Source organism: Anolis sagrei, chromosome 6 (assembly GCF_037176765.1).
Source record: "Anolis sagrei isolate rAnoSag1 chromosome 6, rAnoSag1.mat, whole genome shotgun sequence".
NCBI lineage: Eukaryota > Metazoa > Chordata > Lepidosauria > Squamata > Dactyloidae > Anolis > Anolis sagrei.
Window position 1 is genome coordinate 106,793,856 of NC_090026.1, and position 262,946 is coordinate 107,056,801.

The 262,946-nt window shown below is 39.0% G+C and overlaps 1 protein-coding gene across 1 annotated transcript; it reads left to right on the forward strand.

Annotated features, from left to right (window-relative positions):
• Positions 1–8,947: 8,947 nt before the first annotated feature.
• On the forward strand, positions 8,948–239,548 carry MALRD1 (MAM and LDL receptor class A domain containing 1). Its single transcript, XM_067470328.1, is given in 34 exon segments — positions 8,948–8,990; positions 15,893–16,039; positions 19,487–19,596; positions 21,728–21,892; positions 22,580–22,691; positions 24,972–25,118; positions 25,960–26,112; positions 26,477–26,582; positions 27,406–27,773; positions 29,421–29,842; positions 42,387–42,474; positions 43,718–43,894; positions 45,572–45,749; positions 58,339–58,495; positions 62,967–63,077; positions 65,058–65,271; positions 74,227–74,474; positions 76,981–77,275; positions 94,083–94,328; positions 98,093–98,250; positions 137,923–138,103; positions 148,520–148,648; positions 156,031–156,192; positions 159,668–159,825; positions 165,078–165,279; positions 176,692–176,967; positions 188,183–188,308; positions 190,475–190,538; positions 217,085–217,152; positions 217,242–217,338; positions 226,766–226,829; positions 233,443–233,508; positions 239,143–239,205; positions 239,208–239,548. Coding segments are annotated over 34 exon segments (5,328 nt in total). The 3' UTR covers positions 239,235–239,548.
• Positions 239,549–262,946: the final 23,398 nt, after the last annotated feature.

A 262,946-nucleotide genomic window follows, 5' to 3' on the forward strand; every position in this document is an offset into this window, starting at 1 on the left:
GTGAAAGCCGTTATCATTAATGTTGACAAATAGCTGAATTTAGGATGAAAGCCTAAACATGCCTACCTAAGAGTAAGTCCCACTGGGATCTAGGACCTATTTCTAAGTAGACAGTCATGGGATTGCAGTTTAATATTTATCTATTTATTTTATCTTGTCAGGAGTGAACCAAACAGTTGTACTGCATTTTTAAAAAAACCACAAGGTTTGCAAACTTGGCATTCTGTTAAATGTCCTTTGACCAGTAGCTGGCCACTTGGAGTGCCTCTGGTGTTGCTATAAGAAGGTCCTACACTGTGCATGTGGCAGGGCTCAGATTGCATTGCAGCAGGTGATCTGTGGTTTGCTCTTCTCCATACTCGCATGTCGTGGATTCCACTTTGTAGCCCCATTTCTTAAGGTTGGCTCTGCATCTCGTGGTGCCAGAGTGCAGTCTGTTCAGTGCCTTCTAAGTTGCTCAGTTTTCTGTGTGCCCAGGAGGGAGTCTCTCATTTGGTATCAGCCATTGATTGAGGTTCTGGGTTTTAACCTGCTACTTTTAGACTCTCACTTGCTGAACTGTTCCAGTGAGTGTCTTTGTAAATCTTAGAAAACTATTTCTTGATTTAAGTCATTGGCATGCTGGCTGATATCCAAACAGGGGATGGGCTGGAGATGCCACTGCCTTAGTCCTTTCACTATTGCTACTTCCTGGCAGATGTCAGGTGGTGCAATACCGGCTTAACAATGTAATTGCTCCAGTGGTGTAGGGTGCAGACACCCCGTGATAATGCAGCATGTCTCATTAAGAGCCACATCCACTGTTTTAGCGTGGTGAGATGTGTTCCACACTGGGCATGCATACTCAGCAGCAGAGTAGCAAAGCGCAAGGGAAGAAGTAGCAACCAATAGTGAAAGGACCAAGGCAGTGACATCTCCGGCCCATCCCCTGTTTGGATATCAGCCAGCATGCCAACGACTTAAATCAAGAAATAGTTTCCTAAGATTTACAGAGACACTCACTGGAACACCTCAGCAAGCAAGAGTCCAAAAGTGGCAGGCTAAAACCCAGAACCTCAATCAATGGCTGATACCAAATGAGAGACTCCCTCCTGGGCACACAGAAAACTGGACGACTTGGAAGGTGGTGAACAGACCCGAAGCGTACTTTAATATATTTAAAGCATACTTTAATATAGTTCCTCCCCAATAAAATATTTGTTTATGTTTTGTTAAAGTCAGCAAGAATTAAAGCTTCATCTAACTAAATTGTACTACTTAAGGTGAACCTTGCCTTGTATAAGAGGCAAACAGCATGGTGCTTAAAAACATGCCCAATTTATTCTGGTGAAGAAACACCAGCCTCCTACTTGGAGTGTATTCCTGTTTACTACATGTAGGAGTATTAGATTGTTGCAGGAGGCAAGAAACTAATATTGACTTCCCAATTCATCTAGACAATATGGCAGAGAATCAAGGTCAAGTAACAATAGTATGCCTGCTATAGTCAAGAAAATTGCTCATACTCAAGCTCTACTAATAAAAAAACTCCAACAAAAATAATATGCTGTAACCTTCATGTTAAGAAACTTTCAGTCTCTAGTAGAAAGCTGTGAAACTTTTCCCTTCCTGGACTGTTTATCCTGTGGATAAGAAAGGTCTTGAACCTTTGTCTGAGTCCCAGAGTGAAGTGAAGAAGAGGTCAAAGAGTCACAGTTCTGCCTGATCAAAAAATGCCAGGATCCTATGGATGTCATTGCCTTAAATTTCTGCTGCCTTGCCAATCAGCTCAAATTAGCATTGACTACTGTCATATGTTATTGCTAAGGTCAAATGAAATGGCATGGAGAGAGATGGAACGAGGTATGCCATAATATTGGAAATTAAGTAACTTGCACATCATATAAGGAGCAAAACCAGAAATGCTCTGACTTCATTTCAGAACCGACCATTGCCCCTTTGGCTGCAGTGTCATTGTATTTTCTGTTTGATAGAAACTATTCTAATGAGCTCTGTATTTAGTATCCAAAATGATATTTATGGAGATGAAGGGTGACACAGTAGACTTAATAATAATGAAGGATGATTCCTAGAATATTTTAACTATAAGATCCTGAAAATAGCAGTGACTCTGGAATAAAATGTAATGAAATATTTGATAAAAAGCAGGTGTCTACTCTTTTTATTTCTGAAATATAAAAGAGAATATGGAAGATATAAGTCATTCTCTAAGGTCGCCATTGAAATGCTGTTATCAGGAGCAAAGGTCAGAAAGATCTAAAATTGGTTTCCAACTTTAGTCATAAACCAATGTGTTTCGAACTTGGTTGCACAACATTATAGTTAATGCTTTGCTCAGAAACTGCTATACACATCCCCTGGTATGTTCTTCAGAAATGAACAACTTTTGAAAAATCTTCCTTTAAATGCTTTAAAAGTCTCCTCTGTATATTTACCCGAGAATAATTTTCATTGAATCCAAGAGAGCTTATTTCTGAGCAGACTGGTATAAGAGTGCATTATTTTCCATATTTCGGTGCAATCATTAATCAGAATGGAGACTGCAGTCAAGAAATGAGAAGATGAGGACTTGGAAGGGTGTATGTGAAGTATTTATTTATTTATTTATTTATTTAGTACATTTCTATATTGCCCCTCTCAGCCTTCTGGTGACTCAAGGCAGTTTACAAGGCAAGAATTCAATGCCACCAAGGACACAGTTACAATATACAATATAAAAAACATCAGCAACAATAAAATCAAATATTATAATGAAACATACTTCAATCGATAATCATTAAAACAATGACCAATTCTGCCATATAGTTATTCCATTATTATATCCATTACTCCGTATTTTCAAATGCCCGATCAAATAGCCATGTCTTAAGATTCTTTCAGAATGATAGGAGCGAGGAAGCCAATCTAATCTCCCTAGGAAGGGGGTTCCATGGCTGAGGGGCCACCACTGAGAAGGCCCTGTCTCTCATTCCCGCCAACCGTACTTGTGATGATGGCGGGACCGAAAGCAGGGCCTCTCCAGATTATCTTAAATTCCTTGCAGGTTCATAAGGGGAGATTCGTTCGGACAGGAAAGTTGGGCCAGAACTGTTTAGGGCTTTATAGGCTAAAGCCAGCACTTTGAATTGTGCCTGGTAGCGAACTGGCAGCCAGTGGAGCTGGCGCAACAAGGGAGTTGTATTCTCCCTGAGAGCTGCTCCAGTTAACAATCTGGCTGCTGTCTGCTGGACCAGTTGAAGCTTCCGGACAGTCTTCAAAGGCAACCCTATGTAGAGAGCGTTGCAGTAGTCTATATGGGATGTAACAAGAGCGTGGACTACCATCGCCAAGTCAGACTTCCCAAGGTATGGGCGCAGCTGGCTCACAAGCTTTAACTGTGTGAATGCTCCCCTGGTCACCACTGAGACCTGGGGTTCCAGGCTCAGCGATGAGTCCCAGATCACACCCAGACTGCAAAGCTGTGTCTTCAGGGGGAGTGTGACCCCATCCAGCACAGGCTGTAACCCTATGCCCTGTTCAGCCTTTCGACTGACCAGGAGTACCTCTGTCTTGTCTGGATTTAATTTCAATTTGTTAGCCCTCATCCAGATTGTCACAGCAGCCAAGCTGTGTTCAGGACCTGAACAGCCTCCTTAGTAGCAGGTGGAAAGGAGTGACAGAGTTGGACATAATCTGCATACAGATGACACCGCACCCCGAAACTCCAGATGATCTCTCCCAGTGGCTTCATGTATATGTTGAACAACATAGGAGACAGTATTGAACCCTGAGGAACCCCACAAGACAATGGTTGTGGGGCTGAACAGGTGTCTCCCAATGACACCATCTGGGTACGACCCTCCAGAAAGGACTGGAGCCACTGTAGAACAATGCCTCCAAGGCCCATTCCAGCAAGGCGTCCCAGAAGTATACTGTGGTTGATGGTATCGAAGGCCGCTGAGAGGTCCAGCAGAACTAACAGGGACACACTCCTCCTGTCTAGCTCCCGGCATAGACAGGATCATGAGCACAGTTTGATCAACCACTTGTCCCTCTTGGCTGGTTAAATCTTGCTTAGAGGGACTATGTGGTCCCTTGTTGAACATAATATGAAGGGATGCTTCAAAGATATGCTTTCAGAATTCTGGATTCCCATAGCTATGGTCCAATCATGATTTCTTATCTGCAAAATGGCAGGTGTTGTATTACTTTGAGTCAACTGGTTGACAGATCCCTGTCTAACATGAGTACAGTGGACATGTGAGATGGCAGCCTTTTGTTAGCTGAAGACAAGTAGCACAATCAGTACTAATTCCCAGATCCGATTCCTCTGTAGACCTCATGAAGATAATATCAGATATGCAATTTATGGGTTGTATACTTATAAGAGTTCAATGTGCTGTTGGCCATCAAGACACCACATGGAGCTTTTCTTACAGAAACTTCATTGCAGTTCAGCCCATTGAACATACATATCTCCCCTTTTAATTGCAGAGAAGCAATAGTATCTTTTAAATAGAAGTAATCATGATATTGTTTTCTAGGCCACTATAAATGGGTGCAATCTGAAGACAGTGCTCCAAATGAAAGCACACACCTGAATGGCTCTATGTGCCATTGCCTCAGAGAAAACTGCCATTTTTGGTTTTATTATTCCCAGGAGGGAAGCTGTGTCCTTAAAGCAGTGCTTTATACGAAGAAGGTATGAAAAATATTGCATCTGTAATTCAACTTGGAAAAACTGAATTGCCATGCCTGGTATAACCTAACTCTCTTTTCTTTCCCTACCTCTCTCTTGCCATTTTACACCATTTGCCAAGAATAAAAAGAATGCTTTGGAGAAATTGTTTAGTTTCACAATGTTCTGTGGAATCCATTTGGTGTCCATTAATGGTGGGAAAAGCTATGCCTTACTAATGACCAGTAGCAAAGCTGAACATAGCTTCTGGTCTGCTGGCATTTCTTGTTTGTTTGTTTATTTATTTAAAAACTAATGATTCCTTTTTGCAGGTTTCTGGATAGTGCTAATATTCTGCATTCTCTTATTCCTTCTTTTTGAAATGGGAATTATGACACTGAGATAGGGAGAGAAGTACAAAAATAATACAGAGTATGCAGTTCTTTGTCATCTTAATTCACTCCCTTAGTACCAGCTTCACAAAGGTGCCTAACATTTTGTGTCACTCACAATACATATCCTTCATGTTGCATAGAGGACCAGCACATCAGTGCCAGCTACTGCTAAGAATGACATACTCGAACAAGGTATTGATACCGAAAATGGTAGAATGAAATTTATAGTCTCACTCATGGAATTGTAGATGTAAGAGTCTGTTTCTTTAGCATTTAACCACTGATGCAGTACATTTTACTACTGCTTCTTTAAAAACACAAGTATGTCTGGCTGCTTAGTGACAGATATTCAAGGTTGCTTCTGTTGTTATAAAATCAAAAGCTGGGAAAATTAATATAACCCTATAATCCATGGCACTGAGCATTTTATGATAAATTAGCAAACCCTTTTTAAAAAGCCAAAATGGAGTCAGAATGATACCAGAACCCCCCCCCCTTTTTTTTTTGAGAATGCAAGCCATTGGCCAGTGTACAGAACATAATGACACTCAGATGATCTATTACCAAATTACTTACTTCCCAGAAGGAGTTGGAAATCTTATCCAAGGTTTTGTGATTGGAAAGGAGACAAAACCAGGCTTTTTGACTCTCACCTCTTGAATCCATTTCAGTTTGGCCCCATCTCTAGCTACCAAAATAGATTTAACTGTTTGTGTCTGTAAAATGTGAAATTCAGACTATAAGGAATTTGCCTGTACATTTAGTCAAAGAAAACCATTATTGACCAGCCTTAAAAACAGCAAGGCTATGAACTACATGAATACAGAAGAGGAGCACATTTTTACAGATGAAAAATTAACCTGAGACAACACTGACAAACTTAAGCCACAAAGCATTTTTAAAAGGACATTATAGAAATACATAATTGAAGTAACACTGTGAAATAAGAGACCAGATGACAAAAATATGGAACAAAGGGCCATTTATTGACCTATTTAAACTGCAATCCTCTGCAGTAAAAATTGGCCTGGAGGGAGCAACAAAGACATAGGTCATGATGGAGGAAAAGGTATCACTCAATGACTCCCCCCCCCCCTTGTCTACCACTGGGTGAATACCTGACCCCAGGGACAGTCCACTTAATGGCTTGCTGGCCCAGATGGTCATTATTGGAAGGCCATACCAGGGGCACTCCCTCCCAAGCCCCAAAACTCTGTAAGAAAAATCAGGAATCCCCTGGTCCAATCCCAAAGGGGGAAAATCGCAAGATGCCCCCAAGCCCCAGAACTTGTCAGGGCCATCCCAGATATCCCCGTTCACCCCCAAATTGAGGGTGCCAACGTGAACACTAACAATGTTCTCATCCCAAATCCTGCCACTGGAAACTTAGTTAACAGTGCCACCTGAATAAACTCCTTCCTCCAACAAACACACTATGGGGTAGGTGACCCCCACCCCCCACTTAGGAGAGCATTCACTCATATTGTGCTGAGGGCAGGTGGGCGGATCACCGGGTGAACATCTGAAGCAGGAGGGAGGGGCCAGCTGCTTAACCTCCTGCCCAGGCCCTTCCCACCTTCTGGGACTGGTGTAAAACACTAGACACCAGTATAAACTGGTCTCTCACAGGGGCTTCAGTTGTTTGCCTTCAGCAAAATACTTTTGCCGTTAGCAAGGCTATGTAGAAAAAGTGAGCAGAATGATTAAAGGCCTTCTGCAACTCACCTGTGAGGATGGATAATGATCTTTGTGGCACGTTAGCTTATGCAATGACTTCTAATTTAGATGGAGCTGGAGAAATTTATGGAGGATCGGGCTACCTATGGCTACCAACTATTCTGACTATATGATACCATTATTATCAGAAGCAGTACACTTCTTGAATATTTGTTGCTATGGCACATGAGCTTTCATTAATGTATTACTGGCAGACTTCCCATAGTCATCAATCAGTCTAGCCACTGTGAGAAACAGGGTGTTAAATAGATAGGCTTTTGGTCTAATCCACTTCTTATGTTTTTTCTTCAGAATAAGAGTGGATCATTTGACAGTTGGTTCTTGGTCCTAGACCCCTAATAACCGACCAGCTTGCTTTTTTTATCACATGCTCAATTGTTGGGCCATCTTCACTGAAAGTTGCAGGTGTTCAATAAGCTTGTTTATGTAAGAAAGAAGGTGCTAGGTCTTGTGTTTGGGAGTGCCTACAGGAGTCACTTCTAAGGTCACAATCACCTGGAGAGTTACCCCCACCCCCACCCGATCACTCATACTTACACATTTTCTTTTCAAAATTACTTTGGGAGAATATGCACAGAGATTCCCATTAATATTCTGTCTCAAGGGGACAAAATGCCGCACACATTTATCTTCCTCCCCTCTGCCTTGTAACTTTGCATTGCAGTTTATTTCGCGTTTGCATAGATATCTCAAGATAACTGCTTAATTATTATGCCTAATTGCTATAATGCCTTGTCTTCCCTGGAGCCCATGAAATCAGAGCAGTACGTACAGCAAAGTAATATAGATAACCATGTTTCTCTAGTGCTGGCGATGCCCTTTTCTGATTATGGGTTGGAAAGACAAACTAAACAGAAGCAATAGACACTCACAAATTTATAAATTGTTGTGTATATGCATGAATGTCTATGTTCTGTTACTGCCAGGAGGAAAAAATAATGCTGTGGAGTGCCAATGGATCAACCAACCATGCATGGGTGAAAGTCAAAATACAAATACCAGCAGGGCTCAATAAAAACAGGGTAAGAGAAAAAAAAATAACCTTTTGATAAAAGGGTATTTATTTATTATTTACAGTATTGATACCCCACCCTTCTCACCCATAAGGGAACTCAGAGCAGCTTTACAGAATACACACATATGGCAAACATTCAATGCCAAATATACATTTAATAAAGACAGACAAACTCAAATGACATGGCTTGAAGGATGGTAACAGAGGTAAAAGCAGTTGTTCCCTGTCCGCATTGAATCTAACTTAAAACTCCATATTTTGCACTTCCTCATGCAATTTACGTTCCACTTTTTTCACCAAAGAGATCAGGTGTAAATAATCTATGTAAGTGCTGTATCCTCTCTGCCATGTCTATTTGAATGAAAAAGAATGATTAGCATTGAGATCAAACTCTGGGTTCCTTGGACCAGTGGAGGTTTGGACCTGGGATCTTTTGGTCCCATTTAACACTCTAAACACTGTACTATTCTAGGTCCTAGTTATTCCCACAGGATACTAAGTATAGCAATCCTCTGGAGTGTGAGAACATGTAGATCTGCCAACTGCCATTCAAATGATTTTTCCTTTCCAGTTTATCCAGCCAGCTGCTGCTAAATGAGTGTGCCAGCATGATAGCAGGATTTAACTTACCATTAGAAAGAGAAACAGCATGGAATATGTGAAAGTATAGGCCCACCTGCTATTTTGGATTGTGCTGCAGGAAACATTACCTCCTGGGAATTTCCTCAAATTGATCTCCAGTATATCAAAGATTGACTATGTTGGTTGATAACATAGTCAATTTGCTTTCTCCCTGCTTCTAATGCTGTTCATACCTTATTGCTTGTGTAAATTTTCTTTTTAAATATATATAAAGAGAGGTTGATTTGCAATTTAAGTAAGGGAACTAAGGAAACAGTTGTGCTTTTTTTTTTAACATGTTAGTGTATTTATTCAACCATCTTGATGTATTCCCCTTATTACTATCTGTTTTCCCAGCTGTTTTTAGAAGGAACAATTGAAGACAAGGCAAGCAATATTTGTCTGGATCATTCCCATCCTGTGTATAACACAATGTCAGAACTGCCCAGGTCCTGTTCTTCTGAAGAGTTTTCCTGTGCCAATGGCCAATGTCTTGACATTGGCTTGGCTTGTGATTTCCAGATGGATTGCGTGGATGGAAGTGATGAAGATCCAGAAGCTTGTGGTAAGTTAAACCAGCTGATAAATGTACAATATGATGCCAAAAAGGATTGAGGTGTACAGATATTATACTTCATATCTGCCCTTCAAAGTCTTAGTCTTTCTGATTTCTTGACTGCAGTCTCTGTTCTGATTAATAATTGTGCTATGTGCATTTCTGTAGTAATTTCTGCTTTATTTATGTTCAACTGGTCTCTTCCTTGACTTTCATCAATAATCATTCTATGTTTTTACTGTTTTCTGCTATTTTGATATTCATTTTTCCCATTTTCCACACCTTTTTCCTCCAAATCTAATCCTGATTTATATCTTATATATTTAGTTTACAAATTCAGCAGATAGAATTATTAAATGTTGCCTTGCCTTATCTCCTTGCCAACTGGAAATATTCTATTTCCTTGTATTCTGCCCTAATAGTAACCTCTAATGCTTGGTACACATTGAGCACCAGGACAATTAATTGTTATTCCACTGCCATTTCTTTAAGAATAATCCAGTTTCTAATTACCCATAAAATTAGAAGTATTTGCTATTATCTGTAAAGTGCTTGCTGATTTCCTTCTGATTTCCTTCTTTGGTGTATTCCATTTTCCAACATAATCTTGCATTATGATCTCGAGTGCCTCTTCCTTTCCTAAACCCAGTGTGAACATATGGCATTTCTTACTCTACATATAGTAAAAGCCTATGTTGTAAAAAAAATGAATATCACTTTGTTTGCAAGGGAGATTAATGTAATGCTCTTGTGATTACTGAAATCATTAGAGCATTACAGGAAACTCTACCACCAGTATTACTACCATTAGAACAGCCTATATTCCCTCCATCATGGAACAGTAGTGCTGTAGTGGTTAGTTACATACCAACAGAAATTAGATCTGTTTCAGTCTCAATATATTTTTATTTATGGGCAGACTTATGGACTTTAATCTTGCTCTCCCTTCTAAAAACCATTTAAACTGTGAATTTTTGTGCATCCTTCAAGCCATGTCATTTCTAACGGTTTCTGCTCCTACTAGAAGTAGTAACATGTGATCTCAGGCAATCCGGGATCATGCAGTGAACAAGATGATACAACAGTGTTATTTAGCAATAATCACTAATTAGCTAGAATAATAATTTAGCTGCAAGTAGATAGCAATGAGTATAATATAAATAAAGGAAAGTTTATTTGGGAACTTTGACTAAGCCAGCTTTGACTAAGCCAGCGGAAAGCAGCAAGCAGTTCTGGAAGCGGAGCGCCAAGCTACCGGGCAGCATTCAACCTGTCTATGGAGCTCAACACCCTCCATTGGATCCCCGACTCACTAAAAATTTCATTAAGGAGCGTTCCAAGGTCAACGCACTTCCCATGAAGAATTTCCTTCTTTGGTGTATTCCAAAAATGTAATTCCTGAAATGTAGATATGTTAATTTAGCACTGTCAGTGTTGAAACTGTTTGTGAATTTTGGCAAAGCATTTAAAAACATTATTCAGAAGCTCCCAGAGAAATGTCAGAGTTTACTGAAACAGATTTCCTTGACAGCTTTTTTTCACTTAAACTAAGAAATTTTAGATTTACCGCTGAATTCATGTTAGTGAAATACCAATGAAACCTATTATCCAAATAATTTAGAAATTCATGGAAAACAAAAAAAATTAAGACAGTAATGTATGGCTAGCAGCTATATAATAGATTCATAAAATGAATTAATTTTTAATTGTTTAATCAACACATATTAATAAAGAACCATAATGTTAGTGGGATTATATGCTTAATCTCAAATCATTGAAAAACCTTTTGGCTAACGTGCTGTGATTTTACAATTTAATTGTGTCATGTGTGTATTTTAACTGTTTTGTGTGTTTTTTATTCAGAACTATCTCGTTAATTGTTTTTTAAACTTTTGTGAATCCTATTTTAGTTGGATTTTGTTTTTTAAAAATTGTGTTCAGTCTACCTCCACCTTCTTCACGTCTTTGGTAAATGAGCTTGGATAGCACTCTTTGTTACAGAGAATGACAATGAATGAATGTATAAGAAATGAGCTGTTTAATATAGGCCGGTTATTTCCTATTTTTCACTTGATTTTCTTGTAAGATAATTGCTTTCTTTAAATAATGACTAATTCTGTTTGTATCTAAATTTTCTTGACAAAATGGCTATGGAGTATAATAACTGACTACTACTAATAAATATGTAAACACATCTGTATAACATATGCTTCAGGGAAGCAGTGTGGTACTTTATATACACTCCAAGGAATATTATCAGCTCAAAACAATTTTACCCTTCTATGTAAATTGAAATTCAGATCCTTATCCAAAAATATGAGATGCATCAGCATTTTTGGCTGATATAGATTTATTAATATTTGTGCAAAAATTAAAATAAAGTTAATTTTAAAGCCTGTGGCTGGAAAAAACAAAATGCAGTTTCTTAAAAGTATGAATGATATGTTCTGGTTTGCCATGAATATTAATCTCTAAATGTACTAATGGGTTTTAATATTTCTTCTGTTTTCAATATCCCACCACGCATTTTTCAGGATGTGATTCTACTGTCTACCTGGAGGAAAGGACATTTCGCCAACTCCACCTGTTTTTCAGTTCCAGACCTATACTCATCTCACTCCTCAGGGAGATTTCCTTTTCTGCCTTTCAACTCCCTCTTTCCTTTTGAAAGTTTATCCCAACTGTACTTATATCCCTCTCTTTTTCTTTTAGATCTCAAGGTGTAACTTGTGCTTTGAAGTGTGTTCCTTTATGTTCAGCAACTGGGACAACGTCTCCTGGCCTGCTGAACCAAAACAGCAGCAAGTCCCAGTTGCTTTGGCTTCTCTCTCCCTTCCACATAGAATATCAGTGATGATGCTAACAGAGCCTTGGAAGCTGCTTTTCAAAAGCAATTCACTGTTTTTTTCCCTTTCTATATTGCCTTCTGGGATCTTGTCAGCCACATTGCAGTTTTTAAAATATTTTTTGCTCCATTTCACAGAAGTCAGCCCTCCATGTTTGTTGGGGTTTGGGACCCCTGCAAAAGTGGGAAAAAAACTATGACTAAAAAAATGCTATTCCTTTCCATTGAGAAATCATTTCTCTACTAATCTCCAGGTCCTCTAGTGGAACTCTGGCAAGTAGTTGACAGAAGTTGACCATTGACTTGTACTGGAGAATGCAGTGATTGCTACAGATACCATATTAATCAATTCTACAAATAATCTAAAGTGAATCCCACAAATGTGGAGGAACAATTGAAATTGCGTTTAAAAGAGAAAACTTTTCCAATGTTTTCCTTTAAGCAATATGAGCTGCATAGCCAATGATTGAAATATGTTATATTTCTCCTTGGCTATTTAGTTAAGTTACATCCATATAATTATAAAAGTAGCTTTAAAGCACAATTACACTAGAAAAGGAGCGCAGCTTTCATTTTGACCATCCACCAGGAATGCTTTGATTATATTTCCTGCATGGCAGAGGGTTAGACTGCATGTCCCTTGTGGACTCTTCCAGCTCTTTGATTCTACGATTTTGATGACATGAAATCCTACCATGGAGAGTAAGCATAGTCTAATGGCTTCAGCATTGGACTAAGACCCTGGAGAGGAGAGTTCAAATTCCTCCTCAGCCATGGAGCCTTCCCTGGGGTGCTCTTGGGTGAATCACATTCTCTCAGCCTTAGAAAGAAACAAAAGCAACCCACTTTTGAACAAATTGCTCCAAGAAAACCCAGTAATGGCTTCACCTTAGAGCCCCCATAAGTCAGAAACAACTTGAAGAACAAAACAAATCGCTTTTGAACTATAGTTGGAGTACATCTGGATACGGTGTCAAATCTGGCTCTCCTGCGGTCCCAATCCAGCCTGTTGAGATTTCTACTCCTTATTAAATACTTTTAGGACTTCATTTCTAGCAATTAGTCTTAAGGTGATTTTTTTCTGGTCATGCCCTTTCCCCTATAGGCTTGCCCATCTCTAGACTACAGTGGATATTTCTCTGAAATTGAGCCCTGCACTTGGATTGGGCTATATGCAGTAGTAGGAAAGGTCTCTGCTACTATACTCTTTTGATAAGTAGAATTCATGGAGGTATTTCTTTTTGCCTTGGATAAATGGAAGATTGAATGTATTCATTTATTTTTCTTTCTCTGACTGCTTCCCCATAAATTTCCCAAATGATAATACAAAATTGCTTTCAATTTCAAATGTGTGTTAAGCTCTTTCTATTTGTATTTTATACAGCTATCCCCCTGGTAGCCAAACAGCTTTCAGTTCTTCTGTGCTGAGCTATAGCAGGGAGAAAGCTTCCAAAAACCTAGCATATGTTCTCCCATCTGTGTGGCTTATGTATTTCCAAGATAAGGAATGCAACAAAGAATGGTCTATGTCTTTGATTATTGCCCATCCCTTTTTAGATGAATCTATACTGTAAATCCATAATGTCCTTATGCAAATCTATAGTATCATGTAAAACTAACAGATATATCCTTTCAACCCCTGCTCTCAGTGTTTTCTTGCAAAAGGACACTTATACTCATCATAGAGCTAAGGACTGCATTCCACTGGGAGGGGGGTCAATAGAGGCAAAGTATCTTTTTAGCGTGGTGTTTCATGTTTTCATCTCCAAAGGGCCCAGAGAATTTACTTCCATCACACATGTTTTCCTTCTCCCGTTTCTACATAAATCAGCCATTTGCTTTGCCATCATATAGGAGAGTGCAAATTTATCCCAGTTTCCCTCCTCTAGCATTTTTAAAAGATAATTTCTCAATTCTTATACAGCAAAGTTCCTCTACTTCGGCATTGTGAATGCTTGTTAATAAATTTTTTTTAATATAATTAATTACTGCTCTGTCTGCTGTCCTTAGAGTAATAGTGATAACTGTATCTTTGGGCAAATTTAAGGACTGGCTATAGGAAAACATCACAAAAAAGAACATGGAAAAATAAAATCATTCCCATCACACCTAAATTTTGCTGTTATGCATGGAATCATCTGGAGTCAATTTCTAAGCATCTTTTAAATCCTTGTGTTTAGACACACTTAAAAACAGGCTGAACCATGGAATCACGGAAAAAAATCTTGCATCATCTGATTGGCTCTCTGTGGCTCCATGCTTTAAGTGTATGTAGATACTTGGAGAGGCACTGTGGGATGAAGTCCTTTGTAATATGTGATAGATTCTCTGTAAGACTACAATACGTTTTTTAAATTGCTATTATTATTATTATTATTATTATTATTATTATTATTATATATGTACATACACACACACACACACACACACACATGGAAATGAGACCCTTTCATTTTGCCTCCCAGGTCCTTCTGATTTGGCCCATCCTATAATATAACTGTTCCTTTCACTAATATAATCTTGGAGTACAAAAAAGGACTTGAAGGCAAAAACAACAACAAATGGTTCATAGACCAGTCATATAGAGACCAGTCCTAATAGGATACTCAGAATGTGTTGTTGTGTGCCTTTGAACTGTTTCTGATGTCTGTTGACCCAAAAGTGACTATCATATTTTTTTCCATGGAAAGATTTAGCCTGAGGGGTTTGCTGTTGTCTTCCTTTGTGGCTTAGAGAGTATAACTTTTCTGAGCTCACCCAGACAGTTTCCATGACCAAATGGGGATTCAAAGCCATCTTATCCAACAAGCAAACTATCATACTATTATACCTCTATCTACCTTGTATACTCATGTAAAGTCAAATTTATGTGTAAGTCAAGTGCAGGTTTGGGAGCCAAAATTATAGATTTCTATATGACTCATGGATAAGTTGAGGGTCATTCCATGACGTGGAGAAAGCACCAATGCTGCCTTATGGGGACATCTGCTCTTAGCCACTGCTACAATTTCTTTGACCAAGTATTCAAAAAAGCCAGAAGGGTCACCACAGTGGAGAGAGTAGAAGGGGTCAGTATTTCTTTTAGACTTTTGTTGGCTGGACTAAACTCTTGCTATTTGCTGCTCTACTCAGAACAGAGGATGCTTCTTTTTTTATAAGAGTTAAGTTATCGTGCTTACATTCTCCCATGGATAAGTTGATGCAGGCTTTTGGGGTCTGCATTTATACATAAGTGTAGATTGGAACTTCCCAATCATAAGCACAGCAGCAAAGCAGATTGAGGAGCTTATAAAGGAAAATAAGCTGTTTTCCCTTTAAGCACAGAACTATGAGATTCTGTGTTTACAGTATCAAGCTTTTTGTGCGAGATTGATGTTGGTATATTAGATAGGAATGAAAGAATGTTCTGAAATGTTACAGAACATGAACATATGTTTCCCTGTAAAACCAAGCATAAGTTCATGCCAACACTACTGATTGGTACAGAGACTTGTATAGAAATGAAAAAGCCATGCTCAATTCAACACTCCCTTATATCTGGAGGCCTGAATTTTCTCATTGCTCTTTTCATAGCCCTGTTGTAAAGGAGCTATATGTTTTTAAGCTTGAGTGAACTAGAAAGTGAAAACACTGCAATCTTGTTTTGCTGGGCATTGGCCTAATCTCTTTTTGTTCAGCTAACCTGATTTCAGTAAAATTGCTTCTTCTGTGTCATTCCTTGTGAAATTTGCTTTGAAAATAAGTTATAGCTGTCAGGTACATATTTGTATATACGTGCTAAAATGCATATTAGTTAGAAAATCTGTCCCCAGAATTGATTCTAAAAGTTGACAACTCCATGATGAATAAAGACATCTCCATAAGAATTGTGCACTGTAGTTGAAAACAGATAGATTTTAAAGTCATTGAATGCATTGATTCAAAAGAAATATTTTGGATTTGAATGTAAAAACTTATAGTTTTTTTCTGGTGTGAGATTAATTTAAATAATAACACAATAGCATTTTCAGAATATATTATTTTGTAAGGTTCGTCTCCGTTACGCTTTTTCTTCTGTTTTCAATAGCCAATTATACTCTGTGCAACTTTGAGTCTGACCTTTGTAAATGGAAGACATTAAACCCAAAGGAAGTACAATGGAATATAATGAAAAGACAAGCTTCTCATAATTCTGGTCTTCCTTTAAAAGATCACACAACCAACAGTGATAAGGGTAAGACATGCTATGATATTTTACTTACTTTTAAGGGGTTTTTTTGCTTCTGGATAATTTTCTAAAGTTCTTTGATACAGAACCCTGGAGGCAAACTAATTGTTCTTTTATCCTTTCTCTTCTTTTTTTGAGGAGGGAAGGTTGTGGTGGTGTCATCCAAATACCATAAATGCTAGCCGTTGTATCGTCTTTAAAACACACCTAGCCCATCTTACAGTAGCCTTTTGTCTCACCCTGGTCTTTCCACAGATATATAAACCCCCTTTTTCCCAGCTCCAGACCTCACCCTCTGAGGATGCCTGCCATAGATGCAGGCGAAACGTCAGGAGAAATGCCTCTAGAACATGGCCATATAGCCCGAAAAAACCCACAAGAACTGAGTGATTCCGGCCATGAAAGCCTTCGACAAAATAAACTATTGCTTAAGGATGATGGAAGAACATAAATTTTGCAAATGTCTCCCGATCAGCATTTTCAAGTTTGATGTACAGATTAAACCTAAGTATCCATCAGATTTTATACTTTTAAATGTTTCAACACAGTTCTCAGCAGTTTAAGCATATGTACAATATGTATTTAAATGCATATCTATTTCTGTTTTATTGACGATTCTAACGCCTTTGACTGTGTGGATCATAATAAAATGTGGCAAGTTCTTGGTGGTATGGCAACATCAAGCCACCTTCTCTGTCTCCTGAGGAATCTGTAGAATGACTAAGCAGCAACAGTAAGAACAGACCACGGAACAACAGACAGGTTCAAAATTGGGAAAGGAATACGGCAGGGCTGTATACTCTCACCCTACATATTCATATGTATGCAGAACACATCATGCGATGTTCAAGGCTTGATGAAGGTTGGAGCTAAAATTGCTGGAAGAAACATTAACAACCTTAGATATGCAGATTATACCACTTTGATGGCTGAAAGCGGGGATGAGCTGAGGTGCCTTATAAACAAGGTGAAAGAATAAAGTGCAAAAGCTGGGTTGCAGTTAAACATTAAAAAAACCAAGATTATGGCAACCAGACTGATTGGTAACTGGCAAATAGAGGGACAAAACATGGAGACAGTGACAGACTTTGTATTTTTGGTAGCAAAGATTACTGCAAATGCAGACTGCAGCCAGGAAATCAGGAGACATTTACTTCTTGGGAGGAGATCAATGACTAATCTTGACAAAATAGGTAAGAGCAGAGACTGACAATGAAGATCTACATAGTTAAAGCAATGGTATTCCGCGCAGTAACCTATAGATGTGAGAGCTGGACCATAAGGAAGGCTGAGTGAAGGAAGATAGAGCTTTTGAATTGTGGTGCTGGAGGAAAATTCTGAGTGCCTTGGATCGCAAAAAGATCCAACCAGTCCATGAAATAATACCAGACTGCTCACTGGAGGGAAGGATATTAGAGGGCAAGATGAAGTACTTTGGCCACATAATGAGAAGACAGGAAAACTTGGAGAAGATAATGATGCTGGGGGAAAATGGAAGGAAAGGGGAAGAGGTGCTGACCAAGGGCAAGATGGATGGTTGTTATCTTTAAAGTGACTGGCTTGACCTTGAAGGAGCTGAGGGTGGCAATGGCTGACAGGGAGCTCTGCTGTGGGCTGTCCATGAGGTCACAAAGAGTGTGAAAAGACTGATCAAATAAACAACAAAAAATGATATCTTGAGAAAAAAGTGAACACATATATATTTATACAATTAACTAAAATGATAAAATGATCCACAAATTAATTCAGTAATGAAAAAAACAAAATGGAATTTTCAGTGATGTCATACAAAACTGACATGGTTCAGAAATAAGTGTCATTCACCCCTTTCCTACTATTGTTGCCAGTGGAGGCTTTGCTATGAGACACTGCCAAATATGTTTATCCAAATTTGTTGTATCTACCCCTTGCTCAGTGTATCTGGATCACATTGAATGTAATTAGCACAGCCAGTTCTTAGTGCCCCTGAGATAATTTCTGTTGGGCAATGTGAGAGATATTTGAAAATTTCTCAAGCAGAGGAATCAAATGGGCAAGCCACAAGCTGAAAAATAATCGGCCATAATATCCTTTGGCCGGTTTGAGAGGTAAGAGACCGGCTGGTTGAATCTTCAGTTAATCAGGCTGGAGGTTTAGCACAGCTGGTAAAATCACCAGCAACTATAAGATCTATGAACCGAAAGGTTGCAAGTTCTAAGCCCCAGGTTGGCAGGAGTGGCTGACTGTCAGCCCTGCTCACTGTTTACCTAAGCATTTCAAAAACAGCTTCAGTTGTAATGAGATAAATTAGATTCCGTTAAAAGTGGGGGAAGTGTTTTACAATGCCATAAAGATAAAGATCAGAAAGTGCTGGGCGACCAAAAGGAAGGAGGAAGTCCTGACGGCTCTTCATCATAGAGGATGGAGCAACAGCACCCCTGGTGGCTGGACTCGAGCCCAACCTTCCATACAACCGAAACAACACACCTCCTTTCTGTTCTGACTATCTATACAAAGCGACATTGAATGTTTGTCTTGTATGTGTACTGTGATCCGCCCTGAGTCCTCTTCAGTATGAGAAGGGCAGAATATAAATAAAGTGTTATTGTTATTTATTATTATTATCTATCACAGGGACTAGTAGAGAAAAATAATGTATAAACATATAAAAGTAGCTTTACTTACCATTTACTTGTTTATAATGAAATATTTGTCTAATGGAGAGAGGCAAGAGAAGGAAAATGATTGTAAGAAAAAAAGTGTGGGTTGTAAAGAAAAAGCCACAGGACACTTGAAAACTAGCAAATATAGGTATGTGAAATTTTCTAACGGTTTCACCTTATGAACTCATAATGCTTTTGAGTTTTCTGGTGCATTTATTTGTTTTTACAGCATTTTGGTTCTATTTTATTTCATAACATCTCTATACAGCTTAAAAGAAGATATCTAATATTAATAAGTGAGACTTGGACTTCTATAAAAGCCTGCCATTGTCTCTTTTAAAAACTAGTGCTACATCACTGACATCTATAATGCTCTGCTCTCAAGATTCTCAAAGATATTATCATCTCTCCTAGCTAGAGCTTGTCTGTGGTGGTTCAAATCCACAGGCTGATGGGTTGGCAGTTATCAGATTAGATCTTTAATTAAGCTTTCCTCCGTACTAGAATAAACAATGTCAAGTCTGCAAACCACTTGAAGAAAAATAAATGCAATTTATGGCAACATCTTTCATGCTTTGGGGATTTCAAGGCATAAAATGGCTAGTCTATTGCATAGCTGAGAAGAGACAAATGGCGGCATTCAGACAATTATGTCTTGGTTTAGGTTTAGGAGGTCAAGAAATGAATGAGCCATTTATCTAAACCAGGTTTTCTCCTGCTAGGCTTCAAAGATAAGACAGAATCTAGCAGGACATCTAGGAAAAGAATTAATGGAATGCTTGCCTTAATCCTCTTAATTGTGAAATTTCAGGAAATTTTATTTATGTGACTGGTTTACCATGGACAAAAACAAAGCTTGTTGTTACTCACTTCAGCAGTCCAATATTTACGAAACTTTCTAATAATGCTACAGATTGCCAGGTAAGTTCCTGACATTCCATTGGCTTACTTTACAATAAATTAATTTTATGTCCTTTTAGTCATCTGAATGGGTGGGCAACATCAGTCACCTGTAAGTGTTGTTGGATTGCAAATCCCATTAATCCTTGACAGCGTGATCAAGGAACATGAGAGTTTAACAACATCTGGAGGGCCACAGTTTTCCAACTCATCTTGTACTACAGTCCAATAATACCCTGAAGAACTTGGAGATATTGATAACAGTGACAACCAACAGAAATGGAAGGAAATTCACAGAAGGAGCACTGTGCCCTTTAGGAACAATCTATGTTGATCTACATGTTAGACTTTCTAAAGAAGACCAAAAAACCTGGAGTGAAGAGACCATGTTATCCACATGACAATTGTAGAGTTTTATATATAGTCCAGGATCATTGATGAGTTATAATGTTTAATAATGTTGCGTTGTCCATTGTTCTTGTGTGCCTTCAACTCATTTGGGCATCTGGCAGTCTTATCTTCAGGTTTTCTTGGGGAGATTTCTTCAGAATCTTTGCCTTCTTATGACTTACTTATGGTCACCCAGTGCATTTCTATGACTGAATAAAGTTTCAGACCCTATTTCCAGAGTAATTGTCCAATAATCCAACCATAGCATTTTGGCAACATTTTAATATTCACTGTATATTATATCAGTTCATCCTTCATGTGTGTTCATTATTGATGTTTCTAGTATTATTAATATTTCTAAAATATGGTAATATTCATTGTTTTATGTTACTCTCCCCATATAAATAAGATTATCTGTCTTTGTAGACTATAATCATTCAGAAAACTCCCTGCACTTAAGCCTGTAAATAACAGTAGGCTTAAGTGTGCCTTGTGTCTAATGGAACTTAAATTGCTTTTCCTTTTTAAAAATCTAAATATTATTTTAATTTTGCCTGGTAAAAGTAGATAAAATCTAAAATAGAATTATGCTGAAATCTCTGAGATTTAATTTCTTTACCATCCAGTAAAAACTATTTGAATCCATCCTATGATGAATTTAAATTGGGGCCAATGATTATACTGGATGCCCCCAAATTGCCTCAAATATTGTACTCAGCTTCCTTGAAGCTGAACCCAGATCAAAATAAGGCTCACAACTTACTCTCTCACTTTGATTGATCCATACTGTATTGCTGCTTTCTTTGCAAAATGGGATTTTTATTCCTGCCTGTTATCTCAGCGACAAGGAAGGAGAACACTACCTTGTTGGAAAGGGAAACTGGTGACAGATAGTGTTCACTTCCCTGGAGAGCCTCTGAGGAAGTTCATTTAATCTTGCCTAAGTAAAACATTTAATCTTGTCCAAGTAACAGCTATTCCTATCTTAATATTTGTCAAATCTATCAGGAGCCTTAGAAGTTATAGATAGGAAATATTGAATGAAATATAAAAGTTATTAGACTGACCAACCTTAATTCCATCTGCCCAAGACTTCATTTTTATATCTTGAGTTTCTGAATTAAGATTATTTTAACTCAGTAATATCTTCAAGCTAAAGGAAAAGAAGTAGAAAATCTCAAAGTCATGATAACCAACTGCAGTTTTGTTTTCTTGAATTTGGTCCCACGTTTTCTAATACTATCAAGATGAATTGCCTTTCAAAGCAAGAAGGAGGGTGTTTGTCGGATAGTAACCAAAGCATTATATTAAAACCAAATTGTACCTCCTAAGATGTCTTGTGTGACAACTGTTCTGTAATATGTAAGTCTTACAACCTCATCATACGAACCAAATTGCTTGTCATATGCCAGTTCCTCCTCCTTTTTGCAATTGAGTCCACCAGCTCCCATCCCACAATGCAAATCTACAATACTTCAGTCAGGGCTCCATTGCAAAAAGGAAGAGAAACCAGTGTATGCTGCCACAAGAGACTTCCCGTGTTACATAGAGATCAATAGAGGAAAGCAGGTGGTGGATGCTTCCCACGTGGGATGAAGTAAGCGGGGTGATGAAAGACAACGGATTCTCCGCAGCCCCCCCCCCCCCCAGGCCTCCACTGATTCTCCACAATGTGTGGCAAATCCCATTGCCAATGTGATAAGGCCCTCTGCTGAAGATTGGTAGAATGAACCTAATTTCATTTTCAAACTCTTTGTAACAGATAAGATTTTGGTATCAGTTGTCTCAGGATTCCCAGCTGAACATCTTCATTAGAACTTCTGATGGATATTTGCAAAGCTTAAATAGTCAACCTTTCAAGAGCAAAATGCAATGGACAAAAGCCGATGTCTGTATAAGAAATACTACTAGAGAGGGACCTTTTCAGGTAGGTACATTAGAAGACTGGTGTATATGCATGTATTTATTTCACACTGCCATTTTCTTTGAAAAATAAGTTGCATTAACAATGTCAACAAGGCATAAAAAGAAAGGAAGAAATAGAGTTTTGTGACACCTTTAAGGCAAATCAATATATTTCAGCAAAAGCTTCCATCTCCCATAGTCACGTCCTCAGATGCACTTCCTCATGGCATATAACTCAAGTGAGCCAATCCTACAGCACAAGTCTTAAGTCTGTTCATTTCAACCTCAAGCAACTTTTCACTGATGTACACGATCCGAAACATGTCAATTTAGAGGTAAGCCCCTATGATTTAAGTGTAATTTATTAAAGGTTCTGTTTTGAATCACAACTGTTCTTCAAAACATTATGGATGTTTTGAATTTCAGTTCTAAAGATTTCTCAAAAGATTATATCATATAATAATCAGTGTAGCGATTATTCCTGTGAGGTGCATCTAAGAAAAACAACAATAAAAAGATTTGAAACTTGCAAAATCAATATCTCTTTTGTTCGTTTTGCTATACAGCAGTTATGTTCCTTTAAAACAAAAAGAAAAAAGAAGAGGCCAGCAGCAAGTGATATTTATCCAACAGGATATAAATTATTTAAAAGATGTGTGTATACTTGTATAATGTAACATTTAATAGGGTTATTTCATTGCCTTCACAGATAATACTACAAGCAATTGTTCAAACTGAAAAAGCTTTTGTTGCTGTGGATGACATCAGTATAACAAAGACATGTAAGATTAATGTATCATTTTCAAGTATCTACAAAGAAGGTAAGAGCAAAAACAGTATGCTGTGTTCCTTATGCTGAAATAATTTTCTTGGATTTGATTAACAAAGAGATATTGATTTAAAAATATCCTACTCAGGGTATATAAAAAGATCCAAGGTATACTAAAATGTTCATATACATATTTTAATAAATAATATATTTACTATTAATAATAATAATAATCTTTATTTATATCTCACCACCATCTCCCCAAAGGGACTTGGGGCAGCACTACAATTGTAGTATATAACATAAATAGTACATGAGTATAAAAACAATATCACATAAAAGTTATAAAACGACAACTATTAACAATCAAATCAAATAAAAAAGTTTAAAACACAGAGCATCTGTAGTTAAAACTAGCTGCCTTCAAATTACAACTAAAGTGCCAAAGTGTCACCCTCATATGGGCATATTTGAGCCTACTCGAGATCAAACGTCTGCTTAAAAATACATGTTTTTAGGCTGGATCAGAAGGAGTCAAGGGTGGGGGCTAACCTAATATCTTTTGGGAGGATATTCCAGAGCTGGGGAACCACTACAGAGAAGGCCCTCTCTCTCATCCTCATCAACCATGCTTGAGATGGTGGTGGAACCATGCTTGAGATGGTGGTGGAACCAAGAGAAGTGACTCCCCTGCTGATCTCAAAGCCTGTGCTGGTTCATAGAAAGAGATGTGCTCTCAAAAATAGGTTGGACCTGAAATTTATAAGGCTTTGCAGGTAATAAACTGCATCTTAAATTGAGCCCGGAAGATTTTCGGAAGTCAGTGGGGCTGCTTGAGTAGGGGCATAGTATGTTCCTTATAGCTAGCTCCAGTTCGTAATCTGTGGCAGCCAACCTTTGTACTAACTGCAGTTTCTGAACCGTCTTCAAAGGCAGCCCCATGTAGAGTGCATTACAGTAGTCCATTCTGGATGTAATTAAGGCATGGAGCACTGTGGCCAAGTCAGCCTTTTCAAGGTACAGTCGCATCTGGAACACATGTTCCCTCCTGGCCACTGCCTATACCTGAGCTTCAAGTGTCAACAATGAGTCCAAAAGGACACCCAGATTGTGGACCTGCATCCTCAGGGAGAATGTAACGCCATCGAGCACAGGTTGCCACCCTATACCTCGATTGGCTTTGTGACTGACCAGGAGGACCTCTGTCTTGTCTGGATTAAGTCTACGTTTGTGGCCCTCATCCAGTCCATCACAGCTGCCAGATACTGATCCAGGATCCAGGGAGCTTTCTTGGATTGGGGTGGAAAAGAGTAGTAGAGTTGCCTGTCATCTGTATTGTGATGGCACCCAACTCCAAAACTCCAGATGACCTCATCCAGCAGTTTCATGTAGATATTGAAAAGCATGGGGGAAAGAATGGAACCTTGTGGGATCCCACGGGTCAAAGGCCAGGGATCCGAGCAGTTGCCCCCCAGCATCACCATCTGAGTACGCTCCTCCAGGAAGAAGTGGCGCCACTGCAGCATAGTGCCCCCAAGACCCATTCTGGAGAGCCGATCCAGAAGGATACCTTGGTCAATGGTATCAAAAGCTGCTGAGATTTCCAAGAGAACCATCAGGGACTTATACCCCCTGTCTAGTTCTCTATGGAGATCATCCACCAAGGCGACCATAGCTGTCTCCGTTCCATGACCAGGCCTAAAGCCAGACTGCGATCAATCAAGATAATCAGTTTCATCCAAGAATCCCTGGAGTTGAGAGGCCACCACTAGCTCCAGAACCTTGCCCATAAAAGGGAGGCTAGAAATAGGCAGATAATACGATATATTACTGGTAGTAGTAGTAGTAGTAGTAGTAGTACTTCCACACATTGTCCGGCAGTGACTCTCAAAGGACTCAAGGCAAAAGTATTTCTCATCTCAAATTGCAATCCTCAGTACTGGCGGACCCATCCAGACCCATAGTCTGTTTTAAACTATGAATTTTAAATTGACACTTTAACGGTATGAATGGTTATATTGTAAGTTTTAATCTTCTTTAATTTTTGTCATTGATGGGTGGAAATGATTTTATGTTTTCAGTTATCTATTAAATTATAACTTGAGGCATAAACTTAGGGAGAGGTGGGTAAGAAATAAAATACATTGTTTTGATGGTTGTTGCCACACTTGGAACCATTGTGTAGCAAAGAAAGTGCCCTTCCACAGCCAAGAATACCCCATATAGCCTTTTTTGATTTCTCAAAACATGAAAGTTGATGTTCATATATGATACGCTTTTCTACTTGCTGAATCTTGAAAAACAATATATTTTCAACCTTATTTTTTTGAAGGTGAAACAAAGTTGGAAACTCCTCATTCCTTGTCTCTTGATTGTCCGCTGGGACTCTTGCCATGCAAGGATGGGGAATGTGTTTCATCTGACAAGTTCTGTGATTTCACGCTTGATTGTTCAGATGGCAGTGATGAAACCATGTGCTGTGAGTAAAAAAACACATTGATTTGTAATGCATGCTTAAGGGTCTTTAAACCTACATGTCAATAGTCTCATGACTCAGGCTCTGTTATTTCATTACAGCATCTGTTAATTAAGACAAACCTCTCAGAAGGTGAAAGACTTTGCCTCAGAGTCTCTATTAATGATTTTGTAGTACTGTTTCAAGAAAATGATTTGCCAGAGTAGGAGGACTATAATTAGAAAGAAATTGATATCTAGAGCCTAATTTTTAAAAACGAGGTATTCAACTTTATTTTCTCGAATATGCTCGTGGAACATAAATAGTTGCAATTCATGTTGCAGTTCTGGAGAGCAGTCTTACATTTGAAGGCAGTGTGAACTGTTGGGCTGATTTGGCTGCTGTTCATTTCAGTCATGCCTTCCTGCTTTCCCCATTTTCCATAGTGCAGGTAAAATGAGATGGTACTTTCTTGTGTCGTCATTTTGTACCTGTACTGACTGCCAGGGAGTTTCAAAAAATTCCTGGCCATCTCTAGGTGCCATTCCCATTGTTATCAAAGGCATTCACGCAACTCACAGCACAGAAGGGGGTTGCCTCTTTTCTTCCTCCCCTTCCTTCTCTGAGTCCCATGGTGCCTTCAATGACATCGGCAAATGGTACCCAGTGATGGCCAGGAGCTCTTTGGTAGGAGGACAGAGGCCAATACAGAGTCTTGCCATTCTTGACTGGCCCTAGGTTAAGTGGCCAGATATACCATTAGATTTACAGAATCACCTAATGGATCTAAGCAAATTCTATAAGCATCAAAGGCTGTTAGGGTAGATAATGTGATGTCAAGTAAATGAAAATTTCTATTTTGCAGCTGCTAAATGTGACTTTGAAAGTGACAGCTGTGGCTGGCTGGAAATGTCAAGTGGAGATGGGTTTGACTGGGTAAGAAGCTCCAGGACAAGTCTACCTCCTGCTTTCCACAAACAAGCTCCACCAAACGATCACACTTACAACAAATCTGAAGGTAAGATGGCATCAGTGAAAGGAATAGGCCTTTCTCCCACATCAATGGGTCTCCTTGGTGTTCTTATCTTATTGCAGTGCTCTAGTAGTGGGCAGAATAATTGGATTTTCAAATGAACAATTGGTTTCCAAGTATTTGGGACATAGGAGTCTTTGGTGGGCACTGCTGAGGGTCTAGGCCAGGGATGATAACTGTGGGAAAGGAGAGGCCGTTTGTCACCCCTGCAGTCCCTTGGAGGCTGCATTAGAGTATCTGGCACAGTTTTGCAGTGGCTTTGATGTTGACTGGGGGGTGGCAGGCTGGGGCAGAAATTGACCTCTTACATCCACAAGCACTTCTCTTTTTCTTTTTTCCTTCTTAACAGGCCATTTTATGTTCATTCTAAAAAACAGCAGCAGTATCTCTCAGATTGCACAGCTGCGAAGTCCAAAATTCAGTCAGTCTGGATCAGATTGCTCAGTGACCTTCTGGTATGAATGAAGTTTGATTTTTGTGGAACACATGAGTGCTTCTGAAGTGAAAGCAGAAGTGGTGTTTGTCATTGTTTTTTCTGATTGTACAGTATATTTCTCTTTACTTTACTCTTTAGCTTTCTCTTTAGAAGTTCACTTGGAATAGATGTGTTGTTTTTTTAAAAAATAAACAAACATAGCAAACACTTTGGATATATATATTATAAAACTGTGATATCTGGTTCTTTTGTGACAAACAATATTGTTCCCAATGTTACATAATGCCACACTGATGTAATATCACATTAGATCTTGTAACACTGCTCTAGCATAATCATTTATTTATTTTACATTAATTAATTGATTGTTTGATCCTATCCTACACATTTCACATGCTGGTGTAGTAAACCTTAGACTCAATGGAGTGAATGCATTCCATTGATACTTTCCATTAGAATGCACTTGGACAGTAAAGTTATCATTTCGTAGGTTAGAATTTCAGTATGGGCTTTCTTTTGGAATGACTCCACAGCCCAACTATGTAGTTATTATTAATTAAAAGTTTAAGGTTTATTTATTGCATGTATATTCTGATTTATCTTAACAAAGCCTCTGTGAGACAGTTCAGACTAAGAGAATAATTGGCTCAAGGTCAACTAGTGAGATTCATGGTTCAGTGGAAACTTGAACCTGTATCCACCTACTTATAGCTAGAAAATACAGTAGCAGTCTTGATGAAGCAGTAATTTGACTCACGTATGGCACCATATGGCTTGCATAAGGGTCACATAAGCTTTTTTGGTGATGATATTAATGCCTAATGTTGATATTCCCTTTCCAGGTATTACAACTATGGGCTGTCAGTTGGAGCAGCAGAAATGCAATTGCTTGTTGATGGACTAAAAGACCCTACGGTACTTTGGAGGATATATTACAATCAAGGCGATCAGTGGCTAAAGGCTTCCATTCAGCTTGGCCGCCTTCCACAGCCCTTTCAATTATCTCTAAATAAAGTCAGCCTTGGATTTTATGATGGTGTCTCAGCAATTGATGATATAACATTTGAAAGCTGTGCATTGCCGCCTCCAGCGTTAAACTGTGAAGGCCCCGATCATTTCTGGTGCCAAGATTCAAAGGCTTGCATCAGTCGTTTGTTATTGTGTGATCTTGTTGATGACTGTGGAGACGGATCTGATGAGAAGCAATGTGGTAAGAGCCTGAAATGTTTCCCTTTAAACTGTAATCGTATGTTTCAAATATTGTGTCTATCTTTGTCCCTTAGCCCATGATATTCACTGGCAGATCTAGCCTAAAGAGGGAACTATAAACAAGCAAAGCTCTGTGAACTTATTCTCATGTGGAATTTTGTTAAAGATACATTTCTTCCCCATATTTTGTGATAATTCTTGGCCTCTGCATTTCTGCAAATATTTAAATAGTGCACTGTGCAAAAAAATCTCAGCACAGTGAAAAATGAACATTACTGCATTAGTATAATTTGGTGTGGTATGTCTGATGATCCTAAGGTGAATATATTAAAGGGTTTTCTTGGGATTTGTTTAAAAGGGTCTTGCTTTGGCCTTCCTCTGAGACTTGGAGAAAGAGAGACTTGCTCTAGGTCACCCAATATCTTTCCATTGCTGAGTGACAATTTGACCTCTGGTCTTGAAGAGACCTAGACTAACACTCAACCAACTATCCTACACTTGCTGATACCAATATGATAAGTATTTAGAAACAGAAGTAACTATAAAGTCCATAAGTAAATAAAAGAATAGAATCAGATGACATCTATATTAGGACTACCAAAAATATCACAAATTTGTGCAAAACTTGAAGCTCTCCTGTACTTTTCCTCAAGCTAAATAGTGTAAAAAAAAGGAGTGCAAGATGGGAGGGAAGTATGCTCCATCAGTCATGTCCTTGCTAAACCAAATGCTTCACAATTCCTATATAATTTATTTCTTTTCATAAATGTTCCAAATTAGAGATGGAAATGTCTTTGATTTGATTTAATCAGTTAAGGCTGATTAAATATGGCCTCACCAAATGTATTGCCCCAGATCCATTGTGGTGGGATATGCAAAATGTTCAAATGTTGAAGGCCCCATATTGGCAATGTTAAAAAGGTAACAATCCCTCCTTAATGCTTTGTTATTGAGAGCAGGAGCTTTCTGGCAGCCAATGATGAGTGTTCATCACCATCTCTTCTTGAACCAGCTCTGAATATATTTTCAGTTTGAATTCAAGGTGCTAATTATGACATTTAAAGTCATAAATAGTTTGGGACCTCAATGTTGAAGGAATGCCACTCTGTATAAAGACGTGTCCGATGCATAAGGTTTGTTGAAGGGGCCTCCCGTGTGTCCCAGCCAGGGCAATATGTTGTCAGAGGACATCGGAGAGAGTCTTCTCTTCTGTGACACTTTAGTTGTGGAACAGAAGCTAATTGGTTCCAATGTGGCTGCCATTCCAGCATCAAGTGAAAACTTGGATGCTCACTAAGCCTTTTGAGACCTAATTTGATTGACCCAAATCTTCACATGTATAAGGATTTAAATTCTTTCACCTAATTTAACTATTAATCTGTTTTTTTAAAAAAAACTCAAATAGTTTAAGATTTTTTGGCTTTTAAAGATATGTTTTGTTATTGATACTATTTTAAATTTGTCTGAACAGTTTGATTATATGTCATCATGAGATCTCTGGATAGAAGAATATAAATAAATAAATAAGCAAGGAAATCGCACTTCAATAGACAGCATTCAGTGGTGAGAAAGAAAAATACCAATTGCCCTAAAAAGTGGCCCTCCCTTCTGGCATTTTTTTTTTAAATGAAGAATTTATTGGTTTCAGAGCCTGAATTGCAGTGCAATTTTGAGCTTGGACTCTGCAATTGGGAGCAAGATATGGATGATGACTTCAACTGGACCAGAACCCAAGGACCAACGTCTACGCCTAACACAGGACCAATGAAGGACCACACTCTGGGCACTGTCAAAGGATACTATCTTTACATAGAGTCTTCAGAACCACAGATGTTCCAAAACAGAGCAGCTTTGTTGAGCCCCATCTTCCATTCTACCTTTGCATATGGCAACAAAAGCTGCCTTTTTCGCTTCCATTATCATATGTTTGGAAAGCACATTTACAGACTGGCAGTTTCCCAGAGAAGTGTGAGCAATACAAGAGGACATCTGCTATGGCACACGTTTGGCAATCAAGGCAACAGATGGAAAAGGAAAGTGCTCTATATCACGAGTTCAGAGCCATTTCAGGTATGGTTCTTTCAATCTTTGATTTGCTTGCTTTAGAGTGAAAGGAAACATAACGAGAATATGAGGGTTTTGCCTTTCCTTTCTTTTCCTTTTTTAAGCCCATGGAAATTTGTTTGATCACAATCCCTTTGAACTAGTTCTCTTTCATTGTGAAATGTTATTCACAGGCACCCTTTGTTGATGTTCTGAACCAAATATAATGTAATAATTTAAGATAGGAAATGCGCATGTCAAATAGTGCTTGCAGTTGGTTACATTCTCTCAGGGCCCTTCCACACAACCTTATAACCCAGAATATCAAGGCAGATAATCCACAATATCTGCTTTGAACTGGGCTATCTGAGACCACACTGCCATATAATCTAGTTTAAATGTGGTTTTTTATACAGCTATGTGGAAGAGGCCTCAGTGACATCTTTCAGACATAATCCTTAGACATAGGTTAGCATCCTGAACCTCAGCAACTATAAGACTCAGATTTCACCCCCACCCCAATTAAGGAAAGGAGATTGCTAGCATCAGATCCTGGTTCATGGGAAACTTGCTTGTACTTTAGGACTGCAGGATTAGTCAAAAGCAAATGGCATTTTGTTCCAGACCAGAATGGAAAACCTGAAAGTACAGGCATAGGTATAAAAGGAGGGAATAAGAAAGTGTTATGCACCACCATATACCTAAACATTGGGAAAAACTTCCTGATGATAGAAGCTGATTGACAGTGGAATATACCGTATATTCCACGGTACAAGACGACTTTCTAAGCAGCTGTTCTGGGATGGAGGGTGGAGGCGGAGCCAACTCAATGCCAGCGAGGGTGAAGACAGCCCAATAGGCTACCACGCTGCCAGCTTGGTAGTGAAGCTTGCCACTCCTCCTCCTCACACCCTCCCTCCCTCCCTCCGCCCTCCCTCCTCCTCAGGCATATCAGGTATGTGTGCCAAGTTTGGTCAGATACATCAGTGTTTGGATTCACAGTACTCTCTGGATGTAGATGCCTTCCAAGCCGCCCTACAACTCCCCCTAATCAAGGTGAATTTTTCCCCAAAGGCCTCCAGTATTTTTTTCTGGCCATGGGGGCTCTGTGCGCCAAATTACTTCCAAATCCTTCATTGGAGTTCAGAGTGCTCATTGCAGGTGAACTATAAATCCCAGTATATAAAACTCCAAAATGCCCAGGCCAATTCCCCTCAAAATGCACCAGTATTCAAATTTGGGTATATTGGGAATGTATACCAAGTTTGGTCCAGATCCATTGTTGTTTGGGTGCATACTATGCTCTGGATGTAGGTGAACTACAATTCCTATAAATCCCTCCAAAGACCTCCAGCATTTTTGTTGGTCATAAGGGTTCTGTGTGCCAAGTTAGTTCCAGGTCCATAAGTGGTGGAGTTCAAAGTGCTCTTAGATGGCAGGTGAACTATACATCCCAGTACCTACAACTCCTATAAATGATGGTGAATTCTAGGTTTGTTTCCTAGATAATTAAATAAATACTTTCTTCTATGGCTGATTGAATCCATGGATACAGAAAGCTGGCTGTAATGGGAAAGTCTTAAAATAACCATGCTGTGCAAGCCAGTTAATGATTGGGTAAACAGGGCTTTTAATAATAATAACAGCCAACATGGCACTGCCATTCCATCGTGGTGAGATTAGGACAATAGACTGTATTTATAATGTCAAAAGCGGTACAGTTATCATGTATTTAAAAAGACACAAACAGAGCTAAAAACTTGGCATTACACTACATGTCCTTTGACCAGAAACTGGCCACTTGGAGTGCCTCTGGTGTTGCTGTGGGAAGGTCTTCTATTGTGCATGTGGCAGGGCTCAGGCTGCATTGTAGTAGGTGGTCTGTGGTTTGCTATTCTCCACACTCACATGTCATGGTCTCCACTTTGTGGCTCTGCATCTCGTGGTGCCAGAGCGCAGTCTGTTCAGTGCCTTCCAAGCCGCCCAGTTTTTCCTGTGCCCAGGAGGGAATTTCTCATTTGGTATCAGCCATGGATCGAAGCTCTGGGTTTTAGCCTGCCACTTTTGGACTCTTGATGTTGAGGTATCCCTGTGAGTATCTCTGTAGATCTTAGTAAGCTATTTCTTGATTTAAGGCATTTCCTTGCTGGCTGATATCCGAACAGAGGATGAGCCGGAAATGTCCCTGCTTTGAATCATAGAATCCTAGAGTTGGAAGAGACCTGATGGGCCATCCAGTCCAACCCCATTCTGCCAAGAAGCAAGAAAATTACATTCAAAGCACCCCTGACAGATGGCCACCCAGCCTCTGTTTAAAAGCTTCCAAAGAAGGAGCCTCTACCACTCTCTGAGGCAGAGAGTTCCACTGCTGAATGTCTCTCACAGTCAGGAAGTTCTCCATAATGTTCAGATGGAATCTCCTTTCTTGTAGTTGGAAGCCATTGTTCTGCATCCTAGTCTCCAGGGAAGCAGAAAACAAGCTTGCTCCCTCCTCCCTATGACTTCCTCTCACATATTTATACATGGCCCACATCATGTCTCCTCTCAGTCTTCTCTTCTTCAGGCTAAACATGCCCATCTCTTTAATCCACTCCTCATAGGGCTTGTTCTCCAGAACCTTGATCATTTTAGCTGCCCTACTCTGGACACATTTCAGCTTGTCAATATCTCTCTTCAATTGTGGAGCCCAGAATTGGACACAATATTCCTGTGGTTGTTATTATGGTTGTTATTAAGCAAAGCAGGATGGCCACTTATCATCCTGATGTGTGTTTCTGCCTGGCAGAATTAGGGTTAGACTAGCCATTGGAGTCCCGTCCAACTCTAGGGTTCTATTATTGTTGTTGCTGTTGGGGAAAGGACGTTGGACCTGGCACTGGGCTCACTCTAGGTACGGTAAATGTTTTCCCCTGACATTAAGTGCAGTCTTGTCCAACTCTGGGGGTTTGTGCTCATCTCCATTTCTAAGCCTAAGAGCCGGCTATGGAAGAGGGGTAGTCTTGTATGGTGAGTATATCCCAAACTCTATATTTTAACTGGAAAATGTGAGGGTCGTCTTATACACCCAGTCGTCTTATATGCCGGAATACACGGTAGTAACTCAGAGTGATTGGACTGGATGACTCTTATACTCCATGTTTCTGTGTCATTTCTGTGGGCCAATTCAAAACTGAAAGCTGTGAATGTTTACCATATAGGGACAAGCCTCACTGCAGTAGAGAAGTATGTACACTATCCACAGGCTTCCATATAAGTTGGATGTGTATTGTGATATGTTGGATGTGTACTGATGGGATACATTTCCCCATCAGTTCTTCCTATACCACTGTTATTGTCAGTGAAATGTTGAGTGGGAATTGAGTGGCATGCCAGATGTTATTGGATTGAAACTCCCATTAGCCATCACTGCTACAGCCAATGGAGGTGATTTTTTTCAACTGAATATCTGGAGATCCATACAATCCGCACCCTGATCTAAATAGGAAAAAAAATGGTGTGGGTTATGTCACTGGTTTTGCTTACTTTCTTAGAAGTCTTGCTTATTCACTGCACTGCCTTGATAATTTAGTAATCGAGGTCACTTTCATGACCTTTCAGGGAAAAATCTTTTATTGCTATTGGTTGTATCCAAATATTGTGAATGTGAAGAAGGCCAAACCAATCACTTGATCAGAAAGTCAGGAGTTAAAATTAAAATGGGGAATGGGCTGATCCCATTTTGGGGATCTTATTATAGAATAGATAACTAGGAGCCTCTTCACATGGCACTTTTGGGCCATGCCATTGCGCTAGCAATTGCTGGCAAAAAGGAAATGTGTGTGGCGGCGTGTGGCACCCCACACACCCTCCCTCCTCCCCTCATCATACAGAAAGGATGGGAGGAATTGCATTGCCACTCCCCCCCCCCTCCATCAGATGGCAGAAAGGGTGTCAACGCTTGTTGCCCTGCCACTCTTTTTGCCATCACATGTGAAAATGGGGAGGAAAGTGTGGGCAGCTCTGTCGGAGCTAGCTAAAATACACTTTCCTCCCTGTAGTTGTGGAGAAAGCACCTTTTGGTGCTTCCCACCGACTTTGGAAGGAAAGTGGGCAGAGCCTGACATCTGTCACACAGGCTCCATCCTTGCTGCAAAGTAAAGTGGCAAAACGGGGCAAAAATGCCCTGTCTGAAGAGATAGTAGGATTACGAAACCAACACAATTTACTGCTGTCCCTGAGTAATTTCTGACTGCATGATAAAGTTGCTGAGCTGTTCATCTGAGATTTTGGGATGAAAACATCCATTGTTTTTAGTGCTGTGTTTTCTTTAAAAACTTATGGGGCATTCAAGTGTAACTCCTAGACAGTTGAGGATGTTGTTTGTGTCTACTCTCATAGCTAGAGGCTTGTAAAACCTCAACATAGTTTTCTGGCTGGTTGGCAGTCTTATCTGTAAAGTGCAATATGGGAAGTTTGCACAAGGGTTGTAATTTTGTCTGACAAGTGCAGGAATGAACTGCTTGGGCCACAAAAACAGATTGAATCACAGTGCCTACAATTGATTCTACTGGCAACAATCCAGTGTAAATAAGATCAACAGGCTTGTTTCTTTTACAACACAAAGCTGTGTGCTGGCATTTTCCCCTGTTTCTCTCCAATCTTTTTGTTCCAATTGGAATCCAAACTTTAAATGATCTCTCCCCATCCTCTTGCTAGTCTACAAGACTTTTTTTCATGTTGGGAGCAACTTGAAAAACTGCAAGTTGCTTCTGGTTTGAGAGAATTAGCCATCTGCAAGGGCGTTGCCCAGGGGATGTCTGGATGTTTTGATTATTTACCATCCTTGTGGGGGGGCTTCTTTGATGTCCCTGCATGGGCAGCTGGAGTTGACAGGGAGCTCATCTGTGCTTTCCGCGAATTTGAACCTCAGACCTGTCAGGTCTTAAGTCCTCCTGGCAAAAGGGTTTAACCCATTGCACCTCTGGGGTCTCCTTATTCTACAAGCTAATGGATGCATATGTTTGTAGTATTCTGTGGGGCCATCAGTGGGAAACCCCTGTCCCTAATATCTACTAATACAATGGATTTGGCTGATGGGACTGAGAATAGGGACTCTGATATGAGCATGCTTAGTGTTTGGCTGGGCTTTGAACATTGAAGGCATACCCTCCAACTGTCCCAATTTGACAGACGTTGAAACTGGGTTCATGAAAGGAAGAGGTACTAGAATTATATTGCAAACATGGAAGATAATGGAGCACACCAAAGAATTTCAGAAGAAATCTATGATCTGTGCTTTATAGATATAGCAAAACCTGTGTAGATCATGAAAAACTTTGGATTGATCTTAAAGAAAAGTGTGTGCCACAACATTTGATTGTCCTGATGTGTAAGCTGCACTGGGCACAAGAGGCTACCACCACCAGGGCAGAATCCAAAGAAATTGAATGGTTTCAAATTGGCAAGAAGGGTAAACAAGGCCACATCTTATCACTCTATCTGTATAACTTTCAAGATGAATATGTCATATATAAAGCAAGATTAGATTTAGAGGAAGAAGGTAAGAAAATTTGATGAAGGAACCCCAGCAGATTAAGCTATACAGAGACTATACTAATAGCAAAAAATAGCTTGGAATGACTACTAAGTCAAGGAAGAAAGTGCAAAGGTAGGTTTACTGCTAAACTAAGAATAAAAATAATGACCAAAATGTATTTACATAACCTTAAAGTAGACGATGACAACATGGAGATAAAGATTTTCAATACCGTGTCTCAGCTATTCTTTTTTTTAAAAAAAAACCAACAGAAAATACTTTTAAAATGTAAATGTCAAATCAATAGTGAACCTTCTCAAATCTTATTACACTTGGTATTAAAAGGAGGATTAATTATGCCTGTCTCTGCCAAATTAATACTGTTGGAGAGTATGCTTCTTGAGAAGAATGTGAGAAAGTGTTTGTTTTGGGTTCTATATGATGGTGTTTTATTATTATGTCAAACCTAAAGCACCGTTAAAAGGAAAACATGTTTGGAAGTATTTCAGTGCTCCATTATTAGTATTAACATGAGTACTAGTAGCAATAGTATTATTATTAGTAGTATGTTTTGAAAATTTGTATTTATGTTCTCTTGCACATTTATTTTGAATTTTTCTGTTTAAAAAAACACCAAAGCTAAAATATGCAATAGCAATGCTGTCTTATTTCCCTTTGGGAACGAGGAAAGCAGAAGAAGAGGAAGGAAGAAGTTTCTAATTAGTTCCAATACAGAGACTTTTGATTCAAGTCCTGCTGTGCTAAAATGAAAAATTGGCCTTATTTTTGGCATCAGCAACAACCTGATGAAAAATAACATTGACTCTAAAGCCAATTTCCTTAATCTTGAAACATTGGAATAAAATTAATTGCTTTGCGTTTATCATATTTGCTTACATCTCATCTCATTTTTCATTTTATGGCGTCTGTGTTATTTACAGGAATGATGGCCCTCTCTTTGTTTGAAAACATTTTTCATTTCTCAACTATTTAGCTCACTTTATTGATTTGTTGCCAATCTAGTATATGTTTTTTTTAATTAACTATAGGATGTGTTGTATACTTACTTATAGAATAGCAAATTCAATATATTTTAGGGGGAAAATGATAGTAGTATACACAATGGCTTTTTAGTTTAGTATAGATTGGTTTTCCTATTATGCATTCTATGGATGAATCTATATTGACTCCTTATGCTAAAATCAATCTGACATGGCGTATGCTGGATTGGATCAGAGATGGTTAACACTGCTGTCACTGCTGCCCAGCCACTGTGGATGTGTGAGAGAGTCACCCTTACCATCCTCTCATGTTCTCCTTATTGCAGTGGCTGGCAGGGCCGTGCTAGTGGCTTGTTTCCTGGATATCAGCCAGAGTGCCAGAGCTATAGGGAGTAATTGCCTCTCCTCTCCCTTCTCCCTTTTCCTTTCTGTCACTTTGCCCAACATTACTCCAGATGATGAACAACCAGCATGACCCAAGTCATACCTGTGTTTACACGGCCGTCCCGAGTGCAGAGAACATGTATCTGAACTAGCCCAACTGTTTCCATGGGATTGTACTGAATTCTGGAGAAGAATCTGGTGCAGCCTGCATCTTTGGTTAATGTGGTTCAACCTTTGCCCTGTGTTAACCCAGATCAACACCATGCAGCATATAGCCACATGGAGCTAAGTCATTAGTGCCCAACCCATGGGTCGCGACCCCAAATGGGGTCTTGAAGGGTTTTCTGTGGGGTCGTTGGATAGTGGTGAGCTATGAAAAATTTAAAAAGGGAAAACAAAAAAAATCATTTCATCCAAATGTCACCATGTATCATGTTTTACTCCCCTTGGTTTCAACATATCTCTGTGAGAGCTGTTTTTCGATGCTTCTGCAACTGACAAAAGAAACAAGAAAAATATTATATGTTGAGAATGACATGAGGTTGGCATAAACTAAAACTCAACCACTCTGTTATGGCATCAAATTGCTGCCAATTTGTAAGCCGCTTTGAGTCGCCTTTGAGCTGAGAAAGGTGGGATAGAAATATCGTAAATAAACAAATTTTTAAGCTTGTTAATGAGTGATAATTTCAATCATCACATCAAATATGTTGCATGTTAACATTATTTTGAATTATATAATCCTGAAAAATCTATTTTCGATTTATTGTCGAAAGCTTTCATGGCTGGAATCACTGGGTTGTTGTAGGTTTTTTGTGCTATATGGTCATGTTCTAGAAACATTTTCTCCTGACGTTTTGCCTGCATCTATGGCAAGCATCCTCAGAGGTTGCGAGGTCTATTTTTGATTTGTTTTCATTACCCTATTTAAAAGTCTATTTTTAATGTACTGGGGTTGTGGATCACTATGCTTCTATAAAATGGGGCTATGACTCGAAAAAGGTTGGGAACTGCTGAGCTAAGCGGTTCGGTAGATGTGTCCTTTAGCAACATAACTTGTTCTAAATGTGTTAATTAAAATTAGAATCTGGGATGGACTGAACTGACTTGTGTATATGAACCAAGTTGCTACATCGAGTCACAGCATGTTACCATCCTACAATTAGGGTTGTGAATTTCATTGGGGCCTCAATGAAATTCAATGAATGGGGCAAGGGAAAATAGGTCCTTTAGCAAATAGTTCCTCCTACTGTTGGAGGAACTACGTTTTTGTGTATTGTCGAAGGCTTTCATGTCTGGAATCACTGGGGTGTTGTGTGGTTTCTGGGCTGTATGGCCATGTTCTAGCAGCATTTCTCCTGATGTTTTACCTGCATCTGTGGCTGATCCTCTGAAGATGCCAGCTGCAGTTGCAGGCAAAATGCCAGAAGAAAATGCTGCTAGAAACACAGCTATACAGCTCAGAAACCACACAATATCCCAACTATGTTTCTATTTACCTTATATATTACCATGATTCCAGTTCCAAAACTTCTCAGAGAGCTCTGTCTCCCCTCTTCAATAACTGATACTTCCCGAGGTTTATGTTCCCTTGAGCAATGTCGATTCAGTATTAAACATAGTGTTTAATCCTTGTTTTATAGAACACTGTGTGTATATGTGTGTGCCTTCAAATTGCCTGTTGACATATGGCAACCTCATATGGCGATTGACCATGTGGATGTCATCCTTGTAAGTTTCATTCAAGTTGGATCTGCAGTGCTTTTTAGAGTTGAGGAAATTGGGCACTATTTTTCCTCATTCAGATAATAAATGAGATGTGAAATTAGTTTCATGGTAAATGGGTTCCTTGTAGGTTGGTATATATAAAAGCATATGCGATTTTGACAACTTTCAGATGGTTGCAAGTTTAGTGAGAATTGTAGTATCCATCATCTAGGTCCATCTTATATGCTGGACTGGTAATAATGATGGGTAGAATGAATGCTTGCCAGTTTTCATAAGAAAGAGTGTCCCAACACTGCAAGATATCCTTCCATTTAATAGTCAAACATATCAAGATGATTTACATTTGGGGACTTCTGTAGATAATGGAGAAAACAAGCTCAAATAGATTTTTTTTCTACACAAAACCATGGTATTCCTGTGCAAAAAAAATGTTTTTCCAAATGATGAGTGGAGATGAACTGCTTATAAAAGTGTCCAAATAAACAAATACATTATTTACTTCTTTATGTGGAATATACACATGCTTTTTTAAAAATCTTATCAGAAGTGAATTGAGAATATATTGCAAGTCCCTTTTGGTGTGAGAGAATCAGCCATCTACAAAGATGTTGCCCAGGGGATTCCCAGATGTATTACCATCCTATGGGAGGCTTCTGTCAAGACTACAAATGGGATGCTGGGGCTGACAGACAGGTGCTCACCCTGTTTTGTGGGTTTGAACCACTGACCTTCAGGTCTTCAGGTCAACAGTTCAGCCAGCACTCATTGTGCTATCGTGGCTCCTTATACACATGTTGCATGTTGGATATTCAAGATTAGCAAACACAAAGCAAAGCTCAGAAATAAAATGAAATATAAAGCTGGACAAACTAGACAATTAAGCTAAACCCACACTATTAAACACATAAGAGTTAAACCTCACAAGTCACTACATATATAAGGTAGCTTAATGTACTGCTTGGTTGATATTTCTGGGAAGATCCTGTTACCTTCCCACTTCACTTCATTTTAAAGATATTTCAAGTAGGGTCTCTGAAGATATGCTAATGTATTGCTTATGGGAGAAGGCATTCTTAAATCTGCACCTCACCTTTATACATTCATATTGAAATAAGTCTGAATAGTTAACAGAGAAATAAACAGAAAATAGCAGTCTTGAAATGTGAATGCATATGTGCAGTTGTAAAACATTAACTTCCCTCTGTATTTGTAATAAAATATTTTGAAATAAAAGGACCCATCCTAGTTTTAACACAAGAATTGAAAGCAGAAGTATAATGACAGTTTATAATTTAAACATCCTTCAGGCTATATGACTCAATTTGAGCTAAATTAGATTTTGAGTGCTCAGAGGTTGGCTCTTATACATATGCTTACAACCTGTACTAAAAATAAATGACTCCCTTTGTCCAATATCTAAAAAAAGATTCCTTGGACAATGTAACCTGAGTGTTAGCTTAGGCTACAAAAAGACAAAAACGTATAGTTTCATGTTCATATGTCTAATCATATTATGTAAAATAAGTAACATATATTACTGAAATGACAACAGACTTTCATTATAGTGCTAGCATTCCTGTTTGCTAGCAACTGAAAACACTATATTAGATCAATTACCAATGAAAGCATGCCATGTTTTAAAGTATGTGTGTGCATACACATATATTTTATGGAGAATGAAACTCCTGGTGCGAATGTATTAATCAGCTACAGCATCAGCTGAACTGAAGCTGTACTTAGATTGTATTATGTACTAAGATTGTTGTGGTTTCAGCACTTTTGTGCTAAATATAGGGCCCGTCCAGACAGGCCCTATATCCTAGGATCAGAACCCAGGTTTTCTGCTTTAAACTGGATTATATGAATCCACACTGCTAGATAATCTGGAATAAACAGAAAACTTGGGACTGGATCCTGGGATATAGGACCAGTCTGGAATGGCCCCCAGTTATCTACCGGCAGAACTATCACTCCTTTCTTTTCCTCCTCTACTCTTTTAGTCCTTTGGCACTTTCCAAAACCAGTTCTGATGAAGACTGCTATCCCTGCCATCCAGAGGTGGGTTTGGAGATATGCCCTGGAATATTATCTGCTACTCCTTTCATTAGTTCTGCCAGTCTTTGTCTGGAGTCCCACCACTGGCTCCTATATCCAGGATCTAATGGTCTATATCTAGTACTAGTGTAACTGGAACTTTGTAAGGGGATTGCTGATTCTAGCAGGAGGAATTAGGATCCAGTGGTATATTTCTCAAGGTTGCATTGATCCTGATATGAACCACAATCCCCATTCCTTATTCCCTCATCTAAATGGCAATGTAATGGAACTGCAAAGAGTGCATTCTTATGTAAATGTTTGATGAGGAACATTTATTTTTTGAAAATATCCATTGCATTATAATTTACTTTGCACTGAACTGTCTTATATTTTTCCATTCTTTCATTAGTTCTGGAAAAATATGGGTGTATTCTTTGAATTATTGCCTGTAACTTATGGTGCATGAAAATCTAATACTGAAAATAAGATGTACCCTTCATCTAGACAGAGGAATTCAATTGCCTGCTTTCTATGATTGACGAGAGCATTATTATAGGGCATGTGCCTACAAGGATTTTTATAGGCCCTCATTCATCCCTGCAGACCATATAGCATCCTGATCTACTGCCTAGATTGCAAAGCTGATGTTGAAAGTTATAGTCTCTGCTTAGAGATACTGCCCAAACTGGAAAACTCTGTACTAGGTCACAATCCATTGTTGTCCTGTTGTAACTCACATTCAAGGACTGACAGCTACTCTTTTTAGGTATGAGCTCTATGAATTTCCAAGTCTGAAACTGTGAATGAGATCCTCAAATAAAAAAGTACCAGGTGATTTAGCTAAGAGCATAATCAAAGGGAAACCAGTGTAAAGAACTGGAAATATATCTGATCAAACTGTTATTCACAAAGTGAACTGAAACTGACTCAGGAAAAGAGAGTGGAAATCCTGAGGATACATCTTCAGAAAAAAACTGCCCCCTCCCCTTCACGAAAGTGTTTTTATTTTGGGAAAATATGGTGGAAATGTCTGATGGAATATCTTCTTTTGAAGTGGTAAATAAAACCTTTGAGACAAGTTTTGCAAGGGGTTCTTACGTAGACTTTTTCTTTTGAGTCTTGGTCATAATGCAGAAGAAATACATACAAACTGTAATGAAAATGAGCAAGAATGCACCCCTATAATCAGCATAAGATGAAAAGTACAATGTCACAGATTTAGTTACTGCTAGTTGCCCCTTAAACACCTATGGGATTGTGTGATCTCTGAGTAGTCTCCCAGCATAGTATCAATCTATGTGATCAGATTCTGCTCATGCACTTGAATCATTAAAATGTTCTTCCAGCTTTTCAGGTGTTCAATGACAAAGGGTTCGTATGAGACAGGGATAACATCCCAAAAGCACATGAGCAGTAATATTGAAAGCCTGATCTCTACTAATGTTTTATTAAAATATTATTTCTTCATTGTTCCATGGAGTTACACTGTGGCAACTTTGTTTTGGTTCATTATGATATTACTCTAAAGCTATGCTTATCCACTTGATTGCTGAGACCATTAACTATGATTAATGATTACTACCAAGTGTGCTAACAACAGTGGGACACTAACTATACAGCCATATCATAATTCTATATTATAGTGATATTTTAATAGGCATACTTATGACTGTGTAGCCAACCACACTAATCCTTTAAGTGTTCTTTGTGATTAAAATGAGCACAAAAGAGAGTTAATCATGATTAGCTTCCCACACAAATACACTCCATCCTTAAGAATGTCCCTAAACTTTTAATAAAAAGTCAAAACATACCTCCTCTCTTTTAGATAAATGGATATTAAATAGGTAACTAAAAATAGAAATCTTCTCAACTAGTAATGGCTTTTTAATTATTGTTTATCTAGATCTTGGTGGAAGGTACTGTTGGGGATGGCTTCACTGGAGACATTGGTATTGATGATCTGTCTTTCATGGATTGTATGCTGTACAATGGTAAGATAAATTCAGGCACAAACCTTGGCTGTTGCCAAATTGTGCGTCAGGATTAACAAATGAAATTTAGTAGATAATTGAAGGCAGTTCAAGAAGATGAATATGTTTTAATAAAGAACACACAGAACTGGAACTTGTAGGACAACTAGATCACTCCCCTTGATGTAGGAAATCCAGAACTGCCTGAAGACCTTCATTAAGAAAGAGTCTTCCTATACCCCTATGAAACTGATTCTAAGAGAAAGAGTAGCCAATAACAGGTATTGGCCCTTTTCTTTGTGACAGTCCTTCAGGTATCTGGAAATTAATTTCTTTAGTTTCTCCCCTCTTCCACTTTAAGTACACCCATTTCAGCAAACCTTTCATCATAGGACTTGTTTTCTATACCACCAATAATCTCTCCTCTCTTCAAACCACATTCCAGTTCTATGGAATCCACTACAGCTAGTTGCACCAAGATATGAAGTTTGAAATCCTATTAAATCCTGGTGGAGCAAAATAATCCCAGTATTTTGTTCCCAGATTATGCTGAATCACCCAGTACATACTTCAAGGATTTGGAATACATGATGAACTGGATGAGGAAACACAGGTGGATCAGACCTTTGAAGTTAACTTTTCTTTGATTGTCCTGAGTCTTCAATGACTAGCTCTTAGAAATCTTCACAACTAAGCCACTGTGGGAGGAGTGGTGTGGGAATTGGCTTGGGTTTTTTTTTTTCAACTAGTGATTTCCTAAGCCACTCTTCCATGGCTCAAAATCCATAATACCATGGCTCAAAATCCATAATAGCAATTTTCAAGAATGAAAAAATAAATCATTCCAGGTTTTCAGTAAAGCAGAGACCTTTCACACTGCTTGCTAGCTAAGGCATTTAAACGGAAGAACTGATACGGATACTCTACCTAAAAAGAATAGTCTCTTATAAAGAACTGTCCATAACGGAAAGAAACAGACAATATCCTGAACGCTCTTGGTAGTACCAGTAGTTGTAAAAACATCAAAACAATGTGACGTAAATTCTGGCTCACCATTCATAAGTTGATTTAGTGGGTCAGCTCTACCAATACAATTTGGACTCATGTGTTTGCACAAGATCAGTCTTTTTACAGAGTCTTAATGATATTGTCTATCAATGCAATTTAGACTGATGACAACTTTTTCATTCAGAATTCATATACGGGTAAGTTTTCTGATTGAATATGAGATGCTCAAAATTGTGGCCATTTGAATTTTCTTAAGGAAGCTTGCCAGTTGATGCAATAACTCCATCCATGACATCCATTCCTGTGACACTGCCTATGAACAACTGTACAGAAAAGGAATTTGTCTGTAGAGCAACTGGCCAATGTGTCAATGTCAACCAAAGGTGTGATTTCCAACCTGACTGTCCTGACAAATCAGATGAGTCATCTTGTGGTGAGTAAACACATTTTATAATGCAGTTCTTCTTATACATCCTGTTCTGTCCCCTGAGCTAATTCTTGAAGGTGTTTTAATCTTGCCTGGAACAGAGTTGGATTTACACAAGTGAACAGTTAACAATGAATTTATTTATTTAATGGAGTAATAAAAAGTGAAATTCTGACTCCTCCCAAGACTAACAATTAAAACTTGTAGGAAAAGATGGAGGCCTGACTCAACTGTAGTTCTTGCTTACTTTTTGCCTTCCTTCTGTGTCCTTTCCTGCCTTGCCTTCCATACACCTGTGGCAGGGTTTCTTCAACTTCCTTTATTGAACACACTGCAGGTTAAAAGTTGGTGTTAGAAGTTGAAGAACTTCAACTTCCTTCAGCACCTTTTCCCAAATGTCTGGCTTCAAGGAAGTTGCTGGATCTGACTATGGGCTTCACCTCTGGGATGGAGGTTTTAAAGGGAAAGAGCTACATACAATGAAGAATGGAAGCCCTTCCAATTAAGGGAGGCTTAATTAGATAAAATATTAAAGTTTTTGTGGAAGCATGACACAGCCCACTGTGCAGATACTTTTTCTGTGTTGTCATTGCCAGCATTGTGTAGAGCTTTCAATTTTGGACTAGAACTCTAGGAAAGAAAAGTTTAAATTCCCACTACTCAGCCAATAGGTGACCTTTGGCAGGTAATGCACTTTCAAAATTAAGAGAAAAGCAAAATAATGTTCAACTTATGCTAACCCTAAGGTCACCTATCACCGGATTTTCTTGGCAAGATATGTTCAGGTGGGATTGATCTTTACCGCCTTCTGAAATTGTGAGAGTAATTTGCCCAAGGTCACCCAATGGGTTTACATGGCCAGGGGTGATCCACATTCTAGTTTTCTAGGCCTTCCACACAGCCATATAATCCAGAATATCAAGTCAGATAATCCACAATATCTGCCTTGAACTGGATTATCTGAGTCCACACTGCCATATATAATCCAGTTCAAGGCAGATATTGTCGATACCGCTGTGTGGAAGGGGCCCTAGATTCCTAAAGCAATACAAAAACTACTATACCACCCTGGCTTTATTTTCACATTATACCTCCGTATTCAGATGGCCAGGGGAAATAAGCTTTAGCTTTTGATTGCTTATGCATGTGTAGACAATAAGAATCCCTATGTTTATAGTTTTTGCCATTTATTGTGCTGTGTTATTGAAAAGTAGATTATTTGTTTCCAAAATAGCTACAGTCCTGGAAAATAGAATCAGAATCTTTTGGGCATTTCGAGTTATGCCATAAACAACTTCCAGGTATCAGTGCTATTGCTTGTAGAGCCAAAATGATACCATCTACATTGTTGTGTGCTATGTTATGATTTATGGCAAGCCCAAGAGAGTGTTACTTGCCCAAAGTCACTCAGTGAGTTTCAATGGCTGGGTGGGGATTTGAATGAAATTGACTGTCCTGGTCTTCCACTATTGTGCTTGATTGACTGGAATGTTAAACAGGGTCTCATTTGTTAGGTACTGCATCACCAGTGAAGGAATTGTTGCAGCAATGAAGTTTAAATAGTTCTACCCCAGAATACCACTGAAAGAAAGAATATCCAAAGAGCTCATGGGAATCAATTTGCTCCATATTTCTGTATTGCTCTGCGCCATGCCATAATTTTTTTCTGCCTTATTTCCATAGCCCCTGATGCTTGTGACTTTGACCATGGAAACCTGTGTGAATGGTATCAGCCTGCGGCTTTGACAGTAGGAACATATTATTCAGTCCATACTACTAATGTATTCCAGTGGGGCCTTGGAAAAGGATCAGGCATCCATCCAGGCGAGGAGAATCATCGGCCATTGGCTGATCATACTACGTGAGTCCCGTGTTCAAACACACATGTTTTCCTTTTGTAATTTCGGTTTGACAAATTCCAACCGTTTATGTGGAGCAGCTTGAGTGTGATAATGTGTCATTGACATAAATCATTGCTATCATGTATTTTTTCCCCCTCTACTCAGCACTGTCACTTCCCCTCTGATTGAATCAAGTGCTCTTTCCATGTTCACCCTGAGAACTGCGATTCAGTTTGGTCACAGTTACACGTAATGCTTAACATGGAAAATATTGGGAAGGAAGTTCATATGCAAGAAGCCATGGGCAGAAAGACCCTTTTATATCAAAATACAGGGTTGCCTGGGCCAGATTTATTCAGAGGAGGTTTACCATTGCCTTCTTGTGAGGCTGAGAGAGTGTTTCTACCCCAAGGACACCTACTGAGATTCATGCTGAAGCAGGGATTTGAATCCTGGTCTGAAGTCATTTAGAATTTAATTATTGGACTGTGGTAGGTTTGAATCCCTGCTCAGTCATGGAAACCCACTGGTAAATCACTCTTTCACCCTCAAAGGAAGGCAAGCAGAAAATGTCTTCTAAACGAATGTTACTATTTAATACAGTCACCAAAGAAATGATGTGGTGGCCTTAAGAGTTACCATAAGTTTGGGAACATTTTGGGGTCAAAATGGGGGAAGAGGATGTTCTACAGAGCTTGCTGCAGGCAGGGTCACTTTAGGACATTCCTTCTCAGGCATTCTGATGTGGGGAACCAGCAATTATTGTTTTGTAGTGTGCTAATCACTAGCACTGCTTTTGTGCACATTGAGTACAATTATGGTTGGGGATCACCACAGCATGAGGAACTATTAAGGGGTCGCGACATTAAGAAGGTTGAGAACCACTTATGTAAGGAGCTTTAGTCAAGGAAAGGGACCTCTTGGTTTTTGGATATTGTTGTTTTTCCTGATTAAAAACAAAAAGTAATACTGACCTTATGATGAATGTAGGATGAATGTATTGTCACCTCTTAAGTTTCCACATGTGAGTGTGATGATGAGACAGAATGCAAAACAGAGCTACTGACAATATAAGAGGGGTGATTCTCTACTCTTAAAAAGATGGTCAGTCATGCTTTCCCCTCTCAACATGATAAGGTGTAAGATCAATTTCCGTGTATTGCCCACTTACCTGAAGCAATTCTGAGCGCATTCTTGCCAGAAGACATTATAAGAATCTTTCTGTGGCTCCAAAATGTGATTTCACAGCAAGCATCTTATGTTACTGTTTCCCAAGTGACTCTCCTATTTATTTTCCCAGATAGACTCTGTTGGGATATTACATGAATGTCAGTGGTAAAATAGTTGCAAACTGCTGGCCTGGATTTGATTTGGCATGATGGTCAAAAAGAGTAAGCACTGTATCATATAATCTCATACTCTTAGTAAGGGAAGAAACTGAATCTACTAAAGCATTTGCCAAGTGAAACCACAATTTCATATTCTGCCAAGCCACAGAAGAGTTGGAAAGCTGTAAATAAATTATGCTGACTGTGATTAGACACTGTGCTAGAATGTGCCATCTTTATTACTTTCTGAGTGAGATTCTGTCCCATTGTTTCCTTTGCTTTTCAAGCTTGGAGGATTTATGATGGAATGTTAATGAGAAGTGCTGTGTCTTCGATGAGCCGCAGAAGAATTACGAATTAATTTCAGCTCTTTGTCAGGAGCAGCCAAACCTTTTTTTTGTTTTAAAGTACATTCACACAAAAAGCTCTAGTCAAGAAACTTTAGTTAGCATTTGGAAAACACTGTGTTTCAGCAAAAATATAGAACTCTTTAACTATGGTGCCCTTTGGACAGCAAACCTATGTGTTGTGCTGTTTTTACTCCAGTGATTTGAAAGTCAAAAGTTTTAGGACACATGGATTTGCTAGCCACTATAGTCCTGTTATAATTGATAGTGGATGAATACTACATTGAGTCTCTTCAATATAGCACCTTTCTTTATAAGTGAAGTTGCACCATGTTCATTATTATTATTTTATTTCCTATATTTATACCCTGCCCTTCTCACCATCAATATTACCTCCTTGCCTTCCCACAATACTTCTGTGACTTAATGTTAATATTTTTATTTTACATTTACTGCAATTGCACAAGACTATCATTTAAAAAAACAAAAGACAAATATAACTATAAAATATAAAATAAAAGAAAGCATTCAGCTTGGGAATAGTGAGGAAGAGGAGGGAGGGGGGTAGAAGAAAAAAACAACAGCTCTCTGATTTCATTTTACTGACAACATACTAGCACCGAAGCAGAAGAAACTGCACCAAGGTATGGATAGGAACATTGTGGGTTTGGGAGCTATTCACACACAATGTAGCTCTGTGCCAGCATACTGGCCGTAAAGTAACATCCAGTTGCAATGCCATTTTCCTGTCTTCTGCCATAAAGTTCAAAACATTATCAAAGGAAAATGTGTTTAAATGAGATTTTAAAAATTGGGGACATATTTGTTATCATTTAGTCTTGCCACACCTATATAACTATAAAATGCTTTGTTTTGCTGCCATCTCTTGTCACAATATCCTCTGTTGGCAGACTACGGACCTCATCATACTGATGAACCCCCCCCCCCATACTGTTTCTCTGAAATGACTGGCGAAACGGAAGGTATGTGTAGCACCTGGTGGTGAGCCTCACACCTTCCCTTCTTCCCCTATCAAATGGGGAAGGGTGACAGTGCTACTTCCTTCATCAGACAGCACCCTGTCGCTTTCCCCCTCAGTCAGAGGAAAGCTTCAAAAAATGCATGTAGCTCAATTGGAGCTAAACAAAAAGACATTGGCAATAAAGCTTCTTGCAGTGCTCCCTCACTGCTTCACCCACAGATTGGGCAGGGTCTCGGCCTGCGTCATCTGATGGGGTGCACTTGAATCTGTGGCTGGAGAGGAGATGTGATGAGGTGGAAGGACTCTGGAGACCAAGGTTCAAATTCTTGCTTTGCTGAGTAACCTTGGGCAAGTCACCCTCTCTCATCCTAAGAGGAAGGGAATGCCAAATCCCTCTCTAATCAACTCTTTCAAAGAAAACCTCATTTTAGAGTCACCTAAAGTCAGATATGCCTTAAAGGTACATGACTACCTCAATAGCATAAGATCCCAGGAATAAAAACAATCATTTCAAAACTGCATGTTCAGCATCCTGTTTAAAATAAATAAAAATCATTGTCTGGAATCAGAGATGTGAGGCACAGAAAGCCTGGATCTATTTCTCATTGCGCTAGGAAATTTTTCAAAGTTAGAATGTTAGACTACATTCTGAACTCTATCCAAAGGGTTGTCTTATTGAAATAGAGTGATTTAGAGCAGTTTGCAGATAGTGAGATCCGGACGTCATAAGCTGCTGGGAGGATTCTCTCCACATGAAGGGCCTGCAGCACCGGGCAGCTACTCAGAGGACTTTCCCCGCTTCTGATGCAGATTTTGGCTCCCCAAAGGCAGGCTGGGGATGGGATGGTCAGGTGAAACAAAAGAGAATATAGTTTTATGAATGGGTTGCAGTGTCTCAACCTCGAGACTAACGAAGTGGGACCATCAGGTCCCTGAGGATTATTGTTTTGGTGATTGTCCAGTGAATGACTCATCAGATGGGTCTGGTGCCCACAGTGCGCATGTCCATTGTTGACCTTATAAACATGTTGTCCAGAATGATGGGATTAAGGAATCAGTTCCTGGGAAATGGGAAATGGCATTCAAGAAAAACAGTGGCAGGATCCTCCAAATTCCAGGAAGGGTGCCAGGTGATTATGAGTTTTATGTCCATATTGCCACATAAATTAAGGTTAGCCCAATTCAGAGTCTGATCATCCTTTATGCAGTCAAGTCCAACTTGGAATCAATAGAGGGATTGATTCTGAAGGTGATTGGTGCTTGAGTCCTTTTTTGAGGTGAAGACCAGGGAGACACAAGGAGAATCCCAGGTCAAGGAGTGCCAGTGAAAGGTCACCAAGGTCATGGCAGTTGCTTCATAGCTCTAAAGATATTTTATGAAATTATAAAACACAAAATATTACAACATACACACATAAGGGATTCTGTATTGCCTAATCAGTGGGTCTTTGGGGTATGCAAGTTGATCCAGGGTTGGGGCATAGAAAGGGACAGTGGAGAGGGGAAAGAAGTCCTGTTTGGGATAGAGGGGGCGCACGGTAACTGAGGCAGGCTGTAAAAATAAAAAGGAAAGCAAAAAGGAGACAATGAAGGCTACAGTGAAACAAGTGTGAGGATAAAAGGAAATTGGGGTGTCCATTTATTAAAGGGGTTAGTTTGTAATTCATAAAGGGGGTTTGGAGACAATGTATCCTCTGGAGCTGGCAGCTGCTGCAAGTCTTCCTCTGGCAAGCTATTGGGACTCGGGGCTCCAGTTAGTGAGCTTTGAATCTCTCCTGTCATGGTCCAAATAAAGAATTTTGCTGAGGGGAGGGGGGGAGCTTGACATGACATCATTATGGTGAGTGCTCCTTTCGTGATTAAATACATGATTGCTGATTGACATTTATCTATCAATCAAGGATCTAATTCTTGTGGAGTTGATTCATCACACCAGCATTAAGAAACAAGAGTTCCTTACTATTAAAGAGAAAGTTCACAAGTTTCATCCTGCAGATTATACTACCCACTTTGAACCTTCCAATTTTCAAATCTTCCATTCAGAAAAGCAGGGACTAGCAGAGCTGGCTTATGGCTTTCAAGTCCTCTTGGCACTGAATTGGCAACTAGCGCTCTGCTCTAGGAAAAGCAACAATAATGAGAGGCACGGATCAGAAGCCTGGAGTCAAGGCTGCACAAGGGATAATGGTTTACTAAAACTTCAGTAAATCTCTCGTTGCTCCATTGACAATATTTGCTGAAATGAGGGTGTATTCTTGAGCATTGGATAGTTGTCAAGGTAGGGTGACATATATCTTTAATACAGGCATCCAGTTTTTCTCTTCTCCACGGGAGAGCTCTGTAAAGGAACAACTTTGGGTTGACAGAGAGGAGAATGATGTCATGGTTGCATGCCATAGAATGTACGTGTGCATGGAGTTTATGTTATCAGCAACAGACAGAGCACCAGAGAGTTGTATGCCAACATGCCTCATTGAAAGCTGCTGAAGGCTTTTTATTTAGCTATCTGCAATACCGTGGCCATGAAGATAACCTGGAAAGTTATTTGTTACGATGACAGTTTCCAGAATCCCCTAGCTAGTTTAGTTATGTTGGTTGTGGGATTGTGTGTAGTTTCAAATAGAAACTTTCCCAAGTTTTGCTTCAGAAACAATTAAAGATGATACATCTCATCCATGATCCTTAGGTACCCTCATGAACATAAAGAGCATTTCTGAGTGACAGCAATGTGGTGTCACGAAAGAAGCAAAAACAACAATAATCCCATAGAGACTTCTAACTCAGAAACTGAGAATCGTGGCTCCAAGCATGTTTAACATTTTAAAGCAATATTATATACCATTGGGAGTGCATTTGTCTTTGCAATTTACCTTTTCAGTATGGATGAGTGGGTGGAATGCAAGTGTAAATATTTTTCATTGCATTGTGTTTATGTTAGAGTGGAATGTACTGACATATTTCGTAGACAGACGTTTTATTGAGTAAGCATGAAATTAATAGCTGTGTATTCAAATGACACTTTGAAAAGCAGAGATCATAAACATTGCACAAGAGTATTCTTATAATGTAGCATTTGAATGTGTGCAAAGAAAATGGGTTTTATGTAGGATTGTTTATTCTCTACAGACTCTTTCTCAAAAGTATCATTTCATTTAATGAAAGCCAGTATATGTGCTTTCTGTTTGTTACCTTTTTGTTATGCATGTGTACACATACAACACAATGAAAGGCATAAATTTAGTTTTCCATGCCTACTCAGAATTCTTTCTAACTGAAAGAAGCCACAAAACTGTTATTCTTTTTTTATTATCACACTTTTTTCTTTTCGAGTTTCCTAATATCTAAGTCAGTTTTTGTTCACGTTTCTTTACTTAAGTCATACATTTGGAGCACAATATCTATAGTGTGGAAACCCACAATCAGATCTCTGCTCAGCTGTAAAGTCCAGTTGATGCTTTTGGAAAAGTCTCTTTGGACAGAGTAGGATTGGGAGTTTACCAGTAGGTGGGAGCTATATAGTTTATCACAACATAGGCCCACATATGGATATTTGCATTACACTAAGGGGATGTTGGACTGAGATCCCTATCTCTTTACTGAGACATAAATTCTATTAAGCCTACTCAATACAGACAAAGGAAACGTTGACTGCATCAATATATTGATGTAAGCTGCCCCAAAACAGGGAAGGATATGTATTTAATACATTCATACAATGAGCGTACAGGTTAAAAATGCATGTAGGTTCTGGTATGATTACAATATGGAATTTCCTGGAAGCTCCCAAGTAACCTGTGGTTCTCTTTGCAATTGATTAAAGGCTAGATGCAGTGCATTGTATGAACGGCTCAATGCGGGTTTGAGGTATGTTTTATTTGGCCCAGGTAGACCTGGAGGAAGACACTGTCTATGGGCATGATAAAAAAAATTCCACTTATAATTTAGACTACTAGAAGGCCTTTTAATATTTTACTTGGTTTGCATATCTCTGTTTTATTTCCAACTTGGAATCCTCTCTTCCAATGAACACAAGTAAACATGCATGCACAACCACAGTATATATCACTGTACTACAATTGCACCTAAAACACACAGTTTTGATTAGACATCAGAAAAACAGCATAAAGATTAGGATACTTTATGCTTCCCTTCATGATATCTTAGCTATTCTTTGTTTTTTGTTAGAAAACTTATCAGTTAATTAGAAAAGAAATTGAAAGTAAACTGTGATCAGGAGCCCAGATCTTTATTCTGTAGGGTACGTGCTAAAATTTAATTTGAATTGCAGCAATTTAAATGTAGAACTTATTACTCAAACATAATGTTGGGGAATCTACTTCTATTTGTCCCAAAACCTTTATGCATTTATAGAAAAAAATCTAAAAGTAAAACTGCTATGTTAAAGCTGCCTTTTGGTGCCAGAGTGCTTTGATAATCAAAAATAATGTCAGGTTCAGGTCCTGAATGAGGATGAGGAGGAAGAGGGCTTCCTTCCAGCACACAAACTTAGGACCACAGATGAGCAGTTACTTGAGCAGTCGGAGGATGTGGATGGTAGTAGTGCTCAGCAGGAGCTGGGCCCTTCCGGTGTAGGAGTGCCTGAGGAACAGGATCACACTGTTGAGCAGGAATTAACTCGCCCTGCCTGACTTCAGCTAAGGCTAGATTCCAGCCAACTGTGAAGGTCAAGTATTAGCACAGAAGAAGGCTTCACAGCTGTAAAGGCTTGCTTCTGGCAGCATAAATATTGGATTCTGGTAGTAGCCTGGTGCTAGCAGCAATCGTCCTTGAATGGAGAGCTCCAGCCGGAATCTTGGAAACCTTGTACCTTGAATTTTGTGTGTTTGGATCTCTGGTGAGCTTCATGCTAATTGACTCTTGGAACAGAACATTATGGCTATCCCTTTGACTTGCCTTTTGAATGGACTAAATTCTCTTATGACTAGGACTGGCTCTGACTATGCTTATGTGAAAGAATGGCTGTACCCTCTTGACAGATAACCATGATGGAAATAGGATCAACATATTTAGTCTCACAATGTATAAAGGCACCAATGACTAATCTTGATAAAATAGTTAAGAGTACAAACATCACACTGGCAATGAAGATCCACATAGTTAAAGCAATGGTATTCCCTGTAGGCAAGAACCTCCAGTCATGATACTGAGAGAAGGTGAAACCATTAGTTATTTGGATGGATAGAGCCAAGAATGGAGTATCATGGAAGAAACCATTGCAGTCTGGCTGGAAAACCACAGCAGACTCATTATCTAAGCATTCCTTATTGGGTAGGAGTCCTTGACTGCTCAGACAATTGGTTACTCCTATAGAGAAGTGAATGGAAGCTCTCCACCGTAGTCCATTTTGGTCAAACCAGTATTGGATGCTAGATACTATATATATTTGATCCTAACTTATACTTCAGAACTGATTGGACACTATCTACTAAGCAGAGAAAGATGCTACCACTTGCTAAGATTCTTCATAATCACATTTTGGAAAAGTGTAAGTAGCCCACAATATGGTGACAGGGATGTCCAAATATATTTCTTTTGAGTTGTACCAAATATGTCTAGGCTCATGAATCTTTCAGTGTAAGCATCCAGTCTTCTCCATCTCTATCCTGAATGTAACTCTGCAATATTAAAATCTCCCATCAACTAAAACCAATCACGAGAGAGCTCAGTGCTCACCAAAGTGTGGCTGTACAGAAGTTATTTTATAGGAGACTTTATAAGACCATACTGTGTCTTCTTTATTACACATAGCAATAAAGTGTAATGCAAAGCACAATTTGATATAGCAACTCAGTACAAAAAACGAAAATACATGTGCATTTCAGTTAACAATATGCTAGGATCATGTAGCAGGGATAGATTTCGATATCACAAAAATGAAGAACAATTCAGTATGTTTCAGCAAACTAACTAACCATGTGCTCATGTGAAATGAAGCAACCAGGTCAAGTAAATCTTACATAAGTAAAGGAACATATTTGAACCTTTCGGAGACCATTTGAAAGTTTCTTCCACAAATGTTTTTTTTCCTCTTTCATCAGCCATCACAATTTATTTCTGTTTTGGAAAACACGCATCTTATGTAGAACTTGACCCGTGCAAGGGGCCATTTTTTTGTTAGGTCCATTCACATTTTTTTTAATTTATTTGTTCCAATTGTCATCTAATAAGCTATAAATTGAATCTACAGTATTCGTTTTACATCTGAAACAAATTGTTACTTCATTGTTACTATTCTTCTCATCTCTTACCTTCTGGAAGTTATCACCTTTTATTAAGTAACTTTTGTGACAGCAAAATGGTTGTCTACGTCTGACATTTTATTTAATCAGTAAATTAAGATGGTTTAAAAGGGCTCTTGGGATGTTTTATCTATAACAGATCTCTAGCTAGGCATTATCTTATACATAAGCTCTGAGTTACAACTCATAGGTTGTAAGCCTTTATGCCTTATGTATATTTAGCTGGACAAGTTCAGATCCATCTGATCATTAGCTTTGATTATAAAAATTTCCTGACAGGCTCTTCCAAAATAAATTCCATTAAATCAGATGCCTAATATAAAAGGGTTCAAGTCCAAATTGCTTTCTAGAAGTGCCAAAATATGACATCTCTCTAATATTATTATATTATGTAAGTACTTTATCAAGATGTTGAGAGCCACCATTTTTTCTGCAAACTTTCTTTATAAAATTAGTCTTCCATATCCATGGAATTCAACAATCCATGGCCTGAGAATATTCAAAAAAGCAAATCTTAATTTTGCCATTTTGTATTTACTATGCCATTGTGTATAATGGGACTTGAGCATCCATGGATTTTAGTATTAAGGGGAGTTTTGGAACGCAACTCCAGCAGACACATTCTCTGCTATGGAAGGAGGAGCAGGAGGAGGAGAAGAAGAAAAGGGCAGTGGGAAAGTTCTTCTTTTTCATAAGGAGGTCATACTTCCTTAACTTTGATCTTGAAGGAAGTGAAAAGTAATGGTAGCAATTATCTTTCTGCTACAAAAGATCTTTGAACATCTGCTCAGTTTTCAAAGACTGCTTGTAATCCAGGAATTATTTTGTACAAATAGTCCTGGGCCATATAGGTCATAACCAACACTTTCAATTGTGCCTGGAAACAAATTGGCAGTCAGTGGAGCTGTTGCAACAAGGGAGTTGTGTGATCCCTGTAGTCAACCCCATTTAACAATATAACTGCCTCTTTCTGGACCCGCTGAAGTGTAGGGTTGCTTCACTTGAAAGATTGTAGAACAAGAAGGTACACATATGCTTCAGCAGGTACTGCACTATGAAGCTTTGCTGCTTTTTTATCATGTCAGGAGCGATGTGAGAAACTGCAAGTTGCTTCTGGTGTGAGAGAATTGGCCGTCTGCAAGGATGTTGCCCAGGGTACACCCGGATGATTTGATGTTTTTATCATCCTTGTGGGAGGCTTCTCTCATGTCCCCGCATGAGGAGCTGGAGCTGATAGAGGGAGCTCATCCGCCTCTCCCCAGATTCGAACCTGCGACCTGTCGGTCTTCAGTCCTGCCGGCACAAGGGTTTAACCCACTGTGCCACCGGGGGCTCCAGCTTTGCTGCTGGTAAGTTTAAATGTTGATACATTGGCCTAAGTTTATCAGTGGGGACATGAGAGAAACCTCCCAGAGGATGGTAAAATATTCAGGCGTCCCCTTGGCAATGTACCTACAGATGGCCAATTTTCACACACCAGAAGCAACTTGCAGTTTCCCAAGTCGCTCCTGACATGAAAAAAAAATCAGTACACTGTGTATTGTCAACACGATCTTGGCCACAAACTATGTTTCTGATTTGGCTTTATATTTTTGCCTTTAAAAAATCTCTTATGAAACTGTATTGGCATTGCTCAATACTTGACCTGTAACTGGAGTGTACATCTGCATCAATTTTCTTCTCAGTTACTATACAGAGAAGTCCTGGTAAAGTGAACTGATTTTGACTCGTCACAGAAACTATAACCTGGAACAATGGTGCAACCTTATTTTAATGGTTAGCTTTATAGCTTTAAAAATGCTGAATTGCACGGGAAGGAATACAATCCTTGAAATAGAAACTGTAAAACTTTAGGAGATCAGCATGTTAACTTCTCTGGTTGTCCACATAAGAAAGGAATTATGGAAATAAACAGCAAATCAAGTTGTACTGCAAAACAAGGTCAAAATAGTGCCATTTATAGCATTCTTTCAGAAAATCACCGAGGCATTAAAACACTCCAAGACAACTCAGTAGGGAAAAGAAATACCACAGTATTGCATCTTTGTGCCTTCTCTCTTAAGCATTGCTGTCATGAGAGTAAAGAGAATATAGTTAATAACTTCTTCGCTATTCAGTAGGGAATGTTCCAAGGGCAAAACAGCAGTTAGGTCTTCAAGATGCCACCATTTTAGGAGGAAAGAAACCCATTCAAACTAGACATGGAAGTGTAAAATACCTAATCTTTCGCAGCTGGTAAGATTGCAATAGCAAGCTTTGCACCTTTATGAGCTGAAGGAATATTTGAGATTGAACACATTAACCAAAATATGGATCTTTCACTTGTTAACAATATTTACATGTCGCCTTTCAGCTTAATGAATTTCTGGGTTAACTTGCATGGTAAGAAGGTCATATTAACATAGTCTAAAATGGCATGGATGAATACAAAAGTAATTGCAGACAATACAGCCCAACAAAACACAGAAAAATATCAGCAGATTAACTTGAAAATGTTGGCATCATGAAAGGCCTGAATAAATATACAGAATTATAAATGGTGAATAAAATAGAAAGCTTATTCCCAATGGGAGTGCTACAGATGAGACATTTTTTCTGGGTTGTTGTTTTTCTGGGTTGTCTCTCCTGACGTTTCACCTGCATCTATGGCAAGCATCCTCAGAGGTTGTTCCAACAGACCTCACAACCTCTGAGGATGCTTGCCATAGATACAGGTGAAACATCAGGAGATAATGCCTCTAGAACATGGCCATATAGCCTGAAAAAACCTACAACCCAGTGATTCCGGCCATGAAAGCCTTCGACAATACATTTTTTTCTGGTTATCAAATCCCTGAACTTGCTTTTCCTCCATTGTAGTCTCCTAAAGATGTGAGGTCTTCCATCTTTTCCCTACGCCAAGAGTAGATAATCTGTTGTACTTCACTTGATGTTATGCTTTAATTTCCAAAGCCCTCTGCAAGTTATCAGTTCAGATCTCTACATGAGTGAGGATAAGTTCCTTTTACAATAGCCCACCAGGTGAGCAGCAAGAGGAAAGAGAATGGGATGGCTGGAAAAGAGAAAGGAGATGGATAGAGAGAGAAAAGGGGTGATCCTTTTGGATCTGAACTCATTGACCATAAACCTCACCCCTGACACATTGCCCCTGAAGGAACGCATCCCTTACAGGAAAAAAGGTTGTCCACTTCTGCAAATACTCTGGGGAATATGGTAGGTTGTGTTGGAAAGCAAGGAATAGCCTCCTGAACATAAAAGCTGGTAATGCTCAGATTGGAAACATCTTTCTGTTTTCTTTCTTTCTTTCTCATCTTGTTGATATAAAAGGTTCAAGGAATTTTGCTGTCCAAAGCAAAGGACAACTCTCCTTCCTACCCAGTGTCTGTCTGTCTGTCTATTTATCATTTATTTATCTCTCCTTTTTGATGAACTCAGGCTTACTGAGATTATCCAGCATACTTATTTACTTGGAAGCTCCCTGTATACACTATTTTTGTTTCTTTGTTCAGCTATGAAGAAAGAAATCAAGTTGCTATCTTCTTCTTAATAATGATATATCTTTAAAGATTGACTAGAGCACATCTTGATTTAAAGATGTATTTCTTGTATACTTTTCCAACAGTTGTTACCCATGTGCATATTTTTGGCATGGCAATATTATTTGCTTAATCTATTACTTTCTCTCTTCACAGGGCTACTAAGGAAGGTTTCTACCTCTTTGCAGACAGTTCTAATGGAAAATATGGACATACTGCAGATATTATAACCCCAGTAATTTCTCAGACTGGACCAAAGTGCAGACTGGTATTTTGGAATTATATGTATGGGGCAACAGTAGGTACTTTGAAGGTAATGGAAATATATATCACATCATTTTTTCAAAGACTATCCACACTCTGCCAGCTGAGATACAATACACGGAATGTCTTCCTCCCTTGTGTCTCATAAAGATCCAAACATATTTTTATATGTGCATCTATAAAACATGTTCCATGCTGTGATAGAAAAATAACCAAAAGACTATGTTCAATAGATTGCTGCCTTAGATTCTCATATTGCAAAGCTTTGATTCCACTTTGACTTCCCATGGCAATACCTTTTATCCATGAATGCTTCTACTTTGTAGAATAAATACAGTTTGACACCGCTTTAACTGCCATCCCTCAATACTGTGGGTGGGATCATGAGAGTTCTAGTTTGGCGAGACACCAGTACTCTTTGGCATAGAAACTTTAAACTCTTGTAAACCTACAACTTCCATGAGTCCATAGTACTGACCCAGGAAAGTTAAAGTGGTGCCAAACTGCATTCATTTTAGTTTTTCATCTTGATCCTTGTGTTGTCAAAGGCTTTCATGGCCAGAATCACTGGGTTGCTGTGAGTTTTCTGGGCTATATGGCCATATTCCAGAAGCATTCTCTCCTGATGATTCACCCGCATCTCTGGCAGGCATCCTCACAACCTCTAATGTGGGTGAAACGTCAGGAGAGAATGCTTCTGGAAAATGGCCGCACACCCCAGAAAACTCACACCAACTCATCTTGAGCCTTCACTCCCAAAGAGTTCTCACCAAACTACACTTCCCAGGATTCCATAGCATCGAGCCATGGCAGTTTAAGTGTCCCACTATAATTATGGCCCAGATAACTCTATGATGCAGTAATAATTATTTTTCACTATTTAGCCATGCTTCGCAGGACAATCCAATACCAACAAAAGACTAAAATAAAAGTACTTCTGTCCCCTAAATCTTTTCATTTCTCAGCAGATGAGTTATTCATTTGTTGTATTCACATTTTCCTAACAAATATACTGTAAGTGGAATGATAGTTGTTCATTTCAATCTACGCAAAGTGAGTGCTACTAATTTTGACAAGATAATGTTTTACTGCGTATTTACTGCCTTTTTGGAAATCTATGACTATTAATAACCAATGGAACAATTGTGAATCACTATCCAAACTTGTATTAAATCATGTTGTGATAGAGAGATTATTTAGCTTTTCAAAGAATGGAGTATTAAGGAGAAACAATTTGCATATAATAATGCTGAAATATTGCAAAGGTTTTCATACATCCTGAAAAGAAAATATATTTTACAATAAGATCTTGTAGCTGTAATCTGAAACTTAGTGAAGCTGAAATTCTCATATTTAAGACACAATGATGTAAATTCAAGTACTTTCATCAAAGAATTATTTCATATTGTTGTTTAAAAGTAATTAAGATGCATCGGAAGAAAAACATGATAACAGAACTCTCTTATCACAAAACTCTTCCAAAAAGCTCTTCCTAAAACTCAGTCTCTGAAAGGAAGTACACATCCAGATATAGGGAGCTGCAGGCTATGGACAGCCATTTTCAGATATAGCTTCCTGAAGATTATAGCAGTGGTTATGTCTGGTTATTAATCTGAGACACATGCAAGCATTCTTCCTATGCATAGAGGTCCTCGACTTCTTCCTTTCCTCAAGCTGTTATCAAACCATGATGTCTCTAGTTAACTATTAATACTAAAATGTATCCCTATAGCAGCTTCTATCTTCTCTATCAGTTGAGCTGTGAAACCTCTCTGGGGTTTAGGATGACCATTAAAAGAGATATCCAAAATGACAAACTTATTTGGAGAAAACATTCCAGATTTTGATGACTCTGTGAAAGCCTGGACCTAATCTGGAGCAGATTTACTTCCTCTTTGACATGACAGACACCCATTATTCCTGACATTTCCATCCAGAGAGATCGTTTTGCTTGTGGATAAAAGGCCCTCTTCGGCTATTTAATCTATTTTGTGTTAATCATTTTCCATGGGGAAAAAATTAAGGAAGATTAAGAGTGTAGCAACTCTGAAATATGACAGAATATTAAACTTCATTTTTGAGCATGACACCTGGGTTTGTTTCAATCCCAGGAACAACATTTCATAATGTGAAACAAATGGGAAACTATGCTTCATTAAAGGATTCCTTGTTCAATTGCAGCTTGCACAAAGTAAGGCACAATGGGATTCATTTATACATGATCATCCAAACAAGGTCTAGTTACTCTTTTGCTACTCTTTTCATGCAAAAATATCTGACTTGCAAGAATGTTTAATCTTGCCAATTTACCCTAAGCTTATAAGTAAATGGCTACAAGCAACAGCTAACTGACAATTATTTTGTAATACAACAAGGTATCACTTCACTTTATTTGCAATATAATTGAAACAGATTTAGTTATTTTTATAGTTAGAAGATGGGCATCATAGAAGATAATTTTGGCGCCATAGGCTTGCAGGATTTAGTGTTCAGATGTTTTTAAAAAATAAGCAAAAGTAACCATTCGGTTATTTTTAAATAACAAGAAAATACCGGTACTCAGTTTTGACAATTTCAAGTATAAATAACTGATTCAGCCCAAGGTTTGGAACTATAATTTTTTTCAATGCAAATTTCCAACTTTGAAGATGCCACAGTAGCAATTACTGACTCTTACCACAAAGGGATTTGTTTGGATGTCAGTTAGCATCTGATATGTTAGTGGATATGCTGCACTGTGTTTGATGCGCTCAGACTCTTGAGTGCTTTGGAGACAACTTTTGCATTTCTTTTGTCAGCTTGTCAGTTAATGTATGAGACTCCTCTGTTATAATAGGAATACTCTTCCATTCAAAGAGAATGGTTATTTCATTTTTCCATGTCATATGAAACTGGGAGATGATATCCCTTTGCTCTGTCTGAAAAAACTCCTAGACTGTCCCGGAGCTAAGACTGTATATTATTATGCCTGGTGATAAATCCTAGAGAAAAAAACATTTCTGGGAGTTGATGATGGATAGTTCTGTCAGTGCTGTCTAGAAGCATGATTTGACATACATCACCATACTTCCATCTCCCAATGTTGTCAGTTTGGCTCAGTTCTGACACTTTAGCGTCAGTGAAGCATATTTAGGATAGTTGACTCCTGGGAGGGACTCGTCACAATTCAATGAATATTTACTGAAGCAAGAAGCGAGGAGGACACCTCATGCACCTTCTGCAACTCAGACTAAACAAGCACTCTGGAACTTGATTGGAAAAGTTTTTTATGCAAACAACTGGATGTTTAATGTACTGCCTAAACTAAAATTAGTTTTGAAAACTGAATATATATGGAGTTTAGAGTTGTTTTACTTATTTGGTCAGCCGAAAACAACATGGCTTCCTGACTTGTGTCATTTATTCTACAAACCATCTGATCTGGAAATGATAAAAAGTTTGTTAATTAATCAAGATCCAAAGATTGTTATATCCAAGTTCCTGTTGTGTCATCTATCATATCCATTCTTGTTATAGAAATTCAGCCATGTTCCTTTATTTCAGTTAAGCATGGAGATTGGAAAAGTTACTCTTTTGGACTACATCCTGCAGAATATTCTAGTCAGTGGTTGTTGGGAAATTTTGAGAGTTCACACATTCACTAGTATTTGGATGCCATTTCCACACAGCAGAATTCATTGCCGTTGTTTGATACTTTTGCATCCTGGACACATGCAAAACACTGGCCAGAAAATGTAATCTACCGCTGTCTGTTTGCATAATACACAGCAATGTCCAGAATTCTTTGCCTTAATCTGGCTTTGCCTTTGTTTAGGTAAAGTTGGTGGATACTCTGGAGTTTGCTGGAAGCTGTGTAGTATACCAGGGCTCTGCAGCCATTTGGAGAGCTAGATTGGGTCATTCTCCTCTCCTTCATACTGATCATGTGGACACCCATTTTGGCATCATCAGACACAATAGACAATGGCCAGGCACTTGCAGGGAACTCCATGATTGCAGAGGAGTAGCGACAGTAACAAGGTGATAGCCCAGCAAGGCCAATGCGGTCCCAGCCAACTGGACACAAGCCCCAGATTCAACATATACATGATGGATCTAGGACTCCTCTAAGGCAGATTTACACTGGAATAACCTGCCTGGTATAGATGTGGGACTGCCATTATAGACAGTAGGATTAGTATAATTAGCCCTGCAGACAGATTTTTAGAGGCTTGTGATCTGCCACTTAGTATGACATGTGTGAGATTTAATACTTAGAAGGTATAAAAACATTAAAAAATGATCTACAATGTTATTAGCTTAAATTGTGAATAAAGGGCCATACCATAAGCAAACCACATATTGACAGATTTGCAAGGCAGCTTGGATGAAATTCTTGTAATTATGTCATTTAATGTGAAAAATGAAACATGAAGCTAACTTGAAGTTGCTCAATTACAAATTTGTTGTACGGTTTGATTTGGGAAAGCCAAGTTGCTAATTAAAAGTGCTGACTTTCATCAGAAATGTTTGATTTCTAGGTGCTCAGCAAAGTGGGAAATGTAACTTCTGAACTTTGGGCTCAAAGTGGTCCTCAGGGACGCCAGTGGAACAGAGCTGAAGTGTTTTTTGGTGTTCGTTCCTATTTTCAGGTGTGTATAATTTAGCTTTCCTCCACCCCACCCTTTGCTGAAATATATTTGGGCTACTTAACATTCTAGTTTCAAATCTCATAATGCCAGTCCATACGACAGCTCTGCACTCCAAAGCAGTGAAACAAAAATAATGTCCCTGCTGCAGACTGAAGATTATTTGTTAATGGCACATACAATTAGGGGAATGGGAACAGGGAGATGATGCTCCTTGTGAAATCTCTTCCTAGAATGGATCGCTTCATTGTTGCTTTGTTGTGTTGCTGCCTTCCTATAGCTGAAGGCATTGTCATCTTGTTAAAACACTTTAGCTGCCCACTCCCAATACATTCATTTCCATTTTCAGTGATTAATCAAACATGTTCCTTCCTGAAAGACCTGGGTCTAATGGGGCTTTGGGCCCCATCTCACACCTTTTCGCCTCCTGGAGCCCATAAGGTGTGAGATGGTGAGATGGCACCCACCCCTTTCCCTCCCTCCAAAAAAAGCATTAAATTTTTTAAATCCTTACTAGGTCACCATGACACTGTTCCAGCAGTCTTCCTGACAGATAGAAATGACTGCCAGAAGAGGTGTGTGTGTGTTGGGGGGGAGGGGGTGAACCAGTAAGGATTTATTTCTATTTTAGTGCTGGGGAGGATTTGGGGTGGCCCCATTCTAGCGAGGTAGTTACCATGCTGGCATGGGGGCACTCCCCCCCCCCATGGCCATGGGGACTTAAACTCATGGTGGGTTTAACCCCAGTCTGGAAGCACCCTGAGAGGCAAATGCAGCCAATCGGGATACAGTTTTACCCCATTCCTCAACCAGCTTCCAGACCCCTATCAATTTTTTTTAAGTTATGAGCCACAATTCATATTGAAACAAGACAGATTTGTCTCCATAATTCCCACATCTCTTTTCTTGTAATTTGAATGCATAGCTCTATTTATTTATTTATTTATTTATTTGCTTCATTTCTATACCGCATTTTCAGCCCAAAAAGGCGACTCAATGCGGTTTACAGGGTACAAATTATCATAACAATCTTAGTGCAATTAAAAACACCACAAATATAACAACAGGATCAACAACACTGATCCACAACAATTAACAAACAACATGAAACAAACATAGCGCCTCAATGAAATCAGATCCAAACTCATCATCCTTGTATCATTCCTATGTTCCATTTACCGTCTTCCTATGTTCAGTTGCACTGTTAACCAAACGCTTGTTCATAAAGCCAGGTCTTGACCTTTCTCCGAAATGCCAGCAATGATGGTGCCTGTCTGATGTCCACTGGTAAGGCATTCCACCACTGAGAAGGCCCTGTCTCTCATCCCCGCCAAGCGCGCCTGTGACGCAGGCGGGACCGAGAGCAGGGCCTCCCCAGACGATCTTAGACCTTGGAGCAGCAAAAAAAAAAAAAAAAGCCTGCTCCATCTTCTACATGACATTCCTTCTGATATTTACAGATGACCATTATGTCACCTACCAGTCTTGTCTTCTCTAAATTAGACATACTCAAATCCCTAAGTTACTGTCCATAAGGCTTGGTCTCCAGACTTTGGGCATAAAATAAGTTGAAATCAAAAGCAGAAGTGATGTGGCATACTTTCTGGCTGCAAAAGAAACAATAGTCAGCCTGAGAGAGAATGCCCCCTATTCACTTCACAGTTGGCTGATCCTGAATTAAGGGGGCTCAGGCTCTACTAATTTATTTGTCACCCATCACCATTTCTCACACTGTTCTTCAGATTTCTATGTAGCAGATTTTTAGAGGGCTTAGAGGGATAAAAATAACTTTATGTTTCCAACAGAAATATGTCTGCTGAATGTATTCTCCTGCTCATTGAACAAGTCATTGCATTTGCAAACCATAAAATCTAGACCAAACTCAAAGTAATTGGAGGAAGAAGAGTGAGGAAGCTCTCTATGAGATTTCATGTTCATGATGGTATTCATGGTATTCATAATGCTATGTTTTATACTGTCCAGGTTGTTTTCAGAACTAAACGGGGCATCAGTTATATGGGAGATGTGGCGGTGGATGACATTTTGTTCAAAGATTGCTCTCCATTGCTTATCACAAACAAACATTGCACATCTGAAGAATTTACTTGTGCAAACAAATACTGCCTTCCAAAGGATAATCTCTGTGATTTTGTGAATGATTGCGCGGATAACTCAGATGAGAATGACAGTATCTGCAGTAAGTATAAGGGTTCCAAAGGATATCAGTCTCTAATATTGTGGCATTATTCAATTATAAGTGAAATTTTGCATTCATTATGCTGTCCTATGATTCCTGCATGGATATATAATCTGAAAATAACTGCAAAAATTAAGAGAATTTCATAACTATATTTACAGAAGTCCAGGAGGTTGCTATTCTCTAGTGTTCACATTCATCCAGAGAAGAGTCCCCGGTGGCACAATGGCTTAAATCCTTGTGCTGGCAGGACTGAAGACTGGCAGTTTGTAGGTTTGAATCCGGGGAAAGCATGGATGAGCTCCCTCTGTCAGCTTCAGCTCCCCATGCAGGGACATGAGAGAAGCCTCCCACAAGGATGATAAAACATCAAAACATCCGTGCACCCCCTGGGCAATGTCCTTGCAGATGGCTAATTCTCTCACACCAGAAGCAACTTGCAGTTTCTCAAGTTGCTCCTGTTACAAAAAAATAATTCATCCAGAGGCATGAATCAGTGCAGTTTTGAATTCACAACAATCATGTTTTTCCAGTTGCTCACTGGGTGCCGATCTATATTACAAAGTTAAATGAATTAAATTTCCTGTTCCTTTTCTAAGGGTGAGTTAAGAAATGTATATGTGGGATTGCACTGGAGTTCCTTAACAGGGAGGTTTAATTACATCACCAAAATATATATCTCAGGATTCTTTAGGAGTTATGATAGTTCCTTAACAGTCACTATGACACATGATGTTTTCTTAGATGTTGCAAGTCTCCACGCAGGAGATGAAAAATTAGTGAATTGCCCATTCAAATAAGAATTATTTGCCCCCAAAATGTTTTCTTTCAGTCCTCACATTTCTAACATTGCAAAAAGTGAGACACTGAAAATCATCCATACGTGCCATGGCAAGAGCACAATTTTTATTTAGGCAATGTCCTAATTTATCCCATTGCATATTAACACCCCTGTCTCTACTGAACCAAATTGTTGTTTCCCCCAGTTTCAGGATTCTTTCTTCCTTACTTTCTTTAGACTATACAAAAAATCTCCCAAACTTCACAGCCAGATATATCCTTACATTTTCATCAGTATATTTTTAATGTAATGTTTGTTGTGATGTTGGCACAATTTTAATCAAGGATTGGTTAATCAGATTTCAAAATTTAAAAATTGATAGTGGTGTTATATATTCATAGGAATTTATTCAAAGCAGAAGCATGCTGATAAACTATTTATTGCACCTTCAACCTGGCCATAAGCTGCTTCCAGCTAGTTAAAGGAGAAATTAAATTGTACATTCCTACAATTGCAGTTCACTCCAGTGGCTAAGATTTAAATGAGCTAGTGGCTATGATTCATGCATTTTTAAAACAACTTTTAAAAAAATAACATTTCTAGAAAACAGCAAATCCTAGTAGGGCCTTCCTCTTTTTCCTGTGTTTTGGAATGAGACAAAAAAACAGAGCAAAATAAGTTATAAGAAACATGTCAAGACCAAATAACAGAAATATGAGGGTTGAATGAAAAGTAATGTCTCTCCCTTTGTTATGTGGGTTTGGATGGAAATATTTTAATAAATGCAGAAATAATCCTTAGAATGTGCTCTTTAACTACCACTATTGTCAAAGGCTTTCGTGGCCAGAATCACTGGGCTGCTGTAGGCCTTTCGGGCTATGTAGCCATGCAGTCTGAACATGGCCATATAGCCCGAAAGGCCTACAGCAGCCTACCACTATTCACTTTTCCACATAATCACTAGACAATTGGATACATTTCTGCCAACAATGAACACGTTTTCTGAAGGCATCACGGAAGAAGCCGACACACTGTTTCCACAACCAACATCTCAGTTCTCTCAAAGTCTTCATCAGAAGCATAATGATGTCCCCGCAGATCTTCTTTCATTATCAGATGGAAGTCAGATGGTGCTAAATCTGGACTGTATGGGGGATGTCGTACAGTGGTGAAATCCAATCTATGAAGTTTCAAGTCTGTGAGCTTTCATTTCAGGCGTCAGCATCCTGGAGTACCCATTGTGCACATCTTCTGATAGCCAAGCAAAGCAATAATGTGACCCACACCTAAAAAAAAATTCTTGTGAAATGCCAATTATGCTTGAAATTTCTCTCTGTGATACGACGATCATCCTGAATCAATCTGTCAACCTTTCTCATGTGAAACTCGGTGGTTGCTGTCACAGGACGTCCAACTCTTTGTTTATCACACAAGCCAGATGTTCCCACTTCAACATCTTTAAACTTACTCACCCAGCAACGCACAGTACTCACATCAACACAATCACCATAAAAAAGCTTGTATGGAAATTTGTTGGATGGACTCTCCTTTGATGAATCTCCTTCGGGATGACACCTTCTGCTGTCAAGAATTCAATGACTGCACATTGCTTAAGTCACATTGACTGACCGTCTGCGCTGCGTTCCATATTTCGCACTTTAACAACACAACTGTTCCATGCTAAGGCTTTCCATGAAAATGGAACTGTAGAAGAGAGTCTACTGAACAAGCCAGTACCTGCCGCATACCAGTACTGCCATCTGTTGAGGAGTTTCGAAGGTGGAGGCATTACTTTTCATTCACCCTTGTAGTATCTCTGAACTAAAGCAGGATTTAGGATTCATGTTACTGTTACTTATCCAGAAAATTGCAGTGTGGTCTATCATAAGATAATGAAGTGAATTGCAGTGTCATGTATTTATTTGCAGTATAATGCTGCAAATATATTTAAGATATGGAATGTTTTCATAATCTATAAATATTTAATTTCAAAATGGATTTTTTTATCAGAATACATTTTTAAAATACTGGCAATGACAAGGAAGAACATTACATAACTAACCAAAAGGATTGCCAGGTAAAGAAAACAGGGAAGGAAACTTATTAATTCGACTACAACTTATAATGGGTGAGGTTGTGGAATAGTTAGAATGAAATCACATTAGCTTGAAACTGCAGTAGTGAAGAGAAGTATATGACCTCATCAGATGGGGGCTTTCCCCCCATCTTAGCATGATGCCAGCACACTGCCAGGACAGAGTCCATCAGAGCCCAACGTATGATGTAGGGCTACTTCTAACAGGGCTTCATCCTGGCAGCATATCAGCAGTGTGCTAAGAGGAAGCCCTGAGGAAACAAATGACTACCCGTCTCCTCATTAAAGAAGCCGGGGATAGCAAGAGAGGAAGAGACAGCAGGGAAACATGGGATGGCAGCCCACACCCAACCATGGTAAGGGGACAAAGTTGGGCACTGCTTCATGGTTTCTTACACTTGTCCTCTACTTCCCCCATTGTCTCCAGGCTCCTGGACCTTCATGTGATGAGATCAATACATATTGTCTCCCATGCCTTTGAAAGGAGACAAAGGTGAAACAATATGCAGCAGTTTGCTCCAGAGCCGACTGTGATATACCATGAGGAATCAACATGTACTGGCGAGGAAGCACCCCAAAGCAGTTTTGTAGTCCACTTGGCCAATTGGGCTGACAGCTAATCAGAACTGGTGCTCTGTCCCCCTAGGAGCTGCTGCCAGCACTATTTCACCAGAAGCTGCTAGTCACAGAACCTTGGTGGCAACATTGCTTCTGGTGAGACCATGATAGGATGTCCAGCCATGTAATCACGAGAAGCAATGTCACCATCAAGACTCTGCTATTCAGGTGCTTTTGGCTGATAAAACAACTATAGGTCTTTTTGAAGTGTTGAAGTTGGATCACCCTGGATCCAGCTGTCCACACATTATAAACACTAAGGCTGCGGTTCTTGTGACAGATTAAACACTGGAAGTAGTGCTTCTGCAGCAGAACTGGCCATATCTTGTCTCAACTGCTTGCAGCAGGTTTGAGGTGAGAACATTTTATTTTGTTCATATAGCCATGAAAGCAAGTCAGCAACAGACAGGCCGTATCTCCTGCCTCTTTGTAACAACATTCTCATAAGCAGGAGTCCAAGGAGGGATTGTGATTTTATTTGGACAAGACTTCTCAACATCCTCCAGCCACGATAGCCAAGAGATTTGTTGAGTTGTTTTCCCCCTAAAATCCATTTTCCCAAGAGCTGAAAATAATCAAGGTGCTATCCTGAGATTAGTTTACTATAGAAAAACCAATCCAATACAATAAATGTAGGTTGGATGCACTCTTGCAGATCTGCAAGTGAAAGGACTCAATTTATTTGAACAATGGGAAAAGAGGAGGAGGTGATTCCCCCTGAAGCATTTAATGCCACCTCACATGCCCAGAACAGCTCATGAGTCATACAGGGAATCAAAGAAAATTGCCAACAATTCATTTCCTATGATGACAGTGCAACTCTATTGCATGCAAGCCTAGTTCTAGCTCTATAAATATGTTTTGTGTTCATTTAGGGATCTCTGCCACTCATGAGAATATTATGGATCTATTCCTCATCTAGCCTGTGCAAAAGCCAAATCTTTCCCCATATTCACTGCTAATTTATCTTGAGGATAGCAATGTCTTGGGTGTCTGTCTGAAAGAGAGAGAGAGAGAGAAATGGCATAATGGAACAATTCTTCAACAGATAAAAATGTAATTAAGTGTAGAATATAAACCATTGTTGAAGTCAGGCCTATTTCTTTGACATAAGATAATTGGCTGGCCTATGTGCACTTCCTTTCCAAGAGGAAGATCTTTGTTCAAAGTGCACCAAATGACACAGCTTGGCTGTGATCATCTGTGATCGCTTCTTTGAGGATAAAATACGATTGGGATGGCTCTGCATATACTGTGATCTCATTCTCTAGAGATGTTCATGTCTAAGAAAAAATATTTCTTGAGTGACTTTTTGCATTAAAATGAAAATGCAGTCTGTAGTGTCTCTCAACAACAAATCTTTCCTGAGCCCCGCAAAACCATGTATTGATGGTGCAAAAAGCAAGCAAGCTGTGATAAATGTCTAAAGGGTGATGGAGTTTTGATTCCATTTGTGTGTGTATATGTGTGTGAGTTTGAAGCTTTGTCTTTTAAGGCAGATATAGAATGCATCTACTGTGTTGGATTTATGCAGTACCTAACCTGGTACTCTCTGGATGTATTGGCATGCAATTAGAACTGTGGGCTAAAATCCAACACACTTTGAGGTTGTCGAGGTGATGATGGGTTCAACATCAGATAATAAACTTTGTGGAGTTGAACAAAGTTTTTTCCTGGACCTGATCCAAACACTACATGATAATTTAAAGATGGAAGTATGTCAGACAATTTCCTTGTTTCCTTGTTATTGTATTTGGTTGTAGTGTTTATGCTAATTTTTAAAAATGTACACCAGCTGTTCACAGTCAACCAGTCAACAAATTAAACAAACAAACAAATAAAAAATATATTGTCAAAGACTTTCATGGCCAGAATCACTGGGTTGTTGTGATTCTGGCCATGACTCACAGCCTCACAACCTCAGAGGATACCTGCCATAAATGCAAGTGAAACGTCAGGAGATAATACTTTTGGAACATGGCCATACACCCTGGAAAACTCACAATAACCCAAATAAAAATACATTACAATACAATACAATAAGGAATAATCCATATATTAGCTGACTTATAATTAGAAAAATATTGACTATTACCATTATGTTTATGTTTATTATTATGTTTGTTTATATCCTGCTTTTTTTACAAACAAGACTCAAAGTAGCTTAAAATACAACCAATTTGGCACAATTTAAAACCCCAAAATATGAAAACATTATAATAGAATTAAATATTAATGTTATTAAGAGTAAACAGTTAAAATCCTTAAAATGGATTCAGAGTTTTAAAAACTTGACTATTCATCAAAAATATCAGAATCAGTTTAATCTAATTAATCTTTTCACTGATAAAGATGCTTTCATTTGAAACTGCCCACCGCAGTTCTTCTGAGATACTCTCAAAATCTATTGTGTGTGCGTGCACAGCTCAGTAGGAGGTTTCTGTTCTCAATCTGACAACACTGGGCTGGTACTTATCCTCTGATGGTCTTAATTGAGTGGAGAAATGGCTGACTGTGGAAATAGTAACACAAAATATGTGCACACTAGGATTCCTTATTGGACATCCAAAGCTCAATTACAGAAGATCACCACATTGTTTTTCCAGTGGAATTTCCTCATCACCAAAGGATTACAATATACATCCAAATTTGGACTGTTTCAAGAGAAAGCCCCTTAGCTCTCCAAATACGGGTGTGGCACTCCATAGCAGTATTCCCTTTCACTTTATGCACCACACAGTTGAGTTAAAATAGCAAGCAGTTTATTGAGGGAAATAAAAGCCAAAGCAATAAAAAGTAACCCACAGTAAAAGGTAAATCCAATTGATTAGAAAGTAAAAAAGAGCAATTCATCTAAACAGAAATAGTCCAAAGAAGTCCATGAAACCAGAGGCTTAATTTCAAAGACAAAATAACAGCAAAGGCACTTAAAGCAGGAATCAAACAAAGACAAAGGTTCAGGAACTTGGCATGAAGAACTTATCATGAATCCAACGTTGCTTCGTCTGAAGCTAGACTCAGTACTTGGCACTTATATGTCTACTTTGTTTCCCAAACAGCTAAGAACGGATTTTCCTCAATTTTGGGTTCACTTCTAGCTTCTGCTCTAATCTGATCGAGCACCTTAATTTCTGATTTGTTTGTCTTTGCTGGTTAAAAGCAATTCTTTTGTTCAAGCCTTCATTAAAATCTGCACCTGGAGATAACTGACCAGGTGTTGAGCCTTTCCCAAGACCTGAGAATCCCTTTGCAGCAATACAGTCCTCTCTAAACCATCAACTGAACTGCATTCAAGTCCCTCATCTCCAAAACCAGGTCCAGGAAACAGACCATCACCCCTATTCCCTTCAGGAATATCTTCAAGGACAGCATCCCCATTCCCATCAGAAGAATCAACTTGAACATGAATAACATTGTCATTCCCATCATCCAAAGCAACCTGATCATTAGACACAATCATAGGCTGAACAGGCTGACATCTATTTTGATTTGCTTTGTTTATTGCTGTGTTATGTTTTTTTTATTTATTTACTGTATTGTGTTCTGAGGCTTCGGCCTGTGTAAGCCGCATCGAGTCCCTCGGGAGATGCTAGCGGGGTACAAATAAAGTTAATAATAATAATAATAATAATAATATTTATTTATTTATTTACTGTATTTATACCCCGCTCTTCTCACCCCGAAGGGGACTCAGAGCGGCTTACAGATTTTGGCAAAATTCAATGCCTCATTATACATACAAATAATAAACATAACATATAAAATTATGAAACAGTTAAAACATATAAATGCAATAAAACAAATTAAAAGATGGTTTCCCAATCACTCCTCCCCCCCCCCCCCACTACCACCACCACAGGGCAAACAAAAGCCAGCTAGTAAAAGTGGTTTTATGCATTATTACCATGGGGTAAGGAGATATAAGGTGCTAGTCTAGAAGGCTACAGGTGTCACAACATACCACAATGGGCATGGGCTTCCTGGGTCTGCCTCCTCCCAGGAGAGCCACCCCTCAACAGCTGATTGGTTCTCCTTGGGGCCACTCCTCCTCTGTCTCTTCCCTCCTATCAAGGAATTCCTGCCTGAAGATGTTGTCGCAGAACCAACTAATTAGGGCATTGCTTCAGAAGCCCCCGGTGGCGCAGTGGGTTAAAGCTCTGTGCCGGCAGGACTGAAGACCGACAGGTCACAGGTTCGAATCCGGGGAGAAGAGGATGAGCTCCCTCTATCAGCTCCAGCTCCTCATGCTCCTCATGATACATGTGAGAAGCCTCCCACAAGGATGATAAAAACATCAAAATCATCCGGGCGTCCCCTGGGCAGCGTCCTTGCAGATGGCCAATTCTCTCACAACAGGAGCGACTTGCAGTTTCTCAGGTTGCTCCTGACATGACAAAAAATTGCTTCAGGCCAGCCCCTTTGCTGGCCAATCAGAAAAGCAAGCAGGTGGAGGGAGAAAACATGAATAGCTGTTAAATGTATAAGAATTCAGGCCTGTGCAATGTATACTTATGTTTGTTCATTTTGGGCATCTTTTGCTGTACATTACATCCTTTCTGCAGATTGTATAAAACTCTCTGTCATTTGTTTCATCTTGGTGAGTTTTTATTTGGGAAACATTGGCGGTTAGCATAGCTCACCAGTCAGGACCCTCTTTTACCCGCAGTCCATACTGTAAATTCAACTTCAGTTGGACTTCCAATAAAGTTAAAAATCAGCCTCACTCCTGTAAGAAAAGGGATCCCTTTTAAGTAATTTCATTGCCTCATTTTAAAAACAAAACAAAATCAGACACTATCGTTTGCATTATTACATTGGGAAACAAACACTGTAGAACATTAATTTGCTCTCTCTGCCTCTCCAATGTGCTTTCCTCATTAATTTTGTCAGCAACTTCAGAATAAAGCTAGATTTCCCTAGTTGTAAAAGGAAATTACACCATCTCCTAAATTCTCAGAACGTAACTAGTTCAGCAGCCTTTTGGTCTGTTTAATTGTTTCTTTTGATACTGATCCAGCATGAAATCCTTATTTCACAGGTAATTCTAGTATGAAACAAGCTATATCTTGCTATTGATTTCAATAGTTAATCTCTTTGATCATTCCATTTCTGTCAACACTTTACTTTTATATGGTAATAAGATTGATATAAAAGTTCGTCTCAAAGAAGTGGTTTGTTGCATCTTTGAAACAATTTTATTAGAAAAACGCAAGCTTTAACAAATAAAATCAAATATGGTGAACATTTTGTTTTTATTTAGACATTGTGAAATCGAGTTCTGAGGCTAGATCTACACTGAAAAAATAATACAGTTTGAACTGCATTACATAGAGTAGACCCATATAATGCAGTTCAAACTCAATCATGTTGAGAATATAGGGAGAATATGTTTATTATTTTCAAATTCATTTAGGCATTTTTCCATTATTTTAAAATCTCAATTTCCCCTTCCTTTGGTCAGGTGTTTCTATTGGACGCTGTGATTTTGAATTTGATCTTTGTGACTGGGAACAAGACCAGAATGACGACTTTGACTGGAATCTTAGATCTGGAGGCATCCCAAGACTAATCACTGGGCCAGTTGCTGATCATACCTTGCACAAACCATCTGGTCATTACATCTCTATCAAAAACTCCTTCCCTCAGTTGCCAGGGCAAGAAGCCAGAATTTCTAGTGGACTCATAAGCAAGAAAAGCAAAAATTGTAAGGTATGTGCAAAATTATCCAGCAAGAATAACAGACATTAATTTTTATCCACAAGAATTCAATGTCTCTGAAGCATCCCTCGGAGAAAACGTACTTGTTATTTTATTCAACTGAACGTTATAATAATGCAATGTGTTTGTTCTTGGTTCTGACTTGGTTTCTGTCGAAAAAAAATCTCATTGTTTGAATGAAATAAAACACTTCAGTGGCATTAAAGCGCAAATCTTGTTCACCCTGGAGCAAAGGACACCTTGCAACAAAATGTGCTGAATATTTTCCCCACTTTTCAGATTTTAGATAGCAAGCAATTGAAAGCAAGCAGGAACAAATTCTTTGAATTCATTTGAGCATTAGAACAATGAAAAATATTATCTGTTTTTTTCCCACTGACATCTGCTAGAGGAAAAAAATAAACAATTTATTTTTCAAAGAAAGACATTTTGTTCTGCTTGCTACTTTTCCTAAGGCAGGTATCAGAAAGATAGAATGCACTTTACGACCAGTCAGATTTATTTTTTTGACGAGGGTACTATACGTTCCAAAATCAGAATAGAGAATGACTAGGGAATAACTATACCTTTAAAAATGAGAGAAAAGGTGCTAATCGCTTCTCAAACAGGAATTTATTTTTCATACTCTGTCAGTGGAAAGATTGGTTTACTCCCAGCAATTAAAACACAGGAAGTTTGATTTTGAAGGAAAAACAACTTCTATGTTAAACAATTGTGAGTCAATATTTGCTAATTTATTAAAGATCCCCAAGTACCTGCTGCGCATCCTTGGGCTGTGATGAATAGGAATCTTTCCAGAAAGCCACTGAGATTTGGAAACCTCTCTTCAAGTAGATTTGCTTTCTTCCATTTTTGTTGTATTTTAAATGCAATTTTTAATCCAGCATCTTTGATAGATTGGAAAGTTACTTATAAAAAATTGTCAGGCAGGATTAGTCAACACAAATCTTTCTTCTTCCTTAAAAGTAACGAATATATTACTTTAAAAAACATGTCAATGATGAAACCTATTGCCCTATGGAACAAAACATGTCCTTCTTACATCAATTTTGTTATCTACCTAGCATCCACAAAAAAAAAAAACAAACAAACAAGAAATAGAAGCAGAGAATGCACTAAATTGTTGAACCATGCAGTATTTTTGTCCATTGTGTCATGCACGTATGACTTTCTTAGTGAAATTGGAAGTAATTATAATTTATTACTTATTCTACTTATTATTTCCACATTGTGGTACTAAAGCAGTGTTTTGGAAAATGGTTCAGTTAGTTTTTGTTGATCAGTTACTTAGTACTGCTGTGGATTGCTTATATCGAATTATCTTGTTTAGTTTTGTCTTTCAGTTTGCTTGTAGGTTTTTGGAAACCTTTTTAGCTGCTTTGAGGTATTCTCCTCTGAAGACAGAATGTAAATACTTTTAAAACATTTAAACACAAAACATGTTAGACCAATCTGTCAGAATTTCCTTACTGAGATTCTGTTCTCACGTAACTATTTCACATTACAAAGGAACAATATGTACCTCACCAAGAAGGCACAGGTTCACAGCTTGGGAGTGATCCTGGACTCAGCGCTGAGCCTGGAACCCCAGGTCTCGGCGGTGGCCAGGAGAGCTTTTGCACAGTTAAAACTTGTGCGCCAGCTGTGCCCGTACCTTGGGAAGCCTGACTTGGCCACGGTGGTCCATGCTCTTGTTACATCCTGAATAGACTACTGCAATGCACTCTACGTGGGGTTGCCGCTGAACACTGCCCAGAAGCTTCAACTAGTCCAACATTCAGCAGCCAGGCTGCTCACTGGGGCTGGGTACAGGGAGTGCACAACACCCCTGTTATGCCAGCTCCACTGGCTGCCTATCAGCTTCCGAGCACAATTCAAAGTGCTGGCCTTGGCCTATAAAGCCCTTAATGGTTCTGGCCCAGTTTACTTGTCCAAACGTATCTCCCACTACGATCCACCTAGGGCCCTAAGATCATCTGAGGAGATCCTGCTCATTGTCCTCCCATTGTCACAATCGCGTCTGGCAGGGACAAGGGATAGGGCCTTTTCTGTGGTGGCCCCTGGCTATGGAACTCCCTCCTGAGTGAAATTAGATCTGCTGCATCCCTCTTGACCTTCCAGAAACAAGTAAAATCCTGGCTATGGGATCAGGCCTTTGGAGAAAAGCTAACCTACTGACGTGTTGACTGATTTAGAACTGATGGACTGCCCTTGGATAATGATTTAAATCGGTGACCACTGACTATTTGTTGTGTTTTTATATTGTTTTTATATTGTTTTTATAATGTTTATTCAGTTTTATACTGTTTATACTGCTTTATGTTGTTATTATTACATTACTGTTAATTGTATATTTATGTTTTGATGTGGACGCCATGGGGTGCCACTTTGTTAGCCGTCCTGAGTCCCTCTGTAGAGGTTGAGAAAGGAGGGATATAAAAGCCCTAAATAAATAAATAATGGTATACAACAATTTACTGCTTCTCTTTTTCTCCAGATAATATTTTACTACCACATGTATGGAGCAAATATTGGATCACTAACTGTCTCCCAGGTGACAGTATCAAATCAAACTAGAAAAACATTGTTCAGTCTGTCTGAGAATCAGGGAAATTTCTGGAAACGAGTAGTATTACCATTGGGAGCAGATGAAGACTTCTGGGTCATCTTTGAAGGGCGTGCTGGGAAAGATTACAGGAGATCTATAGCCCTTGATGACATCGTGTTTACAAGAGAATGTCTATCATCATCCAAGTTCTTACCGGATGAACCTACACAATTACCCACTACAGGTAATTTCATGAGTGGGCTTTTTCTTTGCTTTAGTTTTGCAATATCACATATATCATTACATAGGGCTAAACATGACAATACTTTAATGATATGTGTTTTAAAAATGTTGCTTTTCCTCCATTCTTGGTTTGCCTCCATGGGTGGGAGCTAACCTAATCTCTTGGGGGGGGGCATTCCAGAGCCGGGGGGCCACCACCAAGAATGCCCTCTTGGTCCCACCTCTGTTAGGGACGGAGGTGGGACCAAGAGCAGGGCCTCCCTGGTAGATCTTAGAATCCATGCACAGTATCCAGGAGATACTGTGCATCTTTTGAAAAGGAGTATTTGTTGTTGTTGTGCATCCAACTCTTCATGACCTCATGGACCAGCCCATGCCAGAGCTCCCTGTCGGCCATTGCCATACCCAACTCCTTCAAGGTCAATCCAATCACTTCAAGGATGCCATCCATCCATCTTGCCCTTGGTCGGCCCCTCTTCCTTTTTCCTTCCATTTTCCCTGGCATCATTGTGTTCTCTAAGCTTTCCTTTCTTCTCATGATGTGGCCAATGTACTTCATCTTTGCCTCTAACATCCTTCCCTCCAATGAGCAGTCAGGCTTTATTTCCTGAAGTATGGACTGGTTGGATCTTCTGGCGGTCCAAGGTACTTGCAGAACTTTCCTCCAACACCACAGTTCAAAAGCATCTATCTTCCTTCGCTCAGCCTTCCCTATGGTCCTGCTCTCACATCTGTAGGTGACTATGGGGAATACCATTGCTTTAACTATGCGGATCTTTGTTGTCAGTGTGATGTCTCTACTCTTCACTATTTTGTCGAGATTGGACATTGCTCTCTTCCCAAGAAGTAAGCGTCTCTTGATTTCCTGGCTGCAGTTTGTGTCTGCAGTAATCTTTGCACCTAGAAATACAAAGTCTGTCACTGCCTCCACATTTTCTCCCTCTATTTCCCAGTTGTTAATCATTCTTGTTTAGATGCAACCCAGCTTTTGCGCTTTCTTCTTTCACCTTGATTAGAAGGCTCCTCAGCTCCTCCTCGCTTTTGGCCATCAAAGTGGTGTCATCTGCATATCTAAGGTTGTCAATGTTTCTTCCAGCAATTTTTACCCCAGGCTTGCATTCGTCAAGCCCTGCACATCGCATGATGTGTTCTGCATACAAGTTGAATAGGTTGAGTGAGAGTATACAACCCTGCCGTACTCCACCCTTCCCAACCCCAAGGGGGACTCAGAGTGGCCTCACACATCGGCAACAATTCAATGCCTTAAAAATAATATATAGTTGGTAAATATTTATGTTAAAAACCAAAAATTAAAAACATCTAAAACTGTTATATCAATTATTAAAATCACACAAGTCCCTTAAAATATTGAGCATATTCTGATTCTGTGTGGAAGTAAATTATATTCAGTTCTGCTAATAATTCTAGGTCATTACAATCCAGTTTGACAGTACTGGCTTTATTTTATTGACTTTTATTGACTTCATAAGTTGATGAGTTTATGTTCCAAGAAACAGAAGAAAATCTTGGTTTATGTTTATCCAAGTCAATGCACTGGCATAGAATGCTCTAGAGACCATGCAGTAAAAAGATTGTTTATAACTTTCTAAGACCTAAAGTCAATTTTTGAAACACCTGTTATATTTATAGCCTACACAGATAAAAATAGCAAAAGATTTTGGAGTTTGGAGACAGACTTTCAAAATGGGGTTTTCCTTAGAGCAGAATTGGAAATTCTGCTCTAAATCTATAGCCCGAAAAAACCCACAAGAACCTAGAATTGGAAATTGTTAAGGGTCAGAAAGCTAGACTGGCCCAAGGGGACTTTGGAGATTCCTTGCTACCCCAAATTTTCCCATTTATTTACAGTGTTTTTCCTCAAATGCCCCTCACATTCCAATGTAAAATACTCTTACTTTATCTGGGCTGCTTAAGGTCAAAGAAAAGTCTTTTTTCAACAGCAAAAGTTGACTTCTAGATAACTTTATGTTGGTAAAAAGACTTCCTGATGACATAAAACTGTGCAGGGAAGGTGAAGAACATGGCAAAATTATATCCATTCTCCATTGGGACCATTGAGGGGGCAAAAAAGAGGAAAATGCATAATGCTGGGAGGCTTTGGAAACAACATGGAGCTCACAGTCCACACTTTATCCATCTCCAGTGGTTCTTAACCTGTGGGTCCCCAAGTGTTTTGACTTACAACTCCCAGAAATTCCAGTCAGTTTACCATCAGTTAGGATTTCTAGGAGTTGAAGGCCATCTGGGGATCCACAGGCTGAGAACCACTGATCTATACTATAAGTAAAGGATTCTTCCAAAATAGTGTAAAGTAGATGGAGGGCAAAGATGCAGTTAATGAGATGGCACAGAATTACTCCATATTAGACAGAGACATTTAGAATGAACAGAACTCCTCTTGTGTAAGACACTACTGTCAGTTTGGGAGATTCTGGCTCTCATTGCAGTTATCTCAGCCCCATCATACACTCCCCCCCCCCCCCCCCCGGATGGTTCGGAAAGGCATTTCATAGACATTTAGGCATTATGAAAGGAGAAGGGGACAGAAAAATCCAATTTCTACAACTTTCCATCCATGCACTGTTCTCAAGAATAAAGCCATAATATCTTCATCTGCAATATAATTTTATACTTTCCCTGCACACTTCTCTCACTCAGTAATTAGTGGCCATCTTTTTATTTCTTCACTCTCAATGAAATCTTTAAAACTGCGCGATAAATAAACTATTCATTACATTAAATAAAAACCGACATTCCACTAAGTGTATCTTAGTATTAGGAAAAATAAATACAGAGTGTATTGTCGAAGGCTTTCATGACCGGTATCACTGGGTTGTTGTAGGTTTTTTTGGACTATATGGGCATGTTCAAGCGAATGTTTCTAGAACATGGCCATATAGCCCGAAAAAACCTACAACAACCCAAATACAGAGTGGTTTTCAGAAGCATTTCTTCAGCCCTTTATAAAGTATTTCACATTTAGAACACATATTATTGTGTTATTGCCCTTTAAAATTTATTTACCACAATGGTTGGGGTTGTGCACCCCCCCCCCCCCCAAAAAAAGCCGTGGTGATTAAAACTGGGAACTGCTATTCGATAATATCTGAAGAGCTCTGATTCTCACATGCTTTTAGGTTACAGTGGGAAATATTTGAATGTATTCATCTTTTTCTTTCTTCCCAATCATCCTTGTTTCTATTAAGCTTCCAAACCAACACTCTGTATTTTTGTCAAAATTTCTGTCTTTCTTTTTTATTTCCTTCTTTTTTTCTGGAAGAAGCAAGTTCTAAATCTATAAGCACTTCACAAATTCTAAACACTTTCAGATTAACAGCAATCTACCTCCCACCCACCTTTTATTTACCTGGTTTGATCTGTAGCTCACATTTGATCTCCAGAGTTTCAAGGTCAATGCTTTTTAATGCAACTTTTTGGCAGAACTGTGGAAGATCAGAGGCAATGGGATTACCTGCACTGAAGACTCATGGCTCTTTGACCTTTATTATGCCAAGAAGAGCAGGGTACAGTGCAAGAAACTGCTCGTACAACAAAATTCAGGTCAAAGATATAATGTTTATTTTTATTCAGACTCCGGGAATCATGTTTGCCAGTCAATCTTCTCTGTTTAAAGAGTGAAATAATAAGATGGTGAATAATTAAATTCTACAAATTAGGGTGAACTTGGACTTGATTCCAATTGCAAGACCCAACTAGAGCATATCCATTTATTAAATGGCTGGATTGTCATTTAGGAAAACCTCACTTATTCAATTAATTTACTCTAATATAGGACAGGCAGGATGTAATGCTTAATTTTCACATACCCCTGCATGGATTCACATTTAGAACACAGAGAGTCTGAGTGTGTCAGAGAGGCAGAAAATGGTGTCCTGCAAAGAGATGTATTTCTTATGCTCAGAGGTAACATTTTGGGTTAAGATATCTCCACTCTTAGTTCACTACTTGATTTTTGCAGCCAGTCCCCTGAACCTCAATATTACAAGCTTTAGGGGGTATTCCAAGTCAGAGACAGGTGCATTATGAATGACAAAAAAAAGTACATTTGATGGTATTCATAAGCATTCTATATGCCCCTGGGGCCAATAAGTCACAACCTTTACCTATAACTCTCCTGGTCTGCCCTGGGAACTAATTGTTCAAAAGATCAGTTAATCAAAGATAATGTAATAAATTGAACTATTTCAGTTATTAGTGGTGGTGGTGATGAGTTAATTTCAAAATGTTTCATGTAAACCAAAATCCACCACCTAGGATTCTCCTGCTAATTCTACTGAAACAAAGAACACCCAAACGCCACTTCCTCTACCTTTTTAAAGAGTTCCTTATGACTGGTTGACTAAATGCTTTATAAACATGTCGGAGTAGAGGATTGAGTTCATGTGTCCAGGTCTCTTGCAGACAAGTTATGTCACATTTCCATAGAGTTCCAATAAATTCCCGATCTGCCACTTTATTTTCCCAGCCTTCCAGATTCCAGGAAATTATTTCCAGCCCTATTTGCTTTTTATCTAGTCAACTGTAGTTTTTAGAAAATGAATTTAAAAGCTCCTGGTTAGTCCTTGCATTGTTTTCATTGTTTCCCCTGTGATCTCTAATATTAGGCTTGTGGTGATCTTTTTAGTTTCTGGAAAAAGAACTAGAGGTATATTTCTGCCCAGATAATGCTCCATTTTGCATTTGAAGTCCAGTGTATTTGTTCTTGTGTTCTTGTCTGTTTGCTCCCAACCAGTTGTTATTGTGAAACACTGAAAAGGGGAAATATGCATTCAGGTTGTTATAATCTTTGACTTATTCAGTGTAAAATACAGAAAGCAGCATTATTTTCTGCCAAGCTTAATGTGGCATTATTCATGTAATTAACAATTATCTGAATAATATTTTTAAATGTCCAAGGGGTACTAGTTTAGATTGGGGAATAGATAGTAAAATGGTTAATAGTAAAAAAAAAATAGTGCAATGCAGTCATTTTAATGTGGAATATGTGCAATTGGACTACAGAAAGGCACTGCTGAGGTGTCATATGTAAGCCACCTTGAGTCCCCCTTGCGGTAGAGAAAGGCGGGATATAAATAAGGTAAATAAATAAGTAAATAATAAAGAGTTGGTTTAGAACATCTGGATCAGAATTGCTTCTATATCTGCCATTTTAAAAAAAAGAATAATAGTTAATTCTGTAAATGATGCCCAGTATAGTTCTGGTATCCAAATACAAGGAGGTTGAAACCTCCCAGTGCAGATCTACATGCAGTCCAAATACAGCAAGAAAAAGAGAAGAAAAGAGAGAAAGCAAGGGGAGTTAATTTTGCTGCAGGAAGATGGTTAGCCTGATTTATATTCTGTGCACATGACCAGGTCAGGAAATGCTGTGTACTTACCTGCAGTAAAAGCAGAGCCAAACAATCTGTGCAAGGCTAGAACATTGCAGCATCTACACCACATGGTAGAGTGTGAATCTACTGAAAGCAGTAGGACATATAAGAATAGATAAAGCAGCAGAATACCAAGGTACTGCTGAAATTTGGTCTATAATATTGCACAGCAACTGGTTGCAAATAAAATTGTGAGAATTTAACTTTTGAGGATCTATCAAAGATTTGCAATCATTAATGAGATGGCAACACATAAAATGGAATAGTCAACTTATTCTGAAAGGGAAGTGCCTAAAAGTTTTTATGTAGAATTGTGTTTATTGAATCGGGAGTAATAAATGATTGAAGTCTCTGACAGGACATTGTCATTTTCTTTGGCAATTGCAGTAAATCTGTCAAATTTTAAAGGCATGGGGATTCTTTTCCTCGCGTTGAATCTAAACTCTCCTGCCACAATTATATTTCTTTCATTTCAGATAGTCATTGCTTTTATTTATTTTATTTAAAATATTTATACTTGTCCTTTGTCAAAAATGATTCCAAGGATGTTCAGAGTGATAAAGAATTGGAAGTGTAACTTTAAAATGCAACACATTAAATCAAGCCAACAAAAATGCTTATAAAACAGTTCTGAAATTTCATAACTTGTTTTATCACATTATTATGATTAGGCAGAAGTACATAGATTGCCTATGATGGGGTTTTCTTGGCAAGATTTCTTTGGAGGAAGTTTACTGTTGCCTTTCTCTGAGGCTGAGTGGGACATGTCCAAGGTAACCAATGGGTTTCAATAGCTGGCAAGAATTTGAAGCCTGGTCTCTAGAGTTGAAAACCAACCTTCAAACTACTACACAACAGTGGCTCCCAAGACTTGTTAGTAACTTAGGGCACTTCCACACAGGGGTAAAACCTGCACTGAAGAGGGTTTAAAAAGCCTACTTCGGGATGGGTTTTCATCCTTGCAAGCCACCTAACACCTGGGCTTTCATGAGGAGGGTGACTACATGCCATCCCAAAGCCCTCCAAAACAACCTTTTAACATTAACAAACCTTATCAGGCCACCATTAAGGTCTTCCTTGTGTCCTCCTAGTGTGAGAAAATAATGTGCTGGGAGTCTGAGGGGGGGGGGGGTGCAGGCAAGGAGGACGTTAATGGCAGCTAGGTAAGGTTTTTTTTTAACCTTTAAGTGTTATTTTGCAGGCTGGGAGAGAGGTTGGGCACCATCCTGGATCTTTGGGCTCCAGGAACCCAGAAGGTTTGGGATGGCAGATGGGAACTCAATGCCAGGTATTCCTGGGACTAGCTGGTAGTAAGTCTCCACAGGCCCAGTACCCCATTAGACTCAGGCCTTTCAAGAAGGCCCAGATTTAATTCAGAATAACCAAGGTTATTCCAAATTAATTCATTTTTACAGGGGGGTGTCATTTGGATGCCTTCGGTAGAAACCAGGACAGATGGACTTCTCTGCAGGGGCTCTTAATTTTTCAGTTGAACATTGAGAAATATGGTTTAGGTATCCAAAGAAAGGGGGAAGGCAAAGCCAGCAAAAGAATAGCAGTTAGAAGACTTGTAGGTTCTACTGAATATCAACATCTCGCCCTCTGAAAAATGGGGGGGGGGGGGGGAATCATTGGGGAGAGAATTTCCATTTAGAGAGGCAATTTGGCCCATCTCCTGTTGCAAAACCCCTGGAAAATGGTGTCATGTGCAGTAAACATAAAATTTTAATTATAAAATATTGATGTTAAAACATAAAACAGTAACATCTTACTAAAACACAATAAATCTATGCATTATTAATGAAGGCAAGTGGGACTAAATTTTTCACAGATGTCTGCATGGGAAACTTCACAAGTAAGAAATGGCCCAGGATGATCAAAAAGGCAAGAACCAAATAGTAAGAGAGTGAGTAGGGGGCAGATGCTGACTGCTAAAAATGAAAGAATGGGTAGGTGCCATCCAGGCATGTAGCCAGGGGGGGGGGGATTGGAGGGCTTCAGCCCCCCCCCCCCGAAATTCTCATGGTGGTCTGCAAAAAGGCCTTACTGGTACATTATTTAAACTGTTATGTTTATTCATATAATGATCTGATCACCATGCTCAATATATCTCATATACATGGGGGTATTGGGGTAACGATACCCCCAATACACTCTTTCACTCAGACTCAGCCCCCCACCCCACCCCAATCAAAATCCTGACTGCGGGCCTGGTGCCATCTAAGCCCTCATCAGACAGGAAAAATTGCCCATCTTATGACAGTTTCACCTCACTTGCTGCAAGAAGTCTGCTAGCTCCCATCCCACATGGTTGATATACTTGAGCTCCATGGCACAAGTGAAATTAAAACATAGTAAGCCATGATAGCAACACAGGGGTTATCCTGTGTTGCATAGGCAACAAGGGGAGGGGAAGCCAGGTGGCAATACTTCACCCCATGGGATGGAGTGAGGGGCAAGGAGGGTGATGTGAGGCGTGGCACAAAAGGTTCCCCATGCCAGGTCCAGTTCGTGTGGCAAATCCCATCCTTAATGTGATTAGGGCCCTAGAGAAGGATCAAACAAACAAACAGGGAAGCATCTTTGTCATCTCCTCCTTCCTGATCACTTCTTTTCACATCCCAGTTGTATTCAGGCCTGTAGCGAAGGGGCGGGGGGTTTAGGGGTTCACCCCCCCCCCCGAAATCTTTGAGGTTAAAAAAATAACCAGGTTTACTCATGAATTTTAACTGGTTAACCAAATCCCCATGCAAAGTCTATGAGACGCAAAAAATTAAGAGTCCCTCCAGAACTGCAAGCACTATCTCAAGCAAATATTGACAATTTATTCACACTGTCATTACTTGCAGCAGCAATAGCCAATGTAGTGAAGCAACCAAGTTGGGGGGGGGGGTGTTGAATGCTCTCATTAAGGAGGCCAGACTTGGTGGAGGTGGTTGACAGGGGCGGAGCTGCAGGTTATTGAAGGTTGCTCTGCCCCCTGCTGTGCTCTTTGCTTCAATATGACCCTAACCCCCCCCTCCCGAAATTTTCAAAACACCCCCCAAAATTTTCAACCCCCCCCCTCCCCAAAAAGATTTTTCTGGCTACAGTTCCCTGGTTGTATTTAACCCCCCTCCCTTTCAATAGTCAGAAGTCTGCACTGGATTTTCATTTCTGCAAAACTTGGAGTGCACCTTCTTCTTGTGCGTGGGTGGTATTGACTCCAGGTGAATCTGACTAAACACAGCTTAAAACCTACTCTGAGGTACTGCAACAGCAGAAAAGTGGTTTTTTTAAAAAAAAAACTGCTAGGAGGAGGAGGAGAATCTCGCCTTCCACCTGCCCACTGACTCACCAACCACCTGCCACTCATTCCTGGCTCCCACCTCCCTCAATGGCCAGTGCTCCTCCAGTGGCCAACTGTATAGCAAATAGCAGGATCCTCCTCCTCCTTCTCCTTCCCCTGGTGTCTGTATGGTTGCACCTCACAAACTGGAAGGGGACAAGAGGCCAGTCAATCAGGACACCATCCATTCCTTCCTGGGAAACCTAATTGCTCTGAGAAAAGACTGACTTAATTGTAAAGAAGTGATATGCAAGATTAACTGAGGGGGGGGGGATGTAACTGGCAACAGGAAGTATGGGTGATGAGATCATTGGACCCACTGTTTTGTAGTGGCTCTGCTCCTTCATGGAAGGCTGAACAAAGATAATGGTGCTGAGGGAACATAGTGGTTTTTGTTCAATTTTTTTTTTACTGTTGACCTATGTGATCCTACAGAGCTCTCTTTTGTCTCCACATGTTATTTAACATATACATGAAGCTATTGGAAGAGGCTGTCCAGAGTTGTGGGATCAGGTCATGATAGCCAACTTAATCATTCTTTTTCACCTAATTCCAAGGATGCTGCTTCTAATTTATGTACTAAACTGCCAGCTGCAATGGACTATTTGCTGGCCAACAAAGTGGACCTTAATCCAGACAGGTCAGATATATTCCTTGTCAGTTGAAAGACAGACTGGGAAATAGAGAATTCACATTGTGCTGGATAGCATTATGCTTCTCCTGAAGGTACTCCTGATTTCAGTTCTACTTTGGATCCTCAGATTTCTGTGGTAGTCAGGATTACATTTGAATAGCTTTTACAGCCATACATAAATTAGAAGTACCATGTCATTCATGGATGGTTCTGCCTTTGATACTTAATAATATATCTTTATACTTCAGGATCTTATCTAGTCTCTATCCTGTTATCTTTGTCTTTCCCCATTTCTTGACTACAGTCTCCATTTTGATTAATGATGAGTCAAGTCATAGAAAGAAAATTATTTGATGTCTGCCATCTTTAAGTTATGTAAATCATCTGTAGTTATTACTTTTGTTTTCTAAATGTTCAACTGTAGCCTGCTCTTGCACTTTCTTCCTTAACTTTCACAAATAGCTATCCCATTCTCTAGCGTTATTCCAGCCTAAAGCTAGACATGGTTTCATGAAGGGGAGGGGAAGGATTAGATTTGTGGTTGGGTGTTAGGAACATTTTTGATATGTGTGACAGCTTGAAATGGACTATTGATGACTTTTGCTACCTTTTGACAATAAAACTATTTTTAGCAGTCACCAATAGCTAGTTTCACAGGGATTGTGTATATGTGACTGAGTGGCTGTTATTGCTGAAAACGTAATTATCTTTTGTCATGGACAGCTTATTACTCGTATTTTCTCTTTTGATTGAGAAGTAAAGCATGGCATTGGATTTCCCCCCTCTTTTAAAGAATGGAGAACATAGTATCAAAGAGACCCAATGTGTATTTTTACTTCTAGCTGTCTTCCTTTGTTTATCCACTTAAATGTTGCTCTTGGTATACTGTGCTGGAGAAAGAACTTCCTAGTCTGTCTGAGACTATAATGTTTTGTGTCAATTGGGGATTTAAACCCAGGTTTATTTCATTCTCACAAACAAAGCAGGAGAAAATTTCTCTGAAGCATTCTAACTATATTCAAACATACCAACATGTATGAAAGGATTATTTTATGGAGAAAAACATGCAGATTTCTTTGTGTAGCCCTCCCTTATTTTTGTGAGGAAAAACTCACTCCCACTTTCCCCTTCATAATATTTCCTCACCACTTCAGAACATTCAAATGGTAAGAGAAAATTGCACACATTTTCACTGGTCTACGATTCCTTCTAAATGGATATCCTGACTGTCAGGAAACTCATTTCTCAATCTGCGAAGGAGTTATTATGATTATTCTTTCTATCCCTCATTCACGTATTCCCTTCAGACACAAATCCTGCTACAGAGGTAGCATTAAAGGTCCATTTTGACCATATATTTAGGGATTCTCTTTGTAAGTATCTTTATCTCATCTGCAGTCTCAGACTATGCTCCCAAGTGGCTCCTAGGAGACCAGTTAGTATATTTGCAATAAATATCTAGTTTTCTGGGTCTAAGGTGAAATCAATTCAAACACAGATGAAATTAGCCTTTCATGAGAAATGCCAAAGAAATCACAAAGACCCCTAATGAGTTGGTGACCAGGGAGTAAGGTGAGGTGTTGAGACTGAGCATCTAGTTCAGTCTCAGCACCTCACCATAACCTACAATAAAATAGACTTCTACAAGAAAAGACAGGTATAGATAATATTATTTTAGAGATTTGCATATGATCTATAGATACATAAATGGAGGTGCATAGCTAAATTATTAAGATCTCAGGGATCTCTCTAACCCACTGTGCTTCCCAACCATCCCCAAAACAGAAGTTGATGTGAGAGTACATGAACTTCATTCTTTCCTCAACATCATTGTGGCTTCACAGTTACTATATCATGTGTCTTTATTTTAAAGGCATATCTCACTTTCTCACTGTGATTCAGATAATAGATTTAAACATGAAATATAAAGCAGAACAGAGGATGATAATTCAGCCTTGCTGTCTTCCTACTATGTTGGAGTTGACTCTAATGGCAAAACAAAAAATGCTATAAGTCAAGAAGCTAGGAGGGAAAATTTGCAATTGGGCCCCAGAAATATTGCTCTATATTCCACTTTAACTGCCCTGACAACCTCCCGTGGAATTGTAGTTTAGAGAAAAGCATTTAAAATACTCAACAAAGGAACACTAATGCTTCACTAGACTACAACTCCCAGGATTCCATAGTATTTTGCCTTGCCAGTTAAGGTAGAATGTAGAACTATAACTGTGAAGGGTTAAAGGACTCTTAGGATCCAATCACATTATCTTAATTCCCCGTCCTATGACACTTCCTTGATGCAGTCGGCATAGAGCCCACCGGATCCCATCCCATGACGTACAACTACTTCTGCCAAGGCTCCATGCTGGTTGCATCAAGGAAGCATGGTAGGAGTCATCAAACTGAACATTGGAGACTACCCGTGTTCAGGTTAGAAATCATGGGGACAATAAATGGTTCAATTCATTTCTCCGGGATCGGAGACAGAAGGTGGAGTGGTTAGGCCAAAGCTTTGAGAGCTCCTGCCTTTGTTGTGGAGTTCCCCAGGGTGCTATCCTTTCGCCCCTGTTATTTAACACCTACGTCCGACCACTTGCTGGACTGGTGTGGAGCTTTGGCATAGAGAGCTACTAGTATGCAGATGATACCCAGCTACTCTTGCGTCTTGAACCTGGGGCAACCGCGATTCCTGAGAACTTTAAGCTGTGTTTGGAAGCAGTGATGAGTTGGCTGTGAGCGAGCAAACTAAAAGTGAATCCTGCAAAAAATTAGATACTCTGGCCCAGCCAGCCACCAGAATTAATCCAGTATCTGCCTGATTTTGATAGGGAAGTTCTGGTTCCGTCTACCACTGTTAAAAGCCTTGGGGTTGTGATGGACTCAATGCTAACAATGGAGACCCAGATCACTGCCATAAGTAAGCAGGCCTTTTTTCATCTTCGCCAGGCAAGGAAATTGGCATCCTACCTTTCAGTAGAAGCATTGGTAACAGTAATCCATGCAACAGTCACCACTAGGTTGGACTATTGCAACCCATTATATGTCGGCTTTCCGATGTCAACAACCCAGGAGATTCAGATGGTCCAAAATGCGGCAGCTAGGCTGCTAGCAGGATCATCTATAAGATCCCATAATACACGATTCTGCAACAACTACATTGGCTACCAATAGAACATCGGATCTCTTACAAGATACTGATCCTGACATTTAGAGCTCAAAATGGCCAAGGACCTTTATTTCTTAGGGACCACCTTATTCCTTTTCTCCATCAGTGGTTACCTCGATCCACCCAGGAAAATCTCCTGTACATACCGGGCCTTAGGGAGGTACACCTGGAAGCTACAAGGCATAGAGCTTTTTTGACCTATGCTCCAATTGTGTGGAACTCATTGCCTCCATATGTTAGAGCAATCTTGGAGTTGCGACCTTTTGTAAAAGCGCTCAAGACTTGGCTGTTTGGTTGTGCATTTAAGTAATCAGATCAAATTTGCCAAATCGTCACTGCTAAAGGTTTTTATGTTGAATGTTTTATATTGTGAAATGCTATTTTAAATTGTAAGTTGCTCAGAGCATCTTGGTGGAGAGTGACTAATTAAGAAATAAAGTGAAGTGAAGAAGTGAAATATGGATGGTGCGGGTGATGCCACAATTTTCCCCACTACCCTACACCTCCCCTCCCACACTGGTGTCCCCCACATCAAGGAATTCAATGTGATGAGGTCCATAACCTCACCTTTTAGCAAGTTAAAATATCATCAAGGAATTACTAGTGCAGTAAGAACATAAAATGTATCATCTTAATGCTTTTCTTTTTTTAAGGAACCCCATTTACAAATGCTATTTCGCCCACCTGAAGCTTATTTTTTCCCTGTCCAAACATCTGAGCAGTATGAGAAGCCGTCGGTATTAAATTCAGTATGCTTTTCTTTCAAATCACAGTTGGGCAACATGGACACTGTGAAATATTTATAATAACATTGAAATAGCAGTAACAAATTCCGAAGAAGAAACAAAGTGAAGAAAACAAAAACAGAAGCAATAAACACATGATTGGGAATCATTTTAAAAATGCCAGTTCTAAGTAACACATTCTTAAAAGCAGCACCAGAACCCAAATCAAGGGATGATATAGCTGACTTAAAACTGGCAAAAATGTTTTGTCCAACCTAGTCCTTGCTGTTTTGCTTTAGAGATGTCTGAATTCTAAAATATTAATTTCCCTCTACTACATGTAATCTCTGGATACTGCTGGTGCATGGGCTGCTGAGCAGCTATGCTCTCTCTCTTCAATCATGTTATATTCTGGACTTTCTTTCAAAAGATTTTGATTGCATTGATTCTAAGGGTTTCCATGTAGTCATTATCATTATTTGTTGTAAATCCAGCTCAGTTCATGGATTCAATCTTAGAGACACTGACAACTCCTCTGGGCCTATTATTCGATGCTTCTGCCAGACAAGAACAAAAAGTTCACTTGCTAAAACTCTCCGCAGATCATTGCTGTGGAAAAAGTTATTGAACCTTAAAAGGAAGCTTCTCCTGCCGATTAAATAGCCAAGCCACTTTTTGTGTCATCTTTCCTTTATTATTTTGTCAGGAAATAATAGTTTAAAGCATGTAATTCTATAGTATATTCTTTTCAATTCTTTGCAACCCAGGCAAAAATAAGGATCATGCTGTCGCCTCTGGTAGTCACCTGGAGGGACTACCAGAGGTAGGGTTACCAGACACAAAAGTGGAGATAGCTTCTGCATCTTTAATGGCTGTATAATGATAATTTCACCAGCTATTGCTTATCAAACCACATTACAAGGAACACCACTGCAATTCCTTCTTTTTTACAAAATCATTAAAGATAAAGAGTCTTCTCTCATTTTTACTCCAGTAACCCTGATCATCAAGGTTCTTTGTTTTGGTGAAGGAGAAAGGTTAGCTCTGTACCTTTGATGTAATGTGGCCCCTGAAATGTCAAAATGGTCGGCAACTGTCAATAAACTGAATTATATCATAAAGTATCAACAACATATGTATTTAAAGGAAAAGGAAACAATTTAATGTCCCTCTTCCAGAAGGCATCACACATTTTAACAAACATATTTTGAGCTATCTTAAAAACAATATTTCCCCTTTCCTTGAACTGAAGAAAAAACAAGTTCAAACAGGGTTTCGTTTTCATGAGCACAGTGACTTCAAAGAGGCTTTCTGCTTAATCTGTTTGGGACTATGGCTATAGTTTTTCAGTCCTGTAAACACAGGCATAAATCATTTATGCAGTTTCCTTTTGCTCAGTGTGCCTATTAATGTCTCTAGTTATTTCTGCAGTTCCCCCAGTCTCCATTTTCACACATTTTTCTCTGATGAAGTGAATTTTTCATTTGTTTTGTTTCAGCATTGTAGTTTAATCCAAGCAAAAGAGACTCCAAAGGGACCATCTCCCAGCCAAATAATTTCAGAAATAACTTGGAAATAAAAATATACAGCTTTGAGGTTCACATATTGCATTAAGCCATCATCATGCTCAGGCTTTCTGAAAGCTTCCACTAATTCCTAGAATGGAAGAAGCTACAAAGAGGAATGAATCACCAAATGGAATTTAATTGTGCAAAGTTCACTGTGAGGCTAAAGGCTTAAAATATAGAAAGGTTCCCTAGCCTGTTATCTTTAATCTTTGCTACCAAAAAATCCAACTTGATTATTTTTTTCATATGTTGTGAGTATAAGGTTATCAAGGGATTCTAGTCACAATAGCTAGAAATTATCTCCAGTGTAGAGAGGTGCAGTTGTTTGAGCATTAGCTTATGACTATGGAGACCAGGATTCAATTGCCCAGTCAGCCATGGAAACCCACTGGGTGACCGTAAGCAAGTCACAACTCTAATCTCCAGAAAAGCCAATGATAGGGTCACTTTAGGATTGCCATCAGGCATAAGCATCTTGAAGGTACACAACAACAACATGTATCATGGTACCAATTGCCGAGAAATGCAAGTCAGAAGGTGCCCTTGTTCTCTTGTCCTACCTAATGCTTCCAGTGGGCTACTGTCTCCACTTAATTGATCTTGCATGACTATCTTTATTTTCATTTGTTATAATTCTGTGGTTTTCAAAATTTGCAGATTTTTGAGATCTTTTCCATAGTGATTTGTATGCCAAGGGCCAGCTGACTGAGTCAAAAGTCTTGCAAATAATGTTAGGGACCATTCTAAACCATATGTCTCATGGACAGAATTGGCTGATCAGCAAGGTAGCCTCTCACAGAATCACATAGTATTTGTACAGGGTACATGGCTGAACCATTTTCTCTATGGCTATGTGATACTGAGAAGATGTTGGGAAATGTTTAAGACAGTACTGGATCTCACAGGCAGAGAAATGAAATTTGCAAAGAAGAAGCTGAATAATAGTCATATCCATGCTTACCACATGCACACAAGGTCTAGGAGAGAAAAGAAACAGCTTAGTTTTCTTTGTAAAATAAGTTGCTATAGTTACAAATTATTTGCTCATAATGAAACACATCATCTAATTAAAACGAAAGAAAGAAAAGGAAATGGCAGCACATTAAAATGATACAAGAAGAGAGTGGCTGTGACAAAAACAAGCAAGCAGATACTCGGCACCATACAAACTAATGAGCTTAGGCATGCAAATGCTAACCAAAGTCTGGATCAAAAGTGATGCAAAGTTTATATGTTAGAAAAAGCATACCCATCAGCACTGATCACTAGGCCTGGAAGCACTCCTGGCCCTGAGTCCATTACAAATTGATGACTGGATTGGCTTCTGAATTTCCTATTATATCCTTGAGTTCACCATGGCTCCACCTGACTACTTTCTACAATGGGATATGAGAAGCTTCTCACAGGATGGTAAAATATCTAAGCGTCCCCTGGGCAACATCCTTGTAGATGGCCAATTCTCTCACACTAGAAGTGACTTGCAGTTTCTCAAGTCACTCCTGACATGGAAAAAAAACTTTCTACAATACCAGTTAGAAAGTGCATCAACTGGTTAGTGTAGCGGGGACCCATGTCAGTCATTCTGGCTTATTTTGAGAAATTACACTTCTCTTGATAACAGGAGTTTCATTTTTTTAAAAACGAAATTTATCGTAAAATCACCTCAAATAGTCATTTGAGGACACCTTAGCAGTCATATTTGTGCTAGGACCCTGATATATACGAGTCCAGCTTTGCTTTGGAAAACTTTTCAAAGAAGATTGGGATGTATTTACTGCAGGCTCTTCACATAAGCATGCAATGTAAAAGGACAATGGGTTGGTGCTTCAAAAGCAGAGATGTGCTTTTAATAAAAGTACTTTAAACCCACCTTGCTCTTACTGAAAGTCAAAGGGACTGAATGGTAAAGCTTCCAGTAATGTTTAGGTTTTGTCCAGATCTCCTCTTCATTTCTTTTATTTCTATCTCCTCAGGCTCTTGCTTACATGGCTATTTGGAGTGCCTCAATGGCAAATGTTACAGACCAGAACAAAGCTGTAATTTTGAAGACGACTGCGGGGATAATACTGATGAGAGAGAATGCGGCACCTCTTGCACTTTTGAAAATGGAATGTGTGGCTGGAAGAACTCCCTTGCTGATAACTTTGATTGGGTTATGAGAACCAGCTCGCCTCAAAGTCTCAGACCTTCCAAGGACCACACACTTGGAAACGGAAAAGGTTTGTTGCCACTGTGAATTTAAACAACAATATTTGCAAATATTATCATCATGACTCATTACAACTCTTTAGAATCTCCATAGTCCATGTTTAAATCCTTCAGGTTGAAAATGGTTTGTTAATTCAATTGTATTATCAGAAATCATGGACTTGTAAAGGAGTATCTTCTTTATGGTTGGCTTTATGTGGTGCCATTTTCTAAAAATAAATCTGGTTCTTAGGCACAGACAAAAAGCCTAAATGTATTCACAGCACCACATATATGGGTGTTGGATGACATGTGTGGAGGCTTTTGTGGAGGAGTCAGACTAAATGTGCCAAACAGCTACTTGTGGCCTTTGTGGAGGAGTAGATGTAGACTATTGTACTTGTATTGTATTGACATATTATAAAAAGACATTATTCACTAGAAGAGAAACTAATGGTAGCTGCCAACAATGGAAGACAGAAGGTGGTAGGAAACAAAGAAGGCTACTTTAATGATAGATAGACTCAAAATTGAGAAAGTCACAGTCCGGATTTGGCAAGACCAAAACTAGACTGTTGATGACAGAGGGATTTAAAAGACTCATTCACAGGATCTTCATAAGTCAAAGTTGACATAATATCAGTTAACAAATATTCCCATAGAATTTATTTTCTGAATGGTTTGTCCAAACTTTTTTTTTCTGTGCCTTTTGAGGTTATGAAGTTTCCCAAGGCAAAGCAAGACAGCATTAATACAAAGTGCATATTACTCCACAAGGAAACTTATTTGTAATGAATGTTTCCGCTGCCACCTCAAGCTCTCCTCTCACAGTCAGTGTTCTTTTCATCATCCAATGGTGAATCGTATTTCAAGTTATTTGTGAAAATTCTCCAGTTTGAAGGTCATTATTACAATTGCTGTGATATTACACACTATTTCTATAGTGTTAGAAGTGACCTTTTCCTTCTGGAACTCAATGCTGATGAGATGCTTCCCTTGAAGATGTTACGGCAGTATTCGTTTCTCCCAAATACTGTTGCAAACTTTTTTAAAGGTCATATTCATAGTTCACCAACTTTTAAACAAATGCAGTTCTGTTCATATATTTATTATTTTTATTGTTATTAGTTTCTCTCAGCCTGAGACCCAAGTCATTTTAGAACACAGATTAAAGCAAAGTACAACTGCTGATTGTATGATGGTACCAATGTTCCTTACAGTGCATATGAAAACAATATTTTATCCAATGGCTCTTCACCATCTAAAATTCAACAGAAGGAAGACAAAAAAAGAAAAGCAAGGGAGATGTATACATGACTGGATATGGGATAAACACATATGGTTGCTTAAGTATCATTTAATAATAGAATGAAACAATAGTTTGACCAAAAATGTAATGAAATCAATCCCATTTCTTTCTCTGAATCATTTTGCTGTTTCTGTAGCACATTTGTGGGAGATGATTCAAACTCAGTGGTGCATAATTCTGATTAGATGTGCCCAGTATTACACTATTAATTTCTAATTTTCTACCACCAGAAGAGGCAACAGATACTTTTTAAGACTACAGGTTTGCTTTCAAACAAAACATATATTCCCTTTTTGCAAGACATTGTAGAAAAGGAAATGCAGCCACAGAAACTGGTAGTTTGGGTTTTAGGATTGGATTTTGTGTAAGAGTACAGTGTGTTTTTTAACAGCCCTGCTACAGTTCCTTGCCTGGGGTTTGTGGGGTTTCTTTACCATTGGTCCCCTTGAATAATACCATTAAACCAGAACTTTAAAAAAAACCTGCAATTCAATAAATAATTTCAATGCAATTCCATAATATTATTCAATTATATTTGTTCATTTATTTCATGTATATGCCACCTTTTGCCTGAGGCAGCTCACAATGTAAGTTAAAACAAAATGGTGTTACTCAATTAGAGTCAGCAATTAAAGTCAATAAATATATTTCAAAATGTTGATTTGAAGATGTGCGTACTCATAACTTTTCTAAAAACACTGGATAAATCAGAGAGTAAAGAAGACTGTTGGGTTTTCCATGTTAATTTTTAAGGAAGACTTCAAGAGGAAGAAAAATCTACTTGTTAACCAAGATTACTCTAAAAATACATATAGGAAAACAGCATTATATGTATTGCAGTTTGCAAGGCAAAGATAAATTCAGCTTCCTTCTCTGGCAGTAATATTATGCATTAGCTTTGGGCAAACGAGGTAACTGAGGCTCAAAAGAAGTGAATATTTTCATGGTTTTAACTCTGCTGTGACTTGTGATAAAGATTCTCAAATGGCAAATGTGGGGTCAAAGCTAGGAAAATATTTCCACATATTTACTATTGCACCAAGTGTTTTGACTCATGTTATTACATTTGTCCTCTGTTTTCTGGAAAAATTACTATAATTCCTAATCAGTTCTTAATGTGTATGGAAGAGAAAGACTGCCACAGCTCTATCCTTCTAAATCCTGGGATTTGAAGATGGGGGTGGGGTGGGGCATTTAGCTAGAGAGGTCTCATATCTTACAAAAGTACATAGGATAAAGTCATGGATCATACCACTCTAACTGTGTAATGTGAAATGGGACCTAGTGGGGACAAACATGTAACAGTGAAGTTGACACTTCAAAAATTGCATGTCACAAGGCATTTGCCAGATAAAGGACTCCTAAATGGTTCATAGCAATGAAGAGGCCATGGATGCATCTACATTGTAAAATTAATGCAGTTTGATACCATATTGATTGTCATGACTCAATGCTATGGAATCCTGGGAGTTGTAGTTTGGTGAAACCCCAGCACATTTTGGCAGAAAAAGCCAAAGACCAGGCAAAACTACAACTCCCATGACAGGTAAAGTGGTGTCAAACTGCATTCATGCTATAGTGTAGATGCAGTCTGTGATGTATTTATTTATTATTTATTTCACATATTTGTATCCTGTCCTTCTCACTCTCAAGGGGGGACTCAGGATGGCTTACAACAAATGCATGGCTTGTTCAGGGGTGAAGTGAGACTTGAAAGAACTGTGTATGGTGACAGGTTCTTCTTAGTAACTTCTATACTGTCATTAGATATTGACAGTACAATAAGTTATTTTCCATGTGGTTGCACACAATATCATTGGAAGGATAGAGATGAGTCATTTACAGCTTTAGTTTTCTAGAACATAGGATTTAGTGCCTACTCCCATTGGCCAAGAATCAAGTGCCACCACGAGCCTCCTCCTCCTGTGTCTCAAGAAGAACATCGTTCTAAAGTGGAGTCTGGCCTTGCATAGCCCATCCAGGAGAAAACAACAGCAAGAAACTTGTTTGTCCCACTCTTTGCCAGAAAGAACACTTGCAAGGACATTATGACTAATAGCTATGTCACCCCAGCCCCACTCCCCTTTCCTTGTGTGTGTGTGTTTGGGGGTGGGTGGGTTGCAACCCTGATAAGTGAGCAAGCTTGTTTGGTTTCTTAAATCACTCTTAGTTGTGCTGTTAAAATCTCTGTGAAGAAGACATCCTATTTTCCATAATTTGCTTTGTGATAAAAGTAGCCTTCCCCAGATTAGCACACCCCAGATGCATTAGCTGACAACTCCTATTATTGTGAACATTGGTTATCTGGCAATAGGAGCTGTATTTCAAGACATCTGAAGGGTACCAGCTGCGGGAAGATCACGATGGTTGGTGAACCATGCACCACAGTAGTAATTCTGTCTTTCCTCCATCCGTTTTTTTCTTTTTCTTTTTGTTCTTCATTTTATTTAAGGAATTTTCCAAATGGTATTTCATTTTTTATTGTAGGTCAGTTCTTGTATCTTGAGGCCACATCCACAGGCGTAAGAGGCGATAAGGCACATCTGAAGAGTGCCAGATGGATAGAGTCTAGTGCTGCTTGTACTCTGAGTTTTTGGTATTATATGTCTTCAAAAGCAACAGGACGTATCCAGGTTCTCATTAAGGTAATTGTTTTGTTCCACTATTTCTTCCAATAACTACTTGATAATTCTTTGTCAAAGTGGTTTCTCCAGCAGAGGGTTTTTAGTGGAGCTGTTACTTGTCACAAACATTTTTCTTAGGACAGTTTCATGGTACTGGCGTACTCTTAAAATTGCTGTCATGATTCCACTATCTGTATTTCTTGTACTTGCTACATTTCTAAGGAGCTTTGTTTTTGTTTTAGCTTTGCATGGAAATGAAAATGGTGTGTGAGATGTTTCACTACATAAGGTGGTTCACATATGATCTGTATTTTTTTGCTACATAATAAACATTTGAGGAGGATTCACAACTCAGTAAAAAAGTACCTGTTTTACTTACAGAAGGTTATGGTATCTGCTGGTTGCATTAGCTATTGAAGGTGTTTAAATATCCATGTAAATTTTAAATAACAAGGTTTATTTATTTGTTTTTACAAAAAATGAAATCGAGCAGCAGCCGAACCATTTTTCAATACATTAGTACATGAAGTTACATGTAATCAACCAACATAGTTTCTTTTCTTTTTTTTCATTTTTCTTTAAAGAGTTCTTCTTGTGGTTGGGATAAACTGCAAATTTTGGGTGATAAGAAAGATAGCAGAAATGTAATGGTACCAAATCCATCTGAATAATTTGTATAGGAATTATAAAAGACCTGCGGAGGATATGCATTCTTTTGCTTTAAAAAGCAATTTTCCAAACCATGTGCCAAAGCAATTTGAAACAGTTTGATAGTTTTGATCTGTAGATAAAATTCTACTCCTAGCCAACAATGTTCTGTAACTTATTTTTCATTTTTAAAATTTGGTTCTTTTTGGAAATAAACTACATAATTATTCTTTATTTTTTATTGTAGGATAGAATAAGAAATTTTGGCAATTTTCTTCCTGTTACAAAAAAAAGTCGTCAAAATTCAGTTTTTATTAAGCCTATCAGCAATTCTGGATCTATTTAGTGCAAAATTTACTCACAGTTGTTGTGCATTAAAAACAGCATTTCCTGCACAGGATTCAGTTTTTTCCACCATAACATTTCTGTTTGTTTGTTTGTTTGTTTGTTTAAAACATTTATATTTCACTCTTCTCACCCTGCAGGAGAGCACAACATATATACGGCAAATATTCAATGCCGGGACATAAAACCACAAATATATGCAAACCTTAAAATCACCTATGTCCAGTCTAAAATCAGTTGCTTAAAAACCATCTCAGGACACCATTCCATTATTACTTCATTGCACTGCCCCAAAGGCTTGGTCCCACAGCCAGGTCTTCACCATCCTTCTGAAGGACAGGAGGGAGGGGGCTGATCTAATATTGCCAGGAAGGGAGTTCCATAACAAGTATCTGTGAAACCCCCCCCCCCCCCCCTATTTTCTATGCCAAATATGTATAAATTTTATTCAAAATGTCCCAAATGGCAAAGATTAGTTCAGATTCATCACATTTTTCTCAGCACTTAAAAAACACATTTCTTAAATATTTCTGAATATCTTCAGATATTATTTTTGTCCCTAGCACATAGTCTGTACTTCCAAAGGGACATCTTCCAGCATTGATGTGTATCTTTTCTTGTGTCTTCACTTGCAAAACTGCAAGAGTGTCTTTGTGCAAATTAAGCAAAATGATTTTGTTTGGGTCACAGTTATGCTGCTCTCTTCAAAAAGAAGAAAGATTGGATGAGTTGCTCGCATCTTTTTGAGCAAACATCCTACTACTCTGTGCTTGCTCTATATGTGGACTTTGCTTCACAAAGAGAGAAGAGTGACATCTTACACAAATTGCAGGGCAGGGTGGAAAATAAAAGGGTCATTATATCACTGTCAAACAGGAGATGATGTTTCCACATGGTTTCTTGACATATTGAAAAATGCAGTGTTGGGGAGAAGTAGCCATCTGGGGAATATTCTTCACATTCTTTATGTGAAGGCACTTAGTACCATTTCAGCAGCTGTATGGCTTTCAAATCTTAGATAAACCTACAAGATACTACAAATGATGAGCAATACATCCATAATGTTCAAGAGTACAATGTGGTGCAGAACCTTCAATGGTATGTATGATGGCACACTGGGAAGATTAAGGAGAAAACTAAATGTGCCTGGCTATTTTCCCAGTGATCATCGGTATGCCCTAATTACTATAATGCCCCCCAAAATGATACTCTAAAAACAAGATTAAATTAATCAACAATTGTTTACTGAACAATCAAGGTATAAAAGTACAGTTTGATTATGATGGTGTTAGAACAGTGAAATATAAACTCTGAGGTAACAAACTACTATAATTTCTATGAGGTAAATATAACTATAAACTATGGGGAATGTATGACTATAACTATTCTATGAGGTAAATATAACTACTCTAAAATCTATAAACTTTGGCAAATATTATCTATTCTTTATTACAAATACTCTAAGGCAAATATATATTATCTATGAACTATCTATCTATAACTATCTATCTATAAGCTTTGGCAAATACAACTATTCTATGAAATGTGTTATCTATGAACTCTCTATCTATAGGGCAAATACGTGATAAGGATGGCCTGTACGGACTGCAAGCCAGACCAGACACTTTCTGGCAACTATCTATAAACTATGACCAAAAGGAATGGAATAAAAAGTCTTTCTGCCAAGCTCTGAGCCAGAATGGGCTGAACCAACTGAGCTCGGCCTCTAGGGGAATCCTAAACTTGGCAAACTGGAACAGTCCAACAGGCAAACAGGGAAATGCTAGACCGAGACTTCACAGTATGCTATAGTTTCTTTTTACATTTTTAAAAAACATGTCTTTTCTGTCTCAGCTTCAGGAACACCTTAATGAGGTTAAACCAAAAACAAGCTCAAATAAGCAAGCATCATTTTCAAAACTCTAGAACCCAATGTCTCAACTTGTGTCTTAAAATAAAATTGCATGTTGTTCCAAAACAATTCATTAAGAGATTTCCCCCTCTCTGCTTCCTTTTTGTTTTGCCATCTCTTTACAACATTTTCCTTTCAAATGACAAGCAACTGTCAGAGTTTTAAAAAATACTTTCAATGTTAGCAAAATGTTAGCTTTGTTTTCAGTCCCTTGTTGGCTGGAAACAATATGTAACTGTGCAGTTTTTGAAATGATGGCATCTGTCACAAGAAAATGTTCAGCAGCCAATGTAGAATGAAAATCTAAAAATGGCACCTGCACTTTTTCCACTTGTGCATTTTCTCATAGCCAGTGTTCTACCACCCTCATCTTTCAAAAATGACATGTTACCCTTACTGACCCATATGGATGAAAATACAATTCAGGGAGGATTCTTGGTAGGTTAGTCAGTATCACTGGAATTAAAAAAAATATTGAAACCAATGGAAAATCTAGCATTATTACTATAATTACTTTTACATAGTTTTTGTCAAAATTCAAATACTGCTGTTCTATCTTGGCAAACGTTGGCAAGTACTCTAGAAGGGCAGCTGCTTAATGGACAGACACTGGATAGGTTTATACCCAGAAATGATTAATACATAAAATCAATCAAATTGTGGCTTGGATCATATGATAAATTAACAAGGAAGTTCATAACATTTCACAGAAAGAAGGTTTAGAAACTCTCCTTCTCACTGAGGATAACTCTTCCTGCTAAAAAAGCTTTAGGGCCTGTTGTGAGTCTTTCTAAAAAATTGGAGGGAGTGATCACTAGGAATGTCTTCATTAGGCATAGTTCCTAGAGAATTTTAAGGAAGTTCAGTGTCAGTGGGGGCTAGTTCCTCATTGAAAACTGTTCCTCAGTGAAATCTGTTCCTAATTTTAGTATGAACTTTAAAGAAGCAATCTAAGGTGCTCTTTCAAGGGTAAAGGTCAGCACCTTGGATAAATTCTATCCTTCCCTCTGTTTTCCACCACGATCCAAGAATGTTTTTTTAGTTCTAAATCAAGTTTGTCAGTAATAAAATTACTGATGAAAGCAAACAAATCAAAACAATGATAGAGTTGCTCTAATGACATCATCAGACAGCTGCTGAAATTGCCACACATTGTGGCAAAACCAATGACTTTCATTGGCGGGGGGGGGGCATGGGGAACCCGCCACCCCATGGCCTGCATCACCCAACTAACGATGAAGCTGATCCCATGGGGAGAAGCATCAATCATGCAGCTTCCCCCCATTGCCTCCCGTGTTGCTGTGGTGGCAGCATGCGCTGGCTCCACCCTAGAACATCCATGGAGCCACAATAGAAGTTCATCTGCATCATTTGATGGTAGTTGGCAGGCTCTGAGGATGACCTAGAGCTTAAACGGCATATGCCACCAGTTTAAGCCCTATATGATGAGGTGGTGAATCAGTTGAAAAGAAATTTAGTCAATTTTAGATGGGATTGTACTCATCCTAAAGACACAAGTTCACTATTTGGATGTATACCTTGAATCGGGTCTCTCTGCTGTGCTTAAATGTGTTTGGCTAGGGAAAAACAAGTTGTCCTCCAAGACTCCCAGATGGACTAAGGAAGATTGGGTTTTAAAGAACAAGGACACAGGAGCACATACGAATCTCTGATGTTCACAAGGAGATTACCCATGCCTAATAGTGTTTGTTTAATTTAGCACTGGTCTAGACATTTTCTTGGAATCTTAACATGGCAGAACAGACATGTCTTCTCCTTAAATTGATCGTAGTCTCACACCATTTGGATTGGGTCCCCTATTTAAAAGGTTGTCCAGTTTCCATTCACTTCTCATGAAGGAGAATCATAAGTTGAGAGAGCATCAGGAACCTTGAATGCGCTCATCAAGATATAACTTTTGAAATAACAAAGTAATCTGTCACTCATATCATTTTGTCAGATACTTCCTCATTGTGTTGTGATGTATAATATTTTTTATTAAAGTTACAGCAGTTGGCTTCTGAATGTGTTCCTACTGATATAGAATAACATATGGAAATGTTAGATAAATTTGTGTTCTCTTTGCTCCTCCCATTTTTTTGTCAATGTGCAAATGGCCATCCTTTCTTAAAGGGAGGCCTTCATGGATAGTCATCCACTCTCTGTAATCCTCCCACATTTCTAAAGCAAATTTTCTTAGAGTTGTGACTTAGAATGTGTGAATATGATTGGCAAGGGAGTAGATGGATGCAGACTGGAAGGGCAAATGAGTAAAACCATGCTCAAAGGAAATTGGAGCCAAATAAACAAGGGGTCAGCTTACAAGGCCTCTTTACTCAAATGCACGTCCCAAACTCAAAGGCATGTTTCATCCCTGGCACCTCTCCTCCAGCAGTGCAGATATTATTCTTTCTCTGCATTAAAAGAACGGAAAGATTTAAATTGCTCTATGAGCTCCAAAGAATCACACTGTCACTTTGAGAACAGCTCTGTACTTCTTTGTTTGGTTTGGTTATTACAATAACCTTTATCTTTTTCTCAGCTTCCTGTCTATTCCTGTTGATCAAACAGCTGGTGCTCATTAGTGAGCTGCAATATATATACATTTAATTGCTAACTTTACTGTAAGTCGTGTGAGCTGTGTTTGGAAATATTCCATGAAGGTTCTTCCTCTGAAGTCTCAAACTGACAGGTAACCTACCCAATGTTAGACCTCATGTTGATTGGCAGAAGTAAAGTTTGCTTCATCTCAGTGCTAAAATATCAGCTGACTGGTGAACTAGTTTTAAATATGGTTATCTTTTATTCAGCTTTCCCACCTACTTGGGAATTTCAAAAGACAACATACAAGCTTTTTTCTCCCCAGTTTAGCTAAAGGTTTAAAAAAATAACACGAATGAACGCACACAAATGTATACAAAGGAGCAGATCGAATGACACATGAGATGTGGAGGATCTCTTTCCTATACATGGTGGGAAGACATTATGTCCTTTCATTATTCAATATGTTTCTTTTACATTAAAGTATGTGGTCTACATGTACACATAATATTAAAATCCTACACCAATTTATATGTGTATAAAAGTGGCTTGCAAGCTAGAAATGTCAGTTTCTCAGCAACTTCCATCTTCTTTCTGTTCTTTTTTGGAGGATTTGTTTTTTAGTCTGTAGTAAGTGCAGGAATAGTAGAGAAAGGTTAAATAGAAGTATATCAGAATAAAGGTAGTCATTCTCCCATATTAACTCCAGTCTTGAGGCTAATAGTATTCATTACTATTGGTAGTGAATGCTATATTTGCCACTTGTCTAATACTGTGGACAGAGGCGGCCTTAGGTAATTTTCAACGGTAAGCAAACAGTATTTTAGCGCCCTCCCCCCCCAACCAATCACAGATATATATTTTCTGTTCGTCGTGGGAGTTCTGGTTGCCATATTTGGTTCAATTCCATCATTGGTGGAGTTCAGAATGCTCTTTGATTGTAAGAGAACTATACATCCCAGTAACTACAACTCGCATATGTCAAGGTCTATTTTCCCTCAAGAGCGCCTCAAGAGCGCCCCTGGGGAAAATCAACTATACTGCGAAGGCTTACTTTGCATAATGGGTTGAGCTGCCCCTGACTGTGGACTTGCAGTATCTATGGGGGTTTGCTTCCAGGACCCCATGCAGAAGAAAAAAATGTGCATGATCATGCTCCCGTGTTATTAAGGAGCAATGATGTGAATGCATACATGGGATGTATCAATCCACTACCAATTGAATGAGGAGGTATAGAGTCTATAGATCTGGAAGGCCAACTGTACTGTCATTGTTTCCTTGCAGTTAATTCTAATGGTTATGTTTCCATTAATGTATGTCAGATTGACAGGATGTATAGGGAATTATGATTTTTTTTGTTTTAGTTCTGTGTATTGATCGATACAGTTGTTTTTGGTTCTTCATATTTAACTGCTGTGAAGTCTTTTTAAATATTAAACAGGAACAGAGGTTGGTATATTTACACTTGCATATTTAATTATGCTTGCATTAATTAGCCTATAATCCAAAGAACACTTCGGAAGAGTTGTGTTTTTTATTCCAAAGAACACTTTGGAAGAATCATAGAATCATAGAATCATAGAATCAAAGAGTTGGAAGAGACCTCATGGGCCATCCAGTCCAACCCCCTGCCAAGAAGCAGGAATATTGCATTCAAATCACCCCTGACAAATGGCCATCCAGCCTCTGCTTAAAAGCTTCCAAAGAAGGAGCCTCCACCACACTCCGGGGCAGAGAGTTCCACTGCTGAACGGCTCTCACAGTCAGGAAGTTCTTCCTAATGTTCAGATGGAATCTCCTCTCTTGTAGTTTGAAGCCATTGTTCCGCGTCCTAGTCTCCAAGGAAGCAGAAAACAAGCTTGCTCCCTCCTCCCTGTGGCTTCCTCTCACATATTTATACATGGCTATCATATCTCCTCTCAGCCTTCTCTTCTTCAGGCTAAACATGCCCAGTTCCCTAAGCCGCTCCTCATAGGGCTTGTTCTCCAGACCCTTGATCATTTTAGTCGCCCTCCTCTGGACACATTCCAGCTTGTCAATATCTCTCTTGAATTGTGGTGCCCAGAATTGGACACAATATTCCAGATGTGGTCTAACCAAAGCAGAATAGAGGGGTAGCATTACTTCCTTAGATCTAGACACTAGGCTCCTATTGATGCAGGCCAAAATCCCATTGGCTTTTTTTGCCACCACATCACATTGTTGGCTCATGTTTAACTTGTTGTCCACGAGGACTCCAAGATCTTTTTAACACGTACTGCTCTCGAGTTTGAATCAACTCATAGTTAGGAGATTAGACTGATTGGAGAATTCTGGCAGCTGGTTCATAGAAAGTATGAACCAGCAATTGGGCAAAGTTAACTTTTTATTTCAACTTCTGGAACAGTAGATGGCAACAGTAGGGAAAACAGTTGCTGTCATGCCTAGTGATGACAAACTAACCAAAGAAATTGTCTTCACATCTAAATGAACAACACTGTAATGGCTTTGGGGAGACAAGGCATAACAACCAGCTGAGGTTGCCCTAAACAAGGATAGTCACATAGCCTGCTGCAGAGCCAGCACAAAGCTAGCTGAACATATCATTAGCTACAGTCCCAGAAAGCTTAATGGATTAATATGGCACTGAATCCATCACCTGGGCATTGTCTCTTCTTAGCAAATGTCATCAGGCATCACAGCTGTTGCTTTTTTCAAGGCAAGGAGGGGACCAGTGTCTGCAGAGTATAAATAGCCAACACCTGGTTTATATCCAGGTGTCGACAACACAGAGACTTCTGTAATGTCCAAATTAGCTTCATTATGCTCTTATTCAACTTGCAAATATTATAGCAAATTCAACAATATGCAATATTCCCAATATTGCAATATTAAACTTATATTTCAAAAACTGTTCTGGTCAGTCAGATACTCCAATGTGCCATTTTTGTGTGAGTTTAAGCAGCTCTTTGGATCCTAGCCATTAATAACATTAAGGCTGAAGATATTAGCAAGCTGGCCCATGTCCAGAGAAAGGCAACCTAAATGATCAAAGGTTTTGAAATCAAGCCCTATGAGGAATGTCTTAAGGCGCTGGGTAGCTTGGAGAAAAGAAGAGACATAATAGCTGTGTTTAAACATTTGAGAGGATGTCACAGTCAAGCTTCTTTTCTGCTTCCCTGGAGATTAGAGGCACTTCCAGACATGACAGAAATGTGCTCCAAAGCAGATTTTAAAAACCCATTTTGGTGTACATTTCTGTCTCTTCTCCAAAACCCTGGACTTTCATGGGGGGGGGGGGGGTGGTATCCCCATGCCATCCCGGTAATGGGGACAACCATTACCAAGTGTCTTTGGTTGAGATAGATAAAGTGTATTTCCAGCATCAATATTCTATAGAACTTCAGAGCTACACAAAGTGTGCACAAGTAATATCTAATTACATATGAGATAATTCTTATCTAAGGTCTATATGATCAGCACAAAATATAGTCAGAGATTATTTGCTGTTTACAAGGCTGGTCTTAGGGTCTATCACTGTAGCCATAATATCTGATGAGGTGGCCACTGGGTACATAATATTGCAGTTACTGCATTTCTAGCATAGCACAAATGGCAGAGCTCAGAAAAACAATACAGACCATGAGTGAGATATCAGCTGTTGTCAAAAGAGGGTAATCAGGCCAATTGCAACAAAGTAGCTGAATCTGTCATTCTTATTTTACACCAACAATTCTGTGTAAAAAAAGGGAAAGAACATAAATGCAGTGGCCTTGTAGCCCTAGATTAATATTAATGGCAGTGTGAAATTGCCTTCCCAACAATGGGGGGAAGCTGGGCAGTGATATTCCCCCCCCTCCCAATGGGATGAGGGGCAAGGTAAGGTGGACGATGTAGTGACAGCTTCCCAGGCCCTCCACCAGGAGTCCGATACAAGGTGAATCCATGTGCCCCTTTTTTTTTTTTTTTTTTTTTGCATCTTGAACAATTTATTAAAACAGAAATGGAATACTAGGACACGGGAGGAAAGATTATATCTACTCTCCAGCAGAGGAGGAGGAATGCTCTCTATGTGGGTCAAGGGAGGTGAGGAGAGAAGAAGTTGGTACACCTTTCTCTCCAAATGGAAGCAGATAAACAACACTTGGAAGAAATGGAATTACATTCTGAAAATATTCAAAACAACATTAACTCTCCTCTGATTTTTACCACCTGCCCCAACACTGTGACTGCAAGTGGCCTCCCTTGCTCCCATTGGGATGGTAAGAGGTTGCAAGCTATCCACACATAATTCCCAACCCTCCTGAAAAGAACTGGGGGTTTGCAAACCCTTGGAGAGACCTCCATAAAGATAGAAACCAGCGCACCAAAAGACATAGAAGGCCATGTGCCTTTTTGATGAGGTCTTAAGTAACATTATAAGAATTAATATAAAATGGTAATTGAAGCAAGAGGTAAATAGGAATCTGTAATAATAGAAACAAACCAGTCACAATGGGAAAACTCTCACAATGGAAAAACTCTCATAATAGAAAATCATTTGGGAAATTAATGGAAGTTTTATTGTTGTCTGGATAGCATTTTCTGAGAATGGGAAATGGAAAATTATAGTGTCATTGCAGTAAATTATTGAAAAAGAATCTGATGATTTTTTTCTTAAATTGTACATTTTAAACATTCATTCAAAACTTTAGTGACCTAGAATAATAAATATTTCCAGTGCACACAAAATTCAATTGCTTTGTGTAAGGGTCACTATTGTGTTTTTAAATTTTGTGATAATGGAAAAATGGGTGGACTGGAACAGCTTTAAAAGTGAAAAGGGCGCATGTTCTTCACAGAGGGAAATGAACTCTTCAGGTCTTTCCTTCTTATAATGATTTAGAAACTGGCCAATTTCACTGCTAAGAAGTCTGACAGATTTAAAATTCTCACTCTGCACTTCTCTTTTTCAGTGTCTACTATATTACTAGGATGCTATGAACTCTTAAAAAGAAAGGTCTTTGTTGTCAGATTAAAACCACTGGCACTAGCTTTGGGAAAAAAATAAGACTGCATTTTACTGTTCCTTTTTCTGGTCCTTTCATTCACAAGAAAGGTTTAAATAATGTCTGTAGGCTTCTTTTGCAGAATATAGCTCAGGCTATTTGCTATGGGAGAGTGGTGGTTTTTCTAATATGCCAGGGACTGAATCTGTATCCGTGCCCATTATATACAACAATTTATTTGTTTCCTTGCAACTCTCCATGGACACTCAGTAGAGAGCTCATGAACCAGCACTTCAAGTGGTGCTCTTCTAACATTCAAATACAAGAAGGACCCTGGAAATTGCTATACTTCAATGTACATTGTCATACTGGCATTACTAAAGCCAGCTTTCATTAACACTTTTCTAACATTGCTGTTTTTAGTGATATTGTAACCTGCCTTGAACCACGAGGAGAGGCAAATAAGAAATAAAATAATAATAATAATAATAATAATAATTAACATTAGCTGACTCAGAAAGGAAATTTCAGATATCAAGTCCCAAATGTTGTATATCACAACAATATAGGAACATCTAGCCTCTTTCTTGCTGGGATAAGAGTACAACCTTGGTCATCTTGGTGCATGAAATACACAGGTAGTTGGGTGAGGAAGTACATCCATGGTTGTCCTTCTTGATCTTTCATTGGCACTTGATAGCCATGAGATACTCTGGGTCATTTGACTAGTATAGGACATGGAGGCATTTTCTTGCAGTGCTTCTGGTCTTTCTTGGCTGAATGTTCCCATAGGGCGGTGCTGGGGAGGCAGCTGTTGTTCTGCCTTTTAACTATTAGCTTGTGGGGTTCCACAGGGATATTGTTTCCTATACTTCTTAACATCTACATGAAACTGCTGGTTATCTGTAGATTTGGAATTACATGGCATCAGTATTCTGATAGTACCCAGCTGTATCTCCTCCTTACCACTGGTGCAAAGGAAGCTATGGTTATAGTGAATCATTATTTGGATGCAGTAACGATCTGGGTGCAGGTGAACAGACTGAGGCTTAATCCAGACAAAACAAAAGTGCTGCAGGTCAGTAGAAAAACCAACCTCGTATTGAGATCATAGCCTGTTGTGGATAGGTTGCTCTCCATATAAAAGATCAGGCCCATGGCTCAAGGGTTATCTTGGACCCATTGCTTCTCCTGGAAAGCCAATTGCTGCAGTGACCAGAATATCTTTGCCCAGCTTTGATTGGCATGGTAGCTTTTCTCTTTCTCAAGAAAGACATACGGAGCCAGTGTTTCATGGTTTAGTTAGTTCACAATTAGACTAGTGTAATGCATTCTATGTGGGGCTGACCGTGTGTTCAGAAGCTGCAGCTGATGCAAAATGCAGCAGCCAAACAGGTGTCAGGTGTGCATTTTAGACACCACATAACTACAGTTGTGCAAGAAGTGCACTGGCTCCCAATTTGCTTCTGAACTCATTTCAAGGCTAGTGTTGACCTACAAAGCTACAAAGCCTTAAATGACTTGAGGCTAGCTCAGAACATCAATCACAGTAGGCCATAGAACTGTTTATAGCTAGTGCCAAATTTATGCCCAATAGGGATTTCGATTTGTTTTTCCTTAGCAGCTCTCCAGTGGTGTTTGGCAGATCACTTTTGAAACTGATGACAGCTTCAAATGCAATTTGTGATATGCCATGCAAATCAGCTGCTTCAAAGCAGAGATATGTCTGTGTGTATACAAAAAAATCTGACTGGAAGTATGGAAACTCTTTCGCTATCCTCGTTGATATGTTCAAAATTCACTCAGTGAAACTGAAATGTGCTACAATAAAAAGAATCCCTCTTTTTGCTAACAGAATTGATATTAATTTCTCAGCATAAAAACAATATACACATCCCTACTAAAAGAAATTTTGTGGTACCAATTAGTCATCAAATTCCTGTTTAAATTAAAGGGTGTTTTACCTGCTAGAGAAAGTTAAGCAGAGAGAAAACCAGGCAGCCTCCTAAAGGAGAAAATTCCCCAGCCTGAGAACAGTCGCCCATAAGGGCTTTGGGTCAATATTTCTGCAGAATATTAATTGACTTGTCTTTCAAAATATCTATCAGGGGCATGCTGAGGTCAGGGGTGGGGGTGGGGAGTTAAAATCCACCTTGTAGTTCAAAAATGACACAATTTTAGAATGTTTGTAATAATGGTTTTTAGTTGCAATGACTAATTGGTCCCACAAAATTGCTTTTGTTTAAATGTTTGCAAGCATCTTTGAAACCTGTGTTGGAGAAATATACAAAATTGCCATACCCTATGCCCCAATTCACTCGGTCTTTGTTTTTTTAAGACAAGAAATTCAACAAAGATTTTGGCAGCCCGAATATCCATCTTGTGATGATCAAATCTATGGTGTTTTACAAGCAAAGTATATGCTTTATCATTGTTTGCAAGCAAACATAGGATATTACTGCACAATGTTCAAAACACATGTTCTGGCATTGTAAACTGCATAGAAGGCATGAACCTGTTTGGATAACCCTCTTCTTATTGTACAAACCTCATGAAAGCACTTTCAGAATGCTGATTATGCTTTCTGCTGAGCACATCATCTTGTAGAACACTCCTCCCAACCTGCTTCTTGGCAGGGGGTTGGACTGGATGGCCTACGAGGTCTCTTCGAACTCAATGATTCTATGATTCTATACATTGGCACTCATTTTAACCATGCTTTCCCCTTTTAACCAGAATAACTTTGTAATTTTGAGATTTGAGCCATTTTCGTGGAATTCCACAGTTTCCTACTTCTTGGCAGGGGGTTGGACTGGATGGCCCACGAGGTCTCTTCCAACTCTATGATTCTATGATTCTGTGATTCATGGCTTTGTTACTGTGCAATTTTGAAGTTTCACAATAAAGTGCTTCCAGGTTTCTGAATACAAATTCATTTCTGTACCTCCCAACATACTAAATAAAGAGTTCTACCATTCTTCATAGACTTTTCACACTGAGGACTTAGTATCACTAGTGAGATCAACTCAGAAGAAAACTCCTTCCCTCAGCTGTGGATTGGTGATGCTTGAACTTCTTCCATTTAGAACTCTTCCTCTTATCTTTTAACATTCCCCACCCCAAGTTATTGGCTACAATTTGATCATCACTCTCAGTGACAGTATTAAATCACTGCATACTTGTCTCTGACCATATATTTTAAACTTACCTCTTGAAATCAGTTGCCTGTTTTTCTAAAGAAATGCAGCAGCTTGGATATGTTTGAAAAGGGATGAGAGTTGCCTGAGAGATGGATGTCCTGGAACTTGTCTTGCTGAACAGATGTGAAGAGGCAGAGTCTATAGACTTGGGTTCTACACTGGAATTGAAGGATCTCAGAGTTTTAAGCCATTTTGTACATCTATGGTGTCATTCTCCCTGCAAAAATATCACAAGTTTTAGTGAACCATGGCAAGATAAAGTTGCCCTACCATCTATCAAGTGAAAAGCTGTGGCTTATTTTTAGATTTGATTGCCTTGTCACCTGAATTGCTCATCGACACCTTCACCTGAGCTGGACCTTTTAGCCTTTTCATCTTTTCCATCTTCGTTTTGATTTAAGTTTCTGTGAGAAAATGCATTTTTCTGAGCAAATAGGAGGGCACCTGAATTAACTAAGAAGCATCTATGTTCAAATAGGACTACTGTGCTAGGAAACTAATTTCATTGATCAATGAACAGGGAAGGCCTTGCTATTCAGCATAACATAGGGTTTTCTCATAGCTGAAATATTTATCTTTATACAGCCTGATGTTTCTGACTGTCTGGATCAGACAAAGGTTATGTTGCAAGGGTGGGGTTGTTTATTATGGGTACTATCTAGTATTTGTTAGGTACAAAAAAGTACCTATTCAGCCTGGCCTCAGAAACAAAATCTTTTATCTGTGGTAGAATGCTTGCATGAGCTCCCATAATGGTTTATGTTTGGTTCCATCTTAGACTGGATACTACATAGGCTTCTAAATCACTGGGAACTGTATATGAAACTTGCTTCAATAATTTCTTCCCTGTTCCTGTGATAGATTAATCCTTAGGGTTGTCATAAATTGGAAGGCATTCAACTATAACTTTTTAGCAAGCAAATGGAAGGGTGATGTTGTTGTTTATTCGTTCAGTTGCTTCCGACTCTTCGTGACCTCATGGACCAGCCCACACCAGAGCTCCCTGTCAGTCGTGGCCACCCCTAGCTCCTTCAAAGTCAAGCCAGTCACTTCAAAGGATACCATCCATCCATCTTGCCCTTGGAAGGTGATAGGTGTTTCTAAAAGTTTAAGTGTTATTTTAAAAGGGAAGTAATGATACTTTTTTTTTCTCATTTATCTATAATCTTGGAAGTGGAAACATCATGTGTAGGGCAGAAACAAAATGAACCATTCCACATGACAAAACAAGTATAGCGGTGAGGCCATATAAACAGGAGCAATGTTGTCCTGTTTGTTTATTTGATCTATCCCTATCTTTCTGCCTCTGTACGTGGTCTTCTCCAACTTAAGTTAACCCTATTGTAGCATTTTCTTCAGAGTGGGTTTGCTTGCTACAGCCTTCCTCTTAGGCTAAGAAAATACAACTTGACCAAGATGAGCCAGTAGGTTTCCACAGCTCAGTGAGAATTTAAACTCTGATCTTTCGGTGTTTCCATCCAACAGTCTAACTACTAGGGCTGGGCGGTTTGTTTCGTTAATTCGTAATTCGTTAATAATTCGTTAATTTTTTCAATTACAAAACGATAACGAACCATTCTGGAGCAATTATTTAAAAAAACGAATTTTCAAAAACGTTTTGTAAATGCTTCGTATTTCGATATTGTATTCGTTTCGTTATTGTTTTGAGGTCGTTTCGTTATTATTTCCGCATGTCTGGGCCAGTTTTATGGTTTAATTAGTGAAAAAAAATTATAATATCACACCAACAGTCAACAACAGAGGGAGAGGGAAGCTTCAGAAGGTTTTGGAGGTTTTTTAGCGTATTTCGCGGTCGCGTCCGCCATTAACGAATCGATTCGTTATTGTTTCGGAAATCGATTCGTTAATTTTTTACCATTTACGAAATTTCGTAAATATCGAACTTTTTAAAAGGAAAATTTTGTAATTATTTTAAATATCGAAACAAAAAAAAAACCCTAAATACAAATCGATTTTAGAAACAAATTTTTCCGTTGTTACCCAGGCCTACTAACTACAATATCACCTTGGGATTAGAACTGGTACTATTAGGGAGACCTTCATGTATTTTGACTACTTGAATGCTGATGTGTGAGAGAGGAAAGGGCTTATACCTTCTAAACAGCAGTGTAAGAAACTACATGGGCAAAGCCATGAGAGAGAATGTAGAACTTTTGAGGAAGAACAACCTTTTTTTCTCCTAGTATTTTGTAATTATGCTTTGCAATTTGTGAGCTAATTTGTGAAAGCCAGGGTGAATTTATACAACACTCAGCAAAACACATGCTTGGCTGCTGCTGCACTATGGTTCCTTCTTATTCTATAATTCTGAAAGATTGTACTTAGAAATCAAAGGAATGCAGGCAGTATTCATTCTTTCAGGCAGGCAGCACTTCTTTTGATGGGCATGACAGTGTCTCTCATCCCTTAGGTAAGCAAAGCAATCAAGAAGCTAGGAAAGGAGCTTGCATTCCTACCTGCCAGATGCTACATTTGGAGATCCATCTGTCATACTTCAGGACATATTGCTATTGTACAGCCCAATATGCAAGCCCCAGGAGTTTTGGCTGAATGGCATACTGTTTCCCAGACATGCATGTTTTTACTTTCTTTTTCTGCCTTTGAAATGCTAGAAAGAAATGTTGGCAGATAACCAAAAAGATTTTCAGGTAGGAGAAAGCTTCTTCTTTCCTCTTATAAAGTATAGTGTGTTTGAAACTGTGGTTCCAAGTTGTTGGCCACCTACCATGCCACTTATCAAACAGCCAGGGAAGATAGAGTTTTCAAAGAAAAATAAGGATAATTTAAGGAAGAATGGAAGCATCAGACTATATTCTGACTATGGCACTTTTCATGTTCTTTCCTTACTCAATTCCGTCTAATAAATACATTTATTTCTATTAGAACTCCATTTAAATTCACACTGGACACCTATTATTCACCAAATATCTACTCCACATGCATTGGGTCCTAAAACTTTTACAATGCATTTTGAACTGCAAATGACTTCTCAAATGTGCACGTGAAAGATCCTCATGCCCAGAAATTAAATTTAGGTTGTGATAATATGATACCTGAATTTCACAGTAGGCAAATTGTGAATCAGGTATTGTTTTGGCAGCTTTCATGGGTGTGTTGAAATTCTACATGGAGGCAAGACAAGTTATCTTAGAAATTTTAGATGTTTTTCTTTCTCATAGTCTGTTTGCCACTAATTCACATAATAAAAACTTTTAACCAAAAAGAAGAAGAAGAAGAAGAAGAAGAAGAAGAAAGAAATCAGGGCAACCAGTCATCCCTCCATCCCTCATTCCACTTAGGTTGGTGACAAGAGCATAGCTCTTACTTTGGCAATCCAGTTTTGATCTTATTAGACTCTTTGAGAATCTGAATGCAATGTATTTGAAGGAAAAGCCAAGGAGACCTGAGAAAATGATAGGGACAGGATGAACTCTTTGAGCTTTCCTCATGTTAGCAGTAGTGGAGATAACATCCTCAGCACTTTCTTTTAGAAAGGGTCAGCATTGCTTCTCTCCATATTTCACTATACCGAGGAAGAATTCTCTCTGGCACAAGGACTGCTGACAAAGGATTTGTCGTACTGGAGGTTCTCTTCCAGGACTCAATTTGTGAGAAAGTAGTCACCAGGTCAAGCTATGTGTAGGTGACTTTAACAAAGTTTTAGTTGAACTGAGTGCATGTTTGTGCCCTTTAGAAATAAACCTCAGTCCCCATTGCTGTCTGAAGGATCAACAGAAATCAGATATATGTAAATGCAGTAGCAACGTATGGTTGAAATGAGCGAAGGCATCTCTTCTTGAAGATGAATTTAAGAATCAAGTCTATCTAAACTTGCATTGTCTCTTCTGATTGATAATGACTCCAGAACCTCCAGAACCTCTCCCAACCCTAGAACCTAAAAAAACAAAACAAAAACTGGACAGTATAAAATGAAGAATAATTGAACTTCTAGAAAAAGGTATGCTTACTTCAGTAGGTTTACATACAGCACATGTTTACTATTCATGAGATTAGTTCCCTAATGCTTCTGGTGAGGCAGCATGGAATCACATTTCCAGTAGTTTCCTTGAAAATTCCGGCTTGCGAACTTGTGAAGTTGGGTTCATCCTGCTCTTTTGTATTCCATTAGAAAGAAAAGGCAGTACAGCCATCTCTTTTCAATATTCTACATAAAATGCCTCATTTGCCAGTTTAATGCAGAACCCATTTGATATATTTGCAGTGTGAATGCTGTTCTTGGATGCTATTGTTGCTTTTCTGAGGTGCATCTAATTACTTCGAGGTTGCAAAGAGAGCTGTTCCACAACAAAAGAAAATTGGCACTCCCTCAGTCAAACAGATTACTTTCCTCAGCAACATTTTACGTTGCTGAAATTACTCCTAAATTGCAATTTGTCATGGTATTCCTGCTGCAGAACTGTCAGAGAAACGAGTTCTAGAATTGTTCTTGGGCAAAGGGGGAAAGCAATATCCCAGAATGTATGTGTTTACGAGATACCTACCTTAATAATAAAATACAGCCAAGGTACTGAGAATAAAAACCGTACTACTGAAATTCACATACAGTCAGGCCTCTGCATTTGCAGGTTTGACTTTTGCAGATTTTATTATTCACAGATTTGATTAAAATTTTCTCTCTAAGACTCTCTATGGTCAACTTCTGCCAAAATCTAACAAAATCCTTAAGTTGTTCCTTCATTCAGTTGTTTCCGATACTTCGTGACCTCATAGACCAGCCCACACCGGAGCTCCCTGTCAGCTGTCACCACCCCCAGCTCCTTCAAGGTCAATCCAGTCACTTCAAGGATGCCATCCATCCATCCCTTGGTCGGCCACTCTTCCTTTTTCCTTCCATTTTTCCCAGCATAATTGTCTTCTCTAAGCTTTCCTTTCTTCTCATAATATGGCCAAAGTACTTCATCTTTGCCTCCTTAAGTGCTTAATCCTTAAGTGCAATACTAAAATTATTGTATTTCCAATATCTATATATGGTTGTGAAAGTTGCGAAGTGAAGAAATCTGATAGGAACTTAAACTCATTTAAAATGTTGTACTGTAGAAGAGTTCTAGAAATACTGTGGACTGCTAAAAAAAAATAAAAAAAGAAGTCCTAGAGAAAATCAAGTCTGAACTCTCCATAGAAGTCAAGATGACTGAGATAGGACTGATATACTTTGGTGATGTTGTGAGAATACATGATTCACTCATAAAGACAATAAGGCATCAGGAAAAGAGGAAGTTCAGATATATAGACATAATCAAGGAAACCATGTCTCTAACTTTGCAAGGGCTATTAATGGCAGGATGACTTGGAGATCTCTCATTCATAGGGCAGCCATTAACTGAAATTAACCACAACAAGTAAAAACTAACTCAAGAGGGAATAACAACAAATTCTATTATCGGATTTTTTGTTCATATCTCTACTACCTGTGAGGAGCCCTCTTTGATACAGGGGAGGATAACTTTGAAAGGATGGCGTGGGGGTGGGGAGCTTCATTAGCATTTTAGGAGATCTTGGAGGGCCACACACCACAACCACACCTGTTATTGTACACACATACAAAATCACTTTCTAGTTTGACCAGTGCCTTTGTTTGCTATAGTTTGTCAGGCTGTATTCATGATGCAAAAAGTTTCATGGCCTTCTCTTTACTCACCTAAAGGAAGCTACAATTTTTAAAATAAAGGGTTTATACCATTATTACTGTCATTCATTCAGTAGAATAACCCAAAAATAGAGCAATGCAGAAAATCATTGTTTATCATAGGAAACCTGCTGTGGCTTTAGTACAGTGTGCCTTCTAGCAAAGATAAATTATGATAGGCCATACAAAATCACATTAATACAGGCTGAGTATCTCTTATCCAAAATGCTTGGAACCTGAAGTGTTTTTGGACATTGGATATTTTCAGAATTTGTACAATCTGTACATGCATATATGTGATGGGACTGAAGTCTACAAACTATATTCATTTATGTTTCATAGACACCCTATACACATAGCCTGAAAGTAATTTTATACAATATTTGTCATAATGTTGTGTGTGAAACAACATTTTTGTACACTGATTCTTCAGAAAGCAAAGGTATCATTATCTCAAAACCAATTTTGGATTTAAAGTATTTGGGATTCTGGATTACTAGATAATGGATGTGCAATTTGTAATCACACTGTATATATCTTTCTGTGTGCATGTATATACACACCAACCATATGTTAGCCATTTGTTCATGCAGGTGGGGTGCAGGCTGTGTTGAATACTTTGTAGCTGTTTTTAAAATGTTGTTTCAAGTTTATTTTATAAAATCAAGTTGTCCCAAATTAAAGCTTATCAATATATAATTTCCAAAGATTTGCAATCAAGTTCAAGTATCCTCTGGATAGCAACCTAACGTGATACTCATACTCATTCCCAGTATCTGTAGCTCTCAACTGAAGCAAATGATTGAGTGGTATGATTCTACATATATCAGACCTAAGATTGATTGCAGTATTTTCAGTCCACCATTTGTGGTTTTTCGGAAATGCAAATAATGGCAGGGCACAGGACCTACAATTTGCTCAAGATCTTGGGCCTTCAAACACTAACAAATGACATGATACCTCCTATACAGCCATATTTGTATTGAGTTCAACAGACTTTATCTTGACACCATTTATTAAACAGGGAATCAGCGATAAAGCCTAACAGTCAGCAATTCTTCCTCCTGAAGCAAATCTTTGCATTTGAAGTGCACAACGGGGCTTTTTTACATTTAATATTACAGAATAATTCCCTGATTCTAAGCAAGTGAAATTAATTCTATAACCATTAGCAAATAGGGGAAAAAAGATTATATCAGAGGAACATGTCACCTTAATGTGCTGTAGTTTAAATATAACAATAGGGATTGGGTCCTAAAGCCAAAACCAAAGTGAGGACTATGTGAGTGGATGCCAAGCCGGGGGTGCAGAGGCAGGAAGACTTGTGAAGTTTTTCCATTTCAGCCAGTTATTACCTTAAGGGCTTCATCAGGCGGGCAGGGGAAAAGTGTAGACCAGTGAAGGGAACTGTCTTACTCTGTTCCCTCTTTTCCAGGTCCATCTTCTGCCATCCCACATCCTTTCCCCCTTCAGATCCTTCTTTCTCCTGTACTTCCTCACTTTGTGTCATTAGGAGTCAGGTAATGCCCGACTCCTCCAAGAGTACTATGGGCTCCATTTCTCCACGCTTCCAAAATGGAGCTCCATTGGGTCCTTCTGGAAGTTGCCCTGATTCATGTGATGGACTCTATGGGATTCCATTTTGGCAGCATGGTGAAATGGTGAGAAGATGCAAAAAAGACTGCATCTGATGAGGTTGTTAGCATGGTGGGCTGTGGCCAGGGTGACACTTTGGAATGTGATACCATGTCTGTAGATCTCCTTCCCTTGGCAGATTTGTGTGGCACCTACTCTGCTTTCCTTTAGATCAATGATTCTCAACCTGTGGGTCCCCAAATGTTTTGGCCTTCAACTCCCAGAAATCCTTACAGATGATAAACTGGCTGGGATTTCTGGGAGTTATAGGCCAAAACACCTGGAGACCCACAGCTTGAGAACCACTGCTTTAGATAGAGTTACAATATTTTGAATACCGAAAAAGATCTATTTGCCAATGAATCACTTCAAACCCCCCACCCCATTGTTACATACATCTCAATTTAAATATCCTTGCTATGCCAGCCTAAATAATCTAAAGTCACCAGAGCTCCTCAGATCATGGAAGCAAAGCAGGGGTCAGCCTTGGTTAGTACTTGGGTGGGAAACCACCAACAAAGACCAGGTGTTGTAGGCTAGGCTTCAGGGGAATGAACTGGCAAAACCAGCTTTGAATGTCCCTTTCCTAAGAAAATGCTATGGAATTTGTGGGATTACCACACAGGCAACTTGAAGGTGCATAAACACATAGAATGACCACTAGAAATATTCAAAGTGTTCCTTACGTTTAAATATCAATTTTACTTGCATAATTAGCAATGTTTAGTAGTGCCAACAATTGATCTGTTTACAGATAGAGTGAAACATGAACCTTTTAAAGACAATCACCAGTTGTCACAGGAGAGAAAAAGCAAATTTAAAACAGTAAAGTGTTGCACTCCCAAACAGCCTGTAGCTCTCTTAATTTCTGTTTTCAATCTAGGAGAGTCGGTAGCAGAATGACCAGTAATAAATCCCCAAAATAGGAGACAATGTTACACCAGACTGGAGTGTATTAACCAAGTTAAACACTAAACAATCATGGCAGGATCGAAGGAGAAAAAAAAATCAGAGACATCAAAGCTCATAAAAACACATAGTATAATCTTGTCACCATCTCCCTGCCTCCACAATCCATATATTTTAAGAATCCATCTGGATAGAAATTTTAACACTGGAAAGGGGGCCATGTCCTGAAAAGGAGGGTGTGTGGCAATCCTCCATTAAACACCAGATAAAGAAACAACATACTTTTCAGGGATTTTGGCTTTCTGTCTTCTGTCTTAATCTGTTTTTGCTTTCTGGTTTTCATAAGGATTATAAAATCCCAAACTCAGTACCTTCTCAATGGTGCCACTCCTCAGTCGACTCGGAATAATTCACTAGAGATGCTCAGCCAGCACCCATTTTGAGCTCTTTTCAGCCCCAGATTTTATTTTATTTTATTGGGCTTTCTTGAACTTTGTAGCTTTTGTAGCTTTTGTTGAGCTTCCCTCAAGCTTTCTAACTTTTATTGATCTATTTTATTTGGATGCTGCTTTTATACAGTTGCTGTAAGCTAAAAACAACTACAGTACATGAAAGCTTTACCCAAATAAAACAGATCCAGATTGTTAATATATTTGAAAGATGAAATATATGTTGAAATAAATAGCGCTATGTAAATTGCCTAGGGATTTTTTTAATTATTTGTATGAAGGGCTTGCTGTAAATCCTCTAAATAATTTTTAACCATTATTTGGAAGTCTAGCACAGAGATAAAAGTATAAATACCACACTAGAGTTTCAGAGGATAATCTGCAAAGCTGTATATGACTTATTTAGAATCAGGAGCAAGTCTATTTTCTCTGACTTTTTCAAGTCACCAACATTGGGAAGTGACATGTAGTACTAATTGTGTAGTATATAGCGGGGCATAGATGATCAAGAATGGGACAAACAGGGTGGGTAAGAAGAACTGTTATCTATGAAAAGTATTTTTCCAAATACTCATTCTATTGAAGATATGATTTCATTCACACATAAAGAAAGTACCAAAAACCCATTACTGTATATTGTCACCAGGCCTTTGAGTTTGACCTCGAAGTATGGCCCAGACAAGAATGTTAGCAAGCTAGGTTGGACCACCTGTAACACACTCCATGTGGGGCTGCTCTTGAAGACAGCCCGGAAACTGTAGTTGGTCCAAAGATCAGTGACCAGGATGCTAATGGGAGCTAGTTACAAGGAGCGGTCAACTCCCCTGTTTAAACAAATCCACTGGCTTCTAATAAGTTTCTGATCCCAATTCAAGCTGCAGGTTATCACCTACAAAGCCCTAAACGGTTCAGGACTTGCTTGTCTTTGTGATCACATCTTCCCCTATGAAGATCATATGGGGAGGCTCTTCTTTTGCTTCTATACCACCTCAAGTGCAGCTGGTGGGGGTGAGGGATAGGGCCTTCTCGGTGGTGGCCCCCCAGCTTTGGAACTCCCTCCCCAGGGAGATTAGACAGGCTCCTACTTTGTCCACCTTCTGGAGGGAATTAAAGTCCTGGATGTTCTGTTGCGCTTTCAATTAGGCAGTTTTCACCGGAGAACTATTTCGATTCTATTTTAAGTTCTGCACTTTATTGTGGTCCTCCGATTTGGCTTATTATGACACTAAGGATATTCCTATCCCACAGTTATTTTAATCTTTCACTTTCCATTGGCCCCATAAGGAAACTGTACTTACTCGTACCCAAACCCAGTGTCGACTTTATCCCATAAGATTGTTTTATGATGAAGTTTGTTACTGTGTTATGTTTTATTTGATTGATTTTATTGTGTTTGGTTTTATCTGTATTTGGAGTTGTCTCCTTGTAAGCCGCCCCAAGTCCCCTTGGGGAGATGGTGATGGAGTATAAAATAAAGCTGCTGCTGCTGCTGTTGTTGTTGTTAGCTACATAGGAAACCAAATAGAGCGGTTGTATTATAAATGGTCACTGGATTACTTCTTTCCTGCAATCACCTTACAGAAAGTGGACATGATATGCTAGATAGAAACAAAAGATTGGTTGCATTTATTGAAAATTAGAGCTGTGCCATTATGTGGCTTTTTTGGTAATCAAATTTTATGGCAACATGGCAATTGATTTGCCTTTCAGGGATTTCACAAATAGTGTGGGTAGGAGGCAGAGCTGACCTCATAGCATGAGAACAGCTGGAGATCCATCCAACTGAGATTCCATTAAAATACTTTGAAGGCGGGAAGGTGAAGAAGCAGCAGTAGGTAGGGGAAACAATGCTTGTAAGAAAGATTAATATTAGGAAGATATGAAAAAAATATTTCTCCCTGCTCTATCTTTGTTTCCAGCCTATGTGACCCAATTCATATTTACTTAGAAATAAGTCTCACCACATTGAAATATTAGAATAGACAAACATTTAGCACAGCCTAATTGAAAATGGCAAAACTCAGCATAGAGATAAAACAATCTGTACAAATTATTGTACAACGTTTTTTTTATTAAAATACAATAAAGGATGGATGGATGGTTATTGCACAAAGAGCACTTAAGGAATGGAGCTCATTTTTGTTTATCATTTAAATGGCATGCTTGCCTGCGGTGCTTACTAAGATAATGAAACCCCATTTGAAGGACAGACTTTTCTCTTCCCAGCTCTGTTGCTTGCCAAGATACTGTTACTTTCTAAGGGTTAAGACCCACTTTGTATAAAAAGATGTTAAGTGCTGATGTGAAGAAAAAAGAACATCATTTATTACCTTTTGAAAAACCATCTCTAATTGTGTTTTCTCTCCCTTTTGAGTGCGTACCTGACACATTAGTTATCCAAGCTCATTCTATCAGGTGAACAGTTATATTTTTTAGTTCAGGATGGTAGGATGACAGAAAGACAACATATATGGACAGAAAGACAACATATATGGATGGTAGGCAGCATATATGATGAACCAGCTACATCATTTGTTGCACACATGTCTGGATCACCTATTCTCTATAGAATTTCTTATATGCACCAGAATAATAGAGAATATAGGTCCAGCACCAGCATTATGTCATATTTTCATAGCATACTATGAGCTTTTCTGTATGCATCCCATTATCAAAATCCTGGGATACCAGTTCTGAAAAGTGGATATTTGAACAATGCTTATTTGCCAGAATGACCTCCCATTGGCCCCAAATTCCATTATTTGCTCAACAGGAGGGAGGGGAAAAAGAAGGATGTGATGGAAATTGTCTGGACAGCTATGCAAAGCCTTGGTTGTCAAGATTATATACCAAAAGCTGGCCAAGTGTGCAAATACACTGTAGAATTAATGCAGTCTGTTGTCACTTAACTGCTATGGCTCCATGCTATGGAATTCCTGGATTTGCAGTTTGGTGAGAAACCAGCACTCTTTGGCAGAGAAGATTAATGACCTTATAAAACTACAATTCCCATGAGTCTTGGCAGTTAAAATGGTAACAAACTGCATTAATTCTATAGTGTAGATGCACTCCAAGAGAGGGTGCCATCTACACTATAGTGCAATCAACATCTCAACCTGTGTGAAGGATTTGAAAAAAGACTACAGAATTCCAGCTACTTTCTATGATCTTAAGTATGTAACTATTTCCTTCCAAATGCAATGCTCTCAAATTTCTCTGCAGCAAACTTTACACCTTTCATCCATAAAGGCATAGAATGGCTCTTCTGGACATTTCCTAGCTTTTATGACTTTTTTAGATGATGTGGTAGATACCTGAAGTATAACACTAGTTATCAAGAATTACTGATCGCCTACTGATTTTTGGTTTGGCTGAAGCAAGTGCTATATGGAATTACTAACAGATAGTGTGACTTTGCTTTGTGAATATTTATCTATTAATTATCTTTTCTCTCATTTCCAGGGCCATAGCCAGAAATATTTTGGGGAGGGGTTGAAAATTTCAGGGGGGGGGGGTTGGGTTGAAAATTTCAGCGGGGGGGGGGGGGGTTGAAACCTACCTCCTAGCTCACGCTAGGAGCAAAGAGCACAGCAGGGGGCAGAGCAGCCTTCAATAGCCTGCAGCTCCGCCCCTGTCAACCACCTCCACCAAGTCTGGCCTCCTTAATGAGAGCATTCAAACCCCCCCCCCCAACTTGGTTGCTTCACTACATCGGCTATTGCTGCAAGTAGGGACAGTGTGAATAAATTTCGCAGCTTGGGTGTGATCCTGGATTCATCGTTGAGCCTGGATCCCCAGGTCTCGGCGGTGACCAGGGGAGCATTTGCACAGCTCAGGCTCGTGCGCCAGCTGCGCCCGTACCTTGGGAAGTCTGACTTGGCCACGGTAGTACACGCTCTGGTCACATCCCGCCTTGACTACTGCAACGCTCTCTACGTGGGGCTGCCCTTGAAGACGGCCCGGAAGCTCCAGCTAGTCCAGCGCGCGGCAGCCATGTTACTAACAGGAGCGGGACGCAGGGAGCATACAACGCCCTTGTTGTACCAACTCCACTGGCTGCCGATCTGCTACCGGGCCCAATTCAAGGTGCTGGTGTTGGCCTACAAAGCCCTAAACGCTTCCGGCCCAAAATACCTGTCTGACCGCATCTCGGCCTATGAGCCCACGAGGACTTTGAGATCGTCCGGGGACGCCCTTCTCTCGATCCCGCCTGCCTCACAGGCACGCCTGGCGGGGACTAGGGACAGGGCCTTCTCGGTGGTGGCCCCCCGGCTGTGGAACACCCTCCCTGTGGACATCAGACTGGCGCCCTCCCTTATGACATTCCGCAAGAGACTAAAGACGTGGTTGTTTGAGAAGGCGTTTGAGTAAATGCTGCAACAATTGGCAATGACGATTGGAACAGAACATGGATAACGAGATTTGGATTGTGATTCAATGATGAGACGTCGCGAATGATTTAGTGTAATTGTATTATTGATAGTGATGTTGTTTATTGTTGTTTGTGATATTGCTTATGTTGCAAATTGTACCTGTTTTTATATGTTGTACACCGCCGTGAGTCGCCCTAGGGCTGAGAACGGCGGTCTACAAGTGCAGTAAATAAATAAATAAATAAATAAATTGTCAATATTTGCTTGAGGTAGTGCTTGCAGTTCTGGAGGGACTCTTAATTTTTTGCGTCTCATAGACTTAGCATGGAGATTTGGTTAACCAGTTAAAATTCATGATTAAACCAGTTTTTTTTAACTTGAAAATTTCAGGGGGGGGGGACCCCTAACACCCCCCACCCTCCGGCTACAGGCCTGCTCATATCACCTAGAAGCTCACAACTCATGTGAAGAGAAAAAGGTTAGAGACTTCATATAAATAGGCTTCATATGAGTATTTATGCACAAATAAAAGCGGTGTTGCATCAGACCATAGTAATGGAGAAAGTATGTACCCATCATGATTAGTAGCCATTGATAAGCTCATTACATTGATAAGATGTTAATTAAAATTGGAATTAAAATCTTCCCTTCAGTAAGTATCCAAGAACTGGCATACAATCCTAAAATACAGGCACTCAACCTGTAAGTAGGAACTGAATCAATATAAATATTATACCGCGTGGATATAATGGTCCATGATATTAAAAGCTGCGGAGAGGTCAAGTAATAGCAATAGAACTGTGATTTTTCTGTTCATCTTTTAATAAAGAACATACTGTAGGCTAAAGACCAAGGTTAATTCTGTTTCATTAGGAGGCCAGAGTCCAGTCTGAGCTTTGTTTTGGCAATTTGCATCCCACAAGAGTAGCTATAGTTAAGCCATCAGAACACAGTATCTTTGAAGTTCAACAGTTATCATAAAATGTCAATTCCTGGGATTTCTGAAAAAATGGGAAGATTCCTTCATTTGCCTCTACTCTACAAAGAAAGAGGAGTCATGTGATTTTTTCCCCCCACTTATCCCACCTGATGTGAAACCCTAGCTCAAGTAACTCCACATTTAACGTTCTGCAATTTTGAACAGAAAGTTAGAATTCATGAGGCTCCTGCTGGAGGAATCAGAGTTTAATATAATCTAAAATGTGCTATAAATTTATTCAGCTCATTTGTATAAATGCTAGCTCAAAACTGCTGAAACGTACCATACACAGACCCTGAACTTTTCAAAAATACAGCAACCTGAACTAGCTCTGAACTGTGGCAGCATTTGATAAGTGAGAGCAATGCCTTGAAAGGACATGTTTTGGTGGATGCAGGTAGGGGAAACAACAGGTACCTGTCCCATGGGTACAGGAGGTGTACTGCATTTGGCATCTACTTAATAATTCAGCCAATTGCTGTATTAGTTTTGTTTCATTTTTATTCTTGTATTATCCATCAATGCACCTGATGCAGAAGCGAAAGAACAACCCTTGTTTAGGGTGGAGACTACAGAGAAAGTAGGCAGGAGAAAAATAAGGGTAGCAAGGGAGGGATGGAAGCAAATGCAAAAGGTTTTGTTTTGTTTGGTGAGGATCTAAACCAGGTTTTTACATTTTTTGACTTGTAGAGGTTTATTTTTTCTGGCCTTAAAATGGGTACATTGCCTTTCATGGAAGATTTGGGAGTGAAAAATCACCAAAATAACAGGTTAAAAGAGTATCTTGCAAAATTTATATATGCAAATAACTGTTTTTCAAAACTGGAAGCTCATTTCCTGCCACTTCCAGGTTTCTGAGGCAGAGGGTCCCAGAGGCAAGAGAACTGGTCTCTAGACCCACCACAGTCACCTAACCTAGTCTAAGGGGTTTTTTTTTCATGTTGGGAGTGACTTGAGAAACTGCAAGTCACTTCTGGTGTGAGAGAATTGGCCATCTGCAAGGACATTGCCCAAGTTACACCTGGATGTTTGACATTTTTAAATATCCTTGTGGGAGGCTCCTCTCATGGAGCTGACAGAGGGAGCTCAACCCACTCTCTTCGGATTCGAACCGCTGACCTATCAGCCAGCCGGCACAAGGGTTTAAACCCATTGTGCCACTGGGATTCCATCTAAGGGGATTAGACAGTCAGAATTACCCATCTCCTGTCTGCTGCAGTCTTAGTAGTTGAACAGAAACTCTAATTTTACATGGTCCTAGGCTGATGTTAGAGGGATAAAAATGCTATCCCAGGGCTCTGCGAAAGAGGTGCAGAAATAATACAGCATTTCAAATATCTGGAAGCCTTGATACCACAAAGGATGTAAGGCTTATTCTCAATTAGGATTACTTTGGGTTCATCATTTTGCATTGTAGAATTAATGCAATTTGAGGCCACTTTCACTGCCATGGCCCAATGCTATGTAATCATGGGAATTACAATTTGGTGATGCACCGGCACTCTTTAGCAGAGAAGGCAAAAGACCTAGTAAATCTACAACTCCAAGATTCTGTACCATTGAGCCATGGCAGTTAAAGCTGTGTCAGACTGCATTAATTTTACAGTGTAGATATAGCCTTTTTTAGAAGCTCATATGAGGTACCTTGCTTTTCTTTTTACAGCTGACTGTGCTGAGAAACCACATGGGAATCTTTAAAACTTCCTAGGTGGGTTTCTCCTATGAACAAGAATTTTAAAAGGAAATCAAGGGATACTCTTGACAAGACGAAAAATGAACGGTGACAGTAGGGTCACAGGAGTTAACCTTTCTTTGAGTTATGAATGAGGATGAGTTATGAACGAGAATGCCAGTCCCTTGGCACATTGTCATTCACTAAGACTGATAACATTTCAATATAGACAGTTCAGTGGCACTTTATAACAGAATTGCTGGCAATAATTCATCTCGGCTTTGACATGATATTCTATTTTCAGTACCGTGCATAATCTACTAAACCTTAGTTACGTAAGGGAAGCAGCAAATTTTAGCATGCTTGTAATGTTCTAAAATCACATGAAAAGTGATATATGTGACAGTGTTCTCTAATTAGTTCCCCTCCTTTTTTAAAACAAGGGGGCTCTTCGGGGAATCAAAACATATAATTTGAGAGCAGAACAAAAGAGATCTAATTCCTCATCCCTCTGCTATTCTTACCTAGCTGGGTATTATTCCTCTTCTTCCTCCCATCCCATATTTTCACTCCTTCTGCCTGCCGATTCTCCACTGAGCTTCCTTTTCACTTTTCATATAAAATTGCTACTTTCATTCTATAGTTTTTCCATCATTCTTCCTTTAGCTTCCTACACAATTATATGGGAGTTAGCAATGAAGTCATACATTCTAAGACTTTCCAAAATGGCGGTTTCTCATAAATAGAAAATATAAAAACAACAATAATGGTAATTTTATTATTTTATATATTTTGTTATCTACCATCATGTCAACATCAACTTATGACAGCTCTATGAATGAGAGACTTCTAACAGCCTTAGTCATGAACTGATCTGTTCAGGTCTTGCAAATCTGGGGCAATGGCCTCTTTAATTGAACCAATCCACCTGTACTGCAGTCTTCCTCTTTTACTATTGACTTCCACTTTATAGAGCTTTGTCATATTTTTCAGTTAATTGGCTCATCATGTGTCCAAGGTATGACAATTTCTGTTTAGTCATCTTGGATTCTAGTGAGAACATGACCTCGTGACTCTCATTTCTGTGTTGTAATTCTGCATCTAGATTATCATGATTGATATTTCTCAGTGCATGGATCTTGCCGCTTATCAATAATCTGTACAATGTAGGATATGTACATATCCTGAAGAAATAGACTTGGGATTAATTTACACTATCTGATTAATCCAAATAATCATGATGGTGGCCTCACATACATGGCTGAGCCCCCCTGTTGTGCAACATTGGTGCCAGCTGGATAAGACTGCATTAGTCCCACTGACTCATCCCTTTGTCCTCTGTGTCATCACAGAGGACAAGCTTCCCACCAAGCTTTCAGTGAGTGTTTGGTCATTCTGTTATATCTGATGGGGTCATGATAGGAAACCTGCATGATCAGCAAAGAGGGGCTATAGTTCCCACCTCTGTGTCAGCAGAAGTGACTGTGATGGTCAAGTACTCCCAGGGAGCTCAGTGGCTGGTGAGGAGTAGTGGTAGCAACACAGGGACAGTCCATTTCCTTCCTGATCAGTACAGGAAAAGGGGTGGTGCCTGTATAGACAATAGATAAAGCCAAAACAGACTTGATTCAGTTGTCCAGGTGGCCAGGAAGCCTACGGATACTCCAGAGCGCTCAACCTTTAAACTTCAAGGTTTTAATCTCTGCATATTCAACCATGTTTGGAAAAATGAAAAGTGCAAAGTTAGTAAAGTGGAAGTCAGCAGGAGAAGAGGGAGACAGCAGCAAAGGTGGATTGACTCAATCAAGGAAGCCACAGTTCTGAGGTTGCAAGACCTGATCAGAGCAGTTGGTGACTGGAGCTTTAGGAGGACTCTGATCAGTAAAGTCATAATAAGTCAACTTCATGGCAAATATCAACAAATATTCTATTGTGTTAGTGCTGAATAGTTTTGCCACCTCCTTTTTCTAACAATATATGGTGGCCAGGTATAATAAATATTATTCTGGAATCAGGATTATCTATTGAATTTGGAAAATGTTTTAACAAAAAAATTAAACGATGAAGGGTACAAAACTGAGAGATTTTCCCATCCCTATTATAGGCCTAGCTCCACTGAATAATTTAGTTATAGAACCATAGAGTTGAAAGGGGACTAATGGGCTATTTAGTCCAACTCCCTGCTCTATGCAGAATCTCCGTGTAAAGCATCCCCATCAGGCCACTGTCCACTATCCAGCCACTCTTTGAAGACACCCAGAGGAAACTTTACCATGTCTCTAGATGATTGATTATATTGCTGAACCACTTTTGCTGCCATTTATTGTTAAGTTTGGTTTAAATAGTTTATTAAGAATAACTCTTTTAGAGACTTAATGAACCCCTACAAATAACATCAGTAAGACATGATGTGCAGTGTAGTCCTATCAGACGTGAGTCACACCATGTTCAGTGGAACTTAATACTAAGTAAGTAATACCTAGGAATGTCACCTCAAGCAGAAAAGTAGATTGGAATTTATTGATTTTCTCATCATGTAAAAATCAATATTGACTTGCAATTGTATATTTCACCCAGTACCACAAGAGGGAGTCTTATATTCCTCTTTGGAATATAGGTTACAATGACAGATGACATCCATTAACTAATGTAATTTAAGATCAAATGCTTTAAGCTTTGAAAACTAGAGTTAGATCTCTTACATTGGGACTGTGGGACAGACAAGGTAATTTCTGGCTCTCTTCCACTATAATGATTAAGACACATCCAGTTGCTGGTTTTCTCTATTTGTTGTAATGCCTATGGGAGTGGTTGTAACATTCAGAAACTCACAATGTATGACGCTGTGCTGATTGCTACTAGTTCAGATGTACTGGTACGTTTTGCTAAAGGTACAAATATTGGAATGTCAGTGTGGGTGAGATGTTAATAGATGATGGAAATTAGTCATGGTAGCTAGAGATAAAAAAATTAATTTAGTAGGTTTGCATTACTGTATGAAAAAGTTAATTTCTCACCTCCTATGATTGGCCAACGATCATCATGGTTTGGAAATCCATACATTTCCAAGACTTGCTGTGCAATTTAACAGGGGAAAATATATGCACAAAACTATATGGACATTTCAGAAATTCTTATGACTCAGATACATATATCTGGAAAAACATTCAAACATGTTTTAGAGTCTTTATGAATCCAGAGGTTGGTTAAATTTCTGAGGAAATCTCTGCACTGCTCTAATGCCTATAGTATAGTTTTCTGTCCAGTTCTCAGACATACATAGGTATTTGTCTGGGCAGAAGCTTACGTGATATTTCAGCATTTTGACTGACCTACAAAGGCATCACTCTTCGGGGGATTTGGGATTTTATTTTGTCTTATTTTCAACAATTTAGCAGAATGAGAGCTTGATGACAGAAATATTTTGTTAACTTTTATCCCCCAACCTTTTAAGTATTGTGATCATAAGGTTGCATTTCCACAGGTGGTATCTTTTCATAAACCATGTATAGACTTTTTGTCTCATAAATGCTATAAAGGCAAGGTACTAAGAGCATGCAAAAATAACCTTAAAATTCTTCTGAGAATATTTGGAAGTCATTTTTGGACAAGTCCTATTTGGTACTTTCTTGTATTGGAACACAAATATCTAATCTTTACAGGTCCTTTAGTGATCCTTTAGGTTATAGGTCAAGATGGAAAAGTTCAGCCAAGTTGGCTTAGAGACCACTAAGGCTGTTTTGGAGCCTTTCAATCATACATCAGCTCAAAATGGTAAGCATCAAAACTTGTTGTGTTCCACAAATCCTTAATAACAATTTCTCAAGCTTCAAAAGGTGTGCTACTATTGCCCATTTTGTTGCATTGATGTGTGTGTGTTTGCTATTTCTCATCTGGTGCCAATCAGGCTTTTTTCTAACAGAAAAATACAATGTTGTCCTCCACATTGGTAGTATTGGAGCATCTCTATTATGAACAATTAAATGGGAAATAGTGGCATAGTGTTCTTGAGAATCATGGATTGCTCCTTTTTATTAAAGCAACAGCTTAAACCAAAGTGCTAGTCTTAATTACAGTAGACTAGGTAAAGCAGCTTGTTTTCCAATAAGGGTTGACTTACCATACAAAAATAAATTCAATGGTTATGCCCTAGCTTGGACTAATAATTGATTTTGGTTGAAGTTTTATATGCATCAATATTGGATGTTTGTAGCCAGCGCTTTTTGTACATTTCAGGCTCCTCCCCCCCCCCCACCCCCTCGCAAATAATTGTAGGTTCAAACCATTTGCCTTCTCTCAAAGCATACTAAGTAAGAGAGGAAACATTGCAATGGACCGTACAGTAAGCACTATTGCCTTGTAGTTTCACTATCTCTTTATATCTGCTGACAGACTCACACTCTAATTAAAACAAATGTTAAAAGTATGTTATCATGGGGAGAAAAATCATGGAATAGAGATGATAAAAATGGTAAATACTGGTATCTTTAATAAATAACAGTTATTGGAAACACTATCTAAGAATTAGGAACATCTTTACTTATAACACTTGTTTTCCCACCTTTCTTTTAAGTGTTTAGGATATTTCACAAAATGGTCTTGATTGCATTGACAAAATGATTAATTGTCAAATAACTCACCTAGCAGAAACAAGTTCAATTTCACAGAACATGTGAGAAGCTGAGACAGTTCAGCAGACAGAAATGAATCTGAGGCTGTTCAATGCATTGTGCTGAAATGGCTGTTCTGAAACTGGCATGCTGAACTGGCTGAACTGAGTCATCCCATTCCCTCTTCAAAGAGTATTTTCCAAAGTATCCAACCTGCATTTATCTGCACTTCCATCTTCAAAGTTAAGTTAGGCTGAAATAAATATATTGACTCATGGTTTCCCAAGTTAATTTCTGAATGGAGATTTGAACCTGGATTCTTTTCCAATATAATCTTTCTAGTCCCTTAGATAGTTGTTCTGGGGGAAAGATAGAGCAAGGGAGCAGCTTCATCAACACAACAATGCTTCATTGGCTGCAAGATGATAGGTCCCATAGCAATCCCCACTAAACTCACAAAATGCTCATGGTCGGATGCCACAGGTAGCCTTGTTGCTGCTCCAGCAAATATGTTCCAAAATGAGGTGTCCCATGGACAGAGTGCAGATAGCCAGGATATCTAAGTCCAAAGCTGCTACCTTACACCAAGAGGCTCCAGGACTAGGTTATTGGATGTTTTTTCTCCATATTGACTTTGAGGAATTGAGAATTCAGAGAAAGGAGTGTCACAGCAGAGCTATTCCTAACATAGATAGACTTAGGACCTCATCACACTGATGAGCCCCAGCATTGCAATTTGCAAGCCTCCATCGTGAATTGGCGGGGCAGGGAGGTAATCCTGGCACCCTTCCTTGCCCACAGCTATGCTTCCCCTTCATACACTTGCAGCAACCCATGTGATGAAGTCATAAGAAGCTGGTTTAAGAAAGGGTGGACACTCACTGAAACCCAAGCAAAATTGGATGTTTAGTCATTTAGAGGAATCCATGTTGGTGCAAAAACAGGTGATAAGCAAGGCTAAAAATATGCCAATACAATATTTAGAAGAACATCTGTGTTGATCCTCATACATATACTAGCAATCACTTGGCCAAACACTTGGAGCCCTCCAGCAGTGAAAAAAGTAGACCAAATGTGGCTAAAATGTACCTTGTTTTTGGTTTTGAGACCAATTATTCGGGGATCTTTAAAACAGATTTTCAGTTAGAAGATATGCTTAAATGTTTTACTGCATTGGATGTTTTATTAAATCTTTATAAATTTTGTAAGAGCAAATACTATGCTGTATAATTGTAATGGATTTTGTATTGCAGTATTTTGCATAAGAGGTGTGCATGCTTCTGAAGATTATTTAGTGCTTGAATTCATATATTTTAGCAGAGATGTTCTTTAGATGTCAGACAAAGCATATCTATAAATAAATCTACAGAATTAATGCTCCTAATACTGGACTACTAGATAGGTCTAATTCACTTTATTATCAGTAAATACATAAATGGATCAATTTTCCATTATAACTTGCCATTATTAATTTCCACTTCAATTAAATGTCCTGCCTAATTCCCCAATCAATGGCAAGCTCTCATCTAGTTTTGTAAAATTAATCAGACTCTTCATATTAATAATATTTTGGGATGTTTTCTCAAACCAAAGAGACTTCAAGGGCAGACTGCATGTATGTGCAGAGACATCTAAAGGATTAGCTAAAATTAAGTGCCTGGATTCTCCTTGTCATATTTTCTTATCATTATGCTAAACAAAAGCCAATTCCATTTACTAGCCTTGGTGTTTATCAGTTTCTCATGCTTTATTGACAACTTTCTCTAATAGGTCTTCATAGCAAAGAATGGCAAAGATGTGTTCTGCTCATCAGCTTTCGATACACGTTACCAATGCTGCTTAAGCTATCTGATATTGGGGATCCACAGGATTTCCTCCTAAAAATGTGCCAGAAACCAGTGCCATATTTATACTAATAGGCTATTTTTGTTTCTTTCTTCCCTGTAAATTTGCCATGAACCAGTAATTAATGGCTTGCAGACCAGCACCATGCATGGATCATTTCTCTGAATAGCACGATTTTTTTTATCAGAAATCAATTAGTAAGGCACACGCATGAGAACTTCGTTATTAGCTCAATAGAAATCGATACCAAATTACAGAGAAAGGGTTTGCTCAGTGGTACTATCCCAGGCTCTGCTATCCTATTTGTTATTTTATTTTGCATACAAAAAAGTGAAAACATAAAGAAACAATGGCAAAAACATTCAACCACTTTCATGGCACATGTTCTACATGTGTGAAACACTAACAGCCATGATATTCTAGTTTTAGAGGCACTGCTGTATCCAAAAGATCTGCTGACCTTGGCTTTGTTGCACCAACCTCTGGCGTTTGCCTTGTGAACTGTGCCTCTGATGAGGAGGAGACTTCTGTTGATTTATTTTTTTCCTTCCTTGGGGCTATTTTTTCAATTTGGAAATAAAATCCCTGTCCATTGAAAGATATGAGGGAAGGGGTTTATTGAAGCCAAAGTAATAGCTTGTATTCTAGATTCTCCCACCCACTCATTTTGGGAGTAGGTAGAAAGTTTAAAATACATCCTTTGAGATAAGAACAGCCATTGGAGAGCTTATTTTGTAGGACCATGTGGGAGTATTGATAAGTCAGTCTCCTTCTCCGTGGTTGTCTTCATTGAAAAGCTTATATTGTGATTTCTATGGCTTCTCGTGGTCCTTGGAGTATCCTTCCAGGGCTACTGAGTTGTAGGGTAAGAGCTAATTTCATTCAACTGGAGGTGTCAGAACTACTTGAACTGTGGGTTAAAGCATGGGCTGAATAGATTCAGCACATTCCAAAGTAGAATTCACTGTAGGCATATTAATTACATTCATTATAATAATTTTTTTATTAGCATCCATATAATTCATTTAAGTTAAGTATCAAGAAGGGCCCAATTTGTTTCATTTTCTGTTTACTAATCACTTTATAGTTTCTAAATGCATGTAGGAAAGAGTAGGGCAAACACCATATATCTGTGCTCTATTACTGGAATCAATTTTACTGCCAGGTACAGAACCTGGGAAAAGTACTTAGTGGATTAACACTCCCAGTCACTATTGCCAATTACTAGGCTGACTAGGGGAATCTGGGGATTGTTTCCAAACTCTGCAGTAGTTTCTCCTAAAGATAATTGATACACGTGTCATTCAATGAATATTCATATAATCATATGATTTCACTGTTGGTAGGGAGAGCAAGAGCTACCAATTCACCCCATATCAATGCAGGAATCCACAGATAAAACATCATTGACAGATAGCATTCAACCTCTGCTTAAACACTTCCAAGGAAATATAGTCAATCACTCTCCAAGGCATTTTATCTCCAAAGGCCAATATTTATTTATTTATTATTTATTAGATGCACTTATTGACCGCCATTCTCAGCCCTTACGGGCGACTCATGGCGGTGTACAGTACACATAAAAAGACAGTTACAGAGGCCAGTATCAACAACATATGACTATACAACAAATACAAACTACATAAAAATCCGCTTCGTCTCTTAGTAGAATCATAGCCAGTCTCATTTTCCTTATACCATTCCAGTTCTCATTACCATAATGTTGTTGCTTAGCACTTAATTAAATGCCCTCTCGAACAGCCAGGTCTTAAGGCTTTTTCGAAAGGACATGAGGGAGGGCGCCTGCCTAATGTGTGCCGGGAGAGTGTTCCACAGCCGGGGGGCCACCACCGAGAAGGCCCTCTCCCTCGTCCCCGCCAGCCGTGCCTGTGATGCAGGCGGGATCGAGAGAAGGGCCTCCCCAGACGATCTCAAGGTCCTCGTGGGCTCGTAGGCCAAGATGCGGTCAGAAAGGTATTTTGGGCCGGAACCGTTTAGGGCTTTGTAGGCCAAGACCAGCACCTTGAATTGGGTCCGGTAGCAAATCGGCAGCCAGTGAAGCTGGGACAACAAGGGTGTTGTGTGCTCCCTGCTACCCGCTCCAGTTAGTAACATGGCTGCCGCACGCTGGACCAGCTGAAGCTTCCGGGCCGTCTTCAAGGGCAGCCCCACGTAGAGAGCGTTGCAGTAATCCAGGCGGGATGTGACAAGAGCGTGTACCACCGTGGCCAAGTCAGACTTCCCGAGATACGGGCGCAGCTGGCGCACGAGCCTAAGCTGTGCAAATGCTCCCCTGGTCACCGCTGAAACCTGGGGATCCAGGCTCAACGATGAGTCCAGGGTCACACCCAAGCTGCGAACCTGCGCCTTCAAGGGGAGTGCGACCCCGTCCAGCACAGGCTGTAACCCTATATCCCGTTCGGCCTTGCGACTGACCAGGAGTACCTCTGTCTTGTCTGGATTTAGTTTCAATAGTTAATACCATCAGAAAACTGCTCCTTATGTTCAGTCTCTTTCTTTCCAGCAACCTGAGCTATTGATTCAGGTCCTCCTCTCTAGAACAGCAAGAACAAAACTGTTCTATCTTTCATGTGGCAACCTCTCAATATTTTCTTCTCCAAGCTACATATGCCAAGGTCTTTCAACCATTCCTCACTGAATTTGGTTTCCAGACTCTTCCACACTTGTCAAATATGACTAGTATATAGGGATTGTTAACTGTGTAAAGCAAGCTTCAGAATTCGGCCCCAGTATGTTCCTACTGGTTGGTGAGGCCTTCCATATTGCTTCAGTATGGCTTGTACATAGGTTATTCATGTGTTTGTGGCCACATGAGAGGAGATGGTCTGATAAAAGCTCATATGAGGGTATCAGATATATAATTTTCACAATAACATAAACAAATGGAAGGCTGAAGCTTCACAGACTCTAAAGTCTCTGAAACTTGAGTTTGAATCCAAATAGATCATCCCATACCATTCATAATTGTCTTTTAAAGTTGTGATTTTATGTTGCTAGTCCATGATTTCTTAACAAGGCAACTTTTAGCTTTCCTGATGTCACTGAACTGCAATCCCCAACAGACCTAGGCAGCATACCAGTGAAGAAGGGCAATGGGAGTCAAAAGCCATTTTCTGGAAAGTCACAAGTTGTCCACTTGTGCATAAAAACTGGGATGGTTCCTACAACAAGATTTATAGATCATCATTCATGTCATACTGTTCACATAATCTATAATGAGAACCATGCACATCTTGTTTGCATCATCATGCATGTATCGTAATCCTCATGACAACTTGTACATATCAAATGCACAAGCTCTGGGCTCATTCTGGCACCTCAAAGAATACATAATATGCCCATCTGGGCTAACTACATGTCAGCCTACCTTCAATGCCAGATATTAGAGCTTAAGAAGGAAACAAATATGTTTTCTTGAAAAGGATCCTTTACTTTGTGTGAGGATTCAAACACTTTGGTTCCATTTGGTAGGATCAGGCTGGCAATTAATGATGGGAAATGGGAACCTCCAGTAGCAACCACTCAGTTGCTACATCTGCATAGTTTTAACAGCAGAACCTCTGATATGCTATCCCTATGTATGGCTTCTTGTACTGTAGTGAATAATTTGTGATGTTGGTATTTTGCCTTAGAAGATGAGAAGTGTAGTAAATAGTGTTTTGTTATGGCCCAAAGTTGTTTTAAAATATAGTATGACTATTGAATGTAAGTCTGTGTTGTGTTCCCTAGCTTGGTGCTTTCCAGATGGGTTGAACTACATTGTCCATGCTCACAAGCAAATATGGCACATAACCTAGTACCATATCTATTTCATTTTACAGTTTTCAAATAATAGTTCATATACTTATCAGGTGTAGGTCTGACACCCCTTGTTTTACATGTTCACCAAAGCTTTAGCTTTTCTTTTTTAAATCTCCAGATTGGGAATGGTTTTTTGAAGGTTTGGAGTGATTCTGGAGTTCACAGTGGTCAGTGGAAGAAAGCACAAATCCAATTGGGGAAGCTGAGAAATTTTGCAGTCCTGTTTGAAGGCATCCGAACCAAAGATCTTGGAGGGGGTGCAGCAATAGATGACATTGAATATGAGAACTGCAGTACAAGTAAGGCTAAACATATCCTTTCTTTTCTCCAAAACCTTAGATCCTCCCCTTACTTGGTTTTCATTTTTAAAATGTTCTTTGTCTAATATATATTTCAAAGTGATGGTTATAACCTTTGACCAGTAGTTTGGATCCAGGCTGTCTGAAATATCTCCCCTCCCCCCGCAAAACTAATATAATGGCTCCACCTAAATTCTTCATCTGGTTTATACTGTATTATACAACAGTCTCATCCCATTGACAAGACCCATCTAGAGTGTTTGCTTCCTGTGTTCCTAGCAATATTAATTAAGAGCTTCCTTTTTCATAAGTTCAGCTTGTTTTATTGCATTTTCATGAGTGCAGGTGGGGCATGAGTGATCAAGAGCAAATGCTTGCCCCTTGAGTAGTTTCTCTTAATTACTCTAGTGCTATTTTATCTTCCTACAAAGGAAGAAGGCTCTAATTCCAAGGTTTCTTTGCAATGTGTTATGTGAAAAACAATGAAGGAATAGCTAAGCAGAAACTATGGGGAAATAACCAAAGAAACAAATCATTAAAGCCGCTCTGAAGGAAGAAAAATTGATGTGAGAATCATTGTTCCTCTACTTCTGAAGGACAGGGTTAAAATTAATGAAATCTCATGCTAAAATATATTGGCCTTAAACTTCCTTCAATATTTCTCCCTACTTTTTGGTCCCCCTTTTTAAAATCCTATTAAAGAAACGGGTCATACACTGTTTATCTCTAACCTTCCAGCTTTCCCAAAAAGGACATCAATTAAACAGGCTGAATCTGCAAACCAGAAATATTTTCTTAAATGGAAAGGAGCAACCCTTTAAGAGCAGGGTACCACTTTCCCTTACTAAAAATACACGTCATAAGTGAGGCCTACTGTCTTGAGAAAAAAGACAATGAAAGTCAATGAAAGAAACAGTCTGGAGCCAAAGTACGGAATATTTAAAACAAAACAACAAGAAGTTGCTGATATGAAGAAGAAAAGAAGATACACTGAAACAGAAAAGGAAAAGAAGGGAGGGAGAATGATTTAAGAGAAAGAAGGAAAAGGAGGAAACCTCAAGGAAGACACTTGGGAGTCAAAAGAAACTTCAATTTATTCTTTATCTTAACTTTTGCTATTTTCTTTTTTCTCACTTTTTTCTTTTCCATTTTCTTCTTTCTTTTCTCTATTTTCTTTTTTGCCTTTTAATGATTTTAATAGAAAATTTTCAATAAAGATTATATATAAGTGAGACCTACAAAATAAAAGTGGAATAAAAACACAGAAAACACTGGAAACACAATGGCCCAAAACAGTAACATTGAGTAGGTACTATGAATTCCACAAAAGCAACTCTATATTCCATAGAAAGGGACTGATAGGAAAGTAGCTAAGGGCAAGTGTTCCCACAACATTTGTCAACTTCCAGTGAGTATTGCTGGTTTTTTACATAGTTAAACCAATTTTGCTTCACTTTGAGCAAAGTTGGAGGATACTCTGGAGTTTGGTGAAAACTCTGGAGTATCTTGTGGCTTTAGGACAGCCTAAACAATGAATTGATTACAATGTAGACCAATCCAATGTCCTGATGGGACATAGGCATCATCATCCTTTTCTTGGATCTGGTTGGTATTGTCATTACCATTACTCCTAGCTGACCAGTTATGGGCAAACTGCTGGCCATCATGTGCACCCCATTATGTCATCAACAGAGGTCCCTACAAAACTAGGAAAAATGAGAGGAACAACAGCAGAAACATGATGAGTGAGATCATAATCTAGTAGGGTCAGACCAACTGGGTAGCATGGCCAGTGGCCACCAGTGTATCTGAGCATCTCCAGGGCCAGTTTGGACTAGCCCTGGATGTAGCAGCCAGTGTAGGCTCATCCTTAGGATATACATCTGGATCAAAAAAGCCCATAAATTATTATTAGATTACAAATAACCCTCAAAGTGTTTTAAAGAGCACAAAGAAGTATAGCATGTGACCAAGAAAGTAGATGAAATCCCTCCTCACAGCTGTTTAGCAAAATGGGGAAGACACGCACCACTAGGAAGAGACTGGTAACTGTTAGGCAGAAGTACTAACTCTTTGACATCCCATAAGGGTATAATTTGTGTTTTGGGGAAAATTGCTTCTTTGGTACCAGAACTTCCAGAATGTCCCAACCAGCATTAACATTTTGAACTGGGAAATGTTGATGCTTTTTCTGTATGGCAGGGGGTTGGACTAGATGGCCCATGTAGTCTCTTCCAACTCTATTTGTCTGTGATTCTAGGATGATTCCATGGCTGTGAAAACTGGTCTGAAAAGGTAACAATGGAGCATTGTAGGGGATGGCAGCATGTCTACTAACTAGCCTGAACACTCTATGCTGCAATATTTTGGTTCTACAGTCACATCACATTGGGATTTTTATGGCCTCTTTTTCCTCTTCTGTACGGGGCCTGCCAAGTACCATCAAATGATGCTAGCTTGGCCCCACACCCATTCCTCCTGAAGTGGAAGAGAAGGCTTGCAAGATCCTTCCTTTGCCATGACGGTGAGAAAAGTGTATTTTGGGTAGCTCTGATGGAACTTCCTGAATTTTTTTTCTCTTTCCTCCATCTGATGAGGGAAAGGGCAACGTGGCAACTGCTGGTGAAACAGCCTGGCTCCAGGGGCCATTTGAAGAGGTCCTTAGACTGTTTTCAATTCCTAGATTTACAACTCTTTATTCATGTTGTCTGTTTTAGTATTATTTTCACTAGTATGGACCTTCAGTACTCATTTTATGTTATGGCAATCAAATGACACCCAATCACTCATGATAAGTATATAGTGTTTGATATAGCTAAGTTAATATTAGTTCCCCTACCTTCTGTCACATCTGCTTTATTCTTTCACATTTACCTAAATTTTACTCCAGATATCTGTTTCAGCTCATGATTTATTCAGTTTCAAAAAGGGAAAGTTGTGTGAAATGTGCAAATGTATGAAGTCTGATCTGGAGATTATGACATTTTTGACAAATCTGTGGTTGCAGCTGAGATTACTGGTATCTCAGTGCCTGACAAATCTTTGCTTATTGTAGGATCCATCTGCCTAGGCTGCAATGCCTCAAGACAGAAATCTTTAGGAGTCAGGGTAATTTGTTAAGTCTGTTCTGTGTCAGAATCGATGCACATCTTTAGATTAGACCTAGCCTTCTGCATGACACATGTGGCTGAGTAAGATTCCCCATAGTTTTTGACTGAAAATACCCCTTATTTAGTATGACTTGTAGCTTCTGCCTGGGGGTAAGTGTTATCTATCCTTTTCCAGAGACAACTGTCAAGGTCATCCTTGGCCATAGACATTATTGATGAACATGCTGATAATGTGGTGCTGCTCATATATGAATCTGAGCAATTGGCAAAATGTGCTGATACCAAAGGGACTGGAAAATGCAAGTGCTTATCTAGAATATTTTTTGAGATTTTTAAAAAAATTATGTGTGGAGTTTTATTGGCCTTTAAGGCAGTGTCACTTCTAAGAAATCCTTCTGAACTCATGTATTTAAAAACCACCAACCTTAACTCAACATATCCCATAAAAGGAAATACCTTTACTATCCCACCAGTCTATATCTGAGTAGAGTTTAAAATCTTGGAAACTGTAAATATTGGAGTGTTGGAAAAAGAATCAGTTATTGTTTTCTCAGTATAGTATGTAAGATTCATTTGAAAATCAATGTGGTGTTATGGTTTGAGTACATTTGAGTACAACTTTGGAGGCCATGGTTCAAATCCCCACTCAGTCATGGAAACCCATTGGGTGACCTTGGACATGCCACTTTGGGGCTTTTCAGACAGGGCAAAATCCCAGGAGGAACTGGGATATTTAATCCCAGGAAATTAATATTGGTCAATATTAATCGTTTTCCTAGATAGAAGCATGTCAGCAATCTTGTTGCTCTGTGATGGCATTTAGCTGCACACAAGTTCCAGCTTCCTTTCAGACATTTCCTGGAAACATGGGAAAGTCAGGTGTGGAGAGGGTGAAACATGGAGCCCTGGCACTCTCTAAAATCTTAGAAAATAGAATGTCTGAATAAAATAAGGAGTTGAATCCCATAGTATGTATTTGCTTGATGACTTCTTCATCCTGTCCTCTCTATGCATCCCCACACACTCCAAATCCCCACTGGAGGGCTAAGGACCTTCTAGAGCAATGCTTCCCAACCTTTGGTCCTCCAGGTGTTTTGATTTCAGCTCCCACAATTCCTAACAGCTAGTAAGATGGATGAGATTTCTGGGAGTTGGTGTAAAACAACTGAAGGACCAAAGGTAGGAAACCACTGCTTTCGAGGAGGTATGGAGGCATGTCATGTGAAGGAGAATTCCTATGAATATGTGTTGAATCATAATATCTGTACATATATGTCAGTCTACTCTTTTCCTGTTGGGTAACTGACTTACTCTTGTGTGACTGATGGTTTGTGGTAGCATAAATATAATTTGCAGTTGCCTTCAATGCCATTGATTATTTGCTGTGGCAGACTTTTTTCATTCAGTTACAAACTATCTAGAGCTCTCTCATCAATAGAGTATATAATGAATGCAGAAGGCCTGGCAGGGGGCTGACATGAGACCTAAAACAAAACAAACAAGGAGGCACTACAAATCAATAGAGAAACTGGAAAGCTAAAGCTAGGATGTTACAGATATGCTTTGTTATATAAATGTCATGTAAAATAACATCTATTTGTTAAAAACACCTTAAAAGATTGCACTTATTAAACATTCTGGAGAAGACACATTTGAATCATTACAAAAGTTGCATAGATCTATCCAATTAATAATATCAGAACAACAACGTTTAATACTTAGCAGTTTTATAGTGCTTTCCAACAGCTGATGTGTTTAAAATAAAACTTAAGAAGGCTAAAAGATTTAAAATCTTTTTATGAAGCATGTATATGTTTAAAAGTATATGAAGTCCCACAAAGCTTATAAAAAGTCTTGAACATGGCACCCAAACGGAACAAACAGAAACAAAGCAAAGCAAAACCCCAACATTGGTACCAAGGGGACAGAATTACCCAAATCTGTGTTATTCCTGGCTGGTTCATAATAAACTTGGTAAGTTATAATTACAAAACAATGCTTTTCTCCTTTTTTCTTTCTCTCCACTCCCATTATTTTTAAATATAAGGTACCTTGATCTTTGCCAACTTTAAAATGAATGAAGTGCTCTCAGTTCTGATTCTGAGACAAATTATGTTTCTGCATAATTAAATGTCAAAGTTCAGAATAAATATGCTGAACAGGTCAAGAGTTATTGAATGTGCAACCAGCATAGGTTGATCCAAGTGAATGAAAATGCATCATCTTTACATTAGTCTGTTGCAGCAAAAATATCAAACTCCTGTGGCACATTAATGACTGGTGGAGAATGTATCTTACTTTGGCATAGGCTTTCATGGATACATTCTACTTTGTGAAATGTATGAGGTTTTTTTTTTCTTCATTGCTAGTTTTAAAGATACCTGAAAATGGCAAGACTCCAGAACACCTCCATGCCATGAGTTCACAGCCAAGATTGGGGAATCAAAACAGAATGAAAACCTCTGGAGCGCTCCATGGGAAGGAGTCTCACATGAACCAGCTCAGACTGGAAGGCCTAGAGCAGTGATGGGCAACCTTTTGAGCTTGATGTGTCAAAATTTGCCAAAAACCTGAGCATAACTTGGGTGGAGTGTCACTTTGAGAAAAAAGCAATAATTTTGCAATATTTATAGTTTAAATAAGAAAAATGTATAATCCATGCTGAGTTATGGAGTGAACAATGCTCAAACGTGCAGATGTTAAATTTGTAGGAGCTCCTGGTGACGCAGTGGGTTAAAGCACTGAGCTGCTGAGCTTGTTGATCGAAAGGTCGCAGGTTCGATTCCGGGGAGCAGCGTGAGCTTCCGCTGTCAGCCCTAGCCTTTGCCAACCTAGCAGTTCGAAAACAAGCAAATGTGAGTAGATCAATAGGTACCGCTCCGGTGGGAAGGTAATGGCGCTCCATGCAGTCATGCCGGCCACATGACCTTGGAGGTGTCTACGGACAACGCTGGCTCTTCGGCTTAGAAATGGAGATGAGCACCACACCCCAGAGTCAGACATGACTGGACTTAATGTCAGGGGACTACCTTTACCTTTACTTTTACTTTACAAATTTAAGGATGGAATTAGATTGGCTCTTATAAGGTGTATTTCTCTATATGTGGCCGTATGTGTCTGCGTGTCATCAAAAATAGCCATGCGTGTCAGTGCTGACACACGTGTCATAGGTTCACCATCAGGGGCCTAGAGGATGCTGCTAAGATTCTGCAATCACCATATTATTGCAGGCCTGTAACCAGAACATTGGTCTCATTATGATAAAGGTAGCCAGTGAGTCCAGTGGGATCAATGGACAGTGGCCTGGTCTCCATGGTTAGAGGCCCCTATTACAGCCTAACATTATATATGTATATCAACATACATACCCAAAGAGATCTTAAATAATGTGTATTACAGTAGCAGTGCACACAAGTATCCTGAGAAATTCCTCCCCATTTTTAATATGTGCCACTGAGAAACTTAAGAGTCCATGAATAGGGAAATATTTATTTATTTATTTATTTATTTATTTATTTACTTCATTTGTATACCGCTATTCTCAGCCCTTAGGTGACTCATAGCAGTTAACAACAATCAAGCAAAGCAAAACAAAGCAAAGCAATCAAAGCAAAAATTCAAAGTCTGTTCTCAAAAAGTTTTCTATGATCTTGGTGAAGGTAACATCAGCAACCTCTTTCTTATCATCATGACAAGCTGTGCATAGATCAGGACAAATACTGTGAGTGCTGATAGAGGATGAAACTGTAGTGGAGCGAAATGTAGTTGGTTGTTTGCATTAATGCTGAGTCCTTATGCAATGTAGAGCAATGCAACTATGTGCTATGTATTTTGCAGGTGTAAACTGCAATCTTTGATTGGGTCTTACTGTATATTTTATTTATTTATTTATTTGATGCACTTATTAACCGCCATTCTCAGCCCTTACGGGCGACTCATGGCGGTGTACAGTACACATAAAAAGACAGTTACAAAGGCCAGTATCAACAACATATAACTATACGAGAAATACAAACTACATAAAAATCCGCTTCGTCTCTTAGTAGAATCATAGCCAGTCTCATCTTCCTTATACCATTCCAGTTCTCATTACCGTAATGTTGTTGCTTAGCACTTAATTAAATGCCCTCTCGAACAGCCAGGTCTTTAGGCTTTTTCGAAAGGACATGAGGGAGGGCGCCTGTCTGATGTGTGCCGGGAGAGTGTTCCACAGCCGGGGGGCCACCACCGAGAAGGCCCTCTCCCTCGTCCCTCGTCTGATAGTGTTCCATGATTGGTGCTGAACTAGCTGGTCAAACTATTATTCTCCATCAAGATTGTGAGGATTTTTATTTATTTATTTATTTATTTATTTATTTCATGTCAGGAGCAACTTGAGAAACTGCAAATCACTTCTGGTGTGAGAGAATTGGTCATCTGCAAGGACGTTGCCCAGGCGATGCCATGATATATTTTGATGTTTTACCATCCTTATGGGTCCCTGCATGGGGAGATGGAGCTGAAAAGGGAGCTCATCCATGCTCTCCCAGGATTCGAATCTCTGACCTGTCGGTCTTCAGTCCTGCTGGCACAAGGGTTTAACCCATTGCGCCACCTGGGATGAGGGAAAGGAGATTTCCCTTTGGAAGTTCAACTGAGTCCATAACTCAGTTGGGCAATATTGGAAGTTGTAGTCCATGAACATAGTCTTCCCAAGTTCTAAAATAAGTTGTACATAAAATCCTTTGTCAAGGTGTGTTTAAAGTGGTAAATTAGATTACATCTTTTTGATAAAAGACAATCATGTTTATATTTAGAGTGGGTCCTTAGGTGATAATCTACCCTTCATTTAATTTCCCCTTCATAGAACACTGACGGCAGAGGAGTCCTATAAAAGTTCTCTTTGAATGTCACCTCCTTTGAATATATATCATTGTTATTCTGTATCTTTATGATCCATGTCCATTTCCCCTGTCTCTACATTATTTAGTCTTATTTCAGTGAGCAATGGATTCAAAATTTGTTTTATGTCCTATATTTCTTTTTTATTACCAAACATTTTATTTGACTTTCCGGATAGGATAAAAATGTTTATCAGAACAAGGAAGCCAAAAAAACCACCAGTTTCTATAGAATGATTTGCTCAAATAACCACTTGGAATGCAATACTTATCTTTTTTTTTCTCATGAGGAGCCCCCGGTAGCACAGTGGGTTAAACCCCTGCGCCGGTAGGACTGAAGACCGACAGGTCGCAGATTCGAATCCGGGGAGAGGCAGATGAGCTCCCTCTATCAGCTCCAGCTCCTCATGCGGGGACATGAGAGAAGCCTCCCACAAGGATGATAAAAACATCAAATCATCCGGGCGTCCCCTGGGCAACGTCCTTGAAGACGGCCAATTCTCTCACAACAGAAGCGACTTGTCGCGCCTGACACGACAAAAAAAAATTCCATACTCACTCTATGCTTTTAGATAGGCCATTCTTGCTTGCTGGCCTAAACAGTGGGGAGATTTCCTCAACATGTGTCAAAATGATTTGGCTCTGTGTACCTTAAAGCTTTGTTTGAGTCAATAGAAGACTCCATTAACGGTTTTGATTCTAGTAGCAAAATGCCTGGGGCCAGCTCTGACTGCAGGATGACAGACACCAAGTTTCAAAACTGCTTTTTTTGTGTGTGTCAGGAGCGACTTGAGAAACTGCAAGTCACTTCTGGTGTGAGAGAATTGGCCGTCTACAAGGACATTGCCCAGAGGATGCCTGGATGTTTTACCATCCTGTGGGAGGCTTCTCTCATGTCCCTGCATGGGGAGCTAGAGCTGACAGAGGGAGCTCGAGCTGACAGAGGGAGCTCAACCCGCTCTCCCAGATTCAAACTGCTGATGTATTGGTCAGCAGTCCTGCCGGCACAAAGGTTTAACCCACTGCATCACGGGGCTAAACCCTTTGGGGAAAATCAGGGGCGGCTCGTCCATTACGTGAAGTAAGCGGTCACAGAACACTTTTTTTGCCAGGGGCGGAGAGGTGCCTCAGTAAATGCCCCTCGACTGCCACTTGAGGAGCGCCCTCAGCTCACAACAGCCCTAGCAGTCCGGGGGGGAGCCTCGGCTTTCTTGCCTCGCTGCCAGGCAATCCTCTTCCCAAAGGGGCCGGGCCCTTGAACCTCGCCTAACCCCTCTCGTTCCTGCTCCACCCGGCCACCAAGTGCGGGAGCAGAGCCGGCGCTCAATTGTTCTCCACATTCGATCCCTTCCCCATGACTGGCTCCCTTTCCCGATCCACCGCTGCTCCTGGCCCGCTTCGGGTCCGGAGGCATGTCTGAAGACCGCAGCATGCGCACCAAAAGTCGCCTATTCTCCTGACTTTCTCTTCAGCCATTGGGACCAAGAGAGAGAGAGAGAGAGAGAGCCCCTCCGGCTGGAGGTATCTCCCACCTCCACTCCCTCCTTTGTTTTTGCGCCTACCTTCAGGAAAGGGTGGGCATCCCCACCTCTGTCTCTCGGACCCAAAGTGGGCCAGGCAAGGGAGCAAGTGCGGCAAGTGTAGTTACTGGGATGTATAGTTCACCTACAATCAAAGAGAATTCTGAACTCCACCAATGATGGAATTGAACCAAATATGGCACACAGAACTCGCACGACAAACAGAAAATATATATCAATGATTGGTTGGGGGGGGGGGGGGCGCCAAAATACTGTTTGCTTACCTTTGAAAATTACCTAGGGCCGCCTCTGGGGAAAATAGAACCCTGTTATTTGCATATATGCAATTCAGTGCATATCATCATCATCATCATCAGCCTTTTCCTTTATATAGTACAGTGGTTCTCAACCTGTGGATCCCCAGGTGTTTTGGACTACAACTTCCAGAAATCCCAGCCAATTTGCCAGCTGTTAGGATTTCTAACAAAACATCTGGGGAGCCACAACTTGAGAACCCCTGATCTAATGTATCTGAAGGCAATGTTCAGTTGTGTATTTTTTACATCACAAGCTTTGCTATCCAGTTTTTGAAATGTCATCGTAACAATAAATATTATTATACATACTGCCATGCATCTGGAATCTAACAAGGGCAATGAAGACTTATCCTAGTTCACAACTGAATTGTATTCCAGTCTGCAGAATGCTTCCCATCTATTAAAACCTGAGTATGGACAATAAAGTAGTCTAAGCAGGTACAAGCTGTCTTTAAAAACGAGTGGGATTGAATAACATCTGTTGGAAGCAGTAAATCACACGTGTGATGGTGTATAATGGGTAAACAAATCAAAAAGGGCATTCTTTGATTTAATTAAAGTATTGATTTAGCTGTCCTTTTGGTTTCAGCTGGAGAGGATTCTGGAGTGTGCCCTGCTGTTACTGACTTCGTGTGTAAGAACAAGCAGTGCATCGAGTCTCACCTTGTCTGTGATTACAAGCCTGACTGCAAAGACTGGTCAGATGAAGCTGATTGCAGTAAGTACTTCTATATCTACATTCATGTAAGTTGCATTTTGAAAGGGGAAAAATTAGGTGCTCAACTACAGCTTCTTAAAGCTATTTGGGAAAATGTAATGATGAGTACATGTTCCTTTGTAGTCCCCTTTGTGTTCAAGTTTCAACACCTCCTTATTTCTAGAGAATTGGATAAATCCAATTTTACCTTGTACCCTGTCAACATTTTCCAAAACATATTGCCATTTCTGGGCCAATCCTCAGCATGCTTACTCAAAAAACTCTTACAGGCAAATGTGAATACTCTTTTCATCTCACATTTCAGCAAAAAACAAAAAATGATCCATTCTTAAACAGATTATCAAAATAGAAAAATGTAACTGATTTTAATGTTAAGAGAAGAACCAAACAGCTTAAAGTGAATACAGATTGTGACAGGAAAAGTCAGAAAATAATCATAAGGCCTCAATGAGGAAAAGTTACATATCTTAATCACAGAAAATGTTACCTTCTAGTGATTTTACATATACAAAGCATTCTGAGCCATATTTCACAAACCTTTGACACCTTCTGTTGATCAGATAAAAAGAACACATGAATAAGATACAAAAGAACATGTATGAGTTTTTGCTCTGTACTGATGAATTTGTATGGCTGTGCCAGTCTTTTGTTGCTTAGTTGCTCCCATTACATGTTTTTTTAAATAGAAAATACATATGAGGATTGTTTAACTGTTTGAAGTGGAACTCTGAGTTTCCAAACCTGAATCTGTTGACACTACATTAAGCCCAATCTACTGTCTAACTCTGGGTGCATCTCCAGACATAAGCAAACTTTGTCCTTCCAGGTGTTTTGGACTACAACTCCCACAATTCCTAACAGCCTGCCAATTTAGGAATTGTGGGATCATAGAATCATAGAGTTGGAAGAGGCCTTGTGGGCCATCCAGTCCAACTACCCACAAAGAAGAAAGACAATTGTGCTCATAGCAATTGAAGTTCAAAATACCTGGAGGGCTAAAGTTTGCCCATGCATGATCTACACTGTTGAATTAATGCAGTCTGACATCATATTAACTGACATGACTCAGTACTATGGAATCATGGGTGCTGAAGTTTTACAAGGTCTTTAGCCTTATCTGCCAAAAGGTGCTGGTGTCCCACCAAACAACAAATCCCAGGGTTTTAAATGGAACACACACAATCACACAACAGTCTAAGCCAGTGGTTCTCAAACCACTCTTTGTTTATTTTATTTTATTTTATTTTATCTTATTTTATATCTGCTCCTTTCCACAGAGCTAGCCAGCCCTGCCCTTTTTGGTACTAATGTTGGAAAGTGGTCCCTGTTCAAAGGGGTCCCTGGTCAAGTGGGCCCTGGTCAAAAAAAGGATGGGAACCAGTGGTCTAAGCGGTAGTTCAGTTGTTATACACAAGAGAAAGAAATCCTTGGTTGCTTTTTGGAAGTGAGAAATCCAATCAAGACTGCTGTTTCTTCTCTTATAGACTAAAGTGGCAACATTTTCATCATTAAGGAAAATCCCCATTTGCAGATGGGTGGATGGTTACCAATATGAAGAGGCTTTATCCCTCTCAGCAAAATTTGCAGCTCTATCCGACCTCCTTTTCAGTCAACATACCGATTGTTTGTTACTAAGCTAATCAATGTGGAACTTGGGTTAGCTCCATCATAGTTAGGAACAAAGAAATCATTCCTTCTGTTCTGCGGAAATTATTTTCCTTATAACAAAAACACAGATCACAAGTGAGGCCATAGCTCAAACTACTTGTTAACACTTTGTATAGAACAAAACATTTTTACTTGAGTCTGCATTCATCCAACATGTTTTGCCATTAAATATTTGCTCCTCAGGGACCCAATTAGCTTGAATGATTACATTGCTTTCCTTCTTTGTTTGAGATAAGAGAGTTCTATTGAAACTGAAGCAAATGCATATATAAGAGGGAAAAGGTTCATTATAGGCAACATAAAACAAAAGAGTTTTATCATATAACTTAGAAATGGTGACCTACTACTCTCTGTGTGTGTAGACAAATACATGCCTGGGTAGCTAATGCAAGCTACCTTGTTGAATCCTCCACCATGAAAATATTTGCCATGTGCTGTATTTATTTATACATGTGTGGATAAACACTTGAACTTGCATCTTACATTTCTAGTGTCTGAACAACATTTACCGCTGATAACAACCCAAGATAATAAAATAGCTGAACAATAACCACCAGTGGCACAAAAAATGGAGATTAACACCATCTTGATAAAACATGACCAATTTTGAAAAAGAAAAAGTGTCTATGCAAAGCATGGGCAAACCTTGGCCCTCCTGGTATTTTGGACTTCAACTCCCACAATTCCTAACAGCCAGTAGGCTGTTAGGAATTGTGGGAGTTGAAGTCCAAAACACTTAGAGGGCCGAAGTTTGCCCAAGGCCTGGTCTATGCTAAATATACTAAGCAGTCCTGCTAATGTATTTATTATCCTAATATTATGAGAAAGATAACTAAGAATGCATGTACACTGTAGAATTAACACAGTTTGTTCCCACTTTAACTGTCATGGTTCAATGCTGTGGGTTCATGGAAATTATTTGTTGAGGCACTAGCACTCTTTGGCAGAGAAGGCTAAAGTCCTTGTAAGACTGCATTTTCCCTGACAGAATGCTATGGAATTGTATGGAGTTGTAGTTTTACAAGGTCTTTCAGCTCCTCTGTCTAAATATTCAAATGCCTCACCCAGCTACACCTCTCAGGATTCTATAGCATTAAGCAATGGCAGATAAAGTGGCACCAATCTGCATTAATTCTACAGTCTAGATGCACTCTAGTAAGCAAATTTCAACAAAGAGAAAATAAATCTTTCCCACATAACGATTTCATTCTTTGACATGTTTTCCAGCTGCCATAAGTGAACCAATGCATCAATAATCTAATGCTCTGTAATGATCTCTCAGCAAAAAAATAAATAAATATGAAAAGCATGATTCATTCTGTAATGCTATTATAGGACACTGTGCTTTGTAGTGGTTTGTGAAAGCACCCCCTGAAGGACTGCTAATCGCATCTGCTTTCTTTTCTTATACAGACAATGAACAGAGCCATACAGTCCCATCTGTATATCAGTTTGAGCCTCGATAAAGCTGCCCAAACTGTGTAACAAATAGGTTTTCACAAAGAATGAAAAGGAACTGTATAAGCAGACATTAAAAGCAGAAAGCTTGCTTCAATAGGCAATGGGAGTTGTGGCACATATCTCTGATCCTGAGACATTTGAAGCACTCTCAAAGCAATCCTACACGTCTAATCAGAACAAAGTTTCACTGCAGTCAGTGCTCTTTATGTCATAGTAAATACATTAGGATTGTAGCCTTTCTGTCTGAGGGCTCATTACAAGTGTCACTTAATAGCAGATGGGGCCATCCACTTCATCTCCAACCCACCACTTAACACACCACTTATTTTCCTGCTGCACAGGAAAAATGGGATGGCAGCAGCAGCCCATATGGACAGTGGACTGATCTGCATCAGACCTGGTCCTGCTTTCACAGTTTGCCCAAACCAAGGGGTTGCTCCAGAATGTTGGTCAAACTCCAGAGTATCCCTCAACTTTCCTCAATGCAGACTCTACTTGGATTTACCATTGCAATAAGGACTGTAAGTGGCCAAACATCATAAAGCCAGCCAGTGACTACATGGATTGTGTGGGCTATTAAGGCCATATAAAGACACGCCCAGAGACTGAATGCTTATCTCCAGAGCTCAGAAAACTTGCTTTCTAAGATAAATCTGCCACTATACTTTAACCAGCATATGTGAAAAATTACTTTTGAAATTTTATATTATACCCTGGCCCCTGACCTGCCCAGACTGTCTCACTCACTACCTTCTTTATTGTATTTTCAGTATGAGATATGTACCTTTTTAACCCAACTAGGACTCTTAAACCATCTTTCATTTTATGTAACAACTAGCTGTCCCCTGCAATGCATTGCTGTGGCCCAGTCTTTGTATATGAGTTGTGTGTATATATATATATGTGTGTGTGTGTGTGTGTGTGTGTGTGTGTCTATATATGTGGTTTTGTGCATGCATTTTAATGTGGGGTTTGTTTGTTTTTTTGGCTTTTTAAGTCTCTTCCGCTGTGTTTTTCAGTGTTTTTATGAGTGAGGGTCACTTGTTGGCCTGATAGGTGAATTGTGTCCAGATATGGTGTCAAATTGTCCAGTAGTTTTTGAGTTATGTTAATCCCACAAATGAACATTACATTTTTATTTATATAGATTTAAATTCTGAGTTGCTCTTGGTCACATTTCCCCCACTGCTGAAAAGGAAACCCTCAGAGCAGTTTAATATTTTTGATATATTTTAATCATATTATAACATTGCTATGTTGCATTTTTTATTCTCAATTTTGCCCAAAGCTATATGCTAATGAGCAACCATATCAATATTATAAATAAATAAATACCTCTGAGAAGATGTGTATATGATTGTGCTGTAAAAGGAATTTATTTTCCTCTGTGCTGTAAAAGGAATTTCTTTACCTTAGGGGTGATAAGATTTTGTATCTCTTTTCTGCTCAGGGAACAAGTTTATATCATTTTTGACATCTTGGTTTTCTTAGTTAATTGTGGCAGAAATAGTACACAGTCAGACCTCTGTATTCATCAATTCTACATTCACAGTTTCAACTAGGCTTGTACAGGGATTCGGATTGGTTGGTTTCCTTCAGCCAATCCGGCTTGTTTGGTTTGACTAGCCAGCCGTAACAGCAAGGGGTCAGCCATCATGTTTTTTTCAGCCCCAACAGAACAGTTGCTGTCGAGAATGAGCTGCTTTCAGTTACATGTGGAGTGCGGGAGGGAGGCAGCCACTACAAGAAAAAGTGCGAGCGGGGAAAGGCACCACTCCAGGAAGGACAAAGAGAGGGCTTTGTAAAGGAAGCCCTGGGTAGGATAGCTCCAGGATGATCACTCTTCCTTCCCTGGGAAGTGGGAAGCCTCCTTAAAATGCCAACACTGCATTCTGCAGGGAGAGAGCATGCACCCGCCTGCAGCACCTGTCTCCTCTATAGACTGAAAGGAAAGAATCGCAGAAAGAGTGGTATCTTAAGCCCTTTCTTTAAACCCAGGACTCCTCTAGAGAACATAGAATCATTGAGTTGAAAGAGACCTCATGGGCCATCCAGTCCAACCCCATTCTACCGAAAAGCAGGAAAATCCCATTCAAAGCACCCCTGACAGATGGCCATCCAGCCTCTGTTTAAAAGCCTCCAATGAAGGGGTGTCCAGCACATTCTGGAATCTCCTTTCCTGTACTTTGAAGCCATTGTACCACATCCTAGTCTCCAGGACAGCTGAAAACAAGCTTCCTCCTTATGACTTCCCCTCCCATATTTATACATAGCCATCATGTATCCTCTCAGCCTTCTCTTCTTCAGGCTAAACATGCCCAACTCTTTAAGCCACTCCTCATAGGGCTTGTTCTCCAAAGGGAAAGGCTTGCAGAAAGAGTGGTATCTTAAGTCCTTTTTTGAAACTCAGGTCTCCTCTACAGACCAAAGAGAAAGGATAGCAGAAAGAGTGGTATCTTAACTCTGATGTTTTTAATCCAGATCGTAATGAAGAATCTAAGGACAAGCAATGCCATTGCCTAAAACGACAGGAAGAGAAGCACCCCCCCCCCAATTGCCACCAATGGGCTGGATCTAGCCACATTTTCTGGCCAAGAGAAAGGATTGCAGAAAAAGTGGTATCTTAAGCCCTTTCTTTAGACCCAGGTCTCCTCTACAGACCAAAGGAGAAAGGATCACAGAAAGAGTGGGATCCCAACTCTGATGCTTTTAATCCATGTCTTAACGAAGGATATAAGTACAAACAATGTCATTGCCTAAAATAAAAAGAGGCCCTCCTCCTTATTGCCACTAATGGGCTGCATTTTCTGGCTGTGGACTGAAAACGGCTATTTGGCTACCTGTCCATTTTCGGGAGGCACATGAAAACGAATCCGGGGGTCTCCCGAAATTCAACCAGCAGAAATGGATCAAGGTTCGGCCAAAACACATAAGCCTAGTTTCAACCCTCTATGACTTGAAAATCCCAAAAGCAAACCTTGATTTTGCCATTTTATTTAAAGGGCACTATTTTACTAAATTGTTGTATATAATGGGACTGGAGCTTTCACTGATTTTGGTGTCCACAGGGGCCCTGGGACCAAATCTTAGGAGATACATTGGTCCCACTGTATAACTGCTTCTGTGAGACAGTAAAAAGTTTAATGAGAGAAAGAGGCACTGTTCCTTCCAAATGGAGAGTAACATGAAGTTCTTAAAATCAGTAATGTTATTGATGGAAGAGAAACTGCACACAGGCTGAAAGCACATTTACTTTTTTTGAACTGCATTCAATTATGCATAGATTTTATTAATAGCAGGCCTCCTTGTTGATGAACCATCTAGTCAAAAGCCTTGGCATATTGAAATAAAAGCAATTTTAAAGACAAATGGAACAATCCTTTCCCCATCCTTTGAAAACAGACTTGCTTTACATCAAAAAGAAACAAATGGAAAGAAGGTGCAAACAGGCAGCTGACTTGCATCTGCAGTTCATGGATTCTTCTTAAATACCTACTGTATGCAATTCAGGAGAGCTAATGTGATGAAGCTGATAGAGTGTTGAACTAGGGCTTTGGGAGACCAGGGTCCAAATCCTCTTTGACCGTGGAAACTGACTGTGTAACCTTGGACCAGTTGTACTCTCTCATCTTCAGAGGAAGACAAATAGAGTAGACCCACTGAATTAAAGGAAGTTACATACATGCTAACTTGTTATATTTTTGTTCATTCAGTGGTCTACTCCAGCTGGCCAAACAACCAAAATATAAAAACCTATACATATGACGTTGTGGCTCCTAGAGCTGTAGTAACATTTTTGTGCCTGCTTACTTGGTAATGGAAAGAACACTGTTCATTGTGCATCTCCCTCATAGAGGCCTGGCCAGTGTCAACAATCTCATTCAACCAAGAGTAATATTGCATTATTCATTCAGCTGGGAATAGCTTCAACAAATAGTACTGCAATTATGATATTTTATGGTTTTCCATTGGTCTCACATGAGAAATAAATCCCCTTTGCTTCTACTCTGCAAACAGTTCTGGTGCATTCTATTACAATATTTTAAAAATGTAAACTGTTTTTGAACCAGGTGATGAACAGTTGTTTATGAATTTATTTATTTATTTACGACATTGATATGCCGCCCTTCTCACCCCGAAGGGGACTCAGAGCGGCTTACAAGGTTTATATACATACAATATACATACAATAATGAAGACCATTAATTATTAGTAAATGAATGTGCTTTTTCCTTCCCCCTTTATTTTGGTAGGCCAATACACCACTGTCCCAGGAAGCTGTAACTTTGAGACTCAAGGCCAAGAATGGAGTTCTGTGTGTGGACTTAGACAAGATTTTGAAGATGACTTTGACTGGAACATTGGCAACAAGGTTGTTATAGAACAAGGAGACCTAATACAGGATCACACCCCAGGTAATGGGCTATTGGTCTCAGCCATTTGGGAGAAATGACTGGAAGTTGTTATTCCTCGCTAAAATAGTCACTAGCTATTTGTTGACAGAATGGTCAGAGGGGTATGAGACCAATTTTGTGTGCTTTCTAAAGAAGAAAAGCATACAGAATGTATCCTTCCTAAGAACTAATTGCAGAATGCCAAAGGCAGGGTGGAGTAGAAAGCAAGGTTATTTCATTTTCAGTTGTGACTACACAAGAGTGAACAGGATACCAGAAAATGCTAAGAAGAGCACTTTTAGTTTTGTCTAATGGTGCTGGTTGGATGTGGATAACATAAAGTCACCCAGAGGTTGCTGCTTATCAACCTTTTTCATCTGTGCTTGAGTTAGCAGAAGTCAGTACAATTTTACCAATTGTTCCCTTCAAAGCAAATACACGTATATCACTCCTGATTCTGTGTTTTGACTGAGTGCATTTCTTTATTCCTTTCTCTAAGATAATGGACTGCTAAATAAAATGTAAAGATACAAATTAATCAGGACCCCCTGGGAGAAAAATACTGTTCTGTTAGATTAAATTGTGCTTCTGTACATTTGCCTGCATTTTGGTTTTTTTTAAGTTGTTAATTAAAGAGGCCTTGTAAACTTTCCCCTTTCAAGTCCCATTTTGATGAAGAAGTAAAGTAGTACAGTAAATGTATATGGGCTATTGACCCTCCCCCCCCCCCCCCCGGGGCAAGAAAAGCGGTATATAAATACTGTAAATAAATATATAGGAAGCAGATAAGGAGGCCAAAGCCATTTCAAAGACAAGGATGCTAGGAGCTAGAAATAAAGATGACCTAGCAGATAAGGGCCTTTCTATATTGGCCCAGAGGATTCCCCGGTGCTGCAATGGGTTAAACCCTTGTACCAGCAGGACTGAAGGTCACAGATTCGAATCTGGGGAGAGCATGGGTGAGCTCCCTCTGTCAGTCAAGCTCCCCTTGCAGGGACATGAGAGAAACCTCCCACAAGGATGGTAAAACATCAAAACATATGGGCATCACCTGGGCAATGTCCTTGCAAACAGTCAAGTCTCTCACACCAGAAGCAACTTGCAGTTTCTCAAGTTGCTCCTGACATGAAAAGAAATATTGGCTCAAATGTGTAGTTCATGGCCTTTTCAGCAAGAGGTGGCCAGACACTCACCCATGCTGAACTGTTGTTAGCACAGGTGAACACAGGCATATGGCCCTCTACCTTACTCAGCTGGATGCTTCTCCATGCTACACGATGCATCTAAATCATGCGAAGGAGTTTTAGAGAGGCACCATAAGCACGGAGAAGCATCCAGCCTTGGTAAGGAGGCTTTCCATGCTTTTTTAAATGGTGAAACAGATGCCATGGAGGGAAGGATAGCACTGCCATCCCATCTTCGCAGATTGCCAGGGCCCGTCTAAGCGGAATGGCTGTAGGGACTGTCCCTGGGATTGCAGATGGCAATCTTGAGAGGCAGGCCCAATATCTGGAAAGATGAGGACATTCCTGGAAGGTCTGCATCTTCCCAGGATTAAACATGGGGTTCTAGATTTTCCCCAGGTTAATTCACATTTTATGGGGTGCTTTAAACAGCATTGTAGGGACCTAAGTTACAGAAGGATAGGAGCTCTGCCGTTCTAGCAGTTGAAAGGCCATAAGTTAAGATTTGGGCCATATGATTATATGATGCTATCAATCCTCTTCTAGAAATCTTATCTTCCTTTCTCAAAACTACAATGTCCAGATCTCAAGCTCGTAAGAACATCATCTTTATTGTCTGTACTAAAGACATAATCTGAACTTTCAGAATAGCTGGGAGTTTTTGTTCAATTGCCACTGAAAATACTTTTATTGAAAACCAAATGATAGCAGGAAATTGCACGAGATTGAGGGTTAAATGAAGCAAGTTTCAACTCCTAAAAGCCAACGATCTTAAAGACTTTGAAATCTGTTATACTATAGATTTTAAACCCATTGGATACTTTCACTTTAGGAATGAAAAAGCCAAAATTACATGCAATTATAGGTAAAAGTGAATGCGACTAGTTCTTATAAAAACCATTTTTGGTGCTCAACCTCAGTCCTCAATCCAGCTGCATTGGATGCTTGAAGAGACAAAAGAATGGCCTCCCTGACACTCTCTTTGTGCTGTGTTCATTAATGCTGTCTGGAAAAGTTGTCAGTAAACATAAGATTTGCTATCTCATAAAGGTGCTAATTGCAATTTCTATCATTCCATAACCTGTTAGAAGTTTTCAAATGCTATGTAATGTACATTAATTATTTTCTCAAATTGCTTCATCAAACACCTAACATGTTGCCCTTCAGTTTCCTAGAATGCCATTGGAATATACTTCTTAATAAAGTTAGACCATTTCAACTAGAAAATTAAACCAGAGAGTGTCTCTCTTAGGCTGTGTATACTTGATACATTTAACAAACCCAGTACATTAAAGTGCACTTTATGCAGGGTCTATAGTTTCTGTAGTAAGCTAATATTCCCTAGTATTGAATATACATTGCTATAATACATAAATAAGTGAGAGGAAGACAAATTTTAGAGCCCCACCCCGATCATTTTCTTTGGTGAGTCAATGTGCAAATATCATGAGCAAAATTAAGGGGTTATTTTTCTCCCCAAATGTTACTTTTGAAAAAGTCACAATAAGTTTATGTGGCTTTCCTTGGAGCTTTTGTGCACACTGGTTATATGAATTGCAGAGTTTGCCCAATGCAGTGGTTAGGTTAGTGGACTGGGACTTGGTACACAAAGGTTTACATTTTCCTTGCACCATAAAACACTGTGGATGAAGTTGGGTCAATCACTGTTTCTCAGCTTGTCCTGTGATGATAAAATATTAGTTCAGGAGAGCCATTCACTCTTTTTTTGACCTTATTGAAGGGAAGATTGGATGTAAACTATTATATAATGTCACAGAGATTTCTCAAGGGTTAATCAGTATATTTGTTGCTGTGTGTCTTCAAATTGTTCCCAATTTATGGTGACCCTAAGGTGAACCTATCATGGGGGCTTTCTTGGAAAGATTTGTTCAAAGGAGTTTTCCTTTGACATTCTTCTGAGGCCGAAAGAGTGTGACCTGCCTACAGTCACCCTGTGGGTTTCCATGGTCAATTGAGGATTTGAATCTTGGTCTCCAGAGTTCAATGCACAAACCATTACACCACATTGGTTACTTAACTTGTATATAGATTTGATAGGATAAAGAAATGGAACCATATATAATATTGCATATTTATTTCAATATCTCAAGTCATACTTTGATTTTGTACTTAGAACCATGAATGAAGATCATAACTTCCAGTTCTTTTATAAGCATCTATTGAAAGATCAATGAGGATTGAAATCATCTCTTTAAGAATGGAGCAGAGTAACTTTCTTTGCTGGATGTAGCAGCCGCAAAAACAGTATGTTTTCTTAATAATACTCTCGAGGATTTTCTATTGATTTATAGGTAATGGAGCTAATTTTTTGTACATCAATTCTACTACTCAACATGAAGGAAACAGAGCAAGAATAATTACCACTACCTACTTTCCAGCCAGTCTGGGTGTATGCAGACTCCGCTTCTGGTTCTGGATGTACAATTCCCCCCAAACTGGAACGTTAAAGGTAAGCAAAAAGAGAGCACTTAATATCTACTAGATTACAATAGCATCATTCAACCTTTTCTTTCTTGCCAATTCTGTGCTTTTCCACGGTATGGTCCAACCTGCTACCCTGTTCCCATTGCTTTACAGCCAAATATACTTTCCCACCACTATGCACAGTTTTGCTTGACATACTGCTAGAAGTCAAACAACTCTTCGCCACCTATTTTTATACAGTCTAGCCTTCCAAACTTGATAGTGTTGTTAATAATAATAAAAAGTACCACATGGAAAATTAGTTCTTGCATTACATTTTGCAAGATATCTCCTGTATGTTTATTGCATGTGATGACTCTTAGTTAAATTATATTACAAATCTATGCCTACTTGGAAATAAGCCTCACTAAATTCAAAATGGATTTATGCCCAGGTAAGTAAAAATGTTCTGTTACAGCAAAAGGAGAAAATCTTCCTGAGCAGACGAGATCTGCAATTCAGTTTTACCTCCACTTTTTCCAGTTTCAGTTCAGCTTTGTCTCATTGCTAGCATGTTTGTGGCATATACTGCAAGACCTATGTAACTGAAAAATCCATATCTATAGTATATTGAGATCAGAAGTCAGGTAGTTTAATGGCCTTCAGTCATATCCATGGTTTCAGGTAACTGCTCTTATTGTATTGTCTTTTCCATGTTGGGGGGGGGGGGGGAGTCCTACTTACGATGCTGCCTTGTTCTGATCCTTAGGCACTTCTTTTTGGAGAAGCCATATACTCTGGATCCTTGCCTATGAGATACCTTATATATTGTTTCCTTTAAGAGCTTAATCATTACCAGTCTCCAAAAACTGCACAATAGATTTTCAACACTTTTGCACATGCACATTTGGGTTCTGATGATGTTACAAAAACTGGTTCAGCAATCAGCTTTTCATCTGGTGCTATTCAGTTAATTTTGTTTGGAATCGTGTTGACTTCCAAGTTAAAAGTTGTTTTCTTTTTAGTGCTTTGGATGAAGTCCATGTTTATTTAAAATCTGACTAACGGATACTTTTGTGTCAGTGGCCACAGAATCTGCTCCATGTTTTTGTTTGCATTTTAAAGGCGTTGCCTAAACTGCTTAACCTAGTAGCACCTCCACTCCCCCATCTGAGATGGAAGCCACCAGTAACTAATGTTATACACTTTTGTTGAGAATGTGACTTGCTCAAGGTCACCCAATAGGTTTCCTTATCCAAATGAAGAGTCAAACACAGAGTCATATTCCAACACATTAACAACTTCATCATAGTAGCTCTTCTGAACTTTAGTTTATTAATGATTTCTACTGATAGTAGTATCTGATTTTTTTTGTTTGTTTCTTTCTTTTGTCTTGCATTATGATCTTTGTGTGATGGTGCTGTGCTTGTTTTGTGTCTGACTTCTAGCTTGGTAGCTTGGTAGCTATTCTACCAAGGAATATAATCTGGTTGTTGATTAGGTGCATTTAGTACTGTTGTCCCACTAGGCCTACTTGTTGCAAAGACATTGCAATACTAGTTTTCAAGAACATAGCCAGGAAGCAGCACATCAGTTGTACAGTATATTGGAATGTAAGGGACATGAACAATGCAGTAGTAGAGTATGGATGCTTATCTTTCAGAAAAAAACTCAGAACACTTGAGGGACAAAGAGAGATTGAGAGAGAGGTGCTAAGAGCACAGTGAAGAACTGCATAAGGTCTTTTTTTTGGGGGGGGGGGAGTTTTAATAGGAAGGCAGTGACATTGTTTTAAAGGGGCTTCAAAGGCTAAATTGATACAATTTCCTAAACTTAAAAAAGTTATTTTGGTGTCTCACACAGAGAGATACTTACACCCATGCCAGTGTTATGGGACCGTATCAGAAGGTCCTTTGTAAAACAGGGAACAATGTGGGACAGTGGAGGAAATCTCTGAGCAGCATAAGGAACTGTCTCACTGTATTCCCTACCATTGGGGTCCATCCTCGGCCTTCCCACAATGTTTCCCCGCTGTCCCCTGATTCCTCTTTGGCTCCTTCTATGATGAGTCAAGTGTGCACTCACCTCCTCTAGACTCAGTTGCTGCAATGCTGCCGGCATGGAGCCCCATGGAATCCCACCAGAAGTAGCCCTGTCTCATGTATTGGGCTCTGGAGGACTCCATGCCAGCAGCACAGAGAAGTGGGGAGAAGATGTTTCTCTGCCTTCATCTGATGAGGTCAACGGTTAGAGTGGTTAACACTAACTGGAAGACAAAAACTCCTCCTTGGATATGAACCTTACTGGTCCAAATATTTTAGCCTATTTCATAAGATATTTTTTCAAGATAAAGGTGAACAGAAGAAACATATAAACTACACTACATTGAACTATTCTCAGGAAATTAATAAATTAATACCTAATTTTGATCAATAGGGTTTCATCAAAGTGAGGCAAAATCAAACATAATCTACCCTGTTTTAGCAGGTCAAGGGTTGTTGTGTACCCCATTTTCCACAGATCTATTTTCCATTTGTTATACTAACAGATTTGGGGCAGAAAAGAATATGCAAAATAATCCACACTCTTTCTCCCCAATGTATGCTACTCCAGCACCACTGATATGTATTTGTATATGCAAATGTGTGCCTGTTCTCTCTTTTATTTGCATCTCTTTCATCATCATCCATCACTTTCAAAGGTAGCACAGTAATTTCCAGAGGCTGATACAAAAAGATCTTCATTAACTTCAAGGGCAAAGAATCCTTCCCACCAAGACACACATTCTGAGACTTGGGCCATTTCCAGACAACACTTTAATCCATGCTGAAGAGGGTTTAAACAACCTGCTTTGGCACAGGTTAAAGTCCACACACACCCTAAAAAGGTGTACCGGGATGGTATCCAGTCACCCCAGAACCCCTGCTAAAGCATTAAAAATAATTAAGAACTTTCCTGGTCACCATTATGCCTTTCAGCATGCTTTTTGAAACATACTAATGTAATGCTAAGAGAAGGGGGGCAGGGCAGCCCCCATAGGGCCCAACGCCCATTAGACCTGGGCCTTTCACAAAGGCATGAGTCTAATGAGCTATCAAATTAATTTGGGATAAAGCAGGGTTTTCCTGCTTCGTCTTGAATCAATCCTCTTTCACTGGAAGCGTAGTTTGCGTGCCTCCAGTAAAAATGCGAGAGGGCCTGGGATATGGTCCCTGTCTTCATGGGCCCTTAGGAGTCCCTTTCAATGCGGGGAAAATTCAGTACCTGACGGGGATTGCCAGCATCCCATCTTTCAACTCGGCTGTATTCTTCTACCTTTTCTTCCATTTTCCATATTCTGCACTTATTAGAAGAAATAAAGAGAGAATAACTGCATAATGCCTTTGATGAGTATAATTAGGAACTGTCTGTTTAAAATGAACTGAAGACCATCAAAATCTATCTTCTTTCAGTGCAAAAAGTCGGCTTTTTCCAGTTCTTCATCCACCTGTTTGTGTAAGATTCAAGATGTAGGCCTGTTAAATGTGAAACACTCTTGTGGATTGTTTTACTTCTTTGTTAACTTTTCGAGGGTTTCAGAAGTTTGCTCCCCCCCCCCCCCATGTTGCTTTACTACCTACAATGAGACAAAGAGTAATTGTAACTTCACAGTTCAGCATCCCTTCACTGCAGTGCTTCCTGAACATATTGCCATAATACTGGAAGTTAAACCAAAATTAATTCCCCCTGTGATAATATATGTCCAACATTTCATTTTTCCAGCTTGTTAGGCAGTTCATATTACATAAATTGCTGTGAACTGGAGTATAATAAATTGCAGCAAGGACAGAGCAATTTCATTTTAAATGGCTATTTTTTAAAATAAAAAAACCAATCTTCAGTTCATTTTTGAGAAGAGATGAACAGGTTGGTCAGGCAATTTTTGTATCTTTCTCTTGTTTAGGGAGCAATATTATTGTGTTGTATGGTGTTGCTTAACAAATCTATTTTTGCTTCTGTAAGGCAGACTTTTTACCTGTGACAATTTTAGTGGAGATAGGAAGATAGAACAAGTGGCCTGAAAAGAGCACTGAGTTGAAAAAATGGACTGCTTTGGTTTACTAATAAACATTTGTCATGTTTATTAACTCTCTCCTGAGGAGTTTAATAAAGGCCTTGCTTCTCCCCTGGTATTATATCACATGTATAGACATGTTCTGCCATCACTCGTCTGAGCACAATTCAAAGTGCTGGTTTTGACCCAAAAAGCCCTATATGGCTCTGGCCAAAGTTATCTAAAGAACTGTATCTCTTTCTATGAACCTGGAAGACATCTACAATCTACTGGAGAGGACCTTCTCTCAGTTCCACTACTTGTTCAAGCAGGCTTGGTGGGAACATGGGAGAGGGCCTTTCAGGTAACTGCTCCCAGACTATGGAGACCAAAATGTCCCCATCCCTGCTGGCCTTCCACAAGCAAGTCAAGACCTATTTATGACTACAGGCATTTGGGGAAGGGGAAGGGGTGGGCCTTGGGGAGATTGGGTGGAATTGGAAGGTGGATTTTAAAGGCCATTTTAGTGTATTTATTTACTGTATTTTAATTCTGTCTTTATCACACTGTTATTTAATTGGGTTTTTTTAAAAACTTTTGTATTGCAACTTTTAAACTTGTTTAGTGTGGAGTGTTAGCCTCCTTGAGTCCCCACAGGGAGAAAGGCAGGGTATAGATGATGATGATGATGATGATGATGATAATAATAATAATAATAATAATAATCTAGGTCCCACTCCACATGAGAGTATGTGGAGCTTCTTATGATGCACTTTCTTAGGCATAGTTACCTGGTATTATCAGCAATAGTGCAATAGTGTTGTCCTAGGATGCCAACTTGATGCTGAACCTAATCCATTGCCTTGGATGATCAGATATTTTCCCAATTTTAAAATATGCATCCTAGTGTTTTTGTCTTTCAGCAGTTTATTTGGTGGCACTCTGGTTGGCACTGCTCTAGTTGTCGCTAGTAATTGGACTACAATTATTGTTATCAATTGTTATTAATTTATAATAATGCTTTGGTGCTTTGAATGTGATTTTCCTGCATCTTGGCAGGGTGTTGGACTGGATGGCCCTCAAAGTCTCTTACAATTCTATGATTCTAGAGTTATCTTCAAAACTGACACAATTTGATCTATAGTGCAGATGTTCAATACTTCCCTGCTTTAAGGAAGGTTGGCCAAATGTTTCAGTGTTGTGCTGTGATGTAACAAGACTGAAGAAACAATTGTGAAGTATTCTCTGGGTTTTGCTTTCAACAGGTCTATGTTGTTGAAAAATTTGGAATGGATATTTTGATGTGGGCAGCAACAGGTAATAAAAGAAATGTATGGACCTATGCAAATGTGGCCCTTTCCAGCAACACTCCTTTCAAAGTGGCATTTGAAGCAGAGACCGGAGCTCATTTGCTTCTAGAATTTGCACTCGATGACATTTCTTTGACACCAGAATGTGTATCAGGAGGTAGGTAATCATACAAATAGTAGATCTACAAAGGTTTGGGAAAGTATCCCAACAATATAAAAATATTATTTACTGCTCTTTTTAAATAAACTCTTCAATATAAATGCAGGCTGAGCATACTTTATCTGAAAATCCAAAACTAAATACTCCAAAATTAGCCACATGGGTGGATGAGATAGTGACATATTTGCATTCTAATGATTTATTATACACAGAATTTGTTTCATGCATAAAATTATTTAAAATGTTGTAAAAATTGACCTTCAGATCATGTATATAAGGTGTATGTGAAGCATAAACAAGTTCGGTCCCATTTATCCCATTATGTATGTTTATGCTAATACAGGTATACTAGAATCTGAGAAAAGAAAGTCAGAAATTTAAAATACTTCTGGTCCCAAGCATTTTGGATAAGGGATATTCAACCTGAATTCTTTTGAAGGAGGAGAATTAGCATACTCTACACACATTATATTATGCTTTTAATGTATTATGTTTTAATTAGTTTGACTCCTTATGTTATATTATGTTTATTTAGTGTATCCTTGGTTAATTTTGGTTGTTTATAAGTTATATTGAGTTTATTTTCTTCTGTTTTGCCTTGTTAGCTGTCTGTTTGTTCTTGGTATTGAATGTTTGCCATTTCTGTTATATTTTGGAAACCACCCTTTTTCCCTTCGTGGAGAGAGGATGGGTTTTAAATAAAGTATTGTTGTTGTTGTTGTTATAGATATTATGTTTTAATAACATTATTTTATCTGTGCCTTTAGTCATTTCTAGATTATTGTCATACACTGGAGAAATTACCTCCCCACAAAGCTCTCAAAAGATAATTCAGTCATTGCATTCTATGAGCCTCATCAAACAAAACTGTTAAATTTCTAAAGGGTAAAAATGTAGAGCGCAATATATCTAGGAGCCAAACTAGATGGGACTGCAGCAAACTTATCTGTCACTTAACTCCCAAGAACTTTACCTCCTGCTAGGTCTAATTGTAGTTGAATCATGTGGTCCTCTCCCCCAAATAGCAGAGTGAGCTACCTCTCAAACTATGAACTCATAAAATTAAGGAGTTGGAAGAGAACACAAGGGCCGTGCAGTAATATACAATCAAAGCACTCCCAACAGATGACCATACAGTCTCCTTTAAAGGAGCTATGGGCAGGGAGCAGTGTAAAACACCAAGAAATCATTGTAACTTGGGCCACATCTACATTGCCATATAATCCAGTTTCAGAATACATATTAACTGCATTGAAGTGCATTATATGGCAGTGTAGACTCATATAATCCAGTTCAATGCAGTTCAATCTGCATTATATGGCAATGTAGATAGGGCCTTGGTGTTCATCTGCACTGTAGAATTAATGCAGTTTGACACCATTTTAAGTGCCATAGCTCAGTGATATGGAATTGTATGGAGTTGTAGTTTTACAAAGTATTTTGCTTTCTTTGCCAAAGAGTGATTGTGCCTCACCAAACTACAAATCCCAATATTCCATAACATTGCGCTATGCCAGATAAAGTGGGCTGTCAACCTACATTAATGCTATAGTGTAGATGTACCCTTGGACTGACTGCTACTGCTGATGTGTAAAGACAGTCTGCCCCTGTTTTGTCCAAACTTGCCCTCCTCAGCTTAATCCTATGCATGCTTAGAAGTAAACCCCATGGAAATTCATGGAGCATACTCAAAGGTAAGTGTATATGAGATTACAGCATGATATTACTTCCCACTGTGGAAAAGACTTTCTTTATTGAATTCTCCAGCCCAGGGGATATGATCATTCAGCTAAATGCCTCTATCTGCATGTGAATGAGGTAGCTGTGTGGAAATTAGTCATCTATTTAACTATACAGGCTTAAGGAGGATATCTTTTGCATGGCTGGCAATAAGCAGATGGCAACAGCAACAGTTATGGCAAAATGAAAAATGAGAGCGGGTTTGAAAAATATGCTCATGAATAATTTGCTACCAGTTGTGTTGCTCTAATTATGACCTCCAGTTGCAAAATACGCATTCCTCTTCAGTGAATTGTTTAACACCATGTTTAAAACAATGTTTCTTTTGTCAATGGTGATAACAACACATCTAATGGGACATGAGCAGCACCCTTGGAATTCATGTAGTGCTGCTCAATCCATTTGTGGAAAATGGAAGGATCGTGAAATAAAGGAATTGTAAGTGCTACAGCCCAATAGGCAAAAATAGCATTGTGCTTTGCATTGCTCTTGTTCTGGACCAGAAGCTTGTCACCACGGTCATTAAATATCACTGGCGAACACACATTTTGGTGCCTCAAATGTTAGACTTGTTTCTGGATATATTTGACCTGCTGATTCTAAAAATGGCACCCATTTCCCCCTATTAGCTTTAGTTTTTGAGATACAGAACATATGCCATATACCAGTCTTTATCTGCTAGCCTACAGGAAATCATGATAATATATCTAGGAAACTAGAGCTGATGCAGTCTGTTTAATGCAATTTCCAATACCCCAAATAAAGCCAGGAACAGACATTTAAAAAGATAAAAAGAGGGTTCTATTGGGCTGTGTATCAGTACTATATATGTGGAAGACAAGCCAAAATATAAGGTATAAACCAGCCAAAGTTAGGCTCCATTAAATGCTGTGATTTCAGGATATGTTCAACTCAACCTGAGAAGAGACTTTCTGCCCCAAAAGAAGAGATGTTTTAGATGTCCATTCTATTGGTCTTGTGAATTCATGTTTTATTTGATCCCTAAATCTTTTGACTCAAATTGCTTCGAAAATGGCCTGTTATTGTTGTCCTTTTGTTAGAGTTGTGCAGACTGACAATTGATGCTGCTTCAGTCACTATTCAGTCCACCTGACAACAGAAATACAGTGCCACAGAAAAACATCAATAAATCACGAGTTGATGGTCTATTATGTTGAAATGCTTTTGAATTATGGATGTACCGTTGCAGCTGTTCCTTAGCTTGGATTACTTCTCAGCACTGCAAGCATGAAAATCCCAACATCACCTGAATATACCTCTAATAACAAATAGGCTCACACTATGCAAACACAGAAGTGATGTTAAATATATGTAGGTAATAATGTAGACTATCTATTGATCCGGATCCATTCCGTCATAATCTTTGATCTTTTCTTTCTTCCAGCACATTATCACTGTACCTAGGCTGCCGTAGCTATCATGATTTAACTATGGGCATGACATCTCATAAAAACTCAGTAACTGCAACATGAAGACTTTCCAATTTGTTCAGTGCCTATTATAGAATTTAATTTGTGTCATTCATTTTTAAAACAAGAAGCCAGGATCTGTAGTTGATTCAATACTATGATGGAGATAGGAGTTGTTCCTCTCTAATGAAATATGACTTTACTTTTTGCTTTATAAGTTAAAAAAAAGAAGAAGCTGTTCTGCCTTCTAGCTTTACATATATTATATCTTTGTACATTTTACAAGTAGGACTTCCTTCCTTCCTTCCTTCCTTCCTTCCTTCCTTCCTTCCTTCCTTCCTTCAACAGTTTGTTTCACAACTTCCCAATGCAAGATAAAGATATAATACAAGAACTTGTTGTCATGCTTTTCCGTTAATGTTCTCTTTCCTTCACGTATTATTTTCTTTCCCTTCTCTTTCTGCGTTATTACTTCTCCAGCCTTACTTTAATTACTTTAGGTTTCCCAGGGCAACGTGTTCTAAATGGAAGCAATCACAATTTAGCCGGTTGGTAGCTCTAAGCAATAAAACATTATGAGCTCCTTAAGTTCACCAGAGGTTTGTATTTGTTCTTAAACAGTAAGCTCTCAATAGACAAGAGAATTTTACGATACTCCAGAATATTTATAACAAAACGTGATTCCCCTTTTTTTGTCAACTGCAAAACTGACTGAAACTCTCTCTCACTCCCAATAGATGTCTTGTCTTTAACATACAGTACAAGAGTCCTCAAGTTAAAAACATCTGACTTACAAACAACCCATAGTTAAGAATGGGGGTGAGACAACTGGAAGTGAGAGAAATCTGCCCCTAGGCAGAGAAATTCACTCCTGGAAGAGTTATATTGGGAGAAATGTGTCTCCACTGAAGCTTTATCACCAATCCTTGTTTCCACAATATGCCAATTTTTTTCAAAATTCAGTTATCAAAAGGACAGAAAGTGAGGTGAAATTTTCTGAACAAGGGTTTGTACCTTGAAGACTGTGTATTTTGAAATAGAGCCCTGTTATGGACTGACTAAGATGTGTTTTTAAAATTACTGTAGTAATATCATTTCATATGATGACAACTAATGTATTCATTGACAGGTGTGTGATTTTTAGTTCTCTCTTGAATATTTAGTTCACTCTGGAAATGTAGAGATTCAAGATCACTTTAAAAATCAGATCGTGCAGTATTGAATGCACTTAGTTTGAAACAGTCCTCAGAGCCTTATTTCCTTAGAAACTTGGAAACTCTGGGTTGTTTGTTTTTTTTTACTTTTTCTTCTTTGCTGAAACTACTGTGGTACCCCTCTTTTACTTGTCTGCTGCCTAGCATCTATCTGTCTGTCTAATCATCCATCTACTTGCCAATTTCTTTAATTTATGGACTGCCCTGCTGAAAAGAAGAAAAAAACCCTCTATCAGTTCAGCTCTGACAGGGTTGTCTCTTTGATGTGATTTCAATAGTAAAAACACTCGAACCTGTCTTGGTCTAGCCACCATTTAAATTTCTCACAATGTCCCTAGCCAACTAGTCCCAACTGGCCAGAATTGCTCAGAAATGGTTTTTTTTTCAGGGTAGGGCAAGCTATATCAGTGGACCCTCTCAAAATATTGTGCCCTTAACAGATGCCTAGGGGAACCAAAAGAAGCAAAATTGTGTAGACCAATCTGAAGAGCTATAAATCTAGATTAAGGTCTGAATGCCTACAGTGCAGCCTGGTCTTCTTGGCACTTAAGTTGGCCTGTCAAGCGATTAAAATCTTTTTGCTCCAGAGTAGTGTAACTTCTCACAAAGGCAACTTTGATTTTCAGCTTTGCAATCTGGTGGCAGATAGCATTTAAGAATCAGGTGTATCAAGAGCAGCAAGACTGTCTCCTGAACATATTTGAATTACTCCATGAGTCGGGAAGTCTATCCTGTCTCATCAGAGTCAAATGTTTCAAGAACAGATGTTCTCTTGGGCAGATTAGAACTAGATTACCTATTTCTTTATAGACCAGTCACAAGACCTTGGCCACTCACTCCCTGAATTACAGGCATCTGTAGTCAGTTTAATGTTTTGGTGAACACTCATGATAATTCACAAGCCTGTCAGGAAGCCCACAGACTCTAAAAGTTTGACTTTGTAAATGTAGTCAAGAATTATACTTGTCCTTGCAGAGATCACTTCTTTTTTGCAGATGAAAGGACAGGTAGAATGCTAATACTGTGATGATGAGTTTGAACTAACTGGCCTGATATCGATCTAGTCAGCCTTTTTGAAATAGCATTGTGCTCTGCAAAATATGGTTTTCATAACTTTTAACCTATGTAGACACAAACTAAATATGATTTAAAATGCCATCAAGATCTAGTAAATAAATGAACATCCTGCATTTGTTTTAAATTACGTTCCTTGTTACACACATACATAGGAACTCAGGAATCGAGGATTAACTCTTTGAGGTTTCTACCAACAGCAAAGGTAAATGCTTTAATTTGGACTACTATTGGCAACCTAAAGGTTTTTTTTCCAGATATAACAGAGACTTGAGACATTCAGTGTTGTCTTCCTAAAAGGGGACAGTGGACATAGTTTGCTGGATCTGAGTGAAAGTTCCCTTACTACTGTAAATGGATTTAAATTTATTTTCTGTGTCTTCCTGTCCATTGTCCTACTCTCCCCATGGCCAATACATGAAGTGGCCTTAGGGCACTTCCACAAAGGGGAAAAACCACAATGAAGTGGCTTTAAAAAACCTGCTTCGACATGGGTTTTTGTCCCCACACCTCCTCCTAAAACTCGGGCTTTCTCAGGGGCTGTCAAGAAGAGAACACCCCCCCCCCCCAAGCCCTTAAAATATTTTTTTAAAACTTACCAGGCAACTATTAAGCTGCTCCAGCAATTTGCTACCCCACCCCGACCTCCTGGTGCAACACTTCTATGTGCCAGGAGGATTGCCAGAACAGCTTAATGGTGGTCCAGTAAGTTTTTTTAAGGACTTTGGGGGGGGGGTTCATAGAAAGGGGCGTGTCATCTCGCACCTTTGGACTCCAGGAGCCCAAAAGTGTGAAATGGCTGTGGGGAAAATATGATTGTGGGGTAAAATTCCAACAGTCCCTGCATTATGGAGCCTGTTTGGAAGGGCTCTTAGTCTGCATTGATATTCCTCCAGATCAGGGGTACCAAACTAAGGCCTGCAGCCCTCCAAGGTCATTCACCTAGCGCCTGCCCTAAACTTTAGACTTAGGGATGCCCTAAGTCTGAAATGACCTGAAGGTATACAATAATAACAGCCTTAATTAACTTGACTGTCTCATAAGCCAAATGCAGAGCCCACACTTTCCACAGAAATACTGATAAGTTTATGTTGGCTAAAATTGTTCTTCATTTTAAATATTGTATTGTTCTTTCATATATATTTTTTCCACACTACAAATAAGATATATGCAGTGTGCATAGGAATTGGGCCATGCTGTTCCAAAACTGTAGTCTGCCCCCCCCCCCAAAAGTCTGGGGGATTATAAACTGGCCATCTGCTTAAAAGGTTTGAGAAGGTCTTCTCCACATCATCTTAACTGAAAACAGAAGTGACAAAATGCAGGCCTGAATTATATTTATTCAAAACTTGGAACTGTCTGTATGTATACCTATGAGGTTTCACCAAATACTTCCAAAATGTTAATTAGCTTTTCTTTTCTTATGCTATCATAGTATCTATGAGAATATCCAATGTTATATAGTGGTTTCAGTTTTGGACTAGGACACTGGAAAACAAGGTTCAAATCTCTGTTGGGCTGTGAAAACCTTGCAGGTGACCTTGTCTAGTAGACGTATTTTCCTGGCATCAGAGGAAGCCAATGGCAAGCTCCCTCTAAACAAATCCCCCCCCCCCCCATGATACATTCACTGTGGGGTTGCCACAAGTCAGAAATTACTTGAACATACAGAACAATGAGAAATTTGAGAAATCACTGGTTCAAAATTCATCTCATCCTCAGTGAGATGAATCTTCAGTAGTATTCATTCAGTTTCGGACTCTTTTGCCTGCTCTCATATAACCATAATGCTGCCATCCATTGTGTGGTGGTAGTACTGTAAGGATTGTTGAAATAACACCCAATCTGTCAAGATTGTGAGAAAAGTTGTCTTTTCCATTGTTTTGCAGGCCTAGCATGTGAGAATGTGTATGGGTAGAGAAAGAGAACTATTTGCATGGAGAATAAGGAAGCATTCAAATCCCATTGATTGCTAAACAACATGTGTCTCAGAATAAGACTTCTGCATGGAATGATAATTAAGCTTCCCAACTCCAGTTCATATCTTGGGCAGATAAATTTTGTCCACTGCTTTAAACACTCAAAAATACTTCTTCAGTTTCAATGAAGGTGGTGGAGGTGGATTATCTCCATCATCTTCTTTATCAATGTTATTACATTTGGATGTGGGCATTCTTTGAGTACATAGATGAAAACACAAATAAAATGAAACCACGACATAGGGACAATAATCACATGACTGCAGTCACTTTTGGGGGTCCATTAAAAACAGATAACATGTTGAAAGGAGAAAGTGCATTGGATTATACTGTAACATTATATTTTCTTCCTCTATAGAGGATTACGGTTCTTGGAAGTTTGCCTAGAAATGATTCCCAGCAATAATGAGAAGTCATTGGGCTCTACTAAGCACAGATAGGAATGTCTTCTTTAGCAAACACTCAGCTATCTGTTGTTAACCTGGAGGGTTATGTTTAACAGGGTGTAATTTACCAGTGTTGATAAGGCACTTAGGGTCAGCTTAGTCTTCAATAGCATGCCAACCTCGATCATGACTTCATTGCTTTGGGTCCCAGGGAAGGCATACATTGTCAGAGAAACCTGCCAATGAGGAGTTCAACCTACCACTGGTTGCCTCCAATTCCAAAAGTCCAAGTAGATATTTTTGCATTTGTACTTCCAGTATAATTCTTCATAATATCTTGTTAAAAGGTAGAAAAAGAAGTCCATGCAATATAATTTCCATTGTTTATTCCTTTTTTTCTGAAACATAACATCAAACTCTCTATAAAATATTTCTAATATATACCATTGTCCAAAGACTTATGAAACTGCTCTGGTGCCTGATGTGCTTCGAGCATAGCCTATTATTTGAGGATTATATGACACTACAAGAAAACTACTCCATTGAGATCATTTTCTATATTTTTCTGTTCTCACAAGCCCTTCAGGAATAGCATTTTAAATCTATTGAAAATTCAGATTTTTTCAATAAATGTTCAAGTGTTTTGATTATTGTCAAAGCTCTGTTTTGCCCTCTAGTTAATATGTAATATTTCCTAGGCATTATCAGAAGAAGCTTAAGAATGCAATGACATTTATGAGACATATCAACCAGAAACTGGAACCAAGGTGTTGATATTCCTTATGTGACATTGTATTAATAGTACAGAATCCAAAGTACCAATTTTCCCAAGAAAATGTAAGTTTAAGGGCATTTTCAAAGAAACAATATATTGTGTTTGCTTGAGTGTAATACACACATTTTTGGGCTAAATTGCTTAGCCAAAATTGAGATGCACTACACTTGAGTAAATGTAGTCAGAGACATTGTTTTCATCTGCTATGTGGTTCACTCCATTGTCACCTGCCTTACCTAGAGCTTTCCACTCCCTGGAAGAGCACAAGAGACATCAATTAAAATAGGAGGGAGAGAAGAGGCACAAAGAGGGATTCTTCCTTTTGTAGAAGCCTGTAGAATAAGAGAGGAAAAGGAAGAAAGAGAAAAAAATGGTTGAAGAGAGGCCCCTCCATTTCTTTTCTCTATCCCATCCATACAGTTTTGCAGCTTGAGGACTTTGTGCCCTCTTCTTTTGGGCAACATGGTTTGAACCTAAAAAGTAACAATCATACCATCCTCCAGTTACGGTAGCCATTTTACCATTTTTGTTGACACTGCTTGGATGGAGCCTTTTTGGGCTCACTTGAGGATATTGTAGTCATCTATACATTCCCCCCCCCCCTCCATATTAGGCATCTACAAGTATTATATTCATACTGGGAGAGTGTGGGTCATGTTTGGGGTATGAGTCTTTTTTTGAGGTGGTTGGGCTGACATTTTTAATTGGGTTAATATACATTGTTTTATGGCTGAAGTCATGGACAGGGATTTAATCCAGCTTCTTTCTCAGTTCTCCCCTTTTGCCCCCCCCCCCCCGATATACTTTTAATGTAGATGTTATTAAAGTAATGTCACTTTCCTTCTAAATGTCCTCTGTCTAATTCAAACATACTGTGTTTAATTTCCATTGTTTAGTATTCCCACTATGGCTAGATTGTGGCTAATGTTGTCTAAATGCAAAGCCTAATCATCTATTGGAAACTATGGAGGAAATCAAATGATAAAAGTGTTCTGATAGCCAAGTTTAAAATTCATATTACTGGCAAAAATTCATCTTAGGCCAGTGATTTTTTCTAGATTGACTTCTCCTTTCAGTTTTCATGAGGATAAAATAGAAGGGAAATCACTATTTTCCCCTGAGGTTCTTGGAAGAAAGATTATGCAAAATGTAATTTGTAAAACGGTATTGCAGCTCTTTCAAAAGAAAGCTATCCCTGCCAGTTTGCCATTTCATAATGCAGAGAATTTTATTGCATCTTCCCTAAGCGCTAAGCTATTTTCTGCATTAAAGAATGGCAAATTGATCACCATACCACACTAAATACCTGTCCTAGAATGGAAAATTCTGATCCTGAAAGAAACCTGAGGTGTTCATTATCGAATAAAGGTAATGATTTGCAGAGGTGTAATTAGAAAGGAAGGAAAGAAGGAAAGATTTATTGCCTCACGTTTTGGGACTGAATTCTAATAAATGAACTGACAACCTCATTCATGCCTTGCAATGAAACATGTTATTGTCCTAATATTGTCTAAACTGAAATGTTTCATTTGTATTAGAGATAAATGTTTATTCCATCCTTTGTGTTCATAAAACCAAATTATACTAAGGCACATATCTGGGTCAGCCTAAAAGGTATAACAAATTCAACCCAAAATTTAATGTTACAGGAACTACTGAATCATTAATGTTAATGAAATACAATAATGAGAAGTGCAAGCAATAAAAATGAGACTTTATTCTGTTAATTGTTTACTAGCTGACAACTCAAGACCACTTTATCTGAAAAGACGTCTCAAGTATTCTGTAAGCCTAGAATATTGCTACTGATTTCTAAGGGTTTAGATTTAGACCAAATTAATGATGGGGGGGGGGATTTGACCAGCTATCAAATGTTTTTCTGTCTGTGCCTTTAGGACCACCGCCTTTTTGCCCTTATTTAAATTGGCCTCTCAATCCTAAACACATTTATTTTGATGTGGTAATTGATTTTGTCCTGAAGGGAGAAAATGATTCCAATAAGGTTTGGAAATAAGGTTTGAATCATAGACTTCATCTCTATGTAAGCTGACCCCAGTTAAATTCCTCTTCTAAAGTATAGAATGTCAAAAAAGCATAAATACTTTGGCCCTAATTCTGCCAAAGATTTAAGTACTTTCATTAGTCAAAGTAATGAGTCTCTCTTTCCTGTCTTCCCCAGAAGAAAGGAATGACACATTGACTTGTTGTGACTATCAAGTGAATTTAGGCTGCAGTCCCATACCATCACCTGAAACAAACCCAACTGAAGGACAAAGGTCTTGTTTCTGAGAGGATTCAGCTATAAAGAACTGATCCTCTTCTTTAATAATAATACCACTAATGTATGTTACAGAACAGCACTGGAAAATGAATGGGTTAATTAGTCATAATTCATTAAGTTAAGTAGGAAGACTGCCTTCTACTTTACACAGCATTATTGTTTCTTTAGGAAGTCGTGTCAAATTATATGTTATTATATGTCCAAAGCATGATAGCTTCAATTTCACCATGCTGGCTTCTAAAGAGAGTTGAGGCTTAATTTGCTCTGAGACCCATTTATTTATGTTTCTGGTAGTTCATGTTACCTGTAGAACCATCCCCTAGCACCAAATATCAGTACTGAACAATATGGATAGTCTAAAGACTTGGAGGTTAATGTTTATAGCACTGTAAGACTTCAGCTGAAGAGTTTCCTAAAGCTTTCTAAAAGCAATACCAAAAAGGGGCACATCAAATGATATATTAAGGACGTTTCTTTGGTTGGTAATGGAATTGCTATACTGAAATTATCTCCTTGTTGTATCCTTCTAGGACCAATTACATCACAACCTCCAACCTGTAGCAGTGACCAGTTCACTTGCACATATGTTAAGCAGTGTGTGCCCCTTTCTTCAAAATGCAACCTGGTAGAAGATTGTGGTGATGGGAGTGATGAAATGGCATGTCCTACAAAAAATCCTAACACAGGTTCTCCAAGCCTTTGCAAGGAAACAGAATTCATGTGTGCAAACCAGTCGTGTATCCCATCACTCTTGAGATGTGATGGTGTGACTGACTGCAGGTTCAGTGAAGACGAAGTCAATTGTCGTAAGTCATGTGCTCTTATGCTGCTCAACTTGCACTATTTTTCTTCAGGTTCTTTGTGGGGAAAAAAACCTCAAGTCCCAAATAAATGAAGATTTGAATATTCAACCCAACCTACTTCAAATTAATTTGTAATACCCCCTTGGAACCCAACTGACATGGGCAATGATAAAGGAATATGGAATTACCAAAACATCTGATGGGGTGATTTTAGCATCCTAGGACACTTCCACCCCATCTGGAGAACTGATGGGCTCCCTTCCCGTCAGATGATGCAAGGGAGCTTCTGGTGGAAACCCTGCCCACAACTGGGGTGAAAGCATCACCAGACACTTCCCCAGCAACAGAGCCTCCTTACTATGGTGACACTTTCACCGTAGTAAGGGGAAAGTGTGGCTGAGAGAGAGCTGCACATAGAGTGATAGATTCACCCCGCAGCTCCTTCTTTCCTTCCCAGAAGCCCAGCAAAGCGGGACACTTTGCCAGAGTTTTATGATTAGGTCATTTAGTTATCTAAAACAATGCATCTCAATCTATCTGACAGCAGAATGGCATTTTTTTTCCTGCTGCACCAGCATCTGTTGCCATATTTATGCCCATTAGTTTCAATTGTTTCTTTCTTTCCTTGTCAGGAGCCAGCGGCCAATGGCTCATGAACTGGTACCAGTCCATGGACCACCACTTTTAAGTAGCACTGTTCTAAAACATGTGGAAGTTCCCTGTTTTGAAGTAGAATATTATGATAACAGAGATCATGTTTATTTTAATCTTTTTAAAATCAAATACAGTTTCACGTGAGGCAATTTTCATATTTCTGGGTAAGTGTCAAAGTCAAGAATCAAAGATCTTTTAAAACCAAAAAAGCTGAAATAGGTTACTTTTAATTGTAAATTAAGTATATTCAGTGTAAAGAGATGAAGAATGACAAGGATTATAGTCCAGAAACATTTGTAGGCACATGTGGTGCTTGCCCTGCTTTGAGTCATTTCTACTCAATACTTCTGCTATAGGTTTAAATAATCATGACGTGTAAATATCAGTCATTGGCTGATGGAAGTTTCCAAATAAGAGAAACTTCATGAGCATCCTGGTTACTCGAAAAGTACCAATGGAGGCAAATAAAGAACCTAGATGGGATAATTGACTTGTAGATAAATTTTCTTTGAAATGTTAGCCTGAACTACAGTATATTTTGGCATATAAGGCTACTTTTTAACCCAAGAAAATCTTCTCAAAAGTCAGGAGTCGTCTTATACATGGGTGTAGTCTTATCCACGGGAGTCATCTTAACTATATTTTAACTGGAAAGGTTGGGGGTCATCTTATATGCCCAGTCGTCTTATATGCCGGTAAATATATTTTAAGCATGCCATTTATAATTGATGACAACTTTGTTATGGTAATGTGGGAGTAGATGTTTTGTGTAAGAAGCCTGTGAACTCCATTCCCTTTTTACATTTATACAATAAATTCCAGGATTCATCATTCTTTAATTTCAAGTGTATGTATTTTGCAGTAGTTGCCATTGAATGACTTTAGTTTTTTAAAAAAACAAAAAACAAAAACACCATAGTAGATATTTCAACCTTGAAATACTGCCACCCCATTCAGTTTCTTTATACTGGCCATATTGTAGCCCTCTATTAAATTTTGGTACTCTTGGTGGTCTCTCATCCATACGGTCATTAAAAGTTGAGGCTGATGTGAAGACAAATAACATCATCACTAGCACTACCAATTAAAACTTGGGCAATACTTTGAAAGTTTGAGATAATTATATTTCTATATGAATTTCAAATTCATATGATGAATCCTCAATTTTAAAGTGTTAAGAAAAAAATCTGCCAACCTAGCAGATCGCAAACATGCAAAGGTGAGTAGGTCAATAGGTACCGCTTCTGCAGGAAGGCAACGGCGCTTTAAGCAATCAAGCTGGCCACATGACGTTGGAGGTGTCTATTGACAATCCCAGCTCTTCGGCCTAGAAATGAAGATGAGCACCACCACCCCAGAGTCAGACATGACTAGACTTAATGTCAGGGGAAAGTTGTACCTATACCTAAGAAATCTGCTCAAATTAGAAAGGCATGCGATTAAAACAAAATGTGCATTGTTTCCCTATGCATGTTAGATTCCCCGAAACCTCTATTACAGGTTTCAAAGATTTTTTGAGGGGGATTTGAGCCCAAAAACTTATTAACTAAAAACTCTTTTCATAGAGAAAAAGCTAGATTGGGGGTAGAGATAATCTGTAAAGACCATACAAATTCACGATGAAAAAATGAAGCATTCGTAAAATTGGCTATTCATCTCTTTGAAAACCATCATCTTTGCCATTACTGCCACAAGAAAATTCTTGCAATTAAAGATTTAAAGATTTGGGTAAACAGGAGGTTTTCTGCAGTACTATATAAAAAAGCTTGATAGTAGCGAATATATATTAGTGTTGCATTATAGCTATTAACATAGAGGATTTATTTCCTGTTTCGACTTGCAGAAGCATAAAAGTACTGTTTATTGTTACAGATGCTGTACTTAGCCAGCCCTTCTGCTATTCTCAGTCTCATACCAAAGAAAGTCTAATCTCATTTTAAAAAGAAAATGGGCATAATTTAAAATAAAAAATAGTTAAAAGAAGAAGAAGAAGAAGACAGAGATGTAACATTTATCTGCATTGCTCATATGCACCATCAGAGTGTTGCTGAGTTGCTTGCGGCTATGTGCGAGAAATTATTTTTTGGTCTTTCAGTCTGCCTTTAAAAGGATCCAGATTGTATCCCTATAAACCTTTAAAGACAGACAAAATGTAAAGGGATAAATTTTTTACTGTACTGAGATATTTCCTTCCCTGTGGTACAAACAAGAGTAGCAGCACCTGTAAAAACTTCATTAACATTCACGATCCTCCATATATTTAATATCAGCATCATGAAACATTCATAAGCTGGTGTTAATTGTCCCTTACAAAAGTCAGTTTTAACTATCAGAAACCCTGGGCTGCATGCAATATTCATTAACTGCAAAGCAGTAAATGCAACTTAAGAAAAAGGATAAACATTAAAATGGTTGAAGAACTCCAAGAGTTATAGTTAAGTCTTTGCCTAAAGCTTAACTATATGCAGAGAATAATAAATACTTGGGCCTCAATCTTGAAGAATCTCTCACTCTTAAGAGTCACCGTGACAGAATGAGGTGCTGAATTCATTGCCAGCAATTTGTGTTTCTTTACATAGAAAAGGTTGTATCAGATGTGCTGAGAAATCTACTTTAAAAAGCAATTAGTTGGTGCACTTAGTGTTCCAATGCCTAGAAAAAGTGTGTAGTTGCCATAATAGCTATCATTTTAAAATGTAACTTTTACTTTCCCATTTCACAAAAGCACCTGAAATAGTTTATTTATAGTTACCTTTTTTAAAGTCAGAAGACTGCAAGCCTGTGGTACAATGCAAAACACATCTGACTATCCTAACATTCAAAATGAATACAAACACAAGACAGAATAACAAAATATACTGTAAGAGCCACGTTTCCCTCCAAATAAAAATCTCTAAAAATGGGGTGCATCTTAGAATTGCAGGTGCTGTGTGTGTGTTTCTCATAATCGATGGAATGCTAGAATGGAAGAAATACAGTATATTCACTGGAGAATTGTATTCCTTTATCTACAGACCTATATATTTGCAAACATGTATTTTATTTAAAAAGGCAAAAACTATATAGAAAAGGGTGCCAATAAAGTATTGCCAAAATAACTTCTGCAGGGCTACTATCCTCTGGTGAAATGGTGAAAAGCAGGACAGTGCCAAACTGGCTTATGCATATTTGCTCAAAAGTAGAAAAGGACCGAATTGCTCAAGAGTAAACATAGGTAGCAAATAAAGGAAGCACCGAAGACCCATGCTTTCTGTGTGCTAGCAATCCTCTTTCACACACCCAGAGAAAAATACTCTTCTTCAGGCATATTCTCATGTGTTCCACAGCCACAAGAAGAAAGCAGCAATGGATAATTGTGAAGTAAAAAATGTAACTGAGGTATGCCTACATTTTGGGGAGAAGGAACTAATTACTAATAAGTCATGTAATGTATTCAGTCATCTCTTAGTTCTGTCTTGGTGGTGGAGTTGTTGGTAGTAACCATGTGGATTCCCTTTTGCAGCCAATCCTTGTCTCATTGTATGAACAGCAAGTTAAAATATGATGATACTATTTTATATAAGGGACACCATTTTACTACACCATTGTACTGAATAGAACTTGAGCTTCCAAAGATTTTGGAAGGACTCTTGAAGGGAACCCTGGTGGATACCAAGGGCATACTGTATTATTGTCTTACATATACCCCCTCCCCTTATTATTTATTATATGTATTTATATTTATATGCCATTTTTCTCTTCTGATGGAGACTGTTGCACAGAACCTACATGTTTCAGTTGGTTCCAATGATCTTGACAATTACTGGGTAAAGAATTCCCTATTTCACACCAAAATGGGATTAACATAGCGTCTTAACAAAGAATCTACTAACATGTCACATACCAAAACTTTTATTATGCAGTAAGCTTTCATGGTCCACTCTAATTGTTATTTTGCCATATTCTGATATTTAAGGTGATGCAAAACACTTCATGGTTCTTCCTGCGACAAACTAACATGGTTATATCTCTGGAACTCTATAAATTAAACACTCCAAAATTCATGCTGACTGAACTAGTGGAAGTAAACAGAAAAGTCAACCATTTTTGATAAAATTGAGCTAATTGAACTAATCCTATTCAAGGTTGAAGTACCCACACTAATAAAATCAACATAATTAGTTTATGAAATTCTATAGTATGCTGTTAAATCCCTAAGCTCAGTCAAGTGAAAGGATCTTTGATTTGTCTATACTCTGTGTGGGATCTTTCTGAAAACTCTTAAGATGTGACATTATGGAGTGACATATATTATGGGCAGAAGATTAAAAGATTATTAGTCACAAAGTTCATGCTCACTAATTATCTACTATATGTGCACACACACACATGTATATGGACATTTTGCACATTAATTTGAAAGCTTGTCTTGTATGTAGAATATTCATTCTGATTAAAAGGATAATTTAAAAAAGTACAATTAAAAGTCTTCTGTGCGGAAATGTGAAGTGTGAAATGGAGCTGGATTTATTTTCCAAATGCCTCTTTCACTGATTTTTCAAATATCTATTACATTGTAATGGAACTGGATTGATGGAATTCTGCTCAGGTGTAGTGGTTTCAGTGTTGAGCTAGAACTTCAGGAGGCTAGGGTTCAAAATCTACTTCAACCATAGAAAGCCACTGGGTGATTTTGAGCAAGTCATTCTCTTTCATCCTCAGAGGAAGGCAATGGCAAATATCCAAATGTGAGTATGAAAACCCCACCATATATCAAAAACAACTTGGAGGCCCATAGCAACAAAGCTGGAAGGAAGGGAGCACATGTATTCTATCCCCATTTGTCTCAGTTTCCACATGTGGAGAACAATAATCTAGAGAAGAGAGTCACTCTCTCATGACTTTACAGGGTTTCAAATATGTGGAGAACCTCTAAAATTAGAGGAAGCTCCATTCTTCAAAAATCACATTTCACAAGAGGAGATCTATGGTAGAAACAGATAAAGCTAGCATTCTTCCCTTTTCATGTGTCCAGTTATTGTCTTCTTCCATCCAGCGATTATTTGTAGACATGGATATTATCATGTACAAGCAGAGCTCTCCTCCTTTAAATAGATATCTATTAATTTTTAGGAATGTGAGAATCAATATGCATAGGGCCTGGGAACATAGACATATTCCAATCTTTATCATTTTAACTGGATAGGTTTAACTATGTGCTCAATTTTCCTTGAAAATGCTTTGCTTCATTTTATTAAATGATTTCCCTCATATATTTGCTTCCATTACTTTTGCATCACTGAAGTTACATGTAATCAAATATTGCACTGTTGATAAAGTCTGGAATCCAATTTCTAGTCCCAGTGTTGTCGGACTTCAACTCCTAACATAGCTGTTTGTTTTTATATATAGTTCTAATGTTGTTGGTTTTTATTATGTTTTATACTTTTGTTATGTATTTTAACGTGTTATATTTTAACTGTGTTGTTCGGGCTTGGTCCCATGTAAGCTGCCCCGCATCCCTTCGGGGAGATGGAAGCGAGGTACAAAACTAAAGTAGTTGTTGTTATTATTATTATTGTAGCCAATGAAGCACAGCCAATAAAGAAATAACTTTTAGTGTAAACATCTCTGAAGATCCATACAATTACTACCTTTTAATTAGGCCAAACTGTGTAAATTTTATACCAGAATTGTAATATATCTTTGAATGCAAAGATCACACTGTATGTGATTTCAATTCTTAAAACATGTCGCTATCATGCATATTTTGAGTAGCTCATTGAATATTGGTTATTTCCAGTTGTCCATATCCTTACTCTTTTTATTAATTCTGAAGTCAGAATGTAAAATTACTTTCCAAAAAACCCCAAATTGATCAGAAGGAAAAGTCATACCATAGGTTTTTGAGCAACAAGGATGAATAGAAATAATCTCAGAAAATGCTAGACAGTGTTTCATTAGTTAAAGTAAATCTTCTAATGACTGGGTGTTGTGAGTTTCTGGAAGAGTAAGCACAGTCATTCAGGTCACATCCCATAGATCAGTGATCCCATCATGAATTAGTTAGAGGCTAATACTTTCTCCCCCAAGATTATCCCTTTAGAGTTCCTTGAGGTTAGATGATGTGAGAGATTATAACTGAAATTTACAGTTTGATGGTAATCTGCTTGAAAAATAACATATATTACAGGCACAGTATATTTTGTTTTTTTGCTATAACATATTGGAAGAGTGTATTGTTGGTACTCTGATAACTATTCCATTTTATATCTATTGAATAGCTTCAAGAGAATGTTTGTGCTTTACATGTATATAAATATTCCATTTTGTGACTATTGTATGACTTCAGGAGAATGCTTGTGCTTTACATTGGTATAATACCAAATTTTCATCCAGTGATATAGCGTTAGTAGTACTAAATTAAATACTAAATTATAGTATATGTACCTCTTATTATTACTATTATTACTATTATAGTATAGTATATGTACCTCTTATAGTATATGCACCCTATACTAAATTATAGTATATGTACCTCTTGTTTTGAAATCCAAATTATTGCCTTAGTTGTTTGGGTTTTTTCTTTGTATTTTTAAAAATGCAAAAAGCAGCTACACACAAAACAAAATAAGTAAATATCTTGTTGTTCAACATGGATATTTGAGTTCTTTCAAATATCACAGATAGGTTATAAAGCCATAGCAATGCATGTTTACTAATATATTGGTTTTAATTGGTTATCTCTTTAAACATGTCAAACTTATTTTCATACATCTGGATGGTCCAACATGCCTACTACAAGTCAAGTGAACACTGGCACACATGCAGAATGTTGTACCACACCAACATTTTCAAGTAACCTGTTTATTAAGATACTAACAGATCCTGAGCATTCTCAAGATTCACAGATGTGTGCACATTTCTTTGTTAAGCATAAAGTGACTTCTTGTATATATGAAAGAGCCATGCCAAATCAAACTATATGCAGAGATCTTTCAAATCAGCTCATATTTTTAATGGAGTTTGTTCACACATCATGAAGTGTGAGTATAGCAATTGAACTAAAAGAATGGTATGAATCAGACTTCATGGTTGTGAAAGGAAAGTGTCTTTAAAGATTCTACAGTCTTGATGACAGTATCATAACTACTGAGTTTCATAAGAAGAAAATATATTTGCTGGAGGAATTTACAACACCTATGAGGTAATGTGTTGTTGAAAGCTTTCATGGCCAGAATCACTGGGTTGTTGTAGGTTTTTCGGGCTGTATGGCCATGTTCTAGAAGTATTCTCTCCTGATGTTTTGCCTGCATCTATGGCAGACATCCTCAAAGGTTGTGAGGTCACTACCTCTGACCTCACAACTTCTGAGGATGCCTGCCATAGATGCAGGCGAAACATCAGGAGAGAATACTTCTAGAACATGGCTATACAGCCCGAAAAACCTACAACAACTCACCTATGGGGTATTTTGGAGAAACAAGGTGTGTACAAATGATAAGTACATTTTAAAATCTAGACTGCTAAAATGAGCACAGTGGAAGTACTTCATAAAATGCATACATTAGTCAATGGGTAAGTTGTGTAAAATGCATATGTATAATTGCAAAATGGCATTGCTCTTCCTAAAACACCCTCACAATCTTGCAAAGTGAGACAAATTAAAATTGGAAGAAATTATATGAAGGATTTGGGGAGTCATCATAACATTTAGATTTGTCATATTTCTGCAAGGATCACACAATCGTGGAGCATCTGTTGGGAATATATGTTTCCACACATTCAGATTATGTATGGTTTCTAGAGATGCATGATCAATAAAAAATGTTTCAATACTCATTACTAAATTTGGGGCGGGGGGAGGCGAATCATTCCTAAAGTGTTTCTAAAATATCATAAGGGGTCTGTATCATAACTATAACGAAGTGACGGAATTTTTGTTACTTTTTTGTTATGTAAGTGCTCAAACGGGGAAGCTTCTAGGACTTCTCCCTCATTTAAGGAGCTATTAGGATAAAACTTGCTACAATTGTAGAAAACATTTACCAGTGTTAACCCCCCTGCAAAGTTTCATAATGCTTTGGGACTGTTGCCCAAATCACTCCAGCACAGATAGTATCAGATTCAATAACCAAGAAGAGATTGCTTTTCTTTAAACTGGTGTACTTTAATTAAACTAGGTTTCCCAAACATAGAATGGTTTTGGAAAACAAATGCTTTGGGACTGTTGTCCAAGTCACCCCAGCACAGATAGCAACAAATGCTATAACTGAGAAGAGTTTTCCACCCACAGAATGGTTTTGGAAAAATAAAAACTTCTGTTCCCAGCAGTCACTCTAAGGAGTCCCCGGTGGCACAATGGGTTAAACCCTTGTGCCAGCAGGACTGAAGAGTGACAGGTCAGAGGTCTGAATCCGGGGAGAGCACAGATTAGCTCTCTCTGTCAGCTCCAGCTCCGCATGCAAGGACATGAGAGAAGCCTCCAACAAGGATAGTTAAACATCAAAAAAATCTGAGCATCCCCTGGGCAACATCCTTACAGACTGCCAATTATCTCACACCAGAAGCGACTTGCAGTTTCTCAAGTCATTCCTGACACAATAAAAGCAGTCACTCCTTAGCAGAATCAATCTGCTAATTTAAATTATAGAAGTAAAATAAAATATAAGATCCCTGCAGTCTGAATTCCTCCTAATAGCAGTCAGTCATTCAGTCCTCCTAGACTCTCTCAATGTAGCTCAGCCTACTGCATGCCTAGCTTTAGCCTAGCATGGTGCCCTGCTCTCACTTTTGCTCTCCTCTCCTCTCACAGCTCACAATGGACAGAGCCTGTGGCACTCCTTAATTTAAAGGGGAATGGCTGCAGCTCTGCTTCCTCCTCCCCACCTCCCTCAGCCTTGATAGTCTGAGAGACATACCAATTATGGCTTTGCTTCCCTTTACAGTTTGCTTGACCTTGGAATTAAAGCTGCATCATATTTTAAATGGTGTATTTTAATATTTCGACATTTTTTTAATGTTTATGTATTGTAGCCAGTCATTGAATGCTTGCCGTGTATATGCTGTGCTCCGCTCTGTGTCACCTTCAGGGTGAAAAGGGCGGAATATAAATGTTTTAAATAAATGTTTTAAATAAATAAATAAATCATGGGGACAATTATGAGACTTAAGTAACTTATGCAAAAGTACTGGGTGAGAGTTTCAATTCTTAAGTTTTTTGTGTGGCCACTGCCCACATTTCTTAGTATCTCATCATATACACTAATAATAATAATAATAATAATAATAATAATCTTTATTTATAACCTGTCACCATCTCTCCAAAGGGGACTTGGGGTGGCTAACATGAGACCAAGCCCAAAAATAATACATAACTAAACACAAAACAGCAAAAAAAAATCATAACAAAATATATGAAATAACAAATAAAATAAAACAGTATAACATAACATAGTATCATCAACATAATGGGCAGGCCAGATCTATGGGATAAAATGGTAAAAGGTTAAAACCCTGGGAGTGATAGAAGCACAAAGTGTATTTGTAAGAAAGGAGCCCAAGAAGGAGGAGCAGTGGAGTTTAGGCTTTATAAAGGGGGAGCAGCTTTATCATGAGGGCGAATTGTAGGTGGATTGAATGGTCACTCTCCAAAGGCACATCAGAAGAGCCAGGTTTTTAGCTCTTTCTTGAAGGCCGCTAGGGTAGGGGCTTGTCTAATCTCCCCAAGTAGCGAGTTCCAAAAGCGGGGGGCCACAGCGGAGAAGGCCTTCTCCCTTGTACCCACAAGTTGAGCCTGTGATAGAGGAAGGGGTGAAAGAAAAGCCTCTCTGGAAGATTGAAGAGATAGTGCAAATTTGTGGTAGGAGAGGTGGTCATGAAGGTAGGAGAGTCCCAAACCATTTAGAGCTGTATAGGTAATAACCTGCACCTTGAATTGGGACTGGAAGATGAATGGCAGCCAGTAGAGCTTCTTGAACAGAAGAGTTGATCACTCTAACAAAATTAATCCAACAAATGACGCAGATACAATTTTTTGCACAGTCCTAATAATTTCTCCATATTTGTTTATTTGCTTGTTGGAAACATTTTTACCTTCCACTTCAAGAATGGCTTATGAAAAAATGGGTCTGACAGGGACAGGGACTGGATCGCGCTTCAATACTATGTTGGTAGGATAACATTACAAATTATTGTGTGGAATTAGCAATCCAGTCTTGCTTCTTTTTGCAGCCTGAATGTGGGAACAACATGATGCAAAGAGATTGGTACAATTAAATCTGATCACACATTGAAAATATGAATAGAAATCTTTCCCCTATCCCACAAGCCTAGAGGATTAGTTGTTCCTTGTCAAAATTAGAAAATTCAGTGGAGTATACTCAGAAATAAACTTTCTACACATTCATGGAAAGATTAAAACCCAAGGTGAATAGAAAAATGAGGAGAAACAAGAACTCGCTCCAAAGGCCAGTAGTATATATAGTGATAATTAGTTATAAATCTTACTGGCATGTTGTTTCACCAAATAACAAGAACTTCTAACTTTTTTCTTTTTCTTTCTTTCTTTCTTTCTTTCACTTAGCTATTAAAGATTGCTTCAATGGATCTTTGTTGTGTCCATCGACTAATAGCTGTATTCCAGTCTCCCAGCGTTGTGATGGAATTGTAGATTGCATTGATTTTGCTCCTGATGAATCTAGTTGTTCAGGTAGTCTGGCCATTTTAAATCAAATTTTCATTTACAATAAAGGGTACCATTTTTATTTAGCAGGGACAAAATATATAACACACGCAGGATTGGTGGTGACATAATTTATTTGAATCTCTCCAGAAGACCATTTGTGCGTATGTGCATGCACTCACGCTGTTTTCACTGCCCAATATATTGGTCTTCTGAGCAGATTTTATATAGAGGATTCTTCCTGTGTGAAATGGAATTACACTTAATGCAAGTGGGTTATGTCATATAAAACTGAGAGCATTTTAAAGTCACTTCTATGGTGGCTTGCCTGAGAATAGTATTCATCTTGTCTCAAGGTTGACTTGCAGTTTGTAGATATCTCAATACCACAAGGCATTGGTGCTGTCTCCCACTAATATTCTTTCTTCTATCCAGCACCCCTGTTTGATATATAGCAAAGTGCTCGGTGGTACAATAAAGACAAAGGGGAAAAGAGGAACAGATCACCAAAGGGTGACAAGGGCAGCAATAGGTATAGTTGCCTTATCTCCAGTTCAATGGCAGATGTAAAATGTATGGAGTTGCCTGGTTTGCAATCTGACAGCTTCAGTTAGTACTGTTAAATGTTATATAATATTTAATTTCGTTGCTGCTTTGCCAAAAATGAAAAAGAGGAAAGAAAAGAAAATATGTGGGAGTATATACAATATATTCATGTTTGGCCACATAAATTATCATAAGTGGATCACTTGGTATCGATAACCATTTTAAAATTTAGGGTTTTTAAAAAATAAAATAGGAACTATTCCTCCATTGCCAATAGCATGGAATTATTTTATCTCTGTGCATCTAGTAATCTTACCACTGCAATCATATGCTGCAGTAAACTTTCATAGTTCTTTTATGATTGCTCATCCATACGTTCCCCTCCCTAAAAAGTCCAGATTTTAAATGAATATTAACCTTTAAGATTCTCTGCATTAAAGTGCATACATGAACACAGAACTTTCAGTCTTTTCATATATGATAAATCTTCCATGTTGTTCACAATTTCTAGTAAAATGTTGAAATCAGGTTTGCTACACTGAATTTAACATGTTGAAATAAAATTTAACAGGACAATAAACTATGACCTAAATGCAATTGTTTGCCCCCAACTGAACTAGAGACTTGAGCAATGGAGTTACATACGTGTTCACTTAGCAAGTCAATACTTGGATCTACTCTAGTTCCAGCTAGCCATCATTTTATTTACAGCTTGCCTTTCTCCCAGGCTCAGATTCAGGACTGTTTACAAAAAAGCAGAAAATACAATAAAACACATACAGTTTAAAACAGACAAAAAATGGAAGTAACGATTGGATTTAGACTTGTATATGTGAATTTAGATACATAGGAGAAGTCGTTTAGCAATTTGTTCATATCATGCATGTGTCTTTAAGCTGCCTGTTGACATGATTTGGCCCCATTTATTTAATAGGGTTTTCTTAGGCAAAAAGACATATTAATTATTTTTAAAAGTGTATTACGAAGTGAGTAATGAAAACCTATTCTCTAAGGGCCCGTTAGACAGGGCCCAAAATGCAGGCCCTGTGGGACATTTACCTGAGGTGTCCAAATGATGCCTCAGGTAAAAGAGAATTAATCAAATATTCCATGAGACCTGAGCCTTCCTGAAAGGCCTGGATCTAATGGGGTATGAGCCCTCTGGGGACTGCCTCCTGGGTAATCCCGGAGGCAAGTTCCCACGCCCATCTCACTTCTTCTGGCTTCCAAAAGCCCGGAGAACTGAGGAGAGCATTGAACCCCTTCCCACCTTCTCCCCAAAACCCTTAAAAGAAAATAAAAACTTACTAGGCTGCCATGCCTCTTCTCTGGGAGGGCATGTGCACACCCAGTGGGGAAGGCCCAGTTTTTGTGGGGAATTATGGGGAGAGAAATATATGTCAAAGCAGATCTGGAAGAGCCCTATATAAGAGTTTAGGGAATATGTTGCCTTCCATGTTGAACTCCAGTCTCTAGTCTGTCCAATGCTGATGTAAAATGTGAATAACGTACATGTAGAAGTTCAGATATCCTCCACTTCTATCTAAATGATTGACCTGACTGTATTTTTCTAACTATAACCAAGATTTATTGTGTACTTATTCAAGTGTCCTTGACAATTACTCTTTTAAACAATATTGTTTCTAGATTGCCCTGAAGGCTACTGCAAAAATGGAGGGACATGCAACATTGAACTAGTTCCTGTCTGTCAGTAAGTTTCCTACTGTTTTTTGTTTCTGAACAGATTTTCAGATGGGCAGTGACTCTGGGTCCAAAAAATATATAATTAATCCTATATTATTATTGTGGAAATGCCTTAAATCTAATATTCTAGATTTTTTTTCCCATGACAAACTTGCTTTAGGTTATGTTTGTATGCCAGCCCATATAATACCTTCAGTGCAGAACTTCTGGAGCTTTTAATTTGTTAATACAACAAATAAATAATTGTAATTTGTTAATACAACTTATTACAACTTATTAATTAATAATGTATGTTTTAATATATTGTAGTTTTCATTTTGTTCTGCAAAATATGAATTTATATACCTGACTCATATTTGTGCTATAAATTGCCTCAAAATGGATTTCCCAGTTGTACATGGAACTTGGTGAAGATGGCACCTATAAAGTTGCATGAAGTCCGCCATGTATAGATCCATTGGATGTATTTCTGTTTTTCTTCTTCTTAGCACTTCCAAAACTAGGGCAGCATGGATGCTATTTAAAGTTGAATTTTCTTGGCTTGATTACAAACCTGGATGAGGTTAAAATGTCATTTCTGAAAGAAAAGAAAGCCAGCAAAAATATTGATGGAAAACTTCAGCGCCTGATATTTTGTTCAGAAATAAATATATAATTTCTTATTTTTCATTGCCTTTTGCATGAAGAAAATCTACACAGATGCAGGATGTTGGTTTTCTACTTAAGTATTCATGTATTCTCACTGTTATGTCTTACCTGAAATCATTATGCTGCATCTACTTTACACTCAAAATGTCTGACATTACAAAACAAAAATTGAATAGTAAGTTGCAGTAATCAGCAGAAAATGTGAGTGGTCAACTTCATTTTTAATGATATTTTAATAAAGAATGTGGACCAGGCAGAAGAAAGTAATATATAAGGATTTTAAGTGCTATTCTATAATACAGTGATGCCTCTGTGTTTATCAATAACTTAGCAGGCTTTTCATAGCATTTTCTTTGTAGTGTCGAGGTTTCTGAAAAACTGTATGTTTGTAAATCTGGATCTAAGTAAGAGAAAGATTAAACCAGTATGGCATAGTGGTTTGAGTGTTGTGTTACTACTTTGAAGTCTGGAGTTCGATTTTCTGTTTAGTCATGGAAACTCACTGAATGACTTAGTGTAAGTTACATACTCTCAGCCATAGAAAACCCTGTGAAAGGGTCACCATAAGTTGGACAGTACCTGAAGGCATCTAATAAAAATAAAGATGCAGATGCTACTATTGATCCTAAGAACATATCCATTTCCTTTGTGATTGGAATTGCCTGAAGCTGGATTTCTCAAGGGTTAGGCAATAACTTGCCCCACAGCAAATAAGGATGTGGAACTCCAAGGAGCGTGTGATAAAAATTCAGTTTTTCAGGTAATGCGGACAGAATCAGGGAATTGAGTTTGTGGATCTGAAACTCTGAAAGAACTGACAGCACTTGAGGGAATGCATGTCTCCCTAGAGATGCTTTGAGTACAGCAGAGTATTTCTGTTTGTTGAAGTGTTTATTTGAATCTCAGCTATGCTTAACCTACATAAGTTTAAATAAGCTCAAATATCTGAAAATATCAACAAAGTTCCACTGACCTCCTTCCAAAGAAAATATAGATCTAATAAGCATTGCATCCCTGCAACTGCCTACCACTCAGAGTATTGGGGTAACAATATTTTAAATGCCTATCCCACATTGTAGTTTACTAATTTTCATCAAAATAAGACATTATAAATGTTTAATTTTTTTAAAAAATATGACAGTGGCCCCATATTATCTTTTACCTTAGTCCTTACCAGAATTTGTGATGCATAATCCCAGTGAAATCAGTGAGTCGTTTTTCTAAAACTGTGCTCAGGGCACTAGACTGTGATACACAAAATTGCGCTTAATGATAGATAAGTGCTATTATTGTTAAAGGATGAGATGAGACATTCCTGATGTTAAATATCAGTGCCATTTATCTTTTACTACGCTGAAATATGGTGAATAGTGAGCAGTAACTGCCTGTGAAATACATTTCGACTCGAGTAATCATTCCATATAATCATTTTTTTAAAAAAAAATGCACAGAGAGGATCACTGAATGACTTCAAATAATGACACAGGATTGCCAAATTTATTTATTTATTTATTTATTTGCTTTATTTCTATAACCGCATTTTTCAGCCCTTAACAGGCGACTCAATGCGGTTTACATGGTACAATTATCAAACAGTGTCAGTGCAATTAAAACATAACAACGCAACAAACAGGATCAACAGCATCAATCCACAACAGTTAACAATCAACAAGACAGATCAACAAAACAGACATGACATAACGCCTCAGTTGAAATCAGATCCATTCTCGTAATCCTTGTGCCATTCCTATGTTCCAAATTGAGGGTCATTGAACTGTATTTAAAATGTGTGCTGGCTTTATAGGGACTTAGGGGTTCTAAATCTAAAAATGACCTCAGATTTGCCCTGTTGTGTACAATTTTTCAGAACTTGCTTGTTGTTTTTATTTTGTAACTAAATTTTCTTCGGAGAGTAAACAGTAAACAGTAAGAAAATGCTTGAAGTCATCTAATGGACTTTCTAAACATTTACATTTGCTCATGTGAAACACAAAGTCTGTTCAAAAGCATTAAAAGAAACAACATTGGAACATTAGAATCTACATTTAGTCACAACTGAATTGCTAAAAATATCAAATTTGAGGAAGGACTGTTTCTGGTACCCAAATATAAATTAAAACAGCAACAATATTAAAAAAATAATTCAGCATGACCCTGTGTGGTTAAACTGAGGAAAAATAGAAAAGATATTAACAAGCTGGAAGATGTCTAAAGGAGGGCAACTAAAATGATCAAAGATTTGGAGACCATGAATCCCTATGAGAAGCATCTTAAAGAGCTGGGTTTGTTTAACCTGCAAAAGAGAAAGCTAAGGGGAGACCTGATAGCCATGTGTAAATAATATGTGAAAGGATGCCATAAGGAAAAGGGAGCACACTTGTTTTCTGCCACCCTGGAAACTAGAACTTGAAGCACTGGGTTCAAATTACAGGAAATGAGATTCCAATTGAATATTAGGGAGAATTTCCTGACTCTAAGAGCTTTTCAGCAGTAGATCTCTCTGCCTTGGAGCGTGGTGGAAGCTCGTTCCTTGGAGGCTTTTAAACAGAGGCTGGATGGTCATCTGTCAGGGCTACTATGATTGTGCTTTTCCTGCATGGCAAGGAGTTGGATTAGATGGCTCATCTGGTCTCTTCCACCTCTATTATTCTATGATTCTATTATTCTTTCTTCAGACCTATGATTCACAAAAAGTGGGGGGGGGGGAGGCTTCACGGGCTCCCCTTCCTATCATTTTTAGGGCATCAACAATTCTTCTTATTGATATGTGCCTTCACGTTGTTTCCATGAAGACCCACAAAGCAAATTTATCATTGGATTTTCTTAGCAAGATTTGTTCAATGACAGTTTGCCTTAGCCTTCCTCTGAAGCTGAGAGAGGTGACTTACCCATGGTCTTTCAGTGGGCCTCATGTATTCAAACCCAGGTCTCCCAGAATCATGGTTCAAACCTCAAACCACTATACCATGCTGGTTCTCTTCTGAAACTGTAGAAACCAACAACATTCTAGATTTTTTTATAGTAATTGTATTCCAGATCCTCCAACACACTGTGTTTTCTGCATTTCTAAAACTAGAATAGTGAAAAAGCCAATGCATTTGAGGATCTGGAATACTGTTGTTCTGAAGGTCTCCCAGGTGACCTCTTCCTCCCTTTTAGGGTGGTATTTTTACCCAAATTTACCCAGAGACAGTGCTTTGACTCAGATATGCTCCACCTTTAGTTGGTAGATGGGTGAATTCCTATGTAGAAAGAAGTAGAAGAAAGTTCTTTCTTTCTGAAGTAGTTTCAAAGTCAAGCCCAGCAGCTGATGAAAGAGATGGGTATCTTTTTGTATAGGATTTTTGAAGCTGAGAGGGAGAAGCACTAACGCCGTTCAGAGAGTAACCATAGCAGCACATTCTAAATATTTCCTTAGGCACTCCTGCTTGTATTTTATCAGCCCTGTCGGATTATGCGGTATCAGAGCTGGAGTTATTTTTAGAACCTGATCCAAATAATTGAATCCTTAATGCAAAAGTCGTGCAAGCCTGTTCGACAAGGAAAAGAAAACAGTAGAGAACAGGAGAAGTGAGAGAGTCAAAAGCCTTGAAAGAGGACTGGGAATGAATTCGTCTTGGAGGGCTGAGGTTTGTACAATCCTTTACACGAGTTGGCTATATCAGTATTTCAGATGCTGAAAGCAAGGTAGGGGTTGTCTGAAAAATTGCCTGCATTTTTGCTTCAGTTCTCACAATTTTAAATTGTGCCCAATGAGGCAAAATCATAGGCCTATTTATAGGATGGCAGGCCTCTACTGGAAGAAGGCAGATGCCTGCCAGCAATGGAAAGGACAGAACTTGAGTTTGCATCCAAAATGATCCATTAGATCAAAAGGTTCTCCTCCCATGGTGCCTTGCATCTTTGTTCACTACAATTAAGGTGAAGTTCAATGAAATTTAAGAAGAGAAGAGATCTTCTGAGGGAACAGATTGCAAATGCAAGTTTAATTGCAAAGGTTAGGTCTTATGAAGCCTTCCTTTTATCCGTAAGAGAAAAATTGTTGAAGATGACATGGAGGCTGGTTTTCTGAAAGGAGATGGGTGGGTTCTCCTTGAAAAGGAGAAGCTTAATTCATCATTTAGTATAGTTCTTATTTTGCAGCTATAGGAGACTTTAGATGTGAGCATTTAAAGGAAAATTTTAGATGTATGAAAATGCCATTTTCATGTCTTCCCTCTAAACCCCACAATGTTTTCATCCTATTGAAGTGTCAGATTGTCAGTTTCCCTCCTTTTCCTGTACATGACTCCATGCACATTTTGATATGCATGTCTTCTACTGTACAGGATTTTAAACATGTTTCTTAATTTGCACATTTTAATGCATTTTTCTCATGGACTGAAGTGTGCTTGCATGCATTTATTTTTCAAATTAATGCAGTTTTAGTCTTGTCCATTTGTGTGCATATAATTAGAAAGTTGGGAGTGGAGAGAAATCTGGAATAAAGAGGTTTTTTCTCAGCGACAGAAAACTAACAGATATGGACAAATCATGAAGGCAAATCAATGACCACCATGAATACAACTTTTCACATCTCCAGCAACCATGCTTATGAAGTTCGTTGGACTGTGAGAAGTGTCCCTTTTGAGCATCTAAGGGTCTGGGCAATGTCAAACAGTGAGATGGTGTAGCCTGAAGCTGAGCCCATCCCAGCCATAAAAGTTTCCAGACCCAAGTGTAGTCAGATTCAGTCCAAGCTTATGTTGTTGTTATTCATTCGTTAAGTCGTCTCCGACTTTTTGTGAGCTCATGGACCAGCCCACGCCAGAGCTCCCTGTTGGCTGTCACCACCCCCAGCTCCTTCAAGGTCAAGCCAGTCACTTCAAGGATGCCATCCATCCATCTTGCCCTTGGTCGGCCCCTCTTCCTTTTGCCTTCCACTTTCCCCAGCATAATTGTCTTTTCTAGGCTTTGCTGTCTCCTCATGATGTGGCCAAAGTACTTCAACTTTGTCTCTAATATCCTTCCCTCCAATGAGCAGTCGGGCTTTATTTCCTGGAGGAAATTATACTTGTTATTATTCATAGAATCTGTATAATACTCCAACATGGGGCTTCCACATTTGGAACTCACTGTGGATCACTAACCAGAGAAGGGAAAAAAAGGCCAGTATGGTAATTTTCAACGGTAGGCAAACAGTATTTTAGCGCCCACCCTCCCCCCCAAACAATCACTGATATATATTTTCTGTTCGTCATGGGAGTTCTGTGTGCCATATTTGGTTCAATTCCATCATTGGTGGAGTTCAGAATGCTCTTTGATTGTAGGTGAACTATACATCCCAGTTACTACAACTCGCATATGTTGAGGTCTATTTTCCCCCAAGAGCGCTTCAAGAGCACCCCTGGGCAAAATGAACTATACTGCAAATGCTTACTTTGCATAATGGGTTGAGCTGCCCCTGAGTATGGTGTAGTGGTCTGAGGATCAACTATGATGCTGGAGACCAGGATTTGAATCCTTACTCAGCCATGGAAATGTTGAGCAAGTCACTCTCTCTCAGCTTCAGAGGAAGGCAAAGGCATACCCTCTCTGAACAAATCTTGCAGAGAAAACCTAGCTTAACCTTAACGTCCTCATAATTTAGAAATAATGTGAAGGCACACAACAACAAACCAGAGAAGGCGGGGTTCAAAGTCACTCTAAAATCAGTAGGTGCCAGTGAAACTCTTCAGGCATAATGAGTTCAGCAAAGCTTAAACCCATTTAGCTTCTTGTGGTTATACCTAGAATTTTCCAGATTTTAGTTGCACTGTGGGTCCTCGATGCTGGGATTTGGTTCTAAGCCAAAATCCAAGGATGCTCAAGCCCCATTATATACAATGGCATGTCTTATTTAAAATGATGAACAACTTCAAACCAGCAATTGTGAAAATTTGAAGTTCTATGAATTGGCCAAAGGGTATGTGTAATGCTTGGCATACAACAAAATCAAGATTTGATTTTTGTGGTCTTTATTATTATTATTATTATTATTATTATTATTATTATTATTCTCAAGCTGTGATTGGTTGTGTCTGTGGATGTAAAGCACATGGATATGGAGGACTGGCTATAATTATTTCATGGAAGGCAAAGCAAAATGCTTTCTGTAGATTTGTGATAAGGCCACTTGTTTTCACATGAATCCATAAACAGTGACGGTGCTGATTTTGACCATATAGGACATCTGGCTATATTCATATAGATTTATAGAACTGGCATCTCTCATTTTAAAAGAAGAGACAGTTTCAGGAGTTTTTACAAAAACTGCCTAGTTCAGTCTTCAGTCAGAAGAAAATGCTAAGTGTGTTTACAAGTCTATATAAAGCAATGAGTAATCAATACTTTGATTTAATGTCATACAGTTTAATGCCAGCATACAATATTAAACTGTCCTTAACACAGTCTAAATAGCTCTAGCTGTATTTTTTGAAAAAAGTCACTTGCTGTTGAGAAGAGAAAGTGAAGATTTGTACCAAGAAAGAAATGCATTATCTTTTGCTCTGTACTTCTGGCTCAGCAAGCTGACCTCTGACCAGCCCATCTGGCCCTATTAGACTCCCTGTTGGTTCAAGAGCTGCAGGCTTCCTTGCATTTCTCTGATCCTACTTTGCCAATTCTTCCTGCTCAACCAGCATGAATGCAGCTCTCTGAAAATTAAACTCTTTATGCTGTTGCTAGGTGGCAGAGGCATTGCCTAACACATGCAAAATCTAGCAAATTAAGTAGGACTTCTTGAACTTTTCCTGCCAGATTATATTGTTGACAGACTGGTACAGCTCCTTGAATTTTAATTTCACCCACTCTTCCCATCACATATTCCCACACACAAAACCAGGGAAGTTTCCCATTACAGCACTTGGAAGTGCTGTTTTATGTTTTCAGTACTGCTACTCGGAGACCAGTCTGAATCTCTGCTAGTAGAGCTGTAACCATGAATTATTCCCGCATTTTCTTTTCTCAGAAATGAATTCACCAGTGGTGTCATATGTGATCTTACATCTTAAAAATGTATACCCTGGGGGAAAATGTGTACACAGTAGTCTGCAGATCTCATTTTGGAGTTCAGGCTTTTGCTTGCAAACAGAAATATGCATGAACCAGTGTAACAGCAGAGGAATTATGCACCAACAGTAGCTGATCTAAAGTTACTTGTCAAATTGCATTGTAACACTTACTTCTTGTCAGCTAGAGAAAAATGGTATAGGATTTATCTGGTACTTAGCTTGCAGTTATCCAGCATCAGGGCAATTCCATATCCTTTCCTCACAAATTTCTGAAAACATTGCCAAAATCTAGAATTTGGGCATGATTTATGTCAGGTAATGGAAGTAAAAAAGCAAATGCCAAATCAGATTAAATGTGATATACAGTTTGTGATTGCTAGGTGGTCTCATGTCCATATAACTTTCATTGTAAACAAGCACTGGGGACTCAAATGGTGAAAATAAAGATACTTGAATTCTCAGCTAACTTCATGTGTTTTGGGTAAGCTTGTGCAATACATACCAAAAGTGCTTGGAAAATGTGAAAAGACATCAAGCTTCCATGTAGTCCTTTTATGCACTGTCCAAGTAGGACATCGCTGTCAAAAATATAGTCCTGTCATTTTTGGCTTCTTAGTCTTACGTTCCTGTATAATAGAATGGTAGGCCATCCTGTAAGGAATATATCCCTCTAATCCCTGTTGATCCTTCAGTTGGGAAGACTGCAAAACTTCAGTGAAATACTCTGTGAATAAACGTAGGTGCATATCCCAAACTCCTCCTTTATTTCATATAGCACATGGTTTGCATTGTGTGGATATTTAGTGTGTGGTATGCTAGCATGATTGTTATGAAATAAAATGGTGTGTGTGTGTGTTAAAAAATATTTTATGTATTTATATTATTAAGCTTTACACTGAAGTCACCTTCTCAGAATTCATGCAAACAAGATCCATTGGAAATTTGGTATCCTCATTGCACGCTTCATAATCTTAACTCTTATAGAGCTAACAGATCAACAGAGGATGCTATAGCCATCATGCTCCACACTGCTCTGACCCAGGAAGTAATGATGGGGAACTGTGTGAGGATGGTTTTTGCAGCCTTTAGTTCCCCGATTAACACAATCCTCCTACAATAGACTGGTGTCTAAATTTATGGATCCTGGATTGTCATATTCAATCTATTCTTGGATTATGGACTTCATGTCTGGATGTTCCCAGAGGGTTAGATTCATGTCTCTTCAGCTCTCACTTTCAACATTGGGATGCCACAATCCTGTGTGTTGAGTCCTCTGCTTTGCACTTTGTACACATATGATTGCACCCCTGTCTAACATAGCCAATATCATTACCAAATGTGTGGACAATACAACTGTGGTGAGGTTTATCTCTGAAGAGGATGAGTCTGCTTATTGGATTGAGGTGAATCAGCTGTTCTAATGGTGCAGGGACAGTAATCTAGTTCTTAACATAAATAAGACCAAGTGTTTATAGTGAGCTACAGAACGATCAGACCAGAAATCCAAGTCTTGATCATAAATGGAGATAAAGTGGTGCAGCTGGCCAGTTTTAAGTTCATGGGTGTCAGTGTTAAGGAAGATCTGACCTGGGGTACCCCTACAGCAGTGTTGGTTAAGAGGGTCCAGAAGAGATTATACTATCTGAGACTTGTAAGGAGCCAACAATTAAATGAAAAACTCCTGATGACTTTGTACTGCTTTGCTGTAGAGATTGTCCTAACCTACTGCATCTGAGTATGGTTTGGTAACTGCACCTTGGCAGATAGGAAGGTGCTCCAAAGTGCCACCACTACTGCACAGAGAATCATTGGTTATCCACTCCCCTCTTTAGAAAAAAATTATATGTCCCACAGGCTTAAGAAAACTCAAGAGAATTCTTAAGGATCCATCTCACCCAGCATATTCTTTTTTTTAATTATTACCATCTGGCAGACAGTACAGGAAGACAAAGGCAAGGACAAACAGACTGAGAGATAGCTTTTATCCTAGAGCTGCAATTATATTGAACACCATGGTTTCACATTGATGCAGCATGGAGGGCTGTGCGGTGCTGGTGGGAGTGTGAAGGGATAGGTATGTTGTTTTTGTGATGTGCATTTAATTTCGTTGTACAATGACAATAAAGCTATTCTATTCTTTCTCAAAATGGGAGAACAACAGCATGTAGGCACTTGTAGTGCCCACATGTCAATTTTGGAGTTCCTGATGCTCGACTTCTCCCCAACACATGTTTGTAAACAAAAACTCTAACAAACATCCACAAACTGCCAAAAAAATCATGATAGCCTGAGTTCCCTTGCATCCCTACAACCTGTTGCAATCAACCCCAATCTTGGGAAACCTTATAAAACTGCCCATTTTCCAATAAATCTAAAAACCACAAATAGCACTGGGAAAAGTTGTACTGGGAGTGATAATGTGGCCAGGTCATGGTGAGCGGATTCACCTTTACCACTGTTTGCACTTATCGAGGAGATCCTATCCTAGATGTGAGTGGTGATTTTATTCTCTACAAAGATGAATCTACTCCGTTAATGTTTTGGCAACAGCGCTTCCTTTTCTTTTCAAGTTCCAGGATGCCACAATGAGAATAATAGCAAAATGCAGTCTCATCCATCTAAGCTCTGTTGATCTTTCCAAATATCTTTTCCCCTCCCCAGAAAAACCACAGTTATAAGCATTTCATATAAAGAAATAAGAGAGAACAAAAGGAAAGGTGTTTGGATCTGTCTACATTTCTTTTTGAGTTCTCTGAGTAGAAAATGTCATGAGAAAATTTAACATATGCTTAAATTGTTTATTATTAAGCCACCTTTTTAGGAATTTTGGGGGCTGCTTGCTTCTGTCCTTTAACCACCTAAAAGTAAGCACATCTGCTTCAGCTTTAAAAATGGAGTTCAAGTTATGCTTTCCTAATCCCAACATGTCCGTCTTGTCGGTAGGCTCTACAGTTTAGTTCTCCACTTTCTAAGCCTTTAGATTCCAGTTAAGTTGCAATCTTCAACACATTGTCTATGCAAGTCAAATATTTGGCAGAAAATTCCCGAAAGAAGAGTTAGACTCTACTTTTAAGAGACATAACAAACAGTTTAACTTCCTTTTCTGTGGGTGACCAAAAAAACAGGGAACTTTTCCAATGATATCTCCTAGCTAGTTATTGATTTGCAGCAATAAAAACAAGCCATACTGCCCTCTAGAATGGGAAGGGCAAGCTTTATGGTCCTCATGATCACATGTGCTACTAGTTAGGTGACTAGGAACAGGATTCATGGTATTTTATTGCATGAAGGAAGCAAACCACTGTTGAAGCAGGGCCATCCTCTCTCGCAGGGGTTCTCAAACTGTGATTCGAGGCGCCGTGTGTTTTCCTCCTTCTCCTCTTTCCTCATCTTGATAAATGTATGGAATTAAAAGTTTTGAACTACTGGAAACAGCAGCAGCAGGGTCCTTCTGGGGCTCAGACCTCCCTCCCCCCCCCCCCCCCCCCCGTTTTCTTTACTTCCAAAACCCAATCTCACTCCCACTGATCAGGGGTTCTTTGATTGTGTTTTTCCTGCATGGCAGAAGGGAGTTGGACTGGATGGCCTCTGGGTTTTTTGCTGCTGCTGCTGTTGTTGTTAGAAAGGCTAGATGGCCATCTGTCAGAGGTGCTTTGGTTGTGCTTTCCCTGCATGGCAGAAGGGGATTGGACGGGATGGCCCCTGGGGTCTTCCACTGAAATACTGTTAAATTTATGTTAGTTAGAATTATTCACCATTTTAAATATTTGCATTGTTCTTAATACCACCACCACCACCCCCCCCCCTTTTTTTTTTGCACTGTGTGAATTAGTTCACACAAACACTCTACATCCATCTGTCACTGGCCCAAGTGTTGATATATTGTTTAGTAGAGTCTTGCTTATCCAACCTTCACTCATCCAGCATTCTGTATTATCCAACGCAGTCTGCCTCCTGCCCGGATCAACAGCTCTTATACATTGTGATGTTTTGTTGCTAAATTTGTAAATACAGTAATTACTACTTAACATTACAGTGTGTTGAACTGCCTTTTCTGTCAATTTGTTGTAAAACATGATATTTTGGTGCTTAATTTGTAAAATCGTAGCATAATTTGACATTTAATAGGCTTTTCCTTAATCCCTCCTTATTATCCAACATTTTCGCATATCCAACATCAGCCCATTTATGTTGGATAAGCGAGACTCTACTGTGTGTGTATATGTGTGTGTGTATCAACATTTCTTGGTACACACACAGCTGAAAAAGTTTGATGAATCCATTCCCTGCTTTTGACTGGAAAACTCGTCAATAGTCACAGATTGTGCCATGTTACCAACACTTACCAGGTGAGCTGAGACCATTCTGCTTCAGTGTTAGCAGACCAGTACAAAAGTGACATCAGGGGGCAGCTTTCTTCTCCTCCCACATTCTCCCCACTCCCTCTCTCTAATCCCAAGGGAATAATTAATTAATTTGAAGTTTTTTTAAAAAAAACTTTAGATGTAATTGTGAAATTGTTTATGGGGTAGCAGAACTGTGTTGTGATGTTATGAGATTATGCAAAATTGAGATGTGGGAAGATGGACTGGTGAATCAGGACAGTACCATAAATGCCAGGAGGTCCAATAGTAAGGAAATTCATCCCAGTATGTTGCCACTACCCATGATCATGCAGTTGCTGTGGGATAATGGCTTCATGAGAAAAATTTATTTTTTGCTCAGCAATTTTAGTGTTTGGCAAAAAGGAACAATGCTGAAGAGGTGAAGTCCATTTTTGCAGTCGGTTACACTCAGAAAAGCAAAAGGCGTTTTGCTCCACTGTGAGTGGTAATTAGGAGATGTGATTTGAACGAAACATTAGGAAAACTTCCTGATGGTAAGAACAGTTTGACTGTGAAATACACTGCCTTGTCGTACAGTGGAGTCTCCTTCTCCAGAGGTTTTGAAACAGAGACTAGATCTGTCAAGAGTGCTTTGATTGTGTATGTGTTTCTTCATGGCAGGGGATTGGCATATATGGTTCTGGGGTTCTCTTACAATTGTATGATCCTATGGTCCTCTTTCTGCACATTGAGAAAGCAGCTGCCTGTTTCCAAACACAGAAAGGAATGCAAACAAGTCAGTGAACAAAAAGCCTGATCTCTTCCTGCCTTGCCAAACCATGGAAAAAGTGAGAAGGCAAGGCTGCGAGGAGATGTCCCATGGGGAGAGTGGGCGGGATGGTCTATGAGGTTTGGTAGACCAGATCTAAAATCCACAATTTCTTCACTGCTGCTTTATAAGCATTCCTGAAACAATGTCTGTGCTCTGCTTCAGGTACCCAGGAGAAGCAGTGTGGGACATATGGTGAAGCTTTAAAATCATATAAACACAATGTTGTGAGAGAATGCAAAAGGTCCGGTCCAACCCCCTAGCACAGAAGAACAATCAAAGCACTCCTGACATAAGGCCATCCAGTCTGTTTTAAAACATCCAGTGTTGTTTTTACAGAGTGCTAAACTAGTGTCTGTATTTTAAAGGTTTATAACCCTACCTTTCCAGAATGTCTCACTGCTGTTGTCTTGATGACACGCCAGTTTTTATACAAGGTGAGAATAATGGCTCAGCATTCTATCCATGAGAGTTTCCAAAATCAAACGCCATACATCTTTTTCAGCCAGGTATGCAGATGGTGAGTGTTCAAAGCAGAAGTGAGAATCAGCCCACTAAAATTGTACTCTGGGATGGCAACTATTTGCACAGTCTCACCACTAAACACACCTCTTTTTACATTATAACCTTTAAAAAATTAGCATTCTGCATCTGTATCATTTTGCTGGAAAATCTGATGTATGCGTAGGCTAGGACTCAACAAATAGTGGAAATTAATTCCATGTTTTTTGGCATGTCTTTCCAAAACAGCAGCCATTTATGCTATATGGCAGCAAACTGCATTTTGAAACCAAATGTATAAAGCTGTTTCTCAGGCTCCTTCTACACTGCCATATGATTTAGATTATCAAAGCAGATAATCCACATTATCTGCTTTGAACTTTATTGTGTGAGTCTATACTGATATATAATCCAGTTTAAAGAAGATAATTTGGATTTTATATGGCACTTTAGAAGGGGCCTCATATATCATGGGGATATGTCCACATTCATAGGGAAACATAATGGGTCCAGGCAGTATAGAATACTATCATGTAGGGTTGTCAAACTTCAACCCATGATTTTGATTCCCAGTGTATTTATACAAAAATTGTTTTATACTTAAATATTGCTACTCAGGCAGAAAAAGAAAAGGAACTGTAACAGCAACTCCCAGAATTCTCCAGCCGGCATGAGAATCCTTGTATAAAATATGTTTGCAATCAAATGAAACAAATAGCATTATAAAAACGTTTTTAAAAATCCTCAGTTATAGAAACAAAGATAAAGTGAGCTTTATTGATTAAAGGTCACGTTTTCTCCAAGCACTGGAGCTCTACAAATTTCGAGTGCTTTTAGCAATTAACTTCTCTGAAGGAAAATGAAAACCAATTTTAGTGAAAGCCTATGTACTTTGCCTAAGAAGTTCACACTGTTTGAGACAGCAATATTTTTATAGTCTACAACTCCCACAATCCCCCTGATAGGATGGATAGTAAATAGTTGGATATATGGAAATATATGACTATAATAAATAAATAGTGGCAGAAAATGAAGGGGCAGGTGAAAAGGGAGAAAGGATGAATGTCTTTATGTCCGTTCATATGTGTGCGTGTGAAGGATGGCTCAGCAATGTTATGTTTCTGGAGCACAATTGGCCATGCTGAGTGGAGGAATGTGAGGAATTGTAGTCCAATAAGGTAATTTTCCAAACTCTCTTTAGTGGTGCCATAGAAATAGCTTATTTCAGTAGACAAATGTCTTAGTTGAGCCCTGATTCATGTTCCAGGGTGCTGTGAAAATTGACAAGAAGCAGAATGAATTTCCCTTGTCCTAGGCAAATGTGTAAAGAGATCAGTTCAATCATAGTATAAATAATCCTGTAATTTAATATTCAGTCCAATTTCCTTTGTTCTGTGTAGAAAGGGTGCTGGGAGAGATTAGTTCAAACAAAGCGTAAATGAATTTGATATGTAGGCCAAAAATGATCAATTTATTTTAGGTGTTTGAAACCATCTTACCTCCACTGCTTAAGAGTTTGCCTTGTAATTGCACTTTCATCTCCCTTTTCCAACATTTAGACATTTATATCAGGAGAGATGATGAAAAGCCATCTACCCCATGGTTCTTTCTCACTTATTCCACATTGGAAAGTGCAGAGATCTTCCTCATCCACATTATATTTCCAGTCCAGGTGCTCAATCAAAAGAGGTAGTAAATGTGTCTAATATGGTATCTAATATGCAGCACAGCAACATTGCCCTCTTCTGTTTGAAATGGGACTTACTCCAGTGGCTTTTATGAGGATTCAAGTGCTTGAACTTGGGTGGAAAGGTTCAAAGGAAATTTCAGATACAATTTTCCTCTAAATGCTTCACATAATGTCCAAGTTGCCTACCAAAGTGCAAATTAATACGGAGATGAACAGTTTATTGTGTAAAAACACAACAGAGAAATAAATACATACATAAATTTCCAGAGAAAACATTCACAATAATAGTAATCAACTAATATATATATTTTCCTCTGGGTTTATTTCTTTCATTCGGGGTTGTTCCCCTTCACTTCTCATATAGATACAGAGACTTGACTAGTAAACAAAGTTGGAAATGGTATCGCATTTTGGAATTGGCATCAATATAAAAATTCTAATCCCAACTTTGAGAAGTGCCAAACTGTTATTGATTTCATATGAAGATTTATTCAACTTTACCACATTTTGGAATGCAAATTAATATAAATATTCTAATCCAAGTTTAACAACATCCTGAAATTGACTCTGCCAAACTGTTATTGATTTTAATTTACATATATTCCGTTCTTCCCAATAGTGGTATATAGGTTATTGATCACAAAATCTCTATGGAACAGTTATGTGAATTTGCTGGTCCTTGAGTATCATCTGCAGTCTAGAGAATGCAAACAAATGATTTGGGAGGAATGAAAATAATTTTCAGTACTTCCCTCTCCCGCACACACTCATAACACTTATTGTTTTTAACACCAAATTTTGAAAAGCAGCTGGGATCTTTGATTTGAGAGCTGAATAAAGAAAACTTAGAATAAAATAAAACATAGGTATTGGGTTTAGTGCTTTATAAATCGTCTGTAACCCATCTCTCAACATTTGGTATTTCAAAATGGAGTTTTAAGATTCAATAGAGATACACCTCACACAGAACATCTAAAAAGTTAAGTAATTGATAGCTGGATTATTCCTCCTCTTTTAAGAATTCAATGGCAAAAGACTATGATTCTAAGAAAGACAGCTAAATCTTTTCCATTATTATCTCTTTATGTTGGATTCATCTAGGCATTCTATCATACACTTAGGACTTCAGTCCATGGTTGGGGGGGGGGGGGTTCACATTATCATCACATTATATCCCATAGTGTTAGAAAACAAAGTGTATCATTTCTTATTTTCCAGCCCACGTTGTTGTTTCTGGCTCTGTCTTCCCAAATGATCAGTCTTCAGATTTATCACATGAGCATTCTCGTCCCCTCCCTTTAAAAAACCCCTTGAGATCTTCAAAATCACAAAGGATAGAAATTTTGCAGGCTTTCAGGTTTTAGAACTTTGAGGTGCCGAAGTAGGAATCTCCTGAAGTAGCACAGATTCTAATGAATATAAAAAAATACAGTGCCGGGCAAGGAGCAAGTGGAGGGATTTTGGGAGACTACTGGGACAGCACTGCTACATATGACACTCTCCATAGGAACACCCATTTACCCATGTCACCAGGATCTGATAGATCCCAATCCTAGTCCCCCCCACACACACACTTTCTCCTGTTTCATAGCAATCCCTGAGACAGGAGAATATTTCTGCCCATCTCTCCCCCCTCCCAGTTTCTTAATACTTTCAAAACACTTCAGTAACAGAGCATGATGGATGTCGGAGGTCATCTGATGGAACGTGTTAAGAAACTGAGCCGAGGTTTAATGTCCTTAATATGCAGTAAACTCTTAACTACTTAAAAGTTTGCAGAATTAACAAGCAAGCAAATAAGAACTGATTTGGTTAGTCATGTGGATGCACTTTACGTTAACATATGTGGAGGATACACTACTGTGCATTCTTGGGACTTTTTCTTCTCTAACTTTATAGCCAAGCAAGTCCAAAAGTTCCAATTTCTTTCAGTGGTGACCACAAATGAAATTTTGTAAAATGCTTGTTTACAAAATTGTACCACATCCATTTTACTTAAAACAACTGTGGCAACATTCTATGGAATCCTATGATTTACAGTTTGCTGAAGTACTTGAACTCTTTGGCACAGGATTCCAATAGTCCAACAGAACTACAAATTCCAAGCTTCTATAGGAAGGAGCCATGGCAGTGAATATGGTATCCAAGTGCTATAATTGTGTAATGTGAAAAAGAAATTCACAGGGAATCAAAGTCTCACTGATTTACTCAAAAATAGGTATGCATGTATTTCTGCTACACATGTTTTGCATTTCTGCAAGGAGTAAACTTGTTTAAAATCCATTGGTTTTATCATTGATTTGAAATGTAAAAAGAATGTAGGGTATTTGTTCTAGTGAATGGAATGTGCAGCTTTCTTAAAGCATCTGTTTTGTCCAGTTTTAAACGTATAACCACAGACATTATTGTGTGATGCTGTGGTCTGTGGGAGTAGAGAAATTTACATTTGTGGGGCATGACAAAGTGATTTATTTTCTCCAATATATACTGCAATCCACCTGGCAGGAGTAATGTCCTATGCTGGCAAGTTCTAATTGAAACAGGCTATTTCAGCTGATAAGGACACCATACTGAGATTTTTTCTTAAGGGGAAAAAGCTTTGCATTTTATCACATAAATGTTTTTTTCCAAGATATGTGATATAATTCCTACAATGAAAAAGCATCATTGTTCCACCCTATAAAATATCTGTTTAATTTTATCGAAGCTTTGCAGATTCATTCACAGAAAGGATATTCAGAAAGTAAACAACAGTGGGAAGCAGACAGACAGCGTTCATGGACTGGGAGGAATGGTCAATCTATTTTCTAACATGCAAAAATCTCTAAATAATGCAGTATCCTATCTGCAGGTCCAGTTATTTTTGAAGGCTATAGAGTCATGATAATTGGAAAAAATGTATTACGACTGAAACCTCGACTTTTAGCACAACTGATTTCAATTAACTTTTTAAAAACCAGAAGAACATCAACTTATAGATCTAGCTAAAGTAAAATTAATAATTGTGACACCTTCTAACTGAGACCATTAATGGGATATGAGACTTTGGCACTAGTTCAAGACAAGAAAGAACTTGTTGTGCTGATTCCATTACATGCAAAATTGGTAAACAAAGGCTCAGCTGACCAGGATATAGTGGGTGGCTTGCTGGCTCAGTCATTTGTTTTGATTCTCATTTGGGGAGAATCAAAACAAACAACCACCTACCACTTGCTAGCTAATTCATTGTTTTCAGATTTTTCATAACATGAATAAAACCTGAGATATATGAATGTTAGAATTGTGGGGTGGAATACAATTTCAGTTTTAAAACATCAAAAGTGGAGATAATTATTTAACAAACATTTATTTGTCTGTCTGGTTGCCTATCTATTATAATAATTTATATCTACACCAGAGTAGAGAATAATCAGTTGGCAAATCTAACCCTGTCCACCAAGGATTTTGGTTAAGCCCACCTAGGGTCAAAGTAGTTACCCTGCCCTTTTGAAAATATATCTTCTTCCACTTGAAGAAAGAATGCCCCAGTATCTCCAACTATAAAGATAAATAAAACTCTCTTCTTCCATGCAAGCACTTCCAGGAAACTCTCTCATTCTCCTCTTCTCAGAGGGAAGGAGGTAGCTGAGCAGAACAAAGCCACTATGAAATTCCTGGAAGCAACTGCTCAGTGCTCTTCATTTCTGCATCTTCAAGCACCTGCAAGAAGAGGGCGGTAATGATGTGGAACTTTGTTCATGGCTGAAGCAACAGGTAGAATGGCTCTAGATAGACTTTAGATGAGAACCTGGTGACCATGCTCTTGATGTCAACCAGTGGCATAGAATGGATCCAGACTAAAAGACTGAGGACCTTTTCATACACAATGATAATTGATTATAGTACAACCTCATGACTGTGGGACACAAAATATATCCTTTCTAGGAATTTTCTAGTTCACCATGTGATTCTATGTTATGTATCTACCAGAGGTTACCACAAAGTTGCACTGGAGGAGCTAGCAATTTCCTAGAGTGCAGGAAAAGTGTGATGTTGGCGGTCTCCATCTGGACAGTGGATTGGGGTGAATCAGACTGACCCAAAGCTCCAGGACACTCCAGAGTTTCAAGCAAGGTCCAAAGTATCCCCCGAGGCAAAGTCAGAGCACAGTAAAAAAAAAAAAAAAAACACCTGATATTTTCACTAGATGCACTGTGTGCTATGAAGATTTTCAGCGATCTACTGGCAACAGGTTTTTTGTTGGTGTAGACAACTCCCAAGATTTTAGCAATAAAAAGGAAATCTTTGAAGTGCGCCTATGCTGTGCAATTCATCCACTTTAATGGCCCTGGCTCAATGCAATGAGGTCATGGGGGTTGTGGTTTGGGATTATGGGGGCTGCCAAAGAATGCTGATACCTCACCAAACTACAAATACCTTCAGTGCATAGCATTGAGCCATGGTAATTGAATTAGAGATGGCATCAATTAAATAGGTGCTCCAGTGCTCCTGAAGTAGCTTCCCCTTTTGCTTTGGCTCATCGCTAAGATTACCATATTATGCAAATCTAATGCTCACGCTAATTTTGGGAAGGTAATTTATCCAGAAACAGTGAGCATTTGATTCGACTAAATATAGTAAACTGCAGGAGTGTGTGCACAACTGGGTTTACAGTTTTTATGCTTTCAAATTGAGGAGAAGAAGGAAGAACAGAATTGGGTCCTAACAAATGCCAATTGACTTTGTGTGTTGCTCATCATCCAGTTTCAATACTGAATGTCTTTTCAACAGAATCCATGCAGACCCTACTATCACTGTCTTCTGTGAACAGCATGGATAGCAGACACTATCACTGATCAGAGATAATGATCGATCATTGTTATGACAGACAGGGCTTAGGTTGACTGGGGGCTGAGTGGGGAACCTTCATTGGGCAGGTTCAAGCCCTCTAACAAGTGGAGGTCTAAGGGTCCCCATCTACTCAAAACATGCTTGGCAAGATGAAGAAATGTTTTGCATATATAAATGGTTATCTCTCTACTTCAGATTGCTAATGGATTTTATTTTTATAATAAAACAAAGTTACAGAAATGCGCTGCTGCTAGTTAGTCATGGTGCAATTAGTCCAGGCAAATTAATCACTCGCATTTAATGTGGAAATTTTAGAGCTGTGTGGCCTAAGGGATTTCCTTGAGAACTTCTGACAATTGCCTGTCTTCAGAATAAATTGGCCTCTGCTAGGGAAGCTTATTAAGGAATCTTTCCTTTCTCTCTTAGTGTAGAATTAAGAAATCCCACAGAGGGGACATATTTGATCACTTCCCTGGAAGGTCTTTATTCCACAGTGTTATTTGTGCACCATCAAGCTACAACCCAAAATGCTGAGTGTGAGAGAAAGAACCCGAGGGGGAAAACAAACTAGCTCACTTTCAAATTTTTTTAAGGATAGTTATTTTCCAAATTAAATTTAGTTTTTTTATACAGCCCAATCTTGACAAAGAGAGAGTTTTTTCTACCAGATGACTTGTTTTATAGGGATGTGCGCTCCATTAAAAATGGTTCAAAAGTCATTACAAAACTGGATGGTGCTGGCACTTCTTTCTAAAGTATTTCTAAAGTATAGTTTGTGAAAAATTTGTTACTATAGCACACCTAGTGTTTTATCAACTACTAATAGTGTTGATAAAACTATTACACGAATGGAGTCATGTTAGTTTCTGGCTATAGAGAGCATAGTCATAAAATAAATAGTTTGTCAGATAAATCAATATTATGCACAGATTCCAGGTGATCAAATGAGCCTAAAAAGAGTTAATTACACAAGGAAAACTCATGGCTGATATGAGATTAAGATCATGATCTGTTTTGTTATGGCATAAACATTCATGGTTAATGCACTATTCTCAAGTTACCATTTTGGCTGTTATTTTTTATGTTGCATCATTGTTGTGTGCCTTCAATTACCTTCCAACTTATGGTAACTCAAAGGCAAACCTTTACAGGGCTTTTTAGGGCTGAGAATATGTGACTTGCCAAGGGTAAGGGTTTTCATGAGTGAAAAGGGATTTAAACCCTGTTCTCCAGAGTTGTAGTCCAACACTCAAACCACTGTGCCATGCGTGTTTTCTTTTAATCATTTATTTTTGTTATATTTGCATCCTGCTTTTCCTCTAATGTGCTCAATGTTGCATGCTTTGTGAGGGTCCTTCTCCTGCTTTACCTGATAATAACCACGTTGTGTAAGTTAGGCTGAGAACAAATGGCTTGACCATCATTTTGTATGTATTTGTTTCTGGATCCCTCCAAATTCACTAATATCAATAGTAGCCAGACTACTTTGGGCCTATTTTCCATCACTGAAAGCTTTTAAATGGAAGGCGGTTTCTCAACTGTAATGCATGCTGCAGTTAAAGGTTACTTGCACTGGGAAGGTTTAGACAACATGAATCCTGAAATCCAATCCCCTGAAGTTTTTATCTCTTGTACTACCTAACCACTATTCCACACTGGAATGCTGGCTGTTTTTTTTCTCGGGTTGGTTTTGTGTTTCAGATTTCTCAGAGAGATGTTTGAAACATATCCCTTTACTCGCTTCCCACATTTTAAAACTCTAGGAACACTTCTATTGAAAAAGAAGATGCAGTGCTATTGTTATTGTGGTTGCTGCTGCATTTCACTGCAGTTGAATGCATTGAATTATTTGCATCCGGAATACATAATGATGTGGATGTACTCTCTTGTAATGGTTGTGGGGGTTTTCACTGTGAATTCTCTCAAGAGAAATGCCTGATCAGAGTTTGTGATTTGACAAAAGAATGAGATAGCACATGCGAATGGATGGCCCAGGAATACCAATTTGTTTCTTCTTCAAGAAGCCAGTTCTTTAGACTTTGTTTCTTAATACAGATGTCTCTGCTGAATGTAGGGCCAAAAAGGAGGAAATCTGTCAGCAAAAATATATCGCACACCTGTATATACATCAGTATCTATGGACTTGGAATGGCACTGGGGAGAAAGGGAACACCTTGCATTCCTCACTGCTTTCTCCCCCAACTTAGCTATTAAAGTTGTCACTGGTGACAGTGCTACACCACTGAGACATTATAGTGATATAGAAAGCTCTGGGAAAAATAGGCCATTAGCACTTGAGCAGCCCTTCCTGAAAAGCTTGTAGCCGATTACATAAGTCATGTGTGTGCCTCCACAGCTTGTATTTTAAAGAAAGGGAAAGACGAGTCAATTTGTGCAGTTGGGGATAGTGGTGGAATGCATAATGTGAAAATGCACTCTCTTGTTCCTGGAGGAAGGAATGTCCATGGGCATCATTGCCCAGAGGAGAAAGGAACTATTGTCACTATTGCAAAAGAAGAAACTAGTTGCAAGTAAAAAAAAATTAACCGATTACTTGCAAGTTCAGTTATGCCTCCATCTAGACCTAGGGTGGCCAATCCATGATACTTCAAATGATCCTATAACCCCTCATCATTCTCAGTGAAATAATTGGGGCTTTATGGTTGTAGAAGTGGAATGCAATTCATCAGACACAGCTTTCGCAAAGGACCACATCTCTTTGGTTAAATTGAGCCTTATGCTCTGCATCTAAAATAAGCAGCATTGTAATACAGCTTCTATATTCAGCTTTATTTTATGCAAACCCATAGATGATAATTGGAAATCATCTTCCTGTTTGGATACTTAATCCCAACAGTAATCATGCAATTTCCCCACCACAATTTTTAAAATCACAAGTGTTTTCTCCTTCTTCATTGTTGATATATCCCATATCCGCATCTTTCCTCTCCTCCCAGCTTTGTCTGCGATTCTTTCCCAGATTTCATCTTTGTTCCACCCAGTCTCCTGAGATCCCATTTCCTTGCTTCTCTTGCCAATTTCCAGAACAGTGACTTTTTGTTTTTTTGCTTTCTTAATCTTTAAGCTTTGTATTTCTATTTTCTGCATGTGTGTAAATTCCCCCTTTGCTGAGAAAAAATGCATAATAATGAAATCTTCTTTTCATATTAAAAATGTTGTTCTGAAACCACTCTGGCATCACATCAGCATCTGCCTTTGGCACAGAGAAGCAACTACTTGCAGAAAACATTGCTAAAAAGAATTCTGAAATGATTTAGCACAAGAGTGAGAACCTTACCTTCGCAATCCAGCCCTCTATAGTGGAAGTGTGTGACAATGGAGAGCATGCTCAATTCCTCCCTGAATCTTCATCATCATGCACACGTAGCCCACTTTGCATGATCTGAACTTGGAACAACAGGGCGTGAAATCATCTGAAGAGCTTCCACCGATTAGAGAGCTCTCCAGGAATTCATGTCCATGTATAAAGGGTCAGGTAAAAAGCAACAAGAGCTGAATCCTGTGCATTCTTCCTTCTCACACACAGAGAGATGCATATCTTAGAAAGTTACTTTTAAAAGTGGTGAGTTGTTATAAGAAGAGCAGACACATCTTGATTAAGGAGACAAAAACTGAATTGCAGTTATTGTTTATCTTTTTTCATCTGAAATTAGAGATATGTATGAATTAGGCATAGTAGGAAAACAGTGGATAAGGAGGTGTTTTCCCCCCTCTCAACACTAGAATTAGAAGCAGCAAAATACAGATATACTTCCGTTACCAAAATAGAAGTGTTCCTCTATATAACAGCAACATTGTTCCATAGAACCACTCTATGAGGTGCCAAAATGTGCTGACTCTGCCATAGGTGAAAGTAGAATATATAGGCAGATCTGTCACCTCTCTGCCATCATCGAATTCAAAGAGAACAAGGTTGTTAAGATTTAGCTGATTTAAACAATGTTAGATTTGACTGAGCCAACGTTTCTTTGGGATTAACACTGTTGTTGTGTTTGCTTATCTGCTGTCACACGTGGGCCATGAAATAGGATGAAACCTCTGAGGTGGAGGGTTTTTTTTTCAGTTGTCTCCAGAATATACTGAAAAAAAGTGAAGTTGCTGTAACCTGACAGGTAGACCAGGGTTATCATGAAAGAAAAAACAATACCCATCACATGCAGCGCCTGGGGGGGGGGGGGGTGTTATGAAATTTGACTAGTTTCCTACCTGGTTGAATGGGAAATCTTGCAGGGTGACAGCAACTGTCTGGCTGTATTTGTCTCTTGACTTCCTGTTTACTACTGCATTTCAAGGGACAATAGTGGCACTTGGTGATATCTCCTCTAAGGCGTCATCTTCTTGGCCTGAGATCATCCACAGGCCAATTGTATGATATCTGTCACCACATGCTCAGCCATGAAGAGCATATTGCAAAAATATGTTAACGGCACCTAGAAAAACCTCTTTACCCAAGCCTCCTTTAATTTCCTTAATGTAAATATTTAGATTCCAGGTCTAATTTTTGTATCTGGTTTTGAACAGCAGATAAAATATTGTAAAAACAGTACATAAAATAGCATATGGCAGGAGGAAAATAGCAGAACATGGTGATTTCCATCTTTTCTGTTCTTTTTGGTATTTAGATGACTGTATTTGTGCTGGATTCCAAGGCAATTTAATGCACTTGCTTACATTGATATGGCCAGACTGTGGATTATGTATCTTATTACACCTTCTTCCTCCTATTATGTAATTATACTGTGTATGCTGTAGATTGTTGTTGTTGTTGTTCATTCGTTCAGTCGTCTCCGACTCTTCGTGACCTCATGGACCAGCCTACGCCAGAGCTCCCTGTCGGCCGTTACCACCCCCAGCTCCCTCAAGGTCAGTCCAGTCACTTCAAGGATGCCATCCATCCATCTTGCCCTTGGTCGGCCCCTCTTCCTTTTGCCTTCCACTTTCCCCAGCATAATTGTCTTCTCTAGGCTTTCCTGTCTCCTCATGATGTGGCCAAAGTACTTCAACTTTGTCTCTAGTATCTTTCCCTCCAGTGAGCAGTCGGGCTTTATTTCCTGGAGGATGGACTGGTTGGATCTTCTCGCAGTCCAAGGCACTCTCAGCACTTTCCTCCAACACCACAGCTCAAAAGCATCGATCTTCCTTTGCTCAGCCTTCCCTAAGGTCCAGCTCTCACATCCGTAGGTTACTACAGGAAATACCATGGCTTTGACTAGGCGGATCTTTGTTGCCAGTCTGATGTCTCTACTCTTCACTATTTTATCGAGACTGGACATTGCTCTCCTCCCAAGAAGTAAGTGTCTTCTGATTTCCTGGCTACAGTCTGCATCTGCAGTAATCTTTGCACCTAGAAATACAAAGTCTGTCACGGCCTCCACGGTTTCTCCCTCTATTTTCCAGTTGTCAATCATTCTTGTTGCCATAATCTTGGTTTTTTTGACGTTTAGCTGCAACCCGGCTTTTGCGCTTTCTTCTTTCACCTTGATTAGAAGGCTCCTCAGCTCCTCCTCACTTTCGGCCATCAGAGTGGTGTCATCTGCATATCTGAGGTTGTTAATGTTTCTTCCAGCAATTTTCACCCCAGCTTTGCATTCATCAAGCCCCGCACATCCTCGCATGATGTGTTCTGCATACAAGTTAAAAAGGTTGGGTGAGAGGATGCAGCCTTGCCGTACGCCTTTCCCAATCTTGAACCAGTCTGTTGTTCCGTGGTCAGTTCTGACTGTTGCTACTTGGTCCTTGTACAGATTCCTCAGGAGAGAGACAAGGTGGCTTGGTATGCCCATCCCACCAAGAACTTGCCACAATTTATTATGATCCACACAGTCAAAGGCTTTAGAATAGTCAATGAAGCAGAAGTAGATGTTTTTCTGAAACTCCCTGCCTTTCTCCATTATCCAGCGGATATTGGCAATCTGGTCTCTCGTTCCTCTGCCTTTTCTAAACCCAGCTTGAACATCTGGCAACTCTTGCTCCATGTATTGCTGGAGTCTTCCTTGCAGGATCTTGAGCATTACCTTACTGGCATGAGAAATAAGGGCCACTGTACGGAAGTTTGAGCAGTCTTTCGCATTTCCCTTTTTTGGTATGGGGATATAAGTTGATTTTTTCCAGTCTGATGGCCATTCTTGTGTTTTCCATATTCGCTGGCAAATGGCATGCATCACCTTGACAGCATCATCTTTTAAGATTTTAAACAGTTCAGCTGGGATCCCATCATCTCCTGCTGCCTTGTTGTTAGCAATGCTTCTTAAGGCCCATTCAACCTCACTCCTCAGGATGTCTGGTTCTAATTCATTCACCACACCGTCAAAGCTATCCTCGATATTGTTATCCTTCCTATACAGATCTTCTGTATAGTCTCGCCACCTTCTCTTGATCTCTTCAGCTTCTGTTAGGTCCCTGCCATCTTTGTTTCTTATCATACCAATTTTTGCCTGAAATTTACCTCCAATGTTTCTAATTTTCTGGAAGAGGTCTCTTGTCCTTCCTATTCTGTTGTCTTCTTCCACTTCCATGCATTGCTTATTTAAAAATAGTTCCTTATCTCTTCTGGCTAACCTCTGGAATTGCGCATTTAACTGGGCATATCTCCCCTTTTCACTGTTTCCTGTTTCACTGTAGATAGTTATACATTATTTTCTCACATGTCTCAATATTCTCTTCTCCCTTTGTCATCAGATGTGGAAAAGAGTGGAAGGGCAACCGTTGCAACGTGAAAGCTGAGACTCCTGGTCCCCTTCAAAATGGTGGGTTCGATGAAATCAATCAACTTTAGGCAATGTTGTAGAAATGTTTGTTTTAGGTATTTATCTCATTTCTTTGCTTGTCTCTGCAGATACTTGGACTGGGCTGAGTATTGGATTAGCTTTGCTGTTGATTGAAATTGCAGCCACTGTTTCATGCCTCCTTTCAAAGAGGAAATTGGCAAGAACGTGAGTGAATCCTTTCATTGTTTACAAAGAAAATCAGACCTTGGAGTGGAACAAAGAAAGGGGAATATGGTCCATTTTCTTGGTTCAGCTTTCAAGTCTCACCTTGAGTTGTTTATCAACAGGAAAACAAACATTTTTCAACCCTAGATGACTTTAAATAGATATAAGTCTCAAAAGAGAATACGGTGCAACTGGATTGCTTAAGCATTGTGTGCAGTTCAAGTGACAATGTGAACTCCAGTATTCGTACAAATTCAGCAACGTTAATTTAATGTAGCTATAGAGAGAAAAGTATCAGGGAGTAAGTATCCTTTTTCAAAACCTTCTCAAGGACAAATGTATCATCAAATCAATACAAGCTTCCACTGGAATACCTTTGGGAGTTCATAGAATCATAGAATTATAGAATCATTGAGTTGGAAGACACCTTGTGGGCCATCCAGTCCAACCCTCTGCCAAGAAGCACGAAAATCACATTCAAAGTTCCTCATACCTTTAAGTACAAAATTAAGTACATATATTTAGGACTCAAGTACAAATACGTTTTCTATATGCAAAATGTATTTTAAAAATTACAAACTTTTATGTTTATAAAACTTAGTTTCCATACATCAATGGATGCAAGTTCTGAATTTGATCTTTCATGGGCAAAGCAATTAACTAGAGCCCCTTCCCTTCTACACTGCCATATAACATCCAGATTATCTGCTTTGAACTGAATTCTATCACAGTGTGGACTCACATAATCTGCTTTGATAACCTGGGTTATATGGCAGTGTAAATGGGGCCTAGGATGCATTACCATTGACTCTGATCTTTGGAGCTACACAGCTAATCATACATTCTGGAGTAGGCCCACGTATAGACCCCCATGTCACAGTCTTACATTGCAAGTTGCAGATTACAGTTGTATTGCTGAATCCAAACAGAACAACTGCTGTACTGACTGCAGAGGCCATGCTGGCTTTTTGAACCCCATTGCCTGCTGCCCTGAACTGACAGACCACTCAGGATTTGGTTTGAATGAGATAATTGCACAATATGTAGACAGAACTCTAATTAAATGCTTTTATTAATTTCAACTATACCAATCCAAGATTAAGGTAATTTCCATGGCTTCAGTAGGTTTACACTAGTTGGATAAAATTCAGGCCTGAAAGATGTGGTAGTGTCACCCTTGGCCTTTCAAATCTGATCTATGGGTTTACTCTAAAACCCTCTTCAGACATAGGACTTGGTCCACTGGCCCTGAAAATGTTTTCTAAGACTTTACGCAGATATGCATGCCAATTTCAAAAGAATCAGTATGATTATCAAGTGTTTACTTTGAAGATCCTCATAATATAGTTGCTGAGAGAGAGACCAAATTGCTGTTTTCTATTACATGAAGGTCTGCTGCTGACAGTATGCTTGCAAGTTGCAGATGTAGAAAAAAAAACCCTGTACTCTTTCATAGGCACTGAGATCCAAACAGACAAGATTTTTGAAGATTTGCTTGCAAGGTGGTTCTTTGGGCTTTCATTCAGTTAAAAAAAAAACCATGGCTTTTACCCGACAGTTTTAAAAAAATCTGGATTTCTTGGCATGAGACTAGTCCTTTGGGCAACATTCTAAATACTTGTATATCAGTATATCAGTGGAGACAAGTCCACTAAATGCTGGTCACAGTGAATTCCACATGTCTCACTGTTATTGGAAGAGTCATATTTCCAAGAAGACTTCTTCCTTGTATTGTTGAGGTGTAATATCACATTTTCAGCCCCTCCTCTGAAATGCCCTTGCATGACTTGTAACTCAACCACAACCATCTGTGTGGTTTGACATAAGATTGTAGCATTGCTACCATGAAAGATTCCATTGCCTCCAGTTAGTACTGTGATAAATGTTTTGTACAGAATTTTCGCAAGTGCTAGAACCATGAAGGCTTTGCATATTAATGGTGCTTAAACTCCAGAGGTTTCATTTTAGAGCAAAGGACCAGAAAATAGCTGGGAGCCAGTGCCAGTTTCACTCTTTCATTGGAAAATCTCCTCCTTGACTGAATAAGAGCAAAGCATGATAAAGATCTTCAGGTGACTAGTGTGTTTTCGGTTACCTATGACTATTCTGGTTTCATTTTATCTTATAGGTGAAGGATACTTAGAAAAGCCAGAACAAATACATTTAATCCAATGTAGCTGTACTGGTTTATTAAAGCAAATGACTATTGAACTTATAAACCCACTTTTTTCTGCCAAGTAAGTAAATCAAATCCAGAGTACTCAAGCCACATGCAGACCATGGTGTAAGATATACATTGTAGCTTACTTTATTGATTACAGTTCAAATCAAGATTATGGCAACAAGACTGATTGATAACTGGAAAATAGAGGGAGAAAACGTGGAGGCAGTGACAGACTTTGTATTTCTAGGTGCAAAGATTACTGCAGACGCAGACTGTAGTCAGGAAATCAGAAGATGTTTACTTCTTGGGAGGAGAGCAATGACCAATCTTGATAAAATAGTGAAGAATAGAGACATCACACTGGCAACGAAGATTCGCATAGTCAAAGCAATGGTATTCCCAATAGTAACCTATGGATGTGAGAGCTGGACCATAAGGAAGGCTGAGTGAAGGAAAATATATGCTTTTGAACTGTAGTGCTGGAGGAAAATTCTGAGAGTGCCTTGGACCACAAGAAGATCCAACCAGTCCGTACTTCAAGAAATAAAGCCCGACTGCTCATTGGAGAGAAGGATAGTAGAGGCAAAGATGAAGTACTTTGGCGATATTATGAGAAGACAGGGAAGCTTAGAGAAGACAATGATTCTGGGGAAAATGGAAGGAAAAAGGAAGACGGTCTGACCAAGGGCAAGGTGGATGGATGGTATCCTTGAAGTGACTGGCTTGACTCTGAAGGAGCTGGGGTGGTGATGGCTGACAGGGAGTTCTGGCGTGGGCTGATCCATGAGGTCATGAAGAGTCAGAAGTGACTGAAATAATAAACAACAACAGCACAGTTTAGACCTGAGTCAACTCTGACATGAATCTCATTGAGCTCGGTGGGATTTAAGTTCCATACAAATGAGCACCATGGCACTATCTTTCTATGTTGGTGAGATTTTATACGTCTGTGAGGTAAGAGGCAAGGCTGATGGTAGCAGTACTCCTTGTAGGGTCTCCTATGTCAACCAGGTCTTTACTGAAGAGCCAGACTAAATGTGCAAAACAGATATCGGACAATAAGATAATGGGGGGGAAATGGTTGAGGATCTCTCAGAGGCAACGACAGTGGTATCAAGCTAACAGTGTTAGTTCTGCACAGAAAGAGGCAGTGGTGAGCTGGTTCTGAAGCTTTCTATCTTAAAAACCCTATGATAGGACAACCCAAAATGAAAAAGACAGTGCCAATAGAAGTCAGAAGTCATTGATCAAACAACTAGAGAAGAGCAGAGAACAAGGGCCAGATCTCTGAGGCCACCTCAGACTACAATCTCCTGGTTTCTATACAATCAGTAGTTTAGCTATGGGGAGGTGGGCAAAATGAGACCAGTGCCCCCCCCCCCCCAAAGAATTCTGCTTTCCCCATGAAATGTTATGTCAATGTCTAAATTACTAACGTTAAAGTACATTTCAGCTGAGCATTTTGAAATCTAATTAAGGCATTCAAAGAACAGGGACAGAGAATGTTGCCAAAAGAATGCAAACACAGCAAATAAAAAGTTTTATATGTCTGAATCTACAAATTTGATGATTGAAGGAAATGTTTCTCGAGGAGGCAGAATTCTTGATGAGACATTTTCCTTTCTTTTAATTACTCCCCCGCATGAAATAATAGTACTAAAATAGTGGAATGTAAAAGAGTCCCAGAGTTATTTCTCCTAAAACCCAGTTAGAAATGCCAATTCATCATCCAGTTCAAAAATCTCTGATTTGTTCTAGTGTTAATTTTCTTCCAAAAACACACTACCAATGAACATCATAATGTAGGCATGCAACTGAATACCAAAAAAATAGGGCGAGATGTTCTTTTGGCTTTTCAAAGAAAACGAAGTCATTTATCCTCTGAGATGGAGCTGGGCGTAACAGTGATGAGAAGTATGAAGACCCCATTAGAAATAATGTGAAGGGGCAGAAAATGCCTGAGAAGGAGATGAAGTGCAGAACTAGGTAGCCTTGGGCTGTGTATTAAGAGCCTAATCAAGCAAGGAAACATAATAGTTCAGAAATTCTCAGCCAATCAACAAAAGCACCACTTGACTATCACTAGAGTCCATCTTGACACATGAGGCATCCGCTGAATGGAAAGAATAAGCTCCATTTTCCCTGATCAATTGTGTGCAATGGGACATGATGCCAGTGGAAAGAGAACTTTCATTAACTTTCATACAGAAGCTTTTAGACACCTTTTGAAATATTATTTGATGGGTCATAATCTGAATAAGCTGCTTTTATTTTTGCTTTTCTGCTTTTCGTGGCAGAAATTAGAGAAAGATGGAGAAGGGATTAAGAAATCTTATTTGGGTTGGGGGGGGAGGGGAGGAGTTCTTATTTTTTCCACCCGCCCAACCACACACATCTCTCAATAGCTACACTCCTGATCCTATTTAATGGATTTCTGGTGAGGAGGCTCTTACAGAAGTCTAAATTGATCACTTCCAAATTGAATTTTGAAATGGCTATGTGGTCAAAGGAGCCCCCGGTGGCGCAGTGGTTTAAAGCACTGAGCTGCTGAGCTTGTTGATTGAAAGGTTGCAGGTTCGATTCCGGGGAGCGGCGTGAGCTTCCGTTGTCAGCCCTAGCTTCTGCCAACCTAGCAGTTCGAAAACATGCAAATGTGAGTAGATCAATAGGTACCGCTCCGGTGGGAAGGTAACGGCGCTCCATGCAGTCATGCCAGCCACATGACCTTGGAGGTGTCTACGGACAACGCTGGCTCTTCGGCTTAGAAATGGAGATGAGCACCACACCCCAGAGTCGGACACGACTGGACTTAATGTCAGGGGACTACCTTTACCTTTACCTATGTGGTCAAACTAAAGGCCTTAAGTTGAGGGTTGCCATGCTTAATTTAAACAAATGGGGTGAATGATTTATTTATTTATTTATTTATTTATTTATTTGCTGCACTTTTTACCCTTCTCTATCACAACCCTGGAGTGGACTAAGAGCAGCTTCCAAATTGGCAATATTCAATGCCACATTAAAATTGTAAACAATCGTAAAAGCAAAAGCATATAAATCCATTATATAAGCTGTTAAACATTGCATGTAAACCTGAAATCATAATCCAGAAGCCATTCCAACTATATTACATTACATTCACTTCATAGCTGCATGTTGCCCTGTACTACTCTTAAAACGCTTGGTTCCATAGCCAGGTTTTAACTTTCTTTCTAAAGGACAGGAGGAAGTGAGCAGATCTGATTTCACTGGGAAAGGAGTTCTGCAGCCAAGGGGCCACTACTGAGAAGGTCCTGTCCCTTGTCCCCACCAGCCACACCTGCGAAGGAGGTGGGACCGAGAGCAGAGTATCCCCAGAAAATTCCAAGGGAATTTCAAATCATGAATTGAAGCTGAAGAAACCAGAGCAGACTGGTGAATCACAGCAACCACAGAAGGCTCTGGATATTGCAAGCAAACAGTTAGCAGACAGTTTGAACCCATGCAGAATAATTGATTCAGGGTATATAGACTTTTCAAATTCAAGGTTTGTCTGCAGTAGCATTTTTGTCACATAACAAAACTTTGCTCTATTCTATTCCATTCCATGTTGACCACTCATTGTCCAGTGTCTAATTTCCTCTTGCTTTTTTCTCATTCTCATATACTTTTTCTTCCGAGAATTATAATGTGGACAAGGAACATAGGATGTTGCCATATATATGAACATATCATTTAGTTCATCTACCTTAATACTGTCAGCAATGGGTCAAAATTGTCTTCTCAGTAGCACTTGAAGATGCCAGGAATTGAAAATGGGAATTTCTGCATGTAACACATATGCTTTGCCACTAAGGTGGTGAATTTTCTCATTCAATCACAATCTGGTACCGAGACAGGAAGATTGCTATATTTCTAACAATGAAATAATAATGAATCCAGATGGAGGCCAAATTAGAGTAGTGGGGCATCAGGAGAACAGAATGCATAGATTTCCCATTTCCCAGATTTAACATGATTACATGTGGCTAAGTTTATAGCAGTTGTTTATCTATTCAATGCATAGTCCAGTCCATGTCTTTAAAAAATGTTAAAAAGGGATGCAAGGAGGCTTGAGGGGAAAAAATGATCATACACAGATAGCCTTCAATGTTGTGATCAAATTAAATAATTAAAAGAAAAATAAATGACATCTTATACAGTTCTGGCAGCTATTCAGACTTCCTGCTCCCTCTCAATTGCCTGAAAATAGAGGCAGGTTAGGATCCATGCCCAAATTAGCCAGGGGTCCCCTTGATGTCAAAGCCTCCAGGAGGAAATTCTTTGTGGTGGGAAGAAGGATGGCTGGTGATTTGACAGTTTAAAGAGGCAGTCCATTGCAGAGATGCCCCTTGGGAAGCACAGGAGGAAATGGTGACATGAATATGCTTATGAGTCCCTAATTAATTCAAGTGTCCAGTTCCGTGTGAAACAAAAGTGCAAGACCCAAAAGACAAAGGTTGTGATTCCAGATAATCAGGGGTTTGGCTATCTGTATAGAGAATTCATGCATTCATTTCTGCTGATCCCTCTCTTCTTTGGGAGCAGCAGACTCTCAGCTTCAAATTAAATGAACAAACATCCAGAGCTTGTTCAACTGACAAGGACGATAATCTATCCACGTGTACACACAAAAGTTCTGATATTGATCTGACTTGAGAAATAGGTTGAGGGACCCTGACTGATTTCTTTTCCCAAGAAATTATGCAAACTGAAGGCATGGAAAGGTAGCTGCCTCTTAGATATGTTTTGATACATTTCATTTGGTACAGTTTATACTTTTAGGAACTGACACAGTACACAAAAGATACAAGTTACACAAAAGCTATCACATTGATACATTTGATTAAAAAGTTAGATGTGATAGAGGTTTTAGGGTACCACTGCTGCTAGGTCCATTCTGAAACCTCTAGCGCTTCAGAATTTCGCAACTTCAGACACTCGGAAATTGTTTTAATAATACAGAAAAAAATCATATATTTTGTATGAATTGTCTTAATGATCTTTGGGGAAGGGGTGTCATGGCTTGAGAACACCAGGACTGAGAAAATATGACTTGCTTCAGCATGGCATTACAGCTCCTCATCTGCAAAATAATTTTTTAAACTCTGAAATATATTCATGAAATAATTATTTGTGACCATTGTTGCTAGTCTTCAGGAACTGATTATAAAATATTACAGCACTGATACATGACATTGGCATAACTAAACAAAACTTCTATTAGGTTAAGCTGCTCTTTTTGGAACCAGTCTAAATAAGAGTATTATCATATGTGAATGGCCATTTGTGTTAAAATTGCATAAATTAGCAGGGAAGTTTTTGAAATAGCTTTTCCTCTTAATCCATTGGTTTTCTTGTTTAGTTATGTAAAACACGGTAAAGACCAAGCTTAACAAGAATTAATCATTACCTTAATAGTGAAAGCAACGATACTTGCAAATGAAAAATGGCTGAGTGTCCAATAATATTACAGAAAATTGTTTGCAGAGTGGTTACAGAAGATCCATGCTCTTAAAATTACTCATTCGGTTTATAGAGGAAAGAGACAAAAGTAATTTTAAGTCCCTCACAGAGAGTCTTTTTTAAAACTCTTAAATTTGAATGTTCCTTTGGAATCACAGGTAATATTATTATGCCACATAATCCTGAGGGATAGTTAAAAACATAATTTACAAAAACACAAAAAGAAATGTTGGTGTTATAATTGCAGTAGGAGCCCAGATCATTTTCGGAGGAGGTAAGTATTAAAACAGTGCTTGAAGAAATTGACTATGCTGGAGATGCAGTCCAAAAAACCCCAGACTTTCTCAAGCCCTGTGTATTTGTCTGCAGCAATAAAACCAAAAATACCTGAAATCAACTATTCCCCAATTCAGTAGCCAAATCAGAATAAGTTACCTAAGTGCTGACTTACCAAATTCTCACTGATTTAATATAGGGCTGAGAATGATGTAGCCTTTCAGATGTTGTACAACTCCTATCATCCTTAATTAGTACAGCCAGTGGTTAAGACCATTGAGAGGATGCTGATGATATTCAGCTCTGTTTTGCCTTATCATTGGTGTCAGTTTGGACCATGCAGGCGCTAAACTAGTACCTGGATACTTTTATAGCAGGCCTGTACAATCTGTGGTCCTTCAGGTGTTTTTGGACTTCAGCTTCCAGAAATCCTGGCCAATGGAACCGCTGGCTGGAACTTACGGGAGTTGGAGGCCCAAACAGCTGGAGGCCTGCAGATTGTGCAGGTCTATTTTGTGGACTGGATTAGGGCCAGTAAACTGAAGGTGAATACCAAAAAGATGAAGGCTTAGTGGACTGGTAGCTCTTGGGTCTGGGAATGGGGTAAATACTTACCTTGTTTTGTATGGGGTTGCTCTTTACCTGCAGGAGCAGGGATGTAACTCTTCACTGTTTCTAGCTCAAACCCTACTGAGCCCGAGCTACTTTGTATTTCAGAGTACTTGGTGCCAGCTTCAGTTGATGCACCAGCAAGAAAGAAATAATCTAGACACAGTCCATGCACTGACAATCTCCCAGTTAGATCACTGCAATGCACTCTGCATATGGCAATCCTTCAAGAAGACTCAGAAACTGAAGCTAGTGCAAAATGCAGAAGCTCTGCTGGAATATCATGCATAGTATGTAATGCTATTCTTTTAAAAATGCATTGGTTGGTAGTACATTTCTTAAAATGCTGGGATCTTCATGCTTGAGGGAACATCTTTCTATATACCTGCCTAAGGATTAAGATCTGCTAGGGGAACCTCCTCCATGTCCTACCAGTTAGATCAATGCACTGTTGTTGTTGCTGTGTTTGTTTGCCATTAAGGAATGTCCAATTTATAGTGATCATGTGTGAACATATGTGAACCAAGCCTATCACAGGGTTTTCACAGCAAGATTGGTTCAGAGGGCATTTGCCATTGCCTTCCTCTGGGGTAAAGAGTGAATGACTTGCTCAAAGTCAATGTGTTTCCATGGCTGAGTAGACATTTGAACTTCCAGAGTCCTTGTCCAACATTCAAACCACTACATCATGTTGGCTCTCAGTATTAGATAGGTATAGAAATTAACAATATCAGTTATATTCCTCACTATGTAATTTTTCTTACTACAGTGTCATCAGCCAACTAACTTTGGTTTTTGTTTTTCCTTTGTTTCATTGACTTATAACCTGAAGCAACATACACATGAAATACTCTTTAATTCACTATTTCTTTAACAATGTGTCTTTTTTTACAGAAAACCTGAAGAGAACTTCAATACAGCATTTGACAACCCACTTTATGAGGCTCAGAGTGTAAAGGTAGGTGGAAGTGTTTGACATAAACATTGGGAAGTAGATGATATAAAGCTGCAATTGTTTTCCAAGGATATTGCTCATCAAAAGCATCGTGAGCATCCCTCAGCTAAGGTATTTCAATGAAGACGGCAAATTTTACAAAAGTAGAACATCCTTAATAGCAATTGAAGAAAGATTTCTATAACAATGTACTCTCAGGACACTAGTAAACTCCACTTTGATATCAATTCAGTACTAAGAACATATCTACAGCCATAGTTATGTTGATTGATGTCTAGTAAAGTAGAAACATGCTGACAGAAGTTGCTAATCATGTTATTGCATTTAGGAAACAACAATGTTTCAATGTGAAAGGTTACCTATGTATCCCTTAAGGTAGGGCTAGTGGTGTCACTAGGATTGGTGTTGCCTAATGCAGTAACTCATGGTGTGTGTGTGTGTACTTTGTTCTCTTTAATTCTGTAATGTCACAATGTGCACAATTGTAAAATTGTGCTGAGGCCAAACCAAATTTAGCAGAAAACATACTCATTCTATTGAGCTCCCTGAATCCCATCTGCAGACATCACATTAAAGAGTTTATTGTTCTTATCTGTGGAAAACCTACAAATGGAATTAAACATCCATTTGGGGTGTAAAGCTTTCAGGCATCATGAAAATGTGAATCCAGGGCAAACATTGAAAAATGTTCAGGGCAAGCGAAACACTACTTTGTGTTACAGCTCCACATCGTTCCTCTGATTGCACTTACAATTACTTTGCAATTGTCTTATGACACATATTAACTCTATTTATTAAAAACAACTAATCAAAGGGGTTTTATTGAGAATGATTTGGAATCAAAGGAGCAAATTAAGCTTACTGCATCTTTTCTGCCTGGCTCTCATCAGCACTGCAGCACAAGATAGCAGTGGCAAATAACATTTTCTTTATCTTTTCATGAATATGCAATAAAATTCATGGGCTCTTAAGTAAAATTAACCATGGCATGGCACTTACTTCCAGTAAAAAGCTTCTCACATCTGATTTGAGATCAGATTCATTCAGTGGCAATTTTGTCATTCAGTAGTAAGAGGGTTATGTCTGAAAGAATTATCTTCTTGCAGTCTTCCCATTTCAGATGTACATTCCTATGTTCATTCAAACAGATTTGAGAAGGATTCATTTAGGGCCCTTTCACACAGGCCCAAACCCATGGCAGGTTTTGGATTAACCAGAGGTGTCCAAATGACACCTCAAATTAATCCGAATTAATCCAGAATAAACTAGGATTTCTCAATTTATTCTGGACCTTACAGCACCTTTTCAGGTGCTGGGCCTGTGGGGATTGACTCTTGGGACTACCTTCCAAGATCCTGGGGGCTAATCCCCATTGCCATTCTGGTTCTTTGGGCTCTAAGAACCTGAAGGAGCGGGGTGGCACCTTCCTCCCAGCTCCCCTTTACATTTCTTTAAGATTGATAATTAATTGATTGATTAATATCTCTCAGAAGAGGAACCAGTACAGTTTAAACAGTATTGGAAGTTCAGCCTTCCATGCACTTTTCTTTTTAGTTGGGTTGTTTCATCCCTGGACTGCACAAGTCTCTTGTGTCACCCATTCTGCAGTGCTCAATGAGTAGCCAGACTAGAGATAAGATTAGAGTGAGGGATTTCTCCCCCCCCCCCCCCACCACCACCACCACATTCCTATGCATGATTTCTTTCGCAGGAAGGGCTTTGTTTTTACTCTTCCTCCTTGTCACTATCTTCTCCCCCTTTGAAGATGTAGCAGTGGAATCTCTGTGAGGTAACATCCTCCATTGTATCTTCTACCTTTTACTTTCTTCCAGTGAAGATGCATTTTGCCTCTCTCTCTAGGCAAAATGCAGTTGCATGGATCTGGCAGCAAAAAAAGCCAATGGGATTTTGACCTGCATCAATAGGAGTATAGTGTCTAGATCCAGGGAAGTCATGCTACGTCTCTATTCTGTCTTCTTCTTCTTCTTCTTCTTCTTCTTCTTATTCTTATTATTATTATTCTTATTATTATTACTTTATTTGTACCCCGCTAGCATCTCTCCAAGGGATTCGATGCGGCTTACACAGGCCGAAGCCCCAAAACACCATACAACAAAACAATACCCAAAGCAAATTAAAACAGTTAAGCAGAAAAACAATAATGGTAAACAATACAACAAGACACTATTAAAACTGGGCCGGCCGGAGTAGGGGTATTGGGTTAAAAGTGCTGGTGTGGCAGGAGGGATGTAGGATTAAATATAAGTGTGATGTGCAGTGTGCAGTGATCTTGGTTCTACTAAGGTGCTTCTAGGATTTGGTGCTGGGGTTCCCAATCTGAAAAGGCACATCGGAACAGCCAGGTTTTCAATTCCTTTCTGAAGACTGCCAATGTAGGGGCTTGTCTGAGATCTTTTGGGAGGGTGTCTTGGTTAGACCACACCTGCTGTGTCCAATTCTGGGCACCACAATTGAAGAGAGATATTGACAAGCTGGAATGTGCTCAGATAAGGGTGACTAAAATGATCAAGGATCTGGAGAACAAGCCCTAAGAGGAATGGCTTAAAGAGCTGGACATGTTTAGCCTGAAGAAGAGAAGGCTGAGTGGAGACATAATAGCCATGTATAAATATGTGAGAGGAGAGGCTTTTAAACAGAGGCTGGATGGCTATCTGCCAGGGGTGTTTTGAATGCGATTTTCCTGCTTCTTGGCAGGGGCAGGCATGTAACCGGGGGAGGGGGGGGGGCTTGAGGAGATTCAGCCCCCCCCCCCCCCCGAAATTCTCATAGTGGTCCACGAGAAGGCCTTACTGGTACATTATTTAAACTGTTATGTTTATTCATATCATGATCTGATCACCATGCTCCATATATCCCATATGCATGGAGGTATTGGGGTAACAATGCAAAAGGTTTGCTAGGGTAGACCCTCTGTCATTCAGACTCACCCCCCCCCCCCCCGAATCAAAATCCTGGCTACGGGCCTAGCAGGGGGTTGGACTGGATGGCCCACGAGGTCTCTTCCAACTTTATGATTCTATGATCTTTTGACCTTTTTTCCTTTTACCTTTCTTAGAAGATGAGATTTAATAAGCTAGTTAGTTCCAATACCTTTTCTATCTAGAATGTATTTCTTTTACTTGAATAAATATTTTTGAATTCTGCAATCCTGGTTCATTCTAAGAATAGAAGTTTATCCCAGCTTCACCACATATAAGTTTCTGCTGGTTATGAAGTATACTTCTGTAACTCTGCTATATTTATGGTGAAATCACCCCCAACTGAGGGTTATTTTTTAGTCTTAACAGCTCAGATTCCCCTACAGTTTTGAAGCATAAATTCTACTACACACAATATGAGTTCCAAGTGAACATCCATAAGGGCCAGTCTACTTGCAGTAAGAATTAACATGGAAAAGCATGCATTGTAAATCAGCAGAAAAGGGAGACTGGTCTTCATGTGCTTATTTATGGTCGGAATTTATTCTTTTTAAAAGCCCAATGCATTTCAGCCCGTACATAAATTGATTGGCCTTCTTTTGGGGTTACATTAAAAATAAACAGAAATACATATATTAACTTGAAATCTTTCCTACAAGAGCAACATATAAATAAAATATTATATTTATAAATTACCATAATAAAACATACCAGTTTTGTGTTCAATTACATACATAGCATTAATTAAATTAACAACAGCAATGTCTGGACTTGCAAATATACTTTCTACACTAACTAGACTCATGAACAATACAAGAGGAAAATGATTTTATTTTTATTATTTATACATTTTGACAGATGGGCAGAAATAATGTGGGTCTAGAGAATGTAGTTTAATCAGCTTCAAGGACATCTAATACAATCTTGCTGAAAAGTTACATTTTTGTGTTTGTTTTTTACATGTGGGGTGGAGTGATTTTCAATCAATTACAGGAGATCTAGATCTTTATTGAGACGTCCTGGTGACAAAGATTTCAGCTTGAAAATTAATTCCACTTTCTTTCTCATCAGAGCTTTTTCATAATGATCAGTTCTTTTGTACGTTTTCAAAGGTGACCAAAGAAGCTCCCATTGAATTTTGTTGTTGTTGTTCATTTGGATTTTTTTTTTTTAGGTGGGAGGGTCTTGATGTTCTCTCACATACAGGATATTTTTGCACCTGGACTGAATGGCACGTATTACAAAACTGCATCTACAAGTGCTAAAATGAGTCAAAATATATCTCTGTCAATCATTATGTTTTATAAATTCAGTCATTTGGATATATGTTTGCAATATATACAACAGCCACAGGAATGGTGTCTTCTGGGACTCGCTGCATCCATTATGGTATTTGTGGTGTTTGTTTAGACCAGTGATTCCCAACCACCAGTGGTCCACAAGAACTAAAATATGGTTTGCGGCCTCACTATTACTACACTATTGCAATAGTAGCAACTGGTCTTGCAAAACCTTCTTAACAGTGCCAAAGTTTATTAAATAATGGTTTTCTGTGGGCAAGCAAATGGTGATTACTGGCTGGCATATGTTCTGTATCAGAAACTAGAGCCAATGTGGTCTATCCAATGCACTTCAAAATGAACCAGCACCCCAAATAACCAAACTGAATCTAAAGTTGACCAAAAACTGATTTGTAACCCTTTTGGTACTAATGTTGGAGTGTGATCTCTGGTCAAAGTGGTCCCTGGTCAAAAAAAGATTAGGAACCACTGGTTTACTTTCTGAAAGCAGCATTTACAACAACATCTCTGGTTTTTCTTGATATTTTAAAGGAGATGTCTGGTGTTTTTTTACACCCTGAGGGTTTTTTTTAAGAAGCCCTGTATATATTTTTAATTGTGATTGAATGCATGAGAGCAATAGAGATGGTTGGTCTGTGTCCTGTGCTGTTTTTGTAACAATTCCAAACCAGCTCAGACAACAAATCTTTTGGATACCATATGTAATGGATACCCTCTTTCAATAGGTTGTTTTGAAAATATGTAGGAATTCCTCCTCCTAAAAACAATTCCATTTTAATCATAACAGTTGGCTATAGGGGAAATTGTGTCTCATTGCTTTGAGATGTGAGCTATCCAATCTGAGATAGATGTTGACATCAGTGGCTTTTCTCTGTACGGAGGTAATGAGATCCTTTCTTTTTAAACTGTCAGATCTCAAAAATAACTTTTGTTTTGCTAACATGAAAATAAAAATTAATGAAATTGATTGTATTGTGAAATTGTTCAAGATCTACTTCATTAACTCTCCAAATATAGAAAACATCATTCAGGAATTTAGAACCAAATATTAGTTTATCATTATATTCCCTATTGGGAATTATTATTTCTTTTTTCAAACTCTCTATATAAATTAGTAACTTTAGGAGCCATGGGATATGCCAATACAAATTGTGATTTAATATGATAAAATTCTTTATATAACATCTATCCCAGGCTATTTCTGCCAGGGAGAGTATGGAATAATAAGGAGGGAGTTTTTCTTCTCTCCTATCCAATGTGGTTTCTAGGACCTCCTCCATGGGTATATTGGTGTGTCATGACCTCTCATCCATGGTGTCTAATCTCCATTCTGCAGCCTCCAGCATTTGGAAACATTTCCAAGCACAATTCAAAGTGCTGGTCTTGGCCTATAAAACTCTATACTGCTCCAGCCCAGCTTACTTGTCTGAACATATCTCCTACGTTCCACCTCATAGTTTAAGATCAACCAGGGAGCTTCGCAAATGCGTCTGGTGGGGACGAGGGATAGGGCCTTCTCGGTAGTGACCCCCCCCCATGGAATCCTCCCCCCCAGTGAGATCAGGTTGGCTTCTTCCCTTCTTTCCTTTAGGAAAAAACTGAAATCATGGTTTTGGAACCAGGCCTTTGGCCAGCAGGCATGATAGCACTTTGGACATTGAATTGGACTATATGACTGTGATAATATTGGAAATGACTATATGACTGTGATAATAATGTTTAGTTGTTTTTAATCTATTGTTCTATTTATTGTTTTATATTGCTGTTATTTGTTATATTTGCGGCATCTAATTGTTGCCAGTGTAAGCCACTCTGAGTCGTCGTCGTCGTCCCCGCGGGGGGGGGGGGGGGGGGGGGGTTGAGAAGAGCAGGGTAGAAATGTAAATAAATAATAATAAATAAACAGTGGCATAATTTGTAGACTATTTTTTAAAAAAAAACTTCATACCTTTAGTTTCATCCTATATAAAAGACATCAAATTTTATAAATAAGGCAGCACCACAAGAATTGAAAGGGGAAGATTTATTAGGTCACATTTGCATTTATTTTTCCGATGAGCATAGAAATCAATTAAGTTTGGGGACATAATGCCATTGACTCTCCTGATTAGTGAAAAATTCATGCTAGAAGCTGAACTGGCTTGTGATACTTGACTGGCATTTTTATAAAGCCACTAGATTCCCAAGGCAGCTTATGATATTATGAGATGAGTATTTTCTTTTTCCATCCTCACTTCCTTTCTTCATCCTCCTCATCCTCCTTCTTGTTTGAACCTGTAAGCTTTTGGATTTATAGAGCTGGCCTGGCAACATTACTGTTGTTCTCTTCAGTCCTGAATAAGATTGCCCTGAAGCCAATGTTCGTCTCTTTTGTAGTCTACAGAGTGTTCTGCCTCACTGGGAGCTCGGATCAGTGTTTCTCCATGGCAGGCACAGCAGGAGGTATGTGTGAATAGTTTTCTTTTTAAAATGCTTTCTGAAAAAAAATGTATGCCTTGGGGTGGATTTTTGAATTGATTCCATTCTATTACTAGTAGGTGTGGAATTGCCCCTTTTAAACTCATCTTTATGTTTACAAATAATGTTTTACTCAAGTTTGTTAATTGTTCCTGGAATACTAATGGAGTGGCCCAGTTGCATGAGCTGCTTTACTAAGAGACTAATTTAGAAAATTAAGAGAGAGGATCCGAACAATAGCATGAAAACGGCCTTGCTTGGTTTAGAAGAGGCCCACACAACCTGTGGCCCCCCAGGCGTTTGGGCCACCAACTCCCAGAAGCCCTAGCCAGTTTATCCAGTGGTCAGGAATTCTGGGAGCTAAGTCCAAAACACCTGGAGGGCTGCAGATTGTGCCCTCCAGGAATAGATAATTCTGACATTGATTGTATTGTCGAAGGCTTTCATGGCTGGAATCACTCAGTTCTTGTGGGTTTTTTCGGGCTATATGGCCATGTTCTAGAGGCATTTCTCCTGACGTTTCGCCTGCATCTATGGCAAGCATCCTCAGAGGTGAGGTCTGCTGGAAATGGGAAAAAAGGGGGTTTATATATCTGTGGAATGACCAGGGTGAGACAAAGGGCTTTTGTAAGTTGGGCTGGGTGTGAGTCTTTCCACTGACCACCTTGATTAGCATACAATGGGCTGACTGTGCCTGGGGCACAGAGAAATCAGCCATAACAGAGCACCTGATGAACCAACCTGGACACAGCATTTTATTTGAGAACACAAAAATGCTCGACCATTCTCACAACCACCATGTCAGACTACACAGAGAAGCCATTGAAATCCACAAACATGTGGACAATTTCAACAGAAAGGAAGAAACCATGAAAATGAACAAAATCTGGCTACCAGTATTAAAAAATTCTAAAATTGCAACAGCAAAACAGCAGGGAGAAAAACAGGCAGGGACATCTAATCACCTTTCAAGAAGAGTTTGCCCCAGGCACAGTCAGCCAATTGTATGCTAATCAAGGTGGTCAGTGGAAAGACTCACACCCAGCCCAACTTACAAAAGCCCTTTGTCTCACCCTGGTCATTCCACAGATATATAAACCCCTTTTTTCCCCATTTCCAGCAGACCTCACCTCTGAGGATGCTTGCCATAGATGCAGGCGAAACGTCAGGAGAAATGCCTCTAGAACATGGCCATATAGCCCGAAAAAAACCCACAAGAACTGTCTGACATTGATTGTGTGTGTGTGTGCCTTCAAGTCACCTGTCAATTTATAGTGACTCTATGAATTTCTTTGAGTTCTTAGGCAAATAATACTCAGAGGTAGTTTTGTCAACTCCTCCCTCTAAATTATAGCCCACAGCATCTGGTATTCATTGACGGTCACCCTTTCAAGTACTAACTGCGGTTAACCCTACTTAATTTCCAAATCTGGATGGGATCAAGTGCCTTTAAAATATTTAGGTTTACTGATGTTGTTGATGATGATGATAGGTGAGGATACTTTCAAGTAATTTCTTATCTATGAAGACCCTAAGGCAAACTTATCACAGAACTTTTTTGAGAATGTTTATTCAGAAGAGGATTTTCTTCTTCTGAAGCCAAGACAGTGTTATTTGCCCAGAGTCACCCAGTGGGCATCTGAACCCTAGCTTCTAACCGTTTTACCAAACCAGCTCCCATAATACGATACCAGCACAATATTCCTTTTCCTTGCTCTTCCTCCCTTCTGGTGGGAAGAGTTGTGACATTGGCCCCTTTCTTTCTCAGTTCAAAAGCCCCAGGCCTCCTTCTTTCACCACTTAATTTTTCCCAAATGTCTTGCTCTGAATACCTTCTATCCAAGCAAGGTATTGTGGGTGGAGTGACATTGAAAAATACCTGTGCCACTGGCAATCTAAGGACATAACACCTTGCTTTGAAGATCACTCTGAGTAAAGTGTTGGGGTTCTAGCAGGCCTTGCTGTGGTATTCCTGTTCCAGACAATTAGCAGAACTAGCTCTTTTAAGCTCATCTGTATCCTACATTGAAAAGCCTCCCTGTCCATTTCCTGTTTTTAGGCACCTCTGGAAAATAGACAATATGGTTCTTTGGAGTAGTGGTCCTTCCATCCTTTCACTGTACTGCATTACTTTGTACTACCTAATGGGAAGAGCAGCTCTAGTATGAAAGGAGAAGAGATTTGGGACCTTGGTTCCTAGGGTCCATTTATTAATCTTTGAAAAAATACCTATAGCATGCAGTCATATATAGCCTCAATATACTGGACATATCTATGCCTAAGTGTCCAATTGTAGATTCTATTATTTTACTCCAATAGATGTTGCATCAAGTGCATTAATTGTTGATTGGAGTCAGACTATTAATCACAATTCCCATTGAAACCCATATTGATTTCAGTCAGATTCAACCCTGCTGCTTTTTAAATGGTCAATAGAACCATAGTTTTCTTCTACACAGTAACAAGCATTTGGTATATGCACATGGATTTTAACTGAATTTTTAAAATACTGTTTATATTTGTTTTAATGTTTGCATATTTGTATATTTTAAATTGTATGCTAATGCTTTGAGTCTCCTTTGGGAAAGATAAAGCAGGATAATGATGATAATGATGATGATGATGATGATGATGATTTTACTCCAAAACAGTACTCCAAAACTTAAGCGACCATCGAAGTTTTCACTTAAATATATGTAATCTTATAGTTTCTTCTGAAGTAGTCTGGCAGCCAAATTCCATAAGCTGGGCAATCTACAGTTACATCTGCCCATGTTATCCAGAGAGAAGTCCAGCCCTTTATCAGTGAGGCAGTTGGTTTTAGCAACTGTCTAGAATGACAAAACGCACGGAGTCCATTGCCTGGAGGTTGACATTTATCTTCTTTTTCCTTAAGTAAATGTGCACAGTGTGGGCTTTCTTCCATACACCTGTGTAAAAGCCTACCATATATCAATAATCTTACCAAGGATTTAGTAATTGAGATTTGGAACTGTGTCCCATGAGTCACATTACCAAGAATGTTCATTTTGTAACTATATAAAATCTGAAATATATCTGTGCTGTCTGCATATCACAATCTATGCTTAAGTAGTATAACCCAGCTCAGTATTCAATTCCCTGTTGGTCCTGCCTCCCATTTGCATAGACCAAAGCACCCTTGGCATTAAAATTAATGGGACAGGTCATGCATGAGAATTTCATATGCACCCCAGGCATTTGGTTTGAGGCCACAGAAATATTATATAATATGTGAGAAAAAGAGGATTTATTTCTAAGGCACTCCCAGATGGCAGCTTCTCTACCAGGACTGGTCCAAGATATATAATACAACTTCTATACTCCATGGGATTGGAAACCCATGATTTCATTTACTACATCTGACAAAATATGACCTCCCAGGAAATGTTCTAGGTCTTCTATGTGATTTTATGGCATGCTTCTCTTGAAAGTGACCATAGTTTTAATTGGGGGGGGGGGGGGTCTAGAAAATTCCTAGAATGGTCCTGTCTCACATTTCCAATATCCATATTTGTGAAGGTGGTGAAACCGAGAGAGATAGGTACAAGGCAAGCTGTATGACACACATAAAGGTCTATCACCCAACACCCTTAAACAATATCTGCCAGCTGAAGGAATTTATTTTTTCCTTTCTATTGGTAAGACTAGCTCTGTGAAATTATTCAGAGAAATAGTTCAGGGGAGAAAGCTTGGTCTTTCTATTGCTAATTTGGTACCATAATTGCCATAACCTACATACTGAAGGTTTTGGATAATTTGGACTCATAGCAATCAGCACTAGGATTGATGGAGCCTTTTCATATATATATTGTGGATATAACCTCTTCAGAACATGAAAGTCACTGTATTGTGGTGTATGAATGCTTTAATTGCTGCAGATATCATCTGCAATCATATGTCTTGTTTTAAAAAGTGGTATAAAAAGGGTTGATTTCCAAACTACCCTCTAATCTTTTTTTAAATGATGAGGTGGGTATGCTAGTACATTGCAGTAAAACCAAGTCTTCTAGAAGCTTTAAAGCACCACAAAACTTTACACTATTTTTAAAACATATTACCTTTAGCAATATTGGAGCTTTTTTTAGCATAGTAAAGCCCCCTGGATCCTGGACCAGTGCCTGGCCGCTGTGATGGATTGGATGAGGGCCAACAAACTGAAGCTTAATCCAGACAAGACAGAGGTCTTTCTGGTCAGTCTCTCAATCACACACACAGAGAGAGGGGGGGGGCACTAAAATATAGCCAGTGTACAGAATTTTGGATTTACCATACCAGTCAGTTTTGGGTATAATCTCAAATCAAAATAGAAATTCCTTTTTGTGCTTATTACTGTCTCCTGACTTAAACTGACTCACTGGGTTGTTGTGAATATACAACAGACTCCCATGAAGAAGGCATTTGTGTACATCAGCTGACAATCCAAGAACTATTCTTATATCAAGTAATAGTTTTGTGACCATTTCAGCAATAATCATTCATATTTATTTTAACTGGTAAGAGCATACTTCTGTAAACACTAGGCCTGGGTAACAACGGAAAAATTTGTTTCTAAAATCGATTTGTATTTGGGGGTTTTTTTTGTTTCGATATTTAAAATAATTACAAAATTTTCCTTTTAAAAAGTTCGATATTTACGAAATTTTGTAAATGTGAAAAAAATTACAAAACATTAACGAATCGATTTCCGAAACAATAACGAATCGATTCGTTAATGGCGGACGCGACCGCGAAATACGCTAAAAAACCTCCAAAAACTTCTGAAGCTTCCCTCTCCCTCTGTTGTTGACTGTTGGTGTGATATTATAATTTTTTTTCACTAATTAAACAAAAAACTTGCCCCAGACATGTGGAAATAATAACGAAACGACCTCAGAACAATAATGAAACGAATACAATAACGAAATACGAAGCATTTACAAAACGTGTTTAAAAATTCGTTTTTTAAAAAAATTGCTCCAGAATGGTTCGTTATCGTTTTGTAATTGGAAAAATTAACGAATTATTAACGAATTATGAATTAACGAAACGAAACCGCCCAGCCCTAGTAAACACATAATTGGATGGTGAAAGTGCAGGACCAGTACTACCGTTAGCCACTAGAAGTAACAGATCTAAGAGATAGGAGGGGCAGTGCTTGCCATGTAGCATGGCCCCGTATCAACCTAGACTAGCATTACCTTTTCTTAGATATACTGAAAGACATTCCTCCATTATTCATTTTGAACCAAAATTCACTGTGCAGTTACAATAGATAATCGTAGCAATTTGATGCTATTTTAACTGCCATAGTTTCATTCTACCAAACTTTTGTAATTTGATGAGATACCTAGAATTCTTGAAAGCATTTATAGTTACAGTTATAGGTCTTTGGTTTAGAATTTCAAGTATCTTGCAAAACAAATGATCTGTAAGATAAAGATGGCACTTAATTGTACGATATAGATATGGCGATAGTTGCCAATGTGGTTGGTTTTTATGTTGGGCGGGCATCATTCTAGTTTTCTCAGCATGAGCCAGTCCTGATTTTGATATGATTTTGGTAAGCCATTAATCCCCCATTTTTGCTATAACTTTATATTTCTATTCCACTCAAACCAGGTTTTCTGCAACAATGATGTAATGCCTACGTCCTTTGCTAATCCTCTCTATGGCATAACGGAAGAAAAGGGGAAGACGCTGTGAAACATTAGTAGATGTGAGCACAATACAGGGTGGATATTGTACTCAACTTTATCTGATGTAATGTACCTTGCTTTAAAAAATTGAATAATGGCATCGCATTAGTAAACTGAACAAAAATAGAGTGATTTTCATATTAGAAGAATGAGGTTCTCTAGATTATACTTCATTCAAAATAGCATCCACCCACATGGGGAGGCAAAGCCTTACATGAAAGTTATGTTGGCAAGCAATATTCTTGGTAATGTGTTGTTTTGAATTGACTAGATGGTTGAGTAGCTCAAATTCCAGTGTGTTAATAAATAAAAGTTTGATTTAATCAAAAGCAGGATTGAAGTTTTCTTGGCATTCTAATTTTACTGCCTTTATTGAAAAATGATGACTGAAAAATGTTCATGCTTCTAAATGCAGGGACTTAAAAAGTGATATTACACACAAAAGAACAGCTTCAGCAGAATCCAAGTGATCAAAGTGATTGCAATAACTTTGCTCTTACAATAACAACATAGCATAATGGGTACTTTAGAGAACTCATTGATTTTGTTTCACTTTATCAGATCTACACCAAACCAAACAGGAAAGGGGTTTTTCCCAAATCCCCTCCCTGCCCTTTCCTCCCCTTCCTCTTCTCTTTGAAGGAAAGACAGGAAACGTTTTGATTCCAAAAGGGTTGGCCTTGGTCAGGATGAGATGATGGACAGCAGAGAAAAAGTGTATCCATTAGACCCCAGATTGCCTCCTCCTGATATAGAATGTTAGAGCTGGAAGAGACCCCCATGGGCTAGCCAGTCCGACCCCCTGCCATCCAGGAAGGCACAATCAAAACACTCCCAATAGACATCATCTGTGGAAAAGCTTTGAGAGAAGGAGACTCCACCACACTCCCAGGCAGGCTATGCCACTCTCCAACAGCTCTTACTCTCAGGAAGTTCTTCCTAATATTTTCAGTCAAATCTCTTTTCTTGCCATTTGAACCCATTCCTCCCTTGTGCCCTGGTCTCTAGAGCAGCAAAAAGTCAGTTTTCCCCCTCCTCCTCAATGGGACACCCTTTCAAATCTTGACATATGGTTCTCATATTCCTTCTCTACCTTCTCATTTCCCAGCTAAACATCCCCCAGGAGGAATGGAGGAAGGAAGAACAAAAGGAAGGGAGGGAGGGAGGGAGGGAGAGAAGGATGGAAGGAAGGGAGGTGGAAGGGAATGGGGAGAGGGAGGGAGGGGAGGGAGAAGGAAGGAAAGCCAAAAAAGGAAGGAAAGAAGGAAAGAAGGAAAGAAGGAAGGAAGGAAGGAAGGAAGGAAGGAGGGAGGGAGGGAGGGAGGGAGGAAAGAGGGAAGGAAAGAGGGAAGGAAGGAGAAGAGAAAGAGGGAAGGGAGGGAGGGAGGGAGGAAAGAGAGAAGGAAGGAAAGACAAAATGGAAGGAAGGAAGGAAGGAAGGAAGGAAGGAAGGAAGGAAGGAAGGAAGGAAGGGTGGAAGGGAAAGATGGAAGGAGAGAGAACGAGGGAGGGAAGAGGGAAGGAAGGGAAGGAGAAAGGGGGAGATAAGGAAGAAAGAGAAGGATGGCAGGAGGAAGGAAAGAGAGAAGGAAGGAAGGAAGGATAGGATGGGATGGGATGGGATGGGATGGGATGGGATGGGATGGGATGGGATGGGATGGGATGGGATGGGATAGGATAGGATAGGATAGGATAGGATAGGATAGGATAGGATAGGATAGGATAGGATAGGATAGGATAGGATGGTGTGAGAGAGGAGGGTCTGAGAAAAGAGCCCAAGGGGCAGCATCTGGCCACTGGGACTGGGTTTGCCCATACCTGCTATAGAACCATTAAATATTGTCAACCGACTTTACTGTTGAACAGCCTATGCCATAAACCTACACTGTACACTGTACAGAGGCAATGCAAAAGAGATTTCCATGTAACCATTTGATTTAATATAGAAACTGTATGAAGGGTTGAATGTGCTATTTTTATAGTAGTTTCCCGTCACAGAATATGAAATCTGTCACTCTCTGGACTCTCCTTGCAGCAAGGTGTGGCTTTTACCTAAAATCTTCTTCAGATTTTTGCATTTAGATAGCATTTTTAACAGAGATATGATAGATGCTGTCTCCCGTTCATCTCGCCCATCCTGTAATCATTGCTCAATGCACTTATTGCACAAAGAACAAAATCTGCATTTATATTTCTAGAATTACAATTGCCTTATGTTTGGCAATCCAGTAGCAGTAACCTTTTGAAACAAATGGCTATTGAACTTGGGGAAGCCAAATCTATTTGACCCTGCACCATAGGAGGGTAACCTGTGGGCCATAAGCCACATTTGACCCTTGAACTATTTAATGCATCTCCCAGTTTACTCCCACATACACATCTCCAGAACATTTCTGAAGTATTATGTGCTTTTCACAACCTTTTTTGTACCACACTGCTAGCAACATTTACCTGGTAATAAGCATCAAAACACAGTAAGTGATTCTGCCCCTCACCACAAGTTTTGCTGTAGGATGTTGACATTGTGTGTACGCTGGCTATGACTTAGAATCAGAATCAAACATCATTTTAAGTGAAGACAAATTGCAAACCAACAGTGTTATCCCTATCTTCCAAGTCTTGTACTTTTAAACATTTATAATTATGTTTTTTAAAACTCTTTTTGGAATCTTTGTGCTAAAGAACTGTGCTAAGAAAGTAACTCAGGCATTCATTAATTTCAATTCAGGCTGAAAGTACAAGATTGGGAAAAAGACAATGTAGGGGGAAGTCATGCTCTTCCACTTGAGTGCTCAGGTTGGGCCTACTGCTTTAGCACTACTCTTTGAGAAATAGTTTGAGAGACAGTTTTAAAAAATGACAAATATAAGCAAAATTCAGTTAACAACATCTCTGCTAACAAAAGTCCCTTTTAAAAAAGCTTAAGGGGTTGACTACATGGGTGAAAAAGAATTATATTCACCATGTATCATAGAAGCATAACACACAAGATTCGGATAGATGGTAAGTCACCCAATCCCCTGTCCCTGCCCCCTTTTCCATCTTGCTGATGCACAAAAGCTGTTACTTTTGAAGGTGTCTTTGTGAAGATAATTGCATGCTGGTATTAGCACACCTCCATCTACCAATCATTTTGCTTCACTTAATAGGATAGCCTATTGAAGCTTACATATAAAATGTGGACATACGGATATTTGAATATTTACATGTGGGGGCGGGGGGGGGGTGGAAGTGGAGCAGCCACAGCCATGCAATTAGAAATAATATGATCATTGCAGGGCTGATTTTAAACACTGAAGTGAACTTCCATAGGAATAACGTATGACTGATAATGCCACTACCACCATGATGTAATAAGGGTGTGTTAATGCAGTTGATTCCAGTCAGGAAAATGCAAGTTAAAGCAGATTTTTTTTTTTGCCTGTTGCTATCTTGACCCTGCTCTGTAAGAAAGAATTTATAATGCTGTCCATGTTTGAAATTTGTGTAGAAATTGTTTAGAAAACTAGGGCATATACTTTCTACAACTTTTCACACTCACATACCCCTTGTCCCAATGTATTATTAAGCAATTTAGGTGGCCACGTAGGTCCTGATCCAATTTGTCTGGTAAGTGATGAAAAAATGTCAAGCTAATTGATCTAAGAAAATATCTACCTATCTCTCTATCTATCTTTGGACTGTCAGAACAATACAAAATAATGTGTGTGTTGTATCAGGGTATTTTTCATGGGGGTTGCATTTTGATGCCAGATTTATCCTCAGATCAGTATAAAATTGTTATCCGTCAATATCTGTATTTCTTAAAATTTTGAATTACTGTTCCTTCAATGAAGCAAGGCATATAAAATGCATATATTAGTGGGAACTATGTATTAAAATGGGCATGTTGGCAAGGGATGTGTTCTCCAAAAAAGGTAATAGAAGAAAAAATCTTAATCAAAATGCATTCATTAGACAGAATTTCTTCCAAAAATTGGGAAAATTGTACGCAAAATTCATATGAATATTCTGATGAAGAGAGCATGTGCAAAATGGTTGAACATTCTGTACAATGAGTAAAAACATATGACAAAAAAAACAAACTAAGGCTTTGCTCTAAGAACTACTCCAACAGAAGAAATATCTGTAAGCTTACAGTTTTAATTTTGGTAGAAGTGAGAGAAGAAGGGGAGAATGGAGGGATAAGGGACTTTCCCTCACTGAACACTCCTTAACATTATCACTGCTGCTCTCCGTAATAGATTTTTAACACCAACATTTTCATATGATCTTTCTTCTAAAACAAAACCTGAAGAAAAAAAAATCTGAACATTAGAAAAACAAGAGCCTAAGATGAATTAAAGTCGACAGGTGTATCCATTCTGAGGTGGTGTCGTATTTTGTGTGTTGGATTATGACTTTGAGAGGCCAGAGTTTGAATCCCCACTTGGCCATGAAAATCTTCTTCATGGACTTGAGCAAATCATCTCTTAGCCCAAAGGGAAGGCAATGTCAAGCTTCCTCCAGGTAAACCTTGCCAAGATAGCCTTATGATAGGCAGCCATAAATTTAAGTTGACTTGAAGATATGTAACATTAAAAGCAACACATATGAGAAGGGGACACACATCATATAAAATCTAAATGTATGAAATACAGCTTTCCCCATCTTCCAGAAAGAACAAAAGGTGTCTGCTCACTTGCATTTGAAATGTGTAAATGTAACATTTGCCCTTATCTAGACATTTCAGTTTTGAACCTGTCAAATGACAGCAAAATTCAATTTCAGCTTCTGCTTTAGAATTGTTAATGATAAAGGTGTGTGATATAACAAGAAAACAATTTCTCAACATAAGACAAGCAGGGATCTGCTGCTTTTTACTCACAAAGAGGTGACACTAATCCACAGATTTGGAAGGTGGGGGAGGGTGAAAGCTCAGTGCCATGCAAGAAGAGGAACGTGTGTACAGAAAGTAAAAACAGCAAGTACCTGAGTATTCCTTGATGTGGCTTTTATTTTATAGACATTGGCTGAGATCCTAAATCAGCTTCTTAGGTAAGTATACTTAACCAGTATATAACCTATCAATAGAAATCATTTACAGATATGTAACTCTGGGTAATGCACTCCTGAGATAGCATACACCAACCAATACTTGCTAGCAATCAGTTCTGCAGCATATCCCAAAATCAATAAATCACAAAGTTGTAAGAGACTGTGAAAAGTCCTGTTGATGCAGATAATCTGCTGTTACATAATTACCATTAAGTAATCCTTCCCTGGTCAAAATATTATTGACAAAAGAGAGACCACCATCCTCTGAGGCTGTCTCTCCCACTGTCAAACTTCTTGCACAATCAGAAAACTGTCCTCAGCTTTAGCTTTCAAATATTGTTCTACCTTCTAGAGCAGTGATTCCCAAACTCCAAGTATTTTGGACATCAATTCCCTAGAGCCACGATCACTTTGACCAATGGCCAGAGATTCTGAGACCTGAAATCCAAAACACCTGGAGGACCAACATTTTGGAATCTGCTTTAGAGAAACAGAGAATCCATTTGTTCCACTTATGGACTAGATGTTAGGATGCTTGAAGATAGCAATTAAATTAGAATATAAATTATTTTAAATTAGTTCAAAGGCCTATAGTCCGCCATTCTTTTCACATAATGACTAACCAGTTGCCCAGAACATGAGTACAAGAACATTGGCTTGTCTTCAGTAACTGATGTGTAGTATTATTTGGGACACTGGAGTTGATCCACTGCTGCTCTCCTCAATAGCTATTGATGGCCCTAATCTCCATGAATTTCTCTTATCCCCCATTATAGCCATTCAAATAGACAGCCATCACTACATCTTGTAGCAGTAAATTCCTCAGCTTAACAATATTCTAGCTTAATAAGTATTTCCACTTATCTATACTAAATTTCCAGTCATTCAGCTTTAGTGGCAAACCAAGCTGTTAGTATTATGAGATAGGGAGAAAGCACCTCCATATCTTGCACTATCTCTTCATCATCTCTTAAAAAGGTAAAGGTTTCTCCTTGACTTTAAGTCTACTCATGCCTGATTCTGGGGGGTGGTGCTCATCTCAATTCTAAGCCAAAGAGCTGCCATTGTCTGTAAACACCTTCAAGGTCATGTGGCCAGCAGGACTGCATGAAGTGCAGTTACCTTCCTGACAAAGCGGTACCTATTGATCTCGCATTTGAATGCTTTTGAACTACTAGGTTGGCAGAAGCTGGGGCTAACAATGGGAGCTCACCCTGCTTCCTGGATTTGAACCAACCTCCCTGGATTTGAACCATCAGCAAGTTCAGCAGCTCAGCGGTTTAGCCCACTGCGCCACCAGGGGCTCCTTGGTCATCTCTACTACAGCCTAAATATATCCAACTCTAATTCATTATTAGTGTCCATGTCCCTTATCATCTTGAACTGATAACCCCATGTTTCTGATTGTTGCACTGGAGATCAGTGGAGGGAGGGAAGTAGAAATGTCAGTATGCTGCTTCCTGATCAACAGGAGAACACACTTCATTGTTTTCACCAGCTGTTGCTCAGTAAAGCAGGATGGGAGTGGGCGCAAGTCAGAACAGGAGACACTGTTGTTAAGTGTCCTTAAATAAGTCGCTGATCTACAAGCTTGGCCTCATTTCCAACAGACCTCACAACCTCTGGGGATGCCTGCCATAGATGTGGGCAAACCGTCAGGAGAGAATGCTTCTGGGACATGGCCATACAGCCCAGAAAACTCACAGCAATCCAAGCTTGGCCATTGTCCTTCATTAAGTATCAAAGGCCCCTTCACAGGAGACTTAAAATAATTCTTACTTCTGAAGCTATACCATTCAGTGTTGTCCAGGTTATATCAATTTGACCATGTTTCCATGTTTTCGTAATGTAACTGTCCATTTTCCCATGTAAATGTAGCATTACTCGTAATCACATGACAAATGGATTCTTTTCTCAACTTTGTCAACATTGGTTAATTAATTTATTGAGGACATTTACACCTTGCCTGTTCAGTAGGCATCTTAGGCATCTTATAAAAGTAGAGCAGCAACAATAAGGAAGGGCAAGAGAGATAAGTAGCAAAGAGCCTAAAATAGTAGCGGAAAGACTGGTGTTAAAATCTTTGAAAAACAGAGCCATGGCTTTCAAATGTCAAGACAGAACAGATTTTGGTTCAAATAGATACTTCAAAAGGGCCAAACAGAAGCTGAATTTGAACAACTCATGCACTGAAGTTCTTTTGAAAGTTATTTTTAAAAGAAGCAACTTAGCGGACAATCCTGCCCTGATCAGTTAGCCAGCTTAGGGGCTTCAAAAGTTTAACTGTGCTGGTGCAGACAAGAGATATGCAATAGGGATGTCACTCCATTGAAGGAGGAGATTATACATATCGGGGCTGAGTGCATTCTAAGCCTCTTTGCTTTCCTGAAATGGCTCAAGAACAATAGAACTCTGAGGCTGGTGTAATTCCTTCCCTTTACAGGGAATGGGACAGAAAAAGAAAGTTGCTTGAAGACAAAGCTTTAAGATGCTGCTCTGACCATGCTGAGTGTCTGTTTCTTACAACTTAAAATTTTTTTAAAATAACTTTTCCAAGCTCTGTGAGAAACAGGGATTGTTCAGTTCACCTTGCAGCAGATAATAGCAGTAGGGTATGAAAGGGATCCTGAGGCGCCCCCGATGGCGTAGTTGGTTAAACCTTTGAGCTGCTGAATTTGCTGATGGAAAGATCAGTGGTTCAAATCTGGGGAGCAGGGTAGCCCCAACTTCTGCCAATCTAGCAGTTCGAAATCATGAAAATATGAGTAGATCAATAGCTACTGCCTTGGCAGAAAGGTAACGGTGCTCCATGTACTCATGACTTTGGAGAAGTCTACGGACAATAGACTAGACTTAATGCCAGGGGAAAATCTTTACCTTTACCCACGAAAGGGATCCTAGCTACCTCTGAATATATTATGGTGTTCTTCAGTTCTATTTTTTGTAGTCTTTGTTTGAAACTTAACAGGTTGTCTACTCATAAAGATTATTCAGTTTGATGAGACATGCCTTACTGGGGAAAAACTCCTTTACGACCCCAAACAAATACACTTTTGAGGTTCCTTTTTCTGAAGAAGGCAAGCAAAATTCCAAATATTCAACATATGTTTTATTTTCATGCACATATTTCTTTCTCTAATCTAACTTTATTTTGTTATAGCTATGTAGCCTGAGTTGAAGCTACCCTCTTTAAAACGAACGCCTTTCTTCTTAATATATTCAAAGCCTTCTAGAAATGCTCCAAATAAGAAAGAATGCCTCCAGTGTTATCAGAGTTGCAAAGTCTTTCTGTGATGTATCACATAAAAATATTTCATGCAAGTTAAGCCTTTTGAGTGGCAACTGAACTAATAAAACCAGATTTTTGAGGAAAGCAAGCAGTATTATCTTTCCCTTTGGGATACACGGTCTTCTTCAAAATCATTTTTTCCCTAAAATATGCTGTGAGATTTGAAATGCTTTGGGGTTGAATAGCTTAACAGGAAACATTTTTAAGTGCAACAAACATTTATATTTTGACAAAATACAAACCATTTTAAATAGGCTTACAAGAATACTCTTAATATAGAATGTTAATGCACCCATATTCAAGGATTGGGATCCTGAATAACATTGACCTAAAATATATCAGGCTTGATCTATACATCCAGAAAGACCAGGGATAGTAAAAAATCAGTCCTCCGGTGTTTTGGACTTTAACTCCACAATTCCTAACAGCCTCAGGCCCTTTCCATTTGCTTTTTCCCTTTGCTTTTCTGCTTAAGTGGCTGAGAGTGAAAAGGAAGGGGCCTGAGGCTGTTAGGAAATGTGGGAGTTGAAGACCAAAGTTTGCCCACGTGAAGCAGGTGAGCGTAGCATTGAACGAAACATGAAGAATAATAACAGGATGGTTTAAACCTACACCTGTTGATAAACTCTACAAGCTAGCTGGCATTGTTCCCCCTGATGTGTGACTGGAAGTTGCTGTTAAGTGTGAAAGAAATAAGGTTGAACACTGTGAAAGCCACCCACTGAATGGCTATCAGCCTCCTCCCAATAGACTCAAATCAAGGAAAAACTTCATGGGAACCACCACTCCTCTTAATGTTTCCCCAGCAATAGCAAGAGTATCCCTCTGGGCAGCTAAACCAGGAAATCCCAATTGGATGCCCTCTCCCCCCACAAGTGTCCTCCTCCAGGGGCAAACCAAGAATGGGCAACTTGGAAGTCTCTGAACAGACTCAGAAGTGGAGTGGGCAGATCAAAAGGCAACCTGACAAAATGGCACTTCCTAAAAGAATCCTCCACCTTGTGTGGCTGTCGAGCAGAACAGACAACTCCGCATCTGTATTGTTATCCTCTATGTTCTGCCTCATGCACAGAGGAAGAATTGTTGGAGGCTACAAACAATGCAGTTGCTGTTGCCCATTTTTGGTCAAAAGATATTTAGCCACTAGTGCTCCTTCTATTTTTATCAGTTTTATACTAATTTATGCAATGCTTTTGATATGAAATAAATAAATAAATAAGCATTATATTACTACTTTGTTTCATTTATATGGAATTATGGAATTTGTCATTTAAAACAAGTACAATAAGCCCTTAGTATTAAACATGGAAGTTTGAATCTGTGAATATAGAATCCATGGATATGGGGGCTGACTGTAACTAGAGTTCTCAGTCAGGGAACATCAGTGAATGATCAAACTACAAACCCCAGGTTTCAGTGGGATGTAGCCATGGACATTAAAATGAATCAGAATGCTACAGTGGTGTAGTATAAAAGGACCCTATATCTGGGATAGCCTATGTTCCAAGCAATGGATGAGTAAAGCTCTGCCTCTTCCCTCCATCCCTGAGCTACTGATGCTCCAAGTATGTAGAGAGACCCATAGGTCTCTGAATAATTGTGAGACTTATCTGCATTCCTGTATTGGCCTTTGACATCTGTCTTGATTTCTTCTGCACATTTAATTTTCCTCTCACTTCAGTACCCTGAAGAGGATACATCTTTGCATTAGCTCTTTCTTCCTCAGTGGATTCAATGTAAACATCTTTTATTCATTTTTCAGAGTCCTTGCTATCTCTAGCCTCTGCTTTCTCACAATGCTCCTTGGTTTCTCACTTTCTCTAGTACCGATCTGTTTCAATATATTTCTCTCTCATGTGCTATTTTTCTTTTCTATTTAGTTTGTGTTTATGCTGTGCTTTGTGTGCCTTGAGCACAGCTGGAAAGTGGGCCGGCTTTCTGGAGAGCTGAGCCAGCTGTTTTCCTGCTGTGGCAATGCTGCAGCAAAGAAAGAGGATAGCTTGCAGCTCTCCGGATTTTGTGCGTATATCCTTAAAGTCGCATTTTGATCCCATAAATTTTGTAGGTTTTCTCGAACAAGGAGGTGGTTTTGCCAGTCCTTTCCTCTGTGTGCAAAATGTATGCATGATGAAAGTCTTGGATTCATCCTCATATCTCCAATGTATACACAGCCTAAACTACATCAATTTCTGAAGAAATTCAGAGGTAAAATTTTCGATATGGTGCAAATTCAGAGCTTACATGTGCATTTAAACTACATCCAGATTTGATGGAGGTATGATGATCTGTCAACAGATTTACTTGGTCAGAGGTAGTGGTAGCTGCTGGTAGCTTCCATTATGGTAAGAAAATGAGTCCACTTTGAACTTCTGCTTGAAATTAAAAGGAGAGACCTACAGTACTGAACCCTGAATCACAAAATAGGTTCATCCTTTAGTAACTTTAAGGATGAATCTTATCTCATTGAAATGGAAGCTACTAACTACTATAATTCAGATCTTAGGTACCCGAGGAAGGAAAAATATTTTCTATCATTTGGAATATTATAATGCAAAGAAATCCTTTAAAAAGAGTCTAGTAACTGGGTTGTTGTACGTTTTTTTGGCTGTATGGCCATGTTCCATAAGCATTTTCTCCTGAGAGGTGATTAGCTGTCCCTGATTGTTTCTTGTCTGGAATTCCCCTGTCTTTGAGTGTTGTTCTTTATTTACTGTTATAATTTTTGAGGGTTTTTTTTAATACTGGTAGCTGGGTTTTGTTCATTTTCATGGTTTCTTCCTTTCTGTTGAAATTGCCCACATGCTTGTGGATTTCAATGGCTTCTCTGTGTAGTCTGACATGGTGGTTGTTAGAGTGGTCCAGCATTTCTGTCTTCTCAGATAATATGCTGTGTCTAGGTTGGTTCATCAGGTGCTCTGCTATGGCAGACTTCTCAGGTTGAAGTAGTCTGCAGTGCCTTTCATGTTCCTTGATTTGTGTTTGAGCGCTGCATTTGGTGGTCCCTATGTAAACTTGTGCACAACTGTATAGTATATGGTGAGAGGATCCCTAATTCAATGCCGTGTCATAGACATAACAATAAAACCAATATAACAATAAACATACCCCATCAAACTACAAAACCATCAAACGTATGAACAAATAAAACACATAATACAACAAAACATATTAAAACACATAACATATCAAAACCTAAAGTGCTGAATCTTGATTTTATATTTATTATCCAAACTGTTGAGGTCAAATTCCATATTAGCCTTGTGAGGAAGCGTTAATGCCACCGCTTGTCAACAAAAATATGTGAAGAAGTCTTTATCCCACCAAATGGGATTACCAAAAATATAAGGAAGTCCCTAGACTGCTATTAAATTAAACTGCCACCAATAAAATGTAAAGACGCTGGTCTTAAAGTCTCTATTTACTCCTATTTGCGTTGTGAGGTAACTTTGGTAGAGTGGAATACACCGAACATAATATCAATGGAGGAGGCAGGTTTAAAATAACAAAGAGAACAAGTTTATTATTAACAAAGCGTAATTGTTGCAATATTGAGATGTTGAACTTGGCACATGCTTGTTGGTTACAATATGGCTTGGCTGTGATACATTCAGGCTTTAGATGTTACAATTCTTATAAACTCCTTCTACAGTGAAGTGCTTTATTATTTCAGTGTTCCTAATTGTGAACATTCACACTGTTTGTCCTATCAAACCACTGATCCCCAGTCTTCCACTACTGGCGATCCTAAAACCCTCTCTGTTAGATTCTTTTTTACTCAAGCAATCTAACGAGGTTTCCCTTCAGCTACCTTGCTGAAGAAATATTCACAATCACTAAAACTAACTGAATCTATAAAGCTTCCCACCACAGAGCCCTAACTGACTCTGCCCTCTTCTCAGGGTCTCATCCACCTGACTAAACTACTTTTCCCAGAGTCCTTTCCTGACTCTGCTATTTCCCCAGAGCCCTTAACTGGCTCTGCTCTTCTCCTCAGGGTCTCTTCCTCCTGACTAAACTACTTTTCCCAGAGTCCTTTCCCGACTCTGCTATTTCCCCAGAGCCCTTAACTGGCTCTGCTCTTCTTCTCAGGGTCTCTTCCTCCTGACTGAAGCTTAACTGCCACTTTCAAACCTTTTCTCCTTAAGCTCCGCCCACCTCCTCTGCTGCCTTGTCACCATGGCAACCTATCTCTCACAGCTAGGCCATGGCCACCAATGTAATACATAAATACAGTTTAAACACATTATAAATAACACTTTATAATAAACATATCTCTACAAGCCTATTCTCCGAATGCCTGCATACAGAGTCGGGTCTTTATTGTTTGTTTTTTTCTGAAGACCAGGAGGGATGGCGCCTGGCTGATGTCACTAGAGGGGGGCATTCTACAACCGAGGGGCATCACTGAGAAGTCCCTGTCTCTCATCCCCACCAGTCACTCTTACAAAGGAGGTGGGACTGAGAGCAGGGTCTTGATGGCTCATAAAGGGAGATGCATTTGTACAGGTAAGCTGGACCAGAACTATTTAGGACTTTATAGACCAAAGCCAGCACTTGGAATTGAGCCCAGTAGCAGACTGTCAGCCAGTGGAGCTGACATAACAGAGGGGTTGTATGCTTCCTGTATGTCACTCCGGTGAAAATCTGGCTGCTGCATGTTGGACTATTTGAAGCTTCTGAGCAGTCTTCAGAGGCAGCCCAATGTAGAGCGCATTGCAATAATCTATTCAAGATGTAACAGGAGTATGGACCACCATGTTCACTAGATATTAGTGTCCATGAGATAATAGTGAACTCAATTGAAATGAAGGACATCTAGCTGAAGTCACATTGGAGGACCTAGAAGATGCCTAAAGAGGACCTATTTTTTTGGACATGGACAAATGAAACCACAGATAGTAGTCTCATGGATATTGGGGTCATATTACACTGAACATGAAGAAATTTGCACATTTTTGATATAAGCTGAAAAAGAGAACCAAAACTTATCGCTTCTCGGCCTTTTGGCTAAGATCAAGTGTAGTGAGAACCAAAACTTATTTGTACTGTCTCAATTCAATAACACATCTGTTCTTCGCAGGGGTTGCCCTGCCAGCCAAATAGGTAATAAATACGATGAACCTCTTACAAGAAAGATTAAGTTTAAATGAATGCAAGTCTAAACTCTGAATGTTAAGCCTTAAACATCCAAAACCCTAGGCAAAAAAAAATCTGTCAGTTGCACCTTCTTCCACATTTCTTCATTTGCTTTCCTTAACATTTCCCATTCTTTTCATCCTGAATATTAGGAAATGTATAGATTTGGCTTAGAAAATGAACTAAAATGTCTCATCTATCCCTAACTTTAGGAAATATCGATCCAGGATTTGCCTGAGATATTTTTCTGTCAGGTTTCTACTTGCGCTCCAGAACCTAAAATAGTTATGAATATGGGCTGGTCATTAAAACCTAACTGGTGAAAACAAAGTTCCCAGTTTATCATTAAGTTTGAAGCATCTAAATCTCCCCTTTCTTAATTGAATGTAAATAAGTGCTATGATGTACACCACTACAACGTCACTGAATGAATAATTAAATGTTTGCATAGGTCTCCAGCACTGGATATTTACATCTGTTTTCTGAGCATGCTGTCGCTATGTTTAACAGCCACTCAGAACAGTGCTGGTTTCTCATCGAAGTGATGGGTATAATAACAGAGGATTGGGAAGTCTCTCTTCAAAATCTGGAAAAATGTGAATTTACACATGCTTGGTCACTTCTTGAAATCTTCAGGAATCAGACCTTTTCCTGATCATCCACATTGGAATTGTGAAAAAATTTAGTGTTTTACAAATGATAGTTGCTCACATTAACTTATTATTTCTCACTCTGAGCCGGTTTTGTATATTTATTGAGATGAAAATTAAGAAAGCTAAATTTTGTATCGAATTACATTTGTCAATTTACAGCTCATACTCACAGATCTTCAGTATTTCTTCAAAAAGAATTCATTATGACTTTTTGAAGATTTATTTACTTGGAGGCTCTTTTGAGCATGTTCATATGCATACATCTCAAAATAAAGAACAGAATTTGGCAATAGATTTTAGTATATAAGGGAAATTCAGTTGCCTAATGAAATCTGTTATGTCCTTCCTCAAACAGAAAAAAAATCCCTATAACATTTTACATGGCTATTTAAAAAGAAAAAGCCATTTACCCAGGATAAAATTACTTGTTCTGTTGCCAGGTCCTTCTTCTGTTGAAGTTCTAAAATTTGCACTTACTGAATAGATTTTGAAAAACCAGCACTTCTTATTTCATGAGATTAATCTGAAGACAAGAATTGGGGAAATTGCTTTGAGCATGATCCAGAAAGGCTCCATTGCTTCCATTGGGAGATAATTAAGCACATGCTCAATGAGGCCCATTGCCATTCAAGGGAATGTGCCTGCATTTCCCCCTGTGAAATGTTGGAAGGGCACAGGAATTTGATGCAGCTGCCAGAGAGATGGTGTCAGCTGTCTTTTCACCAAATCCATAGCAGCTCTTATAGAATCATGAAATATGGTTGTGAGAAGAGGAGGATGTGTGCGGTTATATTTTAAAATTCACACCTTTGTAATATGTAGGAACATTTCAGGAGGCAGGGAAGGTGAAAGAAGACATTTTCCTTCTCTCATTTTCCAGGGACATCATCAGGGATGTAAATATAGGAGAGGCGTGACATTGCTCCTCCATACAAGAAGTATCCCTTCAAATGAAATTTTCTGTAATTCTCCAAATTTCTAGCATTGCAAAGAGTGAGGCATTGAATTGTATTTCCCTTGGTAATTTGGAGATTACTGAGATTTTATTTGCCTGCCTCAGCTGAATTCTTCAATGCTTTCAGTTACTGCAATGCTAGAAATATGGGGACTGAAGGAAAATTTCAAAGGAAACAGAATTCTCCTATGCTCTCATTTGCTAATCTAGATAGCTGTCTCTCATATAAATATATAGCATGACTGTTGGTGCAGATTAATCAATGTCTAATACACATTTCAGCATGACCTAGATACCCTAAAGGCACCAGATCCCATTTGATCTTCAGAACTAAGCAGGATCATTTAGTACTTGGGTGGGAGACCACAAACAAATAACACAGACTATAGACCAGTGGTTCTCAGCCTGTAGGTCCCCAGGTATTTTGGCCTACAACTCCCAGAAATCCTAACCAGCTGTTAGGATTTCTGGGAGTTGAAGACCAAGACATCTGGGGATTTACAGATTGAGAACAACTGCTATAGGTACACAATCACACAGCTTTCTTTTCAGAATGAAAACTTGCAACATGATTACTAGCATAAATCAAACAACAAAGGAAACAATAAAAACATGGCAGTCATGAAAATACTATATAGGACACAGAAAGTAATAGAAATGTGACCCTACAGGTTGGAGGGAAGCTATCATAGTACAGTCCCTCCAAATTTTATCCCATAAAGCCTATCCAGTAGGTTTTCATGGTTGGGTGGTACTAAAAGCTGCTGAGCTATCCAAGAAAAGCATTAGAGTAGTGCTTTGCTATCGTTCACCCAGAGTAGATTCTCAGGCAAGGAAACCAAAGATATTTCTGTTCCATAATATGTCTGACCAAGGGCAAGATCGATGGATGGTATCCTTGAAATGACTGGTTTGACGTTGAAGGAGCTGGGGGTGGCTATGGCTGACAGGAATTGAGGAGAGGTCTTTTTTAAAAATAGGAAACAAAATTTGCCTCCTCCAAATGGGGAAAAAGGCCCCCTACTCTCAAGAGCTTTTTTGGGGTGAAAATTGGTTTTCTTCAAAGGTGGTGGTGGTGTTGCCCATAGTCTCCCAGGGTTGCTAATGAGGCCTTTGATTCTGATAACTGTCCACCCTTTTTCAGCATCTTCATCCAAAAAAAGGGACCCTCTGGTAGCGCAGTAGGTTAAACCACTGAGCTGCTGAACTTGCTGACCTTGTGGTTCGAATTCAGGAAGCAGGGTGAGCTCCCACTGTTAGGCTCAGCTTCTGCCAACCTAGCAGTTTGAAAACATGCAAATGTGAGTAGAGCAACAGATACCGCTTCTGCAGTTATGCTGGCCACATGACCTTGTAGGTGTTTACAGACAACACCGGCTCTTCATCTTAGAAATGAAGATGAGGACCACCCCCCAGAGTCGGACACAACTTGACTTAATGTCAAGGGAAACCTTTACCATCCAAAAAGAGATAGGACGTTTTATGGCACTACCCTATGGGGCTCTGCTAGTATAAATATCAAATATTTTATAGGTTTGAGTGTTGCATCAAGCCTTGAACCTTTATTGAACATTATCTACACAACAGGAAAAGGCTGATCCCTCATGAGCTCTGAACACCACCAGCAAGAATACTCTTGTTAGGAGGTGTGGATACACCACAGTGTTTTGTCACAGTCCCCCCTTGTGTAATTTATTATAACTAAGAACATGACCCAGTTTATAGCTCAAACCTAGCCTTGAAGTTATATTACCCCCTCAGAGAAGAGTGTATCCAGTGAAGTTTTGAACTTTTCCTTTATGCTTTTTTTTTCAGAATCAGATGAGTATAATAGCTGAAAAACAGAACATCGTGTCCTCTACGAAAAATAATACTAATAAAGCAGCTGTATCCAAAGCGCCTTAAACTTCAGAGCATATTTTGCTGGGCAACATTTTGTGAGTCGTATTTAGCTATCAAATTGGTAAAACCCATTAACAATTCACTTTAATGGCTAGGAGATTGCAGTTCTTTTTGAAGTGTGTTTGATATAGTTATAAACTGTGGACTGTGAAAATAAGCCTCCCACTCTTCAAAGTGCTGTTTCTTCACAAGGGGGAAAATGGATAAGGCAAAACAGAAGAAAAGGAGAAAGGAGAAAAAGAAATCTGAAAGGGATAAAAAAAATTCTTCTATGGAATCAAGCTTTACTTAGTCTTTTGAGAGCAGAAATATCTTTAAGAAAAATTCTTTCAATGTTATGATGAGGTGTAAAATCAAAACAGCAAAAATAGTAGATAAAATTAAATATTCATCGTGTCATTCATTTTATGTTATTCAGGAGTCCCTTAATTAATTTAGGATAGTAGATAGGCTTGCTATATTAATATATACCACAAAAGGGTTGCTCATGTTAAACATTATGACCTTAGCCTTACAGGTTAGTTTCAATTTAGTTAACTCGTGGAATAACTTGTTAAATAGAAGGCAACATGTAGTGAAATCCCATTAATTCAGTGGGTTTGCTGTAGCTTGGACTAAAATTCAGGTAGATATATGTACCTCTTAATATATACCATTATAGTTTTCTTATTTTCTGGAAGCTAGTTAAATCTGGGTATTCAATGAAAGAGGTCACTCTCTAGCAGCATTCTCCAACATGGTGCCCTTTAGATATATGGGACTCAAACATTTCCCTCTGCTTGGTGTTTCCTATGTTATCATTACATGCCAGGTAGGTAAACTAAGACTTCATCACACTATCCCGTTGTCTTGCAGCAATAACATTTTTGAAGACAATGGAAACATATCAGTATGGAAACTAGCCCTTCTTGTTTCCATGACAAAAGTCCATATTCTCCCGCTGCTGTTCATTAGCAAGAGCAAATAGAATTTCATGCAATTTTAGTTGGCAATGAAATGTTTTTTATTTATTTATTTCATATCAAAAGGATTGCATAAATTATTATAAAATTGATAAAAATAGAAGGCGTGGGGGCGGCTAAATATCTTTTGACCAAAAACGGGCAACAGCAACGGCATTGTCTGCAGCCTCCAACAATGCCTCCTTTGTACATGAGGCAGGGCACAGTGAACAAACATACAGATGTGGAGTTGTCTCTTCTGCTCCACACTCACATAAGGGTTATGAAATGTTAGTTAGGTATGGATGCACATCCCATGGTGAATTAGTGGCCAAATAGCAAGAGTTGCACCTGGGAGCCACCCAGAGCCACCTATGAGAAAGAAAGTGCTGTACTCACTCTCTGGACTAACAGCCCATCCGGTTGGCATCCTACACCTGTAGTTCTCAAACTATAGTCGGTCAATATTGTGGCAGATTACTTCCCAGAGGTCCAAACTATCACGGCAAATGGGAAAGGATTCTAGGAGTTGAAGTCCAAAATTCTGAAGTGCCAAAGATTGAGAACCACTTCCCTATATCAATAGTTACACTTTTTTCCATGGTGGTGAAATACTGGTAAAAGAAAAAAGCTCCAAGCTACTTTTTCAATGTCTTATTTCTTTCACACTTTCCGTTCTGCCATTGCCTGTCAGTATATGTCAGGACTAGTGATGAGGACAAAGATGAAGGGCTGCTTTGTCCAGCACCTGAGTCAAAGGCAAGCAGAGAGCAGCAGCCTGGCACTGAGGAATCTTCCCCTGCAGAGCAGAACCAGCCTCAGGGAAGTAGGGACACAGAGTTAAGGCTGAAACCAGGAGGTCCAAGAAACAGACCAGGGGCACATCCAGACAGCCCTTTTAAAGGAGTTCCTGCATTTTAAAGTGGGATGTCCAGATGACGTCCCACAGAAAAGCGAATTAATTTCCCACAAACTAGGAAAATTCTGGTTTGTCATGAATTATTTTGTTAGTGTATTTATTCTGTGCCTTCTTGAAAGGTGCGGGGCAAACCACTATTTCTGTTGTCTGGACTGCTCCCTCAAAAGTTCTGGACTTTTGAGGAGGCAGTCCAGGCAGCAGTCTCATGTTTTTCTGGGTTAAATTACAGTGAGGACACCAACACCCTCCCCTCCCCCCCCCCACCCTCACCCCAAAAACCCTTTTAAAAATCAAAGAACTTACCCGGCCTCCATTAGCATGGAACCGGAGCTCTCCTGGTGCATAGGAATAATGTGCCAGGAGAAAGGGGAAGCAGTAGCCATTTTCCTCCTCCTCCCCTTTCTCCTAGCATGTCATTCCTATGCAGGGGGGTTGGGGGAGCTGTTCCCTGTTCTCCCAGTAGGTATCAGGAGAACATGTAGACAGCACCTGTGGAAAGCACTGGCTTATTTGGCAGTGTTCAGACTGAGGAGATCTGATCCATTGGCTCAGAGGAGGGTCAACAGGTAAGATTACTTGGGAAAGTGGCATAAATAGCTGGAAGCTGAAGCTGGTTGTTTGCTGTGAGCAATGTTTGTGAAATTCCTACAGTCCAAATTGCTGTTGGTGAACTCTTGAATGGATGACTGTACCATGACTTAAATTGGTGAGCTTGTTTAGCTTTGACCATTGAAAAGAACTCTTGTTTGCTTTGCCCTTGTTGGTCTGCTTTCTGTGAATGACTATGGATTGCCTTTGACTATGAGACAGTAAGTAGCTGCATTAACAGAGATTCTTTGACTGTATAGATACACATCAGCAAGATGCCAGCTGGTATAATTACTACCAACATTCAAACAGGATCTTGACCTGTACCTACTCTAAGGTGACTGAACAATCAACAACTAAGCAATGGCTACTCTCCCCATTATTCCCTCTAAGTGCATAAAGGTATGAATTCATCTCCTGGCAGTTCCACCTGGTATTTATCAATTTCACAGCCATTGTTGTGTAATGTTGGACTACTCTGTGAGACCGAATTTCAGGATGTTGCTTGACCATGGAAACCCTATGGATGACCTTGAAAAGTTATATTTTCTCAACTTCAAAGGAAGGCAATGGCACTCCGCCCCTGAACAAATCTTGCAAAGAAACACGCTTGATAATGTGGCCTGAGAGCTGCTAAAAGTAGAAAATGATTTGAAGGTACACAACAATAGCATGAAGTAGTCACACCAGAACATCATAGCACTTTGATTCTGCTTTAAAAGCAATGGCTCCATCCTCTGGGAGCTGTAATTTAATGAGGTAATTATAATTCTCTACCACAGAGCTCTAAAGCTGTATTTCAGGCAGTAGAATAAAGCAGTCTAGCAGGAAATCCAAGAAAGTCACAAAACTATAAATCCCTGGATTACATAGCCAAGGCAGTTAAAATGCCATCAAACTGCTATTATTGTGCAGTGTAAATACGCCCCTGGTGAGTTGCATTACCTTCTGATGCAGCGACTATTGTTTCTCAGAATTATTTCCAGAATACACCAGAGAACAGCTCACAAGGGTTTTGTTTTTGTTTTTTGTTTTTTTGGTAAGAAAGCACAAACACTGGCAAAACCAATCTCTTGTTTGCTGCAGATTGAAAAAACTAAGGGTAAAAATAAAAGTGCAGTTTTTCATGGAATGGGTAAGCTATTAAAGTGCAAAATGACACAGCAGAAAGAAAATCTGCAGGACACGTGGTGAGACACAGTGAAATTAGCGAGGCAGTCCCTTCCTTCTCCGTAATGATTGATGGTGTTCACAGAGAAAGCAAGGAACAATGAAGGAAGCCAGCAACATTAAAAAAAATGGGCTAAATTGTCAGCATTCCACTTAAGGTTGGAATACTGTATATTACATAGTAGGAATGGCAGAGGAAGAAGATAACAAGGACATCCTTCAAAGAGAGATACTAGCACAGTGTGTTGTCATATTGCTTTTCTTATCATGAACATTTCTTCTCTTGTATGCGCACACACACACAAGATGCATAAAGTAACTTTAACAACTGTCAAAGTACATGTTGTTTGTCCCCGTTGCACCAAGAATGTAGAGTTTGTTCCTTTTTTTGGCAAATACAAGTTCTAACTGTCTATCATGTGTAGCAGGACTGAAATATACATTTCTGCAGCTTACAAATTTTAGACTATTAGATGTACATGTGAAGAAAAATAGTACTCCTGCAAGAGGTATACCCAGGGACTGAGAGATACATGCAGAAAAGATACCAGCCAGACTAAAATGTTCTCAACTCCCATATGAAATCGCAAAGTACACACAGTGTCGGTTTGTTTGCAATTTATTCAGAGAAATGGGATAAACATCTTTGTAAGCTCTTGTGTTTTCTGGACCCATGTAAAAACATGCCTGTCACCATCTCCACTCTGTAAATCCTGTAACTTTTATCTTCTATTTTATATTATGTCATCCTTTGAAAATTATGACAATTTCTAGTCTCTTTCCAAGACACTGATGAAAAGATTCCAAAGCCTTCCTCTCTTTCAGTCTTAGATATAATGGCTTAGAGAAAAATTCCTTTTCCTTTTTCCAGTCCACAACCCGCTGCTGTCAAAAATAAATTTATAACCACCAAAAATACCTCTGGGCTCTGGGACACATAGTAAAAAGTAACTTTTCAAAGCATTTCCAACCCCCACCTCAGCTGTTGTTCTGTGCCAAATGCAAGGTAAAAAATGCAAGGTGACTCTTGATTCATGTTCATCTTGAACCCACAAAAAGCTCTTGTCTCTGCCATGAGCAAGGGGCAATGTATGCAGTGGGATCTGTGACAATATGTGTTTTGTGCTTCAATGAAATAAAAAACCCTTTGACATCCTTGGAAGGAGGAGTTTTGATTTTGTGTAACAGGCTTTGAGCTCACTCTTGATCTCAGAATGAGACTGATTTAATATCAAATAGCCGTAATCTTGCACTGTGTCCATAAAGTATTTGCATGTCTTGCTTCTTCATCTTCTCATTCTTGATGTGAAGTAGACGGATAATTATCCCAGCAGGTGTTCTTCAAACATATCAATCCAATTACCTCCCACTTTAAGAATTTCACTTTTGAAAAGACAAATCTGCTAATGTTGCATTCACAGACCAAATAGGCTTTAGAAGTATAACAGCTGCTTTCTCCTCCCAGTTCTCAGTCATAATCACACTGAGAAACTAAAAGCTTTGAGGAATATCCCAAGCCACTTAACAATTTCCTTCCTCTCCAATTATAAATAAAACCCACTCCATATTCTGTTTTTGTTTTGAGTGTAAGGACTGTAGGTCTGTGTACCAAAATAAACAATGGCAAAACTGGTTCATATTTCTAGGAGTCACTTTTTTCAAAGCCATGTGATGCATCTAAAGGGGGAAGCAATCAAAGTAAATCCCTGTGTGTTGGCTTGATGGAGCCAGGCTTTCTAGTAGTGGATAGCTGAAGGGCCAGGAGTCAACGATGCCTAGTACAAAGGAGCAGGGGAAGGCACAAATACAAAGAGAAAGAGGGGAAGTTGCTGTTTTCCAAGTCCCAGAATCCCCAATGTGGACAGTTGATAATAGAGGGTTATGGGAGTTGATTGCAGGTCTTTTACCCTAGTATAGAACATAAATGTGTGAAAAGAATGAGATTTGTGCCACTGGAAATAGACAGGTCTTAGCATCTTCCAAAAAAAGCACTGAAAGACTTTCCTGATAGATATAGGGTTCATATTTTAAGCTGCTCTAGATTTTTTGAAGGTCTATATCTGCTGTGTCTCAGTGCAGGAATTTACCTATAGATAGCAAATACCTCAAGAAGCTGTCAAAAACATGTAGGTTGGCAGTAGCATTTGGAGATCAGCAGATAAACGAGGAAATCTTGATCCTGCCAATTTGCATCGTCAGCTTTAATATGAAGGGGAATGATATGGATCCATAAGGAAAGTTTATACCTTTGTGCAAAAACCCTTTCAGGCTTATAGAAATACTTCCAAAGCCCACCTTCTCGCTCATCTGGGAATCTACTGAATGCCTGGGATCAGTATGCATATGTGTAGGACCTACACATTTTTGATGACACAGATTTTTTGAGCAGGGCTTTAGTTTGGTCATCTTTACATGGAACAAGACAGAATGCTTTAGAATTTTGTGTCTTGAAGATAAGTAAACATGCCGAATTATACTTTCTAATCATTTACACTGCAAGCAGAAGGGGCTGAAAAAACACTAACCTTTCATTACAGGTTTGTGGCAGGAGTGAGCAACTCTCAGCAGTTAGGTGACTACTTCAGCCACTATGAGACCTTGGAGAGATATCCCCACACCACAAAAAAATAAATCCCCAAAATGCAAGCTAGAGGGCATGGAGGCATTTCCCCATCCTCTGTTCCATTTTAGGTGCCCGAAAGGCCTTTTTTAAAAAAGAAAGTGAAGTTATATCCAAAAAATTTTAAAACTGAGAGCATGAGAGTGTGTGCATGGCCCAGTGGCATGAAGTTTGCCCAGTCCTGGTTTAATGTGATGTCTATAAGGATAAGAAAGGAGCCCCCGGTGGTGCAGTGGGTTACAGTGCTGAGCTGTTGAGCTTGTTGAACAAAAGGTTGCAGGCTCGATTCTGGGGAGCGGTGTGAGCTTCTGCTGTCAGCCCCAGCTTCTGCCAACCTAGCAGTTTGAAAACATGCAAATGTGAGTAGATCAATAGGTCTACTCTGGCAGGAAAGTAACAGCGCTCCATGTAGTCATGCTGGCCACATGACCTTGGAGGTGTCTATGGACAATGCCAGCTCTTCAGCTTAGAAATGGAGATGAGCACCACACCCTAGAGTCGGACACGACTGGACTTA